Source organism: Musca domestica, unplaced genomic scaffold, assembly GCF_030504385.1.
Source record: "Musca domestica strain aabys unplaced genomic scaffold, Musca_domestica.polishedcontigs.V.1.1 15, whole genome shotgun sequence".
Classification (NCBI taxonomy): Eukaryota; Metazoa; Arthropoda; class Insecta; order Diptera; family Muscidae; genus Musca; species Musca domestica.
This window is the reverse complement of record NW_026712207.1, coordinates 1-276,977: the sequence shown is the minus strand read 5'-3', so window position 1 is coordinate 276,977 and position 276,977 is coordinate 1. Positions and strand designations below refer to the sequence as shown.

Here is a 276,977-nt window from a genome sequence, read left to right as displayed (position 1 = left end):
AAGAATATTTTTTCAAGGCACAAAAGAAACGTGGATTTTTTAAGAATATTTTTCAAGGATCAAAATACAAGTAGATTTTTTAAAGAATATTTTTTCAAGGACCAAATAAACGTGGATTTTTTAAAGAATATTTTTTCAAGGACCAAAAAACGTGCATTTTTTTAAAGATAGTTTTTCAAGGCCAAAAGAAACGTGGATTTTTTAAAGAATATTTTTCAAGGACCAAAAGAAACGTGCATTTTTTTAAAGAATACGTTTTCAAGGACCAAAAGAAACGTGGATTTTTTAAAGAATATTTTTTCAAGGACCAAAACGTGCATTTTTTAAAGAATACTTTTTCAAGGACCAAAAGAACGTGGATGTTTTAAAGAATAATTTTTCAAGGACCAAAGAAACGTGGATTTTTTACAGAATATTTTTTCAAGGACCAAAAGAAACGTGGATTTTTTAAAGATATTTTTTCAAGGACCAAAAGAAACGTGAGTTTTTAAAGAAATATTTTTTCAAGGACCAAAGAAACGTGGATTTTTTAAAGAATATTTTTCAAGGACCAAAAGAAACGTGGATTTTTTAAAGAATATTTTTTCAAGGACCAAAAGAAACGTGGATTTTTTAAAGATATTTTTTTAAGGACCAAAAGAAACGTGGATTTTTTAAAGAATATTTTTTCAAGGACCAAAGAAACCGTGGATTTTTAAAGAATATTTTTCAAGGACCAAAAGAACGTGGATTTTTTAAAGAATATTTTCAAGGACCAAAAGAAACGTGGATTTGTTTAAAAGAATATTTTTTCAAGGACCAAAAGAAACGTGGATTTTTTAAAGAATAATTTTTCAAGGACCAAAAGAAACGTGGATTTTTAAAGAATATTTTTTCAAGGACCAAGAGAAACGTGGATTTTTTAAAGAATAATTTTTTCAAGGACCAGAAGAAACGTGGATTTTTTAAAGAATAATTTTTCAAGGACCAAAGGCAAATAAACGTGGATTTTTTTAAGAATATTTTTTCAAGGACCAAAAGAAACGTGGATTTTTTAAAGAATATTTTTTAAAGGATCAAAAGACTAATAAACGTGGATTTTTTAAAGAATATTTTTTAAAGGATCAAAAGACTAATAAACGTGGATTTTTTTAAAGAATATTTTTTAAAGGATCAAAAGACTAATAAACGTGGATTTTTTAAAGAATATTTTTTAAAGGATCAAAAGACTAATAAGTTGGATTTTTTAAAGAATATTTTTTAAAGGATCAAAAGACTAATAAACGTGGAATTTTTTAAAGAATATTTTTTAAAGGATCAAAAGACTAATAAGTTTGGATTTTTTAAAGAATATTTTTTAAAGGATCAAAAGACTAATAAACGTGGATTTTTTAAAGAATATTTTTTAAAGGATCAAAAGACTAATAAACGTGATTTTTAAAGAATTTTTTAAAAGATCAAAAGACTAATAAGTGTGGATTTTTTAAAGAATATTTTTTCAAGGACTAAATGACAAATATATTTTATTTTTTCAAGGATCAAAAATAAACGTGGATTTTTAAAGAATATTTTTAAAAGATCAAAAGACTAATAAGTGTGGATTTTTTAAAGAATATTTTTTTCAAGGACTAAATGACAAATATATTTTATTTTTTCAAGGATCAAAATAAACGTGGATTTTTTAAAGAATATTTTTCAAGGGCCAAAGAAACGTGGATTTTTTAAAGAATATTTTTTCAAGGATCAAAAATAACGTGGATTTTTTAAAGAATATTTTTTCATGGATCAAAAATAAACGTGGATTTTTTAAAGAATATTTTTCAAGATCAATAATAAACGTGGATTTTTAAAGAATATTTTTTCAAGGATCAAAATAAACGTGGATTTTTTAAAGAATATTTTTTCAAGGATCAAAAATAAACGTGGATTTTTTAAAGAATATTTTTTCAAGGGCCAAAAGAAACGTGGATTTTTTTAAAGAATATTTTTTCAAGGGCCAAAAGAAACGTGGATTTTTAAAGAATATTTTTTCAAGGGCCAAAGAAACGTGGATTTTTTAAAGAATATTTTTCAAGGGCCAAAAGAAACGTGGATTTTTTAAAGAATATTTTTTAAAGGATCAAAAGACTAATAAATGTGGATTTTTTTAAAGAATATTTTTTTCAAGGACTAAATGACAAATATATTTTATTTTTTCAAGGATCAAAAATAACGTGGATTTTTAAAGAATATTTTTTCAAGGGCCAAAAGAAACGTGGATTTTTTAAAGAATATTTTTTCAAGGATCAAAAATAAACGTGGATTTATTTAAGAATATTTTTTCAAGGATCAAAAATAAACGTGGATTTTTTAAAGATATTTTTTCAAGGATCAAAAATAAACGTGGATTTTTAAAGAATATTTTTTCAAGGATCAAAATTAAACGTGGATTTTTTTAAAGAATATTTTTCAAGGATCAAAATAAACGTGGATTTTTTTAAAGAATATTTTTCAAGGATCAAAAATAAACGTGGATTTTTTAAAGAATATTTTTTCAAGGATCAAAAATAAACGTGGATTTTTAAAGAATATTTTTTCAAGGATCAAAAATAAACGTGGATTTTTTAAAGAATATTTTTTCAAGGATCAAAATAAACGTGGATTTTTTAAAGAATATTTTTTTCAAGGATCAAAAATAAACGTGGATTTTTTAAAGAATATTTTTTCAAGGATCAAAAGACTAATAAACGTGGATTTTTTAAAGAATATTTTTTAAAGGATCAAAAGACTAATAAGTGTGGATTTTTTAAAGAATATTTTTTTCAAGGACTAAATGACAAATATATTTTATTTTTTCAAGGATCAAAAATAAACGTGGATTTTTTAAAGAATATTTTTTCAAGGGCCAAAAGAAACGTGGATTTTTTAAAGAATATTTTTTCAAGGATCAAAAATAAACGTGGATTTTTTAAAGAATATTTTTTCATGGATCAAAAATAAACGTGGATTTTTTAAAGAATATTTTTTCAAGGATCAATAATAAACGTGGATTTTTTAAAGAATATTTTTTCAAGGATCAAAATAAACGTGGATTTTTTAAAGAATATTTTTTCAAGGATCAAAAATAAACGTGGATTTTTTAAAGAATATTTTTTCAAGGGCCAAAAGAAACGTGGATTTTTAAAGAATATTTTTTCAAGGGCCAAAAGAAACGTGGATTTTTTAAAGAATATTTTTTCAAGGGCCAAAAGAAACGTGGATTTTTTAAAGAATATTTTTTAAAGGATCAAAGACTAATAAATGTGGATTTTTTAAAGAATATTTTTTTCAAGGACTAAATGACAAATATATTTTATTTTTTCAAGGATCAAAATAAACGTGGATTTTTTAAAGAATATTTTTTCAAGGGCCAAAAGAAACGTGGATTTTTTAAAGAATATTTTTTCAAGGATCAAAAATAAACGTGGATTTTTAAAGAATATTTTTTCAAGGATCAAAAATAAACGTGGATTTTTTAAAGAATATTTTTTCAAGGATCAAAAATAAACGTGGATTTTTTAAAGAATATTTTTTCAAGGATCAAAAATAAACGTGGATTTTTTAAAGAATATTTTTTCAAGGATCAAAATAAACGTGGATTTTTTAAAGAATATTTTTTCAAGGATCAAAAATAAACGTGGATTTTTTAAAGAATATTTTTTCAAGGATCAAAAATAAACGTGGATTTTTTAAAGAATATTTTTTCAAGGATCAAAAATAAACGTGGATTTTTTAAAGAATATTTTTTCAAGGATCAAAAATAAACGTGGATTTTTTAAAGAATATTTTTTCAAGGATCAAAAATAAACGTGGATTTTTTAAAGAATATTTTTTCAAGGATCAAAAATAAGCGTGGATTTTTTAAAGAATATTTTTTCAAGGATCAAAAATAAACGTGGATTTTTAAAGAATATTTTTTCAAGGATCAAAATAAACGTGGATTTTTTAAAGAATATTTTTTTAAGGTTCAAAAATAAACGTGGATTTTTTAAAGAATATTTTTTCAAGGATCAAAAATAAACGTGGATTTTTTAAAGAATATTTTTTCAAGGATCAAAATAAACGTGGATTTTTTAAAGAATATTTTTTCAAGGATCAAAAATAAACGTGGATTTTTTAAAGAATATTTTGTCAAGGATCAAAAATAAACGTGGATTTTTTAAAGAATATTTTTTCAAGGATCAAAAATAAACGTGGATTTTTTAAAGAATATTTTTTCATGGATCAAAAATAAACGTGGAATTTTTAAAGAATATTTTTTCAAGGATCAAAAATAAGCGTGGATTTTTTAAAGAATATTTTTTCAAGGATCAAAATAAACGTGGATTTTTTAAAGAATATTTTTTCAAGGATCAAAAATAAACGTGGATTTTTTAAAGAATATTTTTTCAAGGATCAAAAATAAACGTGGATTTTTTAAAGAATATTTTTTCAAGGATCAAAAATAAACGTGGATTTTTTAAAGAATATTTTTTCAAGGATCAAAAATAAACGTGGATTTTTTAAAGAATATTTTTTCAATGGATCAAAAATAAACGTGGATTTTTTAAAGAATATTTTTTCAATGGATCAAAAATAAACGTGGATTTTTTAAAAGAATATTTTATCAAGGATCAAAAATAAACGTGGATTTTTTAAAGAATATTTTATCAAGGATCAAATATAAACGTGGATTTGTTAAAGAATATTTTATCAAGGATCAAATATAAACGTGGATTTTTTAAAGAATATTTTCTCAAGGACCAAATAAACGTGGATTTTTTAAAAAAATATTTCTCAAGGACCAAATAAACGTGGATTTTTTAAAAAAGATAATTTTTCAAGGACCAAATAAACGTGGATTTTTTAAAGATTAATTTTTTCAAGGACCAAATAAACGTGGATTTTTTAAAGATTAATTTTTTCAAGGACCAAATAAACGTGGATTTTTTAAAGATTAATTTTTTCAAGGACCAAATAAACGTGGATTTTTTAAAGATTAATTTTTTCAAGGACCAAATAAACGTGGATTTTTTAAAGATTAATTTTTTCAAGGACCAAATAAACGTGGATTTTTTAAAGATTAATTTTTTCAAGGACCAAATAAACGTGGATTTTTTAAAGATTAATTTTTTCAAGGACCAAATAAACGTGGATTTTTTAAAGATTAATTTTTTCAAGGACCAAATAAACGTGGATTTTTTAAAGATTAATTTTTTCAAGGACCAAATAAACGTGGATTTTTTAAAGATTAATTTTTTCAAGGACCAAATAAACGTGGATTTTTTAAAGATTAATTTTTTCAAGGACCAAATAAACGTGGATTTTTTAAAGATTAATTTTTTCAAGGACCAAATAAACGTGGATTTTTTAAAGATTAATTTTTTCAAGGACCAAATAAACGTGGATTTTTTAAAGATTAATTTTTTCAAGGACCAAATAAACGTGGATTTTTTAAAGATTAATTTTTTCAAGGACCAAATAAACGTGGATTTTTTAAAGATTAATTTTTTCAAGGACCAAATAAACGTGGATTTTTTAAAGATTAATTTTTTCAAGGACCAAATAACCGTGGATTTTTAAAGATTAATTTTTTCAAGGACCAAATAAACGTGGATTTTTTAAAGATTAATTTTTCAAGGCCCAAATAAACGTGGATTTTTTAAAGATTAATTTTTTCAAGGACCAAATAAACGTGGATTTTTTTAAAGAATATTTTTTCAAGGATCAAAAATAAACGTGGATTTTTTAAAGAATATTTTTCAAGGATCAAAATAAACGTGAATTTTTTAAAGAATATTTATCAAGGATCAAAATAAACGTGGATTTTTTAAAGAATATTTTCTCAAGAATCAAATATAAACGTGGATTTTTTTAAGAATATTTTTTCAAGGATCAAAAATAAACGTGGATTTTTTAAAAAAATATTTTCTCAAGGACCAAATAAACGTGGATTTTTTAAAAAAATATTTTCTCAAGGACCAAATAAACGTGGATTTTTTAAAAAAATATTTTCTCAAGGACCTAATAAACGTGGATTTTTTAAAGGAATATTTTTTCAAGGATCAATAAACGTGGATTTTTTAAAGGAGTATTTTTTCAAGGATCAATAAACGTGGATTTTTAAAGAATATTTTTTCAAGAAACAATAGTACTGTTTTTTTATTAAGTTGTGGATTAAAAATTGAATGTTGTCTTACGATGTAATTAAAAACCAATTGTCGTTATGCTCTTTAACACAACATGATTACAAAAGTTTAATCTAACATATCCGATAGTTAAATAATTTCTTGTTCAGAAAAACTTTCCACTTTAGAGGTTGGGGTCTTATGTAGTAGTAACCAACCAACATCTACCTTAAGTTTATGAATAACCATGGCAATAATGTTGTTTGTTATTAGTTGTTATTTAAAAGGATATTCCTAAAGCTGAATATATTCACAATCCATGAAAATCCACTACACACACACAGACACACTAATGCTCATACTGTATTAATTGTCATATATGCAGCAGATGGACGTGTTAGATAAATATCAAATGTCGGAAGATGGGTCAGGAAACAAGTTTGGCATATTCATTTAATACGTGTCTACATGCAATTAAACGTGAAAAGGATGTTTGCGGTAATGCAGAGATTTGGTGGAAAAAATGGGAGGAGAAATGAAACAGAAGAACAAAAAAGGAAATGGAAAATACTGATTTTCACAAAGTTATTATTAACGAACTTTGTGAAAATCAGTCATTTCCCGAGGTCTTCTAGGACTAATAATCCGTGAAAAAATATTCTTTAAAAAATTGACGTTAATTTGGTCCTTGAAAAAATATTCTTAAAAAATTGACGTTAATTTGGTCCTTGAAAAAATATTCTTTTAAAAATCGACGTTAATTTGGTCCTTGAAAAATATTCTTTAAAAAATCGACGTAAATTTGGTCCTTGAAAAAATATTCTTGAAAAAATGCACGTTTCTTTTGGCCCTTGAAAAAATATTTTTTAAAAAATCCACGTTTTTTTTTGATCCTTGAAAAAATATTCTTTGAAAAATCCACGTTTATTTGTCCTTTGGTCCTTGAAAAAATATTCTTAAAAAATCCACGTTTATTTTTATCCTTGAAAAAATATTCTTTAAAAAATCCACGATTATTTTTTATCCTTGAAAAAATATTTTTTAAAAAATCCACGTTTATTTTTGATCCTTGAAAAAATATTCTTTAAAAAATCCACGTTTATTTTGATCCTTGAAAAAATATCTTTTAAAAAATCCACGTTTATTTTTGATCCTTGAAAAAATATTCTTTAAAAAATCCACGTTTATTTTTGATCCTTGAAAAAATATTCTTTAAAAAATCCACGTTTATTTCTGATCCTTGAAAAAATATTCTTTAAAAAGTCCACGTTTATTTTTGATCCTTGAAAAAATATTCTTTAAAAAATGCACGTTTATTTTTGATCCTTGAAAAAATATTCTTTAAAAAATCCACGTTCATTTTTGATCCTTGAAAAATATTCTTTAAAAAATCCACGTTTATTTTTGATCCTTGAAAAAATATTCTTTAAAAAATCCACGTTTATTTTTGATCCTTGAAAAAATATTCTTTAAAAAATCCACGTTTATTTTTGATCCTTGAAAAAATATTCTTTAAAAAATCCACGTTTATTTTGATCCTTGAAAAAATATTCTTTAAAAAATCCACGATTATTTTTGATCCTTGAAAAAATATTCTTTAAAAAATCCACGTTTATTTTTGATCCTTGAAAAAATATTCTTTAAAAAATCCACGTTTATTTTTAATCCTTGAAAAAATATTCTTTAAAAAATCCACGTTTATTTTTGATCCTTGAAAAAATATTCTTTAAAAAATCCACGTTTCTTTTGGTCCTTGAAAAAATATTCTTTAAAAAATCCACGTTTCGTTTGGTCCTTGAAAAAATATTCTTTAAAAAATCCACGTTTCTTTTGGTCCTTGAAAAAATATTCTTTAAAAAATCCACGTTTCTTTTGGTCCTTGAAAAAATATTCTTTAAAAAATCCACGTTTCTTTTGGTCCTTGAAAAAATATTCTTTAAAAAATCCACGTTTCTTTTGGTCCTCGAAAAAATATTCTTTAAAAAATTGACGTTTATTTTTGATCCTTGAAAAAATATTCTTTAAAAAATCCACGTTTCTTTTGGTCCTTGAAAAAATATTCTTTAAAAAATCCACATTTCTTTTGCTCCTTGAAAAAATATTCTTTAAAAAATCCAAGTTTCTTTTGGTCCTTGAAAAAATATTCTTTAAAAAATCTATGTTTCTTTTGGTCCTTGAAAAAATATTCTTTAAAAAATTGACGTTTATTTTTGATCCTTGGAAAAATATTCTTTAAAAAATTGACGTTTATTTTTGATCCTTGAAAAAATATTCCTTAAAAAATTGACGTTTATTTTTGATCCTTGAAAAAATATTCTTTAAAAAATCCACGTTTCTTTTGGTCCTTGAAAAAATATGCTTCAAAAAATCCACGTTTCTTTTGGTCCTTGAAAAAATGTTCTTTAAAAAATCCACGTTTCTTTTGGTCCTTGAAAAAATATTCTTTAAAAAATCTACTTTTCTTTTGGTCCTTGAAAAAATGTTCTTTAAAAAATCCACGTTTCTTTTGGTCCTTGAAAAAATATTCTTTAAAAAATCTACTTTTCTTTTGGTCCTTGAAAAAATGTTCTTTAAAAAATCCACGTTTCTTTTGGTCCTTGAAAAAATATTCTTTAAAAAATCTACTTTTCTTTTGGTCCTTGAAAAAATATTCTTTAAAAAATCCACGTTTCTTTTGGTCCTTTAAAAAATATTCTTTAAAAATCCACGTTTCTTTTGGTCCTTGAAAAAATATTCTTTAAAAAATCCACGTTTATTTGGTCCTTGAAAAAATATTCTTTAAAAAATCCACGTTTCTTTTGGTCCTTGAAAAAATATTCTTTAAAAAATCCACGTTTCTTTTGGTCCTTGAAAAAATATTCTTTAAAAAATCCACGTTTCTTTTGGTCCTTGAAAAAATATTCTTTAAAAAATCCACGTTTCTTTTGGTCCTTGAAAAAATATTCTTTAAAAAATCCACGTTTCTTTTGGTCCTTGAAAAAATATTCTTTAAAAAATCCACGTTTCTTTTGGTCCTTGAAAAATATTCTTTAAAAAATCCACGTTTCTTTTGGTCCTTGAAAAAATATTCTTTAAAAAATCCACGTTTCTTTTGGTCCTTGAAAAAATATTCTTTAAAAAATCCACGTTTCTTTTGGTCCTTGAAAAAATATTCTTTGAAAAATCCACGTTTCTTTTGGTCCTTGAAAAATATTCTTTAAAAAATCCACGTTTCTTTTGGTCCTTGAAAAAATATTCTTTAAAAAATCCACGTTTCTTTTGGTCCTTGAAAAATATTCTTTAAAAAATCCACGTTTATTTTTGATCCATGAAAAAATATTCTTTAAAAAATCCACGTTTATTTTTGATCCTTGAAAAAATATTCTTTAAAAAATCCACGTTTATTTTTGATCCTTGAAAAAATATTCTTTAAAAAATCCACGTTTATTTTTGATCCTTGAAAAATATTCTTTAAAAAATCCACGTTTATTTTTGATCCTTGAAAAAATATTCTTTAAAAAATTGGCGTTTATTTTTGATCCTTGAAAAAATATTCTTTAAAAAATCGACGTTTATTGATTGGATGGTCCTTGAAAAAATATTCTTTAAAAAATCCACGTTTATTGATTGGATGGTCCTTGAAAAAATATTCTTTAAAAAATCCACGTTTCTTTTTGTCCTTGAAAAAATATTCTTTAAAAAATCCACGTTTATTAGTCCTTTGGTCCTTGAAAAAATATTCTTTAAAAAATCCACGATTATTTTTGATCATTGAAAAAACATTCTTTAAAAAATCCACGTTTATTAGTCCTTTGGTCCTTGAAAAAATATTCTTTAAAAAATCCACGTTTCTTTTGGCCCTTGAAAAAATATTCTTTAAAAAATCCACGTTTCTTTTGGCCCTTGAAAAAATATTCTTTAAAGAATCCACGTTTCTTTTGGTCCTTGAAAAAATATTCTTTAAAAAATCCACGTTTCTTTTGGTCCTTAAAAAAATATTCTTTAAAGCATCTCCCTTATTATTCCCACCTCATTGGCTCATGCTGGGAATTTTCCGTTGTCCTTTTTCAACTTTTCATTTTTTTCCATATTTTCATTTTTCTAATTATGGAAAAATTTCATGCCATATAAGCTTCTTAATTAGAAAAGAGAAAAAAAAAGAACGCATAATTCAAAACAAATTTGTCAAGTTTATTTTTAATTGGTACTCATCAGGCGAAGAGAAAAATCGATGATTAGCATTAATTTATTGTGTCCGGAAATTGAACCAAAAATTTGTTGAGTTTTCAAGAATTGCAAGTTTTCTACCTCCCTCTCCCCCTCTTAACATTTAATAAATATTCCGTGTATTATGGAAATTTTTCAATAATTGACCAAATTATTTTTTTTTTTTACAAAGCATTTTCTTGATTTTCATGAGAAAATGCGAAGGTAAGGAATAACAAAGCCAAGCAGCCATTAAATCTCAGTTTCATAAAATTCAATTATCGGAGGTTTTTAGTTGTTAATAATTTTCCTGTTTCTTGTAATACAAGAAAATGGAAAAATGAAAGGAAAATACATGTTGTGTGTACTTGTTTGGGAAAATATTAAACCACAACCATGTTTTGTAAAATTCCATAATTTTGTTGTTGTCATTTAAATGCTAATTAACCTAATAACGACCAAGAAAAACCAAGAGTCTTGTAGTTTTTTTTTTTTTTCATTTGGATTTTTCTCCAGTTGTGGTCCAAGCAGTCCTTGTCCACATTTTACCTTTAATTGGCCTCCTTTGTTTGGCCAACAAATAATTACATTTGAAGACAATGGAACAGAATATATATTTAGTTAGGCGCCTTCTTTCGTCCTTTCAGCCTCTCCCTCTCTCTTTCTCTCCCTCCATTTCCCAGACATACAAGGCAGACAGTTGAAGACAAATGTTGAAGATAATAAAGAGATAAAAAGTTCTGTTAAATCGTTATGTCCACCAGGATATGAAGTCTTATTTTTTTATATCCTCCATCATAGTATGGAGGGTATATTAAGTTTGTCATTCCGTTTGTAACACCTCGAAATATACATTTTAGATCCCACAAAGTATATATATATATTCTTGATCAGCATAAAATTCTATGTCGATTTAACAATGTCCGTCCGTCTGTCCGTCTGTGGAAAACACTCTAGCATCCGAACGAAATGAAGTAAGTTGATAAAAGTTTACTCAAATGTGTATTATGTCTGCAGGACTTTTGGTATTGAAAATGGGCCATGTAAGTCCACATCTTCGTATAGCCCCCATATAACGGTACCTCCCGATATTCGGTATTTTGATGATTTTAGCGACATTATTCACCGGAAATATTTAAAATTTAGTATTTGAAGTTCGTAATGAATACTACAGCCTATGCTAGAAAATTGTCCGTGCAGGTCCACGTCTTCGTATAGGCCCCATATAACGATACCCTCTGTATTCGGTATTGTGATGATTTTAGCGACATTTTTCACCGGAATTGTTTCAAATTTAGTATTTGAAGTTCGAAATGGATACTACAGCTTATGACAGAAAATTGTCTATGCAGATCCACGTCTTCGTATAGCCCCCATATAACGGTACCCCCTGATATTCGGTATTTTGATGATTTTAGCGACATTATTCACCGGAATTGTTTCAAATTTGGTATTTGAAGTTCGTAATAAATGCTACAGCCTATGACAAAAAATTGTCCGTGGAGGTCCACGTCTTCGTATAGCCTCCATATAACCGTACCTCCCGATATGCGGTATTTTGATGATTTTAGCGACATTATTTACCGGAATTGTTTCAAATTTCGCATTTGAAGTTCGTAATAGATACTACAGCCTATGACAGAAAATTGTCTATGCAGGTCCACGCCGGCGTATAGACCCTAATATACGGCTACATTCGGTATTTTTAAGATTTTAGCATAATTTTTATGGATTTTATTTTATTTTTTTTTTTTTTTTTTGTTTTTTGTAAATTGCCAAATTTGTACCAAATGGTGGAGGGTATTCAAAGTTCGGCCCGGCCGAACTTACATTTTTTTTACTTGTTTGTACATAACACTGGGCAAAAAAAAAATAAATATAGGAAATAGTCAGTAGATTATGAAACAGAGCAAAGAATAGAAGACACGTGAAATGGGCGTTTTGGAAGTTTACAACGCAAAATAACCTAAGTAGAGGGCGCAAATTCCCTCCTCTTCCCCACCTTTGGAAATTTTCGGATTAAGATTCCTTAGAATCCGGGCCTTTTAGGTTAATAGTGTCTATGGGAAAATTGTGGACAAATTTACGAGGAATATTTAAGTAAAAAAATTTAACTCTCCAGCGAGGGGTTTTTTGGGTCTTTAAAGAAAACTGATTAAAAACTCCCTTTAAACGGCATCATAGCAAGTCAAAATATTCTACAAAATTATTTATCATAAAATTCTACTATGGGTCCAAGAAGACATCAAAAGTCTAAATCTTACCTAAATGCCAGAAATTCATCAATATTACAAAAGACATTTTAGGGTTATAGCCTTATGAGAGTTTATGCAAAATACTCCTACAAAGCATCATTGTAGGAGGTTAATGTCAAAGACAAAATTATTCTTCATCAAATTTCACTATAAGTCACCACCGAAAAGAAATCTCTATATCCATTATATGTCAGGATAATATTGGCCCAAAAACGCCAAAAAAAATTGAATTTATTATTTTTTTTTTTTTTTTTAATTTTTCCTCGGTCTTTTTTCGAGTTGACGCCTAAAAGTCTAATAAAATTTCGTTTTGGGAGGAACGTATCAAACGAAGAAATATTCTATACAAAATTTCACTATTAATCTCAAAACAAACAATACATCTAGGTGCAATAGTTTATTTTGAAAATTACATTCGAAATGTATGTACTAAAAGTGAAAAAATCAGTATTTGCTTTTTTGCACTGTTAACTTAACACATATCCAATCCGAGCCAAAATCTTCCTTTATTCTACATTTTTTGGGAAAAGTGTTAAGGGAAGAATTGTTCTAGATCAAATTTCATTATGAGTCTCTAAACAAAAGAAATTTGTATATTTCATATGTGTCATGTAAAAATTATCATCAATGTTTATTAATAAAAAAGGCATTATTTATTTCTGAAAGATTTGACTCTTCTTTAAAAATCTCTGGTTGTTATGGTCCTTTTTTTAATATGGTTAAAAATTCCCTTTATACAGGATTGTAGCAAGACAAAATATTCTACAAAATTATTTGTCATAAAATTCTACTATGGGTCCTAGAAGACGTCAAGGGTCTAAATCTCACCTAAACGCCAGAAATTCACAAAATATTACAAAACACATTTTTATGTGTGAGTTTATGCAAAAATCTCCTACAAAGCATCATTTTAAAAAGATTATGTCAAAGACAAAATTATTCTACACCAAAATTCACTGTAAGTCACCAGCAAAAAAAAATCTCTATATCCATTGTATATCAGGAAAATATTGGCCCAAAATTGCCAAAAATATTGAAATTTTTTAATTTTTTTTTTTTTTTTTTTTTTTTTTTTTGACCAAATTTTCCTCGGCCTTTTTTTGATTTAACGCCTGAAAGTCCAGTAAAATTTCATTTTGGGCGGAACGTGTCAAAAGAAGAAATGTTTTACACAAAATTTCACTATTAATCTCAGAACAAACCCTATATCTAGGTGCAATAGTTTTTTTTTTTTTTTTTTTTTTTTTTGAAAATTGCATTCGAAATTTATGTACTAAAAATGAAAATTATGTCTTTGCTTTTTTGCACTGTTAACTTAACACATATCCAATCCGAACCAAAATCTCCCTTTATACTTAACTTTTTGGGAAAAGTGTCAAGGGAAGAATTATTCTAGATCAAATTTCATTGTGAGTCTCTGAACAAAAGAAATTAGTATATTTCATATGTATCATGTAAAAATTATCATAGACTTTTGTTAATAAAAAAGGCATTGTTTATTTCTGAAAATTTTAGCACTTCTTTAAAAATCGCTGGCTGTTATGGTCCTTTTTTTTAATATGTTTAAAAATTCCCTTTATATGGGATTGTAGGAAGACAAAATATTCCACAAAATTATTTGTCATAAAATTCTACTATGGGTCCCAGAAGACGTCAAGGGTCTAAATCTTACCTAAACGCCAGAAGTTCACTAAATATTACAAAACACATTTTAGGGTTAAAGCCGTACTCTATGTGAGTTTATGCAAAGAAACACCTACAAAGTATAATTTTAAGAGGTTAATGTTAAAGACAAAATTATTCTACATCAAAATTCACTATAAGTCACCAAAGAAAAGAAATCGCAATATTTATTATATATCGAGAAAATATTGGCCCAAAGACGCCAAAAAAAATTAAATTTTTTTAATGTTTTAATTTTTCCTCGGACTTTTTTCGATTTAACGCCTGAAAGTCCAATAAAATTTCAATTTAGACGGAATGTGTCAAGAGAAGAAATACTCTACACAAAATTTCAATATTAATCTCAGAAAAAACCATACATCTAGGTCCAATAGTTTCTTTCGAAAATTGCATTCGAATTTATGTACTAAAAGTGAAAATTATGTCTTTGCTTTTTTGCACTGTTAACTTAACACATATCCAATCCGAGCCGAAATCTCCCTTTATACTTCATTTTTTGGGAAAAGTGGCAAGGGAAGAATTATTCTAGATCAAATTTCATTGTGAGTCTCTGAACAAAAGAAATTTGTATATTTCATATGTATCATGTAAAAATTATCATCAATATTTGTTAATAAAAAAGCATTGATTATTTCTTAAAAATTTAGCAGTTCTTTCGAAAACGCTAGTTTTTATGGCCCTTTTTTAAAATAAGTTTTAAAACTCCATTTAAACGGCATCGTAGCAAGTCAAAATATTCTACAAAATTATTTGTCATAAAATTCTACTATGGGTCCCGGAGGACATCAAAAGTCTAAATCTTACCTAAACGTCAGGAATTCATAATTATCCAAACAAAAGCAGTACAAAAAAACATTTTAGGGTTAAATCCGTACTCTATGTGAGTTTATGCAAGATACTCCTTCAAAGCATCAATTTAAAAGGATGTCTTCAAAGACTAAATTATTCTACATCAAATTTCATTATAAGTCACCAAAGAAAAGAAATTTCTATATTCATTATTTATCCAAAAAAAATATTGGCTCAAAGTCACAAAAAAATTGAAAATATTTCTTAATTTTCATACCATCAACCATATGGCTAGATAGGATATATTTCATTTGATACCTCCAAAACGTGCCTCAACGAAATAACGATTTAGACCCTAGGTATCTTTGGACCAAATCCGCTTCAGAACATTGGGAGTCGATCTGGCGATGTCCTTCCGTCTGTCTGTCTGGCTGGCTGGTGGGGACGATAACTCTCGAAGGGAGTATCCGATTTGATGCAAACTTGGTACATCGTACTATTATTGCGAAACTTAGATCGAGTTCGGAGATTGGTCCATTCCTTCTGGTACCTCCCCCAAAATTTTTTCAAAGAAAATAATTTACTGCACAGAACGAGAAAGGACTATCCTATTTTGCTCCAACTTTGCATCAATGCTAGGTCAGGTGCGAAAATGGACAATATCGGTCCACTCCATCAAGTACATCCCCCACAAACAGTCAAAATTTTGAATAATTACAATCATATAAAATGTGATGTAAGAGTCCGATAGTCTTCAAATTTCATCCCAATAATTTTATCAACCTAAGGTCTGGAGTTGAGATGAAATACATCGGTCCAATCCTTCTGGTACATCCCCAAAAAAAATCGAAATTAAAAAAAAAATAAATAAATATTTTCTGCACAGAAGAGAAGCAATAATCCCATTTTGCTCCAAACTTTGCAAATTCTAATATTTGCGTCAGTTATCGGTCCATTCCTTCTGGTACCTCCCCCACAAAGGGTCAATATTTTGAAATATTATAACTTTTATAAATGTGATGTAAGAATCCGAATCCAATATTTTTATGAACCATAGATGCACAAAACAATACGTTTGCGGTGATCTCAGTCGTCGATGAGACTTCAACAAATGTAGACATGCGTGGGGGATGCACGCATTGTTGCTCCGCTAACATTAAATATAAATGTATAGAGTTTTTATTTAATGTTTTTTAATAATTTTGCTAACATAAACAGGAAGGGAGATATTTTTTACGTGCTTTTTAGTTTCTCTCACACACACCAGCGCAATGTTCATTTTGTGCATCTATGTTATAAACCCAAGATCTGATGTTAAGATGAAATATATCGGTTCACTCATTCTGGTACCTCTCCAACAAAAGGTCGAAATTTTGAATATCTATTAAGCTAATAAAACGCGAAAGTACCATCCGATTCCATTTAGACTTGCCACATCCGAATATTTCTATCAACACAGGATATGTTATAAAAAACGGTAGAGATCGTACCATTCCTTCCGTTAACCCCCCCCAGAAAGGGTCAAATAACCAAAACCTTTATAAAATCCGAAATAAGCATCGGGTTCTCTTTATATTTCACACATCCCATTAGTTCCACTAACAAAAGCTCTGTTGTGAAGATGGGATGTATCGGTCCACTCCTTCTGGTACCTCCCCCCTCAAAGGCTCAATATTTTGAATATCCATGAAGCTCATAAAACGAGAAACTAACATCCGATTAAATTCAGACTTGGCACAGCTCAATATTTCCATCAACACAAGATCTGTTATAAAGATGGTAAAAATCGGACGATTTCTTCTGGCAAATAAGCATCCAACTTTCTTCAAATTTCACACATCCAAATATTTTTGCTAACGTGAAACATGCCGGGTATTCTTTACAACCTATCTTATTTAAATATTTCTCTTAACCAGGAATCTAATAGGAATATGTAATTTATCGAAATTTATGATTTCGCATAAAATTGGATATAAAAGTTCGATTTCCTTCAAATTTTGCACATATCAATTTTTATGTCTGTATTAGATGAAGTATGAGAATGGAAAACTTCGGTCCGCTATATCTGTTACCTCCCGCATATTGCCACATTTTCCAAGAAATTTCCACATATCTCATATAAGGTATAGGAAATAGTCGATAAGTCCATATCTGGCACGTTTTAATATTTATATAAGTCCTAGGACAGATATGAATTGGTCAATATTGGTCAACTTCGGAACCACCCCCGCAAAGGTTCAACAATTTGAATAATCATAACTCATTGTGTAGAATATTTCTTCCTTTGACAGCTTCCGTCTAAAATTAAATGCTATGTTACATTCAGGCGTAAAGTCAAAAAAATTTCGAGGAAAATTGATCAAAAAAATTAAGAAATATTTTTTTTTTTTTTTTTTGATTTTTGTACCATTGATGCAAAAATTATTTTGTTATGAAATAAAAATATAAATTTCTTTTCTTTGGTGACTTGTAGTAAAATTTAATGAAGAATATTTTTAAAACATTTCGTTGAAATTGAGTTTTTAAATATTTTTTTACAAAAAGGACCAAAAATACCCCTTTTTCGACTCGCCGTTGTGGTAATATTGCTGGCAGCAATATTGCCGAAGACACTATATGCCTAAAATCCACTAAACATAAGGAATCTAAATTTGAAAATTTCAAAAAATGTAGACCAGGGGGAATTTGGCTCGTCTTTTTGAATTACTTTGAGATGAAAACTTTTAAAACGTCGATACACGTCTCTTCTAATTGCTAAATCTACTTTTATAACTAACCTGGGAATATCCTGTAATTATTGAAAAAAAATGTTGAAGAGTGTTATCTAAAAAATTAGGAAATTTATGTTGAACCCGGGATTGAGTTTTTTTTTTCACGACTTCGACTCAAGCCAAATTCGCCACTCTTGTATTACGCATTTTCCATGACAATCCTTTGAAAACTTCCCAAACATCGCACCCATTTGAATACCTCGTTAGCTCGAATAAAATTCGTGATTTTTGATTTTGATGGCGTTTTTGGGGTATTTTCTCCCATTACCCCTTCCTCATAGCAGGTTTACACAGAAAACAACCCATTGAAAAGACCACAAATACTTTAACACATATACGAACGAATATTTGCCCAAATACTCACGTATATGTAGAATTTCCCCCCCCCCCCAACAACAATAACAACAACATCCATCCATTGATAACGGTTATCCGCTTTAAAAGCTTTGGCGTCAAGGTATATTCCCCAACAACGGAATGGTAGGTTGTGTCAACGGCGTATGAATGAATAGACATGGAGTGGATGTTAAAAATATGCTAATGTCAGAGACAAATATTGACTTTTCTAATGGCGTATTTTGAGGAGAAGAAAAAAAAACCCGAATCGGAGATCATAAAAATTAATTTTAAACATAATTATAAAAACGCACACACACACACACACTCTGCAACACAAAGGTAAAGTGAGTCATTTCAAAATATACATGCATGAGTATGGAAGCCGTTAAAAATTGATGTTATGGTTTTCAAAGCATACTTTTAGGCTGTGTATGTTAGAAAAAGAGACATTTTCGAAAATCTGTAGTTCATAAAAATTGATACACTTTCGGTATTGTGGGTATGCGATTTTAATAGGTAAGAGTTGTTAAAACTGATGTCATGTGTTTTGTAGCATACTTTAAGGCATAATATTTGGGATGTGACTATGGTATTGTGTTTTAATGTAAATCGTGGGGCTTTGGAGGAGATAAAAATAAAATTTTGGGACAGATGAGGGCTTAATAAAATTTTATAGAAATATGTGTTGGAAGATGGACATAAGTGCATCATTTATGAGTAATTTAAGAGTAATTGAATTTCACAAATTTTAATTGGCTGATTATTAATTTATTTTAATTGTATTATTTATAGATAAGGGATTTGTTTCGATCAGCATTTATACGGTTTTTGCTGTTTAATATGAGGTATGTGATGACTTTTGGAACATGCGGAAATTTTATGAGCCTTTCGGTTATACACAATTTTCACCCCTTTGTGGGGTGTCTTTTGCTGATAGAAATATTGGGATCTGTGACGTTTAGAAAGAATCGGTTAATTATTTCTCATTTTATGAGCCTTTTAGTTATTCAAAATGTTGGCCCCTTTGTGGGGGAGGTACAAGAAGGGGTGGACCACTATGTTCCATTTTCACACCAGAGCTTTTGTTAGCAAAAATATTAAAATGCGTGAAGTTTAGAAAGAATTAGATGCTTATATCGCATTTTATGAGCATTTGGGTTATTCAAAATCTTCACCCCTTTGTGGGGGAGGTAACAGAAGCGGTAGGCGCATATATTCCATCTTCGCACCAGAACTTGTGTTGGAACAAATATTAAGATATGCCGAATTCCAAAGAAATCGGATACTTTTATCGTATTTTATGTGTTATAAATATTCCATTATTTTGACCCCTTGGTGGGGGAGGTACCAGAAGGGGTGGACCGACACTTTCCATCTTCACATCAGATGTAGTTTCGATAGAAATATTGGGATGTGTGAAGTTTGAAGAAAATCGTATACTCATTTCTCATTTTATGAGCAGTTGGGTTATTCAACATTTTGACCCCTTTGTGGGGGAGGTACCCGAAGGGGAGGACCTATATCTACCATTTTCACACAAGATCTTCTATTAATAGAAATATTGAGAGCTGTGAAGTTTAGAAAGAATCGGATGCTTATTTCTCATTTTATGAGCCTTTTAGTTATTCAAAATGTTAACCACTTTGTGGGGGAGGTACTAGAAAGGATGGGCAGATGCATTGCATCTTCACACCAGATCTTTTGTTGATAGAAATATTGAGAAGTGTGAAGTTTGAAGAGACTCGGATGCTTATTTCGCATTTTATTAGAGTTATAAATATTGCGAAATTTTGACCCGTTGTGTGGGAGGTACCAGAAGGGGTGGACCGACACATTCCATCTACACATCAGATCTAGTGTTAACATAAATATTGGGATGTGTGAAGTTTGAAGAGAATCGTATACTCATTTCTCATTATATGAGCAGTTGGGTTATTCAACATTCTGACCCCTTTGTGGGGGAGGTACCCGAATGGGTGGCCATATATCTACTATATTCACACAAGATCTTGTCTTAATAAAAATATTGAGATCTGCGAAGTTTAGAAAGAATCTGATGCTTATTTCTCATTTTATGAGCCTTTTAGTTATTCAAAATTTTGACCCCTTTGTGGGGGGCGTACCAGAAGGAGTGGACCGACACATTCCATCTTCACATCAGATGTAGTGTCAATAGAAATATTGGGATGTGTGAAGTTTGAAGAAAATCGTATACTCATTTCTCATTTTATGAGCATTTGGGTTATTCAAAAGGGGTCATACAAAATTTTGACCTCTTTGTGGGGGAGTTACCCGAAGGGGTGGATCTATATCTACCATTTTCACACCAGATCTTGCGTTACTAAAAATATTAGGATATGTGAACTTTAAAGAAACTCTAATGCTTATTTCGCATTTTATGAAAGTTAAAATTATTTCAAAATTTTGACACGTTGTGGGGAAGGTACCAGAAGGAGTGAATCGACTCCAAATGTCGTGAAACGGATTTGGTCCATAGATGTCTAGAGTCTTTATTTCGATGAGCGCATTTTGGCAGTATCAAATGATATACATCCTCTATAGCCATATTACCGAGGGTATGAAGAAACCTGTGGAAGCGATAGCTTCCTTCATCAGTTTTTTTACTATTTTTTAGGGAACAATTTTCTATCCTTTAAAAAATCCAAAAAAAGAAATAATTATCAATCCTTTTAAGAAAACCCAAAATAAATATTTAAATATCCACACAAATTTGCCAAAAACCAATTATTGGAAATTTTTAAATATCTTTTTTTCCGGCTTTTAATGTGTGTGTTTTTTTCTATCCTTTTGAAATTTTTAACTTGTTTTCCCATAATATTTAAAGATCAACTAGCAAATGTATCCTTTTTAAATAACCATTTTTAAATTGAGCAGTAAATTTCTTTGCTCTCAACTTGAACAGCATCCACATCATTTTTCCACTTTTCCCGGAAAGTAACTACGTCAAGAACGTTGTTAAGAACGGAAGAGGAAAAAACAATGCAAAAAAGCGCAACCAAATAATGGGGGGGGGGGGGGGAGAAACACATCTGGAAAATAAACAAATCACCCAACAATGGGACCATAATGAAGAAACCAAAAATCTACACCACAAAGAGCAGAAACTAAACAAAACCATGTGAAAAGAAGGATTGTTTTGAAGAACAAGAAAAAAGGAAAAACAATACGAAAAGAAAAATAAAAACTAGGAGAGGCACTCTACATTAGGTACGGAGAATTTGAGGGATTTCTTTATTTTATCATAAATCTTCTAAAAATTAAAAAAAATATTTTTTTTGAAAATTCAAGCCTTTAAAAATCTTCTTAAAATAATTTTTAAACAATCCAGGCCTTGTTAAATCTTCATAAAATAATTTTTAAAAAATCCTATCCTTGATAAATCTTCAAAAAATAATTTTCAAAAAATCCACGCCTAGATAAATCTTCTTAAAATAATTTTCAAAAAATCCACGACTTGATAAATCTTTGAAAAATAAATTTTAAAAAAATCCACGCCTTGATAAATCTTCGAAAAATAATTTTCAAAAAATCCACGCCTAGATAAATCTTCTTAAAATAATTTTTAAAAAATCCATGCCTTGATAAATCTTGAGAAAATAATTTTCAAAAAATCCACGCCTTGTTAAATCTTTTTAAAATAATTTTTAAAAAATCCACGCCTTGTTAAATATTTTTAAAATAATTTTTAAAAAATCCATGCCTTGTGAAATCTTTGAAAAATAATTTTTAAAAAATCCATGCCTTGTGAAATCTTTGAAAAATAATTTTTAAAAAATCCACGCCTTGTTAAATGTTTGAAAAATAATTTTTAAAAAATCCACGCCTTGTTAAATGTTTGAAAAATAATTTTTAAAAAATCCACGCCTGGTTAAATGTTTGAAAAATAATTTTTAAAAAATCCACGCCTTGTTAAATGTTTGAAAAATAATTTTTAAAAAATCCACCCCTTGTTAAATCTTTGAAAAATAATTTTTAAAAAATCCACGCCTTGCTAAATCTTTGAAAAATAAATTTTTAAAAAATCCACGCCTTGTTAAATCTTTGAAAACTAATTTTTAAAAGATCCACGCCTTGTTAAATCTTCTTAAAATAATTCTTGGTGTAGGGCATAAAAACATTTAAAACAGAAAGGAAGTGCATCATGTTTCACATATGAAAATAAATTCTAAATAACCAGACACAGATCCTTAGTCCTTCGGCTTCGACAATGGAGTTGTTTTCCAACATTATTTGTACATGTCATTCATGAGGTCTGGCTGTTACAAACACATACTTACACAACACATCCTATTGCTAGATGGAAGATAGAGCCATGGAAAAATAACAAAATAAAAATACATAAAGACTTCATACTTCAAACTTGGCTGTAGCCAACTAAAGTGTGGATGTGTGGCGTCTGTCCGTTTGAAAAACAAAACTAAAACTAGAACTTGAAAAAAAAAAACGCACACATATTCCAAGTTATAACAACTTGCAGTAACAGTGAGAAATATACCCCTACCCCTCCTCCCCCTATTCTCCCCTGACTCAACTATCAAGGATTACAGATAACACCACAGCGCAGCAACAACTCCACCATGAGTAGCTCTGGCATTCCTTGAAACAATTGGCTACATTTAAACCAACGACAGGACATGTGTCTGAATCAGTTATCAGCACCCGAAGATGAGGACCAGCAGCAAAAGCACCATTGAATGCATTTCAATGGTGTTTTGATTTGTGCTGCCAGAAAATTCCGACAACAACAAAAGGGAAAAAGAAATTGGCAACAACAACTAGTGGCAAGTATATAAACAATAGAAGTTATATTAAGTTACAATCAGTGAGTGTCATTCCGGCATTGTTTTTATTACACCGACACACGACGGAAAGAGAGATAGGGAGATATGTAGAAGGTGATGAAGGACAAAAGAAAATTGTAACAATTTAAGCTACTTGAAAAGAAGCAGAAATGGATTTGTAAGAGGATTAAAGGAAGAGGTTATTGTATTGATCTAAAATCAATTGCATACTTTAAGGGGTTATTTTTCGTAATCTACTCAATTTTTTAATAAAATACAGGTTGAGATGAAAGAACTGCAACCAACTTCAGACTGCTGTCATTTCTAAGCCACTCGTCCAACAGCAGAAATGGATTTGTAAGAGGATTGAAGAAAGTGCTGGGGGTATTGATCTCAAAAACATTGCATAGTTTATGGGGCTATTTTCGTAATCTACTCAATTTTAAAATAATTTTTATTTAAAAATTAAGATTTTTTAAAAAAAGTATTTTCGATTTTTGAATAAAAATTGCTTTAAAAAACTCATACAATTTAATTTATGTTCGGATCACATTTTTGAGAGAATCCATAATATATTCCCTTATAACCTTGGAAATATTCTTAGAATTTTTTTTTTTAATTATTATTCAAATATTTAACAAGGCGTAGATTTTTTAAAAATTATTTTTCGAAGATTTATTAAGGCATGGATTTTTTAAAAATTATTTAACAAGGCGTGGATGTTTTAAAAACAATTTTTCGAAGATTTATAAAAGGCGTGGATTTTTTAAAAAATATTTAACAAGGCGTGGATGTTTTAAAAACTATTTTTCGAAGATTTATCAAGGCATGGATTTTTTAAAAGTTATTTTTTGAAGATTTATCAAGACCTGGATTTTTTAAAAATTATTTTTCGAAGATTAATCAAGACGTGGATTTTTTAAAAATTATTTTTCGAAAATTTATCAAGACGTGGATTTTTTAAAAATTATTTTTCGAAGATATATCAAGACGTGGATTTTTTAAAAATTATTTTCGAAGATTTATCAAGACGTGGATTTTTTAAAAATTATTTTTCGAAGATTTATCAAGACGTGGATTTTTTAAAAATTATTTTTCAAAGATTTATCAAGACGTGGATTTTTTAAAAATTATTTTTCGAAGATTTATCAAGACGTGGATTTTTTAAAAATTATTTTTCGAAGATTTATCAAGACGTGGATTTTTTAAAAATTATTTTTCGAAGATTTATCAAGACGTGGATTTTTTAAAAATTATTTTTCGAAGATTTATCAAGACATGGATTTTTTAAAAATTATTTTTCGAAGATTTATCAAGACGTGGATTTTTTAAAAATTATTTTTCGAAGATTTATCAAGACGTGGATTTTTTAAAAATTATTTTTCGAAGATTTATCAAGACGTGGATTTTTTAAAAAATTATTTTTCGATGATTTATCAAGACGTGGATTTTTTAAAAATTATTTTTCGAAGATTTATCAAGACGTGGATTTTTTAAAAATTATTTTTCGAAGATTTATCAAGACGTGGATTTTTTAAAAATTATTTTTCGAAGATTTATCAAGACGTGGATTTTTTAAAAATTATTTTTCGAAGATTTATCAAGACGTGGATTTTTTAAAAATTATTTTTCGAAGATTTATCAAGACGTGGATTTTTTACAAATTATTTTTCGAAGATTTATCAAGACGTGGATTTTTTACAAATTATTTTTCGAAGATTTATCAAGACGTGGATTTTTTACAAATTATTTTTGGCAGATTAATCAAGACGTGGTTTTTACAAATTATTTTTGGCAGATTTATCAAGACGTGGTTTTTAAAAATTATTTTTCAAAGATTTATCAAAGCGTGGATTTTTTAAAAATTGGTTTTCAAACATTTATAAAGCCTTGAATTTTTTAAAAATTAGTTTTAGAAGATTTATAAAGTCTTGAATTTTTTAAAAATTAGTTTTAGAAGATTTATAAAGTCTTGAATTTTTTAAAAATTATTTTTAGAAAATTTATGAAGTCTTGAATTTTTTAAAAATTATTTTTAGAAAATTTATAAAGTCTTGAATTTTTTAAAAATTATTTTTAGAAAATTTATAAAGTCTTGAATTTTTTAAAAATTATTTTTAGAAAAATTATAAAGTCTTGATTTTTTTAAAAATTATTTTATAAAAATTTATCTACGTGGATTTTTTTAGAAATTATTTTTAGAACAGTGTTTGGCTTGCTTGTTTGGGATACCATAGTATTTTGTTGTTGCAAAAATCGTCAGGCAAAATCCTATTATTGTTGTTTTTATAAAAACAACGTTTGTTTATTAGTGGAGAACGATGGTAATGTTTACCAGGGGGTAAGGCAGGGAATACCTAGGTTTCGGAAAGAGCCACCAATCCTCATCAGTTCCCTTGTTTCTTGTCTGGGATATTCTCCCCAGAAGTTATTTAAAAAATAACTTCTATGACAAAAAACATTTTTTACCCAAGTGACGAGATCGTAAGCTCAATAGAAGAGGAACAAAAGAATTACATAAAACTAAAATTCTTTTGGAAAATCTTCTAAATCTTACAACCGCACTTATAAACATTTACATCTTTCTCCACTTGTTATGTTTTCGTTCAACCTGAACGAAGTAACATAACCATATAAGTTTGTTTTGTCTGTTACAACAAAAACCCCTTCGTCGACCGTGCCTGTGTCTATTAATAGAACAGTGTTTGGCTTGCTTGTTTGGGATACCATAGTATTTTGTTGTTGCAAAAATCGTCAGGCAAAAGAATTTTAGTTTTATGTAATTCTTTTGTTCCTCTTCTATTGAGCTTACGATCTCGTCACTTGGGTAAAAAATGTTTTTTGTCATAGAAGTTATTTTTTAAATAACTTCTGGGGAGAATATCCCAGACAAGAAACAAGGAAACTGATGAGGATTGGTGGCTCTTTCCGAAACCTAGGTATTCCCTGCCTTACCCCCTGGTAAACATTACCATCGTTCTCCACTAATAAACAAACGTTGTTTTTATAAAAACAACAATAATGGGATTTTGCCTGACGATTTTTGCAACAACATAATTATTTTTAGAAGATTTTTTAGGTTGTGGATTTTTTGAAAAATTATCAAGGCATGGATTTTTTAAAAATTGTTTTTAGAAGATTTTTCAGGTCTTAGATATTTTAAAAATTATTTTTTGAAGATTTATCAAGGCGTGGATTTTTTAAAAATTATTTTTCGAAGATTTATCAAGACGTGGATTTTTTAAAAATTATTTTTCAAAGATTTATCAAGACGTGGATTTTTTAAAAATTATTTTTCGAAGATTTATCAAGACGTGGATTTTTTAAAAATTATTTTTCGAAGATTTATCAAGACGTGGATTTTTTAAAAATTATTTTTCGAAGATTTATCAAGACGTGGATTTTTTAAAAATTATTTTTCGAAGATTTATCAAGACGTGGATTTTTAAAAATTATTTTTCGAAGATTTATCAAGACGTGGATTTTTTAAAAATTATTTTTCGAAGATTTATCAAGACGTGGATTTTTTAAAAATTATTTTTCGAAGATTTATCAAGACGTGGATTTTTTAAAAATTATTTTTCGAAGATTTATCAAGACGTGGATTTTTTAAAAATTATTTTTCGAAGATTTATCAAGACGTGGATTTTTTAAAAATTATTTTTCGAAGATTTATCAAGACGTGGATTTTTTAAAAATTATTTTCGAAGATTTATCAAGACGTGGATTTTTAATTTTTTTCCTAAGGAATTCTATGTTATATGTTCGAAAAAATTGAAATATTTTTACTGAGCTGTTTTGTAAGGATCACTATTCTGCATTAGATCAACATTCTATATTTTATAAAACCAAAAATACCTACAGTTGATAACCACTAAGGAAATCCACATACAAGACCCACTAACACTCTCAGACGTCTCCGATACACAGGAGACCTCTTAGAGGTCTTCGATACTCAGAGGACCTCCTGAGAACTTTTATACACAGAATATCTCCCAGAGAGGGTTAGTGGTACTTAGAAATTCCTTTTCTAATTTCTTTAGAAAAATTCCTAAAAAAATTAAAAACAAGACAATAAAAATTCTTATTATTTCAAAATTTTCCGGAAAAAAAGAAGAAGAGGATAAAAATATATAAAAAAATAAAAAATAAGGATTATTTGTTCATTTTTTCACTTTTTTTGAACACATACAAATAACATGGCATTTGTGGTGGTTGAAGATATCAGACAGCAACACTCACATACCAGTACACCCACATATGCAGTCGTTCATCCACCCATTCATACAGAGAATAATTCACGACCTTTTGTTTGTTTTGTGAATTGAAATACCTACGACGATACAATACAACCTCAACAACAAAAAACAACAACGAAAAAAAAATGTTGGGAATTCCTGACATTGTCATGTTCGTGGGAAAGACGAATGGGTTGTACCATTGCCATACATCCATAATGATGGATGTTTGTGTGTGTGTTTGTGCTCTACTCACATACATTCATAATGGGATGTTGTTTTTAGGGAAACATTTTCCATATGAAATACATTCAGGGGGAGGGAGGACGGATGACAGGTTGAAGAGGGAAGAGATTGCAACTGCTTCCATGCAGCTTTAATTGCATTGCGAATACTTCGATGAGTGGGTTTTTTTCCAATATCAACTAAATCAAGTATATCCTTAAGGCTTTTTGCAGAGAACGAATGTAATCGGCTTAAATGCAGATACTTATCAATTTTTTATGGGCAATATTGGAAGAGAATGTTATAAATAGAAAAAGTAGAAAAAGGATCAATGAATATATATTGGGATCAATGAATATCTATAGATAGAAGGCCTCTCAGAGGTCTTTATAGACAAAAGACCTCCCAGAGGTCTACTACAGACAGAAGACCTCCCAAACGTCTTCTATGGACAAAAGACCTCCTAAAAATCTCCTTCTATAGACAGAAGACCTCCTAGACCTCCTAGAGGTCTTCTATAGACAGAAGACCTCCTAGAGGTTTCCTATAGACAGAAGACCTCCTAGAGGTCTTCTATAGACAAGACCTCCTCGAGTTCTTCCATAGACAGAAGACCTCCTCGAGTTCTTCCATAGACAGAAGACCTCCTAGAGGTCTTCTATAGACAGAAGACCTCCTCGAGCTCTTCTATAGATAGAAGACCTCCTCGAGCTCTTCTATAGATAGAAGACCTCCTCGAGCTCTTCTATAGATAGAAGACCTCCTCGAGCTCTTCTATAGATAGAAGACCTCCTCGAGCTCTTCTATAGATAGAAGACCTCCTCGAGCTCTTCTATAGATAGAAGACCTCCTCGAGCTCTTCTATAGATAGAAGACCTCCTCGAGCTCTTCTATAGATAGAAGACCTCCTCGAGCTCTTCTATAGATAGAAGACCTCCTCGAGCTCTTCTATAGATAGAAGACCTCCTCGAGCTCTTCTATAGATAGAAGACCTCCTCGAGCTCTTCTATAGATAGAAGACCTCCTCGAGCTCTTCTATAGATAGAAGACCTCCTCGAGCTCTTCTATAGATAGAAGACCTCCTCGAGCTCTTCTATAGATAGAAGACCTCCTCGAGCTCTTCTATAGATAGAAGACCTCCTCGAGCTCTTCTATAGATAGAAGACCTCCTCGAGCTCTTCTATAGATAGAAGACCTCCTCGAGCTCTTCTATAGATAGAAGACCTCCTCGAGCTCTTCTATAGATAGAAGACCTCCTCGAGCTCTTCTATAGATAGAAGACCTCCTCGAGCTCTTCTATAGATAGAAGACCTCCTCGAGCTCTTCTATAGATAGAAGACCTCCTCGAGCTCTTCTATAGATAGAAGACCTCCTCGAGCTCTTCTATAGATAGAAGACCTCCTCGAGCTCTTCTATAGATAGAAGACCTCCTCGAGCTCTTCTATAGATAGAAGACCTCCTCGAGCTCTTCTATAGATAGAAGACCTCCTCGAGCTCTTCTATAGATAGAAGACCTCCTCGAGCTCTTCTATAGATAGAAGACCTCCTCGAGCTCTTCTATAGATAGAAGACCTCCTCGAGCTCTTCTATAGATAGAAGACCTCCTCGAGCTCTTCTATAGATAGAAGACCTCCTCGAGCTCTTCTATAGATAGAAGACCTCCTCGAGCTCTTCTATAGATAGAAGACCTCCTCGAGCTCTTCTATAGATAGAAGACCCTCCTCGAGCTCTTCTATAGATAGAAGACCTCCTCGAGCTCTTCTATAGATAGAAGACCTCCTCGAGCTCTTCTATAGATAGAAGACCTCCTCGAGCTCTTCTATAGATAGAAGACCTCCTCGAGCTCTTCTATAGAAGACCTCCTCGAGCTCTTCTATAATAGAAACCTCCTCGAGCTCTTCTATAGATAGAAGACTCCTCGAGCTCTTCTATAGGATAGAAACCTCCTCGAGCTCTTCTATGGATAGAAGACCTCCTCGAGCTCTTCTATAGATAGAAGACCTCCTCGAGCTCTTCTATGGATAGAAGACCTCCTCGAGCTCTTCTATAGATAGAAGACCTCCTCGAGCTCTTCTATAGATAGAAGACCTCCTCGAGCTCTTCTATAGATAGAAGACCTCCTCGAGCTCTTCTATAGATAGAAGACTTCCTCGAGCTCTTCTGTAGATAGAAGACCTCCTCGAGCTATTCTATAGACAGAAGACCTCCGAGAGGCCTTCTAAAGACATAAGACCTCCGAGAGGTCTTCTATAGACAAAATACCTCCTAGAGGTCGTCTATGGACAGAAGACCTCCTAGAGCTCTTCTATAGATAGAAGACCTCTTAGAGCTCATCTATAGATTGAAGACCTCCTGGAACTCTTATGTAGATAGAAAACCTCCTAGAGCTCTTCTATAGAAAGAATTCCTCCTAGAGGTCTTCTATAGACAGAAGGCCTCCTAGAGGTCTTCTAAAGACAGAAGACCTCTGCGAGGTCTATAGAGAGAAGACCTACTAAGAGTCTTCTATTTACATAAGTGCTCCCACAAGACTTCTATAGACAAACAACTTCCCAGAGGACCTCCTCGAGCTCTTCTATATATAGAAGACCTCTTCGAGCTCTTCTGTAGATAGAAGAACTTCTGGAACTCCCAGAGCTCTTTTATAGATGGAAGACCTCCTAGAGCTCTTTTATGGAGAGAAGACCACCTAGAGCTCTGCCATAGATATAAGACTTCCTGGAGCTCTTCTATAGATATAAGACTTCTTGGAGCTCTTCTATAGATAGAATACCTCCTAGAGCTCTTCTATAGATAGAAGACCTCTTAGAGCTCATCTATAGATTGAAGACCTCCTGGAACTCTTCTGTAGATAGAAAACCTCCTAAAGCTCTTCTATAGATAGAAAACTTCCTAGAGCTCTTCTATAAATAGAAGACCTCCTAGACCTCCTCGAGCTCTTCTATAGATAGAAGACCTCCTCGAGCTCTTCTATAGATAGAAGACCTCCTCGAGCTCTTCTATAGATAGAAGACCTCCTCGAGCTCTTCTATAGATAGAAGACCTCCTCGAGCTCTTCTATAGATAGAAGACCTCCTCGAGCTCTTCTATAGATAGAAGACCTCCTCGAGCTCTTCTATAGATAGAAGACCTCATCGAGCTCTTCTATAGATAGAAGACCTCCTCGAGCTCTTCTATAGATAGAAGACCTCCTCGAGCTCTTCTATAGATAGAAGACCTCCTCGAGCTCTTCTATAGATAGAAGACCTCCTAGAGCTCTTCTATAGATAGAAGACCTCCTAGAGCGCTTCCAGGAGGTCCTTTATCCATAAAAGACCTTTGGATTGTCTTCTGTCCATAGAAGTCCTCTATAATGCCGGCAATTACCGGCACATAAATATTTTGGGATATTTTCTCTTTTAACGCCAATTCCATACTCTTTGTATAACACTTTGCCTCTCCTCACCCACTTCGAAGAGAAAATTTCCCCTGCGAGACGAGCATGCGCTTTCCAACCATTGTCTTAACAATATTTTTGGCGCCAATTGTCCATCATCGACAATGAAACCAAAAAAGAAAAATAAATAAACAAATCCTGGCGGGTCTGGTATAAAATGCAGGAAATCCCATTACGAAGGAAACCAATTTTCGGACATTTGTTTGTGTTTCCATCTTATTTTTTTTTTTTTTTTTTTTGATTATTAGCTGAATCATGGAAATTTGCCAAACAAAAGGTGAATGCGGTAGGGTTTGGAAATGCGAGTAAAGATCCAACATGTTTGGGAACATAATGGACTTACAGCGGCTCAATGTATGAATGACCTTATATGTAAACACGTGCACACACACGCATATGTGTGTGTGTTTTTGTGTGAATCATTATCCTTTGCATTGTCATTGGCCTTAAAAAATACAAAGAGGCGACAATACAAAGCCCAAGGAGCAAAGGTCTCTCAAAGGAAGCGGAAAATGACAATTTGGTTGCGATGAAATACTGATGTTTAAGAATCCTTTTTAAAGGACCTATGTACCCTTGACTATGGATTATTAAATAATGTTTAATGTTTTTAAAGAAACTTTTTTTTAAGGATCAAATAAATGTGGATTTTTAAAGAATATTTTTTTCAAGGATCAAATAAACGTGGATTTTTAAAGAATATTTTTTTCAAGGATCAAATAAACGTGGATTTTTAAAGAATATTTTTTTCAAGGATCAAATAAACGTGGATTTTTAAAGAATACTTTTTTCAAGGATCACATAAACGCGGATTTTTAAAGAATATTTTTTGAAGGATTAAAGGACTATAAACGTGGATTTTTTAAAGAAAATTCTTTCAAGGACAATGGGACTCATAAACTTGGATTTTTTAAAGAATATATTTTCAAGGATCAAATAAACGTGGATTTTTAAAGAAAATTCTTCTAAGGATCAAATAAACGTGGATTTTTTAAAGAATATTTTTTCAAGCACCAAATAAACGTGGATTTTTTAAAGAATATTTTTTCAAGTACCAAATAGACGTGGATTTTTTAAAGAATATTTTTTCAACGACCAAATAAACGTGGATTTTTTAAAGAATATTTTTTCAAGGACCAAATAAACGTGGATTTTTTAAAGAATATTTTTTCAAGTACCAAATAGACGTGGATTTTTTAAAGAATATTTTTTCAAGGACCAAATAGACGTGGATTTTTTAAAGAATATTTTTTCAAGGACCAAATGAACGTGGATTTTTTAAAGAATATTTTTTCAAGGACCAAATTAACGTGGATTTTTTAAAGAATATTTTTTCAAGGAATAGAAGGAACGTGGATTTTTTCAAGAATATTTTTTCAAGGACCAAATTAACGTGGATTTTTTAAAGAATATTTTTTCAAGGACCAAATTAACGTGGATTTTTTAAAGAATATTTTTTCAAGGAATAGAAGGAACGTGGATTTTTTAAAGAATATTTTTTCAAGGACCAAATAAACGTGGATTTTTTAAAGAATATTTTTTCAAGGACCAAATAAACGTGGATTTTTTAAAGAATATTTTTTCAAGGACCAAATAAACGTGGATTTTTTAAAGAATATTTTTTCAAGGACCAAATAAACGTGGATTTTTTAAAGAATATTTTTTCAAGGACCAAATAAACGTGGATTTTTTAAAGAATATTTTTTCAAGGACCAAATAAACGTGGATTTTTTAAAGAATATTTTTTCAAGGACCAAATAAACGTGGATTTTTTAAAGAATATTTTTTCAAGGACCAAATAAACGTGAATTTTTTCAAGAATATTTTTTCAAGGACCAAATAAACGTGGATTTTTTAAAGAATATTTTTTCAAGGACCAAATAAACGTGGATTTTTTAAAGAATATTTTTTCAATGACCAAATAAACGTTGATTTTTTAAAGAATATTTTTTCAAGGACCAAATAAACGTGGATTTTTTAAAGAATATTTTTTCAAGGACCAAATAAACGTGGATTTTTTAAAGAATATTTTTTCAAGGACCAAATAGACGTGGATTTTTTAAAGAATATTTTTTCAAGGACCAAATAGACGTGGATTTTTTAAAGAATAGTTTCTCAAGGACCAAATAGACGTGGATTTTTTAAAGAATATTTTTTTCAAGTACCAAATAAACGTGGATTTTTTAAAGAATATTTTTTCAAGGACCAAATAGATGTGGATTTTTTAAAGAATATTTTTTCAAGGACCAAATAGATGTGGATTTTTTAAAGAATATTTTTTCAAGGACCAAATATACGTGGATTTTTTAAAGAATATTTTTTTCAAGGACCAAAGGATCAATAAACGTGGATTTTTAAAAAATATTTATTCAAGGACCAATGGATCAATAAACGTGGATTTTTAAAGAATATTTTTTCAAGGACCAAAGGATCAATAAACGTGGATTTTTAAAGAATATTTTTTCAAGGACCAAAGGATCAATAAACGTGAATTCTTGCAAGGACCGAAGAACTAATAATCCTTGATTTTTTAAAGAAAATTCTTGTAAGGACCCAAAAATTCAAGCTTATTGGCCATTGGAAAAAACATTTTTATATTTCCCTTAAAAAATTATTAAAATATCCTTAAACATCCTACCATCCTTCATAATTCTTTTTTTTTTCCTACTTATCTTGTTACTATCACGTGAAAGCCCTTGCCTGAATATCTAGCTCTGTGGGACACATTTCGGATTAAGTCAGCTGTTGTTTGTTGTTAATTTTTTTCTGCTCCATTTCCCACTTATTTCCAATGTGAGCCCCTCTTATCTCATCCCCATGAATGATGATAATAGCTGGAAACACTGCATGGAGAAAATGATTTGACTGTTGAGTGATTGCAAATAAATGCCATAATAATACGGGTGTCATCTGTACTAACTGAATAGAGGGAGGGGGAATAGTTAATTGAATATCTCACAGCATGTCGTGTAAATTTCACCAAACATCATTCCGCAACATGTTTGACAGTGTTACGCGAATTTGCGAGCGGAGGGAGCATATTTTTGTTTTATGCGAATATTTGTTGAAGAAAAGTTTATTTTTATGAGGGGACAAATAATTGACTGATGATGCAAGAAATAGAAAAGAAATATCTCATTCATGCTAAGTTTTGAAAGGGTCCATAGGAAATAGGACACGTGCTTGTAATCAAAGGGAAAATAGTTGTGCGATTCTTTAAAGGATATGTTTTAAACAAGGATTTAAAGAAATATTTTCCATGGGAAATATTAAATGTGGATAATTCTACATTAGCGACCTATGAGGCCAGGCATTATACAGTGGCGGCCTCTGAGGTTAACCTCCGAGAGCTTTTAGAGGTCTTTCATTGACAGAAGACCTCCCAGAGGTCTTCTATAGGCTGAATACCTTTCCAGAAATCTTCTATATGCAGAAAACCTCCCAGAGGTCTTCAATAAACAGAAGGACTCTAGAAGGTCTTCTGTCTATAGAAGAGCTCTAGGATGTCTTCTGTCTATAGAAAAGCTCTAGGATGTCTTCTGTCTATAAAAGAGCTCTAGAAGGTATTCTGTCTATAGAAGAGCTCTAGGAGGTGTTCTATCTATAGAAGAGCTCTAGGGGATCTACTGTCTATATAAGGGCTCTAGGAGGTCTTCTATCTATAGAAGAGCTCTAGGAGGTCTTCTATCTATAGAAGAGCTCTAGGAGGTCTTCTATCTATAGAAGAGCTCTAGGACGTCTTCTATCTATAGAAGAGCTCTAGGAGGTCTTTTATCCGTAGAAGAGCTCTATCCATAGAAGAGCTCTATAGAAGAGCTCTAGGAGGTCTTCTATCTATAGAAGAGCTCTAGGAGGTCTTCTATCTATAGAAGAGCTCTAGGAGGTCTTCTATCGACAGAATAGCTCCAGGAGGTCTTCCATCTACAGAAGAGTTCCAGGAGGTCTTCTATCTATAGAAGAGCTCTAGGAGGTCTTCTATCAATAGAAGAGCTCTAGAAGAGGTCTCTATGGAAGAACTCTAGGAGGTCTTCTATCTGTAGAAGAGCTCTAGGAAGTCTTCTATCTATAGAAGAGCTCCAGGAGGTCTTCTATCTATAGAAGAGCTTCAGGAGGTCTTCTATCTATAGAAGAGCTCCAGGAGGTCTTCTATCTATAGAAGAGCTCCAGGAGGTCTTCTATCTATAGAAGAGCTCGAGGAGGTCTTCTATCTATAGAAGAGCTCGAGGAGGTCTTCTATCCATAGAAGAGCTCTAGGAGACCTTCTATCTATAGAAGAGCTCTAGGAGACCTTCTATCTATACAAGAGCTCTAGGAGACCTTCTATCTTGGAAAATAAATAGCTTTCATGTTGACAACAAAGGGGAAGGGATATATAGTTTATGTTGTAGTTTTGTTGTTGTTGCTGTGTGGCAACTTATCTGCCGTCATGATGAGGGGTTTCCATCATCCTTCCCTCTGTGACATCTACAAGTTTTTGTCAATAATTTTTTGGGGAAAGGGATTTGGAAAAGAGTTTATAAAGTTTTAATGGTGTTACGAAAAACTATTTGGAAATATTCGTTGGTTCCAAGAATATGGTAATTATGAATATGTCAGAGAGCGAGATTCAGGGATTCCAAGGTTATTGATGGAATAAGCCAGGCACATACCCTCCTGTCACAATTGTGAAATGCCACAATTTATGGAAATTTAAAATTCAATTTTAAAATTTTATTTTAATTCACTTATCGGCCTTAGGTCTATGTCCTCTCTCTCCCTCTTGTGGTCCATGGCCCATGTGTTGCATTTGGCACCAGTACAACAACAAAAAATACCACAACACGTTTTTAAATTTTCTTCAGCATTGTTTTGAGAATATAACGGCGCCCAAGCCACAACCGCCAGTGAACAATTTTGAAGACAAGGGAGCAGGCATTTAATGTTTGGCTCATTGCCACAAAACACAATCATTGGCCAATATAATGCCTTAAACGGCAGGCAGACAGACAGACAGTCATATGATGGGGAGGTATTAGTGTTATTATTGTTATTGTAAGGCGATTAGCGGTGCAGCCTGGTGTTGATATGCCGATGAACTTGGAATTTAGAGATACACAGAGAAAAAAGATGGGAAAAATATATTTTTTAATTTTATTTTTTCGAGCTTGTTTCTTTATTAAATTTACATTTGTAACAATATATAATAAAGGTCGAATTAAATATATAAAAATCAAAATATGAAAAATATTTTTTTTATAATCTGCATTTCATTTTTCTATAGAAAAATATTTAAATATTTAAAGTGTATTCTTTAATTTAATTTTTTTATAAAAAAATATATTTTTAAAAAAGTCCACGTTTAATTGTTTCATAAAAAAATAAATTTAATTTTTTTTGTGGAAAAATTTAGTATTAAAAAATTCACGTCTGAAAAATATTTTTTAAAATAATCCACGTTCATTTTTTAATAGAAAAATATTTTTTTTCTTAAGTATCAATCTTCAATTTTTTATAGAACGATATTTTTTAAAAATCCACGTTTAATTGTTTAATAAAAAAAATATATTTTTAAAAATCCACGTTTAATTGTTTAATAAAAAAAATATATTTTTTAAAATCCACGTTTAATTGTTTAATAAAAAAAATATATTTTTAAAAATCCACGTTTAATTGTTTAATAAAAAAAATATATTTTTAAAAATCCACGTTTAATTGTTTAATAAAAAAAAATATATTTTTAAAAATCCACGTTTAATTGTTTAATAAAAAAAATATATTTTTAAAAATCCACGTTTAATTGTTTAATAAAAAAAATATATTTTTAAAAATCCACGTTTAATTGTTTAATAAAAAAAATATATTTTTAAAAATCCACGTTTAATTGTTTAATAAAAAAAAAATATATTTTTAAAAATCCACGTTTAATTGTTTAATAAAAATATATATTTTTAAAAATCCACGTTTAATTGTTTAATAAAAAAAATATATTTTTAAAAATCCACGTTTAATTGTTTAATAAAAAAATATATTTTTAAAAATCCACGTTTAATTGTTTAATAAATAATGTATTTAAAAAAAAACACGTTTAATTGTTTCATAAAAAAATATATTTTTAAAATATCCACGATTAACTGTTTGATAAAAAAATATATTTAAAAAAATCCACTTTTTTATTCAAAAATATTTTAAAAAATCCACTTTTTTATACATAAATATTAAAAAAATCCACTTTTAATTTTTTAATGGAAAATATATTTTTTTGTTTCATAAAAAATATGTGTTTAAAAACCCGATTTAAAATGTTTCATAAAAAAGTATATTCTTAAAAAAATCACTTTTAAATGTTTCATAAAAAATATATTCTTAAAAAATCCACTTTTAAATGCTTCATAAGAAAATATATTCTTAAAAAATCCGCTTTTTAATGCTTCATAAAAAAATATATTCTTAAAAAATCCACGTTTAATTATTTCATGAAAACTGTATTTTTTAAAAAAAAACACGTTTAATTGTCTCATAAAAATGTATTTTTTTTTTAAAAAATCCACGGTTAATTGTTTCATAAAAAATTTATTTAAAAAAATCCACGTTTTAATTCAAAAATATTTTAAAAAAATCCACTTTTATTTTTTAATGCAAAATATATTTTTATTTGTTTCATAAAAAATATATGTTTAAAAATCCACTTTTAAATGTTTCATAAAAAATGTATTCTTAAAAAATCCACGTTTAATTATTTCATGAAAACTATATTTTTTACAAATCCACGTTTAATTGTCTTATAAAAAATATATATTTAAAAAAAAATTACTTTTATTTTTAATGGAAAAATATATTTTTAAAAAATCCAAGTTCAATTAGATTTAATTTTATAAAAGTTATATTCTTAAAAAATCCGCATTTAATTGTTTCCTAAAAAAATATATTTTTAAAAAATCCACGCTTAATTTTTAAAATTGTTTTTTACAAAAAAAAAATCACGTTTAATTCTTAAATACTTTTTTTAAATCCAATTTTATTTTTTAATCCTTTTTATTTTAAAAATCCAAGTTTAATTTTTTACGTACATTTAAAAAAATTCGCGTTGAATTTTTTAATTGTTTAATTATTTCATAAAAAATATATTTAAAATAATCCACGTTTAAATTTAAAAATATTTAAAAAATCCACTTTTATTTTTTAATGGAAAATATATTTTTTGGTTCATAAAAAAATATATATTTTAACAAAAAATCCACGTTTAACTGTTTCATAAATACATAAATATTTAAAAAATTCACGTTTTTATTCAAAAATACTTTTTTTAAAAAAAAATTCATAGTTTAATTTTTTAATACATTTAAAAAAATCCGCGTTGAATTTTTTAATACATTTTTTTTTAAATCCACGTTTAATTTTTAATAATTTTTTTAAATCATTGTTTATTTTTTTAATAAATTAAAAAAAATCATGTTTAATTTTTTGATAAATATATTTTTTTAAATCCATGTTTAATTTTTTAATATTTTTTAAATTCACGTTTAATTTTTTTAATACATGCTTTTTTATACCCTCAGCCATATGGCTACAGAGGGTATATATCATTTGATACGGCCAAAACGTGCCTAGTCGAAATAGCGGTTTTAGACCCTAGGTCTCTTTGGACCAAATCCGTTTCAGAACATTTGAAGTCGATCTAGCGATGTCCGTCCGTCCGTCCGTCCGTCTGTGTGTCTGTCTGTCTGTCTGGCTGGTGCGCACGATAACTCTCGAAGGGAGTATCCGATTTGGTCCAAATTGGCTACATCGTAATATTTTTGTCAAACTTAGATCGAGTTCGGAGATGGGCAATATCGGTCCACTCCTTCTGGTACCTCCCCCACAAAAGGTCGAAATTTTCAAACAATATATTTTTTGCACAGAAAGAGAAAGGATAATCCGAATTAGCTCCAACTTTGCAAATCCTAATATTTGCGTCAGTGCTAGGTCAGGTGTGAAAATGGACAATATCGGTCCACTATATCAAGTACCTCCCCCACAAATCGTCAAAATTTTGAAAAATTACAACTCTCATAAAATGTGATGTAAGAGTCCGATTGTCTTCAAATTTCACACATCCCAATATTTATATTAACCCAAGGTCTGGTGTTAAGATGAACAATATCGGTCCACTCCTTCTGGTACCTCCCACACAAAAGATCGAAATGTTCAAAAAATATATTTTTTGCACAGAAAGAGAAAGGATAATCCGATTCTGCTCCAACTTTGCATATCCTAAAATTTGCGTCAGTACTAGATCAGGTGTGGAAATGGACAATATCGGTCCACTCCATCAAGTACCTCCCCCACAAATGGTCAAAATTTTGAATAATTACAATCTCATTAAATGTGATGTAAAAGGCCGATTGTATTCAAATTTCACACATCCTAATATTTGTATTAACCCATGGTCTGGTGTGAAGGGGGAATACATCGGTCCACTCCTTCTGGTACCTCCCCCATAAAATATTGAAATGTTGAGTACCCATGAAGCTCATAAAACGCCAAAGTAACATCCGATTCCATTTAGACTTGGCACATCTGTCGAAATATTTATATCATATTTTGGGTCCGATAGGAAATGGGCAATATTGGCCCATTCCTTCGGGATCTGCTCCATAGAGGGTCAAACGTTTGAGTAATCTTAACACTAGTCAAAATATATTTAGATAATCGAACATAGGCTGAGGGTATATATCTGACGGCAATACCGACTGATACTTTTTAACTTGTTATATCCATGTTTAATTCTTTAATATTTTTTTAAATCCACGTTTAATTTTTTAATATTTTTTTTAGAAAATCCTTGTTTAATTTTTTTTTCTTTTTTTAATTCACGTTTAATTTTTCTATGAAAAGATATATTTTTAAAAAATCCACGTTTAATTTTTCTATAGAGAAATATTAAAAAAAAATCAAATTTAATTTTTCAAAAAAAAAAAATGTTTTAAAAAATCCACATTTAATTTTTTATAGAAATATATATTTTTTTAAAAAATCCACTTAAAATTTTTCGTCGCAAAAATATTTTTTAAAAATTCCACGTTTATTATTTTAATATATTTTTTCAAATCCACGTTTAATTTTTCTACAATAAAAAAATATTTAAAGAAAAAAATCATTCGTAATTTTTCTATAAAAAATATATTTTTAAATTCACATTTAATTTTTCTATGGAAAAATATTTCTTAAAAAATCAATGTTAATATTTTCATCGAAAAATATTTTTTCAAAAACATATTTTCCATTTCCCAACATCTTTTCCCTGAGTGTAGCTACGAATAAGCTCGAAATTCATTTAAAGCCAACATTTATGCTCACCTTTTGGCTGGCAATGTCAGTTGCATTTCGTTGATGCCAAATGAAAGTGATAACACTTGAACACACACACACTCATATATGCCCAACAGACTGGGTTCTCTCAAGCTCTTACACACAAACCTCTCTCTCTCTCTCCGCCTGTAATGAGCTGCGTTCAAAGTTTCTTAAGCCATAACAGTGAAATGGACATTGAATTTTCATTTCTGGCAGCCACTTTGAAAAAATTGTATGTTTAAGTCATATTATTGATGACCTTGGATGACCTTCATAATGATTTTTCAACAATGTCGGGGGCATGATCAGAAAAATTGTTTTATTGGTGGGTTTTTCTTAATGAAAAACTGCATTAAGGCGTTGTGGTTGCTATTCGATAATGATTTTGAAGTAATAATGGGTATTTTTTGGAAGTGCCAAGGCAGGTATGGCAAGTAGGTTTGCTTGTTGTTGTTGTTGTTATTGCAGTTAATCACTTTATTTCGAAAGTTTGTGTAATTTTAGATAATCTAGGAAAAATAAGAAATTATTTATCAAATAAATGTTGAAATAAATTACGACCGTTAAATAAATAGTTACCAGTCCTTGAAAAATATTTCTGAAACATCCAGGGTTATTCATAGTCATAAAGAATCTAGCATTGCTTAAAAAATAAATTTAAAAAATCCAGGACTATTAGGAGTCCTTGAATAATTATTACAAAAAATTGCTACATAAAAATCGACTTCTAATGGAAGTCTTGAAAAAAATTAAAAATCCACGACTATTGGCTGTCTTGAATATATATTTTTATAAATTCAAAATAATGGTAACCAAGAAAAAAAATTAAAAAACAATTTTTTTTCTGGTAGTCATTTTTTTCTGGTAGTCATAAAAAATATTTTGAAAAAAAAAATTAGCGATTTATAGTAGCGTTGATAAAAAATATTAAAAGAATTCTAGATCATTGACAGCACTGAGAAAATAATTTAAAAAAAATCCACGATTATCGGCAGTTTTTGATAAGTATTTTTGAAAAATCATTTCAAAACGACCTCCGTATCTGAATCCAAGACACAAAAGAGACCTCAGTATAAAGTTTCAGGATTTCAGCACTATCCCTTCACCCAATACCAAATTGAGTACTTTTCGTACAATTACAGTACACATTTCCTAAGAAAACTCCATGTCTCAATGTCAGATACCAAAAGGGATCTCAACATCAAATTTGAGGATTCCAGCTCTATACCGTTACCCAATACCAAATTTGGTTTCATTTAATACTTTTCCTACAAAAATAGGACACATTTCCAACACCTCTCAACCGCAGATACCCTTAGTAATTTAAATATCGAATTTTAGAATTTTTGAAAAATTCACCCAATACCAAATATAGTCAATGTCAAGTTTTTAGCTTTAACCGTTTACATAATACCAAATGGTACCTTTTTCGGTAACATTTTAGAACATTTCACAAATTTAAAGTTCGAGTTTCTAATAACCCTTCGACCTATCTATTCTGCACTCTATTAGTGACTCTCATTGCAAATTTCAGAATTTCAAATCCATCGTTTCATCACAACTCCAAATTGTATCAAATATAGTACATTTTAGTACATATAAGTACAAATTTCCAAAAACTACCTAGATATCCCAATCGCACACTCCGACTGTAATCTTATTCCCAATTTTTGGGATACCAGATCTATTGGATCCCGCAAATCCAAATTTCACCCAATTTAGTACCATTTAGTACACTTAAGTACAATTTTTCATAACTACCTACATCATATAGTTCAATAGAAAACTTATTTTCAAATATCCGGATTCCAATTCTATTGGTTTTCCGAAAATATAAATTGTACCAAATTTCGTACCATTTCGTACGAACACATAAGACGGATTTCCTCAGTCCTAGAAAGCAATAGTAATCTTATTTACAAAATTTCAGGATTCCAACTCTCTCAGTTTACCCAAAATTTCAATTGTACCAAATTTAGTACCATTTAGTACACATAAATACGAATTTCCAAAACTACCTACATACCTCAGACCTACTATTCAATAGTAATCATACTTCCAAATGTCAGGATTCCAACTCTTTAGATTCTCCCAAAATTTAAATTGTACCAAACTTAGTGCCATTTAGTACACATAAGTAGGAATTTTCAAAACTACCTACATTCTTCAATTCTAGAATTCTAGTAATCTTAATTCTAAATTCAGAATTCCAGCTTTATCGGTTCGCCCAAATCGAAATTGTACCATTTTTAGTACCGTCTAGTACTTTTCGTGCACATAAGTAAACATTTCGAAAACTACCTCCATATCCCAATCCCATAATCCGCCAGTAATTTTAATTTCCAATTTCAGGATTCCAGCTCCATCCGTTCCTCCAAATTCAAATTGTACTAAATTTAGTATGGTTTTGTACTTTTCGTACACCTGAGTACACACTTCCAAAATAACCTCCTTACAGCGACTCTACTTTTCAATTTTGGGCTCATTCCAAATTTCAATTTCTTAGCTCAAACCGTTCACATGATACGAAATGGTATAAAATGTAGTCAATTTTCGTACTTTTCGTACACTTGTAGTGCAAATTTCCAAAAATCCTTCGGTACATCCAGCATACACTCCATCAGTGACCCTCATTCCAAATTTAAGTGTAGAACTGCTTCATCAAATACAAGGAGGGGCAAAAGTAATCCTCCAATCAGAAAATGCTATAACTTTTACTATTGGTGAGATGAAAAAACTGCAACCAACTTCAGACTGCTGTCATTTCTAAGCCACTCGTCTGACAGCTGTTGAAATTTTTTCAATGATAGCTCATTACATTATTGACAAGCGTACAAAAACATTGTGGTGAGAATTTTCCACAAAATAAGTTATTCGCGATGGAATTCAAGCGGGATAGGGTGATTTCTTTACATTTGGCTGGAAAACCACAAGTGGCTATCGTTAGAGCACTCCAGCATTTAAATGTGTATAAATATTTTGTGTCTCGTACCATCGCTCGTCACTGTGATACTGGTAGCGTAGTCCGACGTCATGGAAGTGAACAGAAGTAAACAGCAACATCAGCAGTAATGGTTCGAAAAGTAAAGAAGCGACTTGAACGAAACCCACGTTGCAGTGGCTAAAAAATGGCTCGTGAGCTGAACATATCGCAATAATCCATTCGGCAGATATTGGAAAATGAGCTCGGGGTAAAGCCATTGAAATTCCAAAAAGTGCAAGAACTTACACCGCAACAGAAAAAAAAATAGACTCAAAAGAGCTAAAGAGTTGCTTCGAATTTGGTTTTCTCCGATGAGAAAACATTCGTTGTCCAGCAGTTTGTCGAGGTCAGCTGAAAAAGTGCACCTTCGATTGCCTCCAGAACTCAAGCGCCGGCCATGGTGATGGTGTGGGCCGCCATAACAGCCAATGGTCGCTCTCCGCTCGTATTAATCGACCGTGGTATTAGAATAAATAAGGAATGTTATCGCAAAAATACTCTGAAGGATGTATTCAAGCCTTGGGCAAGCAAACATTTTGGCCGCAGACCTTGGACATTCCAACAGGACTCAGCACCATCGCCATTATCTCCGGATAACAAACCGTTGGACTATTGTGTCTGGAGTATTTTGGAAAGCAATGTTGGCACTAAAAAATACCAAAGTGTCGAACACCTCAAGCAAGCGCTTCGCCGGGAAAGTGGCCAAAATACCGTAGACCAACATTCGGACAGCGTGTGATGGTTTAATTGGGCGTTTGAAGGCCATAATTCGTGCCAAAGGTGAGCAATTTGAACAAATCTAAACTTATTCTAAAATTTGACGCTATTTCCGAAGTTTTTTACTTTCATTCAATAAAATTAAAAAAAAATGTAAAAATTATGGCGTTTGACTTTGTTGCAGTTTTTTATCTCACCCTGTATTTCATCTGCATAACAGATATTATATTAGCAAAAAGGTTTGAGTGTGTGTGTGTGTGAAATTTGGAGAGAGTTGTATGCTTATTTCGCTTTCTTTGAGCATTTTGTTTTTCAAAATCTTGAGCCCGATGTGGAAGAATGATCCGATCTGTACCATTTTTATAACAAATCTTGTGTTGATGGAAATATTGAGATGTAACAAGTCTGAATGAAATCGGATGTTAATTTCGCGTTTTATGAGCTTCATGGATATTCCAAATTTTCTGGGGGAGGTACTAGATGGAGTTGACCGATATGGTTCATTTTCGCACCTGACCTAGCACTGATGTAAATATTAGGATTTGCAAATTAGAAGCAAAATTCGGATTATCCTTTCTCTTTCTGTGCAGAAAATGTTTTTTTTTTTTTTTTTTTTTTTTGAAAATTTTGACTTTTTGTGTTGGAGGTAGAAGAAGGAGTAGGCCGACATGTTCCAACTTCACAACAAACCTTCGGTTTATAAAAATATTGTAATGTGTGTAATTTGAAGGCAATCGGACTCTTACATCACATTTTATAAGAATTATAATTATTTAAAAATTTTACCCTCTGGGGGGAGGCACTTGATGGAGTGGACCGGTATTGTCCAGTTTCACACCTGACCTAGCACTGATGCAAACATCAGGATTTGCAAAGTTTGAAAAAAAATCGAATTATCGTTTCTCTCTCTGTGGAAAAAATATATATTTTTTGAAAATTTCGACCTTTTGTGTGGGAGGTAGCAGAAGGAATGGACCAATATATTCCGTCTTAATAACATATCTTGGGTTTATAAAAATATTAGAATGTGTGAAATTTGAGGACATTCGGACTCTTACATCACATTTTATAAAAGTTATTCCAAATTTTGACCCTTTGTGGGGGAGGTACCTAATGGAGTGGACCGATATTGTCTATTTTCGCACCTGATATAGCACTGACGCAAATATTAGGATTTGCGAAGTTGGAGCAAAATCGGATCATCCTTTCTCTTTTTGTGCAGTAAATTAATTTCTTTGAAAATGTTGATATTTTATGGAGGAGGCCCAGAAGGAGTGGACCGATATTGCCCATCTCCAAACTCGATCTAAGTTTGATAATTATATTCCGACGTAAAAAGTTAGGACCAAATGGGATACTTCCTTCGAGAGTTATCATGCGCACCAGCCAGACGGACGGACATCGCTAAATCGACTCCAAATGTCCTGCAACGGATTTGGTCCAAAGTGACCTAGGGTCTAAAACCCTTATTTCAAATAGGCACATTCTGACCGTATCAAATGATGTATACCCTCTCTAGCCATTTGGCTGAGGGTATAAAAAGTACCCAGGCCCAATTTTTTCGGTCCAAAAGTATTTCAACATCTCAATCCTGTTTACCCAAACAGGATGACCCACAGTGACTTCAATATTAAATTACAGATTTTCAACTCCATCCCTTTTAAAAAATTCAGCTCTATTCCTAACAGAATTTTAACTCTATTTCTACAGCCAATACCAAATTTAGTACCTTCCGTACAATTATAGTACATATTTCTCAAGACACCTCCATATCTCAATACCAGATACCAACACAGATCTCAATACCAATTTTCGGGATTTCAGCTCTATCCCTTCACCCAATACCAAATTTAGTACCATTTAGTATTTTTTTTTTACAAAAATGGGACGCATTTCCATCATCAGTTCACCCAATAACAAATTGTACGAAATATACAACTATTTAGTACTTTTCGTCACAAACCTACTTCTGATTTTTATACCCTACACCACATAGTGGTAAGGGTATTACGTCTTTGTGCATTTGTTTGTAACATGGAGAAGGAAACGAGATAGACCCATAGTTACTTTTGAGAACCTTCATAGAATCACTTTCTGAGTCGATTTATGCATGTCAGTCCGTCTGTCCGTCCGTCTGTCCATGTATTCTTGTGAACAAAATGCAGGTCGCATTTATTATCCGATTGAGATGAAAATTTCCAAACAATATTTTTTTGGCCCAAGGACGAACCCTATTGAAATTGGTGAGAATCGGATCAAATTTAGATATAGCTCCCATATATATCTTCATCCGATTTCGGGTTAAATGTGCACCAAATATCCACTATCAGTCCAAATTACCTGAATTTTGGCACACCCAACCGAGTTCGGCCTAGAAGCAAGTATATCAAATTTGGAGAAAATCTGTTCAGATATAGCTATAGCTCCCATATATATCTTTCATCCGATTTGATCTTTAAGTCCCTCACATTCCTACTATGCACTCCACAACCGTGATATTAGGTACCAGGTATTATATGGAGCACAGAAATAGCTGTTTTAAATTTTATCGAAATCGGTTCAGATTTGGATATAGCTCCCATATATATCTTCATCCGATTTCGGGTTAATTGACCACCAAATGGCCAATATCAGCCCAAATGGCCCGAATTTTGGCACATGTGGCTGAGATTAGCTTTAAAGCAAACACAACAAATTTGGAGAAAATCGGTTCAGAAACAGCTATAGCTCCCATATATATCTTCATCCGATTTCGGGTTAAATGTGCACCAAATGTCCACTATCAGTCCAAATTACCTGAATTTTGGCACACCCAACCGAGTTCGGCCTAGAATCAAGTATAAAAAATTTGGAGAAAATCGGTTCAGATATAGCTATAGCTCCCATATATATCTTTCATCCGATTTGGTGTTTAAGCCTCTCACATTCGTAATATGCACTCCACAAGAATGATATTTGGTACCAGATATAAGATACAGCCCAGAAATAGCTGTTTGTAATTTTATCGAAATCGGTTCAGATTTGGATATAGCTCCCATATATATCTTCATCCGATTTCGGGTTAATTGTGCACCAAATGGCCAATATAAGTCCAAATGGACTGAATTTTAGTACATCGGACCAAATTCAGCCTAGAAGCAAGTATATCAAATTTAGTGAAAATCGGTTCAGATATAGATATAGCAACCATATATATGTTTCATCCGATTTAGAGTTTTAGTCCCATACATTCGTAATATTCACTTCACAACCGTGATATTTGGTACCAGGTATTAGATGGAGCACAGGAATAGCTGTTTTAAATTTTATCGAAATCGGTTCAGATTTGGATATAGCTCTCATATATATCTTCATCCGATTTCGGGATGCACTAAATGGTCAATATCAGCCCAAATCACCAGTCTAGAAGCTAATACGTAAAATTTGGAGAAACCCGGTTCAGAGATAGCTATAGTTCGTAAAATGCACGATAGATTTTGATTTTGTACCAAATATCTCATAGAGCTCTGAAATGCCATGTATAAACCTTTTTACGAGAGTTCTACTAAATATGCATAGTGGTGTAGGGTATCATATAGTCGGCCCCGCCCGACTTTTGAGCTTTCCTTACTGTTTTTTTTCTGAAAATAAAAAAGATCAATTCAATTTTACGGTTTTGAAATATTCTTAAAAAGATATATAAATATTAAATTAAAAATTAAAAATTATTCTCCAACCTTTGCAGCTCTTTTTTTCCCACTTCTCAATTAGCCGGCCATTGATAAATGCAAATCTTTTTGACCCAAATCTACAACAATCGACTCAGGAATTATGACAATATTTTCACTTCTATTGTTAACTGGTTTAGGAATTTCTATTATTTTTTTTTTATATTTTATATTTATTCTGGAGCTTTGTTCTTCTTTAGTGAAACAAAAAAAATTTGGAAAACAATCTACAAATATTTTGGGATTATTCAGGAAAACGACTCGTTAATTGTTTTCCTTTTGTGCACTTTTTGTAGACTTCGTTTTCTTTTTTTTTTTATTTTGTGTTATGGCTTGAATATTAATGCCCAATTGACCATCTGAGATATGGTTATGGGAATGGGGAAGAGCAGCTACCGTTTTGTTTGGGACTCGTTAAATGTAACTGGTTTAGAATTGGCCAATATTTTTTTCGTCTTCGCTGTTGGATATTTTTTGTGATTTCGCTCATTTTAATAATACATTGTTTGTTGGAGTGTTTCGTTTTTGTTTTTTTTTTTTTTTTTGTATAATGTTTTGTTATTCTTAAAAATTATGAATAAAAATGTATTCTTTTAACAATTTTTAGCAGCATTTTTTACTACCTTCTGTAATTTATTATTATTTCTTAATTAAATTAAACTAAATGATATAAATTATTTTTAGGATATTTTTATAAACAATACATATAAACAAGTTAAAAAGTATCAGTCGGTATTGCCGCCAGATATATACCCTCAGCCTATGTTCGACTATTTAAATATATTTTGACTAGTGTTAAGATTATTCAAACGGTTGACCCTCTATGGAGCAGGTCCTGAAGGAATGGGCCAATATTGCCCATTTTCTATCGGACCCAAAAATATGATATAAATATTGCGACAGATGTGCCAAGTCTAAATGGAATCGGATGTTAATTTGGCCTTTTATGAGCTTCATGGGTACTCAAAATTTCAATATTTTGTGGGGGAGGTACCAGAAGGAGTGGACCGATGTATTCACCCTTCACACCAGACCATGGGTTAATACAAATATTAGGATGTGTGAAATTTGAAGACAATCGGACTTTTACATCACATTTAATGAGATAGTAATTATTCAAAATTTTAACCATTTGTGGGGGAGGTACTTGATGGAGTAGACCGATATTGTCCATTTTCACACCTGACCTAGTACTGACGCAAATTTTAGGATATGCAAAGTTGGAGCAGAATCGGATTATCCATTCACTTTCTGTGCAAAAAATATATTTTTTGAACATTTCGACCTTTTGTGGGGGAGGTACCAGAAGGAGTGGACCGATATTGTTCATCTTAACACCAGACTTTGGGTTTATATAAATATTGGGATGTGTGAAATTTGAAGATAATCGGATCTTACATCACATTTTATGAGAGTTGTAATTATTCAAAATTTTGACCAATTGTGGGGAAGGTACTTGATGGAGTGGACCGATATTGTCCATTTTCACACCTGACCTAGCACTGACACAAATATCAGGATTTGCAAATTTGGATCCAATTCGGATTATCCTTTCTAATTCTGTGCAAAATATATATTTTTTGAAAATTTCACCTTTTGTTGGGGAGGTACCAGAAGGAGTGGCAAAAATATTACCCTCAGTCACATGGCTAGAGAGGGTATATATCTTTTGATACAGCCAAAACGTACCGCATCGAAATAAAGAAATAAGTTCTCTTTGGACCAAATCCATTTCAGGACATTTGGAGTCGATCTAGCGATGTCCGTCCGTCCGTCTATGTGTCTGGCTGGTGCGCACGACAACTCTCGAAGGAAGTATCTGATTTCATCCAAACTTGGTACATCTTAAAATTCAAATTCGGAACTTGAAATAAACGGTGAGTAATGTAGCTAAAATCATCGAAATCGTCGAATATAGGGAGGTATCGTTATATCGGAGCTGTGCGAAGATTTGGACCTGCATAGACGATTTTCTGTCATAGACTGTAGCATCCACTACGAACTTAAAATACGACATTTCAAACAATTTCGGTGGGTGTAATACATAAACTCGTCAAAATACCGAATACAGGGAGGTACTGATATATGGGGCCTATACGAAGACCTGGACCTGCGTAGACAATTTTCTGTCACAGACTGTAGTTTCCATTACGAACTCTAAATGCGTAATTTGAAAAAAAAAATTCGGTGAATAATGACGCTAAAATCACCAAAATACGAAGACGTGAACCTGCACAGACAATTGTGTGTCTTAGGCTGTAGTATTCATTGCGAACCTCAAATACCAAATTTTAAACAATTCCGATTAATAATGTCGCTAAAATCACCAAAATACCGAAAATAGGGAGGTACACTTATATGGGGGCTGTAGAAAAAATTCGTCGTATCTCAGTTACGATTTTTTTCTATAGATAAAAATTCGTCGGATCTCAGTTACGATTTTTTTCTATAGAAAAAAATTCGTCGGACCACAGTTACGATTTTTTTGCTATAGAAAAAAATTCGTCGGACTTCAGTTACGATTTTTTTGCTATAGAAAAAAAATCGTCGGACTTCAGTTACGATTTTTTTCTATAGAAAAAAATTCGTCGGACTTCAGTTACGATTTTTTTCTATAGAAAAAAAATTCGTCGTACCTCAGTTACGATTTTTTTTGCTATAGAAAAAAATTCGTCCTATTTTAGTTACGTTATTTTCTATAGAAAAAAAATTCGTCGGACTTCAGTTACGATTTTTTTTCTATTAAAAAAAAAATCGTCGGACTTCAGTTAAATTTTTTTTTTGTAAAAAAAAAAACAAGTAAAAAAGCTGTAAGTTCGCCCTGGCCGAACTTTGAATACCCTCCACCATCTGGAACAAATTTGGCAATTTTCAAAAAAAAATAAAATCCGTAAAAATCCTATTAAAATCTTAAAAATACAAAATATAGCCTAACGGCAGGGTCTATATACTTTGTGGGGTCTAAAATGTATATTTCAAGGTGGAGGGTACAAAAAAGTTCAGCTTGATATCCCTAACATCATGAAACCCAAATCCGCATTTTTCTTCCAATTTAAATGCCCAATTTTTATGACCCATTAAGGAAATGAAAGTAATACCCAAAGATGGAATAATTTTGATAAGCGTTCGCATTAAAATAGTTAGAAATGAAGAAGATTTGGATGATGATGCTGCCCCTGCTGCTGCCGCTGCTAAAGATAAATGGAGCCAAAAGAGTGAGCGAAAATAAATTAATGGCGTTTAGAGTTCATTCGAAGAAAGTAAGGCAATGTTGAGAATATTGAAATAATTCTTTTTATCGCAGATAATAAATCAGGCAAAGACATGAAAATATTTTGTGTGGAGTTTAAAAAAATTAAAGAAAAAAATTTTTTTAACAAATTAAATGAACTGCAAAAATGTGTGAATTATTGTCGATCAACAGCAATTTCAAGCACTTCATTTGTAAATTACGTCTGGTAATTATTTTAATGGATTGTAGCTAAAGGCATTTGTAGTTTTGACAAAAATAATGACAACAACAACTATAGTAATAATGTAATAATAATAATAAAATGAAAACAAAAATTTCCACTTGATGTCTTCTTCTTCTCCTCCTCAATTTTCTTCAAAAAGCAAACCAAAAAAAAAAACAACATTTCATTTCATTTTTATTTCACACGTTTTTGGCGGCAAATAAATAATTCGTTTGCTGACCCCTCGTCAGCGTCGTCACAGTGACGTTGTTTGGCCGAGCGTTATACGCTTATTATTTATTTAGTTGTGATAATCGTTCAAAATTCATGTGGTCATTAAAATGAATGTCTTCTTTTTCGTCTTCGTCTTCTTCTGCTGGCTTTGCTGCTGGAGGTTTCGGTTTCGGTGGAGGGCCTAAGTTTGGATATAATAATTTCGGTTTTTTTTTTCTTTCAATTTTATTTTAAATAATTACACATGATTGCTGGGCAATTGTTTAAATGCAACAACAACAACAAAGGCAAGCCAACATATTTGTTGGCTTATGCTGTCAGTTCGTGGCCACAAAGAAAAAGTCATTGGTCTCTATCAAAGCAAAGCAAAAAAAAACCCCTTAGTTAGAGAAAGTCTAATTTTGTCACACATTCTTCTTTTCGGACAGTTATGTTGTTAACTTTTAATTTTCATATATTTTATTAGGTTTGTATTATATAATTATATTGTGGATCGCCAAAAGGGAAAATATTCCATTGAGAAGTGTAAAAAGGGCTAAAAGTTCAACTGATGATCATGAGTATAGAAATTTCATAAAAATAAAATAAACAAATCCACAGGTATAGAAATTTTATAAAAACAGGTTAAAAAGTATGAGTCGGTTCTGCCGAAAGACGTATACCCTCAGTCAATGTTCGATTATTTAAATATATTTTAACTTCTGTTATGATTATTCAAACTTTTGACTCTCTATGGAGTGGGTTCTGAAGGAATGTGCCAATATTGTCAATTTCATATAGGACCTAAATAAATTTCATATATCATGGAATATATCGGTCCTCTCCTTCAGGTACGTCCCCCACAACAAGGGTGAAAAATGTGAATACTCATGGAGCTCATAAAACGCGAAATTAACATCCGATTCAATTCAGACTTGGCACACCTCAGTATTTCCAACAACACAAGATCTATTATAATGATGGTAGAAATCGGACTATTTCTTCTAGTACCTCCCCCCATAGGGTTCAAGATTTTGAGAAACGAAAAGCTCAAAGTAAGCCAAATTATCTGTCATAAATTGGGAAACAAGTCAGCAATTCTTTACAATTTGCTATATCTAAATAAAATTGTCTTTTTTTTTTTGAAAATTTTGACAGGAGGAGTAAACCGATATTGCCTTTCTCCGAACTCGATCTAAGTTTGACAATAATATTCGAGAGTCCACGATTATAAAGATTTTGTAATAATAACTATTTATTCTTTTTAAAAAATAATGTTTTCAAGATCTAACAATGCGTGTATTTTTTAAAAATTATTTTTTCAAGATCTAATAAGGCGTGTATTTTTTGAAAATTATTTTTTCAAGATTTAACAAGGCGTGGATTCTTCAAAATTTATTTTTTCAACATTTATCAAGGCGTGGATTTTTTAAAAATTATTTTTGCAACATTTATCAAGGCGTAGATTTTTTAAAAATTATTTTTTCAACATTTATCAAGGCGTGGATTTTTTAAAATTTATTTTTTGAAGACGTAACCAAGCGTGGATTTTTTAAAAATTATTTTCTCAAGATTTAACAAGGCGTTGATTTTTTAAAAATTATTTTTTTTTAAGATTTAACAAGGCGTTGATTTTTTAATATTTGTTTTTTCAAGATTTAACAAGGTGTGGATTTTTTAAAAGTTGTTTTTTGAAGACCTAACTAAGCGTGGATTTTTTAAAAATTATTTTTTTCAAGATTTAACAAGGCTTTGGATTTTTTTTTTTTTTTCAAAAAATAAATTTGTTTGAAAACCTAACTATGCCTGGATTTCTTAAAAATTATTTTTTCAAGATTTAACAAGGCTTTAGATTTTTTTTTTTCAAAAAATATTTTTTTTGAAGACCTAACTATGCGTGGATTTTTTAAAATGTATTTTTTGAAGACGTAACTAAGCTTGGATTGTTTAAAAATGTATTTTTTGACGACCTAACTAAGCGTGGATTTTTTAAAAATTATTTTTTAAAGACCTTACTAAGCGTGGATTTTTCTTTTAATTTATTTTTTGAAGACCTAACTAAGCGTGGATTTTTTAAAATTTATTTGTTGAAGACCTAACTAAGCGTGGATTTTTTTAAATATTATTTTTTCAAGATTAACAAAGCGTGGATCTTTTAAAAACTATTTTTTCAAGATTTAAAAAAGCGTGGATTTTTTAAAAATTATTTTTCAACATTTAACAAGGCGTGGATTTCTTAAAATTTATTTTTTCAACATTTAACAAGGCGTGGATTTCTTAAAATTTATTTTTTCAAGATTTAACAAAGCGTGGATTTTTTAAAAATTATTTTTTCAAGATTTAAAAAACGTGGATTTCTTAAAATTTATTTTTTCAACATTTAACAAGGCATGGATTTCTTAAAATTTATTTTTTCAACATTTAACAAGGCGTGGATTTCTTAAAATTTATTTTTTCAACATTTAACAAGGCGTGGATTTCTTAAAATTTATTTTTTCAACATTTAACAAGGCGTGGATTTCTTAAAATTTATTTTTTCAACATTTAATAAGGCGTGGATTACTTAAAATTTATTTTTTCAACATTTAACAAGGCGTGGATTTCTTAAAATTTATTTTTTCAACATTTAACAAGGCGTGGATTTCTTAAAATTTATTTTTTCAACATTTAACTAGGCGTGGATTTCTTAAAAAATATTTTTTCAACATTTAACAAGGCGTGGATTTCTTAAAAATTATTTTTTCAACATTTAACAAGGCGTGGATTTCTTAAAATTTATTTTTTCAACATTTAACTAGGCGTGGATTTCTTAAAAAATATTTTTTCAACATTTAACAAGGCGTGGATTTCTTAAAAATTATTTTTTCAACATTTAACAAAGCGTGGATTTTTTAAAAATTATTTTTTTCAACATTTAACAAAGCGTGGATTTTTTAAAAATTATTTTTTCAAGATTTAACAAAGCGTGGATTTTTTAAAAATTATTTTTTCAAGATTTAACAAAGCGTGGATTTTTTAAAAATTATTTTTTCAAGATTAAAATAAGCACTGATTTTTTCAAAATTATTTTTAACATTAAAATAAGCGTGGATTTTTTAAAAATAATTTTTTCAAGATTGAAATAAGAGTGGATTTTTTAAAAATTATTTTTTTTTTCAAGATAAAAATAAACGTGGATTTTTTAAAAATTATTTTGTCAAGTTTAAAATAAACGTGGATTTTTTAAAAATTATTTTTTTTTTTCAAGATAAAAATAAACGTGGATTTTTTAAAAATTATTTTGTCAAGTTTAAAATAAACGTGGATTTTTTAAAAATTATTTTGTCAAGTTTAAAATAAACGTGGATTTTTTAAAAATTATTTCTTTCAAGATTAAAATAAGAATGGATTAAAAATTATTTTTTGAAGACCTAAATAAGCTTTGATTTTTTTTAATTATTTTATAAAGATTTATCAAGGAGTGAATTTTTTAACATTTGCGTACCAGAAATGTTTTAAAATTTCTTCATCCTTTTCATATGAAGCCAAACAAACTTGTCTGCACAAATTTAAGACTTGGCTCAAACGGTCACCGTTTTCCAAACAAGTAGATCTTGATGTCATTTGAGGAAACTGCAACATTCTATCAACTACCATGCAAACTTGCCGCCTGCCCCAGCAGGAAGCAATGCAACGAAATTGTAATTTCATAATTAATTTCAATTTCTTACCAAACATGTTGGGAAGAAATGAGGTTGGAAGCGATCATTGAAAGTGGTCTTCATCGGAATGGCTATTTTCTTTCAATAGCACACACAAGAATTGGACTCAATTTTTTTCTTCCATTGCCAAAAAATTACGGTAAATTAATTATAACGCGGAGAAAAAAGTGAAATTTCAAATATTTGTCGCCGAACAATTTTTAGCGATTTTTTGTCAGCTCATTAAGTTGCTGGTTGTGTTGTTGTCAGTTCAGTCACAACACGAACTCAATGAGCCAGTCAGTTAGCAAGCCAGCCAGCAGAGCAACGTTTCAACGGGAAATTATTTATGTCTGAATGGAACAATGTTACAAATGCTAAAAGTAAAATTGATGTTCATTCATCCATCCATATTTTATGAAATATGAAACTATTTTTAAGATTGTGGATTGTTTTTTTGCTGGCAGCACTTTGTCAACAAGTTGGAGGAACTTTCGTTTTTTTCGACGACATTACTTTTTTTCTTTGTTCTACGATTACGTGAAGAGAAGAGAGGGAAGAGGCGGGGGGTTGGATGGAAAAATTAGCATAAGAAACGAGGCAGAATAATAAACTATAATTATTATTATTGTCATCACGCTACTAAAAAATAATACTTCCTAATTTATGAAGAGATTATGAGAGTATATTTAAATAATCTGTGTGATATTATATAATGGGGAATTTTAAGAAAATAACATTTTTACAAAATATAACGTGGATTTTTTTTAAATTATTTTTCCAAATTTTTAACAAATCGTGGATTTTTTAAAAATTATTTTATGAAGATTTATTTAGGAGTGGACTTTTAAAATTATTCTATGAAGATTTATCTAGGCGTGGATTTTTTAAAAATTATTTTATGAAGATTTATTTAGGCGTGGATTTTTTAAAAATTATTTTAGGAAAATTTAAATAGTCTTGGATTTTTAAAAATTATTTTATGAAGATTTAACTAGTCTTGGATTTTTTAAAAATTATTTTATATAGATTTAAATAGGAGTGGATTTTTTAAAAAATATTTTATGAAGATTTAAATAGGAGTGGATTTATAAAAAAATTATTTTTTGAAGTTTTATCTAGGCGTGGATTTTTTTTTAAATTATTTTATGAAGATTTATTTAGGCGTGGATTTTTTAAAAATTATTTTATGAAGATTTATTTAGGCGTGGATTTTTTAAAAATTATTTTATGAAGATTTATTTAGGCGTGGATTTTTTAAAAATTATTTAATAAAGATTTAAATAGGAGTAGATTTTTTAAAAAATATTTTATGAAGATTTATTTAGGCGTGGATTTTTTAAAAATTATTGAATAAAGATTTAAATAGGAGTAGATTTTTTACAAAATATTTTATGAAGATTTATTTAGGCGTGGATTTTTTAAAAATTATTTAATAAAGATTTAAATAGGAGTAGATTTTTTAAAAAATATTTTATGAAGATTTATTTAGGCGAGGATTTTTTAAAAATTATTTTATGAAGATTTATTTAGGCGTGGATTTTTTTAAATTTTTATTTTGTGAAGATTTATCTAGGCGTTGATTTTTTAAAAATTATTTTATGAAGATTTATTTAGGCGTGGATTTTTTTAAATTTTTATTTTGTGAAGATTTATCTAGGCGTTGATTTTTTAAAAATTATTTTATGAAGATTTATCTAGGCGTGAATTTTTTAAAAATTATTTTATGAAGATTTAAATAGACATGGATTTTTTAAAAATTAGTTTATGAAGATTTATCTAGGCGTGAATTTTTTAAAAATTATTTTATGAAGATTTAAATAGACATGGATTTTTTAAAAATTAGTTTATGAAGATTTAAATAGGCGGGATTTTTTTAAAAATTAGTTTATCAAGATTTAAATAGGCGGGGATTTTTTAAAAATTAGTTTATCAAGATTTAAATAGGCGGGGATTTTTTAAAATTATTTTTCCAAGGTTTATCAATGCATGGATTTTTTAAAAATTATTTCATGAAGATTTATATAGGCGTGGATTTTTTAAAAATTGTTTTTTCAATATTTATCAAAGCGAGGATTTTTTAAAAATTATTTTCTCAATATTTATCAGGGCGTGGATTTATTAAAAATCATTTTCTCAATATTTATCAGGGCGTGGATTTATTAAAAATCATTTTCTCAATATTTATCAGGGCGTGGATTTATTAAAATTTATTTTTTCAAGACTTATGGATTTTTAAAAAATTATTTCATGAAGATTTTATATTTTTTCAAGACTTATGGATTTTTAAAAAATTATTTTATGAAGATTTTATATTTCTTCAAGATTTAACACGGCGTGGATTTTTTAAAAATTTATTTTTTTCAAGATTTTATATGCGTGGATTTTTTAAAGTATATTTCTTCAAGATTTAACACGGCGTGGATTTTTTTTAAGTAAATTTCTTCAAGATTTATCAAGGCATGGATTTTTTTAAAATCATTTTTCCAAGATTTATGAAGACATGGAATTTTTGAAAATTATTTTACCAAGATTTATCAATGCATAGATTTTTTTTAAATTATTTTACAAAAATTTATCAAGGCATAGATTTTTTTAAAATTATTTTTCCAAGATTTGTTAAGGCATGGATTTTTTAAAAATTATTTTTCCAAGATTTATCAAGGCATGGATTTTTAATTTTTTTTGTAAAATTTATGAACTTTTTATTCAATGTTTTCCAATTATCAAAATTATATTAGCTTCGAAAAATTCCCACGCTCTCAAAACCAAATTCCTGTAAAAAAAATACTTCCCTTCCTTTGCAGTGCCATTTAAAATCTCATTTTATGTTAATCTTATTTCGATGGAAAAATCTCCAGCCGTTGCGACAATTTGCATTAAAACATCCTGTAAAATGTGATTAATCGCAATTAATTCGATCATCTTTTGCGCTCTCCGTCCCTGTCTTCTCCCACCTGCTTCCTTTAGCCATAAACCGGTAATGACATTCGTTCATGAAGAAATTAATCTAGAACATATCATTTTGCAGTGGACAACAGCTGTAGCAGCCTCGGTCAGATTCCCACCAAGTAAAGCAGTGAGTGGCCACAAATGAACAGACTGTTAATCGTGGAAATAACTTTCTTTTTCTACGCCATGGCAAACAGTGTTCCAATTAAAGCATCCATCTATGAATATGCGGAGCAAGAATATTTATGTTGGAAATATTTGAGAGGAGAAAAACAAACGACGACCACGAACTTTATGCGCTGTTGAATATTTTGTGGTATTCGTTAATAAATCTTTGCAAGATGTCTAATTTAAGCGTAGCCAGCCAGCTAGCGAAGTAGGCTCAGTGGTTGGTGCCCACCACAATGCTGCCAACCACCTCACGACGGCATGTTATGCATCTTGACCGTGGTAGTGGGCAAGGAAATGCATAGAAGCTCATATCCATTTTTCTGGCTTACATGGGTCAACACTCGGCAGCCACTTAATGTGGCTGCACATTGCATTTTAATGGCGATTTTGAAAGTTTCGAAATATTTTTGAAAAGGGTAAATGAATTAGACCTTTTAGGTAATTAATGGGAGGAGACTGGAATACATAATGAGAAAGGTTATGAAATTTATTAATGTGGAAATAGTATAATTAAAATCTTCAAAAATAATTTATCAAAATACACACCATGTTAAATCTTGAAAAAAATATTTTTTAGAAAATCCACGCATTGATAAATCTTCATAAAATAATTTTTAAAAATCGTTATAAAACAATTTTTAAAAAATCTACGCCTAGATAAATCTTCATAAAAAAATTTTTAAAAAATCCACTCTAAGATAAATCTTCATAAAATAATTTTTAAAAAAATCCACGACTTGATAAATCGTTATAAAACAATTTTTAAAAAATCCACTCTAAGATAAATCTTCATAAAATAATTTTTAAAAAAATCCACGCCTTAATAAATCTTGAGAAAATAATTTTTAAAAAATCCACGCCTTAATAAATCTTTATAAAATAATTTTTAAAAAATCCACGCCTAGATAAATCTTTATAAAATAATTTTTAAAAAATCCACGCCTAGATAAATCTTCTGAAAATAATTTTTAAAAAATCCACGCCTAGATAAATCTTGAGAAAATAATTTTTAAAAAATCCACGCCTAAATAAATCTTCTAAAAATAATTTTTAAAAAGTCCTCGCGTAGATAAATCTTTTTAAAATGACTTTTAAAAAATCCACGCGTTGTTAAATCTTCTGAAAATAACTTTTAAAAAATCCACGTTTTGATAAATCTTCATAAAATAATTTTTAAAAAATCCACGTTTTGATAAATCTTCATAAAATAATTTTTAAAAAATCTACGCCTAGATAAATCTTGAGAAAATAATTTTTAAAAAATCCACGCCTAGATAAATCTTGAGAAAATAATTTTTAAAAAATCCACGCCTAGATAAATCTTGAGAAAATAATTTTTAAAAAATCCACGTTTTGATAAATCTTCATAAAATAATTTTTAAAAAATCTACGCCTAGATAAATCTTGAGAAAATAATTTTTAAAAAATCCACGCCTAGATAAATCTTGAGAAAATAATTTTTAAAAAATCCACGCCTAGATAAATCTTGAGAAAATAATTTTTAAAAAATCCACGTTTTGATAAATCTTCATAAAATAATTTTTAAAAAATCCACGTTTTGATAAATCTTCATAAAATAATTTTTAAAAAATCCACGCGTATATAAATCTTCATAAAATAATTTTTAAAAAATCCACGCCTATATAAATCTTCATAAAATAATTTTTATAAAATCCTCGCCTTGATAAATCTTCATAAAATAATTTTTAAAAAATCCACGCCTTGATAAATTTTGAGAAAATAATTTTTAAAAAATCCACGCCTAGATAAAATTTCATGAAATAATTTTTAAAAAATCCACGCCTAGATAAAATTTCATGAAATAATTTTTAAAAAATCCACGCCTAGAAAAATCTTCATAAAATAATTTTTAAAAAATCCACGGCTATATAAATATTCATAAAATAATTTTTAAAAAATCCATGCCTTGTTAAATCTTTTGAAAATAATTTTTAAAAAATCCACGCTTTGATAAATCTTGATAAAATAATTTTTAAAAATCCATGCCTTGTTAAATCTTTTGAAAATAATTTTTAAAAATCCATGCCTTGTTAAATCTTTTGAAAATAATTTTTAAAAAATCCACGCCTTGTTAAATCTTGTTAAAATAATTTTCAAAAAATTCTCCCATAATTCCATACCACCCTCGTTACTCCGCTTATTTAAATAATTCAAAATTTCAAAGCTCAGGTAATAGCCATGCAACAATTTCACAGCCAAATCCAAGCCCCGGTAGCCACAAACATACACACATTTGTATCTCCCGGTTGTTGACTAATTATAAACGCTGTTCGTTTGCATGTCCGGGCAAGCTGACAAGCCTATAATGCCCACCACCTAGCCGAAGGCCAAGTGCCTGGCTGGCTGGCAGTTGGCCAAGCAAACAAACCAACGGCTCAGCACTTCTTTTGATAATTGCCACCACTTTTACGGTGATTTGTGGGCTATGGTCTCGAGTAACGCCTTGATGGTGGAAATGGTTCAGATGTTAGCGGTTGTTGCTGCTGGTTTTCAACTCTACTTCTACTAAGCTCAGGTTTAATGCGATACAACAACAATTAACAAGCGAGCATCTAATTTGAAGCGATTTTGTGGCTTTTTGTTTGATTTTTTTTCGATGATGAAGATGAACAAAAGAAAAGAAATGGGGGGAAGCAACAGAAGAAGAATAGCTGAGTGCTTGCTCCCCCGAAACCAACGGCATTGCTAACGGTTGTTTTGTTCTCTTCATTATTTTTTATTTCAGTTTCGATTTTATTTATGAGCGTTTTCGGTCTATTCCAAGTGTGAGTAAGCACCTCTGCCGATGCCACAGAAACCCATCTTTACAAAATTTCTTTGGTGAGGGGGAGGGGGTCTTACAAAGCCATCACCTGTCCGTCCATGTGTTTGGACCACCAACACCACACAGGTGTCCCAAGCTGTTATACAATGTGCGTGCGTCCACAAATGTTGGCCAACAATAGAAGTCCGAAGATTAGTTGAAAAAAAGTGAAATTGAAACCACTTTTAAGGGCTTCGGGTGTTTTTCTGCTCTTGAGCTGTGGGTACTTGGAATTTTGAAACAATCGATGCCTAATTGGATCAATTCGTTTGTGGTAGACAACTTTTGCTTTCTTTGAAGATATGAAACCTCTCAGAGGGTATTTTGCATAGAGAAGACCTCTTCAAGGTGGGCTATACCAAAACGTAGACCTGCATTACGAACTTCAAATACCGAATTTGAAACAATTCCGGTGAAGAATGTCGCTAAAATCATCAAAATACCGAATATCGGGAGGTACGGTTATATGGAGGCTATACGAAGACGTGGACCTGCACAGACAATTTTCTGTCATAGGCTGTAGTATCCATTACGAATTTCAAATACCAAAATTTGGAACAATTCCGGTGAATAATGTCGTTAAAATCATCAAAAAACCGAATATCGGGAGGTACGGTTATATGAGGGCTATACGAATACGAGGAACTACACAGACAATTTTCTGTCAAAGGCTGTAGCCAGATTTAGCAAGGCGTGGATTTTTTAAAAATTATTTTTTCAAGATTTAGCAAGGCGTGGATTTTTTTAAAATTATTTTTTCAAGATTTAGCAAGGCGTGGATTTTTTAAAAATTATTTTTTCAAGATTTAACAAGACGTGGATTTTTTAAAAAATATTTTTTTCAAGATTTAACAAGACATGGATTTTTTAAAAATTATTTTTCAAGATTTAACAAGACGTGGATTTTTTAAAAAATTATTTTTTCAAGATTTAACAAGACGTGGATTTTTTAAAAATTATTTTTTCAAGATTTAACAAGACGGGAATTTTTTAAAAAATATTTTTTTCAAGATTTAACAAGACATGGATTTTTTAAAAATTATTTTTCAAGATTTAACAAGACGTGAATTTTTTAAAAAATTATTTTTTCAAGATTTAACAAGACGTGAATTTTTTAAAAAATTATTTTTTCAAGATTTAACAAGACGTGGATTTTTTAAAAAATTATTTTTTCAAGATTTAACAAGACGTAGATTTTTTAAAAAATTATTTTTCAAGATTTTACAAGACGTGGATTTTTTAAAAAATTATTTTTTCAAGATTTAACAAGACGTGGATTTTTTAAAAAATTAGTTTTTCAAGATTTAACAAGACGTGGATTTTTTAAAAAATTAGTTTTTCAAGATTTAACAAGACGTGGATTTTTTAAAAAATTATTTTTTCAAGATTTAACAAGACGTGGATTTTTTAAAAAATTATTTTTTCAAGATTTAACAAGACGTGGATTTTTTAAAAAATTATTTTTTCAAGATTTAACAAGACGTGGATTTTTTAAAAAATTATTTTTTCAAGATTTAACAAGACGTGGATTTTTTAAAAAATTATTTTTTCAAGATTTAACAAGACGTGGATTTTTTAAAAAATTATTTTTTCAAGATTTAACAAGACGTGGATTTTTTAAAAAATTATTTTTTCAAGATTTAACAAGACGTGGATTTTTTAAAAAATTATTTTTTCAAGATTTAACAAGACGTGGATTTTTTAAAAAATTATTTTTTCAAGATTTAACAAGACGTGGATTTTTTAAAAAATTATTTTTTCAAGATTTAACAAGACGTGGATTTTTTAAAAAAAATATTTTAAGAAGATATATATAGACGTGGATTTTTTAAAAAAATTATTTTTTCAAGATTTAACAAGACGTGGATTTTTAAAAAAATTATTTTTTCAAGATTTAACAAGACGTGGATTTTTAAAAAAAAATATTTTAAGAAGATATATATAGTCGTGGATTTTTTAAAAAAATATTTTAAGAAGATATATATAGACGTGAATTTTTAAAAAAAAAATTTTTAAGAAGATATATATAGACGTGGATTTTAAAAAAAAATATTTTAAGAAGATATATAGACGTGGATTTTAAAAAAAAATATTTTAAGAAGATATATAGACGTGGATTTTTTAAAAAAATATTTTAAGAAGATATATATAGACGTGGATATTTTAAAAAAAATATTTTAAGAAGATATATATAGACGTGGATTTTTTAAAAAAATATTTTAAGAAGATATATATAGACGTGGATTTATTTTTTAAAAAATTATTTAAAGAAGATATACATAGACGTGGATTTTTTAAAAAAAAATATTTTAAGAAGATATATATAGACGTGGATTTTTTAAAAAAATATTTTAAGAAGATATATATAGACGTGTATTTTTTAAAAAAAATATTTTAAGAAGATATATATAGACGTGGATTTTTTAAAAAAATATTTTAAGAAGATATATATAGACGTGGATTTTTTAAAAAAATATTTTAAGAAGATATATATAGACGTGGATTTTTTAAAAAATATTTTAAGAAGATATATATAGACGTGGATTTTTTAAAAAAATATTTTAAGAAGATATATATAGACGTGGATTTTTTAAAAAAATATTTTAAGAAGATATATATAGACGTGGATTTTTTTTAAAAAAATATTTTGAGAAGATATATATAGACGTGGATTTTTTAAAAAATTATTTTAAGAAGATATATATAGACGTGGATTTTTTAAAAAATTATTTTAAGAAGATATATAGACGTGGATTTTTTAAAAAAATATTTTAAGAAGATATATATAGACGTGGATTTTTTAAAAAAATTATTTTTTCAAGATTTAACAAGACTTGGATTTTTTAAAAAAATATTTTAAGAAGATATTTATAGACGTGGATTTTTTAAAAAAATTATTTTTTCAAGATTTAACAAGACTTGGATTTTTTAAAAAAAAAATATTTTAAGAAGATATATATAGACGTGGATTTTTTAAAAAAATATTTTAAGAAGATATATATAGACGTGGATTTTTTAAAAATTTATTTTAAGAAGATATATATAGACGTGGATTTTTTTAAAAATTTATTTTAAGAAGATATATATAGACGTGGATTTTTTAAAAATTTATTTTAAGAAGATATATATAGACGTGGATTTTTTAAAAATTTATTTTAAGAAGATATATATATATAGACGTGGAGTTTTTAAAAATTTATTTTAAGAAGATATATATAGACGTGGATTTTTTAAAAATTTATTTTAAGAAGATATATATAGACGTGGATTTTTTAAAAATTTATTTTAAGAAGATATATATAGACGTGGATTTTTTAAAAATTTATTTTAAGAAGATATATATAGACGTGGATTTTTTAAAAATTTATTTTAAGAAGATATATATAGACGTGGATTTTTTAAAAATTTATTTTAAGAAGATATATACAGACGTGGATTTTTTAAAAATTTATTTTAAGAAGATATATATAGACGTGGATTTTTTAAAAATTTATTTTAAGAAGATATATATAGACGTGGATTTTTTAAAAAATTATTTTAAGAAGATATATTTAGACGTGAATTTTTTAAAAAATTATTTTAAGAAGATATATTTAGACGTGAATTTTTTAAAAAATTATTTTAAGAAGATATATATAGACATGGATTTTTTAAAAATTATTTTAAGAAGATATATATAGACGTGGATTTTTTAAAAAATTATTTTAAGAAGATATATATAGACGTGGTACCATTATATGGGGGCTATATGAAGACGTGGACCTGCAAAGACAATTTTCTATCATAGGCTGTAGTATCCAATACGAAATTCAAATATCAAATTTGAATCAGTTCTGGTGAATAATGTCGCTAAAATCATCAAAATACCGAATATCGGGAGGTACGGTTATATGGAAGCTATACGAAGACGTGGACCTGCACAGACAATTTTCTGTCATAGGCTGTAGTGTCCATTACGAACTTCAAATACCAAATTTGAAACAATTCCGGTGAAGAATGTCGCTAAAATCATCAGAATGCGAAATATCGGGAGGTACGGTTATATGGAGCCTATACGAAGACATGGACCTGCACAGACAATTTTCTGTCAACGACTGTATCATCCATTACGAACTTCAAATACCAAAATTGAAACAATTCTGGTGAATAATGTCGTTAAAATCATCAAAATACCGAATATCGGGAGGTATCGTTATATGGGGGCTATACGAACACGAGGATCTACACAGACAATTTTCTGTCACAGGCTGAAGTATCCAATACGAATTTCAAATACCAAATTTGAATCAATTCTGGTAAATAATGTCGCTAAAATCATCAAAATACCGACAATCGGGAGGTGCCATTAGATGGGGCTATACCAAAATATGGACCTATACGGCCCATATTCAATACCAAAAATCCTGCAAACATAATATACAGTTGAACAAAATTTTATCAACCTTCTTCATTTCGTTCGGAAGCTAGATTGCTTTCCACAGACGGGCAGACGGATAGACCTACAGAAGGACGGACATCGCTAAATCGACTTTGTGGGGTCTAAAATGTATATTTCGATGTGTTACAAACGGAATGACAAACTTAATATACCCTGCATACTATGGTGGAGGGTATAAAAAGACCTACTGCAACCTCATGAAATTAATTTCGAACCATTTCAAATTTAAGACATCTCTACATATTTAAAGACTACTTCAAGCATCTCATTCAAATACACAGGTATTTATATATGTATTTACATACATACCCCCCCCCCCCTTTTACCACACTTGCAATGAATGGACTCCACGACGGCATATCTAAACTGATTAGCGTTTATGTGGCTGGTGGCAAGCAACCGACTAAACATCTAAGCACACATAGCTACATGTGTTTACAACGCTTATCAGCTTACCTAAGATAAACAGCATCGAACGAAATGCTACATTGGCGGCTCAATAACCGCGCTCCGACAACAGCAACAATAGCTCAGCCATCTGCAACACCTGTCAAAGCTACAACCACATCATTACCCAGCCAGCCACTCAAAAATTAACCTCATCGTCAGCGAATCATCAGCTGCAACGCCACAACAATCTAACCCAAGTACAAAGCCAAGTGAAAGAATGGAAGAAAGAAATTGAAAGTTAAAGCGTGAACAGCGAACAGCGACAATGGGCTTGTAGCATCTTTATCATCTGTTACAAATACACACACACACATATATACTTATTGGTATTGTCGTTTCCGTAGAGAGCTGGAATCCATTACAAGCCCATGACAAATAGAAGAATATTGATGTGGATGACAAGGTTATTAATTGGGCGCCATATTCCTAGATTTGAAAGGTCTTGTACTGGGAAGAGGATTTTAGAATTTTTTTCCAGAAAATACATTTCCGAAGACCACTGAGTCATAAAAACATTATTCTCTGTCCATAGAAGAGAAGTTAAAAGGACCATCTTTATATCGATAAAATATTAAAACGAGGATTTTTTAATGGGAGTATTGGTTGGGCGCCATATTCTTACATTTGAAAGGTCTTGATTGGGGAAGAGGATTTAAGAAACTTTTCTTCCTAGAAAAGACAATTCCAAAAGCCAATGGGACATAGCAAAATTATTCTCTGTCCATAGAAGATAAGTTAAAAGGTCCTTCTAACTATAGATAAAATATTGAAACGAGAAAAAATTCAGAGAAATGATGTGGACTTCTTTAAAAAAATTATAGAATTTTGTTTAACTTTTTAAAAAATTTGGGAGTTGAAAATTTGAAAAAAAAAAACGAACAGAATATTTTTTTCAGGACCATCCGACCAATTAACAAAATATTTTTTCAAGGACCAAAGGACAAGCAAACGTGGATTTAAAAAATTAAGGACAGAAAAAAAAATAATAGTGGATTTAAAAAAAATATTTTTCAAACACCTTCCAACAATGTCAAGGACCTTCCAACCAATTAACGTGAATTTTTTAAAATATATTTTTTCAAGTACCAAATAAACGTGGATTGTTTAGAGAATATTTTTTCAGGTACCAAATAGACGTGGATTGTTTAGAGAATATTTTTCAAGGACCAAATAGAAGTGGATTTTTTAAAGAATATTTTTTCAAGGACCAAATAGACGTGGATTTTTTAAAGGATATTTTTTCAAGGACCAAATAGACGTGGATTTTTTAAAAAATATTTTTTCAAGGACCAAATAGACGTGGATTTTTTAAAAAATATTTTTTCAAGGACCAAATAGACGTGGATTTTTTAAAAAATATTTTTCAAGGACCAAATAGACGTGGATTTTTTAAAAATATTTTTTCAAGGACCAAATAGACGTGGATTTTTTAAAAAATATTTTTTCAAGGACCAAATTGACGTGGATTTTTTAAAAAATATTTTTTCAAGGACCAAATAGACGTGGATTTTTTAAAAAATATTTTTTCAAGGACCAAATTGACGTGGATTTTTTAAAAAATATTTTTTCAAGGACCAAATTGACGTGGATTTTTTAAAAAATATTTTTCAAGGACCAAATTGACGTGGATTTTTTAAAAAATATTTTTCCAAGGACCAAATTGACGTGGATTTTTTAAAAAATATTTTTTCAAGGACCAAATTGACGTGGATTTTTTAAAAAATATTTTTTCAAGGACCAAATTGACGTGGATTTTTTAAAAAATATTTTTTCAAGGACCAAATTGACGTGGATTTTTTAAAAAATATTTTTTCAAGGACCAAATTGACGTGGATTTTTTAAAAAATATTTTTTCAAGGACCAAATTGACGTGGATTTTTTAAAAAATATTTTTTCAAGGACCAAATTGACGTGGATTTTTTAAAAAATATTTTTTCAAGGACCAAATTGACGTGGATTTTTTAAAAAATATTTTTTCAAGGACCAAATTGACGTGGATTTTTTAAAAAATATTTTTTCAAGGACCAAATTGACGTGGATTTTTTAAAAAATATTTTTTCAAGGACCAAATTGACGTGGATTTTTTAAAAAATATTTTTTCAAGGATCAAAAAAACAATTAAACGTAGATTTAAAAAAATTAAGGACAAAAACAAAAATAATCGTGGATTTTTTAAAAATATTTTTCAAGGACCTTCCAACCAATTAATGCAGATTTAAAATAAAAATTTCCAAGGACCTTCCAACCAATTAATGCAGATTTAAAATAAAAATTTCCAAGGACCTTCCAACCAATTAACGTGGATTTTATAAAATATAAAATAAACGTGGATTTTTTAGCGAATATTTTTTCAGGTGCCAAATCAATGTAGTTTTTTAAAGAATTCTTAACGATTTTTTTTTTCAAGGGCCAATAAAATTAGACTTTGTGAAGAATATTTTTTTCAGGGACCAGCTTTGAAGAACACGTATTATTTGTGTATTTTATAATCCAAAAAAAAATATATTAAGGATCATCCATAGATTTTTAAAAATTCATTTTGAAGGTTTAACCATTATTTTATTTTAAAGGACATGCGTATTTTTAAAATTATTTTTTAAGTATTTGGACCAAACGAGTACTTTTTTAGTTTTTTTTATGGATTATCTGAGGATCTTTTAACTCCACCAAGGTATTTTTTTTTTTTCAAAAATAATTTTCAAAAGTCATCTATGGATCATTTGAAGGATTTTAAAGAACCATCGCGGAAAGTGTTTAGGAATGATCATCAATGGATTTTTTAAAAGTTTTTTTTTATTTAAAGGCTTACCCGAGGTTGTTTTTGTATTTTTGAAAGTTCATGCATTGATTTGCTTAAGGCATTTGTTATTGACCATCCGTGGATTTTGTTAAAGGTTTTTTTTTGTGTTAAATTTATAATCTGGACTTTTCAAAGTAACTTTGACTTCTTTTTCTCAGTTTTTAAGTATTTTCGAAGAATCATCCACGGAGTTTTCAAAAAAAATTGAAAGGGTCGTCCATGGATTATCCTTGGACTTTCGAAAAGCATTTCTGAAAGACCATTAGCAGATGTTTTAAAAGTATTCTTGGAGGATATTTTATAAGGACCATCCGTTGATTTTATATATATTTTTTAGTATTTTTGAGATATTTATAAATGGATTTTATGGCTTTCAGATTTTTTATTTTTAATTATTTATTTTATTTATTTTATTTATTTTTTAATTTTTTTTTTCAGAAATCATTCGAGGTACAAGTGTGGATTTTATTTAAAGATATTTTTCAAAAATTCTATGAGCAACAATTGAGGATGTTTTAAAAATGGATTTTAGGACTATCAGCACTAACCATCATCACAGATTTAAATGTCGATTTTTTTAGATATATTTCAAGGATCATATGAGCTACAAAATTTTAAAACAATATATTTTCAAGGATCCGGGATTTGTAGAATTCTATTTTAAAACCAGCATGATTGTTGAAAACATTTTAAGGGACTATCAAGGATGTTTGAAAGATTAAGCGGTTTTAATATAAGGATTTCATAATGGTCCTACTTTGTTTTTTTTTTTTTTTTTTTTGAGAGAAATTTCCAAAGATTTTTTATTTTTACAAAGCCAATATTATACCCCTTTTCTAAGACATCTAATGTTCGACAACATATTGCATGAATATGCCAATGAAACCCTCCCAAAACAAAGACATTTCCAGAAGTTGACAACTAGACAAATCGTTCGTCGTTGTCTTCTTCTTCAACTTCTCATTAAAAGATGTTATGGTGATGCCTTCCTTTGGAAAGAAATTGAAAAAGTTTTTGACCTAGAGGGTTTTGCTCCTCATCCAAAAAAAAAAAAAAAACATGGTTTATTTGTCTCTTTGCCAAACGTTTTTTTTTTGTCGTTTCTCATGAATGAAAGTGTTGCATGTTCGACTTAAGACTGATTGAGTAGTATTTTTGGTATTACGAACAAATGTCAATATTGGTCAGAACAAAGGAAGTGTGTTGACCTCAGAAAAAGTTTCGATGTTTCAGGAAAAATTAATTTATCATAGACGGGACAAAGGCGTTTCGGGTTTTCGAACTTTGAAAGGAATTGTTATTTATTTGGGGAAATTTAATTGAGGAAGGCCAATGTCCCTCAAGATATCCTTTTAGAAAAGTATTTGGATTTCCATATGTCTATACTTATAATTTCCACAGCGGAACTTGCGTTGGTAAAAAATATTGGAATATTTGAAATTTGAAGAGATTCTGATGCTTATTTCGTATTTTATGACAGTTATAATTCCAATTCCAAATTTTGACCCTTTGTGGGGGAGGTACCAGAAGGAGTGGTCCGACACATTCCATCTTCACACCAAGTCTTGTGTTGATAGAAATATTGGAATGTGCGAAATTTTAAGACAATCAGACTCTTATTTCATATTCTATAAAGTTACAATTATTCAAAATGTTGACCCGTTGTGGGGGAGGTACCAGAAGGAGTGGTCCGTTCTATCTGCACTTGATAGCAGGTCTTCTGTTGGTAAAAATATTGCAATGTGTAAAATTTGAAGGCAATCGGATTTTTATTTCACATTTTATGAGAGTTATAATTATTCCAAATTTTGACCCTTTGTGGGGGAGGTACCAGAAGGAGTGGTCCGATATATTCCATCTTCACACCAGATCTTGTGTTGGTAAAAATATTTGGATTTGCAAAATTTGATGGAAGTTTGGTTATTATATCACAGTTTATGAGAGTTATAATTATTCCAAATTTTGACCCGTTGTGGGGGAGGTACCAGAAGGAATGGTCCAACTTATACCATCTTCACACCTGATCTTGTGTTGATAAAAATATCGGGATACATGAAATTTGAAGAGAATCTGATGCTTATTTGGCATTTTATGAGAGCTAAAATTATTCAAAAATTTGACCCGCTAATGGGAGAGGTACTTGATGGAGTGGTCCGATATATTCCATCTTCACACCAGATCTGGTGTTGGTAGAAATATTGGGATGTGAGAAATTTGAAGGCAATCAGACTCTTATTTCACATTTTATGAGAGTTGTAATTATTCAAAAATTTGGCTCTTTGTGGGGGGGGGGTTACGTGGACCGATGTGACCCACCTTCGAACTCGATCTAAGTTTGACAATAATATTACAATATACCAAGTTTGGACCGAATCGGATACTCCCTTCGAGAGTTATCGTCCGCACCAGCCAGCCAGACAGAGAGGCGGACACCACTAGGTCACCTCCAAATGTCCTGGAACGGATTTGGTCCAAAGAGACCTAGAATCTGAAAACTGGATTTTTCGATGAGACATATTTTGGCCATGTCAATAGATATATACCCTCTGTAGCCATATGGCTGAGGGTTTCGAAAATGACTTTGATCAATAGATAGTCTTTGGAGACCTTGGGAGATTCATGAAATACTAGTGGACAGCCTCTCTATCTATACACTAGAGATGGTCTTAAAATTTCAGAAAATTACTTCTATACAGGGTGAGATAAAAAAAACTGCAACAAGTCAGACGCCATAATTTTTACATTTTTTTTTATAATTTTATTGAATGAAAGCATAAAAGGTCGGAAATAGCATCAAATTTTAGAATAAGTTTAGATTTGTTCGAATTGGTCACCATTGGCACGAATTATGGCCTTCAAACGGCCAATGAAACCGTCACAGGCTGCCCGAATGTTGCTTTTGGGTATTTTGGCCCATTCCCGGCGAAGCACTTGCTTGAGATGATCGACACTTTGGTATTTTTTAGTGCCAACCTTGCTTTCCAAAATACTCCAGACACAATAGTCCAACGGATTGGTATCCGGAGATTTTGGGTGGCCATTGTGCTCGGGAATTGAAGCGAGGAACCTCATTTTGTAACCATTCTTGAGTGGCGCGTGCTGAGTGCGATGGTGCTGAGTCCTGTTGGAATGTCCAAAGTCTGCGGCCAAAATGTTTGCGTGACTAAGTCTTAAATACACCCTCCAGAATATTTTCGCGATAATATTCGGCATTTATTCTGATGCCAAGGTCGATTAATACGAGCGGAGAGAGACCATCGGCTGTTATGTCGGTATTTATTCTAATGCCACGGTCGATTAATAAGAGCGGAGTAATGGCGACCCACACCTTGAGTTCTGGTGACCAACCGAAGGTGCACATTTTCAGCTGACCTCTTTGCCAAGTAAACACGATCATTTTGTTGTTGTTTACAAACTGCTGGACAACGAATGTTTTCTCATCGGAGACGGAAGAAACCAAATTCGGCACTTCACCACTTTCGGCCAAGCGAGGCAATTCTTTAGCTCTTTTGAGTCTAATATCTTTCTGTTGTGGTGTAAGTTCTGGCATTTTTTGGAATTGCAATGGCTTTACCCCAAGCTCATTTTTCAATATTTGCCGAATGGAATATTGCGATGTGTTCAGCTGACGAGCCATTTTTTGGCCACTACTGCGACGCCGGTTTCGATCAAGTCGCTTCTTTACTTTTCGAAGCATTTTTGCTGATGTTGGTGTTTTCTTCCGTCCACTTCCATGACGTCGGGCTACGCTACCAGTATCAGTATCACGGTAACGATCGAAGGTACGACACACAAAATATTTATTCACATTTAAATGCTGGAGTGCTCTAACGATAGCCACTTGGTTAGTGGTTTTCCTGCCAAATATAAAGAAATCACACTATCACGCTTGAATTCCGAACCGCGAATAACTTTTTTTCTGGAATATTCGCCCGAAAATGCTTTTGTACGCTTGTAAACAATATAATGAGCTGTCACTGGAATAATTTTAACAGCTGTCGAACAAGTGGCTTAGAAATGACAACAGTCTGAAGTTGGTTGCAGTTTTTCATCTCACCTGTACTTTTATCTGTTATAACTTGCGAAACATGTCAGCGATTCTTTACAACTTGCTATATCTAAATATTTCTCTCAACCAGAACCCTGAGATGAACATGGAATTTTTCGGAATTTGTGATTTCGCATAAAATTGGATATAAATGTTCGGTTGTCTTCAAATTTTGCACATACCAATATTTTTATCTGTATTTAATGAAGTATGAAAACGGAATACTTCGGTCCGCTATATCTGCTACCTCACGCATATTTTAACAATTTCCAAAAATTTGCAAATATCTCAGATAAGGTATAGGAAGTAGTCTATATAGTCCAAATCTGGCACGTTGTAATATTTATATCAGTCTTAGGTCAGATACGAATTGGTCAATATTAGTAAACTGCTTCGTAACCTAAGAGTCAACAGTTTGAAAAATCCTAACTCAAGGCTGAGGGCATACACGTGCCGGCAAAACCGACCGATACTAGGAAGACATTTTGAAAAGTCTTCTCCTTTAATAGGCGCTCATGCATTCACATTCTCTCCAAGATTCCCAAGATACCATGCGATTTCTTATTAATTAAGTCTTCACATCTAATTCACATATAATTTTAATTTAGCCCCGGTGGAGGGAAACTCTCTGGGTATTTGTGAATTATGTGATTACCAGGTCTACAACTCATCAATTTGTTTGACGTTGGAGTTGATGTTGGTGGTGTGGTGTTGTGCCAAACCGCCAAACCACTGGCTGTCCATCAAACAATTACAACGGCTGTCATTAAACTACAATTGACATTAAGGTGATGGTCAGCAGCTACCCGATGATGATGACGGACGTCGTTCAAACAACGCCAAATCAAAGAAGACCATTGACCCACCGGATGTATTGCATCCAACCTCAAATAAAATGGAATTGGGTGGGAGCGATGCCACAAAAATTAAATTTTGCCACAATTAACAAAAAGCCACTGCATTAATTGTAATTATGCCGATGGTGTGGCTTTTCGGGTCATGATCGACAAATTGTTGGAAGATGACCACCGACATTTTGGCATTTTTTGAAATTTTTGGCAAATTAGCCAAATTCGGTGCAAAATTAATTTGCGGATATGATGAAGGTTGAATTGGGCATTGTTTGATGATGATGATGCCGATGACAGGTGTGGGTAGATTTATTACATTTCGTTTTTAAGTGATAGGGTGTGGAGAGGTTACTTCAATAGAAAAAGTGAACATAATTTTTTAAAAATTTCATCTAAAAGCAGATGATTTTTTATGGGTCTCCTATAGCTAGAAGGACCTCCATAAGACTTGAAGGTCTTTTAAACATGAAGACATTTCAAACTACTTTTTTATGCCAACTATAGCATTGAAGTTTTTTTTCTATGCAGACCGCTTTCTACAGTGTGAGATAAAAAAAACTGCAACCAATTTCAGACTGCTGTCATCTCTAAGCCACTCGTTCGACAGCTGTTAAAATTATTCCAGTGACAGCTCATTATATTGTTTACAAAGCGTACAAAAGCATTTTGGTGAGAATTTTCGGGAAAAAAGTGATTCGCGATGGAATCCAAGAATGATAGGGTGATTTCTTTATATTTGGCTGGAAAACCACAAGTGGCAATCGTTAGGGCACTCCAGCATTAAAATGTGAATAAATCTTTTGTGTAGCCCGCCATCAAGGAAGTAGACGGAAGAAAACAACAACATCAACACAAATGGTTCGAAAAGTAAAGAAGCGACTTGATAGAAATCCGCGTGTCTGTGGCCGAAAAATGGCTAGTGAGCTGAACATATCGCAATATTCCATCCGGCAAATATCGAAAAATGAGCTCGGCGTAAAGCCATTGAAATTCCAAAAAGTGCAAGAACTTACACCGCAACAGAAAGAAAATAGACTCAAAAGAGTTAAATACTAGCTTTGCTTGGCCGAAAGTGGTGAACTGCCGAATTTCGTTTTCTCCGATGAGAAAACATTCGTTGTTCAGCAGTTTGTAAACAAAAACAACAACAAAATAATCGTCTTTAATTGCCAAAGAGGTCATCTGAAATGTTCACCTTCTGTTAGCCACCAGAACTTAAGCGCCGGCCATGGTGATGTTGTTGGCCGCTATAACAGCCGATGGTCGCTGTCTCTCCTCTCGTATTAATCGACTGTGGCATCCGAATAAATGCCGAATATTATTGCGAAAATATTCTAGAGGATGTATTAAAGCCTTGGGGGCACGCAAACATTTTGGCAGCAGACCTTGGACATTCCAACAGGACTTAGCACCATCGCACTCAGCATGCGCCAACCAAGAATGCTTACAAAATGAGGTTCCTCCCTTCGTTTCCAGCGCACAATGGCCACCAAAATCTCCGGATTGTATCTGGAGTATTTTGGAAAGGCAAGGTTGGCACTAAAAAATACCAAAGTGTCGATCACCTCAAGCAAGCGCTTCGCCGGGAATGGGCCAAAATACCGCAGAGCAACATTCGGGCAGCGTGTGACGGCTTCATTGGCCGTTTGAAGGCCATATTTCGTGCCAAAAGTGACCAATTCGAACAAATCTAAACTTATTCTAAAATTCGATGCTTTTTCCGATTTTTTTTTTTTTTGCTTTAATTTAATAAAAATTAAAAAATAATGTAAAAATTATGGCGTTTGACTTTGTTGCAGTTTTTTTATCTCACCCTGTATATCAACTTCACAGTAGATCTTGTGTTAGCAAAAATGTTTCTATGTGTGAAATTCGAAGAGAGGCTGATGCTCATTTCGCTTTCTTTGATTGTTTTCTTTTTCAAAATCTTCAAGCCTACGCGGGGAATGTACCAGGAAAAATGGTCCGATCTCTACCATCTTTATAACAGAGGTTGTGTTGGTGGAAATATTGATATGTGCTAAGTCTGAATAGAATCGGATGTTAATTTCTCGTTTTATAAGCTCCATGAATAATCAAAATTTTGACTCTTTGTGGGGGAGCTGCCAGAAGGAGGAGACAGATATATTCCATCTTCACAGCAGACCTTCGGTTAATAAAATTATTGTGATGTGTGTAATTTGAAGACAATCGGACTCTTACTTTACATTTTATTCAAAATTTTGAATCTCCACCGATCTCCACCAACTTAATAACAGATCTTGGTTTGATAGAAATATTGTGATGAGATGAGTCAAGTTAATTTCGCGTTTTATGGGCTTCATGGATATTCGAACATTTGACCCTTTGTGGGGGAGGCACCTGATGCAGTGGACCGATATTGCCCATCTCCGAATTCGATCTAAGTTTGATAATAATATTACGAGAGTTATCGGGCGCATCAGCCAGATAGACAGACGGACGGTCGGACATTGCTAGATGTTCTGAAACGGATTTGGTCTAAAGAGACCTAGGGTCTAAAACCGTTATTTCGATTAGGGACGTTCTTGCCGCATCAAATGATATATGCCCTATGTAGTCATATGGCTGAGGGTATAAAAACCGAAAATATTTCCTAATTTGCTTTTATAAATTTTTTTCTCGTTTTTTTTTCGTATTGACTTTGACAAAAGTTATCAAAAGAAGAAATATTCTAAACAAAATGTCACTATAAATCTCAGAACTAACCATATGTAAAGGTTTGATAGTTTCTAAGAAAATTACATTCGAATTTTATTACATTCGTGCGTTTTAAATAGGACCATGCCACACTTCTCAACTTCCCCTTTAAAACTATTCTTAAAAAAAACACAGGAGGTCCTCGAAACCTATTCTTAAAAATTCACATTTGTGGTTCTGAGGACCATTAAAAAAATATTTTTAAAAAATCTACAGATGATCATTGAAAAAATGTCTTTAAAATGTCCACGTTAAAAGCCCTGGTTTTGAGACTTCAGAAAAATATCTCTAAATGATACTCCTAGTTCTGAAGTTGCTTTAGAAATTTTTCTTGAAAAACTACACTTATAGCTCCGATGATAGTCAAGAGTTCTTGTAAAATTACTTTGAAAAATGCATTATCCTAATATCCTTGACAAATATTCACTGAAAATCCCCACTTATAGTCCTGATGATATTTGAAAAAGTATTTTTAAAAAACCATGTCAATTACTCCGCGATTCCCTAAAAAAATCCTAAAATTCCTAAAAAATATTCCTTAAAAATCCGAATTACCATGGTTTTCAATATCTCCTTGCTCCCTGGCTCTTGTCCACATCTCCATTGATTTCCCAAATATTTTTGATTTTTTTTTTTTTCAATTCTCATTTAAAACGATATTTTCTATTTTTTTTTTTCTTCAGCCGACCTCCATTTCTCCAATAGCAGCTCCATATCAATTTGTAATAAAATCGCTTGAACATTAAAATTATTTTGCGGTCATTTGCAAATCTCAAATAGCATCTGAAAGTTAAATTTTCAAATTCTTTGGAATTCTAAAAGTCAAAACCAAAACGAAATCGAAAAAAATCTCAATTTCTTCAAAGCATTTTCATGTTGTTTCTCTAACCCAAATAGTCTTGACATTTAATCTCAAACACGAAAATCTCCTTCAAATTGGTTAATTTGACTGCTCGGCAGACACAACCACTGCCATTGGAGGAGGAGAGTGGAGGAGAGGGTTCCCATTGAGATACGATGAGCCATGGTCAATGATTTTCGGTTATGGGTATTTGAATGATTTTAAATCAATTTTTTTTTGCTCAGTTTCGCTTTCAGTTTCTTTTCGGGTGGTATTTTGTTGTTGTTGTGGTGGCTATTTGATGGATGCTGGGGTAATAGCCGTAGATTGTGGCTGATTAGAAATTCATTCATTGATAGTTGGCAAAGAATGCTGGCGGTTCTGGAGCTGTTGTCTGTCGTTACAAACCATTTCACTAATTATAAGATTCTTGTCGTTTTTCGACAAATGGCAGATTAAAACGCACCACCTCACACCAGGTTGGAAGAAAACAAAAACAAAAAGTGAGAAAAAAACTCCACATATCTCTGCCATTGACAGCGGGACGCTTAATGTGACTTCTAGTAAATTACCAGTTCAGAAGAGCAGAAGCGAAAAAAAATCCGCCACTTATGCTGGCCACTACATTCTCATTAAATACTTAAATGTCGTTCATTATGTTTCACAAACGGAAAAAGCGCTGCATCCGAGCTAAGCGATTGGCAAAGATATGGTCACCAAAATCTTTCACCACCATCGCGGCGGTGACGCAGATGTGGAAATCTACTCGCCTAGCTTTTGAAATTATAGTTCTCAATAATTCCAGTTTATTTTTGTTCAGAATAATCATTGGAGAAATGCGACAAGACAGCCATTATCATTTGAATCGTTTTGCTGCAACAAATCCAGATTCGCCATCGGATGGCGATGTGCCACCGGGGTGAAATATTGTCAGTGAAAAACAATATTCTGTTATCTTTGTGAAGTTGCGAATTACAGGGTGATGCCATAAATAGTGAAAAAAAAATCTGAAGAAGGGTATCGGAGTTCTTTTATAGTTGCAAGACCCCCTGGAGTTCATTTTTAGACAAAAAAAAAACTACTGGAGGTCTCCTACGAATAGATGACCCTCTAGGTCTTTTTTTTTGGTAGAGGTGCCTGTGGTTATTTTTATTTCTGGAAGACCTTTTGGAGAGTTTCTATTAATGGAGGATTGTTTGGAGATCTTTATACGATCTTCTTTATCGACAGAGCTTCTATAAATATTGTGCTTTCTGGAGGTCTTACAGAGACACAAATTGTTCTGGAGGTCTTTTCCGGATATATGGCTTTCTAGGGGCGTTCTTTGTTTACATCTGAAGAAGGGTATCTGGAGGCCTAGAACAAAATAGAAGACCTTCCGGAGACTTTCTATAGTTGTATGACCCCCTGGAGTTCATTTATAGACAAAAAACTAATGGAGGTCTCCTACGAATAGATAACCCTCTAGGTTTTTTTGTAGAGGTGCCTGTGGTTATTTTTATGGCTGGAAGACCTTTTGGAGAGCTTTTATTAATAGAGGATTGTTTGGAGTTCTTTATACGATCTCCTTTATCGACAGAGCTTCTATAAATATTGTGCTTTCTGGAGGTCTTCAAGAGATACAAATTGTTCTGGAGGTCTTTTCCGGATATATGACTTTCTAGGGGCGTTCTTTTCTTTACATAGAAGACCTTCGAGAGGTTTTTTATAAATATTAGGCTTTCTGGAGGTCTTCCAGAGATAAAAATTGTTCTGGAGGTCTTCTACGGATAGATGACTTCCAAGGGCGTTCTTTGGGTAGACGAGCCCTCGGATGTATTTTATGGAGGGAAGACGTTTTGAAGAGCTTCTATGGATAGAGGATCGTTTGGTGCTCTTTCTCTGATAGGCCATCTGGAGTTCTTTATAACAATTTTCTTTATATAGAAGACCTTCGAGAGGTCTTCTATAAATATTAGGCTTTCTGGAGGTCTTTCAGAGATAAAAATTATTCTGGAGGTCTTCAAGGGATAGAGGAGCCCCTAAATTTATTTTATGGAGGCAAGAACTTTGGGAGAGCTTCTACTACGGATAGAGGATCATCTGGTGCTCTTTCTCAGATAGGGCATTTGGAATTCTTTACAACGATTTTCTTTATATAGAAAACCTTCTGAGGCCTCTACAGACGTTCTTTAGGTAGAGGAGCCTCTGCCCCTGGATGTATTTTATGGAGGGAAAATCGTTTGGAGAGCTTCTATGGTTAGAGGATCGTTTGGTGCTCTTTCTCTGATAGGCCATCTGGAGTTCTTTATTACGATTTTCTTTATATAGAAGACCTTCGAGAGGTCTTCTATAAATATTAGGCTTTCTGGATGTCTTCCAGAGATAAAAATTATTCTGGAGGTCTTCTACGGGGCGTTCTTTGGGTAGATGAGCCCCTGAATGTATTTTATTTAGGGAAAATCTTTTGGAGAGCTTCTATGGATAGAGCATCGTTTGGAGCTCTTCCTCAAATAGTACATCTGGAATTCTTTACAACGATTTTCTTTATATAGAAGACCTTCTGACATTCTTTAGGTAGAGTAGCCTTGAGTCTTTTTTAGAACTGCTACGGTGGAGGATCGTTTGGAGCTCTTCCTTAAATAGGCGTTCTGGAATTTTATACAGGAATCTCTTATATATAAAAGACCTTGTAGAGATCTTCTATAATTAATAGTCTTTCTGGAGATCTTCCAAAGATAGAAGTTCTTCTGGGTATGTTCTTCGATCATCACCAGTACAATGGTGGATTTTTGAAGAATATGTTAGGATTTTCTTAGAGGATCCTCCCTCAGTGAACATCTAGTGTTTTTTAGAGCTTTTTAGTGGACTACCCTCACATTTTTTTTTTTTTTTTTTTTTTTTTTTTGAACGGATAAACAAAGCTAGAAGCGGAAAATTTTATGAACAGTTTTCAAGGATTTTTTGCTAAATTTTTAGGAACACTCAATGAACTTCAAAAATAATTTTAATAAGATTTTAGAGCTATAAGAGCGGTTTGTGGCTCCAAGGATCCTAAAGCTCCGAGATTTCTGAGTAAAAGTCAAAGCTACAAAGGGTATACATCAGTTGAAACGGAAAAGTCGTGTCTCATCGAAATATCGTACCGCTCTAGTACGAATTTCCAAATGCACAGTGTTATCTGGCCCCTTCGGACCAACAGTGATCCTCATCCAAAATTCTAGCTTTAACCGTTTCATCTGGGCGTTAATAAATCGTTAATTCAGTCAGTCAATTACTTTACTCTTTTGTTATACCCTCCACCATAGTTCGTCATTCCGATTGTAATACCTCGAAATATACATTTTAGACCCCAACAAGGTATCCAGCATAACAAGGTATTGATCAGCATAAAATTCTATGTCGATGTGGCGATGTCCGTCCGTCTGTCCGTTCCTGTGGAAATCACTCTAGTTTCCGAACGAAATGAAGTATGTTAATAAAATTTTACTCAAATGTGTATTATGTGTGCAGGATTTTTGGTATTGAAAATGGGTCATGTAAGTCCACGTTTTGGTATAGCCCCAATATATCGGTACCTCCGGATATTCGGTATTTTGCTGATTTAAGCGACTTTATTCACCGGAAGTGTGTCAAATTTGGTATTTGAAGCTCGTAATGGATACTAGAGCCTAAGACAGAAAATTGTCCGTTCAGGTCCACGCCTTCGTATAGCCCGCATATAACGGTTCCTTTCGATATTCGGTATTTTGATGATTTTAGCGACATTATTTACCGGAATTGTTTCAAATTTGGTATTCGAAGTTCGAAATATATACTACAGCCTATGACAAAAAATTTTCTGTTCAGGTCCACGTGTTCGTATAGCCCCCATTTAATTGTACCTCCCGATATTTCATATTTTGATTATTTTAGCGACATTATTCACCGTTAATGTTTCAATTTTGGTACATGAAGTTCGTAATGGCAACTACAGACTGAGACAGAAAATTGTGTGTGCAGGTCTACGCCTTCGTATAGCCCCCATATAATGGTTCCTCCTGATATTCGGTATTTTGGTGATTGAAGCAACATTATTCACCGGAATCGTTTCAAATTTGGCATTTGAAGTTCGAAATGTATACTACAGCCTATGACAGAAAGTTGTCAGGTCCACGTCTTCGTATAGCCCCCATATAATTGTACCTCCAGATATTCGGTATTTTGATGGTTATAGCGACATTATTCACCGGAACTTTTTCAAATTTGGTACTTGAAGTTCGTAGTGTATACTAGAGCTTATGACAAACAATATTCTGTTCAGGTCCACGTGTTCGTATAGCCCTCATATAACGGCACCTCCCGATATTCGGTATTTTGATGATTTTAGCGACATTATTCACCGTTTATTTCAAGTTTCGAATTTGAATATGTTAATGGCTTATAACAAATAATGCCTATGTAGATCCACGTCGTATAGACACCAATATTAAGGCTATATTCGGTATTTTTAAGATTTTAAAAGAATTTTTAATGGATTTTATTTTTTGAAAATTTCCAAATTCGTTCCAAATGGTGGAGAGTATTCAACGTTCGGTCCGGAAGAACTTACTGCTTTTTAACTTACTTTTAAAATTTATTGAATGATAGCAAAAATGTCGGAAATAGCATCAAATTTTAGAAAAAGTTTAGATTTGTTCAAATTGGTCACCTTTGGCACTAATTATGGCCTTCAATCGGCCAATGAAACCGTCACGCGCTGCCCGAATGTTGCTCTGAAGTATTTTGGCCCATTCACGGCGAAGCGTGATCGACACGTATTTTTTAGTGCCAACCTTGCCTCCAGACACAATAGTCCAGCGGATTGGTATCCGGAGATTTTGGTGCCCATTCTGCGCTGGAAATGAAGCGAGGAACTTCATTTTGTAACCATTGTTGGGTGCTGAGTCCTGTTGGAATGTCCATGGTCTGCGGCCAAAATGTTGGCATGTCCAATACTTTAATACACCCCCCAGAATATTTTTGCTATAATATTCGGCATTTATTCTGATGCCACGGTCGATTAATATGAACGGAGAGCAACCTTCAGCTGTTATGGCGACCCACACCATCACCATGGCCGACGCTTGAGTTCTGGTGGCCAAACGAAGGTGCATATTTTCAGAGAATCTCTTTGGCAAGTAAACACGATTTTGTTGTTGTTTACAAACTGCTCGATAACGAATGTTTTTCTCATCGGAGATGGAGAAAACCAAATTCGGCAGTTCACCACTTACGGCCAAGCGAAGCAACTCTTTCTGTTGCGGTGTAAGTTCTTTCTTTCTGTTGCGGTGTAAGTTCTTGCACTTTTTGGAATTTCAATGGCTTTACCTTGAGCTCATTTTTCAATAGTTACCGAATGGAATATTGCGATATGTTCAGCTCACGAGCCATTTTTCGGTCACTATGACACAGGTTTCTATCAAGTTGCTTCTTTACTTTTCGAACCATTTCTGATTGCAGATATTGCTGTTTTCTTCCGTCCGCTTCCTTGACGTCGGGCTAAGCTACCAGTATCACGTAATCGGTAACGAGCGATGGTACGAGACACAAAAGATTTATTCACATATAAATGCTGGAGTGCTCTAACGATAGCCACTTGGTTGGTGGTTTTCCAGGAAAATATAAAGAAATCACACTATCCCGCTTGAATTCCATCACGAACAACTTTTTTTCTGGAAAATTCTCACCAAAATGCTTTGGTACACTTGTAAACAATATAATGAGCTGTCACTGGAATAATTTTAACAGCTGTCGGACGAGTGGCTTGGAAATTTTTATATAGCTCTCATACATATCTTCAACCTCCTCCGCAACAATAATCTTTGGTACCACATATCAGATGCAGCTCAGACCTAAGTGTATGAAGTGTTTTATCAAGATCGGTTCAGATTTGGATATAACTGTCATATATATCTTTATCAGGTTTTTATGTGCACCAAATGGCTAATGTCAACCCAAATGGACTGAATCTTGACACGTCCGACGGATTTCAGCCCGAAAGCAAGTACTTCAAATTTTGTTGAAAATCAGTTCAGATATAGCTATATCTCCCATATCCTCATCCTAACATGCGTAATATGCAATCTACAAAATTATACTTTATATGTTCACCAGCCCCGCCCGACTTTTGATCTTTCCTTACTGGTTTTTATTTACTTATTATTATTATTTTTATTTATTTATTTATTTATTTATTCTTTCTTTCGAAGAATTGTTTTTTAAACGTTATTTTCAAGCCAGAATTTTGAGAAAATTTTGCTGAGTACCCCCAAAAACAGTTACTTATCCCATTTTTGGGATGATTTGTATAAGATATCCCCCCCTCCCCCACCTTCCACTTTTTTGGTAACCCACTGAATTTCCCCCTCCTCTGGTTCTTTTGTCTTCCAAACGTTGCTACCATACCCTTTAGCTATTGATTTTCGATTAAAACCAGAAGAAACAGTTAAAAAAAATCTAAAACTATCAAACATGAAAATTTTACACACCTCAGTGCATGTAAGAGTGCTACGTAAAAAACACACCGACACACACACACACACATCTACAACACTCTAAAGATACTTTATGGCCATCCACAATTCCGAGTTGTTACCAGTTTTATGTGGCAACCAAATGAAATGAAACCTATGTTTTGTTTCTCTTTTTTGGTCTTCCACAGAAACGACAAAAATGGTCAAAGTAGCAAAAGAATCTAAACATCCCTGCCGTTTGAAAAAAAAAATAAAACAGACCCCTCCCCTCCCCCCTCAGCAAAGTCTTTGGTAATGCCACAAAACGAGATTACAACAACAGCAACAACGATGGCAACAACAACATGAAACCATTGGAAAACAAGAAATGCAAAAACAACGAAAACTTATTTGTCCACGATTTAACCAGCAAATGCCAGAAAAAACAAGAAGAAGCAGAAGAAATGAAATGAAACAACGTCGAGAAGACAACAAACATTACCAACAACAGCAACAACAACAACAACGACTAAACAAAACAAGAAAAGAAAAGTTTAAAAAGAGTCTTTTGTGTTGTCATGGCCATGGTCGAAACGTGGGCAACATCAACAGCATTGACTGAGGCAATGTTGGCCGGTTGTGCTGTGCCGCACGCTGCACAATGGGTTGGAGGGTGGGCAATGTTGGCGATTTTTGGGAAAATAAATAAAATGAACAAAATATTGCAACATAGGCTTTAGCTATGCAATTTGGGAATTTCGTTCGTAGATGGTTACAAAGTGTACTAAACGGTACTAAATATTTTACCTCTAGCCTTGAGCGCTCGAAAAGCTCCAGGACTCTTATTATAGCCTACACCCCAAGGTGATCAGGGTATTATGTCTTTGTGGATTTGTTTGTAACAGGCAAAAGGAAACGAGATAGACCCATAGTTCCTTTTGATGTTCTGCATAGAATAACATTCTGGGTCGATTTATGCATGTCCGTCCGCCTGTCCATGTATTTTTATAAACAAATTACAGTTCGCATTTATTGCCCTATCCAGATGAAATTTTGCACAAATCATTTGTTTGGCCCGAAGGACGAACCCTATTGAAATTGGAGATAATCGCTAAAAATTTAGATATAGCTCCCATAGATATCTTTGTCCGATTTGCCTTTTATTGTGCACCAAACGTGTGATATCATCCCGAATAGTATGGAATTTTGCACATACAACCAAATTAGGCCTGTAAATAAGTATGCCAAATTTAATCGAAATCGGTTCAGATATAGCTATAGCATCCATACATATATTGTTCATCCGATTTGTTATTTTTGTCCTCCGCAGCAGTAATATGCACTCCATAACAACGATATTCAGGGAAATATATCAAATACAGCTCAGAAAGAAATTTGCTAAATTTTATCGAGATCGGTTCAGATTTGGATATAGCTCCAAAATATATAACTTCGTCCGATTTACCTTTTATTGTGCACCAAACGTCTAATATTTACCCTAATGGTATGGAATTTGGTACTTATGATCGAATTGAGTCTAGAAGCTAGTATGTGAAATTTGGTGAAGATCGGTTCAGATATAGCTATAGCTCCCATATATATTGTTCATCCGATTTGTTATATTTGTCCTCCGCAGCCGTAATATGCACTCCGTAACAACGATATTCAGGGAAATATATCAAATACAGGCCAGAAATATATTTGCCAAATTTTATTGAGATCGGTTCCGATTGGGATATAGCTGCCATATATATCTTTATCCGATTTCAAATTAATTGTGCATCAAATGAGCAATACAAGTCCGAATTTAAAAGATACAAATGCTTCGGCATGTTTAGTCCTTTGAACTTTAAATTATAGCCATGGCGTGTATGATTGAATTCTCCCATAAAAACTTGTAATTTTTATGCGGAGCTCTACTAAATTAGCAAAGTGGTGTAGGGTATCATAAAGTCGTCCCCGCCCGACTTAAGACTTTCTTTATTGGTTTTTTGTATGTGGTTGTGTCTTTGACATATTTAATGGCGTAAAATTTTGATCCTGAGAGTTTTCTGGGAATTTGTTCTAAAATGTACGAAAAGTACAAAAATGTACTAAATAGTGCACCATTTGCATTGAAAATTAAGATTTAATATTTTATCATGGCTTTGACTATGATAAAAAGATAAAATTTGATTTCGTACAAAATGTATACGAAAAGTAATAAAAGGTACAAAATATTGTACCAATAATATTTGACGATAAACATAGCCAGAGCTATTCTTTGTAGTTTTGGTCATAGCAATGAATTGTGTACACGCAAGTGCTTTAGGAATTTCGTATTAAATGGGAAGTATACTACTACCGAGGCTTTGACTACGATAAAAAGGTAAAATGGGAATTCGTACTAAAAGTATACGAAAAGTAAAAATAGGTACAAAATATTGTACCAAAGATATTTGGCGATACAAATAGTCAGATCTCTATATTTCGTTGTTTTGTCATAGAAATAAAATGATGTACCCACAAGTGCTTTGCTAAATGGTAATGGTACTTAATATTGTACCACTGCCCTTGACCGATTAAAGAAGTCCATAGCACTTTTTTCGAATATAGTTTTGTCATTTAGGGTGCATTTAGATACACCTCTATAGGTTTCAGAGTTTTTTTTTTATTTTTTTGAAAAATTGTTCCAAAATGTACGAAATGTACCAAAATGTACTAAATAGTGTACATTTTAAATTAAAAAAACGTGATTTAATATTTGTCCGAGGCTTTGGGAATTCGTACTAAAAGTGCACGAAAAGTACTAAAAGGTACAAAATATTGTACCATACATATTTGATGATACAAATAGTCAGAGCTCTATTTTTAGCAGTTTCAGGCATAAAAATAAAATGGTGTACACACAACTTCCTCAGGAATTTCGTACCAACGTGTTTCAAGACATTTGGAGTCAATCTAGCGATGTCCGTCCGTCTGTCTGTCTGGCTGGTGCGCACGATAATTCTAAATCGGATAATCCCATTTAGTCCACACTTGGTACATCGTAATATTATTGTCAAACTTATATTGGGTTCGGAGATGGGCAATATCGGTCCACTGCTTCTGGACCTCTCTCACAGAAAGTCAAGGCAAGATTGTCTTCAAATTACACACATCAAAATATTTTTAATATATCGGTCCGTAACTCCGGTTCTGGTACCTCCACACAAAAGGTCGAAATTTAAAAAGAAAAATCTGCTCAGAAAGTAAAGCAATAATACTATTTTGTTACATCTTTGCAATTTCTAATATTTGCGTCAGCTCTAGGTCAGGTGCACAAATGGATAATATCGGACCACTCCATGAAGTGCCTCCCCCACAAAGGGTCAAAATTTTGAAAAACATCCGTTTCCCTTCATATTTCACACATTCCATTATTTATACTAACACAAAATCTGCTGTGAAGATGGATCCACTAATTTTTGTACTTCCCCCACATATGGTCAAAATTTTGAGTAATTATAACTCTTATAAAATCCGATATACGAGTCCCATTGCTTTTTTAAATTACACACATCCCATTATTTCTACTTACACAAGATCTGCTGTGAAGATGGGATATATCGGCCCACTCATATCCATGAAGCTCAAAAAACCCGAAATTACCATCCGATTCCATTCAGTCTTGGTATATCTCAATATTTCCATCAACACAAGATTTTTTTTAAAGACGGTAGAGATCGGACCATTTCTTCTGGTAGCTCCCCCACAAACGGTTCAAATTTTAAATAACCAAAACGATATAAGCATCCGGTTCTCTTCATATTGCAAACATCATAATGTTTTTACTAGCCCAAGGTCTAGTAGGAAGATGGGATATATCGGTCCACTCCTTCTTGTACCTCCCCCACAAAAATGGTCAACATTTTGAGTATCCATGAAGTTCATAAAACACGAAAATAACGTCCGATTCCATTCAGACTTGATACATCTCAATATTTCCGTCAAAACAATATCTGTCATAAAGATTGTAGAGATCGAACCGTTTCTTCTTGTACCTCCCCAACAAAGGGTTCAAGATTTTGAAAAACAAAACGCTCAAAGTAAGCGAAATAAGCATCCAAATCTCCTCAAATTTCCCACATACAAACATTTTTGCTAGCACAAGATCTGTTGTGAAGATGATATGCATCTGTCAACCCCCTCTGGTACCTCACTCACAAAGGGTAACAATTTCCAATACTTATATCTGTCATAACTTGTGAAACAATTCCGCGAATGTTTTCAACTTGCTCTATCTAAATATTACTCTTAACCAGAAATCTCTGATATGAATATTTTTTATAGGAATTTAAAATTTCGCATAAAATTGAACATAAATGTTCGATAACCTTCAAATTTTGTACATCCCAAAATTCTACCATCTGTATTAGATGAAGTATGAAAACGGAATGCTTCGGTCTGCTATTTCTGTGGCCTGATGCATATTTCCATATTTTCCAAATATTTGCACATATCTCATATAAAGTACAGGAAGTAGTCGATATAGTCCAAATCTGTCACGTTGTAATATTTATATCAGTCTTATGTCAGATACGAATTGGTCAATATTGGCCAAATGTTTAGAAACCTCCGCCATAAAGAATGAAGATTTTGAATAATCATAAGTCAATGCAATGACTTTCTTTTTATACCCTCCACCATAGTATGGAGGGTATATTAAGTTTGTCATTCCGTTTGTAACACCTCGAAATATACATTTTAGACCCCACAAAGTATATATATATTCTTGATCAGCATAAAATTCTATGTCGATTTAACAATGTCCGTCCGTCTGTCCGTTCCTGTGGAAATCACTCTAGCTTCCGAACGAAATGAAATAAGTTGATAAAATTTTACTCAAATGTGTATTATGTCTGCAGGTCTTTTGGTTTTGAAAATGAGCCATGCAGGTCCATGTCTTCGTATAGCCCCCATATTACGGTACCTCCCGAGTTTTTTGATGATTTTAGCGACATTATTTACCGGAATTGTTTCAAATTTGGTATTTGAAGTTCGTAATAGATACTACAGCATAAAACAGAAAATGGGCCATGTAGGTCCACGTATAGCCCCCATTAAGTAACGGTGCCTCCCGATATTCGGTATTTTGATGATTTTAGCGACATTATTTACGGTAATTATTTTAAATTTTGTATTTGAAGTTCATAATGGATACTGCAGCATAAAACAGAAAATGGGTCATGTAGGTCCACCTCTTCGTATAGCCCCCATATAACGGTACCCCCCGATATTCGGTATTTTGATGATTTAAGAGGCATTATTTACCGGAACTATTTCAAATTTTGTATTTGAAGTTCGTTATGAATACTATAGCCTATGACAGAAAATTGTCTGTGCAGGTCCACGTCTTAGTATAGCCCACATATAACGGAACCCCCGATATTCGGTATTTTGATGATTTAAGAGGCATTATTTACGGGAATTATTTCAAATTTTGTATTTGAAGTTCGTAATGGATACTACAGCCTATGACATGATAACCTCCACGTACCTCCCTATATTCGGTATTTTGATGATTTTAGCTACATTATAAACAGATTTTTTCTCAAGTTTCACATTTGAATATTGTAATAGCTTGGGACAAAAGTTGCCTATGCAGGTCCACGTCGTCGTATATATACGGCTACATTCGGTATTTTTAAGATTTTAACAGAATTTTTAACGGCTTTTATTTATTTGAAAATTGTTAAATTTGTACCAAATACCGCACTTACAGCTTTTTTACTTGTTTTAAATGTGGTTCAAAATATTTTTTATTTAGAGGGCTACTAGTACATATTTACCCCATTTTTAGGTGGGTCTAACGGAAAATAGACATTTTAAACCCTTAATTATAAAATACAAAAACAACTTCAAAATGTTTATCGTTAGGGAGCGCCCAGATACATGAGGCTTAGATCTAAAAATTGAAAAATTTTAATTTGAGCATTTTTCGAAAAGTTGAAAGTTTTTGTATAAAGAATTTTGTCTAATTTAAAGGAAGTGTGGTCTTGTGACCTTTAAAGGAACATTACGACTCAACTCAAAACCAAGTTCATTATTTGTATATCGTACATTTTATATTCTCAAAAGTTGAGATCATTCCCAAAAGAACAAATAAAGAAAAATATATATTGATTTTATTTATTCTTTTATGTATCGTATTTCAAAATAAACATCTTCGATCATCAGTTTTGAATTTCAAAATAATATTGAATAATTTAAGAAAATATCCAAAGTTTCCAATTTCAATACATAAATATTGAACATCTTTGAGGTATTGCATTTCGTTTTGATTACCATCAAATATTGACTTTGTAATTGTCAACTAAATACCACCCATTCCGAGTTTCGCATCGAATTCCTTTAATCACCCACCCCCAAAAGATGTCAAAATGACGCAATACTCACATCTTAAAGTCATTTCAGCTACGGAAAACCACAACGACAACACACTCTGCTAGAGCGGTCGGTCCTGGGAAGAGCGGCGCCGACGAAAATTCCTAATTGAAAATTAAATTTTAATACGAAATTCAATTACTAGGCAAACAATCAAACAAACATATAAACCAACAAATGAACAAATGTTCGAAAGAAAGACGCCCTGCGAGAAGAATATTTAAGTAGGCATTCCAAGGGACATTTTTGTGGTCCATTAAAACGAAAGCAGAAACTAAAACAAACGATTATTGATATTAGGGGGGAAATATGGAATAATGTGAAATTCCTCTTTGTGGTGGTGGAGTTGTATTACAAAAAAAAAAAACAATAGATTTTGAAATTATAAACAAATACAGAGAATACTTACCAAGGGCAATGTTATTATTATTATTGTTGTTATGTTGATGGAATTCGTAGCATAGAACTCTGAAAGGGAGAGAGAGAAGAATTAAAATTAGAAAATTGTTGAAGTGAATTCGAAAAATTATTTTTTAAACTTTAGGGAGCTCTAAGAAAGAATTTTATAAAAATTATAATTTTTGAAGCTCTTATTTTTATACCCTCCACCTTGAAAAGGGGGGTATATTCAGTTTGTCATTCCGTTTGTAACATCCCTAAATATTCGTCGTAGACCCCATAATATATATATATATATATATATATTCATAATCAGCATAAAATTCTAAGACGATCTAACGATGTCCGTCTTTCTGTCTGTCTGTCCGTCCGTCTGTCTGTTGAAATCACGATACAGCCCACATTTTTTGAAGTAGAGCGTCAAAAATTAGCAGAATAATTTGTATTATGTCTAGGATGGTTGGTATTGAAAATGAAATATATCGGTCCACGTTTTGGTATAGTCCCCATATAACGGTACCTCCCCGTATTCGGTATTTTGATAATTTTTGCCACATTTTTTCACGGATTTGTCTGAAAACTGGTATTTTTAGGTTATAATGGATCCTAGTTCGTGCGGCGAAACATTGTCACTCCGTTTGTAACACCTCGAAATATACATTTTAGACCCACAAAGTATTTATATTCTTGATAAGCATAAAATTCTATGTCAATTTAGCGATGTCCGCCCGTCTTCCGAACGAAATAAATAGATTGATGACATTTTCGGTATTTTGATGATTTTAGCGACATTATTTACCGCAATTGTTTAAAATTTGGTATTTGAAGTTCGTAACAGATACTACAGCATAAAACAGAAAATGGGCCATATAGATCCACGTCTTCGTATAGCCCCCATATAACGGTACCTCCCGATATTCGGTATTTCGACGATTTTAGTGACATTATTCACCGGAATTATTTCAAATTTGGTATTTGAAGTTCGAAATGGATACTACAGCCTAAGACAGAAACTTGTCTGTGCAGGTCCACGTCTTCGTATAGCCCCAAATAACGGTACCTCTCGATATTTCGTATTTTGATGATTTTAGCTACATTATTCACCGATTATGACAAAAGGTACCTATGCAGTTTCTTGTAGACCCTAATATAACAGCTACATTCGGTATTTTTAAGATTTTAACCGATTTTTTTAACGGATTTTATTGTTTTTTGAGAATTACCAAATTCATTCCAAGTGGTGGAGGGTATTCAAAGTTCGGCCCGGCCGAACTTACAGATTTTTTAATTGTAGGTATATAATATCTTCGGAAATATTTTAAATAAAACTACGAGAATTATTTTATGGAAAATGTTAACTCCCCAATCTAGTCAACTAAGAGATATTTTTGAGGGTTTTTTCAAAATTTAGTGAAAAACTCCATTTCAATGGGTTCGTAGCAAGTCAAAATATTCTACAAAACTAGTTATCATCAAATTCTACTATAGGTCCCAGAAGTCATCAAAAGTCTAAATCTTACTTACGCGCCAAAAATTCACAAAATATTAAAAACACATTTAAAGGTTAAAGCCGTACTTTATGTGAGTTTATGCAAAAATCTCCAACAAAGCATCAATTTAGAAGGACGACGTCAAAGACAAAAGTATTCTTTATCAAATTTTACTATCTGTCGCCAAAGAAATGAAATCTCTATTTTCAATGTATATAAAAAAAAATGTGGATCAATGTTCCCTACTTTTTTGTTCAATTTTTCGCCTGACTTTTTTCGAGTTGGCGCCTGAAAGTAACATAAAATTTCGTTTTTGACGAATTCTGTCAAAAAAAAATCACACAAAATTACACTAGTATCCTCAGAATAAAACATGTATCAATGTACAATAGTTTTTATGAAAATTACATTCAAAATGTATGTACTAGAAATGAAAATTATGACCTTGCTTGAGGGTTTATATCATTTGATACGGCCACAATGTGCCACATCGAAATAAATGTTTTATACCTTAGGTCTCTTTGGACCAAATCCGTTTCGGGATATTTCGAGTTTATCTAGGGATGTCCGTCGATACTTCTGTATCTCAGGCAGGCTGGCTGGTTGGCCGGTGCGCATGATAACTCTCGAAGGAAAGGCATCGATCCACAAAAGGTAAAAATTCCATTTTGTGCAAACCTTGCTTATCACATTTTTTCTGTCAGTGCTAGGCTATTTGCGAAAATGGACAATATCGGCCCACTCAATCAAGTAACTCCCCCACAAAGGGTCGAAATTTTTAAATTTTCATTCAACTTTTTACACCCCAAAAAAATCGTCAAAAATCTTTAATTTTGAAATTTTTTGAGGAGGATATTAGTAAAATCATTGCACAATGGAATTTTAGAATTTCAGTTCTTTCCCTTCACCCAATACCAAATTTAGTACCACTTAGTACTTTTCGTACAAATATAGTATTATGTAGTATGCATTTCCAAAATCACCTCCGTATTTCAATCCCAGATACCAAATGTGACCTCAATATCAAATTTCAGGATTTCAGCTATTTAATGTCCCCCATTACGAAATTTAATACTATTTAGAACAATTATAATGCAGAGACCTCATTCTCAATTTCAGAGACCTCAATATGAAATTTGAGGATTCCAGCCCTATCCTTACCATATCCATCTCCAATTCTCAAACACAAATACCATAAGTAATCTAAATAACACATTTTAGGATTTTATAGCTATCCCTTTACCCAATACCAAATATAGTACAATTCAGTACTTTTCGTACAATTGAAACCACCGAAACCACCGTTATATGTCAAGACCACACACGAACAGCGACGCTAATACCAAATTTCAGATTTCTAACATCATATTTTCACCCAATACCAAATATAACAAAATATAGTATAGTACACATTTTCAATACCAATACTTTATTACAAGCCCACCACCAACTTGAAACTGAAATACAAACTTTCGAAATTCCAACATCCTCCGTTCATCCACAACGAAATTCTTCCAAATTTAGTTCCATTTACTACAGTTCTTACATTTGGTACACATTTCCAAAAACACATCCACATCTGAATTCAAGACACCAACAGGGACCTCAATATCAAATTTGAGAATTCCAGCTCTATTCCTTGACACAATACCAAATTTAGTACCATCTAGTACTTTTCTACAAATATAGTACGCATTTCCAAAATCACTTCCATATCTCAAAACCAGATACAACAGTGACCTCAATAGTAAATTTCAGGATTTCAACTCTTCAATTTCCCCTATTACAAGATGTTGTACCATTTAGTACAGTTAATAGTACATATGTCCGAAACCAGCTTCATCTTTCAACCACAGACACCAAGAGTGAAATCTATGTCAAATTTGAGGATTTCAGTCCTATTCCTTCACCAAACACCAAATTTAGTACTGATCCGCACTTTTCGTATAATCACAGTACACATTTCTAAAACCACCACCATATATGTTCATGATATTCGGTATTTTGATGATTTCAGCCAAATTGTTCAATGGAATTGTCTAAAAATCCAACTAGAAGTTTTTCCTAGCGCTTTACCCCCTGCAAGAGAAATGTCTATAAAGGCCCACGATATCGTTTAGCCCCCATACAACGGTACGCCCCCCTTGTATTTGTTATTTTGATGATTTTAGAGACATTATTCACCGGAGTCGTTTCAAATTTCGTATTCAAAATTCGTCATGGATCTATAGCCTGTGACAGAAAATTGTCTATGCAGTTGCAGGTCTTCGCATAGACCCGACATAACGGTACCTCCCAATATTCGGTATTTGGATGATTTTTACGACTTTATTCACCGGAATTGCTTCAAATTTGTTATTTGAAGTTCCCAATAGGTACTACAGCCTTTGACAGAAAATTGTCTATGCTGATTCAGGTCTTCGCATAGGCTCCATATATCGGTATTTTGACGATTTTAGGGACATTATTCACCTGAGTTGTTTCTAATTTCGTATTTAGAGTTCGTAATGGGAACTACAGTCTATGACAGAAAATTGTCTCTACCGGTCCAGGTCCCGGTATAGGCCCATATATCAGTACCTCCCTATATTCGGTATTTTTACGATTTTAGGTACAATATTCACCAGAATCGTTTCAATTTTGGTATTGGAAGTTCCCAATAGGTACAGCAGCCTTTGACAGAAAATTGTCCATGCAGGTCCAGGTCTTCGTATAGCCCCGATATAACCGTGCCTCCCTATATTCGGTATTTTTACGATTTAAGCTACATTTTTTCAAATTTCGTATTCAGAATTCGTAACGCGAACTACAGCCTATGACAAAAAATTGTCTATGCAGGTCCAGGTCTTCGTATAGGCCCAATATATCGGTACCTCCCTATATTCGGTATTTTGACGATTTTAGCTACATTATTCACCGGATTTTTTTCAACTTTCGTATTGAATGGCTTTTGAGAAAATTTCCTATGCAGGTCCACGTCTTCGTAAAGACCACAAATATAACGGCTATATTCGGTATTTTTAAGATTTTAACAGAATTTTTAACGGAATTTAATTTTTCTTTTTTTTTAAATTTTCAAATTCTTTCCAAATGGTGAAGGGTATTCAGGGCTTGTTTTTTTTTTCATTTATTTATTAATTAATTATTATTATTATTATTATTTTTTTTAGTTTTTGCTACCTCCACCCCATTGTGCTAAGCGTTGTACGTTTGGCCCGGGTAAAAGTTTAAAGAAGTGGCAAGCTTATGGCACGCCGATTGCCTGACTGGCTTACAACAACCTAACACACACACACACACACCCAAGACCTCAACTCAAGAGGCTAAGAGCTCAGCTAAAAGCCGTAACATCAACGGTACATTAAATGTAAGTCAGACGTTGGACAAAGAAGACGTTCAAACGAAAACGAAGCGGATTAAAAACCAAAACCAAAAAAAATAGAAACAGAGAAACGAATTTAACTCTAAACTATTCGAACGGACTAACGCGTAGCAAATGAAACTGAATTCAGGAAAAACAAAAACTAGTGTGAAACGAAATTAGAACGCCAGAGGTGTTTGAGAAAATAAGAAGTAGAAGAAGAAAAAAAGAAAATCTCTAGAAGAAGAAGAAGGAAAATTTGCCAAGAAAAAAAAAGGAAAAGTGAAGTGCAAAGGAAAATATGTGGAAATTTCAAATCATTTTTTTGTTAATAATTTTAAGTTTTCTCAATTCGATTGAATCGAAAAGTGATGAAGTGAACGATGAATTGCCCAAAGAATCCCAAAATGTGACGGATAGTGTCCGCCTGGCAAGGGGTTTGAAATATCCGCCCAGAAATGTCCATGGTCCTATTTTCAGCTGGAGGCGAAGACAGCCTATCCAAATACGTTCCAGGGCAGATCATTTCCCTTTGAGACCCCAACTGAGAAGGGTCCATAACGGGGTGCTGCCGGCCAATCAGCAAAGATTTGGTTTTGAGAATTTAAAATCCTCCAAATATGTTAATGGCAAGGGAGCCCTGCCTTTTGGGGCGGGGCTAAAGGGTTCCTCTTCGTTGAAGCAACAATTGTTGGGAGTGCATCCGAATGGTTTACATGTTCCAGCCTTGTCTCAGCAGTATGTGCAAAATTTCAAGGCCTCCCCAGCCTTTAATGGTCAAGCGGTGGTGATACATCCCCCTCCACCGGCAGCTACAGGACCAGGCCAGCCAGGCGGAAATAAATTGCAAAAACAGCAGCAGTCAACTCAGCAGCAGCAGCAGAATTTGGATAATTCCTATCCCAAATACATCAAACCCCAACAGCAACAACAAAAACCCCAGCAACCACAACAACAACAACAACTCCAACACCAACAACCATTAAAATCCACTTCGCATGATCCCGCTATGCCATATCCTGATTTCAAACAGTATCCCATACCCGACCAACAGCAAATGCAGAAGTACAACGAACAGCATGACAAATATTTGCAACAACAAAAATATCTAACACCCAGAGACCCGGTGGCCTACTATCAGCAGCAGTATCACCAGCAACAGCCACAACAACAACCACAGCATTTATACCAACAACAGCAGCCACAGCAACCTCAGTCTCAGCCTCCAACTTATTCAGTTCAACAACCTGCCTTTTCGGCCGCACACAACAAACCAGTTCAACTGGCTGCAGGTTTGTCGGCACAACCTTCCATACCCATACATGAGCTAGGATCCTCCAACACTCAAACAGGCCACTCACCAACAGCTGCCACCATTTCCGCCACCAACCAACAGCAGCAGCAGCAACCACAGCAACATTCAACATCCTATGGCCATGGCCATGCTGGTGGTCCAGTGAAAATGTATTCGGTCTATGAGGAAAACGACATGACCGAATTGCACAACAATGACTATCAAACGGCCCAGTATGAGAGCTTGGAAAAGGAGGCCCAGGAGTATCTGAGATTCATGAATACCAATGATTATTTCTTGCCCAAACGAGATCCCAACTACAGACAGATTGATGAGGAAAACGATCGGAGGCAACAACAATACAGCTTACAAAAGCAACAGCAGCAGCAGCAGAGCTACTCCCCAATAGCTGCCGGATCCTCGCAGTATCCCCAACAAACATATCACCCCCAACAACAGTATTCCGCCCCCAAAACGGAGCCAAGCCAACAAATCTATTACGGGCAACATCATCCAGATTCCTCAGTGGCTGCCTCCCATGCATCCTCTGCCTCCTCCTCATCATCCCAGTTCAAGGAACCCATACAGGTCTCCAAACTTTTCTATCAAGATGAGACTCCCTCAAATGGCGGCGCTGCCGGGGCCTCAACGGTGGTAAGGACCAGCTATCAAACGGCCTATAATGCCAATCATTTTGGCAATGCCGACAAGGGTATAGGCAAAAATTCCGCCACCTCCTCCTCGCCCGTGAGTGTCAACAATGTCTACAGTCAGGTGCGCCAATCTGCCCCCATCAGCGGCAACAGCAATCGCACCCCTGAACCCATACGTTTTGAATTTACCGAACGTGATGCCATGGTAGGTGGCATTGCCTATACCCATGCTCCTCAGACCCATTATAAATATAAGGCAGTGGATACACCAGTAACGCCAAGAATATCCGGAGTGGGCAACCCACAAGCAACAACAACAACAGCTTTACCTTCCACATTAAGATCTTCGGCGTATTTGGGCGAAATTAAACCCATCGTTGAGGTGGAAGACGATCCCGAGGATGAGGATGATATTATGCAGCAAGCTGGATCGGTAAGTCAAGTGGTGGAGATTCGGGAACATTGTTACTCTATGAAAACTTAACTGGATCCCCTTTTCGGGGGCAATAGAAAACGTTAGCTCCAACCAGGGCTTCGAAGTTCAGATCGATTTCTTGTAGCAGACTCGGTGTCGAGGCCAATTTACTGTACCAATACCGGCGCCTGACCTTAATTCCGATATTTGTACAAGAATTGACCTCGAGTCCGCCTCTTATCCAAGAAGTTAATTTCGACTACGAAGCCCTAAATTCAGCCATTTTTTTCTTTTCAAGAGTCAGGACGAGCCCTAGGTTCCGTATCTTCACCCTACGCACATCCCACCTTACAGGGGCTCTTACTCTTCTGACATTTTTTATACATTTCAGACTTCGGCCTTATTGATATTGTTTCGACACCAACTGCTTCTGATTCGAGTCTCAAGAAAAAAAACTTCGCCGGGCCAACCCCTATTTTGGCCAAACAGTTTTGGGTCTCTCAAAAAGTTAAAAAAAAATATTTTTTTTCAACATGATACGGACTCAAAATCTCAAATTATAACCCATGCAGTTGAAATTCAAATAACTGGAATTTTGGCCTATATAGGAGGCCAGGGTCACAATCTGAAGAGAGGTTGTGGCATCCACACCAGACACTCACGAATTTCACAAATTTCAAAATTTCCTGAAAATATAGAAATGACTTCCTGGAAATATTATTGTTTGGGGCCTAAATTAACAGTTAATAGTTTTTGAGAGTACTTCTTCTTATACAGGGTGAGATAAAAAAACTGCAACGAAGTCAAACGACATAATTTTTACATTTTTTGAACAAAAGCAAAAAACGTTGGAAATAGCATCAAATTTTAGAATAAGATTAGATTTTTTCGAATTGGTCACCTTTGGCACAAACTATGGCCTTCAAACGTCCAATGAAACCGTCACACGCTGCCCGGATGTTGCTCTGCGGTATTTTAGCCCATTCCCGCCAAGGTAAGGTGATAGACACTTTGGTATTTTTTAGGGTTTTCCAAAATACCCCAGACATAATAGTCCAACGGATTGGTATCCGGAGATTTTGGTGGCCATTGTGCGCTGGAAATTAAGCGAGGAACCTCATTTTGTAACCATTCTTGGGTGGCGCGTGCTGTGTGCAAAAGGTGCTGAGTCCTGATGGAATATCCAAGGCCTGCGGCCAAAATGTTTGCTTGCCCAAGGCTTTAACACACCCTCCCGAATATTTTCCCGATAATATTCGGCATTTATTCTGATGCCACGGTCGATTAATACGAGCGGAGAGCTACCATCGGCTGTTATGGCGGCCCATACCATCACCATGGTCGGCGCTTGTGTTCTGGTGGCCAACCGAAGGTGCACATTTTCAGCTGACCTCTTTGGCAAGTAAACACGATCAGTTTGTTGTTGTTGTTTACAAACTGCTGGACAACGAATGTTTTCTCATGGGAGAAAACCAAATCCGGAAGTTTACCACTTTCGGCCAAGCTAAGCAATTCTTTAGCTCTTTTGAGTCTTTTTTCTTTCTGTAGCGGTGTAAGTTCTTGCACTTTTTGGAATTTCAATGGCTTTACTTCGCGCTCATTTCTCAATATTTGCCGAATAGAATATTGGGATATGTTCAGCTCACGAGCCATTTTTCGGCCACTGCGACACGGGTTTCGATCAAGTCGCTTTTTTACTTTTCGAACCATTTCTTCTGAAGTTGCTTTTTTCTTCCGTCCACTTCCTCGACGTCGGTACCAGTATCACGGTAACGAGCGATGGTAAGAAGACACAAACGATTTATTCATATTTAAATGCTGGAGTGCTCTAACGATAGCCACTTGGTTGGTGATTTTTCAGTCAAATATAAAGAAATCACATTATCCCACTTGAATTCCATCCCGAATAACTTTTTTTCTGGAAAATTCTCACCAAAATGCTTTGGTACGGTTGTAAACAATATAATGAGCTGTCACTGGAATAATTTTAACAGCTGTCGGACGAGTGGTTTAGAAATGACAGTAGTCTGAAGTTGGCTGCAGTTATTTTATCTTACCCTGTATTTCATATTCGCACCAAATCTTGTGTTGGTAGAAATATTGGGAGGAATTTGAAGAAAATCGGACTGTTATTTCACATTTATAGGAGTTAAAATTATTCCAAATTTGGACCCTTTGTGGGGAAGGTACCAGAATGAGTGGTCAATATATTTCGTCTTCACACCAAATCTTGTGTTGGTAGAAATATTGGGTGTGCGACAATTTGAAGATAATCGGATTCTTATTTCACATATTATAGGAGTTATAATTATTCAAAATTTTGACCCTTTGTGGGGGAGGTACTTGTTGGAGTAGGCCGATATTTTTCATGTTTGCAACTGACCTAGCACCGACGAAAATATTGGGATTTGCTAAACCATTATTTCGATTAGGCACGTTTTGGCCATATCATATGATACATTGGTTCTCTAGCGATATGGCTGAGGGTATAAAAATCAAATGTAACTCTGACCTTTAATTCACCAAAAACAACAAGAAATTTAAAATATTTTTCAATAAATGGATGTAGGCAATTTCTTGCAGGGTGTTTTTTTCCATCCATAAAAAATCCAGATTGTTAAATTGAGTATCATTCAGTTGGAAACTTTAAAAATATCGAAAATCAGAGGATACTCCTATATGGGCATATAATGAGGATATCTTCGAAATTTTGTGTTATTTTTGCGAATTTTCTAAAATCCCACCTTATTACAGATTGGACCTGATTCAAAAATTCAAAGTTTAAAATGTTGTCAATGGCTCAAGAATAATGTTCTATTGTTCTCTTCATTTTATTACCCGTCATTCACGAAGATGGGCTACATGGTTCCACTTGTTTTGATACCTCTCCCATAAAAGATCAAAATTATCCAAAAATAAGTAAGAAAATATCAATTCCGGCTTTTCATGTCCTAGTCACGTACGAAATTTCATTGATTCAGCTTGTATCGATCGGTAAACGACAATCTTGTACCTTTCGGTACTTTTCGTGGCCTTTATGTGCAAAAATACCACCTTACTTCATCCTAGACTAAAACCCATGCAAAATGTCAAGTTTGAGCTCTTATCGATGGGAAAATCGATGTTGTACCTTTTAGTACTTTTCGGTCCCTATGGATGGGATTTTTCAAAAATCCCAATATATTTCACGAAAAACAAAAACCTAAGGCAAATTTTATAAATTTCAGGTATAGGTGAATAGGAAAGAAATGGATATGGAATAGCAATGACATGGTAATTTCTACCTTTTCGTACTTATTGATCCCTTAAAGCAGGATTTCTTAGTAATGCCCCCATATTCCCTCATTTCTACGCCAAAAGTAACCCTCTTGAAAAAGTTCAACGTTTTAGATCTTCCTGATCCAACCTCTAAAAATATTGTACAATTTCGTACCCTTGACTCTTTAAGCCAAGGTGACTTAATTTAATATTTTAATGTTCCAGTTCTAACCTAAGGTTCATTAATAATGTTGTACCTTTTAGTACTTTTTATACCTATTATGTATGAAAAGCCAAAAATCCCAGTTGTCACCCTTTATCTAAAATTTCAAAGTATAGAACTTATTAGCAGCCCTATTGCTCAATGTTGTACCTTGTAGTACTTCTCGTATTTTTCGTACTCTTAAATTACAAATTTCGGAAAATCTTGCCTTATGCACGAATGAATCCACGCAAGATTTCTAATTTTTACTAAAAATGTTGTACCTTAGTACCATAGGTACTTTTCGTATTATGATTACTGTGCGTACTAGAAGAAAACAAATTTTCGAAAAAATCCGCCTTACAGGGTGCGATGAAAAAACTGCAACCAACTTCAGATTACTGTCATTTCTAAGCAACTCGTCCGACAGCTGTTAAACGTATTCCCGTGACAGCTCATTATATTGTTTACAAGCGTACAAAAGCATATTGGTGAGAATTTTCCAGAAAACAAGTTATTCCTGAGGGAATCCAAGCGGGATAGTGTGATTTATTTATATTTGGCTGGAAAACCACAAGTAGCTATTGTTAGAGCACTCCAGCATTTAAATTTGAATAAATCTTTTGCGTCTCGTACCATCGCCCGTTACCGTGATAATGGTAGAGTAGCGTAGCTCGATGTCAAGGAAGTGGACGGAAGAAAACAGCAACATCAGTAGAAATGGTTCGAAAAGTAAAGAAGCGCCTCAAGCGAAACCCGCGTCGCAGTGGCCGAAAAATGTCTCGTAAGCTGAACATATTGCAATATTCCATTCGGCAAATATTAAAAAAATGAGCTCGGGGCAAAGCCTTTGAAATTCCAAAATGTGCAAGAACTTAGACCGCAACAGCAATAAAATAGACTCAAAACGGCTAAAGAGTTGCTTCGCTTGGCCGAAAGTGGTGAACTGCCGAATTTGGTTTTCTTCGATGAGAAAACATTCGTTGCTCAGCAGTTTGTAAACAACAACAACAAAATGATCGTGTTTACTTGCCAAAGAGGTCAGCTGAAAATGTGCACCTTCGGTTGGCCACCAGAACTCAAACGCCGGTCATGGTGATGGTATTGGCCGCCATAATAGTCGATGGTCGCTCTCCGCTCACATTAATCGACCGTGGCATCAGAATAAATTCCGAATATTATCGCAAAAATATTCTGGAGTCATGGGCACGCAAACATTTTGGCCGCAGACCCTGGACTTTACAACAGTACTCAGCACCATTGCACGCGTCACCCGCACCACCCAAGAATGGTTACAAAATGAGCTTCCTCGCTCCAATGGCCACCAAATTCTCCGGATACCTATCCGTTGGACTATTGTGTCTGGAGTATTTTGGAAAGCAAGGTTGGCACTAAAAAATACCAAAGTGTCGATAACCTCAAGCAAGCGCTTTGCCGGAAATGGGCCAAAATACCGCAGAGCAACATTCGGGCAGCGTGTGATGGTTTCATTATCCGTTTGAAGGCCATAATTCGTGCCAAAGGTGACCAATTCGAACAAATCTCAACTTATTCTAAAATTTGATGCTATTTCCGACATTTTTGCTTTCGTTCGATATAATTAAAATTAAAACAAATAAAAAGCTGAATACTCTCCACCATTTGGTACAAATTTGGCAATTTTCAAAAAAAAAAAAAAAATTGTTTAAAATTCTGTTAAAATCTTAAAAATACCGAATGTAGCCGTATATTAGGGTCTATACGACGACGTGGACCTGCATAGGCAAATTTTGTCACAAGCTGGTACAATATTCAAATGCGAATCTTGAAATAAACGGTGAATAATGTAGTTGAAATCATCAAAATATCGTGTATAGGGAGGTACCATTATATCGGAGCTGTGCGAAGACCTGGACCAGCATAGACAATTTTCTGTCACAGGCATCCATTACCAACGTCAAATACGATATATCAAACAATTTCGGTGGGTATTGTTCCTAAACTCGTCAAAATACCGAATATAGGGAGGTACTGATATATGGGGCATTTTTCTGTCACAGACTGTGGTTCCCATAACCCTAAACAATTGAAACAATTCCGGTGAATAATGGCGCTAAAATCATCAAAATACCGAATATCGGCAGGTACCGTTATATGGGGGCTATACGAAAACCTACACCGACATGGCCTGTTTACGAACTTAACCTGCCTACTGGTAAACTATGCATGTATTTTTGGCCATCTATCTCAGCCTTATATCTCAATTCGGACAGGCGGACATCGCTAGATAGTCTTAGAATTCTACGCAGATTCAGTATATATATATATATATATATATTTATATATACTTTGTAGGGCCTATTGTGAATATTTCGAGGAGTTACATACGGAATGACAAAGTTAATATAAATAGAATGGTGGAAAGCATAAAAATGTATTTGGGTCAGCTATGAGAATTCGGGATTATTACTTTCTTACTTATTTTTGAAAAATCTTGAACTTTTTTGGGGAGGTACCAAAAAGAGTGGGCTTATATTGCCTATCATCGACAGTGATTTAAGTTTGTTAAAAATATTTTGATGTGCCAAATTTCAACAATCCGACCAGCTTGCTAAATCGACTCGAACTGGCCCGGAAACGGGTTTTATCGTGATTTATGGAGCTTAAGAACTTTATCTCGAAGAGAAACTTTTAGACATCTGTAGCCATGTGGTTTTTTTAGAGGCATACATTTTACAAAAAAATAAAGAGTTGCAATCGACGGATATGGATTTTCCTGGGCGCTGATGTTTTGGTCAGTCACCACCCGAAAAAATCTTAAAACCGCAATGAAAGATTTTCCAATAGTTTTTCGCTCTCAAAAATAAATCGAATTTATTAAAAATTAATTCAACTTGTCCCGAAACTTGATTTTTAAAGTCCTATTCAGGTGGCCTCCTAAACTTGTATTCTACAGTTATTGTATAACCGAATCTTTTAAATTTAAAAAAGTATTTTAAATTTTCAAAATTTTCTTTTTCAATTTTTCCCCAGAACTTATATGGACGCCAACCGTTGCCAAACAAAAATGGCAATAAAGCCCCGGACACCAAAGGCAACAGCAGCGGCAGTTCCACGACAACGGAAGCTCCACCCAGTGAACAGAAAGACAACGAAGACTATTGCGAACGGATTTGTGCCATTGTCGAAGATGAGAATGAAGAAATTGTCTGCGGCTCCGATGGCTACATGTACACCAGTGAGGCCCAAATGGAATGCTATGCCTCGTGTTTGCGAATTGGTAAGTGGTCGTTATTTGTTTTTTTGTTGCTTACTTGCCAAAATGACACTGACCTCTGCTGGGGGGAATGCAAATGTAAGGGAAAAGTTGAAAAAATCTCTTGGTATGCAATTGGGTGTGTTTTGCGACGAGAAAGTGTTAATTTGTTTAATGAGATTTAAGCAACTTATTATTTGTGTTTGAACTTGAATTAAATTTCGAATTTTTTATTATTGCAGATATTACGATACAGGGGAAGGGTTCGTGTTCAGCGAGATAAATGAAGATGAGCGCGGCGACGTTTTGTAGATTTATTTATGCAGATGCCCAACAAAAAAAGATCAACGCATCTATTAAACTCAAATTAGTGAATTAAATAAATTAATTTATTTTAGTTTTTAATGTTTTATTTTAGTTTTAGAGATAAGATTTTATAACGAAAAAGAAATGCAAAATTTTCGATTCGATTAATTGATAAAGAAAAAGTATTTAAGATTAAAAATTAATTTATTAAAAAAAAAAATTTCGTATTCTTTTATTTTATATCAAATATTTATATTTTTAGATAAAATTATTCTGAAAAGTCCCCGCTTTTATTATTAAAATACTTATTAAAATTCTGAGATTTTGTTGTTTGAAAAAATACAAATTTTAAAAAATCGACGTTCTATTACCTTTACCTTCCTAGGTCTACCTCTGGTAAGATTTATGCTTTTAAACAAGTAAAAAAGCTTTAAGTTCGGCCGGGCCGAATTTTGAATATCCTCAACCATTTGGAACGAATTTAGCAATTTTCAAAAAAAGTAAAAACCATTAAAAATTCTGTTAAAATCATCAAAATATCGAATATAGGGAGGTACCATCATATGGGGGCTATACCATAACGTGGACCTGCACGGACAATTTTCCGTCATAAGATGTAGTATCCATTACGAACTTCAAATGCCAAAATTGAAGCAATTCCGGTGAATAATACCGCTATAATCATCAAAATAGCGAATATCGGGAGGTATGGAGGCCATAAAAAGACGTGGACCTGCACAATCTTCTGTCATAGGCTCAAGTATCTATTACAAACTTCAAATACCAAATTTGAAACAATTTCGGTGAATAATGTCGCTAAAATCATCAAAATACCGAATATGGGGGGTACCGTTATATGAGGGCTATATAAAGACGTGGACCTACATGCCTCATATTTTGACATAGGATGTAGTATCCATTACGAACTTCAAATACCAAATTTGAAACGAAAGAAAATATTTTACTGCAGAGAAAGATAAAGGATGATTTTATTTTGCTCCAACTTTCAAAATTTCAAAAAAAAAAAAATCTATTTCTCAGAAAGAGAAAGTATAATCCGATTCTGCTCAAATTTTGCAAATCCTAATATGCGAAAATAGACAATATCGCTCCACTCCATCGAATACCTTCCCCACAAACGGTCAAAATTTTGAATAATTACAACTTTTATTAAAAAATTAAGTAAGAGTCCGATTGTCCTCAAATTTCACGCATCCTTATATTTTTATCAACCCCAGGTCTGGTGCTAAGATGAAATATACCGGTCCGCCACTTAAGGTACCTCCTCCACAAAAGGTCGAAATTTAAAAAAAATATGTATTCTGCACAGAAAGGGGAAGGATAATCGGACTTTGCTTCAATATTGCACGTCCTATTATTTGCGTCAGTGCGAAATTGGACAATATCGCTCCACTCCATCAAGTACCTCCCCCACAAAGGGTAAAAATTTTGAATAATTACAACATTTATAAAAAATGATGTAAGAGTCGATTGTCTTAAAATTTACACATCACAATAATTTTATCAACCCAAGGTCTGGTCTTAAGATGGAATATATCGGTCCACTTCTTCTGGTACCTCCCTCACCAAAAGGTCGAAATTTAAAGAAACCAGTAAAGAAAGTCTTAAAGTCGGGCGGGGACGATTTTATGATACCCTACACCACTTTGCTAATTTAGTTGAGCTTCACATAACAATTAAAAGTTTTTATGGGAGAATTCAATCATACAGGCAATGATTGTACTTTAAAGTTCAAAGGACTAAATATGCCGAAGCATTTGTATCTTTTAAATTCGGACTTGTATTGCCCATTTGGTGAAAAAATTAATTCAAAATCAGATAAAGATATATATGGGAGCTATATCCAAATCAGAACCGATCTCGATAAAATTTCGCAAAGATATTTCTGGCCATTATTTGATATATTTCCCTGAATATCGTTGTTACGGAGTGCATATTATGGCTGTGGGTAACCAATATAACAAATCGGATGAACAATATACATGGGAGCTATAGCTATATCTGAACCGATCTCCACAAAATTTGACATATTAGCTTCTAGACTCAATTCGGTCGTAAATGCCAAATTCCATCCCCTTTAGACAAGTATTAGACGTTTGGCGCACAATATAAGGTAAATCGGACAAAGTTATATATGGAAGCTATGTATATTCAAATCTGAACCGATCTCGATAAAATTTAGCAAAGGTATTTCTGAGCTGCATTTGATATATTTCCCCAAATATTTTTGTTACAGAGTGCATATTACGGCTGCGGAGGACAAAAATAACAAATCGGATGAACAATATATATGGGAGCTATAGCTACCATATATATATATATATCTGATCAAATTTGGCATGCTTATTTTCAGGTCCAATGTGATCGTACGTGCAAAATTCCATATGATTCGGGCTGATATTACACGTTTAGTGCACAATAAAAGGCAAATCGGACGAAGATATATATGGGAGCTATATCTAAATTTTTACCGATTATCTGCAATTTCAATAGGGTTCGTCCTTAGGCCAAAAAAATGTTGTTTGGAAAATTTCATCTCAATCGGATAATAAATGCGACCTGCATTTTGTTCACAAGAATACATGGACAGACGGACGGACAGACGGACTGACATGCATAAATCAACTCAGAAAGTGATTCTATGCAGATCATCAAAAGGAACTATGGGTCTATCTCGTTTCCTTTTGCCTGTTACAAACAAATGCACAAAGACATAATACCCTGACCACCTCGTGGTGTAGGGTATACAAAATTATAGAAACAAAGTCGTCGATTAATCTAAGGCTTTGGCCTAAAAGAAGTTTTTAAAAAATCTAGAACCTAGCTATGGAAAATTTTTAATCAAAGAATACAAATTCAAAAAATTTATTTTTTTTAATTCACGATTATGGCCTTTAAAATTAGTTTCATGAAGCCTTTAAAAATTGTAAAAAAAAAGTCGTCGGTTATGAAAACAAGAATTTTTGAAGTCAATAGCTATGGCCTCTAAATATATTTAAAAAATCCACGTTTATAGCTTCAAAATACTTATCGATTTTGGCCTTTGAAAAATATGTTTTACGGAATTCGCACTTTTTTTTATACCCTCCACCATTATATGGAGGGTATATTAAGTTTGTCATTCCGTTTATAACACCTCGAAATATACATTTGAGACCCCACAACGTATATAGTATATTTTCTTGATCAGCATAAAATTCTATGTCGATTTAACAATGTCCGTCCGTCTGTGGAAATCACTATAGCTTCCGAACGAATTGAAGTAGATTGATAAAATTTTACTCAAATGTATGTTATGTCTGCAGGACTTTTGGTATTGGGCAAAAAATGGGCCATGTAGGTCCACGTTTTGGTATAGCCCTCATATAACGATACCTCCCGATATTAGGTATTTTGATGATTTTAGCAACATTATCCATCGGAATTGTTTCAATTTTGATATTTGAAGTTCCAAAGGGATAGTATAAGACAGAAAATAGCCTAAGCCAAAGACAGAAAATTTACTGTGCAGGTCCAGGTCTTATAACGGTACCTCTCTTTTTTCGGTATTTTGGTGATTTAAGCGACATTATTCACCGGAATTGTTTCAAATTTGATATTTGAAGTTCGAAAGCAATACTACAGCCTAAGACACAAAATTGCCTGTGCAGGTCCACGTCTTCATATAGCCCCCATAGCGGTACCTCTCGATATTCGGTATTTTAATGATTTTAGCGACATTATTCACCGGAATTGTTTCAAATTTGGTATTTGAAGTATTTGAATGGATACTACAGCCTAAGACAGAAAATTGCCTGTGCAGGTCCACGTCTTCGTATAGCCCCCATATAACGGTACCTCCCGATATTCGGTATTTTGACGATTTTAGCGACATTATTCACCGGAATTGTTTCAAATTTGGTGTTTGATGTTCGAAATGGATACTACAGCCTAAGACAGAAAATTGTCTATGCAGGTCCAGGTCTTCGCATACGCCCCATATATCAGTACCTCCCTATATTCGGTATTTTGACGAGTTTAGGTACAATACCCACAGAAATTGTTTGAGATGTCGTATTTGAACTTCGTTTTGGATGCTACAGCCTATGACAGAAAATTGTCTATGCTGGTCCAGGTCTTCGCACAGATCCGATATAACGGTACATCCCTATATACGATATTTTGATGATTTTAGCAACATTATTCACCGTTTATTTCAAGTTTCGAATTTGAATATGGTATTGACTTATGACAAACAATGCCTATGTAGGTCCACGTCGTATAGACACCATTACCATTTAGTACAGGGTTGCCCATATTCGACGGACCCATCTGGCAACGCCATAACTTTTGACTGAGATGTCACATCGCTTAATGACATACCGCGTTTGAAGCGTCAGTCCAAGCAGATTTTTACCATGAACCAATACACGCCACGCGAGCGCTCTAAAATAGTTGAAATTTACAAGAAGTCAATTGAAAAACATTAAAAAATGTGAGAAGTGCGCTTTCTAAGAACACCATTAAGCGTTTATACGAAAAATTTTCGAGTGGTAAGGCTCTTTCTAATCCGAAGAGGCCATATAAAAGTCGACCAAGGCGATCGGCCGAGAATATCGCTGCCGTACGAGCCAGTGTTGAGAGGTCCCCAAGAACATCCCAAAAACGCCGTTCTCAGCAGTTGAGCATGGTTCGGTCCACTTTACAACGGATTATTCGCATTGATTTGCATTTGTTCCCGTACAAAATTCAATTGACGCAAAGAATGTTGCCTGCGGACAAGCCTCGTCGATTGGAATGGGCTCAAAGGGCCCAAAGGTCCGTCGAATATGGGCAAACCTGTATACCCAAGTGCGAATTTCCAAAGCTTCCTTCATACCCCAATCCTACACTTTCCCAGTGATCCCAAATGCCAAATTTTAGCATGCCACCCCTGTTGGTTCGCCGAAATACAAATTGTACCAAATTTAGTACATATAAAGGACAGATATGTACGAATTTCCAAAACCTCCTGCAAAACAAAATCCCACACTCCAACAGTAATCTTAATTCCAAATTAGAATTCCAGCTCTATTGATTCCACTAAATTAAAATTGTACCAAATTTCGCACATATAAGCACAAATTTCCAAAACTACCTACATATCCCAATCCAACAAACCAAAAGAAATCTTATTTCATTTTTTAAGATACCAGCTCTCTTAGTTCACCCAAATTGAACCAAATTTAGTACCTTTAAGTACTAATTTCCAAAACTACATACATTACTAAGTCCTTGAATGTAGTAGTAACCATATTTCTAAATATCAGAATTCCAGCTATATCGGTTCTATCGGTTCACTTAAATCGAAAATGTACCAAATTAAGTACAATTTAGTACTTTGCAAATTTCGAAATATTCCTCCATATCCCAAGTCAACACTCCGCCAGCAATATTAATTTTAAATTTCAGGATTCCAGCTCTATCGATTTCCCTAAATTCAAATTTTACTAAATTTAGTACCGTTTAGTACTTTTCACATACAGGGTGAGATGAAAAAACTACAACAAAGTCAAACGCCATCATTTTTACATTTTTTAATTTTTATTGAATGAAGCAAAAAGTGTTGGAAATAGCATCAAATTTTAGAATAAGTTTAGATTTGTTCGAATTTGTCATCTTTGGCACGAATTGTGGCCTTCAAACGGCCAATGAAACCGTCACGCGCTGCCCGAATGTTGCTCTGCGGAATTTTTGTACCATTCCCGGCGAAGCGCTTGCTTGAAGTGGTCGACACTTTGGCATTTTTTAATGCCAACCTTGCTTTCCAAAATACTCCAGACACAATAGTCCAACGGATTGGAGATCCGGAGATTTTGGTGGCCATTGTGCGCTGGAAATTGGAGCGAGGAACCTCATTTTGTAACAATTCTTGGGTGGCGCGTGCTGAGTGCAATGGTGCTGAGTTCTGTTGGAATGTTCAAGGTCTGCGGCCAAAAAGTTGTTCGTGCCCAAGGCTTTAATACACCCTGCAGAATATTTTCGTGATAATATTCGGCATTTATTCTAATGCCACGGTCGTTTAATACGAGCGGAGAGCGACCATCGGCTGTTGTGGCGGCCCACACCATTACCATGGCCGGCGCTTGAGTTCTGGTGCCCACCCGAAGGTGCACATTTTCAGCTGACCTCTTTGGCAAGTAAACACGATCATTTTGTTGTTGTTGTTTACAAATTGCTGAGCAACGAATGTTTTCTCATCGAAGAAAACCAAATTCGGCAGTTCACCACTTTTGGCCAAGCGAAGCAACTCTTTAGCTCTTTTGAGTCTATTTTCTTCCCGTTGCGGTGTAAGTTCTTGCACTTTTTTGAATTTAAATGGCTTTACCCCGAGCTCATTTTTCAATATTTGCCGAATGGAATATTGCTATATGTTCAGCTCACGAGCCATTTTTCGGCCACTGCGACGCGGTTTCCATCAAGTCGCTTTTTTACTTTTCGAAGCATTTCTGCTGATGTTGCTGTTTTCTTCCGTCCACTTCCTTGATGTCGAGCTACGCTTCCAGTATCAGTATCACCGTAACGAGCGAAGGTACGACACACAAAAGATTTATTCACATCTAAATGCTGGAGTGCTCTAACGATAGCCACTTGGTTGGTGGTCATATATAAAGAAATCACACTATCCCGCTTGAATTCCATCACGCATAACTTTTTTTCTGGAAAATTCTCACCAAAATGCTCTTGTACGCTTGTAAACAATATATGGAGCTGTCACTGGAATAATTTTAACAGCTGTCTGACGAGTGGCTTAGAAATGACAGTAGTCCGATGTTGGTTGCTGTTTTTTTCATCTCGCCCTCAGGCAATTCATTGAGTGCAATGAGGCTCCTTTTTTCTTGTACATGGGACTTATATTTTTACTCCCCCCTCTCTTTATTTTCTTTCATACTCCAACATTCATAATCTGCCAGATTTCCCCAAAAATTATCCAAAAAAATAATTTTGTCGTCCAGGGTTATCCAACCTTAATTTTATTTCGAAACCTTAATTTTATTTCAGTGGTCTTAAAAAATAAATATTCCAAAATCCATTCATCAAAATTTCAGGAAACCCATTTTTACCTGCTGTCACCAAACCAGGTCATTAAAATTATATTATTTAACTATTAATTGTAAATCCGCACATGCTTTTTTTAGGTTATTGTCCTTTAATTTCGGCAGCAACGACGACATAACCTTTGAAAAATGGGTTATCTCCATCTGGCTCGAAATCGCCAAACAATAACAAAACCAAAATCATTTTTAAGGTAGCTCTGATCGTGTTGAGAGGTTTAACGAACTGAATTCAATTTAGTTGTATTTCAATACGCGTTGAGTTCAAAACGGAAATAATATGGCTAAGCAGGTGATTTGTTTTGGGATTTTGTTGACAATTTTGAATGGGATTTTGAGTGAAGTGAGAGAAAATCCGAAATTATTTGTTAAAATTTCGAATGGTGTGCTGAAGGGGAAGGATAATAATGGCCAATACATAAGCTGGGAATCGGCGCCATATGCCATATGCCCCGGTGGGGGATTTGAGATATGAAGACCCCCAGCCATATCGACAGCAGTGGAATGGCATTTTCGATGCCAGTCAAATGGCTCCGGTCTGTATGCAGTGGGACCAATTTGTGGAGGGGGATTATAAGGTCCACGGGACGGAGGATTGTTTGAAATTGAATATTTATAAACCCACAACTGGAGAGGAGAAAGAGGGGGAGGAGGTCAAATATCCCGTCATGGTCTTCATCAATGGCGGCTGTTTCATGTTTGGTGGTGTAAATGTCAATCAACCCCAGCGCCTGATGGCCAGTGGCAAAATGATGTTGGTTACCATTGCCTATCGCCTGGGAGCCTTGGGTTTCCTGAGTGCCGAAGACGAAGCCCTACCCGGAAATTTGGGTTTGAAAGATCAACGTTTGGCTTTGCGCTGGATTAAGGAAAACATTGCCCATTTTGGTGGAGATCCCAATAAAATTCTCCTGACCGGATTTTCGGCTGGAGGGGCCTCCACGCATTTCCATATTTTACAGAGGCCCCAAGAAAATGTGGCCAAGGCTGCAGTGTCATTTAGTGGAGTGGCGCTTAATCCCTGGGTCCTCATACGTAACCCCAAGTGGAGGGCCCTCAAATTGGCCGAAATTTTGAAGTGTCCCCAATGCAAAAATGGTTTGGAAATTAAAATGTGTCTCAAACAACAAAAGGCGGAGGACATTGTGGCAGCCACTGCCAGATTTCAAAAATTTGCCTATAATCCATTTACCGTATTTGGACCGGCAGTGGAACCACCCAACACTCCGGGGGCATTTTTAACACAACATCCCATTGAAATCATCAAATCGGGAAATTTCACTCACATACCCTGGTTGGCTTCATATGTCTCCGAGGATGGGGGTTACAATGCAGCGGAATTGATGTCCATTAATCCCAAAACGGGTAGGGAGCTAATGTATCAACTTAACGGTAATTGGCAGGAGCTGTTGGCCACAAATTTATTTCTGGACAACATCAGTGAACATCCTCGGGAATATGCCCGACAATTGAAGTCAAGATATTTGGGGGAGTTAGCATTTTATCCGGAAAATTATCCGCATGTTTCGGAACTTTTTACGGCAGTCTTGTTTAGGGATGGAGTTTTGGATTCTTTGAAGCTACACAAGCAATATTCCCAGGCCCCCCGTTTATGGTTATGTCTATAGCAATCCGGCGGATTACAATGTGGGTCAGGGGGTGTCTAAACGTAACGATGTGAAATTTGGTAAGTACACAGCAGAAATACTCATTACAAAACTAGTTACCAAACCATATTTTGAAAAAAAAAATACTCATTACAAATGTGGTTACCAATCCATTATTTTTCGGAGGGTATATTCCACGAAGTAAGAAGTTATTTTGTGGCGACTAAAAGTCTATAAATACATATTTTTTAAGTCATTAAAAAATATTTCTTTTATCGATTTCTTGTCTCCACAAAATTACTGCTTCCTTCGTGGAATATGCCCTCCTTAAGATAATGACTTGGTAATGACATTTGTAATGAGTATTTTTCAAAATATTGTAATTTTTTAAATATTTTGTTTACATTTTGAAAATATTATCCTTTTTCTCAGGCACCGTTCACATGGACGACTTCTCCCTCATTCTACCAATGAGCTCCCGCAGTCCCCCGAGGCCAGATGAAAAACGCATTGCCCAGCATTTTATCAAAATGTTGGTGGATTTTGTGGAAAAGGGGTAAGTTTGTGGGAGAATATTTTGGGAACTTAAATTTGTATTTGAAATGTCTCTACTTCTAGAAATCTCTGCTTTGACCAATGCGATTTTACCGATAATAGTGCCGAGAAATCACCCAATTTATATCTAACATCCATTACCAGCGACACTTGTGGAACGGTGGCCATTGAAGTGTAAAATTTGTTTAAATTAAAATAAAAAATTATTAAAATATAGTTTTTTATTTAAACAATTCTGAAAGGCGGCTGAAGGTTTGTAAAAGTTAAAAAAATGTCGCAGGGCTTTGAAAAAAAAATAAATATTTAACATGAGAGAGTTTTCGCCAAAATCGCTAGTTCAACCCTCCATTAAGCACACAAGATCGATTTTACTTGCAAGTGAAAAAATCGCAAGTGGGAGTACTCGAAGAGAGCGAGATTACTATGGAGACCTTTGCTTAATGTTAGAACGTTAGAGATTTCCACAGTTTTAACAAAACGAGTAGAAGGTAAAATGTTCGAAAGAGATTAAGTGTTAACTCTTAGACTTAGAACGAGCGGAAACAAGTAAAAAAGCAGCTAAGTTTGGTCGAGCCGATATTTAAATACCCTCCACCAGTTTGAAGGGAATTGGAAAAATTCCAAAAAACCGACGAAAAAAAAATAGGAAAATCCTTATATGGGCTATACGAAGACGTGGTCCTGCATTAGTATTTTTTTCATAGGCTGTAGTACCCATTACGTACTTTAAATACGAAATTTAAAACGAGCGGAAACAAGTAAAGAAGCAGCTAAATTTGGTCGAACTGATATTTAAATACCCTCCACCAGTTTGAAGGGAATTGGAAAAATTCCAAAAAAAAATTCCACAAAAAAATACCGCTCATAGGAAAATCCGTATATGGGCTATACGAAGACGTGGTCCTGCATTAGTATTTTTTTTCATAGGCTGTAGTACCCATTACGTACTTTAAATACGAAATTTAAAACGAGCGGAAACAAGTAAAGAAGCAGCTAAATTTGGTCGAACTGATATTTAAATACCCTCCACCAGTTTGAAGGGAATTGGAAAAATTCCAAAAAAAAATCCCACAAAAAAATACCGCTCATAGGAAAATCCTTATATGGGCTATACGAAGACGTGGTCCTGCATTAGTATTTTTTACATAGGCTGTAGTACCTATTACGTACTTTAAATACGAAATTTAAAATAATTCCGCTTAAAAATGTCGCTAATATCGCCATATGGAGGCGACATTATATATGGGTTATATGAAGACGTGGACCTACATAGACAATTTTCCGTCATAGGTCGAAGTACTCATTACGAGATTCAAATACGAAATTTGAAGCAATTCCGATTAGCAATGACTCTAAAATCATCAAAATAGCGAATATCGGGAGGTATCGTTATATGGGGGATATACAATATTCGGGACCTATATAGATAGTTTTCTTTCAGGAGGTAAATTACTTAGAGGGATATCCTGGTGTGGATTTTCAGGCAATTAAATAAAAACTGTTAAGAGGGGGCTATACGATATCGAAATTGCAAATTTAATAATTTTTTTAAGGAGATCAACCCCAAAAATCTCGATTTTGTAATACAAAGTGAAAGAAGTAGTCGATATATATTTCGCAATATTTATATCGTATTTTTTTAGGATCAATTCAAAATGGACAATATTAGCCCATTCCTTCGGAATCTACTCCATAGAGGGTCAGTAATTTGAATAATCATAACAGAAGTCAAAATATATTTAAGTAATCAAATATGGGCTGAGGGTATATATCTGTCGGCAAACCCGACTGATACTTTTTAACTTGTTTTAGAAATAGGAAAATACATTTTTATACCCTCCACCATACAATGGGGGTATATTAAATTTACAACACCTCGAAATATTCATCGTAGACCCCAAAAAGAGTATATATTATTTATCAGCGTAAGTCGATGTAGCGATGTCTGTCTGTCTGTCCGCCTGTCTTTTGAAATTACTTATTATTAACTTTTTCGAGAAATGGACCGGTGAATCGGCCTCCACTTGTTTATTTTTTGGTGGGGATATCTGAAGTCATTGTCATTTACGTGGATAAACCAGAAACGATTGACGCCTTGGAAGCCAATGTGTCATTGCTGAAATACGCCCTCATGCTTGAAAAGGTGGTCGTAAATTGGAGCTCCAGAAAACTTTGTGCAAAATAGTCGTGGTGGCCATATGCCCGAAACTATATTTAAATGTTAAATGACAAGAAATTATCTACCAAACAAAATCAATTTTTTGGTCATATCATAATTTGACATGTATTTTATTTGAATTTCAAATCAGTAAGCTCTTAGAAAAACATCCCTTATTTAAATATATTGAGGTTCCAGAAGGGGTTCGCAGATATATATCATCTTCACAACAGATATGGTGTGTTAGCAAAAATGTTTGGATGTATAAAATTTGAAGGATGTTTATTTCGCTTTGAGCGTTTTGTTTTTCAAAATCTTGAACCCAATGTGGGGGAGGCGCTAGAAGAAATTGTCCGATCTCTTCCATCTTCATCACAAATCTTGTGTTAAATGAAATATTGGGATGCCACAAGTCTGAATGGAATACGATGTTAATTTCGCGTTTTATGAGCTCCAGGGATATTCAAAATTTTGATGCTTTGTTGGGGTGGACCGATATATTCCATCATCACAGCAGATCTTGTGTTAGTAGAAATAATGGGAAGTGTGAAATTTGAAGAGAACCCGATGCTTATTTCGAATTTAATAATCGTTTTGCAAACATTTGACCCTTTGTGGGTGAGGTACCAGAAGGAATGGTCCGATCTCTACCTTCTTTGTAACAGATCTTATGTTAAGGGAAATATTGTGATGTGCCTAGACTGAATGGAATCGGAAGTTTTTTTTGCGTTTTATGAGCTTCATTGATATTCAAAATGCTGACACTTTGTGTGGGAGGTACCAGAATTCCAATCCATCTTCACACCAGACCTTGGGTTAATAAAAATATTGTAATGTGTGAGTTTATCCAAATTTTTGACCCTTTGTGGGGGAGGTAATTGATGGAGTGGAACTATATTGTCCATTTTCTCACCTGACCTAGAACAGATGCAAATATTAGGATTTGCATAGTTGAAGCGAAATCGGATGATTCTTTCTCTTTTTGTGCAGTAAAATATATATTTTTGAAAATTTCGACATTTTGTGGGAGAGGTACTAGAAGGAGTGGACCGATATTGCCCATCTCCGAACTCGATCTATGCTTGACAATAATATATCTACCAAGTTTGGATCAAATCGGATACTCCCTTCGAGAGTTATCGTGCACACCAGCCAGCCAGACAGACACACGAACATCGCTAGATCGACTCCAAATGTCCTGAAACGGATTTGGTCCAAACAGACCTAGGGTCTAAAACCGTTATTTCAATGAGACACGTTTTGGCCTATCAGATGATTTATACCCTCTCTAGCCACATGGCTGAGGGTATAAAAAGAATAGGGAAATAACTGACTTACTGACAATCAACGCCCAGACGAGACCACCGAAGCTAGAATCTTGAAATTTTGCACGAGGGAAAGTCTTAGGGTTGTTGGAAATTCGTACCAAAAGAGTATAAAAAGTATCCAAAATTAATACTTTAGATTTCTGAAATTTGAAATGAGAGTCATTGATGGTGTGCAGGATAGAGGTACCAAAGGTTTTCTGGAAATTCAAACTTTAAGGTTACGAAAAGTTCTAGAATGGTACTAAAATTCGGAAATGGTATCATTTGGGATTATGAGAACAGATAGAGCTAACAACATAAGAATCAAGGTTGAAAAATATGTACTAAGGGTGCGAACTGTACTAAATGGTACTAAATTTGAATCAATTTGGCTTGGCGTGAAGGGATGGAGCAGAATTTTTTCAATTTTGTATCGGGGGTCCCTGTTGGTGGTAGTTGATAAAGAAGAGGCTTTGGAAATGTGTACTACAAGTGCTCGAAAAGTACTAAATAGTACTTTATTTGGTATTAGGAGAACATATAATGCTTGAAATTTGAAATTTCGTACTAGGGTCGCTGTTCATGTGTAGCCTGGACATATGGAGGTGGTTTCGGAAATGCGTACTATAATTTTTCGAATAGTACTAAATTGAGATTGAGATGGGAACACGAAATTTGATATTCTCTGTTGGTATTAGGAACTTGGAATTGGGATATGAAGGTACGGTTTTGAATATGTGTACTGTAATTGAACAAAAAGTACTGAATGGTACTATATTTGGTATTGGGTGAAAGGATAGAGATAGAATTCTTAAATTTGATATTTAGATTACTGTTGGTATCTGTGTTTGAGATTTGGCTGTATTTCGTAAATTCGTCCTTTATTGGTACGAGAAGTTCTAAATGGTACCACTAATTTGGTATTGGGTGAATGGTTAGGGTTTTGATATTAAGGTCTCTGTTGGTATCTGGAACCAAGATGTGGATGTGGTTTTGGAAATGTGAATTATAATTGTTCGAAGAGTACTACATAGTACTAAATGTGGTGTTGGGTGAAGGGATAGAGCTGGAAACCCGAAATTTGATATTGAGATCTCTGTTGTTATCTGCAACTGAGATGTGGAGGTGGTTTTTGAGATGTGTTCTATAATTGTACTAAAATTACTAATTAGTACTAAATTTGGTATTGCGTGAAGGAATAGATCTGAATTCCTAAATTTTCCTAAAATTTTCTATAGATGTCGCTGTTGGTGTCTATGGTAAAGTTTTGGAGCTGAAATGTGTGCTATAATTGTTCGAAAAGTACTAAATGTTACTAAATTTGGTATTGGGTGAAGGAATAGAGCTGATATCCTGAAATTTAAATTAAATGCCTTGGTGTCTGTGGTTAATATCTGGAGGTAGTTTTAGGCATATTTACTATAATTGTTCGAAAAGAATAAGTCGTACAAAATTGGATGAAAGGTTAGAGGTTAAATCCCCAAAATTTGATTTGATATTGATGTCTTCGTTGGTATTTGGTGTTAATATCTGGTGGTTTTATAATCGGTCGAAAAGTGCTAAATGTGGATCACTGTTGTTGTTGTTTAGGATGAGGAGGTGTGGATTTTTGAAGAATTTTTAAATAAAATTTGATGTCAGATGTCAAACTGAACGAGTTGTACATTTTGACTACTAACAAGCCCTAAAACGACCTGTTGGAACGAATCTGCAATTTTAAGGTGGACTTTTCGCGGACGAAGTAGCGGGCACTTGCCACTAAGTAATATCGCCGAAAACACTATATACTATACCTATGGTAGATTTTAAGGAATCTTAATCCAAAAATAAAAAAATAACAAGTTAAAAAGCAGTAAGTTCGACCGGGCCGAACTTTGAATACCCTCCACCAGTTGGAATGAATTTGGACATTTTCAAAAAATAAAATCCTTTACGAATTCTCTTAAATTTTTAAAAATTCGGAATACAGCCGTTATATTGGGGTCTATACGACATGGACCTACATAGGCTTTGTTTGTCATAAGCCATTACCATATTAAAATTCGAACCTTGAAATAAACGGCGAATAATGTAGCTAAAATCATCGAAATGCCGTATATAGGGAAGTACCGTTACACCGGAGCTATACGAAGACCTGGAGCTGGATAGACAATTTTCTGTCACAGACTGTAGATCCCATTACGAACTCTAAATACGTAATTTGAAACTACTCCGGTGAATAATGTCGCTAAAATCATCAAAATACGGAATATAGGGAGGTACCGTTATATGGGGGCTATATGAAGACGTGGACCTGCACAGACAATTTTCTGTCTTAGGCTGTAGTGTCCATCTCGACTTAAAATACCAAATTTGAAAAAATTCCGGTGAATAATGTCACTAAAATCATCAAAATACCAAATATAGGGAGGTACCGTTATATGGGGGCTATACGAAGACATGGACCTGCACGAACAATTTTCTGTCTTAGGCTGTAGTACCCATTTCGAACTTAAAATACCAAATTTGAAACAAAATACCGAATATCAGGAGGTACCGTTATATGGGGGCTATATGAAAACGTGGACCTATATGGCCCATTTACGAACTTAACCTGCCTACCGGCAAAATATACATGTGTGCAAAATTTTAGGCGTCTATCTCAATTCGTTCGAAAGGCAGCGTGATTACAACAGACGGACATCGCTAAATCGACTTAGAATTGTATGCTGATCAAGAATATATATATATATATATATATATATATATATATATATATATATATATATATATATATATATATATATATATATATATATATATATATTGTTGGGTCTGACATGAGTTTTTCGAAGAGATACAAACGGAATGACAAAGTAAATATACGCTCCATGGTATGGTGGAAGGTATAAAAACGGGGAAATTTGTCCTCCTCTATTATGGTTGCTTTGGTTGATGTAAACCTTTAAAAACGCCAATACACCTGCCTCGTAGTTTTAGCTCTACTTTCATATTCTGCGGGATTTTTCCTGTAATTATTTAAAAATGGAATTTTGTCGCACAGTTTATTTAATGGGAATCGCAGCGTAAGGCTAAGGCTAAATTTTAAACCCTGATTACAACCTTCAGCAAAACTTCTTTCTTCATTTGGGGCAATGACCGTTTTCTACTTTAGAATTGGATTTAAGAAGCGTAATAGGTTAGCTGCACCCAAATTATTGGATATTCGCTTATACAAACCACTGTCCCGACACAAAATCAAAAATTTGTTTTATTTATTTTTTATCCTAATTATAAGAGAAAATCACACAAACCATTCTAGAAATTTTCACTTAACTGCTTCACATAGGGTGGCAGCTAAATGAAAACCACTCTCAATCACGGTATTTTCGAAATTGAACGCTTGTTTGGAGACAAAGTTCTTGAACCTGCCCATAAGTAAACCATTCATATTTTCTTTTTGTTTTTTTTTTTACGGGTCAATGACCAAGGAAGTGTGGTAGGGTAGGTTATTAACCGCATGTATTGAAAATATATCGGCTCACTGCCTTTTCATTTAAATACAGGTCTTGAAAATTTATTTCAATGTTTGATTTTATTTTTGTATTTAAATCCATAATAAATTAAAATAATTGCGGATAGATAAATTAGGAATTTGCGAAGTAGGAGGATATATAATTTGAAATATTATGGGGTTCTATAACCTATTTCAAAAAAAAAGTATTCCAAATCGTTCACGTGTTTAACTTTCACTTTAATTCAGCGGGTTTTTTGGGCAGCTCAAATTTTTGCTCTAGAAAATTATTTATAAGCCTGCGTATAAATCTAGAGCAGTCAATGTCCTAAAGAACCCATTTCTGGATGTGAATTTCGAAATTTCGATAATTTATGCGCATCAATGACCCAATAAACGAATTGATTTGAATCGAATCACAAGTTTGGAAAAAAAAACAAGAACAAATATTGAATTACAACTTTGGAGAAAAAAAAAAAACAAATTTTCAAAAATCAAACAGGGCTTGGCCGATCAATGGCTGCCGATGGAGGTGGTGTTGGATGACTGCCCCGCTGTTATATATAAGTCATCACTCGCTGGCTAATTTATGCCCAGCCGAAGAACCTGTTAATAATGTGTGTAAATTAATTAAAATATATAAATAATACAAGCGTGTCTGCGGCATATTTAGTCAGTGATTAGCATTAGCAGGGAGAACAGTGATCTCGGAATCGTTGGTTACAAATGGAGTTACGTTTTAGTCGATTTTTGGTGTTTCTTTTGGCATGTCTGCTGAATAATAGTGATGTGCGATGCCAGCTGCCATTTGACGAGTTATTGCCTCCCGTGGCCCCAGCTGCAGAGGCTGGGCAATCCTTGAATTTGCCACCCGGAAAACCGGCCAGAACACCCAATACCGTGGATAGAAACAGTATACGCCAAAGCGTGGCTGATGCTGCCGGCAGTGGTAGTGTTGTGGTTCAAACCCCCAATGGCCCGATAAGGGGCAAAGAGTGGGGCATGTATTTCAGTTGGGAGTCCATACCCTATGCCAAGCCTCCGGTGGGAAAATTGCGTTTTGAAGATCCCCAGCCGTTGGACCAAAAATGGCCAACGGAACTCAATGCCACGGTCTATCCACAATATTGCCTGCAATGGTTCCGAGACCATGGTGTCAACAAATTGCGGGGCCAAGAGGATTGCCTTACCCTGAGCATTTACACACCCAAGCCGAGAGGGGTCAAATATCCCGTTGTGGTATTTCTCCATGGTGGCCAATTCATGATGGGCGGTGGCCCAGAATTTGATCCGGAACCTTCCATGGTGGGCAGCCGTATTGTCATGGTCAAGGTCAACTATCGTTTGGGCCCCCTGGGCTTCCTCAGTACCGGCGACAATGTCATACCCGGTAACTATGGTCTAAAGGACCAACTGCTGGCCCTGCAATGGATTAAACAAAACATTGCCAACTTCGATGGAGATCCAAATAAAATCTTGCTTTTGGGACATGGGGCGGGAGGGGCCAGCACCCATTTGCATATGCTGAGGCCCTCGCTGGCCAACATTGCCAAGGCAGCCATTTCCATGAGCGGAGTAGCATTAAACCCCTGGGCCGTAATTACCAAGCCTCAGGACAATGCCAATCGCCTGGCAGCGGCCGTTAATTGCAACGCCAAGTCCAGCCAGGATCTGAAAACATGTCTACAATCCCGCAACGCCACCGATATTGTCAATGCCGTTCAAACTCTCCTAAACTGGGGCTATAATCCCCTGGTACCCTTCGGGCCCGTGGTGGAGCCGAAAAATGCCAAAAATGCCTTTCTTACCGAACAACCTGAGGCCATCATAAAATCCGGACGTTTCAGTCACATTCCCTGGCTGGTATCCTACACGAGTCATGATGGCAATTTCAATGCTGCCGAACTTTTGAGAATAAACCCAAGGACGGGCACGGAATACATCAATGAAATGAACAAAAATTGGCTCGACTTGGCACCGCAAAATCTCTTCCTGCAACACATTAGCAAAGATCCACGAGGCTATGCCCAGGGTTTAAAGGATGCCTATTTGGGTGATGAACCATTCTCCACGAAATCCTATGCCAAGGTAGAGGAAATGTACACAGATGTTTTGGTCAAGAATGGCGTCCTGAAGGCCATGCAGCTGCATAGCCGTTACTCCAAGGCTCCAGTTTATGGTTTTGTCTATGACATTGCCTCGAATTATGCCATTGGCTACGATTTGGCATTCCGAACGGATATTAAATTTGGTGAGTTTGAGAGAATTTTTATTTTTATTTTGAAAAAAAAATGTGCAGAATTGAAGTGAGAATTTTAAATTAAAAAAAATAACCAACATTTGTTAGGAGAGAGAGACAACTTTTCCCATTACTAGGTAATGACCACACCATACATTCTGCATTACCCGCTTGCCATAAAAGATATACTTATTTAAAAAAAATAATTAATTCCGGTGAGGATTTAGAAATACATCAAAAAATGTTTGGATGAGTAAGATCAACTTTTTCCATTATTCGGTAATGACAACAGTATACATTTTGCATTACCCGTATGACAAAAAAAAAGTCTAACATTTTCACAAAAAATGTCGTAAATTTTATTGAGAAATTCAAATGTTGAAATTTTAGCAAAAATTTGTAAAGTGGGTAATAGCAACTTTCCCCATTACTTGGTAATGACACCAGCATACATTCTGCATTACCCGCATGACGAAAAAACATTTTAAAATTTTCACACCAAAAAATATAGGTCATGCAATTGGGAATTTCAAATGTTGATAAATCAGCAAAAAAAATATTAAGAGGGAAACGCTAACTTTTTCCCATTACCGGGTAATGACATCAGCATACATTCTACATTTTCCGTATGACAAAAAAGGGACTAAAATTTTCACACAAAAAATGTCGAGCATGCAATTGGGAATTTCAAATGTGGATTTATAAGCAAAAATTTGTAAAGAGGGTAACAGCAACATTCCCCATTACTTGGTAATGACACCTGCATACATTCTGCATTACCCTTATGACAAAAAATGCCTAACATTTCAAAAAAAATGCCGAGAATTTTAATGAAAAATTTCAAATGTTGATTTTTTAGCAAACAATTGTGAAGAGGGTAACAGCAACATTTTTCCCATTACTGGGTAATGACAACAGCGTACTTTCGGCATTACCAGCATGACAAAAAAAACATCTAAATGTTAATAAATAATGTCGTAAATTTTATTAAGAATTTTAAATGAGGATTAATTAGGAAAAATTTTTAAAGGAAAACAGCAACTTTTCCCCATTACTGGGTAATGACACCAGCATGCATTCGGCATTATCATTATGACAAAAAAAGAGTCACACAAAAAATGTTGGGAATTTTATTAAGAATTTCAAATGAGGAATAAATATGAAACATTTGTTAAGAGGAAAACAGAAACATTCCCCATTACTGGGTAATGACAACAGTAAACATTCTTCATTACCCGTATGAGAAAAAAAGTCTAAAATTTTCACAAAAAAAATGTCGAGAATTATACTGAGAGATTCAAATGTTGATTAATTAGCAAAATTGTTAAGAGGAAAACAGCAACTTTTTCCCATTACTGGGTAATGGCATTACCCGTTCGACAACAAATCGTCTAAAATATTCCAAAAAAAAATAATATCGAATATTCAATTTTGAACTAAAATATTGGACATTGAGCATAAATTTCTTTAAAGAGAACAAAAAGAAAATTTTACTCGAATGTGTGTTTGGTCTGCAGGACTTTTGGTATTAAAAATGGGCTATATAGGTCTACGATATCGCCGCATATGACTGTACCTCCCTATATTCGATATTTTGATGATTCTTGCTACATTAGTCAATTGTTTCAAATTTCGTGTTTGGAGGTCCTAATGGGTACTACAGTCCGTGACAGAAAATTGTCTGTATAGGTTCACGTCTTCGTATAGCCCCTATATAACTGTATCTCCCGATATTCGGTATTTTGATGGTTTTAGCGACATTATTCGCTGGAATTGTTTCAAATTTGATATTTGAATTTCGTATTGGATAATACAGTCTATGACAGACAATTGCCTCTGCAGGTTCAGGTCTTCGAATAGGCCCCATATATTACTACCTCCCTATATTCGGTATTTTGACGAGTTTAGGTACAATACCCACCGAAAGAGTTTGAGATGTCGTATTTGAACTTCGTAATGGATGCTACAGCCTATGACAGAAAATTGTCTAGGCTGGTCCAGGTCTTCGCACAGCTGGCGATACAACGGTACCTCCCTATACACGATATTTTGATGATTTTAGCTACATTATTCACCGTTTATTTCAAGTTTCGAATTTTAATATGGTAATGACTTATGACAAACAATGCCTATGTAGGTCCACGTCGTATAGACACCTATATAACGGCTATATTCGGTTTTTAAGGATTTTATTTCTAAATTCGTTCCAAATGGTGGAGGGTATTCAAAGTTCATCTTTCCATTTTTATACTAAACTAGCAAGTGCCCGCTACTTCGACAGAGAAAAGCCCACCTTAAAATTTTATATTCGTACTCAAATGGACACAATTTTTCAATGAAAACTTCATACGTCGTATGCAAACCCTAGAAACCAACATTGACCTCAATATCAATATCAAAATTTCCGATTTCAGCTCTATCCCTTCCCTCAATACCAAATTTAGTTAAATTTTGTACTTTTCGAACAATAATAGAACACATTTGCAAAACCACATCCAGATCTCAATTTCAGATACCAACAGAAAGCTCAATATCAACTTTCAGAGTTTTACCTCTATCCCTTCATTTAATACCAAATTTAGTAATATTTAGTACACATATGCAGAACGATCCAAAATTAGTATCATTTTCGAACAATTATAGTACGAATTTGCAAAACCACCACTTGATACCAACAGAGACCTCAATGCCAAATTTCAGCTCTATACATTCAGTCGATACAAAACTTATTAATTTCCAACACCACCTCTATATCTCATTTCCAAATATCAAAAGAGAACTCAATATCAAATTTGAAGATTCAAGCGCTATGCCTTCACCCAACACCAAATTTAGTACCATTTAGTACTTTTCGAACAATTATAGTACCCATTTGCAAAACCACCTCCATATCTCAACCAGAGACACCAACAGCGACACATATATCAAATTTCAGGATTTCAGCTCATTTCCTTCACACAATACCAAATTTAGTACTATTTAGTACTTTTCGAACAATTATAGTAACTCAAACATGGATACCATCAGTAATATAAATAACAAATTTCAGAAATTTATCTCATCCCAAATAAAGTACCATTCAGTACTTTTCGTACAAATAAAGTACACATTTCCAAAACCACATTCATATCTCGATTGCAGATACCAATAGGGACTTCAATATTAAACTTGAGGATTTCAGCCCCCTCCCTTCACCCGATACCAAATTTAGTACCATTTAGTACTCTCCGTACAATTATAGTACACATTTCCAAAATCAACTCCAAATCTCAAACACAGATACCATCAGGAATATGAACATTAAATTTCGGAATTTTGTCTCTATCTCTTCACCGAATTTAGTACCATTCAATACACTTCGTACAATTTTTGCACACATTTCCGAAATCTGATACATATCTCTAGACTACACATGAACATCCTAATACCAAATTTATGATTTCTTCATATCCCGATTCGACAGAAATCTTATTTCCAAATTTCAGGGTTCGAACTCTGTTGGTTCACCCAAAATTTAAATTGTACCAATTTAGTACCATTTAGTACTTTTTGTGCGCATAAGTACAAATTTAGAAAACTTCCTCCATTTCCCAATCCAACACTCCGCCAGAAATGTTAATTTCGAATTTCAGGATTCCAGCTCCATGCGTCCCTCAAAATTCAAATTGTACTAAATTAAGTACCATTTAGTACTTTTCGTGAAAATGAGTATACACTTCCAAAACTACCTCCTTACATCGACTCTACTCCTCAACATTGATTCCCATTCCAAATTTCAAGTTCGTAGCCTTAATCGTTCACATGCTACGATATGTACCGTACCGTTTTAGTACGAATTTCCAAAAATTTATTTTCTGCAAAAATCTGAATCTAATCAATCTAATGTAAATTTCAGGTGCCAGTCATTTGGATGACATCACATTGTTGCTGAGACCCGTTTTTCGCAGTACAGCCAGACCCGATGAGGTGGTGGTATCCCAACGGCTGGTGAATTTATTGGGAGATTTTGCCGATTTTGGGTAAGTTTTCATTTTTTCAACAACAAAAATGTATCCAATTTTAATTAAATAATTGTTATTTCTTCTGCCCCATTTAGTGGTCTCTCCTATGGCAGATGTAATTTTGAGAAAAACACCAAAGCCACTTCGAACAGTTTGCGATTGCTGTGGATTACCAAGGACTCGTGTGAAACTGTTATACAGGATGTGAATTGAAAGAATATGGCATTTAATTCCATTTATCTCCAAGACTGAGAGGCTAGACTTTGGAAAGAATTCAAGTTGATGTGAATTTATAGCAGAATAAGACAAAATTTTATTTAGTAGGGAAAATAAGTCAAGTCTGGCATTTAAAATAAAATTTTATTTAAGTTTTGTTATTTAGGGATATTTCGAAATAAAAAAATATTAAGATATGAAAAAAAATTGAAAATGGTGTTTATGATTAATTTCTAAAACTATTGATAGATATAGACTTAATATGCTCCATTAAATTGCTCGAAGGACCAATGTGTGCCAGCAGTTTGGAGATCAAGGTCATTTTTTTAATGATATGGCTAGAAAGGGTATATATCACTTGATACGGTCAAAAGGTGCCTCATCGAAATAACGATTTTAGACCCTAAATCTCTTTGGACCAAATCCGTTTCAGGATATTTGGAGTCGATCTAGCGACGTCCATCCGTCCGTCTGTCTGGCAGGGGCGCACGATAACTCTCGAAGGGAGTATCGGATTTGATCCAAACTTGCTACATTGTAATATTATTATCAAATCTAGATCGACTTCGGAGATGGGTAATACCGGTCCACTCCCTCTGGTACCTCCCACACAAATGGTCAAAATTGCCAAAAAAAAGAAAATGAATAATTCGATTTTGCTCCAACTTTGCAAATCCTAATATTTGCGTCAGTGCTAGGTAAGGTGCGAAAATGGACAATATCGGTCCACTCCATCAAGTACCTCCCCCACAAAGGGTCACAATTTTGAACAATTATAACTCTTATAAAATGTGATGTAAGGGTCCGATTGTCTTCAATTTACACACATCACAATATGTTTATTAACCCAAGGTCTGGTGTGAAAATGGGCATTATCGGCCCACTCCTTCTGGTGCCTCCCCTAGAAAGGGTCGAAATTTTGAATATCCATGAAGCTCATAAAACACGAAATGAAGAGCAGATTCCATTTAGACTTGGTGCATCTCAATATTTCCATTAGCACAAGATCTGTTATAAAAATAGTAGGGATCGGACCATTGCTTCTGCTACCTCCCCCACAAAGAGTCAAAGTTCGGAATAATCAAAACGATTATAAAATCCGAAATAAGCATTGGTTTCTCTTTATATTTCACACAACCCATTATTTCTACTAACACAAGATCTGCTGTGAAGATGGGATAGATCGGTCCTCCTGGTACCTCCCCTACAAAAGGGTCAAAATTATGAATATCCATGAAGCTCATAAAACAAGAAAATAATATCCGATGCCATTCAAACTTAGCACATCCTAGTATTTCTATCAGCACAATATCTGTTTTAAAGATGGTATAGATAGAACCATTCCTTCTGGTACCTCCCCCACAAAGGGTGAGAATTTTGAATAACCAAAACAATCATAAAATCCGAAATAAGCAACCGGTTCTCTTCATATTTCACACATCCCATTATTTCTACTGACACAAGATGTGCTGCGCAGATGAGATACATCGGTCCTCCTGGTACCTCCCCTACAAAGGGTTAAAATTTTTAATATCCATGAAGCTCATAAAACGCGAATTTAATATACGATTCCATTCAGACTTGGTAGATCTCAATATAGTCATCAACACAAGATCTGTTATAAAGTTGGTTGATATCGGACCATTTCTTCTGGTACCTCCCCCACACAGGGTTCAAGATTTTAAAAAATAAATCTCTTCAAATTACAAAAAATTTTGCTAACACAAGATCTCTTGTGAAGATTATATACAGGATGAGATGAAAAAACTGCAACCAACGTCAGACTCCTGTCATCTCTAAGCCACTCGTCTGACAGCTTTTAAAATTATTCCAGTGACAGCTCATTATGTTGTTTACAAGCGTACAAAAGCATTTTGGTGAGAATTTTCTAGAAAAAAAGTTATTGGTGATGGAATTCAAGCGGGATAGTGTGATTTCTTTATATTTGGCTGGAAAACCACCATCCAAGTGGCTATCGTTAGAGCACTCCAGCATTTAAATGTGAATAAACATTTTTTGTCTCATACCATCGCTCGTTACCGATTACGTGATACTGGTAGCGTAGCCCGACGTCAAGGAAGTGGACGAAAGAAAACAGCAATATCAGCAGAAATGGTTCGAAAAGTAAAGAAGCGACTTGAGCGAAACACGAGTCGCAGTTGCCGAAAAATGACTCCTGAGCTGAACATATAGCAATATTCCATTTGGCAAATATTGAAAGATGAGCTCGGGGTAAAGCCATTGAAATTCCAAAAAGTGCAAGAACTTACACCGCAACAAAAAGAAAATAGACTCAAAAGAGCTATAGAGTTGCTTTGCTTGGACGAAAGTGGTAAACTGCCGAATTTGGTTTTCTCCGATGAGAAAACATTCGTTGTCCAGCAGCTGGTAAAGAAACAAAATGATCGTGTTTACTTGTCAAAGAGGTCAGCTTAAAATGTGCACGTTCGGTTGGCCACCAGAACTCAAGCGCCGGCCATGGTGATGGTGTGGGCCGCCATAACAGCCGATGGTCGCATCATCAGAATAAATGGCATCAGAATAAATGCCGAATATTATCGCGAAAATATTCTGGAGGGTGGAGGAGAGCCATGACGATGGTGTGAGCCGCCATAACAGTTGTCGCTCTCCGCTCGTGTTAATCGACCGTGGCATCAGAATAAATGCCGAATATTATCGCGAAAATATTCTGGAGGGTGTAGCCTTGGGCATGCAAACATTTTGGCCGCAGACCTTGGACATTCCAACAGGACTCAGCACCATCGCACTCAGCTCGCGCCACCCAAGAATGGTTACAAAATGAGGTTTCTCGCTTCATTTTCAGCGCACAATGGTCACCAAAACCTCCGGATACCAATCCGTTGGACTATTGTGTCTGGAGTATTTTGGAAAGCAAGGTTGGCACTAAAAAATACCAAAGTGTCGATCACCTCAAGCAAGCGCTTCGCCGGTAATGGGCCAAAATACGGCAGAGCATCATTCGGGCAGCATGTGACGGTTTCATTGGCCATTTGAAGGCTATAACTCGTACCAAGGTGACCAATTCAAACGAATCTAAGCTTATTCTAAAATTTGATGCCATTTCCGACATGTTTTGCTTTCCTTCAATGGAATTTAAAAAAATAAAATGTAAAAATTATGGCGTTTGAATTTGTTGCGGTTAAAATTTAATTTTTCCTTTTTTTCCTTAGCCTGGTTGGTGGTTTTCCAGCCAAATACAAAGAAATCACGCTATCACGCTTGAATTCCGAACCACGAATAACTTTTTTTCTGAAAAATTCTCACCAAAATGCTTTTGTACGCTTGTAGACAATATAATGAGCTGTCACTGGAATAATTTTAACAGCTGTCGGACGAGTGGCTTAGAAATGACAGCAGTCTGAAGTTGGTTGCAGTTTTTTTCATCTCACCCATATAGTAATGTGAAGGAAGTAGTCGATATAGTCCAATCCTGGCACCTCATAATATTTATGACATATTTATTTAGGTTCGATATGAAATTGACAATTTTAATCCATTCCTTCGGAACCTACTCCATAAAGAATCAACAATTTGCGTAATCATAACAGAAGTCAAAATATATTTAAATAATCCAACATTTGCTGAGGGTATACACCTGTTGAACAGACTGACCAATACTTTTTCAATTGTTAAATTTAGTTTTCATTTTTTTCTGCTTCAAAATTTCAACATCATGACTTCAGCATTAAAAACGAATGAATATTTTTTTATAGAAACTTTAAAACAGGAATATGTAGTTGACTGAAGGACTAATGTGTCCTTATACATTGAAAGGCATCCTAACACCTAATCCATGCTGTGCTTAAAAATTTAATTTTTCCTTCTTTTTCCTTAGCACTTCCACAAGACCGGATGTTTATTTTAGCTCTGCCCACGGATGCTCATATACCTTTATTTAATATTACAGAAAATTTGTTAACCACATTAGCCAAACTATTAATGAATATGGGCTACATCTCATGCAGGGCAGGTCATTTAACTTATATTCCAAGAACACAGTTTGGGGATCATGCCGAAACAAATTAGAGACTAACTAATTAATATACATTGTTAATTCAATACTTGGTTAATCTGGCATAATTTTATGCAGTTAGCATGCCATTGAATATTTAACGACCCTGAATTGGAGGAAAAAAAACTTGAATTAGCCGGTAAAAAAACAACAACTGAGCCGCTATCGATTTGAGATAAATAATTATTTTTATTCAAATTTTGAACAAAAAATATATGTCTATTTAATTGGTTGTCTATTAAATTAAATTCAAATTAATAAATTTAAACAAAGGTGAGAAAATAATTTAAATTCCAGCCAAAAAATATCAGTCGGTTTTGCCGACAGATACATACCCTCAGCCAAGACGGAATATTTTGGCCATAACTCTATAAATATTGAGTTTTCGGCGTTTTTAGCAATTATTTGTGATCACTTTTTCAGGTGTGAATTGCTGAATATTTTAAAATGGCCATAACTCCTTAAACATTGAGTTTTCGGCGTTTTTAGCTATTATTTGTGATCACTTTTCTAAGCATGAATTATTGAATATTTTAAAATGGCCATAACTCCTTAAATATTGAGTTTTCGGCGTTTTTAGCTATTATTTGTGATCACTTTTTTAAGCATGAATTATTGAATATTTTAAATTGGCCATAACTCCTTAAATATTGAGTTTTCGGCGTTTTTAGCTTTTATTTGTGATCACTTTTTCAGGTGTGGATTATTGAATATTTTCAAATGGCCATAACTCCTTAAATATTGAGGTTTCGGCGTTTTTAGCTATTATTTGTGATCACTTTTTCAGCTATGAATTATTGAATATTTTAAAATGGCCATAACTCCTTAAATATTGAGTTTTCGGCGTTTCTAGCTATTATTTGTGATCACTTTTTCAGCTATGAATTATTGAATATTTTAAAATGGCCATAACTCCTTAAATATTGAGTTTTCGGCTACTTCAGCTATTATTTGTGATCACTTTTTTAGGCATGAATTATTGAATATTTTAAAATGGCCATAACTACTTAAATATTGAGTTTTCGGCGTTTTTAGCTATTATTTGTGATCACTTTTTCAGCTATGAATTATTGAACATTTTAAAATGGCGATAACTCCTTAAATATTGAGTTTTCGGCGTTTTTAGCTTTTATTTGTGATCACTTTTTCAGGTGTGGATTATTGAATATTATCAAATGGCCATAACTCCTTAAATATTGAGTTTTCGGCGTTTTTAGCTATTATTTGTGATCACTTTTTCAGGTGTGGATTATTGAATATTTTAAAATGGCCATAACTCCTTAACTATTGGGTTTTCGGCGTTTTTAGCTATTATTTGTGATCACTTTTTTAAGCATGAATTATTGAATATTTTAAATTGGCCATAACTCCTTAAATATTGAGTTTTCGGCGTTTTTAGCTTTTATTTGTGATCACTTTTTCAGGTGTGGATTATTGAATATTTTCAAATGGCCATAACTCCTTAAATATTGAGTTTTCGGCGTTTTTAGCTATTATTTGTGATCACTTTTTCAGCTATGAATTATTGAATATTTTAAAATGGCCATAACTCCTTAAATATTGAGTTTTCGGCGTTTTTAGCTATTATTTGTGATCACTTTTTTAAGCATGAATTATTGAATATTTTAAAATGGTCATAACTCCTTAAATATTGAGTTTTCGGCGTTTTTAGCTATTATTTGTGATCACTTTTTCAGCTATGAATTATTGAATATTTTAAAATGGCCATAACTCCTTAAATATTGAGTTTTCGGCGTTTTTAGCTATTATTTGTGATCACTTTTTAAAGCTTGAATTATTGAATATTTTAAAATGGCCATAACTCCTTAAATATTGAGTTTTTGGCGTTTTTAGCTATTATTTGTGATCACTTTTTTAAGCATGAATTATTGAATATTTTAAAATGGCCATAACTCCTTAAATATTGAGTTTTCGGCGTTTTTAGCTATTATTTGTAATCACTTTTTCAGGTGTGAATTATTGAATATTTTAAAATGGCCATAACTCCTTAAATATTGAGTTTTCGGCATTTTTAGCTATTATTTACGATCACTTTTTCAGGTGTGAATTATTGAATATTTTAAAATGGCCATAACTCCTTAAATATTGAGTTTTCGGCATTTTTAGCTATTATTTACGATCACTTTTTCAGGTGTGAATTATTGAATATTTTAAAATGGCCGTAACTCCTTAAATATTGAGTTTTCGGCATTTTTAGCCATTATTTGTGATCACTTTTTCAGGTGTGAATTATTGACTATTTTAAAATGGCCATAACTCCTTAAATATTGAGTTTTCGGCGTTTTTAGCTATTATTTGTGATCACTTTTTCAGGTGTGAATTATTGAATATATTAAAATGGCCATAACTCCTTAAATATTGAGTTTTCGGCGTTTTTAGCTATTACTTGTGATTACTTTTTTAAGCACGAATTATTGAAGATTTTAAAATGCCCATAACTCCTTAAATATTTAGTTTTTGGCGTTTTTAGCTATTATTTGTGATCACTTTTTCAGGTGTGAATTATTGAATATTTTTTGTGTAAAAAACTCGTTTCAAAATATAATAAATAAATGAACTGATTTTGTTTGTAAGCTCATTACTGGTTTCATTGAACTTCAGGAAAGTGTGAAGAACTTTCATTAAGCTGCATTTACTCAAAAATATTTTTGTGATTGTTACAAACAATTATTCAGTGGGTAAGGTTCCAATAAATCAAATATAAAAAAAATACTTTCATAAATTTCAAGATCGGTTAAAAAAAATATTTTTTTTTCCTCAGCGAAATTATTATGGCTCTAACAAATATCAATATTGTTTAAAATTAAGATGGAGTACTTCTTGATTCAATTTATTTTATATATTTAAGCCAAGGGTCATACGTAACACTACTAATGCAGAAGATTGAATTGTTGCTGTCACAGGGTCACGAAAATGTGGTTACAATTCTCCCCTTCTCGTAATAAATTATAATGCATTGCTAAAATTAACAAGTAAAAAAGCAGCCAAAAAAATGCCCTCCACCATTTGGAACAAATTTGGAAATTAAAAAAAAAAATAAAATCCGTTAAAAATGCCGTTACCGAATATGGCCGTTATATTAGGGTCTATACTATGACGTGGACCTGCATAGGAAACTTTTGTCATAAGCCATTACAATATTCGAATACCAAACATGAGAAAAAATCAGGTGAATAATGTCGCTAAAATCATCAAAATACCGAATATCGGGAGGTACCATTATATAGGGGCTATGCGAAGACGTGTACCTGCACATATAATTTTCTGTCATAGGCTGTAGTATCCATTACGAACTGCAAATACCAAATTTGAAACAATTCCAGTGCAAATTGTCGCTAAAATCATCGAAATACCGGCGTGGACCTGCTTTGACAATTTTCTGTCGTAGACTGTAATATGCATTACGAACTTCAAATACCAAAATTTGAAACAATTCCGGCGAATAATGTCGCTAAAATCATCAAAATACCGAATATCGGGAGGTACCGTTATATTGCAGCTATACGAAGGCGTGTACCTGTCTAGACAATTTTCTATCATAGGCTGTAGTTCCCATTACGGACTCTAAATACCAAATTTGAAACAATTCCGGTGAACAGTGTAGCTAAAATCATCAAAGTACCTAATATCGGGAGGTACCGTTATATGGGGGCTATACGAAGTCGTGGACCTGCATAGAAAATTTTCTGTCTTTGGCTGTAGTATCCATTACAAACTTCAAATGCCAAATTTGAAACAATTCCGGTGAATAATGTCGTTAAAATCATCAAAATACCGAATATCGGGAGGTATCGATATATGGGGGCTATACGATATCGTGGACCCACATAGACTTTTCTCTTCCAGGGAGTAATGTGCTTAGAAAGAACTTGCTGTGTGGATTTTAAGATAATTTCATTCAAAAATGTGGCTAAAATTATCAAAATACCGAATATTGGGGTGTACCCTTATATAGGGGATATACGATATCGTGGACCTATATAGAAAATACTCTTCCACGGAGTAAAGTACGCAGAAGGAACCCGTATTATGAGTTTTCAGACAATTTCATTGAAAAATTTGTCAAAACAACGAATATCGGGGGCTATACGATATCGTGGACCGATATAGCCCATCTTCGAACTTGAACTACCTGCAGGGAAATGATTGATCTGTGCAAAATTTTAGCTTTTAGCTAGAATTGTACGCTGATCAAGAATATATACAGGGTGAGATGAAAAAACTGCAACCCACTTCAGACTGTTGTCATGTCTAAGCCACTCGTCCGACAGCTGTTAAAGTTATTCCAGTGATAGCTCATTATATTGTTTACAAGCGTACCAAAGCATTTTGGTGAGAATTTTCCAGAAAAAAAATTATTATTATTCGGGATAGTGTGATTTCTTTATATTCGGCTGGAAAACCACCAACCAAGTGGCTATCGTTAGAGCACTGCAGCATTTAAAAGTGAATAAATCTTTTATGTCTCGAACCATCGCTTGTTACCGATTATGTGATACTGGTAGCGTAGCCCGACGTCAAGGAAGTGGACCAAAGAGAACAGCAACATCAGCAGAAATGGTTTGAAAAGTAAAGAACCGACTTGATCGAAACCCGCGTCGCAGTGGTCGAAAAATAGCTCGTGAGCTAAACACATTGCAATATTCCATTCGTCAAATATTGAAAAATGAGCTTGGGGTAAAGCCATTGAAATCTCAAAAAGTGCTAGAACTTACACCGCAACAGAAAGAAAATAGACTCAAAAGAGCTAAAGAGTTGCTTCGCATGGCCGAAAGTGGTGAACTGCCGAATTTGGTTTTCTACGTCTCCGATGAGAAAACATTCATTGTCCAGCAGTTTGTAAACAACAACAACAAAATGATCGTGTTTACTTGCCAAAGAGGTCAGATGAAAATGTGCACCTTCGGTTGGCCACCAGAACTCAAGCGCCGGCCATGATGATGATGTGGGCCGCCATAACAGCCGATGGTCGCTCTCCGCTCGTATTAATCGAACGTGGCATCAGAATAAATGCCGAATATTATCGCGAAAATATTCTGGAGGGTGTATTGAAGCCTTGGGCACGCACACATTTTGGCCGCAGACCTTGGACATTCCAACAGGACTCCAACACCACCACCAGAACTCAAGCGCCGGCCATGGTGAAGCCTTGGACACGCAAACATTTTGGGCACAGACCTTGGGCATTGCAACAGGACTCAGCACCATCGCACTCAGCACGCGCCACCAAAGAATGGTTACAAAATTAAGTTTCTCGCTTCATTTCCAGCGCACAATGGCCACCAAAATCTCCGGATACCAATTCGTTGGACTATTGTGTCTGGAGTATTTTGGAAAGCAAGGTTGGCACACCAAAATACCAAAGTGTCGATCACCTCAAGCAATCGCTTCGCCGGGAATGGGCCATAATACCGCAGAGCAACATTCCGGCAGTGTTTCATTGGCCGTTTGAAAGACATAATTCGTGACTAATTCGAACAAATCTAAACTTATTCTAATATTTTATGTATTTCCGACATTTTTGCTTTCATTCAATTAAATTAAAAAAAAATGTAAAAATTATGGGGTTTAACTTTGTTGCAGTTTTTTATCTCACCCTGTATACTTTGTTGGGTCTACAATTATTATTTCGATGAGTTACAAACGAAAGAACGAACTTAATATGCCCTCCATACTATATATGGTGAAGGGTATAAAACTCACTTAATAAGGTCGAAGAAGGACCTACTCATGGGGCCTGTTTGTGTATGACGATTGCGAAGGAAAAACAAGATTACAAAAATGTTTTACAAATTTTGAATTTAACTCAAAAATAACTAATTTGAAATGGTATTTTTCTTTCGGCTTCATTTTCGTATCATCATATAAAAGCTAGTCCAGGGTCCGCTCAACAGTGGCTAGAAAAGGTTTTTTGATATAATTAGGTCTACAGATCCTTTAATTACTCGCAAGGAGTACTATACGAATAAGCCATACAATTAAATTACCGAAATTACAATATCTGCTTCATAACAATTGATATTTATATCATTTAAGCACATTCATATTTTAAAAATATGGGAGTAATATTCCAAAAAAAAATAAAAAAAAATCTTATCGATAATAACCCTCACTTTCAAGACCCTCGGCAACTTCAAAATTGTCCTATCAATCCAACCCACAAATATGGATGCACATACATATCTACATTTGTCCACTTCAATTTCATTATCGCAATTTGTAATTCAATAATTTATTTCAACTGGGATGATAAGGCGATTTTTGTAAAAAATATATATCAGTCGTTCGCGAATAGCCAACCGCAACAGAAGATGAAATTTAAACTTTTCGTATTGGGTTCGATTTTATTCGTATTGTATAGTATTTGGTGTGGAAATAGGAATAAAGATCCATTGGTTGTGGAAATTGAAAATGGTGTTCTACGGGGTAAAGATAATGGCTTCTACTATAGCTATGAATCCATACCCTATGCTGAGGCACCCACGGGATCATTGAGATTTGAGGCTTCTCAGCCATATAATCAAAAATGGGTGGCACAATTTGATGCCAGTGTAAAACCCAAACCCTGCATGCAATGGGATCAATTTCAGGAGGGTGAGGACAAACTAACCGGCGTGGAAGATTGCCTTACCGTCAATGTTTATAAACCCAAGACTGGCAAAGAGAAATATCCGGTAATGGTTTATTTCCATGGTGGCTGTTTTATGTTTGGCGATGTGAATTTCTATGAACCCGATTATTTGATGCGCAATGGCAACATGATCTTGGTCAAGGTGGTTTACCGTCTGGGACCGTTGGGATTCATGAGTACCGAAGATGAGGCCATAACTGGTAACTTTGGTTTGAAGGATCAACAAATGGCCTTGAAATGGATACAAAAAAATATTGCCAATTTTGGTGGAGATCCCAGCAAAGTGATCTTAAGTGGCTTTTCAGCTGGTGGTGCCTCGACACATTATCATGTGCTCAATCAGGAAACCAAAAAATTAGCCAAAACTGCTGTGTCATTTAGTGGTGTTGCCCTCAATCCCTGGGCTCTTAGCACAACGGCTCGACAAAATGCCTTGAAGGTGGCCAAGATTTTGAAATGCCCCAATTTGGAAAATACCCAAGAGGTAAAGAAATGTCTGCAAGCCAAACCAGCTGGGGATATTGTGAGTTCGGTAAAATATCTGCTGAATTTCGGTTATAATCCCTTTTCCACCTTTGGTCCGGTGGTTGAACATCCAAAGGCTAAAAATGCCTTTATAACCAAACATCCAAGGGATATCATCAAATCTGGCGAATATTCACAAATACCCCATTTGGTCACCGTTACCTCTGAAGATGGTGGCTACAATGCTGCGGAGTTATTGCAAATTAATCCAAAGACAGGCAAGGAGTATATCTATGATTTGAATGAGAAATGGTTGGATTTGGCACCAGCAAATCTCTTTTTGCGCAGCATTAATGACCGGCCGGTGGAATATGCCAAGGAATTGCGCAGCAAATATATGGGAGATTTGAGTTTCTCTGTGGATAACTATTGGAAGGTGCAGAAAATGTACACGGATGTGTTGTTTAAAGATGGCCTTTTGGAAACGGTGCGATTGCATAGTAAAAAATCGGCTACGCCAATCTATGGTTATGTCTATGATAATCCAGCGGATTATAGTGCAGGCTATGCTCTCTCTGGAAGAAAGGATATTAAATTTGGTAAGTTAAACAAGTAAAAAAGCTGTAAGTTCGGCAGGGCCGAACTTTGGATACATTACGAATATCCATTACGAACCTCAAATACCAAATTTGAAACAATTCCGCTGAATAATGTCGCTTAAATCACCAAAATACCAAAATGGGGAGGTGGCGTTATATGAGGGCTATACAAGGGCGTGGACCTGCACGGGCAATTTTCTGTCATAGGCTGTAGTATTAATTGCGAACTTCAAATACCAAATTTGAAGCAATTCCGATGAATAATGTCGCCAAAATCATCAAAATACCAAATATCGGGACGTACCGTTATATGGGGGCTATACGAAGACCTACATGGCTCATTTTCTGTCTTAGGATGTAGTATCCATTACGAACTTCAAATACCAAATTTGAAACAATTCCGGTGAATAATGTCGCTAAAATCATCAAAATACCGAATATCGGGAGGTACCGTTATATGAGGGCTATACGAAGACGTGGACCTGCAGAGACAATTTTCTGTCATAGGCTGTAGTATTCATTGCGAACTTCAAATACCAAATTTGAAACAATTCCGGTGAATAATGTCGCCATAATCATCCAAATACCGAATATCGAGAGATACCGTTACAAGAGGGCTATACGAAGACGTGAACCTAGCCAGACAATTTTCTGCCATAGGCTGTAGTATCCATTACGAAATTCAAATATCAAATTTGAATCAATTCTGGTGAATAATGTAGCAAAAATCATCAAAATACCGAATATCGGGAGGTGCCGTTATATGGGGGCTATACGAAGACGTGGACCTGTACAGACAATTTTCTGTCATAGGCTGTAGTATTCAGTACGAACTTCATATATCAAATTTGAAACAATTCCGGTGAATAATGTCGCCAAAATCATCAAAATACCGAATATCGAGAGATACCGTTATAAGAGGGCTATACGAAGACGTGAACCTAGCCAGACAATTTTCTGCCATAGGCTGTAGTATTCATTACGAACTTCAAATACCAAATTTAAAACAATTCCGGTGAATAATGTCGCTAAAATCATGAAAAACCGAATATCGGGAGGTACTGTTATATGAGGGCTATACGAAGACATGGACCTGCACGGACAATTTTATGTCATAGGCTGTAATATCCATTGCGCACTTCAAATACCAAGTTTGAAACAATTCCGGTGAATAATGTCGCTAAAATCATCAAAATACCGAATATCGGGAGGTACCCTTATATGAGGGCTATACGAAGACATGGACCTGCAGAGACAATTTTCTGTCATAGGCTGTAGTATCCATTACGAATTTCAAATGTCAAATTTGAAACAATTCCGGTGAATAATGTCGCTAAAATCATCAAAATACCGAATATCTGGAGGTACCGTTATATGGGGGCCATACGAAGGCGTGTACCTGCACGGACAATTTTCTGTCATAGGCTGTAGTATTCATTGCGAACTTCAAATACCAAATTTGAAATAATTCCGTTGAATAATGTCGCTTAAATCACCAAAATACCGAAAAAAGAGAGGTACCATTACATGGGGGCTATATCAAAACGTGGACCTACATGACCCATTTTCAATACCAAAAGTCCTGCAGACATAATATAAATTTGAGTAAAATTTTATCAACCTACTTCATTTCGTTCGGAAGCTAGAGTGATTTCCACAGACGGGCGGACATCGCCAAATCGACGTAGAATTTTATTCTGATCACTTTGTGGCGTGTAAAATGTATATTTCGAGGTGTTACAAACGGAATGACAAACTTAATATACCCTCCATACTATGGTGGAGGGTATAAAAACGAAATGTTTGAAAAATACTCACATTGTTTGCAGTGTTGTGCCCCAAAAATTTTGGATAACATTATGTTTGGGATGATCTCAACAGATGAACATTCTTAAATCGATTTAAAATTTTACGCTGGTCATGAAAATATTTTATAGTCTCCCACGAATATTTGGTGGTGTTGTAAAGAAATTCAATATACCCTCTTTTCCATGTTAGGGGGTATAAAAATGTATTTCATTGAACCGAATATATGCATTTTTTTCTTCTTCGCTGACGGATCTGATCTCCGAATCGTCTTAAAGTCGGTAAACATGCATGGCTATAACTTTTGGCCACCTTATCAAATTTGATCCACAATGCATTATTACTGGGTTATTGACTTCTAACAAGAGGTGGTCTGCGATAAGATATGCTGCACAATGGAAAATTTGACATAATTTTTTTATTGGATTCCGATAATGTAGATCAAAAAAGAACACTTCCAAATATAACTATTCCCAATCTATACCAGTGCTAATAACCTACTACTTGGCCGAATAGCTGATAAAGAAACAATTAATTTCATTTATTGTTTAATACAGCGAATAAAACATACCGGTAATATTCCGAAAACAAACAATTCTTCAATACAGAATTTTGAAAAAAAATCATTTTTTTGATAAGGCTCACGCCTTGTCAGCTTAAAAATTGACCTATCACACACCTCTGGATTTCATTATCTCGGTACGTAATCCAGAATTTAAATTCGTCTAGATGACAAGGCTTTTTCCCACCCAAAGAAAAAATCAGTCGCTCGCGAGTAGCCGGCCGCAACAGAAGATGAAGTTTAAACTTTTCGTATTGGGTTCGATTTTATTCGTCTTGTATAGTATTTGGTGTGGAAATAGGAATAAAGATCCATTGGTTGTGGAAATTGAAAATGGCCGTCTGAGGGGTAAAGATAATGGCTTCTGCTCGGCAAAATGCTTTCAAGGTGGCCAAGATTTTGAAATGTCCCAATTTGGAAAATACCCAGGAAATTAAGAAATGTCTGCAAGCCAAGCCAGCTGGGGATATTGTATCCACAGTGAAATATCTGCTGAATTTCGGCTATAATCCCTTCTCCACCTTTGGCCCCGTTGTTGAACATCCCAAGGCGACAAATGCCTTTATGACTCGGCATCCAAGGGATATCATCAAATCGGGACAATACACTCACATCCCCTATTTGGTCACCTATACCTCCGAAGATGGTGGCTACAATGCTGCGGAGTTACTGCAAATTAATCCAAAGACAGGCAAGGAGTATATCTATGATTTGAATGAGAAATGGCTGGATTTGGCACCACCAAATCTCTTTTTGCGTAGCATCACTGACCAACCTGTGGAATATGCCAAGGAATTGCGCCGCAAATATATGGGAGATTTGAGTTTCTCGGTGGAAAATTATTGGCAGGTTCAAGAGATTTATACGGATATATTGTTTAAAGATGGCCTATTGGAAGCGATGAAATTGCATAGTGAAAAATCGGATAGTCCCATCTATGGTTATGTCTATGACAATCCGGCCGATTATAGTTTGGGATATGCTCTGACAGGGAAGAAGGATTTCAAATATGGTAAGAATTTTAATAGAAGTTAGGTTACAGCATTAAATATTGGCTTAAGTATATATTAAGGGAGTTTATGAACCCTTTATAGAAGTCCTTTATCAGTTTAAGTTCAGGATTGTTAATCAGCCTTATTTCCCTATCTATAACATATCTTCTATCCATAGAAAACCATTGGAATGTATCATATCTACAAACGATTTAGACATATTGATGGTCTTCTCTCCATGTATTACAATTTGTTTATTTCATAATTCTTCCATCTTCTTTTCCTTTCCAGGTACCAATCATTTAGACGACTTATCCCTAATCTTCCACTATCCGGTGCGTAGTCCACCCCGTCCCGATGAGGTTATCATTTCCAAGAAATTCCTAGAAATGTTGGTCAACTTTGTTGAAACAGAGTAAGTATGATTAAATTTATTCCGAAATCACTCATAAATAAATTGAATTCAATTTCAGACACCTATCCTTTGGAGATTGTGAATTTGTGAAGAACAACAAGGACAGCAAACAACTGAAACTGATGTCAATTACCAAAGATGATTGTAAACCCATTGTTGTCTAAGACGACCACGTATCTCAAATGGTTAGAGTACTAGTAAAAATGAATATACAAAATAAATTAAATTAGGAAAAAACAAAAGAGAACCATTTTTGTTTATGATGAAATATGGGGAAAAAGAATGCTCTTCAAAAAATTCGATGATCTCAGCATTTTTAAAAATTCCGTGCAAAAATGTGGGTAAAATTATTAAAAGGCCAAATATAAGTCAGAAACGTTGTATGGTAGCTACGGAGGTCCGTGGACCAATATGGATAATGTTTTAACACCGGTGGTATTAGCAATTACGAACTTAATATAACGAAGTTTCAACAAACCCAATAAACAGGTGGCTAAAATTGACAAAATACTGAATTGCAAGAATTGGACATTCACATTTATGAACCCAAATACCGAATATCAAACAAATCCGTTAGAAAATGTGACTAAAAAAACGACTATTCGAATATATCGTTATATTGTGGCTATACGAAAACGTGTTCTTATACAGACGATATTCTGTGAACTGAGGTAGAGCCCATTTCAAACTCTAAATAAGACATTTGAAAAAATTTCGTGGAAAAGTATGGCTAAAATCATCAAAATACCGAATATAGGATGGATCATAGAGGAATATGCCTCATTATACCCTCAGTCCTATGGCTAGAGAGAGTATGTATATCATTTGAGACGACGAAAATGTGCCTCATCGAAATAACGATTTTATACCCTATGTCTCTTGGGCCCAAATCCGTTTCAGGACATTTGGAGTCGATCTAGCCATGTCCGTATGTCTGTCTGCCTGGTGCGCACGATAACTCTCGAAGGGAGTATCCGATTTGATCCAACGTACATCGTAATATTATTATCAAACTTAGATCGAGTGGGGAGATGGCCAATATCGGTCCACTCCTTCTGGTACCTCCCCCACAAAGTGTCAACATTTTCAAACAAAATATTTTACAGCACAAAAAGAGGAATGTTGCTCCGATTTCGCTTTAACTTAGCAAATCCTAATATTTGGATTAGTGCTAGGTCAGTTGTGAAAATGGACAATATCGGCTTACTCCATCAAGTACCTTTCCCACAATGGGTCGCAATTTTGAATAATTTTATCTCTCATAAAATGTGATCTCCACATCAAAATATTTTTACGAAACCAAAATCTGGTGTGAAGATGGGGTATATCGGTCCATTCCTTCTGGTACCTTCACCACAAACGGTCATACTTTTGAATAACCAAGAAGCTCATAAAACACGAAATTAATATCCGATGCCATTCAATCCTGCAACATCTCAATATTTCTATCAACACAAGGTCTATTTTAAAGATGATAGATATAGGGCCATTCCTTTTGGTACCGCCCCCACAAAGGGTCCAAATTTTGAAAAACCAAAACGAGCATAAAATTCGAAATAAGCATCAGATTCTCTTGTGAAGATAGAATATATCAGCCAAATTCTTCAGGTACCTTCCCCACTAAGGGTCAACATTTTGAAAGTCTATGAAGCTCATAAAGCTCGAAATTAACATACGATTCCATTCAGAATTGTTGCATCTCAATATTTCGATCAACACAAGATCTGTTATAAAGTTGGTAGAGGAGCGGAACATTTCTTCTGGGACCTCGCCCACATGGGGTTCAAGTTTTTGAAAAACAAAACGGTCAAAGAAAGCGAAATAAGCATCCTACTCTCTTCAGCTTTCACACATAAAGACATTTTTGCTAACACAAGATCTGTTGTGAAGATGATATATATCTGCGAAGCCCCTCCAGTACCTCGCCCACAAAGGGTCACAATTTTCAATACGTTTATCTGTCATAACTTGCAAAACAAGTCAGCGATTCTTTACCAGATACTCTGGATGAATATGGAATTTATGACTTCGCATAAAATTGGATATAAATTCGTTCGTATAAATTCCGTTCGATTTTCTTGTAGTTTTGCCCATTCCAATATTTATATCTGTATTAGATGAAGTATGAAAATAGAGTACTTCGGTCAACTATATCTGGTACCACAAGCACATTTTAACACTTTCTAAAAATTATCACGATTGTCTTTAGGAAGTAACGACTATAGTCCAAACCTGGCACGCCGCAATTTTATTTCATATTTATTTAGGTCCGATACGAAGTGGACAATATTGGACCATTCCTTAGGAACCTACTCCATAGAGGGTCAACAATTTGAATAATCATAACAGAAGTAAAAATATATTTAAATAACCCAATATTGGCTGAGTATACATCTGTCGGCAAACCGACTGCTACTTTTTAGCTTGTTCTTAGCTTATAAAAAATATTAAAACTTGATGATAACTTTATGTAATTTTAAAATAACTAGTAAGCATTGCTAGGGTTTAAAGGCCACTTTTGAAGCCATGACCAACTGCATTCAAGATTGATATGATGAACAATGCGTCGGCTTTAATTTTCAAAATACATCTCTATTTCTGACGGACGTATCAAAGAGTGATGCGAAGAAACCATTCAATTAGATAAAACTTTCGGACTCCAAATTCTGCTTTGGTTAGTTAACATGAATATATAGGACTTACCTTTCTATTAAAAAAGTTGTTAGTTTGATTTGATTGTTGTTATTGAGAAAAAGATTGATTGATTTTTGTTAGTATTTCAAACATTTTCTGTAAATATGAATTGAAAATAAAAATGTTAGTAAAAAAGCTCTACAGATAAATTCAAATACATTACCAATTAGATTTCGTAATTTGTCTTCTTAGCCTTTATTTTATTTTACACACCATTCTCCCCCTTAACTGTAGTTGTATCACTATTACTTCTACTTTCATACAATTCAATTTTACTATCCAAAAAGCGAAAATCATTTAATATCGACAACCAATTACTATAGCCAGCAATGGACATAAAACGTTCCGGTTCCGTCTTCCATACCGCCGAATACACCGCAGTGTTTTCAGTCTTTATATCAGCTCTCAGTTTACCATTCATGGCATAGAATTGGGCATTAGTATGTTCACCACCAACAAATATCATATCTTCGACAAAATCACAAACATGTACCTTGCCGGGAAATGGGAAAACACTTGTACATTCCATGGAACGTAAATGCCATAGGGATAATTTTGGTCCACCACCACACAACAGCCAATCGTCATTGGTGGCCAATGCACCTTGCCATTTGCCCATTTCAGGGCGTACCAATGTGTCTTTTTTGTATGGTTCAATGAGGCCTGTGCTTTCTTTTTGATTTGTCACCCACATACGAATACTGCCATCTTCGGAGGCGGAATATAATTTATCCGTACCCGAACCACATACACCATGTATATAATCTTCATGACCCTTGAAGCTTCGTGTTATACGGCCATCTTCTAAGTTCAGTTCATAAATTACATTATCACCACAGCCAACATAAAGCAAATCGGTTTCGGGTCGCAGCCACATATAATTCACATCTGGAACTTCGATGGCTTCCACATCAATGGGTATTTTGATTTCCCAAGCACGACCAGTGGCCAGTTCAGCCTTATCCTCAACCCATTTTAAACCATACACCACCCCAATCGAGCCCACAATAAGGAATTCTCGATGGAAGCTCAAACAGTTGATTTCACATTCCTCGCCTTGTGGATATATTTTGAGGGGTGGTCGCATTTCCTCTGAATTCTGGAAATTGGTAATACTGAAAATGTATTTTCACTGTTAACAATAATTTAAAATAATATTTTCCTTCACTTACTTTTGCACAAAAATATCTCCCGCCCGATTACCGGCAAACAGAAACTTGCCCGACGTTGATATTGTTTGGGCGCAAACACAATTGTAAAAACGTTTTATATTGTAATCCTCGTTAGGATCTCGTAGAGGTATTAATGGAGACATATTCTCAAGACTGTTTCTGACAATAATTTAATAATTTTGTTAAAAAGTATTAACTTGTTTGTACACCGAATTGTTTTTCCACCGGCTTGGTAAACGAACAAATTTAAAAGCGTTCCAAACGATATGGGAAGAAGAAGCACACTCCTTATCAGTACCAATAAGCAAAACGTAATGAACGATAAAAATGTAAACCAAAACAAAAACAAACCGAAAAAGCAGGGCTTTGAAGATAGAAGACGCAGTCAATGCAGAACCAGAAACACATTTTGTACGAGGAAACAGATATGCCATCATTCACACTGAACTAATAATTTAGCGGCTGGGCATGATTTTAAATTAAAGAGGTTTTTGTGCATTGCAATATATATATTGACTGCACTGAAAATGTACACCCCCTGGGAGAAATTGCTTATATATATCGTAAGAAAGCCATATAAAAGCCTTACGAGGGAACATTAAAAAACTCACAGTAAATGCAGGGCTTTTTAGATCGAAAAGAATCAGAAACTCATTTTGGAGAGGAAACTGATATGTGTCATTCATACTGAACTGATAACTTGAGCGGGTTGGCATGATTTTAAATTTAGGAGGTTTTTGTGCTGGAGCTATTTACTTAAATATATAGTAAGGAATGCATATAAAATGGTGGAGTATATGATACTCAAATAAATTTCGATTATTGCTTATTACTTACTTGACAGAACTTTGTTAAACAGAAATGGAAAATCGGCATAAATCACATTTTCTTCCGATGCTAAGGGCATGGTAGAATTATCAAGGATCGACCCAAGAAAATAAAATATTTTTATATATTTTATATGTTCGAAAATTGTTTAAGAAGTCTAAAACCCTGTACTGCACATTAAAGATACCACGAGATGTACTCTTAGTTTGCTTATAATTCGATGGGCACCGGTACCGTGTATATTATCTTCTTTCTTTCTTTCTTTATTCAATTCATACTTAATACTAAAGCCTCCAAGGCCAATTAATTGTATTAATAAGGTACTCAAAACCAAGTAGAAGAAATTCAAAATAACTTATAATTAACTATAACATTATTAAAAAACAAATTATAAAAGGCTCCCCAGCCAAAACTACAAAAAAAAAAACAAAAGTAAAAAAAATGAGTCCATAGAGGCAAAATAACCAACAACAAGCAATTAAATTTTTTTTTAAGAAAGGTGAACAATAAAGCCGGTATAAAAATAATTTAAAAATTATTATAAAAAAGAAAATAAAAGCTCAAAACAACGAAAATAAAACTAATTGGGATATATACCGGGATGCAGGACATGATTCAACATTTTCAAACAAAAGGCATTATTAGAATGGGAAAAAAATCTAAACTCAATAGGTGATAATTCCACAAGCGTGCAATACTGTGTTATCTGTGTCCTTTCACATAATTTATATATCTGACATTAAAATTGCACCACTTAACATATAAATTAAACATATAGGAAAAACAACCAAGACATATTCTCGGAATTTTTAACATTTTATTTAAACTTTGTCATTTTATGATAATTAATTATCATCAAGATTTTAATAACATATCTTGATTTCCTCTTCCCACGATATTCGTAACTTAGTTCATTGAATTTCACATTCTATCATCATTCGCAAGCCAAGTCCTTTTCTCGACTTACAGATCCCTATTGCCAAGCCAAGGTATTTAAGGTTTTTTTGATAAACATTGAATTTCGCGGGATTAAATGTTGGAAACATTACAGAATATATTTTACCATAGCAATTTAATAAAAACATTTAAGTAAAATACGCACAATCCTAGCAATGAATGAAAATGTAAGCATACTGTATTTAAATTATTGAAAGATAAATTAAAAATGTCATCTTTTTCTTAGCTTTCGATAATGTCTTTGGAAATAAACGGACAGCGTCATATGCTTGAGGTGGGCCAGTTATATTTGTTTGGTAAATTGCTACCTCCAAATGACACAAAGTTTGTCTTCAATATTGAAAACGAGGTAATTTAATGGATATACTTTTTGGAAGAGCGTTGTTTGTCTTCATGATTTATATATGTATTTGTACAGGATGTGGATGAGAAACATTGCTGTGTGGGTGTATTTGCCCAGGAAGATGTCTACGTTTACGACTTATTCAGCTCGCAGGGAACTTACCTTAATGGTAAACGCTTAAGGCCCTTTACAAAGGTTTCGGTCAAGACTGGAGATGAAGTAAGACTTGGCCGTTTTCAGTGTCTACGATTCCACAATGATGAACAAATGGAGAATGTAAGTTAGTTTTCAAAATATCTATTATTTTGAGTCTTATCAGTTTGGTTTTCAGTCCCATGACAGCAGTGGTTTTGGTGATAATAACAAAAACACATCCGATATAATTGCCTCTAGTCCTGAGACGACAACGCATAGAGATTCCAGAGTGAAACGCTTAAACAATAACAGCTCGGATAATTTCTTGATGCCTGCAATACCGTCTTCGTCAAGTAAAGCGCAAGCAGCAAAGTCCCAGTCTTCGAGGCTCAGCAATAGTTTTGTAGTACCAGAAACTGAAGCAGCTCTCTCAAATAGCCGCCGCAGTTCAATAGGCTTTAATACGTCAAATAGAGGCCGTTCCAGTGATAGTTTCATGATACCCGAAACCCAATATTGTGGCGGGCGGGCATCACTAGCCTCCAATCTTTCCATAGCCGAAAGTACAACCTCAGAGGGCGATAAAACACGATTGGATAATTCCACTGGTGATGATGATTTTTGTATACCAGAAACACAAGAGGTGTTAAGTTCCCAGAGACCACGGCCATACATGGATAAAATGAAGCCTTTGGAAGAAAAGTCAGTTGACTTGAATGATTCAGATGATGAGGGCATAAATGGTTCCTTCGGCGCTGCAAATGGCAGTAGTGGTAGTCAGTTCCGGATTTCTACACAAGACTACAATGAAGGTTTTGGCGAGGAGGATAATTCGCTAATGCAGTCACAGGTTATCCCGCTAATAAGACACAATACAGTTTTATTGAACAGTAGTGTTGCACCAGCCAGACAGGAACCAAGTCCCAACAAAGAACCCACTGAAGATGATAATGAGGTGGCCAATATTAATTCCTTTGCTGCCCAAAATCCACCACCTAATCCCCAGGTTAACGATGATTTGAATTGTTCTACGCCAGATCTGTTTGATTGTCAAGCTTTAGAGGCTATTGCAAACGAGAATAATGCAGTTGTTACAGATTTAGCCGATGCTGCTGTGAATCTTTTTGAGAATGATCCTCCTCCTGCTGGTTTGGATGACGAAGAGGATTATTTAGCAACACAAATGTTTCCAGCTTCGAACACATCCTCAAATAATACCAACAGTGGTTTGGACAAAAATAAGACATCCAAAGATAAAAATATATTTGAGAGTAAAGAAGATGAACCGTTTTTAACACTAAGTGACAAGGAAAATATGCATCCAGATAAGTTGGATCCCGTTTCCGATTTGCCACCCACACAACTTTTTGCCAGCAATGATGGTAAGTGCGAAATTGTGTTACATGTTTCCAGAAATAATTGTAAACTTCAATTTGTGTTCCAGCTATGTCGGAACATTCCTCAACTTCTACGTCTTCGTCACGTAAAAGTAATGCAACCAAAAGCGAGGAAAAACACAAACGAGTACCTACTTCAAACACCAGTCAAAAACAAATTGAGGAGGATTTATTAGCAGAACCTACCGTCAATGTCATGGGTGATGAGGAAGATGATATTCTAACCCAAGCATTTGTACCACCACCACCAAAAAGCACATCTTCCAGAGCATCAAGCGTGAAATCTGTGAATCACTGCTTTAACTCCACTTTATTGGAAGATAAGGCGGTGGCTAAAAATCCAGCTTCCTTCTTTGCCGAAATGGAAACAAGTCCGAAGGGATTGGACAAAACAATTGCCACTTCAAATGTCTTCAAAATGCCAGAGAAAAATTTCTCCACAATTAAGAAAACGTCGTCTGCTGCCAGCACGACATCCACCGAATCTGATATGGATTTGTTAATGTGTACACCACAGCTCATAAAAGATCACATTCCATTTTCAAAAGCCGATGATTTGAGAAAAAACATGCTGGCAGTTAAGAATAAAAATCTTTTTGGTGACGATGACGACGACGATGAGGATGATAAGAGTGAAGATTGTGAAAATGACAAATGTTTGGTTCAACTAATTAATGTACCTAAAAATACAAATGATTTTGATAAACTATTGCCACATCTAAAACAGGAAGCAAGCAATGGAATTAAGAATGAACCAAAAATTACAAAAGAGCAAAAGGCGGCAATAGAAGCAAGAAAGGAATACAAATTTAATACATCATTTGGCGAGGAACCAAATGCTAAAAAGGATAGGAAATCAACGAGCTCATCCTCTACTCTCAGTCGTGATCAAAGACATGCGGCTAGGGATCGAGAAAAACAGGATAGAAGGAAAACTGTTAACGAAGTTAAAACTAAGGAATCTTCCTCTCGCCAAAAGAAAAAGGAGCCTCTCCCTGCGGAATTTTCAAAAGAAGACAAATCCAAAGAAATCAAGGAAAAAGTTGAAGAAAATGAAACATCATCATCATCTAGTAAAACTATAAAACGTGGGAGACCAAAAAAGAATGATGAAAAGAAAGAGAAGAAAGCTTCATCCAAACGACTCACCAGATCGGTACAGGATAAAGATAGCGGGAAAGATGAAGATGAAATCACAACTGTGAAACAGGCTAAACAAAGGCAACAAAAGGAAAAAGAATCAGAAGAAACTGAAAAAGTCCGTCCCCCAAGACGCAATACACGGCAACAATCGTCCGAAAAGCCACCGCCAAAAGAAACAAAAGATCCACCCAAACGCAACACCAGACTCAAATCGAGAGAGACACAGTCCAGTAAAGACAGTATTACGACCACAGATGATATGGATCTAATGTCTACACAGACATGTAAGTTATCGTAAAAGACAAGATTACTTTTATAAGAAAGCTCGATTTAATGTTTATTAAAATATTTTCAGTTGTGCACAATACACGAACCCGAACACGATCACGTTCACAACAATCAGAAGAAAGAAATGATGCCACGAAGAAAGCATCCAATTCATCAACGTCATCATCCACATTGCCAAATAGTTTGAATTCAAGCGCTACTACGCTTAATCGCAGCAGTTCCAGACTCAATTCATCAATCACAAATAGTATTGAAAAGAAAATTCCAACCTCAGCTAGTGCAGCTGTGCGTAAACGTAAATCCGAAACGCCAGCACCTCAACAAATTGAGGAAAAGAAACGTCTTAAACGAATAGTAAGTATTCGTAATTTACTTTTACGAGATAAGATAGACTTAAGTTTGTTGTTTTTCTCTTTTCGTTTTGTTTATTTCATAGAATAGTCATTGAATACCATTGGTGTGGGTTGTTCTCTATAAATTCTTACAAATGAATTAATTACTTTTACTTTTATTTATTGTTTTCTTTATTTTTTTTACAAAATACCATTGGATTCCGTTATTGTTAATAAATAAGCAAGAACATCTGGAAATCGTCTTAGACAATTATGTTGAGGATAGGACGAGAGAAATATTAATTTAAAATGTTTATTAATCCCTTTTCTTTTGTAGAATTCCCATGACTCCACAACTTCAACAGCTAGCTCCTCAGCTTCGGGCCTTTCAGCACGACCCTTGATATCCATAACCATGGTTGAACCGGAAAGATTTAACGAATTGCAAACCAAATCTAGAGGTTTGTTAAAACTAAATAATATTGAGATAAACATTTGTTTTTATCAATTTTATACGTTTATTTTTGCAGGTCTATGGGCAGTGGCCAAAGATCCCAAGGACAGTGAAGTTCTGGTAATGGACAAAACCTTCCGCACCTTTAAATTCCTATTGGCAATGGCACGAGGCATACCCATTGTGACCTCACAATGGCTCGAGGATATTAATTCAGCCAAATCTTTGAAAAAAGTTCCTCCCCTAAGCAATTACATTCTCAATGACCCCGGCTTCGAGAAGAAACATAAATTTTCGTTGGCCTCATCACTACAGTTGGCAAAGGAAAATAAAAAGGGCCTATTTTATGGTTACGAATTTGTAATGACTACAAATATTAAACCAGTACCAACGGAGTTGCAAGGTGGGTATGCAAATTATAAAATATACTATATTTCTTATGTATTTTTTTTATCCACTAAAAATTGGAGTGAATAAGTAGAAAATTGAAATCTTGAAGAAAGTAAATTGATCTTGAATTTTTTCGAGAATATTTTGAATGACATTTTTAAGGCTCATCGTAGACGTGCTGAAGCCTGTCTGAAAGGAACGTGGTCCTTATAGATGAGCTGAAGCCCGCTTAAAAGGGATATGGTCTCTTATAGACGAAATGATCTCTTATAGACAAGGTGATCTTGAATTGAGAATATTTTTAATGAAATTGTTTAGATCCATCGTAGATAAGCTGAAGCCTGTCTAAAAGGAACGTGGTCCTTACAGACGAGCTGAAGCCTGTCTAAAAGGAACGTAGTCCTTATAGACCAGCTGAAGCCCGCCTAAAAGGGACGTTGTCCTTATAGACGAGCTGAAGCCCGCCTAAAAGGGACGTTGTCCTTATAGACGAGCTGAAGCCAGCCTAAAAGGGACGTTGTCCTTATAGACGAGCTGAAGCCCGCCTAAAAGGGACGTTGTCCTTATAGAGGAGCTGAAGCCCGCCTAAAAGGGACGTTGTCCTTATAGACGAGCTAAAGCCCGCCTAAAAGGGACGTAGTCCTTATAGACGAGCTGAAGCCCGCCTAAAAGGGACGTGGTTCTTATAGACGAGCTGAAAAAAAATATTTTTTTAAGTTCATTCTCTGACGTGATTCTTTTAAGTTCTATATCTGGTCTTGGTTTTTTTAAAGGAGCATTCGTCGTTTTTTTCTATACCATACATAATACGAAGGGTATATTAAGTTTGTGATTCCGTTTGTAACTCATCGGAATAATAATTTTAGACCCAACAAAGTGTATATATTCTTGATCAGCGTAAAGTTCTAAGACGATTTAGCACACTAAAAACGAATAAAGATAGGAAGCTAATCACCGCCCCGATGTCTTTTTTCTGCAGACCTGTTAAGTTCGAAGATGGGCTATATCGGCCCACGATATCGTATAGCCCCCATATAACGGTATCCCCCGATATTCGGTATTTTTATGATTTTAACCACATTTTTCAATGGCATTGTCTGAAATTCTACATTAGGAGTTTCTTCTACGTACTTAACCCCCTGAAAGAGAATTTTCTATGTAGGCCCACGATATCGTATAGCCCCCATATAACTGTACCTCCCGATATTCGGTATTTTGATAATTTTAGCCACATTTTTAAATGGAATTGTCTGAAATTCTACATAAGGAGTTCTCTATGAGTACTTTACCCCTTGATATCGTATAGCCCCCATACATTGGTGCCCCCGATATTCGGTATTTTGTTGATTTTAGCCACATTTTTCAATGGCATTGTCCGAAATTCTACACAAGGAGTTTTCTGTGAGTACTTTACCCCCTGAAAGAGAATTGTCTATATAGGTTTACGTTTTAGTATATTACCCATATTACGCTACCCCGATTTCAGTATTTCCAGGATTTTCGCGACTTTATTCACCGTAATTGCGTCAAATTTCGTATTTGAAGTTCGTAATTGGTACTTCAACCTATCGCGGAAAATTCTCTATCCACGTCTTAGTATAGCCCCCATACAACAGTACCTCCCTTTATTCGGTATTTTGATGATTTTGATGATACTAGTGCCATTATTAACCGGAATTGTTTCGAATTTTGCATTTGAAGTTCGAAATCTTTACTACAGTCTGTGACAAAAAATTATTAAAGGTTTTCATTTGATCGATATTTTTCGATGTATTTTTTTTTTAAATATCCTTCCGAATGGTGGAGTGTATGAAAAGTTCAATCCGGTCGAATTTAGCAGGTTTTTTTGAAGTCCCATATTTCTTTGAGTTTTTTTTCGACGGATTTTTTTTGAGATTTCCTTCCGAATGGTGAGGTCGAAGTCGTCTTGAAGTCCCATATTTCTTTTTTTTTTTTGAAAAATATGGATTTTTTAAAGAAATTTTTAGGACGTGAATTTCCTCTTTTTTTTTAGTTTTTAAGGCCTATTCTTGGACATCAATTTTTATTTATTTTAGTTCTTTTTTTTTTTTTTTTGAAGACCCACTTCCCGGCATAGTTTTTTTTTTGTGAAAAATATAAATTTAAAAAAAGTTAAGGACATGCATTTTTTTAATAAAATTTTTAAGGTTTTTAATGATTTCTGTTTTATATTTTTAAGAACGGGAATTGGTTTTAATTTTCTTTAAAACATGAAACTTGTTTATTTTTTTATTTATTTTTTTTTTTTTTTTTGAAAATCTACTTTGAGAAGAAGACATATTTCTCTTTATATATTAGTTTATTTATTTATTTTTTCTTTTTCAAAAAAATTTTTAGTCCTTGAATTTTTTACTTTTTGTTTAAGGCCCATTTTGGACGTCAAATTTTTTTTAAGACCAAATTCCCTTAAAAATTTGGATGTAAAAAAAAAACTTAAAAATACGAATTTTTTTATAAAAATTCTAAGATTTCAACTTTGTTTGTTTTAATTCTCTTTAAAACATGAACCTTAAAAATTATTATTATTTTTTTTAAAGTCCACTTTAAGAACAAGACCCATTTCACTTCCTTGTTAATCTATGAAAAATATGGATTTTTTAAAGAAATTGTTAGGTCTTAAATTTTTTATTTTTTTATTTTAAGACCCATTCTTGGACGTCGATTTTAATTTTTTATTCATATATTTTATTTATTTTCTTTTATTTATTTATTTTTATTTTATTTATTTTTATTTTATTTATTTATTTATTTATTTTTTTTTTTGAAGACACACTTCCTTGAAAAATATAGACCATAATGATATATATTTATTTATGTACTATTATTATTATTTTATTTACTTATTAATATTATATATATATATATATATTTTTTTTTTTTTTTTTTTTTTTTTTTTTTTTTTTTTTGAAGACCTACTTCCCTAAAAATATGGATTTAAACAATATAGGGACATGAATACTTTTAATAAAATGTTTAAGGTTTCTAATGATTTCTGTATTACATTTTTAGAGAAAGAAAATTTGAACAGTGTTTGGCTTGCTTGTTTGGGATACCATAGTATTTTGTTGTTGCAAAAATCGTCAGGCAAAATCCCATTATTGTTGTTTTTATAAAAACAACGTTTGTTTATTAGTGGAGAACGATGGTAATGTTTACCAGGGGGTAAGGCAGGGAATACCTAGGTTTCGGAAAGAGCCACCAATCCTCATCAGTTCCCTTGTTTCTTGTCTGGGATATTCTCCCCAGAAGTTATTTATTTTGTTCCTCTTCTATTGAGCTTACGATCTCGTCACTTGGGTAAAAAAAATGTTTTTTGTCATAGAAGTTATTTTTTAAATAACTTCTGGGGAGAATATCCCAGACAAGAAACAAGGGAACTGATGAGGATTGGTGGCTCTTTCCGAAACCTAGGTATTCCCTGCCTTACCCCCTGGTAAACATTACCATCGTTCTCCACTAATAAACAAACGTTGTTTTTATAAAAACAACAATAATGGGATTTTGCCTGACGATTTTTGCAACAACAAAAGAAAGAAAATTTGTTTTAATTTTCTTAAAAACATGAACCTTAAAAATTGTTTTTTTTTTTAATCCACATTAGAAATTATAAATAAAATGATATACAATAACCACTTTTTCATTTTTTTTGTTTTCGATAATTTATTATTTTCATTAATAATTTTTTTTTTCGTTTCAGCCATTATCGAAATTGCCGGTGGCATTGTCCACGCCAAGGGTACCCCAGCTCCAAAGGATAATCAAAAACTTTACTTAATTTCCTGCAATGATGATCGCAAGGATTGGCATAAAGTTAGACGGATAAATAAGAATATTACAATTATCACCACAGAGGCCATAATGTCGTCTATAATGCGTCAAAACTGTACACCATTGTCTAATCATGTATTAGTTTAAATAATGTATTTCTATATGCAGTCGATTTCAGATTTGGTTTAAATGATGTGCTACAAAGATATTCCTAACTATGCTAAGTGCTGAACTCAATTTGTTTATTCGTGGTAGTTTTCTTTTCGAAGAGTACAAAACTTCTTGCACACCATGTCATTTCTATTTGTAATGTTGTTCGCCATTTTTTTTTTTTTTTGGTTGAGATTTGTGAAAAAATCTCGCACAGAAACCAGGTTCATACGTATTTTTTGGATATCTCCATTTAAATACAATGCCTAGTGCTTGTTCACGAACTCGACTGCATGAATTTATGGCAAATACTCATTTATATATGTACACATTTTTTATTTGTTGCAATTAATGTTTTACACAAAATGTTATCGTTTCGAACCAGGAGTTCCGGTATATGTTTTTCTTTGAATGTTTTTTTTTTCTTCGCAACTTTATATTGTTTTTTTTTTACTGTATATGTACAAAATTGTCAAATGAAATAAATTTTTCCTTTAAATTCGCCTCTGGCTACTACTGTATGACTATGTAAAGATATTCGAAATGTTTATGTCGTATATCCGTTAATTATACAATTGGAATAAAAAGAAAATAATAATAAATAATAATCTTACAGAAAATCAAATAGAGCAATAAATCTGTCTACAAGGAACCAGAAATGCCGAAATATAGCGGATTTGGTTAGAAATCATGAACCTATCTCCAAAAGTAAACCTTGTCTCCTAATAGCGAAAATCATGAGGTACCCTGATGTATGGATGTTACACAAAAATTGATCTACTTTTAATATAAAACCTAAAATGTCAAATTGTTGGGAACGAAACCTATTAAATACCGCATCATAAAAAAGTATCTAATAAAAAAAAAAAAATAAAATAGTATCAGCCCCAGCCTTGAGCCATGATTATTCAAACTGTTGACCCTTTGTGGGGGAGGTTCCGAAGCAGTTGACCAATTCGTATTTGATCTAAGACTGATATAAATATTACAACGTATCAGATTTAGACTATATCGACTACTTCCTTTACTTTACAAGGTGAGATGAAAAAAACTGCAACCAACTTCAGACTGCTGTCATTTCCAAGCCACTCGTCCGACAGCTGTTAAAATTATTCCAGTGACAGCTCATTATATTGTTTACAAGCGTACGAAAGAATTTTGGTGAGAATTTTCCAGAAAAAAAGTTATTCGTGATTGAATTCATTCGACGTCAAGGAAGTAAACGAAAGAAAACAACAACAGAAAACATCAGCGGAAATTGTTCGAAAAGTAAGAAGCAACTTGATCGAAACCCGCGTCGCAGTGGCCGAAAAAATGGCTCGTCAGCTGAACATATCGCAATATTCCATTCGGCAAATATTGAAAAATGAGCTCGGGCTAAAGCTTTTGAAATTCCAAAAAGTGCAAGAACTTACGCCGCAACGACAACAGAAAATAGACTCAAAAGAGCTAAAGATTTGCTTCGTTTGGCCGAAAGTGGTGGACTGCCGATTTTGGTTTTCTCCTATGAGAAAACATTAGTTGTCCAGCAGTTTTAAACAATCAAAATAATCGTGTTTATTTGCCAAAGAGGTTAGGTTAAAATTTGCACCTTCCGTTGGCTACCAGAACTTAAGCGCGAGCCATGGTGATGGTGTGCTCCGCCAAATATTCTGGAGGATGTATTAAAGCCTTGGGCACGCAAATATTTTGGCCGAAGACCTTGGACATTCCAACAGGATTCAGCACGCGCCAACCAAGAATGGTTACGAAATGAGATTCCTCGCTTCATTTCCAGCGCACAATGCCCATCAAAACCTCCGGATACCAATCCGTTGGACTATTGTGTCGGGAGTATTTTGGAAAGCAAGGTTGGCACTAAAAAATACCAATGTGTCGATCACTTCAAGCAAGCGCTTCGTCGGGAATGGGTCAAAATACCGCAGAGCAACATTCGGGCAGCATGTGACGGTCTTAATTGGCTGTTTGAAGGCCATAATTTGTGCCAAAGGTGGCCAATTCGAACAAATCTAAACTTATTCTAAAATAGAACAGTGTTGGCTTGTTTGTTCGAGATACCATAGTATTTTGTTGTTGCAAAATGGTCAGGCTTAATCCCTTTATTGTTGTTTTTATAAAAACAACTTTTGGAGAACTTGTGGAGAACGATGGTAATGTTTACCTAGGTTTCGGAAAGAGCCACCAATCCTCATCAGTTCCCTTGTTGTTTGTCTGGGATATTCTCCCCTGAAGTTTTTTTAAAACAACTTCTATCACAAAAAACTTCTTTTTACTCAAATTTGATGCTATTTCCGACATTTTTTGCTTTCAATAAAATTCAAAAAAAAAATGTAAAAATTATTGCCTGTATTTCAGGAAGAAAAGTTTGTATCGTCGTTCTCAGAAACCCAAAGGTGTATCTGCGGTAAAAATAATCGAAGAGGGTGCATTTAAACCCACTTGTTCCTCCATTCATTTTAATACCTAATTCTATCAATAATAGTCTCCAACCTGTCAAATAGCCTATGTTTCTTGTTGGTTAAGATGAGACATCTGCAAGGTGTTCAATCGTCTCTATCTTTTCTTCAGCTCCACATAGTCTACAGCAGTGAGGAACACTGTCAGCCAATCTAGAGGTCAGATATCTGATGCTGCAACGACGATTATTAGATCAGACTTACTAAGTGATCTGTTCTTCTTTTCAATATGGGATATTCGCTAAAATATTTCAAGGTATTGCAAACGGAATATCACATTAAATATACCATACATCTCATGAAGGGTAAAATATTGCGCGCAGGCCCGAGAGAATTTTGCATCGTATCCAGCATTTCACTGTCCCTCGATACTGGAAAACTTTCCAATTCAATTAAGATTCCGTTTCCAACTCTTCTACATGCATTCGGTTACCCCATTCAAAGTAGCTTCAATAAAAAACTTTAAATGCAAATATGTTAGTTGTCAATCCATAAAACGAATCCGCTTTCATCTGTAATAAAAACTACACCCTAAGGAATTATAAAACTTTATGCATAAAATTTTATTTAAGCTTTGCTATTTGAAGACATTTGTTGCCCCCACACCATGGAGATGGGGACTAAACTTCAGCAATTCGAATAATCTCGTATTTAGTTCAAATCTTCATCACAAATTTGTCGTTAATAATTTTCGCAAAATTTACTACATCGTCTATTTACGTTTCGAAATTTTCGCTATTTTTGAAGGATATCGTGAAAATGATTATTACAAGTTATTGATTGTTTTTCTTTACACCGCTGTTTACTCGGAGTAATGTATTTATTTATTTATCTCATATTGACTTGACTATGCAATAGATTTGGATTGGTTTTTAATTTTTGTATTTATTATTAACAAACTAAGTTTATAGGTTTGTGTTCTATAAACGACTATAATATTTATTAAATTTGTTTATTTCTTTATAGATTTTTTTTTAAATTTTATAGTATTTATTAAATATAAAAACAAATGCTGCCATTACAGACGAAATTCTACCGAAAAATGGCAAAAGAAATTTAATGCACATTTTAAACATTGTTTAAAAATTCTCCAAAAAAGAAACGGACACCCACATCTCCCAGTCCCGGGGAACATGATGTCGGGTCTCTTTACTACAAATATAGCACACTTGTTTTTTTTAAGATGTTTGTTGTTGTTGTGGGGTTTTTGGTTGTGATTTTGTTTTTGTTCTGTTGTGAAGTAGTATTATATTCTCATTGCTATTACATTTTGAAAACTTGTCTTAACATAATTGCTTTATTATTATTATTATTTAATAAAAAATAATTTATCGTATTAATGGCAATGCTGGCGTTTCTCCAACAGCTGACATCGCAGATCCGGGTCCCAGTAGGACCTGTTTCTGTTGTGTCTTTTGCATTTCTTCCATTTGGGCACGTTCTGTTTCGAATATGACTGGAGCAAAGAGTATCACGGAACTGGTAAAGAATATCCATGATGCGTTACATGAAAACTTGTACAGGCCCTTGATGCTGCTGGTTGTGAAGTTAACAAGGCCACCAGTAAAGTCTCGCAATGGTTGTGGGAACATTTCTGCCAGGCCCATAATGCGTTCACCCAATGTCTCATCGGGTTCCTGGAAAATAAAACAAAAATGAATTAAAATTGATTTTTTATAAAAGTTATGGAACTGGAAATTGTTGTTAGAATTCCCATCAATGATACTGCCTAAAACATCATTAAATAGGGGGAAGATTGATGAAAATGGAAGTGAATTTATGGGGAAGATGAATGCAATTAAATGAGGGAAGTGTGGCTTTGCATCGGCTATTTTTCCGGCATATGTGTATTGGGACTATAAGTGTAGATAAGCAGCTTAAAGTCTTCGCATGGCATATCATTAAGCGATGCCAGAGTCATACTCAAATTCTGCCATCGTTTTCACTTATATGATGCCAAGCTGCTTATGTATCCACGCCTTAAGGGGGGGAAGATAGAGGATAATGAAAGTGAAGTTTATGGGGAAGATGAATAGAGTTAGATGAGGTAAGTGTGACGTTTTATCGACCGCCTTTTTCCGACATGTTTGTATTGGGACTATAGGTTTAGATTAGCTGCTTGAAGTCTTCGCATGGCATATTTTGTGACACGTTATAAGCGGACGTCAGAGCTGCACACGAATCCTGCCGTCCAGCCATGATGTACCCACATCTTAAGGCAAGTTTTAAATAAATATTAAACACGTCATAATTAAATTAGTCAAAGAGCACGGAAACCCATTCAGCTAAGCAAAAGAAAATTTGTCCACAAATCAAAACTGAGTCCCGGCCAAGGCCCAATGTCATTCTAGGTATGTTGTGGATTAAGTTGAAAAATAAAGCGAGTACATTATTCGCACCAAATAGGGTACACCTCCTTTTAAGGAGTAGTTATGAGATCGAGTGATCTGGTCTGACATGCAGTCGATTTTTGACGGAAAAAGTACGAGGCAGCAATCGAAGATATAGATGCATAATGTTTATGGCCTAAGGCCATTGTTTCATCTTGTCACTAGAAGTGAGAAAATATAAGGTTTGGTCCATTTGGCACAAATTGCTTTTTTTAAAAACATTCGTCATATTCTCTGTACTTTAGTTCCAAAAAAAAAAAATTATTTAAAAATCGGAAAATGGAGATTGGATAATTCTTGGTTCAAACGCCACCAGTTTCAAAACAACATTTGGGTTTATTGATTTACGGGTGAATTTATGTTTTTTTGTATGAATTTGACCTTCTGTGGAAGGGATGTGCCGCTCCAATGGCTATTTTTCTGTCAGTTCTTGTACATTTTACGTGGAAAAGTTAATTTATTGCTAGTTAGGCCATCTGATGTGGTTTCGAAATGCATTTCGGCGTAGGTCCCTGTTCTGTTTTATAAGGAATGGCGTCAGTGCAATGGGACCTTCTGCAAGACTCTATGGGTCATTCGAATTAATGACAATTTTGCTTCTAGAATATAACATTATTGAAATGGATTATTAAAATCGTTTTTCTAGCAATACTAACAGCGCTACTTTTAACTGACTAGGCTAAAATCCTTGCATTTCGGCGTAGGTCCCTGTTCTGTTTTATAAGGAATGGCGTCAGTGCAATGGGACCTTCTGCAAGACTCTATGGGTCATTCGAATTAATGACAATTTTGCTTCTAGAATATAACATTATTGAAATGGATTATTAAAATCGTTTTTCTAGCAATACTAACAGCGCTACTTTTAACTGACTAGGCTAAAATCCTTGCATAAGTGGACCCGACGGCCGTGGGGGATTGGCAGCTTAATTGGTAACCTCCATATGATTCAAAAGCTAAAATTGACCCAAACTATGTACTTGGGCTTGTCGATATGACAGTTATAATTTCTCTTTTAAACATTGCTTCAAGGCGAAAAACGTTTCTGAAATTAAAAGCAATTTCATTAAAGGTAAATATAGACTATTGCAGGTAAGTACATAAACCTATGTAGGTCAAATATTACCCATTCTTGCAAAGCATAAAATTTTCCCCCACTATCTCAACATGACACAGATATAAACAATGTTGTTGGGCACAGAAATCCCATACCGACAACCGTGAACACTAGTGCCAGGCTATTACGCAAAATGAGGTTATGTACAAGCAAAACTAATCAAGAATAAGAAACCATACAAAAATCGTTGTAAAATTCCACAATTATTTATGAAACTACTTAAGATTTTATAAAATTTTAATTTTCTATTTCTTACATCATCATAATTTTCCTCTGTTACTGTGGGTTCATTGGTCTGAAAAGAAGTAAAAGAAAATAACGATTGATATTACACAGAAAATGGAAAAACAACATGCAATAAGGTGGGGGTAAGGTCAAATTCTTGTGCTTACAGTGGCCACAGTCTTTCTTTCGGGAGTTTCATCCTTGCTACCGCCTAACGACGACATGCCGCTGTCCTTTTCAATAAACTCGATATCGGGATCGGAGTCCACCAAATCTTCAATCTTTACGTTATCCACTTTGGCTGTTTGTATTGTGTCACAAAGACACCCGGAAAATCAATAAAAACACACTCTTTTTCTTTTCGTCGGGTCGAAGAGCTCACAAAAGGCGACTTTTTGTGAGCAAACTGAATCGATAAATTCGTTAATAACACACAAACACACACAATGCTTTGTCCAATTGGATTTGTTTTTCTTTATTTTTGTGTTTAATTCTTGAGTCCAATTAATTATTCCTTTTCTTTTTCGGTAAAGGAATATATTTTTTGCGCAACACGCACACTACAACTTTTCTCTATAATTTTCTTATAAAAAGAAGCTGGCAGCTGTGAAAATGTCTGAGCAGAAAAACAATCACATGCGACGGGAGTGACAGTTGTTGAGTTATGTGAGAGAGGCTAATTGCTGGCGCGTGGTCGTATGGCGTAAGGAGAATTCATGCTGTGTACACATTAAAGACCAAATGAGAAAATCACAAATGTGGGGCACATTATAAAAAATATTTCAGCTTGCAGCACTTTCATCCGATAAACAATACCCCTAATTTTTGGTACATTGAAACTTTGGCCATCACTTGGCAGTTATTTGATATTCCGACTACTAAAAAAATATATAAGGTTAGTTCACTTCTTCGATATTTCGGAGGCTGTGGTCGCAATTTTCAACCAACCAACCATTTGATTTTTTGGAGTATTATATATTTCAAAAAATATTCAATGTCATTTTATGGTCTTTGATTTATTCTTGAAAATAGGTGGACCCTCTGAAATAACAGCGTATAAAATAAGTCAAATTTTGAAGCAGGCGGTATAAAATTTTAAATATTCTAAGTGCTCTAGCCACGTTTTTCCACCAAAGTAGGTGTAACTTGACTCAATGGATCTGTAGATTTTTTAATATGCGACCTCAGTTTTCCTAACCCCACGAATATGGAATGATGGTCGGCCCTACTCTAAAGCTGTTTTTTCTTCTTTGAATCTGAAATTTTCTGTATCAAAGATGATTACGTTAGTAATTGCTGATTGCTTCATAATCGTACCCATGCAAAAGCTAAGGACTATGAAAACTATACATAACAGAGAAGGCCTTTGTCCACACAGAGTTGTATTTCATCATATGGTTGACGATTCATTGTGCGAGATTAAATTAAATGGCTGGGCTTTTATGAATTATTGTTATATAACGATAATTTCCGTTAATTAATTAGTAATAATCAATTTATATATGTATTACTTTTGTAAAATATTAATTTTTTAACTAAATCTTTAGACCTACCTCATCCCCTCCACGTTTTCTCGGCATCTGCTCAAAATATTGTACGATTTGTAACAATTCCACTTCACTTTCAGGCCTGTACATAATCCGCGGGAGACTGTTAAGCTGACGTTAGAATTTTTACCAATTTTTTATGAAATAGAATGTATGCAGAAATAATTGTGTGTATTGATTACAGTTTGTTAATTTTATTTTTTGACATTAACAAAAATGTATTAGGGTTGCCCTGGGATAATTATACCCTCAGCCATATGGCTACAGAGGGTACATATCAATTGATACGTTCAAAACGTACTTCATCGAAATAACGGTTTAGACTCTAAGTCTCTTTGGAACAAATCCGTTTCAGGACATTTGGAGTCGATCTTGCGATGTCCGTCTGTCTGGCTGGTGCGCACGATAACTCTCGAAGGGAGTATCCGATTTGCTCGTAATATCGTAATATTATTATTAAACTTAGGTAGAGTTTGGAAATAGGCAATATCGGTCCACTTATTTTGGTACCTTCCACACAAAATGTCTATATTAAAATAATTTTCTGCACAAAAAGAGAAGGGATAATCCGATTTTGCTCCAACTTTTCAAATCCTAATACTGATGCAAATCAGTGCTTGGTCAGGTGCGGAAATGGAGAGTATCGGTAAACTCTGTCAAGTATCCCCACAAAGGGTCAAAATGTTGAATAATTACAACTCTTAAAATGTGATGTAAGAGTCCGATTGTTTTCAAATTTCACACATCCCAATATTTTTATCAACCCAAATTCTGGTGTTAAGATAAAATATATTGGTACCTACCCCACAGAGGGTCAACATTTTTGCTAAAACAAGATCTGTTGTGAAAAGGAAATATACATCTGTCAGATGCAATTATTATTATATTTTTGCCACAGAACACAAGTTTTGCGTTCATTTCAAAGGAGGACATTTTCATTTTTAATTATTTTGAAATGTGGATGTTGTTAATGTAATATTATGGAAAAAAATTGTGTATGATATGTTAGCATGAGGTTATCCTCTATAATTTTGCTAAGACCTCTACCAAATCTAGGATTTTCATAATAATTTTTTCTGATTTTCATTCGGTTTTGTGGTTTTATTTCCCCAAACGCAGTTATTTATTAACCAAATCCACTTGTTGCTCGACCTGTGTGAATAGCTAAATGCTTCTTCTTACTTTGTGTTTATCTTCATGCATTAACTCTCCCAGAGCCGTACACATGCATGAAAGTGTTTGTTCTCTGGTCAATTAAGGAACTTTCTCTCTCTCTCTCTCTTTCTCTAGATTTTGTAACATAGAGATCTAAGACGTTCCCTCTTACTAATCTAGAATGAAATAAAAATATAATTTATCCTGTACTTACCAAATGTTTTATCCATAAATAAAAGAGTACTCATAATTTGTTTTGTTTTTTTAGTTTTGTTTATATAATTATAAACATAATTTGTGGTTGCATTTTTTCTGCTGTTGTTGTTTTTAAATATTTATTACTAAAATAGGTTGGTTTCTGTTTTTTCTTTTGCTGTTGTATCCATTCTATTGTTGTACCAATTTAAGTAATTATATTGTAGTAGTAGTTGTTGTTGTTGTTGTGGTAGGTTGTATGTTTATTTTTTAGTTATGTTCTTGTATTTGTTGTAGTAGGTAGGTATTTGTATTTTTTTCTGCTTTTTAAATTGTAAATGTAACACCAAAGCAAATAAAATATTTATTTGGTAAATAACACAAATATTGTAGAATATATTTTTTTGTGGTTGTTGTAGTTGTTGCAAAAACATGGATGGATGTTTAGATGCGTGTATAGTAGGTTATTTGTTTGCGGATTATTGTAACTGGCATTCTACAATGGCTTGATGTTTGTTTTGCACTATGTGTGTGGTGTGTGTTTGTTTGGTAGACTTCTTGAGTTATTTGCCTTGCTGTCCATGTGGTTTCTACCGAAGAACATTTGCTTTTGGACTTTTTTTGTGTGGTTCTTTTTTTATTTCCTTATTTTTTCTTTCTGCTTGGTTTTGATTTTTATGGTTTTCGTGTGTGTTTGCTTTGTTGCTTGGTTTCTTAATGTTTGTTTTTGTTCATGTTTGTTTTGGTTTTCTCTAGTTATTATTGCAGCACCCTTAACACAAGTATCACTCTCACATTCAGACTTATCCGAAAAATAATGTTTAATGTTTTATTTTTATTACAAATAGTTTGACAATATACAATTTGATTTCATAATTTCTTCTTTTTATCCAAGAGAGAGAATATTTGTTTGGCATTTGAAGGAAGGATTCTTGGCAGAATTTTGTTGTCTTAATTATCGTCATTTGATGAAAAGAGATCAACAAATATTTGCTTTGGAACCATGTAACGTATGCGTGTTGTCGTTAAGCATACGATCACATTTCCGAGCAGAGCGGCTAACATTTAAAATTTTTTTATATAAAAATACAAATAAATTGGAATTGAAAAAAAATGCATCCATTTACAGTCAAAATAAAAAAATATTGTCGGATTTCCTGCATAGGTAAACAACATTCGATACGGAAGTATTATGGTGGAAGACCTTCTTTTTAAGAAAAGTCATTATTATAACAAGTCAAAACCATGTAAATACTTGACTTATGACCAATTCTGCTACCCCCAAATTTTTAAAAAGCGAAGGTTCCATTACAATAAAGGCATGTTTATGTTAGAACTTTTTTCGGGGTTAACCTTCTTTATCAAGATTTATTTGTGGTATATTCAAAGGAATTGACAACTTAAACCGACTGGGTTTTCTAAATTCTCTACAGCGTAAACGTATTGTAAGGCTCTTCCTATATTGAATATTTTTTTGAGAGTAAAATTTTTGGACTGTAGGAAAGTTCAAAAATTCTTTATGGAAGCTAAGCTATTTGAAATTCAGAAGGTTGAACAAAATATTAAAAAAATAGCAACTTATGAACCAAGAGAGGCTTAAAAATATTTCAAAAATCCATGTCTTTCGAAATATATAGTGGTTTAAAAAATTCCCGATTTGTGCTTTACATATTGGCCCAAATGTTCTAAATATTTATACAATTTATGAAAATTGGGTTCATTTACTTTTATAATGGCGAAACTTTTCAAAGAAATATACCCAGGAGGAGCGACATTGCCCACAAAAAAAAAAAAAAAAAACGCGAACATTAGCAACACTCTTGTACCTTTTACCCTGCCAGATTTGTGGATTGCAAAGGAATGCCACATTTTTTTAACTCAAACTTGGCTAAAATTTTTACACCTTTTTTTGCAATTAAAGTGACACGTAAAGGTTAAGGTTGACAATAGCATAAGTTATTTTAACCGCCGTCAGTTATTTATTTATGTGCGTTGAGAGAATATTTTAGTTATTTTATTTCTACTCATTTCTTCTTTTACAGTTTGGGATAATAGTTAAGGAAAAAACTGTATTTTTTTGTTTCAAAAAACAACCTGTATGTGCAAGAAAACGCTTGAATAGCATTACTTACACAAACGCCGTGGACCCTTTGCTCATGTGCGTTGAGAAAATTGATATTTTCACACGCCATTTTGATCATAATATGCATGAAATATTTATAAGAGAGAAAAAGAGAATAATGAGCTTAAACAAACAGAGAGCGCTTTATTCCTCCTTGCCTAAAATCTTTACTAGTTAAGTGTATGTGCAAGAAATCACTACAATGGCATCACTTGTTGCAGGCCGTTCACATTCGGCGCAAAAAGGCAACAAATATATGGGGCCGGGTTTTTTGGCAAAACCTGTCCACAACCACCGCAGAAATTATCCCAATTCTGTTGGCAGTGCATCCCATAATTGGTCCTCAAATGGATTTGCTCAGTTTTCTTGGGTTTTTAGTGAGGATGGTGAGGATGCTTCGAGATTTCAATTTGCTTGTAATTTCTGCGGGGTGTGTAGTCTGGGTGGCGATGGGATCAAAATGCCGGAAATGGTTTGTTAGGGTTCGCTACGTACGAAATTAGGCTCGAACAGGGTTGAGTAAAAGAGTATTATAAAGGTAGTGAATGACAGGGTGACTCAGGCTAAGAAGTGACTAGGCAGCCCTATGATTGCTGAGTAGGTGGGAACCTACTATAAATATGATCAAAATTTGTTTAGACACAATTTGAATGAATGATTATGAAAAAAAAAAAAAAAAAAAAAGCGGCACGTTGAAATAAAAATTTAAGAAATATCAGAAGAATAGAAAAACAAAAGATTTCGAGAGAAATATTAAAATGTTTTTGCTGATGTCTCGCTGCCGTATAAGGTTAAAGGAAATTGGCGTTGTTTGGGCGAGTTGGTAACGTATGTGAAAAGGGTTGGGCGAATAGTTAGACAGCCGTTGATTTTTAAATGAGAGACTCAGGGGTGAGGTGAAATGAGAATTCACAATAGAATAAAAAATGGCTATTGACAGTTGAAAAGAAAAAGGAATGAAAATTGAAAATGGCTCAGGAAAATGGTGTTTCGTGGAAAATGAGCGTCTGGCGGGATTCACTGAGAAGAGGGGTATAAAAGGCTGCGAGCATAAGAAAAGCCAAAGTTAAGAATAAGACGTTACCGGTGAAACTTAGCTAGAGAGCAGTGCAGAAGTGGAAAAATTTAATTTGTGTGTTGCGATTTTTTTTATTGTGTAAGTAGTTTGTAACAGTGGTTTGTTGAGTAATGTGTTGTTATATGTGATGTGTGTTGCTCCAACAGGAATATTCCGGTGGTGTATCAAGCTTTTTTGGAAGCACCGAAAATTGTCCGGTTTTGGTCAGCACAACGGCGGGAAATTGCCTTTTCTTTTTGGTAACGCAAGGTAGTGGCAAGTTGTCCACAGGAAAAAAAAAGCCAAAAAAAGTTACATTGAGGGTGTGGGGATTTGAATTGTAAACTGGCCAGCTGCAACTTTGAGCTTTTTGCTGTGCCGGTTATTGATCCCGCCCAGAACGCCGGCATTGTAAAAGGACCAGTCAACAAGTCCAGCTTCATTTGAGGGTTTGCCTGGCGTTCAAAATCTGTTTCCTCCGGAAAGAAGCGTAAACTGGAAGGAGAGATAAGAAGAATTAATCAATAACGTTATAAATCACTGCTCAGGTAAAAGGTGTCGTACCGTTGTGTTGTCCTTGATATATTTATATATATGTGACGTCCATAAAATTTGCTGTCTCCTTTTTTGGAACTAAAAGAAAAGAAAAAAAAAAGAGTTAATAATCATAAATTTCGAGAAAAAAAAATATAATATTCAGTATAAAGATTTAGTAATAAGATAGGTTATAGTTCTTAGGATTTAAGTAATAATCAGTTTGTAAGGGAAAAATACCGCGTTTATTTTCAAAGGCTAGGAGGTGTTACAGTAAAATTATCTTGAGTCCTTGTGATTCGATCTGATAGTTTAGGCCGTGGAATTTTAGCGGCAATTAGGCCGGTTAAGAGAGCTCTTTTAGGTGGCTAGTAATTTCGTATAGACGCGGAATATTGCGCGGGAAAAGCAAGGCAAAGGATAATATATTGGTTTCTACCGAGTAATTAAAGCCATAGATTTAAGAAAGCCCGGTATTATTCTTAATTTGTTTTTTTTTATACCATACAGTTTGTCAATTTTAGTGTAAGAAAAAAAATAGTAGAGAAAAAAATTAAGAAAATATTTAAAGCTAACTTATTTTTTTTAATAAAATTAAAAATGATTCTTTTGTAAACAGTAGATACTAATATGTGTTGCTAAATTTGTATAACTTGAGGGGGGAAGGTGGTATGAAGTAAGTGTGTGATTCAAAGCGTGTGGTTCAAGGGGATTCAGAGAAACGCAAGAAATGGAAATACTGGATCCAGGTAGGGTGGGCGAGTGTGGGATCGATCCACCGAGATCCCTGTATGATGACTCCTATTTTGTATATCGTAGAGTAGAGCAATTGTAGTAAAGTCCCCTTTCAATGTTAGTGTGTTGGATTCGATTGGCGGGTTGAGATCCCTAGCCCTGGGAGTCTCTGTGACAGTCGGATGGCCTAATCGTATGCCGAGCAAATGCACACATAACAGAGATGGCGCCCAATATTCTAAAATAAAGCTTTATTGTACCTGATACCACTGTAAAAAATGGCGACTCAAACATGGCCGTGTTAAACTGTGATATTAGGTTAGTAACTCTGTGCAGTAACATCGACGCACACAGCCATAGAATGCTAGTAGATTTTAAATAGACAAAAGAAAATGTTTTTGACAAATAATATTCTGTGATATTAGTATGCATCCGAACTTTAGAGAGATGGGTTACGAAGTGCGATATTACTATATCAAATATATTATGGGAACGTTTTCTCCACTGTTCTAAGTAGGGTGTAATCAATAGCTTGTAATTCCGAGCTGGAATAAAACAATTTGTATTGAGAATCCTACTGTTAAAATTTGTTTTTGTGAAATAACCCAAATAAATTATAGACAGGAATAAGTACATCGAGTAGCAGCAATAGCGATTTTGATCTGAGAGATGCAAAAATCTTAGTATTGCATATAAAAACCCTGAGCTTTCATTTATGAAATGTAATAGATATGTCAGGGGTCCGAAGTTAACAAAGCACTATAATTTATTAGAAGAATAAGAATGTCTAAGGGAAGAGTCATACACCTCATAAAGGGCACTAAAATTATTAAAAAAAAAATAATAATAATAAAAAAATAAATAAATAAATAAAAAAAAAAATAAAATAAATAAAAAAAGAAAAAAAAACCACACACACACTGCTTCTGAAAATTACACTTCCCCCGTAGATCTATGTTGTAATTGTCAAATTTGAAAATTTGTATGTGTAATTGTAATTGAATGTATTTATAAAAAGTATTTGTTTTGCAAATGTTTCATATTTAGAAAAAAAGGTTAACTGAATTTAAAACTTACTTACAAGAAAAGGTTTCGTCCGAGATTCAATTGATAACAAATGAGAAGATAAATTTTGGGTATAGGTCATGATCTACAATACCCGCAATAGTAAAAGAAATAAGAGAGGCAGACCCGAAAATTTTGACCTAAACCGATCGACTTATTTTCCAGAGCAGAGTAAGCAAAGACGAATAGGATCGGACGAAATGGCGAATGAGGATAGGAATATGAGTGCTTTGCAATTTATCGATCTAGCAGACACGATAATGCGAAGAGATCAGAATACCAATCATGTGCCAACAGTGAGTGATAATTTGAATAATAATGGTCCAACTACTTCCGACTTACATGGACTGGTACAAGATGAAGCAGCGTCTGTCCAGAAGTCATTGGAAGATAAAGTTAAAAAAATGGTCGAAACAGAAATATCTGATGTGAAGAAAATGATAGATTCTTTATCAAAAGGCATGAGAGAACTATCCGACACTGTGCGTAAACAATTAATTGTACCCCCAACGGCCACAGTAGCCTCTAATTCTATTACAAATAGTAATGCTAATCCGACGTCAAACAATAATAATGACGCAGTAAATAGGAATATGCCACCAATTATCCAATTTCCGAGTGCTAGTCAAACTCCATTATCAGATCAATTTACTGGCCCGATAACGAATACGTTTAGAGTGGAACCACTAGGAATACGAGTTGATAAACTTGGTTTAAATTTCAGTGGTGACCCGAAAGGCTTAAGAGTTATGGATTTTATTAAGCGGTTAGAGATCATGCAGGCTCAATATAACATTCCATGGTCTGAAGTGTTGAGGGATTTCGCCTTTCTGGTTTCTGGTCAAGCCAGAGAATGGTATTGGCTGCATAGACAAAGTAATGTTTACACCGATTGGGTGGGTCTTAAAGAAGCGCTGATAAGCCAGTATCAAACCCCACAATCCAAATTCGACATACTCAGGGATTTGTTAGAAAGGAAACAAAGGCCAAATGAAAGCATCAATAGTTATTTTCACGAGATGGGAATTTTGCGATCTAGATTACTTCAACCTATTTACGAGTACGAAATGATTAAGATCCTAAGGGGAAATATACGTGAAGATATAAAACGACATGTATATCAGATGACCATTTCGTCGGTTGAACAGCTACGAATAGAATGTATTGAAGCTGAGAGAAATTTCCCTAGGCGCGAAAATAGAGCTGTAACGTTCCCCCAGCGACCTATCCGCCAAGTAAATGAAATATATGATGAAATTTATGAAAAGCCTGTAGAAGTACCGGAGGAGAATATTGGTGAAGAGCTGTCAGCTATCCGGATACAAAGCCAAATTAGAGTTCCAATTATCTGCTGGAACTGTCGAGAAAAGGGGCATGTTTTTATGGACTGTCCAGTAGAAGTCCGGAAATTGTTCTGCTATAGGTGTGGGAAGCCGGACACAGTAACCCCAAAGTGTCCTGTCTGTCAACAGGGAAACTCCCGAAGGGGTGTGGAAGTGACAGGGGAAACACACCCGTCAGAGAACCCTGTGAATCGGAAGAATTAACACCCAAAAACGTCCGAATTTTAATAAAAAACAACGATAATATATTTAGAGATAAGAGTAGTGTAGAATCGAAAAATTTTTCTGCAGGTCAGAGGCATTACATTCCATTAGAAGATCGCCAAAGAAATTATGCTAAGGTCAAGGAGAGAATTTTTAACTCAGAGTTTACTGTAATCCCGAAAAAAATTATTGAATTGAGACAAAAATCCAAGAAGTGGCGTGAGCAGCGAAGATATTTGATAGAAACGATTTCGAGAGTAACTGGTATTGCCTCAGATCCCAGAGTTTTCTCGGAAATCAGTATGCAAGGAAAAATCATGAATGGGCTCCTAGACACCGGCGCTTCGGTTACTATGTTAGGGAAAAATTGCCGAGAGATAATAGAAGAACTTGGCATTCCAATTATACCAATGTCCAGCAGGGTAACCACCGCCGGAGGTACACAGTATAATGTTTTAGGGAAAATTAAAGCCATCATAAAATACCAAGAGCAGGAAAAATTTATGACACTGTATCTATGTCCTCAATTGGAACAAGAACTATATCTTGGAATAGACTTCTGGCGAACATTCGAATTAGCCCCTGATGTGATAGGAGCTGCTGAAATTAATATAGAAAAAGTTTTCAGGGATATGACTGATACGGGTCCCGACTACAAACTCAACCCTCACGAGTTAACAAATGATCAAGAGAATCGATTAAAATGCATAGTAAAAAAATTCAAGACCTTTGAAGAAAATGGGCTAGGTTGTACTAAGTTAGAAAAGCATTCGATTAAGCTCGTGGAAGGTGCGGAACCGGTTAAAGACCGCCACTATCCAATGTCTCCAGCGGTTCAAGCTATCACGTACCAAGAAGTCGATAATATGTTAGCACTTAATGTTATTGAGGAAAGTGAAAGCCCTTGGAGCAATCGTACAACTATCGTACGAAAGCCCGGAAAAAATCGTTTCTGTCTGGATGCTCGAAAGTTAAATAAGCTCACGGTCAAGGACGCATATCCCCTGCAAAACATTGAAGGAATACTAAGTCGCATTGATGAAACTCATTACATTAGCAGCGTGGATCTTAAATATGCGTTCTGGCAAATCGAATTAGACGAAGAAAGCAAGCCGTACACCGCTTTTACGGTCCCAGGCCGTCCATTGTATCAATTCCGTGTGATGCCGTTTGGATTGTGTAATGCTGCACAAAGGTTATGTCGACTGATGGACAAAGTCATTCCCCAACGACTCAAGGAGAATGTCTTTGTGTACCTGGACGACCTGTTGATTATTTCAAGTGATTTCGACGAGCATCTTCGTCTATTGAATGAAGTAGCCGATTGCCTTGACCGAGCGAATTTAACAATCGGGTTAACCAAGTCAAAATTTTGTTTTCGTCAGTTGAGATATTTGGGATTTATTATTGGAGAAGGCATGTTGCGTACTGACCCCGAAAAAGTAGAAGCAATTCGAAAAATTAGAATTCCCAAAAGTGCTAGGGAAGTGAGAAGTTTTCTGGGTACAGCAGGATGGTACCGAAGATTTATTAAAGACTTCGCGTCACTTTCAGCTCCCCTTACTGATACCCTGAAGAAATCGCCCAAATTCGTAATTACGGACAAGGCAAAGGAGGCATTTGAAAACTTAAAGAGGGCCTTAACTTCCGCACCGGTGTTACGCCACGCAGATTTTTCCAAACCCTTTTTTATTCAATGTGATGCTTCGGAATATGGCATCGGCGCTGTTCTATTTCAGCTGAATGCCGAAGGACATGAGCATCCGATCGCTTTCTATTCGAAAAAGCTCAATAAGTGTCAGAGAAATTATAGCGTGACAGAGAAGGAATGCTTGGCGGCGGTGATGGCTATCAAAACTTTCCGTCCTTACGTGGAGCTAATGGAATTCACCGTGATAACAGATCACGCTAGTTTACAATGGCTGATGAGTCTAAAGGACCTCAGTGGTCGTTTAGCTCGCTGGTCATTGCAACTTCAGGGATTTAACTTCAAAATCGAGCACCGAAAAGGAAAGGAAAATGTTGTCGCCGATATGCTATCCCGCCTACCCAATGCCGACGAAATAGACATGAATCGGGTTTTTGAATTCGAGACCACCGAGTTTGAAAGTGATTCGTACAAACAGCTTAGAGAAATTATTGCAAATAAAAAGGAGAATCTCCCCGATCTAAAGATTGTCGACAATATGGTATTTAAAAGAGATCACAAGTCCTATAACCCAGAAACACAAGAGTTTCAGTGGAAATTGTGGGTCCCAGAGTCTTTGACCCATTCTTTAATAGAGCAAGCCCATGATAGAACGACGTCAGCTCACGGAGGCATATCAAAAACCATTTTTCGTTTAAGAGAAAAATATTACTGGCCTCTAATGGTATCCCAGGTTAGGCAATATGTGTCTAAATGTACTGTTTGCAAAGAGACAAAGCCTACCAATGAAAATACTCAGCCTCAGATCGGAAATGAAGTCGTGACAAATCTTCCCTTCCAGAAACTCTACGTTGACTTCCTCGGGAAATACCCCCGGTCTAAAAGTGGCAACGCCTTTATATTTATAGTGGTGGACCACTTTAGCAAATTTACATTTCTTAAGGCAATGAAAGAGGCAACAGCTTCCAATGTGGTAAAATTTATGGTTGAGGATATATTTCGTAAGTTTGGCGTACCCGAGACGATACATTCCGACAATGGGGCACAGTTCGTATCTAAAACTTTCAAAGACATGATTGAAACATATGGAATCAATCATATCCAAACAGCTCCATATGCTCCGCAGTCTAATGCATCTGAGAGAGTCAATCAATCAGTATTGGCGGCGATTAGGGCATATCTAGAAAATGACCACAGAGATTGGGACCTGTATCTAACAGACATAGAGTGCGCCTTAAGAACATCGATTCATACTGCAACTGGTGTAACGCCATTTTTCGCGCTGTTTGGTCATAGTATGTATACCCATGGTTCAGATTATAAATTAGCTCGGAAGCTCCACTCATTGGCGGACCATGAAATTATACATTTAGATCGTAACGACAAGATGGAACTAATCCGAAATAAAATTAGACAGAATATGCATCAGGCTTATCAACAAAGCGCAAAAAGGTATAACGCAAGGGCTCGTACGATTATTTTCTCTCCGGGTCAAGAGGTATATAAAAGAAACTATGTTCTTAGCGATTTTGGGAAAAATTTTAATGCTAAGTTTGCCCGGAAATTTACGAAGTGTCGTATAGTAAAGCCCATAGGAAATAATATGTATTCTCTCGAAGATCTAAATGGAAAGGCGATTGGAATCTGTCATGCAAAAGATCTTAAAAGATAAGTGGAAAAGAAAGTCTTTTCAATCCCCTTTCCCAATTCAATTTTTATAAAAAGAATTCTAAAATAACTCTCAAAAACTATTTCACATTTGTTACCAATTCTATATCACATTTATCAGCAATGGTTTAATTCAAAATCGAATGAATCAAAACAAAACATAGAAAATGTGTCTGAGGAAACTAAATACGATAGTAAAATCACCTTCGTACTGAATTCATTCGTATTAAGGTTCAAAAATATCAGCTGATCTGTTCCCCTAATTGGGTAATTCAAGTTAATCAGACTCTAGTTTCACGTTTATCACAGCTGTCTAATTTCTTTTACAATATATTCTACGCGACATACAAATTTGAAAAAAAAAAAAATGTACTTAAACACCCCCGGTGGCGATAAAAATAGCACAATCTGGTTTATTCCGGCATAAATTAATGAAAGATTCCCATACATAAAAAGCGAACATACATAAAACTACATTCTACCAGACAATCACGTAGACACCACGATTATGGCAATTGTTTACCTATCAATCACATCAGCATATACCGCATACAAAATCCGTTCTTCGGCAACCACGACGACAAGACAGGCATAGGCACAAATATTTCCGCATGCAAAATGTTTCACCACCTATTAAGGAATGAAAGTTATTAATTGGTCAAAACAAACAAAAAAGTACCGAAATACATTCCTAGGGCTATGCCCGCTTTCTGTCAAAATACTGCAAAATTGTATGCGACAAAATGTTTTGATAATTGTTATTTTTTTTGAATGCGTTATTGAACGCACGGATTTTTTTTTTCAAAAATGTGATCCAAACTGTTTAATCCTTCAATTCCAGGACAAAACAGGGTAATATTTTGAACGCCGGCCACGCAGTGTTCGTTTTTCCAAACATTGACCTTGAAAATATTTTTTTTTATTTTCAAAACAAATAATACACAATAATGACAGAAGTCGGGCACACTTGGAAAAAAATTGTAATCAGCTTTCAGATCTACCTTACCTTTTTATTGTACCATGATTTCAATAATTTGATCAAATTATGTTTGTATCAAAGTACGTATAGATTCCAACTTTGAAGATTATATCCAACCAAGAAGAATGTGTGAAATTTTGATGGAATCGGAGAATTTTTCATTGAGAGCTGGTGGGTATTACCAGTGTAGATCCGCCGGCGAGGACAAATATATTCCAACTCCACACAAGGTCTTGGGTTGATAGAATTATTGGGTTGTTCCGGATGTTTACCTTTTTGTAGTGAAGGTCCCAAAGGAGTGGGCCGATAAATCCCATCCGTTCCTCTGAGCTTGTCTTAGTAGAAATACTGAATGCGGGATTGTATAAATGAATGAATGCGTATTTTAAAATTTATGAGCGTTTTTGATCTTCCCAAATGTTGACCTGCTATAGGGGAACTCGATCGATGTTTGGTAGTGACACGATATTTTCAGGGTGTCGGATCGAGAATTATCAGGCGAACCAGCAAGACATGTTTCACAGATCTGATGGACAGATTAGAAAAATAAATTAACTTATGTGGCTCTATTTCGATGGGGGATACTTACCAGCATGAGGGGGAGGGCTTAGACCAGCCTGCTGTTCGGAGCTTATGCCCGGCATGAGACCTTCAGGGAGTGGGATGTCCCCACGTAAATGAGTAATGCGGCCGTGCACATCACCTCCGTCCTCGATTTTCTGGCCGAAGTTGAAGTTTTGTTGCAGGCCGTTCACATTCGGCGCAAAAAGGCAACAAATATATGGGGCCGGGTTTTTTGGCAAAACCTGTCCACAACCACCGCAGAAATTATCCCAATTCTGTTGGCAGTGCATCCCATAATTGGTCCTCAAATGGATTTGCTCAGTTTTCTTGGGTTTTTAGTGAGGATGGTGAGGATGCTTCGAGATTTCAATTTGCTTGTAATTTCTGCGGGGTGTGTAGTCTGGGTGGCGATGGGATCAAAATGCCGGAAATGGTTTGTTAGGGTTCGCTACGTACGAAATTAGGCTCGAACAGGGTTGAGTAAAAGAGTATTATAAAGGTAGTGAATGACAGGGTGACTCAGGCTAAGAAGTGACTAGGCAGCCCTATGATTGCTGAGTAGGTGGGAACCTACTATAAATATGATCAAAATTTGTTTAGACACAATTTGAATGAATGATTATGAAAAAAAAAAAAAAAAAAGCGGCACGTTGAAATAAAAATTTAAGAAATATCAGAAGAATAGAAAAACAAAAGATTTCGAGAGAAATATTAAAATGTTTTTGCTGATGTCTCGCTGCCGTATAAGGTTAAAGGAAATTGGCGTTGTTTGGGCGAGTTGGTAACGTATGTGAAAAGGGTTGGGCGAATAGTTAGACAGCCGTTGATTTTTAAATGAGAGACTCAGGGGTGAGGTGAAATGAGAATTCACAATAGAATAAAAAATGGCTATTGACAGTTGAAAAGAAAAAGGAATGAAAATTGAAAATGGCTCAGGAAAATGGTGTTTCGTGGAAAATGAGCGTCTGGCGGGATTCACTGAGAAGAGGGGTATAAAAGGCTGCGAGCATAAGAAAAGCCAAAGTTAAGAATAAGACGTTACCGGTGAAACTTAGCTAGAGAGCAGTGCAGAAGTGGAAAAATTTAATTTGTGTGTTGCGATTTTTTTTATTGTGTAAGTAGTTTGTAACAGTGGTTTGTTGAGTAATGTGTTGTTATATGTGATGTGTGTTGCTCCAACAGGAATATTCCGGTGGTGTATCAAGCTTTTTTGGAAGCACCGAAAATTGTCCGGTTTTGGTCAGCACAACGGCGGGAAATTGCCTTTTCTTTTTGGTAACGCAAGGTAGTGGCAAGTTGTCCACAGGAAAAAAAAAAGCCAAAAAAAGTTACATTGAGGGTGTGGGGATTTGAATTGTAAACTGGCCAGCTGCAACTTTGAGCTTTTTGCTGTGCCGGTTATTGATCCCGCCCAGAACGCCGGCATTGTAAAAGGACCAGTCAACAAGTCCAGCTTCATTTGAGGGTTTGCCTGGCGTTCAAAATCTGTTTCCTCCGGAAAGAAGCGTAAACTGGAAGGAGAGATAAGAAGAATTAATCAATAACGTTATAAATCACTGCTCAGGTAAAAGGTGTCGTACCGTTGTGTTGTCCTTGATATATTTATATATATGTGACGTCCATAAAATTTGCTGTCTCCTTTTTTGGAACTAAAAGAAAAGAAAAAAAAAAGAGTTAATAATCATAAATTTCGAGAAAAAAAAATATAATATTCAGTATAAAGATTTAGTAATAAGATAGGTTATAGTTCTTAGGATTTAAGTAATAATCAGTTTGTAAGGGAAAAATACCGCGTTTATTTTCAAAGGCTAGGAGGTGTTACAGTAAAATTATCTTGAGTCCTTGTGATTCGATCTGATAGTTTAGGCCGTGGAATTTTAGCGGCAATTAGGCCGGTTAAGAGAGCTCTTTTAGGTGGCTAGTAATTTCGTATAGACGCGGAATATTGCGCGGGAAAAGCAAGGCAAAGGATAATATATTGGTTTCTACCGAGTAATTAAAGCCATAGATTTAAGAAAGCCCGGTATTATTCTTAATTTGTTTTTTTTTATACCATACAGTTTGTCAATTTTAGTGTAAGAAAAAAAATAGTAGAGAAAAAAATTAAGAAAATATTTAAAGCTAACTTATTTTTTTTAATAAAATTAAAAATGATTCTTTTGTAAACAGTAGATACTAATATGTGTTGCTAAATTTGTATAACTTGAGGGGGGAAGGTGGTATGAAGTAAGTGTGTGATTCAAAGCGTGTGGTTCAAGGGGATTCAGAGAAACGCAAGAAATGGAAATACTGGATCCAGGTAGGGTGGGCGAGTGTGGGATCGATCCACCGAGATCCCTGTATGATGACTCCTATTTTGTATATCGTAGAGTAGAGCAATTGTAGTAAAGTCCCCTTTCAATGTTAGTGTGTTGGATTCGATTGGCGGGTTGAGATCCCTAGCCCTGGGAGTCTCTGTGACAGTCGGATGGCCTAATCGTATGCCGAGCAAATGCACACATAACACACTCATACAAATGTCATCAGCCCTTACTTTAGAAAGCATTTTTCATTCTCTCTCTCTCTATCCCTTCCTGTTTGATATTAGTTGGAAACATTTGGCGCCAATCATTTTGTTGCAAAAAGAATAACGTAAAATATATGAAGTAGAGCTCATAGAGGAAGAATATATGTTTGGACAATAAGAGATAATGCTACAATAAGGTAAAGACATTAAGTGGTCATAAGTCACATTAGAATAAAAAACATGCAATTAGAATGGGGCCACGCAATGCACGCGCGTCTTCGATGAAAAACAATGTATTCGGAGAGTAACACAATTGGGAGAGCAAAAAATGCAAATCTCTCGGCTAGAACAAAAAACTGCACTACAAATTTAAAAGACGTTGACATACCAAAAAAAGGAAGTAATAGCAGAAGCAGATGTGTGTTGAAAATACTCCACATAGAAATGGAAATTTGTGCACAAATGTATATTTGGATAAAATAGAGAAATATAGAGTCCTATATAAGGAAAAGGGATTACATATGTTGATCTAAATTGTATTTTTAGTAATAATCTTTTGAAAGGTGTTCCTGGATATACAGGGTGAGATAAAAAAACTGCAACCAACTTCAGACTGCTGTCATTTCTAAGCCACTCGTCCGACAGCTGTTAAAATTATTCCAGTGACAGCTCATTATATTGTTTACAAGCGTACAAAAGCATTTTGGTGAGAATTTTCCAGAAAAAAAGAAGTTATTCGTGATGGAATTGAAGCGTGATAGTGTGATTTCTTTATATTTGGCTGGAAAACTACAAGTGGCTATCGTTAGAGCACTTTAAGCATTTAAATGTGAATAAATATTTTGTGTCTCGTACCATCGCTCGTTACCGTGATAGTGGTAGCGTAGCCCGATGTCATGGAAGTGGACGTAAGAAAAAAGCAACATCAGCAGAAATGGTTCGAAAAGTAAAGAAGCGACTTGATCGAAACCCGCGTCGCAGTGGCCGAAAAATGGCTCGTCAGCTGAACATATCGCATTATTCCATTCGGCAAATATTGAAAAATAAGCTCGGGGTAAAGCCATTGAAATTCCATAAAGTGCAAGAGCTTACATCGCAACAGAAAGAAAATAGACTCAAAATAGTTAAAGAGTTGCTTCGAGAGTTGGCCGAATGTGGTGAACTGAGAAAACATTCGTTGTCCAGCAGTTTGTAAACAACAACAAAATGATCGTGTTTACTTGTCAAAGAGGTCAGCTGAATAAGTGCACCTTCAGTTGGCCACCAGAACTCAAGCGCCGGGCAAGGTGATTTTGTGGGCCGCCATAACAGTCGATGATCGCTCTCCGATCATATTAATCGACCGTGGCATCAGAATAAATGCCGAAAATTATCGCGAATATATTCTGGAAGGGGTGTTTTAAAGCCTTGAGCACGCAAATATTTTGGAAGCAGACCGTGGACATTCGAAGATGTTGACAAACCAAAAAAGAAAGTAATTGCAAAAATACTCCACATAGAAATGGAGATTTGGGAAAATGGGCAAACAGGGCGTGGATTTTTAAAGAATATTTTTTTAAGGACCAATAGAACGTGGATTTTTTAAAGAATATTTTTTCAAGGATCTATAGAACGTGGATTTTTTAAAGAATATTTTTTCAAGGATCTATAGAACGTGGATTTTTTAAAGAATATTTTTTCAAGAATCTATAGAACGTGGATTTTTTAAAGAATATTTTTTCAAGGATCTATAGAACGTGGAGTTTTTAAAGAATGAAGGCCATAATTCGTGCCAAAGGTGACCAATTTGAACAAATCTAAATTTATTCTAAAATTTGATGAAATTCCGACATGTTTTGCTTTCATTAAATAAAATTTAAAAAAAATGTAAAAAATATGGCTTTTGACTTTGCTGCAGTTTTTTTTATCTCATCCTGTATTTGTATTAGATCGTCCTTTCATGTTCTATAAAAAATAATTTTCTGTGAAAATCTTGACCATTTGTGGGGGAAGTACCAGAAGAAGTGGTCCGATATTGCAAATAACTGAACTTCATCAAAGTTTGATAAAAATATTACGATGTACCCTTCGAGAGTTATCGTGCGCACCAGCCCCGCAGCCAGACGGACATATCTAGATCGACTTCCAAAGTCCTGAAACGGATTTGGTCCAAAGGGACCTTGGATCCAAAATCGTTATTTCGATTAGGCACATTTTTGGCCGTATCAAATGATATATACCCTCAGTAGCTATATGGCTGAGTGTATAATTGAAGAAATATTATTTCTATTATGGATCGTATAAGTGCTGACGTTACTCATACGTTACGGTACCACAACATCCATCTTTCCTTCTTTCTTGCCAGAAATAAATTTTCTTTCTCTTCTCTTTTCTCGTGGCTCGAAAAATATGTCAAACTATTTTCTTTGAAAACATTTGTTTGATTTTCTTTTATCAATAATTAACCATTTTATTGATTTATTATTTCAACATTTTTTCATTTGTTTATTTTTTAATTTTTTTATTATATTTTATGGTTTTAAAAATATAATAATTAAGTTTTGTTTATTTATTTTTGTTTGCTTGTCTCATTATAAATTAACTTAAAAATTAGGAAACACAAAAAATTAAGTATACTTCAACTGGTTTTGTTTTTTTTTTTCCTTTCCTTCCTTCCACTTTATATAATATAAATTATATTGTTAACATTTATATTGATATTATTATTAATATATATATTATTTTTGTTTAATAATAGTATGCATTGTAAAAATAAAAACTTAAACTATGTTTTTGTTGTTGTTTGTTTTGTTTTTCTTGCTCATCATGTTTGGTTGTTGCACTTTTTTGTTGAAAAGTTCTTTTTGTTTTTTTTTTCTCTTCACTTTAATATAAGTATATATATAATAACATTAAGCTTAACAAAAATATATATATTTTTATTTTTATTTTTAATTTGAATTTCTTTTATAGAAATTGAATAGTAAATTTTGTTGTTTTTTTATAATTATTTGTAATAATTTTCCTTTAATAAGGTGGTGTTTTTATTTATCCCAAAAAATATTATTATTTTTTATTTATTTATTTTTTGTATATAATTTTAGCTTTTGAAAAAAATCTTCGAAGACTTCTTTTAAAGAAAAGTCTTCCGGTTTTATATTCCCATAATTTGTTGTTTTGTTTTTTTTTTTCTGTTTATATAAATATAAATAAATTTTGATTATTATTTTTTTTGTTTGCCGTATTCATAATAATATAGATTTTTTTAATAAAAATTGTTTTGTATTGTTTTTTTTTTTGTTTTTCATTTAAGTTAAAAATTTGAGTATAATTATCATTTTTATCTATAAATTTATTTTGTTGTTGTTGTTGCAAAGAATAAAATGTTATGTTTTTTATAGTTTTGTTGTTTTAAGTTGTTGCTATTTTTTCAAATGAGGTTCATACTTCAAAGCTGCCACTTTTTAGAGTAATAATTTTGTAAATTCTGGAAAGAAATGAGAAGAAAAAAAAATAAATTAATAATTTTAAAACCTTAAAGTTTATTTAGGAATTTAAAATTTATAGAAATATTTTAATAAATATTTTTTGAAGAACAACAATCGTTGATTTTTAAAGAATATTTTTTTTCTTCAAGGATCAATAAAATGTGGATTTTTAAAATGATATTTTTTCAAGGACCAAAAGGAACGTGGATTTTTCAAAGAATATTTTTTCAAGGACCAAAAGGAACGTGCATTTTTTAAAGAATATTTTTTCAAGTACCAAAAGGAACGTGGATTTTTTAAAGAATATTTTTTCAAGGACCAATAGAACGTGGATTTTTAAAGAATATTTTTTCAAGGACCAATAGAACGTGGATTTTTAAAGAATATTTTTTCAAGGACCAATAGAACGTGGATTTTTAAAGAATATTTTTTTGAAGGACCAATAGAACGTGGTATTTTTTCAAGGACCAAAAGGAACGTGCATTTTTTAAAGAATATTTTTTCAAGGACCAACAGAATGTGTATTTTTCAAAGAATATTTTTTTCAAGGACCAAAAAGGAACGTGGATTTTTTAAAGAATATTTTTTCAAGGACCAAAAGGAACGTGGATCTTTTAAAGAATATTTTTTTTCAAGGACCAATAGAACATGCATTTTTTAAAGAATATTTTTTCAAGGACCAACAGAATGTGTATTTTTCAAAGAATATTTTTTTCAAGGACCAAAAAGGAACGTGGATTTTTAAAGAATATTTTTTCAAGGACCAAAAGGAACGTGGATCTTTTAAAGAATATTTTTTTTCAAGGACCAATAGAACGTGGATTTTTTAAAGAATATTTTTTCAAGGACCAATAGAACGTGGATTTTTTAAAGAATATTTTTTCAAGGACCAATAGAACGTGGATTTTTTAAAGAATATTTTTTCAAGGACCAATAGAACGTGGATTTTTTAAAGAATATTTTTTCAAGGACCAATAGAACGTGGATTTTTTAAAGAATATTTTTTCAAGGACCAATAGAACGTGGATTTTTTAAAGAATATTTTTTCAAGGACCAATAGAACGTGGATTTTTTAAAGAATATTTTTTCAAGGACCAATAGAACGTGGATTTTTTAAAGAATATTTTTTCAAGGACCAATAGAACGTGGATTTTTTAAAGAATATTTTTTCAAGGACCAATAGAACGTGGATTTTTTAAAGAATATTTTTTCAAGGACCAATAGAACGTGGATTTTTTAAAGAATATTTTTTCAAGGACCAATAGAACGTGGATTTTTTAAAGAATATTTTTTCAAGGACCAATAGAACGTGGATTTTTTAAAGAATATTTTTTCAAGGACCAATAGAACGTGGATTTTTTAAAGAATATTTTTTCAAGGACCAATAGAACGTGGATTTTTTAAAGAATATTTTTTCAAGGACCAATAGAACGTGGATTTTTTAAAGATTATTTTTTCAAGGACCAAAAGGAACGTGGATTTTTTTTAAGAATATTTTTTCAAGGACCAATAGAACGTGGATTTTTTAAAGATTATTTTTTCAAGGATTTTTTAAAGAATATTTTTTTCCAAGAACAACAACAGTGGATTTAAAAAAAATATTTTTAAAATATTTAAATATTTTTCCAAGGACAACAGTCTTGGAAATTTTAAGAATATTTTTTCCAAGGACAACAGCCTTGGATTTTTAAAACATATTTTTCAAGGACTAGTAAGGCAACAGTCGTGGATTTTAAAAATATATTTTTAAGCACTAGCCGGACTAAAGAATTTTTTAAAGAATATGTTGAGGGACTATCCGTACAACAGTGGTGGATTTTTTAAATATATTTTTAAGGACTAGCAGGGCTACAGCCGTGGATTTTTTAAGAACGCTTGTTTCAAGGACTGTCAAGATCAAGGTCATGGATTTTTAAATAATAATTTTTAATTCGTTTTTAAAGGAATATCAGGAATATCAAATAATAATTTTCAATTCATTTTTAAAGGAATATCAGGGTAACAGACCTGCATCTTTAAATAAAATTTTTTCAAGCACTAACAGTGCCACATTTATGGATTTTTTAAGAATATTTTTTCAAGGACTAAAAAACGAGAATTTTCAAAATATATTTTATCAGGACTACCGTGAAATTTTTGAGAATATATTTCAAGGACTATTTTTTCATGGACCATCAGCCGATTTTTAAAGAATTGTTTTTCAAGGAACTTGAAACGTTGACAATTAAAAATATTTTTTCAAGGACTACAAAAAAAAAATCCTGAAAACGGAGATTTTTCCGAAGACCATTAAATCTGAAAAATTTTTATTTTTAATCTATTACAAGGACTTATAGTCCCGGTTATTAATATTTTTTCAACGAAAATATTTTAAAAATATGTTTAAGGATTTCAGCGTGTTTTTTGTTTGTTTTGATTTGGGTTTGATTGTCCTTGTGGTTTTTATACCCTCAGCCGTATATATACAGAGGGTATATACCATTCGATAAGGCCAAAAATGTGTCTCATTCAAACAACGGTTTTAGACCCTAGGTCCCTTTGGAACAAATCCGTTTCAGGACATTTGGAGTCGATATAGGGGTGTCCGTCTATCTGTCTGTCTGGCTGCAGCACACGATAACTGTCGAAGGGATTATCCGATTTGGTCCAAACTTGATACATCGTAATATTATTGTCAAACTCAGTTAGAGTGCGAAAATGGAGCACATCGGGCCACTCCATCAAGTACCTCCCTCACAAAGGGTCAACATTTGGAATAATTATAACTCTTAGAAATGTGGAATAATCCTTTCTAAACGAAGTGTGCACCCGGTTTCTTCCAAACTCGCCATATCCCAATGTTTCTATAATTAAAAATCTGGTGTGAATATGACAAATATCGGGCAACTTCTTCTGGTACCTCCCCTACAACGGGTCAAAATTTGGAATAATTAAAAGACTCATAAAAAGCAAAATAAACATTCAATTCTGTTAACAATTCTCACGTCGCAATATTTTTTATTACACAAGATGTGGTGTGAAGATGGAATATATCGGACTACACCTTCGGGAAGTTCCCCCAAAACGGGTCAAAATTTTGGAATAATTAAAACTCTCATAAAATGCGAAATAAGCATCAGATTCTCTTCCAATTTGAAACATCCCAATATATTTATTAACCCACAGCCCACTCCATCTGGTACCTCACCCACAAGGGGGTCAACATTTTCAATAATTGGAACTCTCATAAAATGCGAAATAAGCAACTGATTCTCTCAGAATTTCACACATGACAATATTTTTAGTATCACAAGATGTGAATTGAAGCTTGAATATATCGGTCCACTCCTTCTGGTACCACCCCCACCCCCCCACAGAAGAGTGAAAATTTTGAATAATTATAGCTTTTATAAAATTTTAAATAATGGTTGGATTCTCTCCGAAGTTCACACATCCTAATATTTCTATTAACACATGTTCTGCTGTGAAGATGGTAGATATCGGTCCACTCTTTGTGGTACTTCCCCCACAAAGGCGTCAAAATTTTGAATAATTATAACTCTCATAAAATGGGAAATAAGCATTCGATTCTCTTAAAATTTCACACATCCCAATATTTCTACTAATACAAGATCAGATGTGAATATGGAATATATCGGTCCACATCTAGTACCTTCCCCACAAAGCGGTCAAAATTTTGAAAAATTATAACTCTTATAATAAGCGAAATAAGCATGTGACACTTTTCAAATTTTACACATCCCAATATTTTTATTAACACAAGAACTGGTGGGAAGCTTGAATATATCGGACCACCCCTTCTAGTACCTCCCCCACAAAGGGTAACAATTTTGGAATAATTATAATTCTCATAAAATGCAAAATAAGCATCCGATTCTCTTCAAATTTGACACATCCCAGTATTTCGATCAATACACGATCTGATGTGAAGATGGTAAATATCGGCCAACTCCTTCTGGTGGCTCCCCCACAAAGGGGTCAAAATTTTGAATAATTATAACTCTCATAAAATGCGAAATAAGCATTCGATTCTCTTCAAATTTCTCACATCCCAATATTTTTGCTAACACAAGACGGGGTGTGAATGTGATAGACATCTGCACATCCCTTCTAGTACCTCCCCCACAAAGGGTCTCAATTTTCAATACTTATATCTACCATAACTTGCCATTATTTTTATCAGTATTATATGAAGTGTGAATTTTGATTTGAAAATTGAGAATACTGGTCCACTCATTAGGAAATATTTAAAAAAATATCTCCTCAAGGATGTGCATATAGGGTTGTGTGAATCTAGTTCATAGTCTGGTACACCAATTCCAAAACGTATGAGTGATTTCATAATTTTCACATCACTCATACGCAGAGTTTTCATATAAACGGCTAAAGTCCACGAAAGTAGATAAGGAACTCAGAGCACATAGTGAGATTCTCCCATCAATGCGGGACTATTTCTCGCAACAAAAAACTATTTGTTAAAGTATTAAAACACAAAATGAAAGTTCAAACTCAAAAATGTTCTTATCCACCCACCATCCCATAAATCAAAGACTATTTTGTGGCAAAAACACAAAACCAATAATTAAACTTTAATGAACACTGTTATCAAGTCAGTACTTAGCACCATTTCATCAGTGTTGCGTGTTGAATGTGTACTCAAAAAAAAAAAAAAAAGAGAAAAAAAAAACTCAGAAATCAAAATACAAAACTGTTAGGCATGCCAGAAATCATGGCTCTTTGGCCAAAAGTTTTTTTTTCACGCCATTACTTTTCCGACAAATGTAATTTAAGTTGTTGGGTGGCAACAGCAACAGAATAAAAACGGCATATTTCGTGGAAAACCTTATTTTCTCTAAGATTTTTCCTACTTTAGTAGTTAGCCTAGGGTCTTTGCATTAAGCAGCTTTTCGGTTACTAGCATTTCCTTTTGATAAACGTATTTTCCCATTTCTTTGGAAGTAATTATTTTCCACAAAAACAGAAAATTAACATTGGTTTGTCATTATTTTGCCCAGTTAGGAATAAATTATGAAATGAGGTTATGTTGGTTTGGTTGGCAAATGGTTTTTAGCTCTCTTTGTCAAGAACAAAAAAAAAACGTAATTAAGGCCATTAATTAGTTACTTTTCTTGGCCACTGCCGTTATGCTTTGCTACTTTGTTAATTTTCTTTTGAATAATTCGTTAGATAATCTTAATGGAGATGTGGACATAGCTTAGAAATTTTAAGAGGATTGCAGGAATTTTTAAAGAATATTTTTTCAAGGTCCAAAAGGAACGTGGATTTTTTAAAGAATATTTTTTCAAGATCCCAAAGAAACGTGGATTTTTTAAAGAATATTTTTTTCAAAGACCAACAGAAAGTAAACTTTTTAAAAAATATTTTTCAAGGACCAGAGGAACGTTAATTTTTTAAAAGAATATTTTTCAAGGATCAAAGGAACGTGGATTATATAAAGAAAAATTTTTTCAAGGGCCAATTGGATGTGGATTTTTAAAAGAATATTTTTTTCAAGGGCTAAAGGGACGTGGATTTTTTAAAGAATATTTTTTTCAAGGGCCAAAGGGACGTGGATTTTTTAAAGAATATTTTTTTTGAAGGCCAAAGGGACGTGGATTTCTAAAAGAATATTTTTTTCAAGGGCCAAAAGGACGTGGATTTTTAAAAGAATATTTTTTTTAAGGGCCAAAAGGACGTGGATTTTTAAAAGAATATTTTTTTCAAGGGCCAAAAGGACGTGGATTTTTAAAAGAATATTTTTTTCAAGGGCCAAAAGGACGTGGATTTTTAAAAGAATATTTTTTTCAAGGGCCAAAAGGACGTGGATTTTTAAAAGAATATTTTTTTCAAGGGCCAAAAGGACGTGGATTTTTAAAAGAATATTTTTTTCAAGGGCCAAAAAGACGTGGATTTTTAAAAGAATATTTTTTTCAAGGGCCAAAAGGACGTGGATTTTTAAAAGAATATTTTTTTCAAGGGCCAAAAGGACGTGGATTTTTAAAAGAATATTTTTTTCAAGGGCCAAAAGGACGTGGATTTTTAAAAGAATATTTTTTCAAGGGCCAAAAGGACGTGGATTTTTAAAAGAATATTTTTTCAAGGGCCAAAAGGACGTGGATTTTTAAAAGAATATTTTTTTCAAGGGCCAAAAGGACGTGGATTTTTAAAAGAATATTTTTTTTCAAGGGCCAAAAGGACGTGGATTTTTAAAAGAATATTTTTTCAAGGGCCAAAAGGACGTGGATTTTTAAAAGAATATTTTTTTCAAGGGCCAAAAGGACGTGGATTTTTAAAAGAATATTTTTTTCAAGGGCCAAAAGGACGTGGATTTTTAAAAGAATATTTTTTTCAAGGGCCAAAAGGACGTGGATTTTTAAAAGAATATTTTTTTCAAGGGCCAAAAGGACGTGGATTTTTAAAAGAATATTTTTTTCAAGGGCCAAAAGGACGTGGATTTTTAAAAGAATATTTTTTTCAAGGGCCAAAAGGACGTGGATTTTTAAAAGAATATTTTTTTCAAGGGCCAAAAGGACGTGGATTTTTAAAAGAATATTTTTTTCAAGGGCCAAAAGGACGTGGATTTTTAAAAGAATATTTTTTTCAAGGGCCAAAAGGACGTGGATTTTTAAAAGAATATTTTTTTCAAGGGCCAAAAGGACGTGGATTTTTAAAAGAATATTTTTTTCAAGGGCCAAAAGGACGTGGATTTTTAAAAGAATATTTTTTTCAAGGGCCAAAAGGACGTGGATTTTTAAAAGAATATTTTTTTCAAGGGCCAAAAGGACGTGGATTTTTAAAAGAATATTTTTTTCAAGGGCCAAAAGGACGTGGATTTTTAAAAGAATATTTTTTTCAAGGGCCAAAAGGACGTGGATTTTTAAAAGAATATTTTTTTCAAGGGCCAAAAGGACGTGGATTTTTAAAAGAATATTTTTTCAAGGGCCAAAAGGACGTGGATTTTTAAAAGAATATTTTTTTCAAGGGCCAAAAGGACGTGGATTTTTAAAAGAATATTTTTTTCAAGGGCCAAAAGGACGTGGATTTTTAAAAGAATATTTTTTTCAAGGGCCAAAAGGACGTGGATTTTTAAAAGAATATTTTTTCAAGGGCCAAAAGGACGTGGATTTTTAAAAGAATATATTTTTCAAGGGCCAAAAGGACGTGGATTTTTAAAAGAATATTTTTTTCAAGGGCCAAAAGGACGTGGATTTTTAAAAGAATATTTTTTTCAAGGGCCAAAAGGACGTGGATTTTTAAAAGAATATTTTTTTCAAGGGCCAAAAGGACGTGGATTTTTAAAAGAATATTTTTTTCAAGGGCCAAAAGGACGTGGATTTTTAAAAGAATATTTTTTTCAAGGGCCAAAAGGACGTGGATTTTTAAAAGAATATTTTTTTCAAGGGCCAAAAGGACGTGGATTTTTAAAAGAATATTTTTTTCAAGGGCCAAAAGGACGTGGATTTTTAAAAGAATATTTTTTTCAAGGGCCAAAAGGACGTGGATTTTTAAAAGAATATTTTTTTCAAGGGCCAAAAGGACGTGGATTTTTAAAAGAATATATTTTTCCAAGGACAAAAGAAATGAGTATTTTTTAAAGAATATTTTTTTAAGGGCCAAAAGGACGTGGATTTTTAAAAGAATATATTTTTCCAAGGACAAAAGAAATGAGTATTTTTTAAAGAATATTTTTTAAGGGCCAAAAGGACGTGGATTTTTAAAAGAATATATTTTTCCAAGGACAAAAGAAATGAGTATTTTTTAAAGAATATTTTTTTAAGGGCCAAAAGGACGTGGATTTTTAAAAGAATATATTTTTCCAAGGACAAAAGAAATGAGTATTTTTTAAAGAATATTTTTTTAAGGACCAATTATCTACACTCCAAGTAAATCATATTCCCGCCTGCCTCCTGGTCATAACCTGGCAACAATTATTGTTTATTCGATTATCTTTTACCAACAACTTTTTGTATTTAGGTATTCAATTCAACGTTCGCTCTCACATTATTTAATGTTTATAAATTAAATAATGTCTGCCACCTAGCCAGTCAACCAGCCAGTTAGTAAATAATGCAGACAATAATCGTCCCGGCGGGGATTTGGGAATTTGCAGGTATTTGTGATGTGTCTGCATTGAATATTAAATATTTCTATTTGAATATTTATTCACAGAAAACAATTTGATTTATTGGTGGGGATGGACAAAAAAAAACCTGTTGAAGACAATGACGAATTATGAAAAAACAGGAGATATGGATGATAGGACTTAACATTACGATGTCCCACTCAATTGTGAGGAATGTGTGTCCAATGATATGCCTTTAGGACGAGCAGAATTTTGAAATTCGGACACCATGCAATATTTTTCTGCACACACATTTCTTAAAAATCCCTTACATTCTGGGGATATAATGACTGCATATACTTCATTTATCTCTCCACTCTTTTTAATCGAAAGTATAACACGACTATGTAGTTCAAATCCTGAATATAAAATGCCTTAATTTTTCTCCTTATCACTCCACATCAAATAATTGTTAATTGCTAATATAGTAACATTTAAATGGCGCCCATGTGTAAGACATTCATTAAAACCACACTCATACAACGGCATAAAGTGGTCTCGTGGGTGTATGTGTGCAAATGATATGAAAACAAATAATGGTAGGTGTATATCTGTCTGTCGGCTTAACAAATTGTGTTAAATAATAAATGTATAAACAAAACATTTACAGGATGACCCTCTTGTACCTAGAACTAAAAAACTTTGTTTTTGAAAAAAAAAAAATAATAATAAAATAAAAATAATAATATTAATAATTATTGAAAAAAAAAAAATAATATTGACTTTGGATCCCCCAGGACCTGAAAAAATTAACGGTGCTACTGGATCTTGCAAAAATATTTTTTTTAAAAACTACGCTAATTGGTCCCCTGGTCTATGAAAAGATATAACTTTCGTAGATACATTATCCACAGCATAGATACATTATCCACGCCATTTAGATATCGTAGATACATTATCCACGTCATTTAGGTATCGTAGATACATTATACACGACGTAGATACATTATCCACGACATTTATATATCGTAGATACATTGTACATGACGTAAATACATTATCAATGCGATTTAGATATCGTAGGTACATTATCCACTTCATTTAGATATCGTAGTTACATTATCAACGCCATTTAGATATGATACATACATTATACAAGAGGTAGATGCATTATCAATGCCATTTATATATCGTCGATACATTAACAACGTCATTTAGATATTGTATAAACAATATACAAGACGTAGATACATTATCCGAGTCATGTAGATATTGTAGATACATTATACACGACATAAATATATCATTCACGTCATTTAGATATCGTAGATACATTATCCACGTCATTTAGATATCGTAGATACATTATCCACGTCATTTAGATATCGTAGATACATTATCCACGTCATTTAGATATCGTAGATACATTATCCACGTCATTTAGAAATCGTAGAAAAATTATGCACGTCATTTAGATATCGTAGATTCACTATCCACGTCATTTAGATATCATAGATACATTATATCAGTCTTAGATACATTATCTACGTCATTTATTTATGGTATATACATTATACATGACATAGATACATTATCGACGTCATTTAGATATCGTAGATACATTATCCACGTCATTTAGATATCCAAGATACATTATCCACTTGATTTAGATATCGTAGATACATTACCAACGTCATTTAGATATCGTAGATACATCATATCAGACGTACATACATTATCAACGTCATTTTGATCTCGTAGATATATTATCCACGTCATTTAGATATTGTAGATACATTATACACGACGTAGATACATTATCCATGTCATTTAGATATCGTAGATACATTATCCACGTCATTTAGATATTGTAGATACATTATACATGTCATTTGGGTATCGTAGATACATTATCCATGTCATTTATATATCGCAGATACATTATCCACGTCATTTAGATGTCGTAGATACATTATACAAGACGTAGATACATTATCCACGTCATTTATATATCGCATATACATTATCCACGTCATTTAGATATCGTAGATACATTATCCACGTCATTTAGATATCGTGGATGCATTATACACGACGTATATACATTATCCACTACATTTAGATATTATATATACATTATCAATATCACTTAGATATCGTAGATACATTATCCACGTCATTTAGATATCGTAGATGCATTACATACGACGTAGATACATTATCCATATCATTTAGATATCGTAGATACAATATACACGTCATTTAAATGTCGTAGATACATTATACACGACGTACATACATTATCCACGTCATTTATATATCGTAGATACATGATCCACGTTCTCTAGTTATCGTAGATACATTATCCATGTCATCTAGATGTCGTAGATACATTATCTATGCCAAATATACATGTCGTAGATACATTATTTACACAATAGATACATTATCCATGATGTATACATATCGCAGATACGTTACTGAAGTCCCAGATATATTATCTGCATTGTCTAGATACTATAGATACATTATCCATGCCATAGATACACAATCAAAGTTATCTATATACTAGATACATTATTCTCACAATAGATACATTATCCACGTTTACGAGATGCTCTAGATACATTATCCGTGCCATAGATACATTATCCATATTATCTAGATAGTGTAGATGCATTATCCTCACAATAGATATAATATCCATCTTTACGATATGCTCTAGATACATTCTCCCCACCATAGATACTTTATCCTAGTTATATAGATACAGTAGATACATTTACTGGACCTTTGGTTCCTGAAAAAATATTCTTTACAAAATCCACGGTTATCGAGGACCTAAACCTCGATAAAATATCTTAAAACTTCCACTTCCTTAAAAATATTTTCTAAACGAATCCACTCTCTTTCTGTCTCTTCCCTCATTTTCTCCATCTATACTGTTCCTATCTTTTCCCCTTCAGGATAATAATCGATGATATGTGTCAAAACTAAGAAAGAACTAGTATAACGTATTAGTAATTATATTAGTAACATGCTCCCAACTGCCACTCTCCTCCATGCATTGCAATGAGCCATTGACAAGTGATTTTGTGTGCGTGAGGGTGTGAGTAAATAAATAAATCGATTGAATGAACCCATTCAAATGAGAGTTCGCTGAGAATAATAGCAGTCCAATTGCTTGATGAATGGAACCGGCTGATGAACACATAAAAATTAGTTACGACTCTAAGGAATTGGAACTAAATTTTAATGCACACACATTACTACCGTCCTATCTTAATAAGCTGTATCGTAGCTTAGAGGAAATTACCTCTTCTCCTTCTCACCTATATTCACCCTGTTGCTTTCCCTCTCAGGCTATTTTCCCTTTATTTCTAAAACAAATTTGCTTTAAGTGTTGCTATGAATATTTTATTTGAATGTAAATATTGGTATTTAGGTAAGTCTGTTGACAATTTGTAGATCTGTTTAGAGGGACGACAAACGTGTCGTGGTGAAGGTGATAGCCAAATGTGGCAACTTGGTAAAAAATTCTGGCTATTGTTATTCAAGTGTTTGGCAGCGCAAAAGAAGGGAAGACAAATGGCTGAAGGATATTGTTATGAAGAAACATAGGCAGGACATGAGGGAGAATCAGGGAGAGAGGGAGAAGGATAATAAAACCGATTATTAAGGGAATTGTGGAAAAAGAAGAAGAATCTGAAAATGTTGAAGGGTAGGAATAATTTTTATAAGTGACAATCTTTCCTTAGTTTTCAGAGTTTTCAGAAACCAATTGAGGCAATAATCCCTGAAAATTCGTATGGGAAAAATACTATTTATTTTTTCAAAATTTGACCTTCAAACCGGTTTTGAAAAAAATTCCCACATTTCCACATCACCAAAGAACCGCCTGCATAACAAGTAGCCCATGGGTAAGCCAGACACGAGTCTCTTCATTTCATACGTGAGCACTTCTTTTGCCAGCAGAAGATGGCCAGCCAAGCAAGCTTAAGGTTAATAAACTTTTCAGGGACCCCAAAAGCAACAGCTTGCCATGGTTATTGTGCAACAACAACAACAACAACAAAATGCAAGTCTGACAAAATACTTAGACAAAATGGGGGAAAAAATTAATAATGTCCTCGTTTGTTTCTAGGGTCATAAACAAAATGCTGAGCATGCTGATGACGACGATGATGATGAACTAGAAAATAAGGCACTTGATGGGGCCATGAGGATGGTTACGTTAAGTCCTTTAAAAGGTTTTGCTACTGAGGCAGAGATGTGAGTGCGTAATTTTTTAAAATAAAATATGCACAAAATGTGGATAGTTATTTTAACGTGGATAATTTATTTACCCAATATCTTCAAATTTGGTCAATTTATTCATCCACAAAACGTGATTAATTTATTTATCAACAAGTTTTGAAAATTTATTTATCCAATTTTGAGGATGAAATTCATTATCTACAAGATGTGGATAATTTATTTATACACAAATGAGGTTAATAATTAATCCGCAAATGTGGATAATTTTTTATCCACAGTATATAATGTATCTACGACACCTAGATGACGTGGATAATGTATCTATGATATGGATAATATATCTACGATATCTAAATGATGTGTATAATGTATCTACGTCTGGTATATTATATCTACGATATCCAAATGACGTGGATAATGTATCTACGTCGCAAATAATGTATCTACGATATCTAAATGACGTGGATAATGTATCTACGTCTGGTATAATGTACCTACGATATTTAAATGAGGTGGATAATGAATCTACGATATTTAAATAACGTGGATAATGTATCTACGATATCTAAATGACGTGGATAATGTATCTACGATATTTAAATGACGTGGATAATGTATCTATAATATCTAAATGACGTGGATAATGTGTCTACGATATCTAAATGACGTGGATAATGTATCTACGATATTTAAATGACGTGGATAATGTATCTACGATATTTAAATGACGTGTATAATGTATCTACGATATTTAAATGTCGTGTATAATGTATCTACGTCTGGTAAAAAGTATCTGCGATATCTAAATGAGGTTTATTATGTATCTACGTTTGGTATAAAGTATCTACGATATTTAAGTGACGTGTATAATGTATCTACGTCTGGTATAATGTATCTACGATATCTAAATGACGTTTATAATGTATCTACGTCTGGTGTAAAGTATCTACGATATTTAAATGATGTGTATAATGTATCTACGTCTGGTATAAGGTATCTACGATATCTAAATAACGTGGATAATGTATCTACTTCTGGTATAATGCAAATACGATATTTAATAATGTATCTACGTCTGGTATAATGTATCTACGATATCTAAATGACGTGGATAATGTATCTACGATATCTAAATGACGCCGGTAATGTATCTACGTCGTGGATAATGTAACTACGATATCTAAATAACGTGTATAATGTATCTACGTCTGGTATAATGTATCTACGATATTTAAATGACGTGGAAATTGTATCTACGATATCTAAATGACGTGTATAATGTATCTACGTCCGGTACAATGTATCTACGATATCTAAATGACGTGTATAATGTATATACGTGTGGTATAATGTATCTATGATATTTAAATGACGTGGATAATGTATCTAATGTCTTGTATAATGTATCTACGATATCTAAATGACGTGGATAATGTATCTACGATATCTAAAGGACGTGTATAATGTATCTACGTCTGGTTTAAAGTATCTACGATATTTAAATGACGTGTATAATATATCTACGATATCTCAATGACGTGGATAATGTATCTACGTCTGGCATAAAGTATCTACGATATCCAAATGACGTGGATAATGTATCTACGTCTGGCATAATGTATCTACGATATCTAAATGACGTGTTAATGTATCTACGTCTGGTATAATGTATCTACGATATTTAAATGACGTGGATAACGTATCTACGATATCTAAATGACGTGGATAATGTATCTACGGATGGCATAATGTATCTACGATATCTAAATGACGTGTTAATGTATCTACGTCTGGTATAATGTATCTACGATATTTAAATGACGTGGATAACGTATCTAGGATACCATTTTTTATACACAAAACGTGGATAATTTATTTATAAAAATTCGAGGATAATTTATTTATCCACAAATGTGGAAGATTTATTTATGAAACTTGGATAATTATTAATCCCCAAAATGTGGATAGTTTATTTATCCACAAATGTGGATAAAACGATTATCCACAGAAGGTGGATAATTTATTTATCTAAATTTGAGGATAATTTATCTATCCGTTAATTATTATTTATCCACAAAACGGGGCAAGTTTATTTATCTACAAATGTGGATAAAATGATTATCCACAGAAGGTGGATAATTTATTTACCCACAAAACGGGGATAGTTTATTTATCCACAAAATGTGGATCATTGATTATTCACAAATGTTGATAATTTATTTATCCGCTTGGGTGGATAATTTATTTATCCACAAAACGTGGATAATTTGTTAATCCACAAATCGAGGATAATTTATTTATTCCCAAAACTTGGATAATAACAACCACGGAATATTTATTTGTCTACAAACATGGATAATTTATTTATCCACAAACGTGGATAATTTATTTATCCACACATGTGGATAATTTATTTAACCACAATTGTGGATAATATATTTCCCAAATCGTGGATAATTTATTTATCCACAAAGTTGGATGATTTTTTCATCCATAATCCTGGATAATATATTTATCCACCAACGTGGATAATTTATTTATCAACAAAATGTGGATAACTTAATTTAACTATCCACTAAACATTTCATTTATCCACAAAAAATGTATAATTCAATTATACGAAAAAGGAGAATAGCTTATTTATCCATAAAGATGGATAAACTATTTATCCAAAAAGATGGATAATTAATTGTAATACGATTATCCACAAAACGTGGTTAAATGATTTATTCGAAAACGTGGATTATCCATTCATGTGGATAATTTAATTATCCAAATTTGCGGAAAATTTAATTATCCAGATTTGAGGATAATTAAGTTATCCACAAAGGTGGATAATTTATTTATCACCAAACGCGAATAATTTATTTTTCAGTAAATGTCGAAACATATAGCATTTTTTACACACCACCGTGGATAAGTTATTTATCCATAGATGTGGATAATTTATTTATCCACAACCGTGGATAATCTATTATTCACAAATAAAGATAACTTTTTATCCCAAAAAATTGGATTATTTATTTATCCACAAAATTTATCCACAATGGTGGATGATTTTTTATCCACCAAACGTGGATAAATTATTTATCCACAGACGTGGATAATTTTTTTATCCGAATTTTTGGATAAATTATTTATCCAAAAATTACGAATAATTTATTTATCCTTTAAAATTGAATTATTTATTATTTATACGAATACCACCTTCCCATCCCTGTTGACCTGCATGTGTCCAAGTGCATGTGTGCCACTTGTCATCGTATTTTTTATGTAATCGAGACGTACTACAAATGACACAACCCAGAACGAAAAAAAAAATGAAAAGGACAGACACTGCGTGGGCGTAAGGACGAGTAAATATTTACGAGACAACAAAGGAAAAACGTACGGACACGGATAGAATGTAATTAAGTAGAAATGTATATTTGTTCAAGCATGCACGCACGCACACAGGCTTGGGCAAGGAGCAGCAAATAATCCTAATTAAATGATTTTCGCATTTTCACAAAAGGTCAAGAAAATAAAAGGGATAAGTGGGATAAAGGACTAAAAGGGAATGAGAAGAATACTTTTTTGACTTTTGAAAGGAGTTGTAATTCAGATTACCCATCCTTGGGTATTTCGAATGTAATTGGAAAATATTTGAAAATAGTATCTCCCACTTACCTTCATAATCGATTCGCCCATCTTGATCCAGATCCGCTATGGCCAATAGCTGTGTCAGCTGTGTCTCTGTCAGGGGCTCACCAATCATTTCCATGGCGGTTTGTAATTCATCACGGGTAATAAAGCCATTGCCATCCCGATCAAATACTCTGTAAATGAATTGGAGTGCGAAAAAACAACAAATTTACAAATTGGTTTACAACAACAACAATAGCAATGTAATTTTCAAGTAGAGCAATAAAAGGATAAAAAGGAAAAAAAAAAACAGTTTGACATTGTGGCTTTCACCAACACCACAGCTATCTACCACACACACGCACACACACAGAGGCAGGCAGTCATGTTGTGCAAAAGATATCAGATTTTTTTCTTCGCATTTGTTTTTCCCGAGGATTTATATAACACCGCACTTAATGGCTAGGCAAATCACAAAAACCGCAGAGAATGGAAGAGAAAAAAGAAATGTTGTAAAACGCATTTTGATGCTGACATCGGCTGGGCTTTTGTGGTGAAGGATGTAAGCTATGCAGGGTTAACGGCAAGGATGGGGAAAGCTGTAATCCAAGTTGATTTAGGTCCTTGAAAAATAATTTTTAAAAAATCCACGTTGCCTTTGGTCCTTGAAAAATAATTTTTAAAAAAATTCACGTTGCCTTTAGTCCTTGAAAAATAATTTTTAAAAAGTTCACGTTGTCTTTGGTCCTTGAAAAATAATTTTTAAAAAATCCATGTTGGTGCTTTGGTCTTTGAAAAACTATTTTTTAAAAAAATCAAGGTTACTTTTAATCCTTGAAAAAGTATTTTTTTTAATCCACGTTGCTTTAGGCCCTTTTAAAATAATTTTTAAAAAAATCCACGTTGCCTTTGGTCTTTGGAAAAAATTATTTAAAAAAAAATCCACGTTGCCTTTGGTCTTTGGAAAAATTATTTAAAAAAATCAACGTTGCCTTTGGTCTTTGGAAAAATTATTTAAAAAAATCCACGTTGCCTTTGGTCTTTGGAAAAAATTATTTAAAAAAATCCACGTTGCCTTTGGTCGTTGAAAAATAATTTTTAAAAAATCCACGTTGCCTTTGGTCTTTGGAAAAAATTATTTAAAAAAATCCACGTTGCCTTTGGTCGTTGAAAAATAATTTTTAAAAAAATCCACGTTGCCTTTGGTCGTTGAAAAAATGTTTTTAAAAAATCCAGGTTGCCTCTGGTCTTTGAAAAATTTTTTTTTTTTAAAAATCCACGTTGCCTTAGGCCCTTGAAAAATAATTTTTAAAAAATAAACGTTGCCTTTGGTCCTTGAAAAATAATTTTTTAAAAATCCACGTTGCCTTTGGTCCTAGAAAAATAATTTTTTAAAAATCCACGTTGCCTTTGGTCCTAGAAAAATAATTTTTTAAAAATCCACGTTGCCTTTGGTCCTAGAAAAATAATTTTTAAAAAATCCACGTTGCCTTTGGTCCTTGAAAAATAATTTTTAAAAAATTTAGGTTGCCTTTGGTCCTTGAAAAATAATTTTTAAAAAATTTAGGTTGCCTTTGGTCCTTGAAAAATAATTTTTAAAAAATCCACGTTGCCTTTAGTCCTTTGAAAAATAATTTTTAAAAAATCCACGTTGCCTTGGGCCCTTGAAAAATAATTTTTAAAAAATCCACGTTGCCTTTGGTCCTTGAAAAATAATTTTTAAAAAATCCACGTTGCCTTTGGTCCTTGAAAAATAATTTTTAAAAAATCCACGTTGCCTTTGGTCCTTGAAAAATAATTTTTAAAAAATCCACGTTGCCTTTGGTCCTTGAAAAATAATTTTTAAAAAATCCAAGTTGCCTTTGGTCCTTGAAAAATAATTTTTAAAAAATCCACATTGGCCGTTTGGTCCTTGAAAAATAATTTTTAAAAAATCCACGTTGCCTTTGGTCCTTGAAAAATATTTTTTAAAAAATCCACGTTGTTTTTGGTCCTTGAAAAAAGTAATAATTTTTAAAAAATCCACGTTGCCTTTGTTCGTTAGAAAATAATTTAAAAAATCCACGTTGCCTTTGTTCGTTAGAAAATAATTTAAAAAAAATCCACGTTGCCTTTGTTCGTCAAAAAATAATTTTTAAAAATTGAAAAATAATTTTAATAAAATCCATGTTGCCTTTGGCCTTTGAATAATAATTTTTAAAAAATCCAAGTTGCCTTTGGTCCTTGAAAAATAATTTTTAAAATTTGGTCCTTGAAAAAATATATTTAAAAAATCCTCGTTGCTTTTGTGTTCCAAAAAAATCCGAGAGTATTGGCTTGTCCAAAACTCAAAACTATTTTAATGTCCCTTTTAAAAGGGCATGGCATTTTGAGCATGTCCTGCTGATAACATTTATGCCATATGTTACCATACGCAACCACTTGTCAGACACAAAACACTTTGAGGAGGACCACAACAAAAACCAACAACTACAACAATTCCTCCAATTCACCTTAAAAACGTGCATCCAGTTGGGGGTTATGTCATTTTCAGATGACTCCAGCCGAGAGCGAGCAGCCATCGAGGAGACAAACCACTGTGCCACATTCATGTTCAAGTGGTTAAATGGTCCTACAAGCACCCACACATTCATACATCACACACACAAATACACACTTTCAAACTATTGAACAGAGGCATGGATACATACCTAAATGCAGCAATTAAATCCTGGGTGACATCATCCAATTCATCGGGTTTGCTGGCGTTTTCCTCTTGTTGCTGTTGTTGGTGTTGCTCGTCGCGCAGGGCCTGTATGCGACCCACCCATTGCAGGAATTCCGCTTCATTTATTAAACCATTACCTAGATGACGGGAACAATGGCAGCAGCAGCAAACACCAATAAGCCATCGGGTATTACAGAATTTGCAATAACGTGTCGGCAAACATTGTTGTCGTTGGCAGGGTACAGCAGGGCGAGAGAGTGGGGAGAGAAAAAAATACGAATGCAATTAAAACAATGAAATCGTAGCAAATAACTAAAATACTTGTTTCCCCCCATCATGAAATTAAAAATGAAGTTATTTCCTATAACTTAATTAGAAACGGCGAGAGATGGACCAATGGAATTCGGAGGGTTTGGTAGGGGAAGTCAAAGTGAATTCCTAAAAGGAATTTATGGATAGTTAGAAAAAATATAATTATATAAAACATTAATTTTCTTAATCCACCAAATGTCTCCTATTCTCTATTCAGAAGATATTTTTTTGGCGTGATTTATAGAGGAGGCCCCTGAAGGGTTTCCTATCTAAAGAAGAAACTTTGAAGGGTCTTATATCCAAAGAAGGCTCTTTGAAGGCTCTTCTATCTATAGATGACCCTTTGATCCTCTATCTATAGAAGGCCCCTTTAAGTGTCTTTAATAAGTAGAAGGCCCATTGAAGAATCTTCTGTCCATAAAAGACCCTTAGAAGGGTCATCTATTTAATTTTATTCAAAGTAGGTTTGTTCTATAACAAACTCTAAAGGGACTTCTACATGTAGAAGGCATATAAGGTCTGTAAAGGGTCTTCTATCAGTAGAAGGTCCTTTTAAGGATCTTATTTCTATATAAAGCCATTTGAAGGATCTCATATTTATAGAAGCATCTTTGAGAGATATTCTATCTGAAAAGACATTTTACAGAGCCTTCTACCAATACAAGGCCCTTTACAGGGTTTTCTATCCCTGGAAGTCCCTTTTAAGAGTCTTATATCTGTAGAAGTGTCTTTGGAGGGACATTGAAAAATATTTAAATCCACGTCCCTTTTGGACATTGATTTTTTTTAAATCCACGTCCCTTTTGGACATTGAAAAATATTTTTTTTTAAAAATCCACGTCCCTTTTGGACATTTAAAAAAATATTTTTTTTTTAAAAATCCGCGTCCCTTTTGGACATTTAAAAAAAATATTTTTTTTAAAAATCCACGTCCCTTTTGGACATTTAAAAAAAATATTTTTTTTTTAATCCACGTGCCTTTTGGACATTGAAAAATATATTTTTTTAAAAATCCGCGTTTCTTTTGGTCCTCGAAAAAATATATTTTTTTAAAAATCCGCGTTTAAAATATTCTTTAAAAAAATATTCTTTAAAAAATCCACGTTTGTTTGATCCTTGAAAAAATATTATTTGAATAATCCACGTTTATTTAATCCTTGAAAAATTCCACCTTCCTTTTGGTCCTTGAAAAAATATTTTTTAAAAACCCACGTTCCGTTTGGGCCTTGAAAAAATATTCTTTAAAAAATCCACGTCACTTTTGGTCCTTAGAATTTTATTTTTAAAAATCCACGCTCCTTTTGGACCTTATAAAAATATTCTTTAAAAAATCCACGTCACTTTTGGTCCTTGAAAAAATATTCTTTAAAAATCCACGTTTATTTGGATACTTAAAAAAATATTCTTTAAAAAATCCACATTTATTTGGATACTTGAAAAAATATTCTTTAAAAAATCCACGTTCTTTTGGTCCTTTAAAAAATATTCTTTAAAAAATCCACGTTTCTTTTGGTCCTTTAAAAAATATTCTTTAAAAAATCCACGTTTATTTGGATTCTTGAAAAAATATTCTTTAAAAAATCCACGTTTATTTGGATTCTTGAAAAAACATTCCTTTATAAATCCACATTAACTGATCTTTCGGTCCTTGAAAAAATATTCTTTAAAATATCCACGTTCATTTGGGTCCTTGAAAAAACATTCCTTTATAAATCCACATTAACTGATCTTTCGGTCCTTGAAAAAAAATATTCTTTAAAAAACCATGTTCCTTTTGGTTCCTTGAAAAAATATTCTTTAAAAAATCCACGTTCCTTTTTGGTCCTTGAAAAAATATTCTTTAAAAAAACCACGTTCCTTTTTGGTCCTTGAAAAAATATTCTTTAAAAAATCCACGTTCCTTTTAATCCTTGAAAAAATATTCTTTAAAAAATCCATATTCCTTTTGGTCCTTTAAAAAATATTCTTTAAAAAATTTACGCTACTTTTGGTCCTTGAAAAAATATTCTTTAAAAAATCCACGTTCAGTTTGGTCATTGAAAAAATATTCTTTAAAAAAATCCACGTTCCGTTTGATCCATGAAAAATTATTCTTTATAAGATCCACGTTCATTTTTGTTCCTTGAAGAAATATTCTTTAAAAATTCCACGTTCATTGGATCTTTGAAAAAATATTCTTTTAATAGTCCCCGTTTCTTTTGGTCCTTGAAAAATATTTGTTTATATTCTATAGGCAGAAGATCCTTCAAATGGCTTCCTTAGATGGAAGACCCTTCAAAGGGCCTTCTATAGATAGAAGACCTTTCTAAGGTCCTTCTATAAATAGAAGAACCTTCAAAGGGCCTTCTATATATAGAAGACCCTTCAAAGGGCCTTCTGAAGATAAAAGACTCTTCAAAGGATCTTCTATATGCAGAAGAAAGGACCTCAAAGGACCTTTTATAGATAAAAAAATAATTCTTTAAAAAATCAACGTAAGTTCTTCCTTTGATCCTTGAGAAAATATTCTTAAAAAATCCACGTTGGTTCGTCTTTTGATCCTTGAAAAACTATTCTTAAAAAATCCACCTTGGTTCGTCCTTTGATCCTCGAAAAAAATATTTTTTAAAAGATCCCCGTTCCTTTCGGTCCTTGAAATAATATGGAGCGTATGATTGTTGTCATCACGTATACGCAATGAAGCCATATGAGTTTCTTCTGAAGCTTCTGAGTTTCGGAAGGCGAATTTTCATTGAATCCTCTCCATGAAAGACCTTTTGAAAAGTCTTTCATCTATAGAAGGCACTTAAGGAGCTCAGAAGCTTCAGACGAAATTCAAATGGTCTCTTTGCGTATACATTATAACAACAAGCATACGCTCCAGTGGCCAAGTTATTGCATTATTAAATAATTCATTAAAATAAAAAGAGATTTCAAACTGTGCATAGAGATTTAGATTTTTTTCATATTTCCAATATCTGGAAAAAATAATAACCATATCTGTCACAAAACCAATGGAGAAACCTGTATTTTAGGTCCAAAAAAAATATGTTGCTTAGGACCATAATTTCGCGCTTTTTTCTTGAGAAATCACAAAAAATCAAATGAGGAAAATAATTTAATACTCCTCCTGGTCTTTCGCTCTAATTTTTTATTTCCATAGATTTTTTTCTAATCACAACGTGTTTTCTATTGGCACTGAAAAGGTTAACTGTCACCAAAGTCGCCTTGGATAACGTGCTTGAGTTTCTACGCTCTCGTTTTGGTGGGCGTATGTTGAATGAGCGTTATTTGTACAAAACATGTTAATAATACGCAGTGAGGTTCCACAACAGCGGTTAACAGGAAGTAAATGAGGTCAGGGATACAAGGAGAGAGAGTGACATGGCATCCTAGCAGCGACGAAGAAAACGTGGCTTAAAACCGGAAATTAAATATTTTTTCACTAGAAACTATTTAAGTTTGTTTTTTTCGAAAGAAGTGAGTTGGCAGGAATTACTTTTTTGTAAAAGAAAAGGGAAGAAGAAAAATTGGGAATGGTGGCTGGGAAATACCAAATTTTACTCCCAAAGTTCAATGTAATTTCCTAAGAAATTTATATTCATTTTTGTTTGATTTTCGTATGTATTCTGCCGTTGAATTTTTATTGTCCATGGAATAAAATTTATTGTCATTGTGGAAGGCTATTTCAATGAGGCAATAAAGGTTAAGTGGCAAAGTTATGGGGCAACCTGTCTGGCGCTAATAATTCCACCAAATTTCATTGATATTTTCCATTGTTATTTTGTACATGGGGTGTGTTGAGAATTTCAGGCTATACACATGTGTTTGAAGAAGGGTTTAAAGTAATTCTATCAAAATATCAAAAGAGAGCTATGAACGTATACGTTGTGATATTAATTATACGCACCAAAGTTCAAGCTATTAAATGCTTGAGTACGACATATTGAAAAAATAATAGGGACTACCTGTATTAAGGCCTCGAATATTATACTCCCAATTTTAAAACTTAGTCATAATTTCAAAATTTTTGCAATGACGGGAAACTATGTTATAAAATTATAAAAAATATATAAAATGCAAAGCAGCTCCATGCCCATTTTTTTTAGAGAGGCTGTATTTTCATTTCAAGACTCAACATTTTTCCAAATGAAAAAAGGTCCTGTTCTGATTTTTTTTTTGTTACGGAATCCTAGACCTATTTTCGAAATTCGATAATAGTAATATTCTCCATTTGTACCAAATTATCAGTCCTAAAACTCTCATAAATAATCTCTTAAATCCCTTACACCTCTAAGCTTCTCCCATAAAATCGCCAAATTTTACATTGCCTTAAGAGAGGCTTAACAACCAAATGCCTCGATTAGCGATTCACTGCAAAGCGAATTATGTTCATTTCGGATAAACGAATGCCATATGACAAATGTGGGCGGCTCAGTTGTAATCTACCCAGCAAGTATGGAATTATCACCTCTCAAATTTTGGGGGGCATGGGAGGCAAACAATTTGCCATTGTTTGGGGATTTTTTCGGTTACACAACTAAGCGATTATTGTTTTAAGACCATTTTTCATGATTGTTTGCAATTGTTGCTGATGTTATTTAAGTGGTTTTCAAAAACAAAAAATTTTAGCTTTTTTATAAAAAAACATTACATTTTGAATTGTTATTGTATTATTGTTATTTTAATTGTAGATGAAATGCATTATTTGTCTAGTGCCTAAATGTATGCTATTTACAAGGTTGGAATTTAGTAAGGCAAAAAAACTTATAATATAAATATGAGACCGGCATTCCGTTCTTCACATGGAATTCAGGGACGTTTCTCTTATTCTTTCTCAGAAAGGCTATCACAGAAACAGTGATTTACTTGGGTTTCAAATTAAATGGAAAAGAAGGAAATAAAAAAGGAACACTGGTGCGTATAATTGTTGCCGTTATGTATACGCAGCCGGGTACTCAGATGAAACATGAACTTGCAGTTGTAAACAGTTGGCAGGTTATATTAAAATTTTAGAGCCACAATTTTCTCAATTTTTCCACATTTTTACACAAGGGATTAGTTGGCTCCAACAAAAAGGAGGAGGGTTTTTATTTTTTTAACAAGAGACTGCTTTAATTAATCGAGGTACCATACACTTGAATTTGGATCTATTTTTTTGTTCTTCGCCTGGAATTCAGGGACGTTTCTCTTATCCTTCTCAGAAAGGCTATCACAGAAACAGTGATTTACTTGGGTTTCAAATTAAATGGAAAAGAGGGAAATAAAATAGGAACTCTGGTGCGTATAAGTGTTGCCATAACGTATACGCAGCCGGGTACTCAGATAAAACAAGAAATTGCAGTTGTAAAAAGTTGGCAGGTTATATCAAAATTTTAGAGCCACCAGCTTCTCAATTTTTCCCCACTTTTACAAGGAATTGGTTGGCTCCATCAAAAAGGAGAAGGGTTTTTATTTTTTAACAAAAGACTGCTGTCCTCATGGACTGGGGTAACTTGTATCTATTTTTTTTTTGAACTAAGAACCTTGAAAAATTTCCCAAAACTGTGCATAATGCTGCTGCCAATGCTGTAGAACATGGTTATATTTTTAAACCTTTTCAAAACTATGCTTTTAAATTATGAAAAAAAGAGAAAATAAAATACAGGGGAACATCGATGCGTATAAATGGTGACATTAAGTATACGCAGGAATTTCAGTTTAATGACGTCCAGGAATACAAATGTGCGTGTGTGGCTATTGGGTAGAGAAATAATCAGAACATTTGCGACGTCTTTTAAAAAAATGCTAAATTTGTCGAAAATATTAGAGGTTTTTTTATAAACAAAAAATTGGTGGTATTTTTTTTATGGCACATATGAGGTATAGACAGTTCCTATGTTCACAGACATACAATGAAATTTGATATAGAATATTTCTTCCTTTAACAGTTTCCCCAAAAAACGGGAAATTAAGGGAGAATTTGACTTGGAATGAAAATGTGTTAAATTAGAAGTAAAGACGTAACACAGAAAGGATGAGATGAAAAAACTGCAACCAATTTCAGACTGCTGTCATTTCTAAGCCACTCGTCCGACAGCTGTCAAAATTATTCCAGTGACAGCTCATAATATTGTCTACAAGGGTACAAAAGCATTTTGGTGAGAATTTTCCAGAAAAAAAGTTATTCGTGATTCGAAATTCAAGCGTGATAGTGTGATTTCTTTATATTTGGCTGGGAAACCACCAACCAAGTGGCTATCGTTAGAGCACTCCAGCATGTAAATATGAATAAATATTTTGTGTCCCGTACCATCCCTCGTTACCGATTACGTGATACTGGCAGCGTAGCCCGACGTCAAGGAAGTGGATGGAAGAAAACAGCAACATCAGCAGAAATGGTTCGAAAAGTAAAGATGTGACTTGATCGAAACCCGCGTCGCAATGGCCGAAAAATGGCTCGTGAGCTGAACATATCGCAATATTCCATTCGGCAAATATTAAAAAATGAGATCGGGGTAAAGCCATTGAAATTCCAAAAAGTGCAAGAACTTACGCCGCAACAGAAAGAAAATAGACTCAAAAGAGCTAAAGACTTGTTTCGCTTGGCCGAAAGTGGTGAAGTGCCGAATTTTGGGTTCTCCGTCTCCGATGAGAAAACATTCGCTGTCCAGCATTTTGTAAACAAACAAAATGACCGTTTTTACTTGCCAAAGAGGTCAGCTGAAAATATGCAGCTTCGGTTGGTCGCCAGAACTCAAGCGCTGGTCATGGTGGTAGTGTGGGCCGCCATAACAGCCGATGCTCGCTCTCCGCTCGTATTAATCCAACGTGGCATCAGAATAAATGCCGAATATTATATCGAAAATATACTGGAGGGTGTATTAAAGCCTTGGGCACGCAAACATTTTGGCCGCAGACTTTGGGCATGCCAACAGGAATTAGCACCATCGCAATCAGCACGCGCCACCCAAGAATGATTACAAAATTAGGTTCCTCGCTTCATGGCCACCAAGCACACAATGGTCACCAGGATACCCGGTGACCGGATACCAATCCTTTGGTCTATGGTTTCGGGAGTATTTTGGAAAGCAAGGTTGGCACTAAAAAATACCAAAGTGTCGATCACCTCAAGCAAGCACTTCGCCGGGAATGGGTCAAAATACCGCAGAGCAACATTCGGGCAGCGTGTGACTGATTTCATTGGCCGTTTGAAGGCCATAATTTGTGCCAAAGGTGACCAATTCGAACAAATCTAAACCTATTCAAAAATTTGATACTATTTCCGAGATTTTTTGCTTTCATTCAATAAAATTTGAAAAAAATGGAAACAATTATGGCATTTGACTTTGTTGCAGTTTTTTTTATCTCACCCTGTATATTAAATATACAAAGTTATTTTTTTCAGAGACCCACAATGAAATTTGATTCAGAATATTTTTTCATTTGGCAATTTCCCAAAAAAAATGAAGAATTAAGAAAGGTTTTGACTGGGATGGAAACGTAGCAAATTAGCATTAGTAAACGCGAGCAAATATTTTTTTCCTTTGGTTTATAAAATTCGAACGTAATTTTCTTAAAAAGTATTACACCAAGATATGTATAGTTTATTCGGAAATTTCTATCGAAATTTCGTGTGGAATATTTCTTCTTTTGACACTTCCGCCGAACAATCATGTTTTCTGGGAGATTTCGACTTAGAAAGGAAACGTATTGAATCAGCAGTAAAAACGTAAACCCATAATTTTCGTTTGAAATATTTAAATTTCTAACGTCATTTTCTTAGAAACTATTGAACCTAGATATATGGTTCATTCTGAGATTTATAGTGAAATTTGATTTAGAATATTTCTTCCTTTGACATTTTCCACAAAAAATTACGTTTTAAGGGAGATTTTGACTATTAAATTAGGAGTAAAAAATGTAAACACATTATTTTCACTTGTAAAATACAAATTTCTAAGGTAATTTTCTTAAAAACTATTACACCTAGGCGTATGGTTTATTCTGAGATTTGTGGTGAAATTTTGTGCAGAACAACTCTTCTTTTGATAATTTTGTCCTAAAAAGAGATTTTATGTTATTTTTAGGTATTAACTCCAAAAAAGGCCATGGAAAAATTGATCAAATAATTAAAAAAATATTTTCGCTTTTTTTTTTTTTCTTTTTGTCAACATTGATTTGAAAATTATTTTGATATATAATGAAAATAGAGATTTCTTTTCCTTGGTGACTTATAGTGATATTTTGTGCAGATTATTTCTTCTTTTAACACTTTCCACCTAAAATGAGATTTTATATGACTTTCATGCATTAACTTGAAAAAAGACCAAAGAAAAATTTATCAAAAACAGTAGGGGGTTTTCCGTTTTTTTTCACCATATTGATGGTGGTGATTTTCGTAGGATATAGTGAAAATATTGATTTCTCTTCTTTGATGACTTATAGTGAAATTTGATGAAGAATAACTTTGTCATCCTTCTAAACTGATGCTTTGCAGGATGAATTTGCATAAACTCACATAAAGTATAGCTTTAATAACGTAAACCTATAATTTTAGTTCTAAATATTTAAATTTCGAACGTCATTTTCTTAGAAACTACGGAACCTAGTTAAATGGTTCATTCTGAGATTTATAGTGAAATTTGATTTAAAATATTTGTTCCTTTGACATTTTCCACAAAAAATTAAGTTTTAAGGAAGATTTTGACCTGGCATGGAAACCTATTAGATTAGGAGTAAAAAAATTAAACACACTATTTTTACTTGTAATATATAAATTTCTAACGTAATTTTCTTAAAAACTATTACACCTAGGCATATGATTTATTCTGAGATTTGTAGTGAAATTTTGTGTAGAACAATTCTTCTTTTGATACTTTCGGCCTAAAACGAAATTTTATGTTATTTTTAGGCCTTAACTCCAAAAAAGGCTAAGGAAAAAAATTGATCAAAAAAATTAAGAACAATTTTCGCGTTTTTTATGGCAACTATGATTTGAATATTTTCCCGATATATAATGGAAATAAATATATCTTTTTCTTGGTGACTTATGGTGAAATTTGGTGCAGATTATTTCCTCCTTTAAGACTTTCCATCTAAAATGAGATTTTATATGACTTTCATGCATTAACTTGAAAAAAGACCGAAGAAATATTTATAAAAAACAGTAAGGATTTTTTTGCGTTTTTTTCACCATATTGATGGTGGTGATTTTCGTAGGATATAGTGAAAATATTAATTTCTCTTCTTTGATGACTTATAGTGAAATTTGATGAAGAATAATTTTGTCTTCCTTCTAAACTGATGCTTTGCAGGATAAATTTGCATAAACTCACATAAAGTATAGCTTTAATAACGTAAACCCATAATTTTCATTCTAAATATTTTCATTTCTAACGTCATTTTCTTAGAAACTATTGAACCTAGATAAATGGTTCATTCTGAGATTTATAGTGAAATTTTATGTAGAATCTTTCTTCCTTTGAAGCTTTCCACAAAAAATTAGTTTTAAGGGAGATTTTGACTTGGGTTGAAAACCTATTAAATTAAGAGTAAAAAATGTAAACACATTAATTTTACTTGTAATATATAAATTTCGAATGCATTTTTCTTCAAAACTATTACACCTAGACATATGCTTTATTCTGAAATTTGTGGTGACATTTTGTGTAGAAGAACTCTCCTTTTGATACTTTCGGCCTAAAACGAAATTTTATGTTATTTTTAGGCATTAACTCCGAAAAAAGGTCGAGAAAAAAATGATGGAAAAAAATAGGTAATATTTTCGCGTTTTTTTTTGTCAACATTGATTTGAATATTTTCTTGATATAGAATGGAAAGAGAGATTTCTTTTCCTTGGAGACTTATGGTGAAATTTGGTGCAGATTATTTCCTCTTTTAACACTTTCTACCTAAAATGAGATTTTATATGACTGTCATGCAGCAACTTGAAAAAAGACCGAAGAAAAATTTATAAAAAACAGTAAGGATTTTTTTGCGTTTTTTTCACCATATTGATGGTGGTGATTTTCGTAGGATATAGTGAAAATATTGATTTCTCTTCTTTGATGACTTATAGTGAAATTTCATGCAGATTATTTCCCCTTTTAACACTTTCCACCTAAATTGAGATTTTATATGACTTTCATGCATTAACTTGAAGAAAGACCGATAAAAAATTTATCAAAAACATTAGGGAACTTTTTCGCGTTTTTTCACCATATTGACTGTGGTGATTTTCGTAGGATATAGTGAAAATATTAATTTAACTTCTGTGATGACTTATAGTGAAATTTGATGAAGAATAATTTTGTCTTTGACGTCATCCTTCTAAACTGATGCTATGTAAGAGAATATTGCATAATTGCACATAAACTACATTTTTAGCCTAAAATGGGTTTTCAATATTTGTCCATTCCTGTCGTTTATATAAAATGTAGAGTTTTGATGTATTTCGAAATCATTATTAGAATTGCATGACAAATAATTGTGTAGAATATTTTCACCTGCTACAATTCCACTTAAAGGGAGTTTTTAACCATATTTTCAAAAAAGGTCCAAAAAAACCTTTGGCGAATCGCTTAAAAATTATCTTCACATTGTTAGTACTAATATTACCCACGACACTATATACCTAAAATGCACGGATTTCAAGAAAGCTTAAAATGAAAATTGCATGCAAAAAAATATATGGCGTATAAGTAGTGGCAGTACTCATACGCACCTTTTTCTACCCTACACCACAAGGTGGTCAGGGTATTATGTCTTTGTGCATTTGTTTGTAACAGGCAAAAGGAAACGATAGACCCATAGTTCCTTTTGATGATCTGCATAGAATCACATTCTGAGTCGATTTATGCATGTCTGTCCGTCCGTCTGTCTGCCCGTCCGTCTGTCCATGTATTTTTGTGAACAAAATGCAGGTCGCATTTATTATCCGATTGAGATGAAACAACATTTGTTTGGCCCAAGGACAAACCCTATTGAAATTCATCCGATTTGTTATTTTTGTCCTCCGCAGCCGTCATATGGCACTCTGTAACAACAATATTTGGGGGAATATAGCAAATAGAGCTCAGAAATACCTTTGCTAAATTTTATCGAGATCGGTTCAGATTTGGATATAGCTCCCATATATAACTTCGTCCGATTTACCTGTTATTGTGCACTAAACGTCTAATATTTGTCCAAATGGGATGGAATTTGGCACGTACAACCGAATTGAGTCTAGAAGCTAGTATGCCAAATTTGGTGAAGATCGGGGTTCAGATATAGCTATAGCTCCCATAAATACTGCTCATCCGATTTGTTGTATTAGCTACCCACAGCCGTAATATGCACTCCATAATAACGATATTCAGGGAAATATATGAAATACAGGTGAGAAATATTTTTGCCAAATTTTATCGAGATCGGTTCCGATTTGGATATAGCTCCCATATATATCTTTATCCGGCCCCGCCCGACTTTAAGACTTTCTTTACTGGTTTTATTTTTTTAAAAATTTCCCCAACAATCCTTTGTAAGCAACCCCTCCATAACCCCAGAACTTTGCCAAAAAACTGACATTTAGTCCAAAAATAATAAATTTCGATCTTTATCCGCTGCTGCCACTGCCACCGTTCTGTCATGTGACAATCCTTCACAGTTGGTGGCATTTAAGTTTATTGTTTGTTTGTTTGGCTTGCCAGTTTTTTTCTCCCTTTCTCTTGTTTTCATTTTGGCGCCATTAGGCTTTTATGTCTTGAACGAACAGAGAAAAAGGAAACTTTTGCAACAACAAGCACAACAACAACGAGAGCAGCTATCAAGGTAACACTCATTATACACATATACTTATTGTTGTATTTTTTTCATTTGTTGTTGTTGAAGATGATGATGATGATGGCTGTGGCATAGAAAACAACCATTACCCACTCAAAAAAAATCTCTGTGACATTGCCTTGGCTGGCTGCCTGCCTTCCTGCCTTCAGTTGTGTTTTTTCTTTTTTTTTTCTCTGAGATATTTGAGACGCCAGATATCCAAAATGCAATATCAAGGACGTTGCATTGAAAGCCGGCACCCATATCTCTCGGGGTATTATGTATGTGAATGTGTGTATGTGTTTGTGAGGGGGTGGGGGGAAGGGTGGAAATGCTTAAGGATAAGTGCCCTTTATATAAAAAAAATACAATATAAATAACAAAAACCAAATAAAACAACAGCAACAACAATAACAACAACAACACAAAGGTAACTTTGTTGGCAACTGTTGATAATTGTTGAACGTTGATGGTGAAATGTTGAAGGTGGGTGGGCCAGGTTGTAAATTGTGAAGGGCGACAGTGGGACCAATGTTGGGACTGAGAAAAAAGAGGAGGTAACAATATATTGCAGGTAAAATAGAGGTCGACAGAAATAGAAAAACCCTGGTTTTACTGTCAAACTAACGAAATAACAGCAGGCCTGCATGCGTATACGTAATGACAACAATTATACGCACTGGAGTTGCTAGAGTTACTCATATGCCAGATTTTTTTTAAATTTACAGTCAAAGATTTCTTGGAATTCCGTGCTTCTTTGGTATATAGTGTATTGGACAATATACATAACAATACGTAGATTATTTGGGTCGAAATTTGTAAACCTCAAGCGACTCATCAAAGAGGTCTTTTTTTGGTACTTTTTTCAAAAAATGGCTAGAAACTCTATTAAAACGGATTCGTAGGAAGTGAAAATATTCTACAAAATTATTTGTCATCAAATTCTACCAAAGGTCTTAGTATATATCAAAACTCTACATGGAAACTTCAGGAATTCATACATATTAAATTCACATTTTAAGGTTAAAAACGTATTCTATTTAAATTTATGCCAAAAACTCATACAAAACATTATTTTCGGAGGATGACGCCAAAGACAATAATATTCTTCATCAAATTTCACTATAAGTCATCAAAGAAGAGAAATCAATATTTCCACTAAATACTACAAAAATATTTCCGTCAATCTGGGTGGGAAAAAATAACGCGAAAAAATTCCCTAATATTTTTGATCAATTTTTCCTCGATGTTTTTTCAAGTTTATGCATAAAAATAACCTGAAATTTGGTTCTAGATAGAAAGTGTTAAAAGAGGAAATAATCTGCACCAAATTTCAGCACCAGGGAAAAGAAATCTCTATTTCCATTATATATCAAGAAAATATTCAAATCAATGTTGACAAAAAACGCGAAAATATTTCTTAATTTTTTGATCAATGTTTCCATAGCCTTTTTCGGGGTTAATGCCTAAAAATAACATAAAATTTCGTTTTAGGCCGAAAGTATCAAAAGAAGAGTTTTCTGCACAAAATTTCATTTTAAATCTCAGAATAAACCATATGCCTAGGTATAATAGTTTTGAAAAAAATTACATTCGAAATTTATATATTACAAGTGAAAATTATGTGTTTACATTTTTTACTCCTAATTTAATAGGTTTTCAACCCAAGTCAAAATCTCCATTAAAACTTATTTTTTGTGGAAAATGTCAAAGGAAGAAATATTCTAGATCAAATTTCAATATAAATCTCAGAATAAGTCATACACCTAGGTTCCGTAGTTTCTAAGAAAATGACGTTCGAAATTTAAATATTTAGAATGATAATTATGGGTTTACGTTATTAAAGCTATACTTTATGTGAGTTTATGCAAAATTATCCTGCAAAGCATCAGTTTAGAAGGATGACAAAATTATTCTTCATCAAATTTCACTATAAGTCATCAAAGAAGACAAATCAGTATTTCCACTATATCCTACGAAAATCACCACCATCAATATGGTGAAACAATGCGAAAAAAAATTCCCTAATGTTTTGATAAATTTTTCCTCGGTCTTTTTTCAAGTTGCTGCATGAAAGTCATATAAAATCTCATTTTAGGTGGAAAGTGTTGGGGGAGGAAATAATCTACATCAAATTTCAGTATAAGTCACCAAGGAAAATAAATCTCTTATTTCAGTATATTTCAAGAAAATATTTGAATCATAGTTGCCATAAAAAACGCGAAAATATTTCCTAATTTTTCGATCATTTTTTTCCTTGGCCTTTTTTGGAGTTAATGCCTAAAAATAACATAAAATTTCGTTTTAGGCCGAAAGTATCAAAAAAGTATATTCTACAAAATTCTTTGTCATCAAATTCTACCAAAGGTCTTAGAATATATCAAAACTCTACATGTTATGGAAACTTCAGGAATTAATAAATATTAAAATCTCATTTGAAGGTAAAAAACGTATTATATGTGAATTACTACCAAAAACTCAAACAAAACATAATTTTAGAAGGATGACGTCAAAGACAAAATTATTCTTCATCAAATTTCACTATAAGTCATCAAAGAAGAGGAATCTGTATTTCCACTATATCCTACGAATATCACCACCATCAATATGGTGAAAAAAACGCAAAAAAAATCCCTACTGTTTTTGATAAATTTTTCCTCGGTCTTTTTTCAAATTAATGCATGAAAGTCATATAAAATCTCATTTTAGGTGGAAAGTGTTGAAGGAGGAAATAATCTACATCAAATTTCACTATAAGTTACCAAGAAAAATATATCTCTACTTTCATTATATATTAGGAAAATATTCAAATCAATGTTGCCATAAAAAAACACGAAAATATTACCTATTTTTTTATCATTTTTTCTTTGGCCCTTTTTGTAGTTAATGCCTAAAAATAACATAAAATTTCGTTTTAGGCCGAAAGTATCAAAAGAAGAGTTGTTCTACACAAAATTTCACCACAATTCTCAGAATAAATCATATGCCTAGGTATAATAGTTTTGAAGAAAATTACCTTAGAAATTTTTATTTTACAAGTGGAAATAATGTGTTTACATTTTTTACTCCTAATTTAATAGGTTTTCAACCCAAGTCAAAATCTCCCTTAAAACTTAATTTTTTATGGAAAGCGTCAAAGGATGAAATATTCTATATCAAATTTCATTATAAATCTCAGAATAAGTCATACACCTAGGTTCCGTAGTTTCTAAGAAAATGACGTTCGAAATTTAAATATTTAGAATTAAAAATATGGGTTTACGTTATTAAAGCTATACTTTATGTGAGTTTATGCAAATTTATCCTGCAAAGCATCAGTTTAGAAGGAAGACAAAATTATTCTTCATCAAATTTCACTATAATTTATCAAAGAAGAGAAATCAATATTTTCACTATATCCTACGAATATCACCACCATCAATATGGTGAAACAATGCGAAAAAAACATTCCTAATGTTTTTGATCAATTTTTCCTCGGTCTTTTTTCAAGTTAATGCATGAATGTCATATAAAATCTCATTTTAGGTGGAAAATGTTAAAAGAGAAAATAATCTGCACCAAATTTTAGTATAAATCACCAAGGAAAATATATATTTATTTCCATTCTATATCAGGAAAATAGTGATGCCAATGTTGCCATAAAAACATGTTTTTGATCAATTTATGCACAGTCTTTTTTCAAATTAGTGCATGAAAGTAACATAAAATTTGGTTCTAGGTAGAAAGTGTTAAAAGACGAAATAATCTGCGAAAAATTTCACCATAAGTCACCAAGGAATTATATATCTGGAAAATATTCAAATAAATGTTGACAAAAAAAAAAAACGCGAAAATATTTCTTAATTTTTTGATCAATTTTTCCATGACCTTTTTCGGAGTTAATGCCTAAAAATAACATAAAATTTCGTTTTAGGCCGAAAGTATCAAAAGAAGAGTTGTTCTGCACAAAATTTCACCATAAATCTTAGAATAAACCATATGCCTAGGTATAATAGTTTTGAAGAAAATTTAATACGAAATATTACAAGTGAAATTATGTGTTTACATTTTTTACTAGTAATTTAATAGGTTTTTAAGCCAAGTCAAAATATCTCTTAAAACCTAATTTTTTGTGGAAAGCGTCAAAGGAAGAAGTATTCTAGATCAAATTTCACTATAAATCTCAGAATAAATCATACATCCAGGTTCAATAGTTTTTAAGAAAATGACGTTAGAAATTTAAATATTTCAAGAGAAAATTATGGGTTTACGTTTTTACGGCTGATTTAACACGTTTCCGTTCTAAGTCGAAATCTCCCTCAAAACATAATTGTTTGGCAAAAGTATCAAAAGATGAAATGCTCTACACAAAATTTCGACATAAATCTCACAACAAACTATACATCTAGGTATAATAGATTTTAAGAAAATTACGTTCTAATTTTATAAACCAAAGGAAAAAAATATATGTTAACGTTAACTACTGCTAATTTGACACATTTCCATCCCAAGTCAAAATCTGCCTTAATTCTTCAATTTTAGGGGAAATTGCCGAAGGAAGAAATATTCAGAATCAAATTTCATTGTGGGTCTCAGAAGAAAATAAATTTATATATTTAAGGGTGAGATAAAAAAAAACTGCAACAAAGTCAAACGCCATAATTTTTTCCATTTTTTTCAAATTTTATTGAATCAAAGCAAAACATGTCGGAAATAGCCTCAAATTTTAGAATAAGTTTAGATTTGTTCTAATTGATCACCTTTGGTACGAATTATGGCCTTCAAACGGCAAATGATATCGTCACACGATACCCGAATTTTGTTCTGCGGTATTTTGACCCATTCCCGGCGAAGCGCTTGCTTGAGGTAATCGACACTTTGGTATGTTTTAGTGTCAACCTTGCTTTCCAAAATACTCCAGACACCATAGTCCAACGGATTGGTATCCGGAGGTTTTGGTGGCCATTGTGCGCTGGAAATTGGAGCGAGGAACCTCATTTTGTAACCATTCTTGGGTGGCGCGTGCTGAGTGCGATGCCGCTGAGTCCTGTTGGAATGTCCAGGGTCTGCGGCCAAAATGTTTGCGTGCCCAAGGCTTTAAAACACCCCCTCCAGAATATTTTTGCGATAATATTCGGCATTTATTCTGATGCTACGTTGGATTAATACGAGTGAAAGAGGCCATCGACTGTTATGGCGGCCCACACCATCGTCATGGCCAGCGCTTGAGTTCTGCTGGCCAACCGAAGGTGTACATTTCCAGCTGACCTCTTTGGCAAGTAAACACGATTATTGTGTTGTTGTTTACAAACTGCTGGACAACGAATGTTTTCTCATCGGAGACGGAAAAAACAAATTCGGCTGTTCACCACTTTCGGCCAAGCGAAGCAACTCTTTAGCTCTTTTGAGTCTATTTCCTTTCTGTTGCGGTGTAAGTTCTTGAACTTTTGGGAATTTCAATGGCTTTACCCCACCCCGAGCTCGTTTTTCAATTAAGCTCGTTGCCGAATGGAATATTGCGATATGTTCAGCTCACGAGCAATTTTTCGGCCACTGCGACGCGGGTTTCGTTCAAGTCGCTTCTTTACTTGTCGAACCATTTCTGCTGATGTTGCTGTTTTCTTCCGTCCACTTCCTTGACGTCGGGCTACGCTACCAGTATCACAGCAACGAGCGATGGTACAAGACACAAAAGATTTATTTACATTTAAATGCTGGAGTGCTCTAACGATAGCCACTTGATTGGTGGTTTTACAGCCAAATATAAAGAAATCACACTATCACGCTTGAATTCCGAATCACGAATAACTTTTTTCTGGAAAATTCTCACCAAAATCCTTTTGTACCCTTGTAGACAATATTATGAGCTGTCACTGGAATAATTTTGACAGCTGTCGGATGAGTGGCTTAGAAATGACATCAGTCTGAAGTTGGTTGCAGTTTTTTTCATCTCATACTGTATGTGTTACGTCTTTACTTCTAATTTAAGACATTTTCATTCCAAGTCAAATTCTCCCTTAACTTCCCATTTTTTGGGGAAACTGTCAAAGGAAGAAATATTCGAGATCAAATTTCATTGTGTGTCTCTGAACATGGGAAATCTCTATACCTTATATGTACCATACAAAAATACCTCCAATTTTTTGTTTATAAAAAACCTTTAATATTTTCGACAAATTTAGCATTTTTTTTAAAAGTCGCCACAAATGTTCTGATAATTTCACTACCCAATAGCCACACACACACATTTGTATTCCTGGACGTCATTAAACTGATATTCCTGCGTATACTTAATGTCACCATTTATACGCATCGATGTTCCCCTGGATTTTATTTTCTCCTTTTTTTCATTATTTAAAAGCCTAGTTTTGAAAAGGTTTAAAAATATAATCACGTTCTACAGGATTGGCAGCATTATGCACAGTTTTGGGAAATTTTTCAAGGTTCTTAGTTCAAAAAATAGATTCAAGTTACCTCAGTCCATGAGGGCAGTCTGTTGTTAAAAAATAAAAACCCTTCTCCTTTTTGATGAAGCCAACTAATCCCTTGTAAAAGTGTGGAAAATTTGAGAAAATTGTGGTTCTAAAATTTTGATATAACCTGCAATCTCTTGATTATACAACTGCAATCTCTTGTTTTATCTGAGTACTCGGCTGCGTATACGTCATGTCAACACTTATACGCACCAGAGTCCCTATTTTATTTCCCTTTTTTTCCATTTAATTTGAAACCCAAGTAAATCACTGTTTCTGTGATAGCCTTTCTGAGAAAGGATAAGAGAAACGTCCCTGAATTCCATGAGAAGAACAAAAAAATAGATCCAAATTCAAGTGTATGGTACCTCGATTCATTAAAGCAGTCTCTTGTTAAAAAAATACAAACCCTTCTCCTTTTTGTTGGAGCCAAATAATCCCTTGTGTAAAATTGTGGAAAAATTGAGAAAATTGTGGCTCTAAAATTTAATAAAACCTGCCAACTTTTTATAACTGCAAGTTCACATTTCATGTGAGTACTAGGCTGCGTATACGTCATGTCAACATTTATACGCACCAGAGTTCCTATTATATTTCCCTCTTTTCCATTTAATTTTAAACCCAAGTAAATCACTGTTTCTGTGATAGCCTTTCTGAGAAAGGATAAGAGAAACGTCCCTGAATTCCACGTGAAGAACGGAATGCCGGTTTTACATTTTCGTTGTTGGTTTTTACTTGCCATGCAAATTCTAACCTTGTAAAATAGCATACATTTAGGCACTAGACAAATAATGCATTACATCTACAATTAAAATAACAACAATAATACAATAACAATTCAAAATATGTGTTTTTTATAAAGAAAAGCTAACATTTCATTGTTTTTAAAAACCACTTAAATAACCTCAGCAGTAATTGCAAACAATCGTGGAAAATGCCATTAAAATAATAAACGCTTAGTTGTCTAACCGAAAAAAAACCCCAAACAATGGCAAATTCTTTGCCTCCCATGCCCCACGAATTTGAGAGGAGAAAATTCCATACTTACTGGGTAGATACAACTGAGCCGCCCCCATTTGTCATATGGCATTCGTTTATTCGAAATGACCATAATTCGATTTGCAATGAATCGCTTATTGTGACATTTGGTTGTTAAGCCTCTCTTAAGGCAATGTAAAATTTGGCGATTTTTTCGGGAGAAGCTTAAAGGTGTAAGGGATTTAAGAGATTATTTATGGGAGTTTTAGGGCTGATAATTTGGTACAAATGGAGAATATTACTATTATTGAATTTCTAGAAATAGGTCTAAGATTCCGTAAAAAAAAAAAAAAAAAAAAAAAAATTAGAAGAGAAACTGATTTCATTTGGAAAAAATTGAATCTTGAAATAAAAAAAACAGCCTCTGTAAAAATGCGGCAGGGAGCTGCTTTGTATTTTATACATTTTTTATGATTTTATAACATAGTTTCCCGTCATTGTAAATATTTTGAAATTAGGACCATATTTTAAAATTGGGAATACAATATTCGAGGTTTTGATACAGGCAGTCCCTATTATTTTTTCAAATATGTCCAAATCGTACTCAAGAATTTAATAGCTCGAACTTTGGGGCGTATAATTAATGTCACAACGTATACGTTCATAGATCTCTTTGGATATTTTGATGGTATTACTTTAAAACCGTCTTCAAACACATGTGTATAGCCTGAAATTCTCAATACACCCGATGTACAAAATAACTATGGGAAAATATCAATGAGATTTGGTGGAATTATTAGCGCCAGACATATTGCCCCCAAACTTTGCCACTTAACCTTTATTGCCTCAGTGAAACAGCCTTCCAAAATGCCAATAAATTTTATTCCATGGACAATAAAAATTCAACGGCGGAATACATACAAAAATCAAACAGAAAAGTACAAAAATTTCTTAGGAAATTACATAGAACTTTGGGATAAAATTTGGTTTTTCCCAGACACAATTCTCAATTTTTCTTCATTCTCTTTTCTTTCATAAAAAAATAATTCTTGCCAATTCACATCTTTGGAACAAAAAACTTAAATAGTTTCCAGTGAAAAAAAATATTTAATTTCCGGTTTTAAGCCACTTTTTCTTCGTCGCTGCTTGTGTGCCATGTCACTCTCTCTCTCTCTCTCTCTTTGCACCCATGGCCTCATTTACTTCCTGTTAACCGCTGTTGTGGAACCTCACTGCGTATTATTAACAAATAACGTTCATTCAACATACGCCCACCAAAACGAGAGCGTAGAAACTCAAGCACGCTTATCCAAGGCGACTTTGATGACAGTTAACCTTTTCTGTGCCAATAGAAAACACGTTGTGATTATAAAAATCTATAAAAATAAAAAATTAGGGCGAAAGACCTAGAGGAGTATTAAATTATTTTCCTCATTGGATTTTTTGTGATTTCTCAAGAAAAAAAGTGCGAAATTATGGACCTAAGCAACTAATTTTGTTGGACCTAAAATATATGTTTCTCCATTGGGGTTTTTCAGATATGGCTACTTTTTTGGGCTTTCATAGATTGCCAAAATGCAAAAACTTCCAGATATTTGAAATATGAAAAAAATTCTAGATTTCTATGCACAGCTTGAAATCTGTTTATTTTAATGAATTATTTAATAATATAAGTACTTGGCCACTGGAGCGTATGCTTGTTGTCATGATTTATACGCAATGATACCATATGAGTTTCGTCTGAAGCTTCTGAGCTCCTGAAGGGCCTTCTATAGATAAAAGACTTTTCAAAAGGTCTTTCATGGAGAGGATTCTATGAAAATTTGCCTTCAGAAGCTTCAGAAGAAACTCATATGGCTTCATTGCGTATACGCAAGGACCGAAAGGAACGTGGATTTTTTAAGGAATATTTTTTCACGGATAAAAGGATGAAGCAGCGTGGATTTTTTAGGAATATTTTTTCAAGGATCAAAGGACGGACCAACGTAGATTTTTTAAAGAATATTTTTTCAAGGATCAAAGGACGGACCAACGTAGTTTTTTTTAGAATATTTTTTTAAGAATCAAAGGAGGAACCAACTTAGATTTTTTAAGAATATTTTTTCCAAGATCAAAGGACAAACCAAAATGGATTTTTTAAGAATATTTTTTCAAGGATCAAAGGACGAACCAACGTGGATTTTTTAAAGAATATTTTTTCAAGGATCAAAGGACGAACCAACGTGGATTTTTTAAAGAATATTCTTTCACAGATCAAACGACGAACCAACGTGGATTTTTTAAAGAATATTTTTTCAAGGATCAAAGAACGAACCAACGTGGATTTTTTAAAGAATATTTTTTCAAGGATCAAAGAACGAACCAACGTGGATTTTTTAAAGAATATTTTTTCAAGGATCAAAGGACGAACCAACGTGGATTTTTTAAAGAATATTCTTTCACAGATCAAACGACGAACCAACGTGGATTTTTTAAAGAATATTTTTTCAAGGATCAAAGAACGAACCAACGTGGATTTTTTAAAGAATATTTTTTCAAGGATCAAAGAACGAACCAACGTGGATTTTTTAAAGAATATTTTTTCAAGGATCAAAGAACGAACCAACGTGGATTTTTTAAAGAATATTTTTTCAAGGATCAAAGAACGAACCAACGTGGATTTTTTAAAGAATATTTTTTCAAGGATCAAAGAACCATCCATGTTGGATTTTTAAAGAATATTTTTTCAAGGATCAAAGGACGAACCAATGTAAATCTTTAAAGAATATTTTTTCAAGGATCAAAGAACGAACCAACGTGGACTTTCAAAGAATATTTTTTGAAGTACCAGTAGAAACGTGGTTTCCTACAGAATATTTTTTCTTGAACCAGAAGCAATGTGAATTTTTTAAAGCATATTCTTTCAAGGGCGAAAAGGATCGTGGACTTTTTAAAGATTTTTTTCTATCTATAGAAGGCTCTTTGAAGGCTCTTCTATCTATAAAACCCCATTTGAAGGGTCGTCTATCTATAGAAGGCCTCTTTGAGGGGTCTTCTATCTATAGAAGGCCATTTGAAGGGTCTTCTATCTTTGAAAGGCCCTTTGAAGGGTCTTCTATCTATATCATTTGAAGGGTTTTCGGTAACAGGTCCTAGAAAGGTGTTTTATGTGTAAGAGGCCCTTTGAAGGTTATTTTCATTAACTTCTCTACAAAATCGAATTGCTTGAATTTCACCGCATTTACATCTGTATGTATGAGTGCTTCCACGCACGTCTGATTGGTAATTTGATAACTCGTTAATTATGAACTGCAGTCTGTTGTTATGCAACAATTTTGTTCAACAATATCAAATACGTCAGGCGAAGGCTCCCGTAACCTAACACTTTATGTACCCATATGTAGTTTCATAATTAACAAAAATGAATGTGGAATTCGGTGGAAGTATGGGGGCGTATGATTGCCGTCAACAAGTATACGCCGCCAAAAAATTTTGGAAATTTGAATTATATAGTTTTAGGAAATTTTTAAAGAATATTTTTTTAAGGACCAGCGGCAACGTGAATCTTTTAAAGAAAATATTCTCCAGGACCAAAAGTAACGTGGATTTTTTAAAGAATATTTTTTCAAGGACCAAAGGGAACGTGGATTTTTTAAAGAATATTATTTCAAGGATCGAAAGGAACGTGGATTTTTTAAAGAATATTTTTTTAAGGGCCAAAAGGAAGTGGATTTTTTAAAGAATATTTTTTTCAAGGACCAAAAGGAACAAGGATTTTTTAAAGAATATTTTTTTCAAGGACCAAAAAACGTGAATTTTTTATAGAATATTTTTTCAAGGACCAAAAAGAACGTGGATTTTTTAAAGAATATTTTTTCAAGGACCAAAAGACCAAAAAACGTGAATTTTTTATAGAATATTTTTTCAAGGACCAAAAAGAACGTGGATTTTTTAAAGAATATGTTTTTCAAGGATCCAATAAACGTGGATTTTTTAAGGAATATTTTTTTCCAGGATATAAGAAATGTGGATTTTTAAAAAAATAATTTTTCAAGGTCCAAATGGAACGTGGATTATTTAAAGAATATCTTTTTAAGGTCCAAAAGGAACGTGGATTTTTTAAAGAATATTTTTTTCAAGGACCAAAAGAAACGTGGATTTTTTAAAAAATATTTTTTTCAAGGACCAAAAGGAACGTGGATTTTTTAAAGAATATTTTTTTCATAGACCAAAAGGAACGTGGCTTTTTGGAGAATATTTTTTCAAGGACCAAAAGGAACGTGGATTTTTTATAGAATATTTTTTTTCAAGGACCAAAAGGAAAGTGGATTTTTTAAATAATTTTTTTTAAGGACCAAAAGGAACGTGGATTTTTTAAAGAATATTTTTTTCAAGGACAAAAGGAACGTGGATTTTTTAAAGAATATTTGTTCAAGGACCAAAAAGAACGTGGATATTTTTTACGAATATTTTTTTCAAGGACCAAAAGGAACGGGGATTTTTTTACGAATATTTTTTCAAGGTCCAAAAGGAACGTGGATTTTTTACAGAATATTTTTTCAGGAGCCAAAGGGAACGTCGATTTTTTAAAGAATATTTTTTCAAGGACCAAATAATTATTTGCCATCCTCCTCAAAATTTCCCTGGCAACGTAACAAAATTTGTTTTTGGTTTGTTTTAGCAAATAATCAAAGTACTTTTCCATTTTGTTGGACTTTCTCTACCTTCATGCCATCGAAACCAATGGAAAACTTTGCCAATTTCTTGAAACATTTACTATGGCTCACCTCACCTCTTTCCTTCTTCTCGACTTTCCAATTGCCAGACAGATCATAGAATGTGTTAATAACACCACAGGGAAATTAAGTTTATTGAGTTATTTTTTCCGTTTTTTTTTCTTTGTTGTTGTTTTTTGGTGCAAAAGTTTTAAATCGAAAATCCGCTAATGGACTTATTTCCATCAACTTGTTTCTATCTATCATTGCTTGGCAGCAGTGGCGGAGCAATGCCGGTTGGAGCAATTATTTCAAAATATTACTTTTACAAATTTGTTCTTTGATGTTACGGCTAATGAGCGATGGCGGTTGATGGATGTCTGATTCGCTTGAAGTTTAAAATAAATGAATAGGAGATTAGATTTTTAGAAAAAGGATGAAAATAAGAGAAGAAATTTAAAGTAGATATATTTCAATGTGGCAAAAAGGTGAGGGACAATTTTTTTCAAAGGGGTAAGCAATAAAATTATTGCCAGGAAAATGCAATGAATATTGGAATTCCGGAACGTATGGAAATACGCACCCATAGTACCATTTTTTTTATAAAAATCCACGTTCTTTTTGGTACTTAAAAAAATATTTTTAAAAAAATCCACGTTCCATTTGGTCCTTGAAAAATATTTTTTAAAAAATACACGTTCTTTTTGGTTCTCAAAAAAATATTATTTAAAAAATCCACGTTCTTTTTGGTCCTTGAAAAAATATTCTTTAAAAAAGCCACGTTGTTTTTGGACCTTAAAAAAATATTCTTTAAAAAATCCGCGTTCTTTTTGGTCCTTGAAAAAATAATCTTTAACAAATCCACGTTTATTGGATCCTTGAAAAAATATTCTTTAAAAAATCCACGTTTATTGGATTCTTGAAAAAATATTCTTTAAAAAATCCACGTAGCATTTGGTTCTTCAAAAAATATTCTTTAAAAAATCCACGTAGCATTTGGTTCTTCAAAAAATATTCTTTTGGAAATCCACGTTCATTTTGGTCCTTGAAAAAATATTCTTTTGGAAATCCACGTTCTTTTTGGTCCTTGAAAAAATATTCTTAAAAAAATCCACGTTTATTTGGTCCTTGAAAAAATATTGTTTAAAAAATCCACGTTTATTGGATCCTTGAAAAAATATTCTTTAAAAAATGCACGTTCTTTTTGGTCCTTGAAAAAATATTCTTTAAAAAATCCACGTTCTTTTTGTTCCTTGAAAAAATATTTTTAAAAAATCCACGTTCTTTTTGGTCCTTGAAAAAATATTCTTTTGGAAATCCACGTTCTTTTTGGTCCTTGAAAAAATATTTTTCAAAAAATCCACGTTTATTGGATCCTTGAAAAAATATTCTTTAAAAAATCCACGTTCCTTTTGGTCCTTGAAAAAAATATTATTTAAAAATCCACGTTCTTTTTGGTCCTTGAAAAAATATTCTTAAAAAAATCCACGTTTATTTGGTCCTTGAAAAAATATTGTTTAAAAAATCCACGTTTATTGGATCCTTGAAAAAATATTCTTTAAAAAATCCACGTTCTTTTTGGTCCTTGAAAAAATATTCTTTAAAAAATCCACGTTCTTTTTGTTCCTTGAAAAAATTTTTTTAAAAAATCCACGTTCTTTTTGGTCCTTGAAAAAATATTCTTTTGGAAATCCACGTTCTTTTTGGTCCTTGAAAAAATATTTTTCAAAAAATCCACGTTTATTGGATCCTTAAAAAAATATTTTTTAAAAAATCCACGTTTATTATTATCCTTGAAAAAATATTCTTTAAAAAATCCAGATTTATTATTATCCTTGAAAAAATATTCTTTAAAAAATCCACGTTTATTGGATCCTTGAAAAAATATTCTTTAAAAAATCCACGTTTATTATTATCCTTGAAAAAATATTCTTTAAAAAATCCACGTTTATTATTATCCTTGAAAAAATATTCTTTAAAAAATCCACGTTTATTGGATCCTTGAAAAAATATTCTTTAAAAAATCCACGTTTATTTGGTCCTTAGGAAAAAAAATTCTTTAAAAAATCCACGTTTATTTGGTCCTTAGGAAAAAAAATCTTTAAAAAATCCACGTTTCTTGGTCCTTGAAAAAAATATTCTTTAAAAAATCCACGTTTATTTGGTCCTTTGGTCCTTGAAAAAAATATTCGTTAAAAAATCAACGTTTCTTGGTCCTTTGGTCCTCGAAAAAAATATTCTTTAAAAAATCCACGTTTCTTGGTCCTTTGGTCCTTGAAAAAAATATTCTTTAAAAAATCCACGTTTCTTTTTGGTCCTTGAAAAAATATTCTTTAAAAAATCCAGGTTTATTTGTCCTTTGGTCCTTAAAAAATATTTTTTATTTGTCCTTGGATTCTTGAAAAATATTCCCTTCGTCCCATGGCGCGTATGACTACTGCCAATACGTATACGCAATGATAGTTTATTCTAATTGAAATTTAATGAAAAATTGAGTTATAAAAACGACAGAAAAACTGTAGCCAAGCCTTCAAATCAATTCTAATGTCCTGTTTTCATTTTTTTCTGGGAAATTAATTTCATTATCAAGGCCATGTATGTTTTGACATTTATGGAAAAACATGTTTTGAGATAGTTGTCAATTCTGTTATGTCTTGCCTTGGTCATTGATTATGCGACAATTAAGGCTCCTCACAAAAATTTCCATTCCTCATATTTCAATGTCACCTCTTCCGAAATCATGTTGGGGAAAATAACATACACACTCCCGTAATTTTTCATTTATTGCTAAATCTAAGAAATCCTTGTTATCTAAGACCCAGGGTTTAAGTGTTTTCTGTGAATTGGAGGACACGAATCAAACAAAACATTGTTGCTCTATTGTTATGTGGTTTTCTTGTCGTGAGAGTTGTTGTGTTCTCTGGCCATTAAATCGATTTACTTGAGCAAAACATTTAACGAATTAAGCTCCTGCTCATGTGGCAAAGTGCAAGGATAATAAAAAAATACAAAGTTATCTATTTCCTTGTTGGCGCAACTTTTATTTCCAGTTTTTTTTCTTCCCATTTTGATTTCGTGCTAAAAACGCATTTATCTTTGTCAGTGCATTTCCTTCGGCGAAAGGGATAATCTGCAGGAGTTTTTAGTTTATTTTACAATTGAGGTCATGCGAGTGGTTACGATTTTCACTTGAAGTCAGAAAGTATATTGAGTTGCCTTTGGGGTAATTGTTCTTTAAAAGGACTCCTCCCGTCTGGTCTTCTATGAGAAGACCTTCTGCTGGTCTTCTATGAGAAGACCTTCTGCTGGTCTTCTATACGAAGACCTTCTGCTGGTCCTCTATACGAAGACCTTCTGCTGGTCTTCTATAGGAAGAGCTACTACTGGTCTTCTATGAGAAGACCTTCTGCTGGTCTTCTATACGAAGACCTACTGGTCTTCCATACGAAGACCTTCTGGCCTTCTATAGGAAGACCTTCTGGTCTTCTATTGGAAGACCTTTTGGTCTTCTATGACAAGACTTTCTGCTGGTCCTCTATACGAAGACCTTCTGCTTGTCTTCTACAGGAAGACCTTCTGGTCTTCTACAGGAAGACCTACTGGTATTCTATAGGAAGACTTCTGCTGGTCATCTATACGAAGACCAAATGGGCTTCTATATGAAGACTTTCTGCTGGTCTTCCATACGAAGACCTTCTGCTGGTCATCTATTCGAAGACCTTCTGCTGGTCTTCTATACGAAAACGTTTTGCTGGTCTTCTATGAGAAGACCTACTGGTCTTCTGTGAGAAGACCTACTGGTCTTCTGTGAGAAGACCTACTGGTCTTCTGTGAGAAGACCTACTGGTCTTCTGTGAGAAGACCTACTGGTCTTCTGTGAGAAGACCTACTGGTCTTCTGTGAGAAGACCTACTGGTCTTCTATACGAAGACCTACTGGTCTTCTATGAGAAGAACTACGGGTCATCTATACGAAGACCTACTGGTCTTCTGTGAGAAGATCTACTGGTCTTCTGTGAGAAGACCTACTGGTCTTCTATGAGAAGAACTACGGGTCTTCTATACGAAGACCTACTGGTCTTCTATGAGAAGACCTACTGGTCTTCTAGGAGAAGACCTTCTGGTCTTCTAGGAGAAGACCTTCTGGTCTTCTAGGAGAAGACCTTCTGGTCTTCTAGGAGAAGACCTTCTGGTCTTCTAGGAGAAGACCTTCTGGTCTTCTAGGAGAAGACCGTCTGGTCTTCTAGGAGAAGACCGTCTGGTCTTCTAGGAGAAGACCGTCTGGTCTTCTAGGAGAAGACTTTCTGCTCTTCTCTGAGAAGACCTTCTGCTTTTCTCTGAGAAGACCTTCTGCACTCCTAGGATAGGGCCTTTTGCTCTTCTAGGTTAAGAGCTTTTGCTCTTCTTGGAGAAGTCCTTGAGGACCTTCCAGGACCTCCTTCGCTCTTCAGTAGTTTTTTTTCTTCTTGTTTGTGGCTTGTTTTCTATTCTATTTATTTTTTCCTTTTCCATTTAAATATTTGTGTTGACTATACGTGTGTGTGTGTGAGTTTGTTTGTTAATGTGCCTCTCCGCCTCTGGCTTATGTAAATTGATTGTTGAACCTCCTTTTCGCTCGCACACAAGTGTGAATCATGTGCAATTAACTTTTAACCTTTTTACAAATACGATTTGTATATCTTTTGCTCAAAATAGCAAAAATAAATAAATAAATTGAATTTGAGTGGAGAAGAATAGCGAGAATGAGGGTAATAATAAGGCTTTACAAGAATTTAGGATTAAGGATTTACATTTTAGAATTTAAAAATGCGGAGTAGAAAAAGAAGGCTTGTAGTAGGAAATTTTAAAAATTAGGATGGGTCAAGATGTAAATGGGCCTTAGATAAATTTTATATGAAAGTTGGGAATACCATAGTGCCCGTCGGCGTCCAATCCTGCGTCCAATAGAGCGTATGACTATTGTCAAAAATTATACGCTCCGATATCACTGTGCAATAGCCAATCTGGGGGTGAGAAATTCTAAGTGGAGATGAAAATATTGGGTAATTGCAGGAACTCCCTTTAAGAGCTCTGATTTTTTAGGTATTTTTTCCATTTATGGCACTTCGAATTTCTCAACTTCCAGACAATATTGGTTGGGAACGTGGTCGTGAGAGGTACACGACCTACATACAAAAAAAAAAAAAAAAAAAACTTGAATATTGCAAGCCCATTTGAATTTTTGCTATTCTGACCTAATTCCATCACGTTCATTTGTTAAAAATTTGGTTTTACCGACAGATGTACACCCTACGACAATGTTCGATTATTTAAATATATTTTGACTTATGTTATGATCATTCAAATTGTTGACCCTCTATGGAGTAGGTTCCGAAAGAATAGGCCAGTATTGTCCATTTCATATCGGACCTAAATAAATTGTATATAAATACTGCGACGTGCAAGATTTGGACTTTATCTCCACATATATGATATATGTGATAATTTTTAGAAAATGTTAAAATGTGCGTGGGATAACAGATAAAAAATTTGGAATGGGCAAAATTACAAGAAAATCGGACATTTATATGCAATTTTTGCAAAATCATAAACTCCATATTCAACTTAGGTTCCTGGTTGGGAGAAATATTTAGATATAGCAAGTTATAAGGGATCGCAAGTTATAAGGGATCGTTTTGTTTTTCAAAATCTTCAACCCTATGTAGGGGAGGTACAAGAAGAAATAGTCCAATTAGACCATGTGTTGATAGAAATGTTAAGATGTACCCAGTCGGAATGGAATCCGATGTTAATTTTGTGTTTTATGAACTTCATGGGTATTCAAAGTTTTCACCCTTTGTGGGGGAGGTGCCAGAAGAAGTGGATCGATATATCCCTTCTTCAAAGGAGATCTTTTGTAAGTAGAAATAATAATATGTGTTAAATATGCTTATTTCCGATTTTATAATCGTCTTGGTTATTCAAAATGTTGACCTTTTTTGGGGGGAGGTACCAAAAGGAATTGTCCGATCTCTACCATCTTTATAGCAGATCTTATGTTGATGGTAATATTGAGATGTACCAAGTCTGAATGGAATCGAATGTTCATTTCGTGTTTTAGGAGCTTCATGGATATTCAAAATTGTGATGCTTTGTGGGGGAGGTACCAGAAGGAGTGGAGCGATATTTTACATCTTCAAAATAGACCTTAGGTTAAAAAAATATAGTAATCTGTATAATTTGGAGACAATCGGACTCTTACATCACATTTTATAAGTGTTATAATTTTACAAAATTTTGACCTTTTCTGGAGAAGGCACTTGATGGAGTGGACAGATTACATTTTCGCGCCTGGTCTAGCACTGATGCAAATATTAGGATTTGCAAAGTTGGAGCAAAATCGGATTATCCTTTCTCTTTCTGTGCAGAAAAATATTTTTTTTATTTGAAAATTTCGACTAATTGTGGTGGAGGTACCAGAAGGAGTGGACCAATATTGCCCATCTCCGAACACGATCTAAGTTTGACTAAAATATTACGATGTACTAAGGTTGGATCAAATCGGATACTCCCTTATCGCAGTAAAAAAGGCACATAAACAGATGGACAGACGGACGGACATCACTACAGCGACTCCAAACGTCCTGAAACGGATTTAGTTCAAAGAGACCTATGGTCTTAGACCGTTATTTCGGTGAGGCACGCTTTGACCATATCCAATGATATATACCCTCTCTAGCCATATGTCTGAGGGTATAAAAATTGGCTGGCGTATGAGTGATGAAAACACTTATATGTCTTCAGGGCAGATAAAATAATCGTTTTGAATAGTAGGACCATATACCTAATATTACAAAAGGAGTGCTTCATGTGTACCTTGAATGCGTATAAGTATTGTCATTACTCATACGTCAATCAAATTTTAATTAATACTTTTTTAAATAAAAAAGAATAAATAAAGGTTGATATATTGTTGTGTGTGAAAGGAAGTAGAGACAAGTTTAAAATATGAACATGTTCATGCATTACTATCGAAAAAAATTCAGATCTTTTAAATATCAGGTAGTTAAGATATACGCAGTTCTGCAAAAAAGTCTAAGATTCATTTGAGTATATATCTGTGCGTATACAGGCACAACTAAGGTATACTGCGATCGATTTTTGTGTTCCTAAAACCTTGATTTAAATGCCATGGAGGGTAAATGGAGCGTATGATTATTGACAATACTTATACGCTACACAGGTTATTAATTATTTTTTAATTACATGCATTTGATTCGAAATAAATTAAATATCCAGTCCTATCCAAAATTTTGGAATTCAAAAAAATGTGTTCTTGGTTATCTCCTGAATAAAAAATATAAAAAAAATAATTATCTTCGAAATCAGTACAACATATAAAGTTCATGTCGAATATATTGGGGCGAATAACTGCTGATGTTATTCATACGCCACACAGGTCTCTACTAATTCTGCTCTAATCAAATCTGTCCATCTTCATTCAAATTATGCTTAGTATTTAAAGGCATATTTGTAGTACATCCCATCTAATTTCATAATATTCTTCAATGGGCGTCTATATCCATTTGAAAAAAAAAAAAACACTTTTGTCTAGTCTCACACATTTAAATATTTCAAATTTATGGTAATACGACAAACTTTGAATATCTTTGGACGTCGAATAAAGACAACATTTGCCGACAAGCAAAATATTTCAATTTAGCCATCAATTGTTTTATTCTCTCTCTGTAGTATTAACATTTATATTGTGACAATAAAAGAAAATCCCAATGTCAAAGTCGACGACAGACATTAAATCTTTTGCGTTTTAGCCAAAAACTTGCTACTCGTCTTAAAGTCTTAGGGTGTGTGGCCATGAAATTGCCGAAGGAGTGTTTTAAGTCTTGAATGTTAAACAAAACGTTTGAAGTTTTCGTGGAACCAAAAAAAAAAAAAAAAAAAAAAAAAAAAATAGAGAAATATAAAATCTCTATTGGAATGGCCTATATCTACGCGATACAAATCGCAGCCCCACCTTAAATAAATGCGTGGAAAAAGTTGACGACATTGTAATTTTAAAAACGTACGCACACACACACACACACACCACCGCCAGAGCAAACCAAAATCAATAAATTGAGCTCGTGCGTGTTGATGATGACCATGAATGTCATAACACAACAGCAGCAACAACAACAAGGCAGAAAAAATCATAATTGCAAGAAGAAAAAAAAAAAAAAACCACGGCGATATTTAAAATTGTGGTAACGAAAAACAAACGAAGCCTAATTGTGTTTGTCAACGACGATGGTAAGGTTGAAAATGTTAAACATTTTCATTTTTTTTTGTAAAAGATTTACATGATTTAAAATATTTCAAGAAATAATTATGATTGAAAAAAAAAAATGGGTGGCGTATGAGTGCTGTCAACACTTATACGCCCTCAGGGAGATATAAAATACTCGGTTAGCGATATCGGTTTATAATACAAAATCAGTATTTCATCTGCCTTCTTATGGCGTATATGTGTTGTCATCACTCATACCTAGTTCTTCGTACTTAGATCTAATTTCTAAATATTAGATACTCTATCTTCTTTGGTGTGTGTGAGGGATGACAATAATCATTTGCATCATAAATTTTAATAATTTTAGATTAAATCAAAGGAAAACTTATCCAGCAAGCAATGTAACATTAAAACTAAAACATTACAAAAAGGGTGTGGCGTATGAGTAATTATAACAAGTATACCTCAGAGGTCAAATGAAATACCACTTTTTTTCTAGGAATTTTCGGATATCTCTAGTAAAGTATGCAATTAAATGTGGCTTGGAAGAAATGGAAGATGGCCTAAAACGTGGATAATTTTTTAAGCCCCCCAACTTTAAAAAAAAAAAAAAAAAAATATTTTCGATGCGAGAATGATTGATGTCAATAATCATACGTCACACCATGAACGTAATGTCATCAATCCTATGAATAGAAGATTAAGAAAACCATGAATGAGAAAAATTCACTTTTAAAATTTTGAAGAAAAAAAAAAAATTATCAAATGGTCCTCATAAAATCAAAAAAACAAAAAAAAAAAAAAAAAAAAGAAAAAATTAAACATAAAAAAAAAGAAAAGAGAAAAAATCCTGAATAATTTCACATAAAAGCTGTTGTGATTCCACATAAAAAAAAGTCATGACTATGGCTCTGATAGCCCTTCAAATTACTTATAACAATCAAAGATTAAGGCTCTTAAGGTCTCTTAAAACAATTTGAAAAAAAAAAATTGAAATACCAGTTCAAAAGAAGTCCTTGGGGAATTTTCATTGAAAATGCTAGGTCTGATGGTCCTTGAATTTTTTCCAAAAGCTGACATCGATTGTTCTTTTGAAACTATTTAAATAAAACTCACATTGACTGGCTATTCCAAATAAATCCACGTTCATTTGGTCCTTGAAAAAATCTTCTTTAAAAAATTCACGTTTATTGATTGGATGGTCCTTGAAAAAATTTTCTTTACAAAATCCAGGTCTATTGATTGGATAGTCCTTACAAAATTTTTCTTTAAACAATTCACGTTTATTAATTGGATGGTCCTAGAGAAAAATATTCTTTGAGAAGATACTCGTTTATTGATCCTTTGGTCCTTGAAAAAAAATTATTTTAAAACATTCACGTTTATTGCTCCTTTGATCCTTAAAAAAAATTATTTAAAAAAAATCCACGTTTATTGATCCATGAAAAAATATTATTTAAAAAAATCCACGTTCCTGTTGATCCTTGAAAAAATATTCTTTAAAAAAATCCACGTTCCTGTTGATCCTTGAAAAAATATTCTTTAAAAAAATCCACGTTCCTGTTGATCCTTGAAAAAATATTCTTTAAATAATCCACGTTCCTTTTGATCCTTGAAAAAATATTCTTTAAATAATCCACGTTCCTTTTGATCCTTGAAAAAATATTCTTTAAATAATCCACGTTCCTTTTGATCCTTGAAAAAATATTCTTTAAATAATCCACGTTCCTTTTGATCCTTGAAAAAATATTCTTTAAATAATCCACGTTCCTTTTGATTCTTGAAAAAATATTTTTAAAAAATCCACGTTCCTTTTGATTCTTGAAAAAAATATTCTTTAAAAAATCCACGTTTATTGATCCTTGAAAAAATATTTTTAAAAAATCCACCTTCCTTTTGATTCTTGAAAAAATATTTTTAAAAAATCCACGTTCCTTTTGATCCTTGAAAAAATATTTTTAAAAAATCCACGTTCCTTTTGATCCTTGAAAAAATATTTTTTAAAAAATCCACGTTTACTGATCCTTGAAAAAATATTTTTTAAAAAAATACACGTTCCTTTTGGTCCTTGAAAAAATATTCTTTAAAAAAATACACGTTCCTTTTGGTCCTTGAAAAAATATTCTTTAAAAAATCCACGTTCCTTTTGGTCCTTGAAAAAATATTCTTTAAAAAATCCACGTTTATTTGGTCCTTGAAAAAATATTCTTTAAAAAATCCACGTTCCTTTTGGTTCTTGAAAAAATATTCTTTAAAAAATCCACGTTCCTTTTGGTCCTTGAAAAAATATTCTTTAAAAAATCCACGTTCCTTTTGGTCCTTGAAAAAATATTCTTTAAAAAATCCACGACCCCTTTGGTCCTTGAAAAAATATCCTTTAAAAAATCCACGTTTATTGATCCTTGAAAAAATATTCTTTAAAAAATCCACTTTCCTTTTGGTCCTTAAAAAAATATTTTTTAAAAAATCCACGTTTATTGATCCTTGAAAAAATATTCTTTAAAAAATCCACTTTCCTTTTGGTCCTTAAAAAAATATTTTTTAAAAAATCCACGTTCCTGTTGGTCCTTGGAAAAATATTCTTTAAAAAATCCACGTTCCGTTTGGTCCTTGAAAAAATATCCTTTAAAAAATCCACGTTTATTGATCCTTGAAAAAATATTCTTTAAAAAATCCACGTTTATTGATCCTTTAAAAAATATTCTTTAAAAAATCCACGTTTATTGATCCTTGAAAAAATATTCTTTAAAAAATCCAATTCATTTGGTCCTTGAAAAAATCTTCTTTAAAAAAATCCACGTTTGTTGCTCCTTGGCGTATGAGTACTGCCGACAGTCATACGCCACCTAAGTGTCTATTTTTTTTATTCACAAAATCTCCTATTTCTACATTGGAGAACCTGTTTTTTATTGCAATTTTCAATGTATGTAATACTTAATTACATCTCTATATCATATTTAAGGCCTCACTGTTGCCCTCCGAACAAAACCAGAATAAGAAAAAACAAAAAAACTTTGCACGCGTGTCTCAATCAAAGCTGTAATAAAAGTTCAATGGAAAAACCTATTGAACTCACATCAAATGTTGGCGAAGCGTGCAGCTATGTAAACCAATGACAACATTTATGGTCTGTCAGACACGAACAGACACATACACACACACTCGCAAAACACATACATGCACAATTAGTATCTAAGTAGCTGGCTGGCTGGCTGTTTGGTTGGTTGACCATATCAACGTTACACAACCAAATGATGGCAATGCCGCCGCCATCGTCGTCTTTGCATAAGAAAATCCTGCCGATAAATATCGGTGCAAGTGTGCGGCGGCATCATGCGTATGTAAATGTAATTGAAAGGCAAACAAAAACAACAACAACTACTTCGGAAAAAATTGCGAACACAACAACATCATGCGTTACAATTTTTATTATGTTGTTGTTTTAGTACCATCACAACAACAACATGATAAACCAGGGAACGTGACATTCGACACTCAACCCTACTTAGGACATGGTAGGGGTCTTACAGACAACCAAAAAAAAAAAAACCTCCAATACAAAATCAACGTCATTCGGGGCTTTTAGTTGGAGCCTGTAATAGTCTTTGTGTGAGCATACAAAGCTTTGCCAATTTCATATGTAGATTTGGAAGAAAATGCTAGACATGCTGAAACATGTTCAGTGGGGTTTTTCCAAAAAAAAAAAAAAAAAAAAAAAAAAAATAGAAGCAACGACATTCAGTTGAGTACCCGGAGTATTAACCTCTATATCAACCAAATAAAGGCAATGGAAAAATGAGGTTGGAAAACTGTTTCCTATATCCAGTATTTGCTCCGAACGTGCTCAAAAAGTGCATACTGGCATTCACAAGTTTTCTTTTTGTTTTCCTTTGCAGTTTTTCCCATACAGTAGCCTGTCACTTCGTTCTATGCCATTGCATCAAGTTATTGAAGCTGCATTCCTTGTGGCAAAAAAAGGTTTGGATTTTTTTCTTTCCTTTTCGTTCGGTATTTTCAGGAGGCAAAAAAACCGGCGCATTTACAGGAATTTCAATTTTAAACAGATAACACAACCACAAATCTCCAAACGTGAGGCTTAGCGTTAAGCAACAATGGCTGTTAGCGTGTCCAATAACAAGGATTTAGTAGAAAATCCTGAAATTGAAGTAGGGGATAAAGGAGACGTTTTTTTGGCGGAGAAGAGTAAATGAAAGAGAGATCAGAATATAAAACGAGACATTGATGTACAGGTGGCGTATGAGTTGTGACAATACGTGTACGCCATAGGAGGGGGGTGGTTCTATAAGTATTTTATGATACAGTTGTGCCAATCTATACCTTTTCATATCTTCAGCCATATGGCTAGAGAGTATATAGGTATATATCATTTGATACGACCAAAACCTGCCTCGTCGAAGTAACTGTTTTCCGTCCTTCTTTCTGTATGTCTGTCCCTCCGTCCTTCCTTCCATATGTCTCTCTGTCTGGCTGGTGCTCACGATAACTCTCGAAGGAAGTATCTGAGTTAGTCCAAACTTATTTTTATCAAACTTAGATCGAATTCGGAGAGGGACAATATCGGTTCTTTCCTTCAGGTTCCCCCCATAACATAAAAAAATATTCGGTGAATGTTTTCTCATCGGAGAAAGCAAAATTCGGTAGTTCACCACTTTCGGCCAAGCGAAGCAACTCTTTAGCTCTTTTGAGTCTTTTCTTTCTTTTGCGGTGTAGAGATCGGCACTTTTGATCCTCGAAAAAATATTTTAAAAAAATTCAGGTTCCTTTTGATCTTCGAAAAAATATTTTTAAAAAATCCAGGTTCCTTTTGATCCTCGAAAAAATATTTTTAAAAAAATCCACGATCCTTTTGATCCTCAAAAAATTTTTTTAAAAAATCCAGGTTCATTTTTAAAAAAATCCACGATCCTTTTGATCCTCAAAAAATTTTTTAAAAAAATCCAGGTTCATTTTGATCCTTGAAAAAATATTTAAAAAAAAAATTCAGGTTCCTTTTGATCCTCGAAAAAATATTTTTAACAAATCCACGTTCCTTTTGATCCTAAAAAAATATTTTTAAAAAATCCACGTTCCTTTTAATCCTTGAAAAAATATTTTTAAAAAATCCACGTTCCTTTTGATCCTTGAAAAAATATTTTGAAAAAAATCCACGTTCCTTTTGATCCTTGAAAAAATATTCTTTTAAAAATCCACGTCCCTTTTGATCCTCGAAAAAATATTTCTAAAAAATCCAGGTTCCTTCTGATCCTTGAAAAAATATTTTTTTTAAAAAATTCAAATTCCTTTTGATCCTTGAAAAAATATTTTTAAAAATCCACTTTCCTTTTGATCCTTGAAAAAATATTTTTAAAAATCCACTTTCCTTTTGATCCTTGAAAAATTTTTTTTTTAAAAAATCCACGTTCCTTTTGATCCTTAAAAAAATATTCTTTTAAAAAATCCACGTTACTTTTTATCCTGGAAAAAATATTATTTTAAAAAAATCCACGTTACTTTTTATCCCTGAAAAAATATTTTTAAAAAATCCACTTTCCTTTTGATCCTTAAAAAAATATTCATTTAAAAAAATCCACGTTACTTTTTATCCCTGAAAAAATATTTTTAAAAAATCCACTTTCCTTTTGATCCTTAAAAAAATATTCATTTAAAAAAATCCACGTTACTTTTGATCCTTGAAAAAATATTTTAAAAAAATACACGTTCCTTTTGATCCTTAAAAATATTTTTAAAAAATCCACGTTCTGTTTGATCCTTTAAAAAATATTCTTTTAAAAATCTACGTTCATTCTGGTCTTTGAAAAAAATATTCCTACAAATTTCGCGTTTATTAAAACACGAGGGAGAGAAAAGCAAACACGAGCCACGGCGGTTTGAATTCATGTAACTTTATTGAAGTATAGAGTAGAGGTAAGTATGACAGAGAAGTAAATCAAAAAGGAAAACAAAAGTATTTGACATTTCATGTGGATCTTATAATTCGTAAACAAATGCAATTAGTGGATCTGCTTCGTAGTTAGTGGATCTGCTTCGCTGTTGTAACACCTCCCCTCGAAGTAGATGCACTACTGGTTAGTAGATGATGTGATGTTAACCCCAGGTTAACCGAACAATATTGATGTTTGTTCTTGTTGAGTCCTTTTGTTAACATGTCGGCTGGCATGTTATCCGTTGAAATATATTCTAGAGTAATATCATTGTTTCGTAGACAATCGCGTACAAAATGGTGACGGATGTCGATATGTTTGGTCCGTGCACTATATCCACAATTCCGAATTAGCTTTTGTGCGCTCTGACTGTCGTTAAACAGGGTAACATTCTCGTTGTAGATACCTATATCGTTGAGTATATTTTTCAGGTAAAGGGCCTCCTTCGTTGCCTCTGCTACGGCAATGTACTCTGCTTCTGTACTCGAAAGAGAAACAGTTTTCTGCTTGCGCGCCTCCCAACTTATGGCGCTGCCTCCAAGTATGAAAGCGTAACCGGAATATGAACGGCGATCTGTCATATTCCCACCCCAATCTGCGTCAACAACACCATAAAGCTCAGTGTTGGTCTTTGTAAATAACAATCCATAATCGAGGGTTCCACGTATGTAACGCAAGATTCTTTTGGCTGATTTCCAGTGTTCCTGATTGTAGTTGGAATTAAATTGGCTCATGAAATTTACGGCGTAAGCAATGTCGGGCCTTGTTGTAACTGCGAGGTACATCAGCGCGCCTATTAATCGTTGATATGGAAATTTCGACATTATACCTTCGTCCTTCATCGCTGGTATAGACAGCTTACAATTTGCTTCCATAGGAGTCCATGCTGATTTACATTCGGCCATACCAAAACGATCCAAAATTAATTCTGCATAATTTCGTTGCGACAGGAACACTTGCTTTGACTTAAGTTTTTGCTGGAAGTCAATGCCTAAGCAACGCTTCACTGGACCAATATCTTTCATATCAAATGATTGTGAAAAGGATAACTTTATGTCTCTTATCCACTCCGGAACATTCGAGGCTAATAGCAAGTCATCTACATATATGGAAAGTATGATAATTCTTTCACCTTCTTGCCTCGAAAATAAACATGGATCTTGCTTTGTTGGGTTAAGACCCAGTTGTTTTAACTTCTTTGTTAATCTGTAATACCACATTAGACCGGACTGACGCAGGCCGTACAATGCCTTCTTTAGAAGACACACAGGATCTTTTGCATTTTTCATTGCCTGCAGCCATCTATCTGCTGTCTCTTCGACGTTTCGGTCATGTTTAATAATTTGATTTGTACCAATAGACTTACCGGATTTCAACTTAGTCAATATTGGCATCAACTGCTCAGGGATTTTCATGTAAACATTTTCTTCTAATTTGCCGTTTAAATATGCTGTTACGACGTCCATTTGATGGATCTCCATATCAAATTCCGCTGCTAATGCTGTCAGCATTCTGATGGAAGAATAACGTGCTACAGGTGAGTAGGTCTCGTGAAAATCTTCACCTGGACGTTGGGAATAGCCTTTTGCCACTAGACGAACCTTTTTCTTGCCTGCGGTTGTTCCGTCATCTTTAGTTCGGAAGACTAGTCTGCTATCAATTATTTGCCTTTGGTTGGGGCGCTCGACGATTTCCCACGTATTGTTCTTGATTTGGGCTAAATACTCGTCCTCAATTGCTGCTCTCCAATCCGATGAATTTTGTGCTTCTCTGGTCTCACTTAGAGTAATAGGGTCTGCAACTATTGATAGATATGCCAATTCGCATTCTTCAAAACTTTCTTCTCCCGACTGACTTGTAGATGGATTTCCGTCCTCGTCTTCTGTATCGCTTTTCGAAGTACTTGCTGGCTGGAACAGTTTTTTGGGGCGTCCGCGAAGTCCCAATTTTCTCAGTCTTGGACGTCCTCTGCCGCGTCTGTCGTCTTTTTCGTTGTCTACACACTCGACAACTTCTTCCTCAGCTTCGGATTCGCTCTCCATTTCATTATTAACGACGTTATTTTCCGGTTCCACGATTTGGTTTGGACATTCAATTTCTATGCGTTTTTCACCATCGACATCAAAAAAGTCTGTATATGTGTCATTAAATCCGCTTTCATTTATAAATTTAACGTCACGACTTATTATTACGTCTCTTTTTCTTTGACACCACATTCGGTAGGCTTTTGATTCTGATGAATATCCAACAAATGTACACAGTTCTGATCGGGATTCAAATTTCCCTTTCGATGGATTTTTATTCAACACGTAGCCTTTACAACCGAATACTTTAAAATGCATCACTGTTGGCTTTTTATTTGTCCACAGATTATATGGTATTTCACCATTAGTCTTTGTAACACAACGATTTCTTATATAACACGCGGTATTTATGGCTTCAGCCCAAAACGACGGGGGCGACCCGGCATGACTCATCATACAGCGTGACATCTCGACGAGAGTCCTATTTTTACGTTCAGCCATCCCGTTTTGTTGTGGCGTGTGGGGAGTGGTCAACCGACGTTTTATACCATTTTTCACCAAATAAGAATCAAATTCATTGTTACAATATTCACGACCATTGTCCGATTGAAGCGCCTTTATCTTTTTACCCGTAAAGTTTTCTGCGGAAGCTTTATATTTTACGAAAGCTGAAAATACATCTGATTTTTTCTTTAAAAAGAACACTTCACAATATCGAGATTTTTCGTCAATAAATGTTACGAAATATTTCGCTCCGGAATTAGATTGACACCTCATCGGTCCGCATACATCACTATGAACAATCTCGAGTAATTCGCTGCATCTATCGCCACTTTTCTTAGGAAAAACAGATCGGGTTTGTTTTTGGCTTATGCACACTTCACAAGTCGACAATTTAAGGTCTGGTTTAAAATTTAGTCCATAGATATTTTTACTTTTCGCCATATCTTTCAAGTCTCTTTCATTTAAATGTCCCATTTTATAGTGCCACATATCAAGTTCATTTCGAGGCTCTATAAAATTCGCTGTATTCTCATAATTTTGCATGTAATATAAATTTCCTATTCTTTCCGCACGTAAACACACTTTATTATTTTTATCTGTAACTATCGCACCGGTTTTCCCGAATTTAACTTCATAACCACTGTCTGTTATTTTAGATACTGATAATAAATTGGTACGTAAGTCCGATACATATAACACGTCTTTTAATTGTACGTCCGTATCGTTTCCGCGGCCATGCACTGTTATCTCTACATTTCCAATACCATTTATTTTTGTCGAATTATTATTCGCTAGATTTAGTGTTTGGTCCACTGTACACATCGCTTTAAAATAGTTTTTATTTACACTCATATGTGATGTGCAGCCACTGTCTAAGCACCACCTCGTATTACCGTCGGGACACAAAAACACTGTTTCTGTTGTTGTAAAACAAACATTCGATTTTTTATTGCTGTTCTCTTCAGCATTCTGCACTGTCTGAGAGTTTTTATTTTTTGCTTTGCAGTTTCTCGCGTAATGTCCATTTCTACCACACTTGAAGCAACCACCACTATTTTGTTTCATTCTCTGTTGTCGCGATTTTTGTTGTTGCTCTTTCTTTGCATATAACGCATTACACTGATCTTTATTGTCTTCTTTTGATTTTCTCGATTCGGATTCTTCAATAATTTTAACACGGAGAATTTCTGGTTTTGGTAATTCGTCACGCGTTTCCACCGCACACCGAAAAGTTTCATATGAGTCTGGAAGACTATACAAAAGTAGAATTGCCAAAAGCTCGTCACCAATAGGGACACCAATTTCTTTTAGTTTGGCTACTGCATCAAAAAAGTCATTTAAATGAGCACGCACATTTTCACTCTCGCGCATTCTTGATAGCGCCACTCGCTTTAATAGTGTAGCCTTTCTGGCGGGGCCTTTCGATTGGTAGGTTGATTCTAATCGTAACCACATTTGTCTTGCCGTGTGGCACTCTGCAATCAAACCTAACTCTGTTGGGCTCATGGCAAGCATAATATCTGCTGCCGCTTTCTGATCCTGCTTTGACCATTTCTCTGCCTCAGCAGTCTCCGTTGGACACTTAGCACTTTCGTCGACATATGACCACAAATCATTTTTTATTAAAATTGCACGCATTTGCATTTTCCACGTATCATAATTTTCCGCGTTTAACGGCTCTATACGCACGACACCGGCCATTTCGACTTTATTATTATTTTAATTGTTTTCCAATTAATTGTTCACAAAATTTTTTTTAAACTGACTTCACTCCGAGTCACACTATAAGTTTTTCACTTATTTAATTTGCTTTCTCTGCGTGGGACTGGGCCCATAACCTATTAAAACACGAGGGAGAGAAAAGCAAACACGAGCCACGGCGGTTTGAATTCATGTAACTTTATTGAAGTATAGAGTAGAGGTAAGTATGACAGAGAAGTAAATCAAAAAGGAAAACAAAAGTATTTGACATTTCATGTGGATCTTATAATTCGTAAACAAATGCAATTAGTGGATCTGCTTCGTAGTTAGTGGATCTGCTTCGCTGTTGTAACAGCGTTTATAGCTGACCTCTTAAAAATAATTTTAAGAAATGAAATTAAATATAAATAAATAAAAAATATAAATGATTCTTAGGTGGCGTATGATTGTTGTCAGCACTCATACGCTCCATATTTCTCTTCATGATGTGTATCTTCAATGATTATATCACCAAATAATCTCTTAAAGAGATAAACTTAAATCACTTTACGAAACATATTTTCTCCGCTGTTGTTTTAAATTGTCCTTTAAAATCTCAATCTCAAGGACATAAAAAGCCATAAATGAAATCCTATCCGGAAAATATGGTATTGAATAGCAATTGACTCTTCCTGTGGCAAGTGGGCTGGTTGACAACAAAAAACACACTTTCACATAATGTGCCATCGGAGCGATGCGAGTGCGGAGCTGGTCATCGTGGTGGTTTATTTGGCAAGTCAGCCGGCCAGCCAGCCAGGCAGTCAGTCAGCTGGCCGGACAAGGACAAGGACATTTGACGACAAGGCGAAAAGTAATCAATATGTTTGTATCAAAAAGTAAATACGCAAAAGAAGAAAAATTAAATAAATGGGCGACATTGGCTACCAACATCGTTCGTTGTTAATAATGTCATTGAGCGGCTGGCAGCCGGGCAGTCAGGCTCTTTCTTGTTGGCCATTAAGGCTTAAATACCAACATTTTTTTCATATAAAAATTACGTGCAACATTGTAATTTTTATGATGAAATTGGGAATATTTTATAAGTGAGTTATAAAATATTCAAATTTCGTTATGAAAATTACATGAGCCCCGGGAAAGGTTTTAATTGGTAGCTAGCATGACTTTTTTGTGGAAATGCTTTTTAGTTTCTTTAAGGAAGTAATTATTGGACTACCATAGGTATTTAATTATGCAATGCCTTTTTTTCGCGAACAAAAAGGAAGGTGGGTTTTTAAAGAATATTTTTTCAAGGACCAAAAGGAACGTGGATTTTTTAAAGAATATTTTTTCAAGGACAAAAAGGAAAGGGGACTTTTTAAAGAGTATTTTTTCAAGGACCAAAAGGAAAGTGGACTTTTTAAAGAGTGTTTTTTCAAGGACCAAGAAACGTGGATTTTTTAAAGAATATTTTTTCAAGGACCAAAAGGAAACGTGGATTTTTTAAAGAATATTTTTTCAAGGACCAAAAGGAAACGTGGATTTTTTAAAGAATATTTTTTTCAAGCACCAAAAGGAACGTGGATTTTTTAAAGAATATTTTTTCAAGGACCAAGAGGAACATGGGGGTTTTTTAAAGAATATTTTTTCAAGGACCAAGAGGAACATGGGGGTTTTTTAAAGAATATTTTTTCAAGGACCAAAAGGAATGTGGATTTTTTAAAGAATATTTTTTCAAGGACCAATAAACGTGGATTTTTTAAAGAATATTTTTTCAAGGATTAAAAGGAACGTGGATTTTTTAAAGAATATTTTTTCAACGATTAAAAGGAACGTGGATTTTTTAAAGAATATTTTTTTCAAGAACCAAAAGGAACGTGGATTTCTTAAAGAATATTTTTTCAAGGGTTAAAAGGAACGTGTATTTTTTAAAGAATATTTTTTCAAGGAATAAAAGGAACGTGGATTTTTTAAAGAATATTTTTTTTCAAGGATAAAAAGGAACGTGGATTTTTTAAAGAACATTTTTTCAAGGATTAAAAGGAACGTGGATTTTTTAAAGAATATTTTTCAAGGATTAAAAGGAACGTGGATTTTTTAAAGAATATTCTTTCAAGGATTAAAACGAACGTGGATTTTTTAAAGAATATTTTTTCAAGGATTAAAACGAACGTGGATTTTTTAAAGAATATTTTTTCAAGGATTAAAACGAACGTGGATTTTTTAAAGAATATTTTTTCAAGGATTAAAACGAACGTGGATTTTTTAAAGAATATTTTTTTCGAGGATTAAAACGAACGTGGATTTTTTAAAGAATATTTTTTCAAGGATTAAAAGGAACGTGGATTTTTTTAAGAATATTTGTTCAAGGACCCGAAGACCAATAAACGTGGATTTTTTAAAGAATATTTTTTCAAGGACCCGAAGACCAATAAACGTGGATTTTTTAAAGAATATTTTTTCAAGGACCCGAAGACCAATAAACGTGGATTTTTTAAAGAATATTTTTTCAAGGATTAAAAGGAACGTGGATTTTTTAAAGAATATTTTTTCAAGGATTAAAAGGAACGTGGATTTTTTAAAGAATATTTTTTCAAGGATTAAAAGGAACGTGGATTTTTTAAAGAATATTTTTTCAAGGATTAAAAGGAACGTGGATTTTTTAAAGAATATTTTTTCAAGGATTAAAAGGAACGTGGATTTTTTAAAGAATATTTTTTCAAGGATTAAAAGGAACGTGGATTTTTTAAAGAAAATTTTTTCAAGGATTAAAAGGAACGTGGATTTTTTAAAGAATATTTTTTCAAGGATTAAAAGGAACGTGGATTTTTTAAAGAATATTTTTTCAAGGATTAAAAGGAACGTGGATTTTTTAAAGAATATTTTTTCAAGGATTAAAAGGAACGTGGATTTTTTAAAGAATATTTTTTCAAGGATTAAAAGGAACGTGGATTTTTTAAATAATATTTTTTCAAGGATTAAAAGGAACGTGGATTTTTTAAAGAATATTTTTTCAAGGATTAAAAGGAACGTGGATTTTTTAAAGAATATTTTTTCAAGGATTAAAAGGAACGTGGATTTTTTAAAGAAAATTTTTTCAAGGATTAAAAGGAACGTGGATTTTTTAAAGAATATTTTTTCAAGGATTAAAAGGAACGTGGATTTTTTAAAGAATATTTTTTCAAGGATTAAAAGGAACGTGGATTTTTTAAAGAATAATTTTTCAAGGATTAAAAGGAACGTGGATTTTTTAAAGAATAATTTTTCAAGGATTAAAAGGAACGTGGATTTTTTAAAGAATAATTTTTCAAGGATTAAAAGGAACGTGGATTTTTTAAAGAATAATTTTTCAAGGATTAAAAGGAAAGTGGATTTTTTAAAGAATAATTTTTCAAGGATTAAAAGGAACGTGGATTTTTTAAAGAATATTTTTTCAAGGATTAAAAGGAACGTGGATTTTTTAAAGAATATTTTTTCAAGGATTAAAAGGAACGTGGATTTTTTAAAGAATATTTTTTCAAGGATTAAAAGGAACGTGGATTTTTTAAAGAATATTTTTTCAAGGATTAAAAGGAACGTGGATTTTTTAAAGAATATTTTTTCAAGGATTCATAAAAATCCTGGATTTTTTTAAGAATATTTTTCAAGAGCTCATAAAAATCCTGGATTTTTTTAAGAATATTTTTCAAGAACTCATAAAAATCCTGGATTTTATATTTTTTTTTTATTAGTTTTCATATTGACACCCCTGTGATCATATAAAACTATCTACATTCTCATTAAATGTAATTTCAATTGCAAAACACGATACTTATTTCCATCCTAACAGCCACTATCTGATATGAAAGCCCTCCCCCCCTTGTTAATCAATGAATAAATTGATATGAATGTTTTAGTTGCCATGCAGCTGGAATATTACTTTGTTAAATGTCATGTTCCTAACATGTCCCGCACAATAGTCTCAACACACATATGCTAGTGTATGTGGGTCCCAGTACCACCAAGCAACAATAAATGTCATCTGTACAGTCAACGACTTGCATTGTTAGCAGCCGTACACATTATCAACAGTTGGCAGCAGGAGCACGAGCACCTCCTCTCCAACACCACCACACGGCAACAACATCAATTTTTGTCAACAAGCAACTTATTATACATTTAGGTGTTATCAACACTGTCATTGTGTTACGTATGGGGTGATGAGAGGATATCCAGGGGTAGAGGGAAACGCTTTTTAGTCCAACATCATCCTCAATAAAATATCAATATTTACTGCTGCCATTAGAGATAGGATAGGGATTGGTTGGATATGGAAAGGAAAAGAGAATGGGTTAGGTTGTCTACTATCATCCACATCGGAGCAGTAGTGCACTGAGAGCAAATGTTGCCATATTTTGTGTATTTTTATTACCAAAAATGTCGAAATTTTTCGAATCAAAAAAGGAGGTCTAAAAGGTTTTATTAAAAAAAAAATCAATAATTAAAGTCAATAAAAAGTTCAAAATAAAAAATGAATCAAAAAAAAAAAAAAAAATAAATAAATATATAAATAAATAAAAAAAAAAAAAAAAATAAAAATTAAATGCATAAAAAAGTAACACATAACTTTTGTTAACAATATTTGATATTTTTTAAAATACATAATTTTGATTTTATATAAAATTTGAAAACTATTATTCAAGGTTCGTCAAGGAAATTCTAAATTATTTAATTAATCTCTCATCTGTCTGGTCCAAATATCAAATTACATATTGCCATAAAAAAAGTACTTGTCATATGGCAACGCTGGTAAAAAACTATTTTCCAAAACGCCAACAACAACAACAACATATATCTCCCCCATTTGTCTTTGGTGTAATGGGAATTTAACGCAATACACACACCCTACCATATACAAATATACGTACGTACACATGTACATATTTTCTTCGCCGCAAGCAAGGGGACCGTTATCACCTTTTTACCATGACAAATCATAGATGTCCTACCACAGGTAGTTAGGGGAAAAGCTTGGGGAATATTTCAAGTTAAGGAGTCCAAAAACTACACAGAAGATCCTCTTCGATTTTTCTATAAAAAAGAAAACATTTGTAAGATCTTCTGTAGATGAGGTCTTTTATAAAAAGAAGGGCAGTCGAATTTCTTCAATAGACGGGAGACCTTAAGTAGGTCCCTACAGGTGAAAAAAACTTGAAGAAGTCTTTAACAAAGAGATAAATATAAAGGCCCCTTGGGAAGGCCCAAAGGTGGTCTTTTCTTGAAAGAAGGCCATCACGGTTTCTCATACAGAGAGAAAAAGCAAAGGGTTTTAAGAAAGTGAGAGACAAAGAAGAAAAAACCCTTCGAAGGTCTACAAAGTGAAGAAAAGGACGTCAAACAAGTAAAAAAGTTGTAAGTTCGGCCGGGTCGAACTTTGAATACCCTCCAGCATTTGGTACAAATTTAGCCATTTTCAAAATAAAAAATAAAATCCATTAAAAATTCTGTTAAAATCTTAAAAATACCGAATGTAGCCGTATATTAGGGTATATACGACGACGTGGACCTGCATAGGCAACTTTTGTCGTAAGCTATTATAATATTAAAATGATTAACTTGAAAAAAAAAAAATCTATTTATAATGTAGCTAAAATAAGTAAAATACCGAATATAGGGAGGTACCATACGTGGACCTGCAAATACAATTTTCTGTCTTAGGCTGTAGTATCCATTACGAACTTCAAATACCAAATTTTAAATAATTCCGGTAAATATTGTCGCTAATATCATCAAAATACCGAATATCGGGAGGTTCCGTTATATGGGGGCTATACGAAGACGTGGACCGGCACAGACAATCTCCTGTCATATGCAGCAGTATCCATTACGAACTTCAAATACCAAATTTGAAACAATTCCAGTGAATAATGTCGCTAAAATCATCAAAATACCGAATATCGGAGGGTACCGTTATATGGGGGCTATACGAAGACGTGGACCTTCATGACCGATTTTCTGTCTTAGGCTGTGGTATCCATTACGAACCACAAATACCAAATTTGAAACAATTACGGTAAATAATGACACTAAAATCATCAAAATACGGAATATTGGGGGTACCGTTATATGGGGGCTATACGAAGACGTGGACTTACACAGACAATCTCCTGTCATATGCTGTAGTATCCATTACGAACTTCAAATACCAAATTTGAAACAAATCCGGTAAATAATGTCGATAAAATCATCAAAATACCGAATATCGGAGGGTATCGTTATATGAGGGCTATACGAAGACGTGGACCTTCGTGACCGATTTTCTGTCTTAAGCTGTGGTATCCATTACGAACCACAAATACTAAATTTGAAGCAATTCCGGTAAATATTGTCGCTAAAATCATCAAAATACCGAATATCGGAGGGTACCGTTATATGGGGGCTATACGAAGACGTGGATTTACATAGCCCATTTTCAATACCAAAAGTCCTGCAGACATAATACACATTTGGCTAAATTTTTATCAACTTACTTCATTTCGTTCGGAAGCTAGAGTGATTTCCACAGACGGACAAACGGACGGACATTGGTAAATCGACATAGAATTTTATGCGGATCAAGAATATATATCCTTTGTGGGGTCTAAAATGTATATTTCGAAGTGTTACAAACGGAATGACAAACTTAATATACCCTCCATACTATGGTGGAGGGTATAAAAAGGGTTTTATGTAGGGAGAGATAGAGATGGATGAGTCTCTTACAGAGATGGAGAGAGAGAGAAGGGCTTCAAGGAAAAGAGGGAGAGAGCGAAAGAAAATACCCTTCGAAGGTCTCCTACAAAGTGAAGAAAAGGTCTTTAAAAGAGGATTTTTTACAGAGAGAGATAGATGAGTTTTCTACAAGTAGAGAAGGTCTTCAAGGGAGAGAGAGAAAGAAGACCTTTACGAAGTCGTCTACAAAGGAAAGTGATTACATTTTTAGAAGGTCTTCAACACAGAGAAAAACCCCAGGAGGTCTTCCACGGAGAGAAAAACTTCAGATAGTCTTCCAAAAAAGAGAAGGTTATCTAATAAGGCAGTAAGGTCTTTAGAAAGTCTTCTAGACAGGATGGCTTTAGCAGGTCTTCTACAGAGAAAAGGCCTTTAAAGTGTCCGTTTGTGGGAAAAGACATTTGAAAAGTTTTCCACTTTGTGAAGATTTTGGTCCTTATGTAGGTTTTTAGATGCTCTTCAACAGAGAGAGGGAGAAAATTACGGAGAGGAACAGAGAGGAAGCGTGAAAAAAATAAGGGTGTATTCCACTGAGGAAGGAGTTTTAGATAGTTTTCACCAGAGAGAGAGAGAGAGAGAGAGAGAGAGAGAGAGAGAGAGAGGGAGAGAGAGAGAGAGAGAAAGAGAGAGTCTTCCATACAAAGTAGACCATGAAAGGGTATCCTATCGACAAGTAGAAAAACGACCTTTGGTGTTCAGAATGCATTCGAGTTTTTTTTTGGCTACAGTATCCCTTAAAAAGTGGTTCATACCACATATCCTTTAAAGGATTTTAGTCTTTGAATAAGTGTCTTACAAGATATTTTGGCAGTATAAAACTTTGTATAATCTTCTAGCCATATAAAACACTGACATTTGAAGATTTTTAATTGGAGTTCCGGCCTTGCGGACTTTGGTGGTCTTCCTTAAAAGACTTTCAATCAATAGAGGATATTTTGGTCACATAAGTTTCCTAAATGATTTTCTATCTTCATAAGGGCTACGACAGGTTTCTCAAGGGTCTCTGGAGAGTCTTCTGCCTATAGAAGACCATTAAAATGTCTTCTGTCTCTAGAAAGCCTGAAAAATTTCTTCTGCCACAGAAGACTTTTTAAAGCTCCTCTTCTCTCGAGTAAAACCTTAAAAAGTCTTCTAGTCACAGAAGATCCCTTAAAGGTCTACTGGCCACAGAAGTCTCCTTAAAGATCTCCCTCAAAAATCTTAAAAGGTCTTCTAGGCGTAGATAATTTTTGAAAGATAACTTTTGCTTTTAAAAGAGTTTGTGTCTGTAGAAGGCCTTCTGTAAATAAAAGGCCTTTAAAATACCTTCGGTGTCTGAGAGATGTTTGAAAGGCCATCTGACCACTATTAAAATTCTCCTATACATCGAAGAGAGAGTGGGAGTTTTCTTTACAAAAAAACCTATAAAACACTTATGTAAAAAAGCTTATGAGCTTTTCCATCATAGAAAAGTTTGAACAAATTCGTATATAAGAGAAAAGCTCGCAAAAGCCCTAATATCAATAGAAAATATGTAAAAGTTCTCCCATGCATAAAATGTCTTTAAAATACCTAAATCAACAAAAGCTCTTATATTTACAGAATATATAATATTTATGGAAGTCACGAAACAGGTCTCCCTTAAATAGAAGATCTTTCGAATATCCTTTATCCGCAAAATATCTCCAACAAAAATATCGAAACGCTTGAAGTGGCGAAAAAGCTCTTATTTTTAAATAAGAGATTGATTTTTCCTCCATGTACTCATTGTAAGCTCTTTAATCTCTGGTTTGATTTTTTATTTCCATGGAATACCCCATAACTTCTAATAAAATTCCAATTTTCATAGAGGATCCGCTGGGTCATCAAATGAGGAAATATGTAGATGTATGTGTCTGTGTTTGAGTTTGTTAGGCGTATACAAATATAAAATGCACACTTTTAGCAGGGTGTTCGGTGGTTCGTCGTTGTTGTTGTCGTTGTCTGTTCTCTCAACACGTCATTCACATGTTTGTCAATGCAGACGACAGACAAGTGTTTTCCGATTATATGATTGTTAATCATTTGATAGACATTTTCCACACACGACGACTACAAATGGGACCAATAATACAAACACACATGTACACACACACACATATATAAACACATGCACGGATAGATCAAATCATATGTAGATTAGTGACGTAATGGCAACAAAGAACTGGAGGGAAAGTGGAGGGAGGGAGGAGTGGATAAGCATGTTTGCCCAGCATGGTATTGGAGGGAGAATTTATTAAAATTCAGTGAAGAAAATTAGCTGGAGTGTTTAAATTGTTTGGCTAATTCGGTTTAATACGGGCGAGATAGGGAGGGGATAGGAGGGAGATATTAAAGTGGGAAGTTTAAAGAATATTTTAAAATTAAAAAAAAAAAAAAAAAAAAATCAGTTAAATTAAAAATTAAATAAATCCCAGGCAAAAAACAAGGAAACTGATGAGGATTGGTGGCTCATTCCGAAACCTAAGTTTTTAATTTTTATACCCTCAGTCATATGGCAACAGAGGGTATATCATTTGATACTGCCAAAACGTGCCTAGTGGAAATAAAGGTTTCAGACCCTAGGTGTCTTTGGACCAAATCCGTTTCAGGACATTTGGAGTCGATCTAGAGATTTCCGTCCGTCTGTCGGTCTCGCTGTCTGCTGGCTGTTGTGCACGATAACTCTCGATGGGAGTATCCGATTCGCTCAAAACTTGGTACATCATAATATTATTGTCAAACTTAGATCGAGTTCGGAGATGGGCAATATGGGTCCACTCCTTCTGGTACCTTCCCCACAAATGGTCGAAATTTTCGAAAAATATATTTTTTGCAAAGAATGAGAAAGGATAATCAGATTTTGCTCTAACTTTGCGAATCCTAATATTTTCGCCAGTGCTAGGTCATGTGCGAAAATGGACAATATCGGCCCACTCCATCAGGTACCTGCCACACAAAGGGTCAAAATTTTGAATAATTACAAGCCTCATAAAATGTGATGTAAGAGTCCGATTGTCTTCAAATTTCACACATCCCAATATTTTTATAACCCCCAGAACTGGCGTGAAGATGGAATATATCGGTCCACTCCTTCTGGTATCTGCCCCACAAAAGGTCGAAATTTTCGAAAAATATATTTTTTGCACAGAAAGAGAAAGGATAATCCGATTTTGCTCCAACTTTGCAAATCCTTATAAATGCGTCAATGCTAGGTCTGGAGCGAAAATGGACAATATCGACCCACTCCTTCTGGTACCTCCCCCACAAAGGATGAAAATTTTAAATAATTACTACTCTTATAAAATGTGATGTAAGAGTCCGATTGTCTTCAAATTTCACACATTCCAATATTTTTATAAGCCCCAGATCTGGCGTGAAAATGGAATATATCAGTGCACTCCTTTTGGTACCTCCTCAACAAAGGGTCAAAATTTAGAATATCCATGAAGCTCCTAAAACGCGAAATTAATATCCGATTTTATTCAGACTTGGCACATCTCAATATAAAATCCAAAATAAGCATCCTGTTCTTTTCATATTTCACACATCCGATTATTTTTACTAACACAAAAACTGCCGTAAAGATGGGATAAGTCGGTCTACTCATTCTGGTACTTCTCCCACAAAGGGTCAACATTTTGAATATACATGAATCTCGTAAAACGTGAAACTAAACTCCGATTAAATTCAGACTTGGCAAATCTCAACATTTCCATCAGCACAAGATCTGTTGTAAAGATGGTAGAGATCGGACTATTCCTTCTGCTACCTCCCTCACAAAGGGTCAAAGTTTTGAATAATCAAAACGATTATAAAATCCGAAATAAGCATCCGGTTCTCTTCAAATTTCACACATGCCATTATTTTTACTAACACTAGATCTGCTGTGGAGAAGGGATATATCGGTCTACTCCTTCTGGTACCTTCCCCACAAAGGTTAAAAATTTTGAATATACATGAAGCTCATACAACGCGAAATTAATATCCGATTCCATTCGGACTTGGCACATCTCAGTATTTCCATCAGCACAAGATCTGTTGTAAAGATGGTAGAGATCGGGCCATTCCTTCTGGTACCTCCCCCACAAAGGGTTAAAGTTTCGAATAACCAAATTGATTATAAAATCCGAAATAAGCATCCGATTCTCTTCATATTTCATACATGCCATTATTTTTACTAACACTAGATCTGCTGTGGAGATGGGATATATCGGTCTACTCCTTCTGGTTCCACCCCCACCAAGGTTCAAAATTTTGAATATACATGAAGTTCATACAATGCGAAATTTACACCCGATTCTATTCAGACTTGGCACATCTCAATATTTCCATCAACACAAGATACATTGTAAAGATGGTAGAGATTGGGCCATACCTTCTGGTACCTCCCCCACAAAGGGTCCAAATTTTGAATAACCAAATTGATTATAAAATCTGAGATAAGCATCCGGTTCTCTTCAAATTTTACATATATCATTATTCTTACTAACACTAGATCTGCTGTGAAGATGGGATATATCGGTCCACTCCTCCTGGTACCTTCCCCACAAAGGGTCAAAATTTCGAATATACATGAATCTCGTAAAACGTGAAACTAAACTCCGATTAAATTCAGACTTGGCAGATTTCAATATTTCTATCAACACAAGATCTGTTACAAAAATGGTAGAGATCGGGCCATTCCTTCTGATACCTTCCCCACAAAGGAGGAGGAATAACCAAAACGATCATAAAATTCTCATATTTCAGACATACCATTATTTCTATCAACACAAGATCTGCTGTGAAGATTGGATATATCGATCCACTCCTCCTGGTACCTCCCCCATATAGGGTTCAAGATTTTGAAAAACAAAGCGCTGAAAGAAAACGAAATAAGCATCCAATTCTCTTCAAAGTTCAAATATTTTTTGCTAACATAAGATCTGTTCGGAGGATGATATATATCTGCGAACCCTTTCTGGTACTTCACCCACAAAGGGCCAGAATTTTCAATACTTTTGTCTGTCGTAAATTGCGAAACAAGTCGGCGATTCTGTACAACTTGCTATATCTAAATATTTATTTTAGCCAGGAACCTGATGTGAAAATGGAATTTATCGGAATTTATGATTTCGCATAAAGTCGGATATAAATATTCGATTTTCTTGTAAATTTGGCCATACCAATATTTTTATCTGTATTGGATGGAGTATGAAAATTGAATACTTCGATCGACTATATCTGGTAGCTCAGGCATATTTTAACTTTTTCTAAAAATTATCACTTATCTGCTAAAAAGTGAAGGAAGTAGACAATATAGTCCAAACCTGGCACGTCGCAATATTTATATCCTATTTATGTAGGTCCGATGCGAAATGGACAATATTGGCCCATTCCTTCGGATCGTACTCCATGGAGGCTCAACAATTTGTATACTCATAAAAGAAGTGGAAATATATTTAAATAATCGAACATTGGCTGAGGGTATACATCTGTCGGCCATATCCACTGATACTTTTTAACTTCTTTGTTAAAAATAGGAAAACATATAATTTAGAAAAATCTATGGATTTAAAAAATAATTTATATTTGTTAACAAAATATTATAAATCCGAAAATAATGTTTTAATCCAGAAAACATAAACACCAAAAAAAAAAAAAAAAAAAAAAAAGCCGTAGACATAGCTACGTGTTATTGACACAGTTGGTTTGACTACTCCGCTAAGTCATAACCATAGAAACACTAGCGAACAAAACAAATGCCATTAAAATGTTCTGCTTTGATGTGAAATGAAAGCGAGCTGAGTTTTTTTTTTTTGCAATATGGCATTTCATAGTCAGAAGTCAATGAGAACACATTTTACGATGTTAATAAAGTTTGGAATGCAGACACCATGAAATGTTAAGAATTAAAGAAAGAAAAATAAAAAACTCTGCAATAATAACAATAATGCAAAAAGAAAAACAAATTTAATAACGACTTTTTATTATAATAATCTGGCAAGTTTTGATGGTAAAAAAAATCATAAAAAAGAGAGATGTTTTTTTTAATGAAGAATATTAGAAAATAAATAAAATAATATAATAATAATATGTAAATAAAAGTAAGTAAAATTAATAAATAAATAGATAAATTGTGAAATAAATAAAAATAAATAAACAACCAAAATACACGATTTTTGACTAAGAACTCCTTGCAGAGATGTTCTGAAAAATCCCCGATCCTGTCAAAAAGTCCTTCAAAATATTTTACTAAAAACCCATAATATGCCTTAACAATATTTTCCTTAAAAATAATAAAATAAAAATAATAAAAATAAAAAAATATATTTTTCGGTCTAGAGGTCTTAAAAATATTTTCTGAAAAAAAATCTCAAAATGAAGATTTTTTTTTCAATTAGGATTTTTATAAAAAAAGAAATTCCTGCAGAAATGTTCTGAAAAATCCACGATCCTGTCAAAAAGTCCTTCCTTAAAAAATCAAAATATCCTTGCAGAAATGTTCTGAAAAATCCACGATCCTGACAAAAAGTCCTTTAAAATATTTTACTAAAAATCTATAATAAGGCTTAACAATATTTTCCTTAAAAATCCAAAAAACTTTGTATTGGAAATATTTTAAAATATATTTTCACAAAAAAAAAAAAAATATTTTTTGGTCTAGAGGTCTTAAAAATATTTTCTGAGAAAAAAATCTCAAAAGGAAGATTTTTTTTTTTCAAAAAAAAATTAATTTTTTTCAATTAGGTTTTTTATAAAAAAAAAGAAATTCCTGCAGAAATGTTCTGAAAAATACACGATCCTGTCTAAAAGTCCTTCAAAATATTTTACTAATAATCCATAATATGCCTTGACAATAATTTCCTTAAAAAATCAAATCAAAAATCCTCAATTGGAATTATTTTTAAATATTTTTTCACAAAAAAATATATTTTTCCGTCTTGAGATCTTAAAAATATTTTCTGAAAAAAAATCTCGAAAGGAAGGAATATATTTTTTTCAATTCGAGTTTTTATAAGAAAAGAAATTTCTGCAAAAATGTTTTGAAAAATCCACGATCCTGTCAAAAAGTCCTTCAAAATATTTTACTAAAAATCTATAAGACTTAACAATATTTTCCTTAAAAAATCTAAAAAAAACTTTGTATTGGAAATATTTTAAAATATATTTTCAAAAAAATAAAAAAAATATATATTTTTTGGTCTAGAGGTCTTTAAAATATTTTCTGAAAAAATCTCAAAAAGAAGATTTTTTCACAAAAAAAAATATTTTTTTTTAAATTATGATTTTTATAAATTTTTTTTTAGAAAACCACAATTTTTTGTCCTCAGACGAATTTTTAAAAAATCTAAAATTTTTGTAGAAATTCCTACGAAAATATTAAATTTTTGCCACTCTTGAGGACGTATGATTTATATAATTTCAAAAATATTGATTATACGCAACATGGTTTCATTTATGGACCAGCAAAATTCTATAAAATGCCTTTATCCTACGGAAAAAAGGTTTTGAATGAAAAATTACTTTGATAAGTCTTAAAAAAAATATTTTAAAAGAATCACTTTGATTAAAAAAAAAATATTTCCGAAAAATCCTTGTTTATTAGTTCACAAAAAAAAAAATATTTTTTAAAAATCCCCGTTGATTGCACCGTGGAAAAAATATTTTTTAAGAAATCTCTTCAAGTTGTCATCCTTGGAAAAAATATTCTTTAAAAATCCGCGTTGATTGGTCTTTGGAGAATATATTCTTTAAAAAAATGATCCATGTTTTCAACCACGGAAAAATATATTTTTTTAAATCCGCATTGATTTGTCCTTGGAACAATATTATTTAAGTAATTCATCCATGTATTCATTCTTGAAAAAATATATTTTTTAAAAATCCACGTTGATTTTTAGGAAATCTACGTTGAATGGTCTTTGGAAAAATATTATTTCAAAATCAACGTTGATTGGCCCTGAGAAAAAATATTTTCTAAGAAAACCATTCTTTAAAAAACTACGTTGATTTGTAAAATATATTTCTTAGAACTCCATGTTGGTTTGGAAATAATATTCCTTAAGAAATCTATTCATGTGTTCATCCTTGGAAAAAATATTCTTTAAAAATTCACGTTGATTGCTCTTTCGAAAAAATATTTTTCCTTGCAAGGATTTTATAAAATATCCTAAGGAAAATATTCAATTTTTGGCACTCCTGAGGACGTATGATTTATATAATTTTAAAAATATTGATTATACGCAACATGGTTTCAATACTGGCAAGCAAAAGACTATTAAATGATTAAAAAAGACATATAGTTTCCGAAAAATCCTTCTTGAAAAATATTGTTAAAAAATCCACTTTGATTGGTCCTTGGAAAAACTTTTTTCCTTGGAAAAACAATTTTTTTATGGAATCCATCCACGCTTCATCCTTGGAAAAAAATATTCTTTATAAAAATATTCTGCACTGATTGGTCCTTGGAAAAATATTTTTTAAGATATCCATCCATGATTTCATCCTTGGAAAAAATATTTTTTAAAAATCCACGTTAATTGGTTCTTGGAAAAATATCCTTCAACAAATCCATCTATGTTTTCACCCTTGGAAAAAATGTTCTTTGAAAATCCTTGGAAAAACTATTTTTTTTATAAAATCCATACATGTTTTTACATCCTTGAAAAATATTTTTTAAAAATCCTGGAAAAAAATATTCTTTAAAAAAAATCATCAATGTTTTCATCCTTAGAAAAAACATGTACTAAAAAATTCATCTAAGTTTTCATTCTTGGGAAAAATATTTTTTAAGAAATCCATCAATGTTTTTACATCCTGGGAAAAAAATATTCTTTAGAAATCTGCGTTAAGTGGACCTTGAAAAAATATTCTAAATATTTCTAAGAAATCCATTCATGTTTTCATCCTTGCAAAAAAATAATCTTTAAAAATCCACGATGATTGATCTTTGAAAAAAAAAAAATATTTTTAAGAAATCCATCCATGTTTTCATTTTCATATTTTCTTTAAAAATCCTCGTTGATTGGTCCTCGAAAAAAATATTATTTAAAAAATCCACTTTGATTGGTCCTTGGAAAAAATAGTCTTTAAAAAATCCACGTTGATTGGTCCTTGGAAAAAAGTCTTTAAAAAATCCACGTTGATTGTCCTTTGAAAAAAATATTGGGATAATATTCTAGAAATCCTTCAACAAATACAATTTTTCGCCAGGAAGTCCTAAAAACTTAATTAACATCTTTGGTTCCTCAAAAATATCCAAAAAAAAAAAAAAAAAATATATTCATGTCCAGCAGCCCTTTAAAAATCACTTTTCTTGGGGAAGGAAGTTGGGACGTACTTGAAAAATATTATTAGAAAAAGTCAGCCGGTAAGTACTTTTAAGTTATATTAAAAATTTTGGATTGCTAGCCAAAAGTTATTTTAGAAAAACTAACCTAGGAAAGAATGTCTTCCACAATTCCATATTTTTTGATCAGAAAGTCTCTAATCAAATATTCTTCAAAAAAAAAAAATACATTCTAGAGCTGGATTCTTGTTCTAAGAAAGTAATATTGTTTTTTTTTTTTAATCCTTAATTTGGCATTTCCTTCTTCATAGAACAAAAACTTGAGATCCTGGTAAAGGCTTTGGTTAAAATGGATTTCAAATGGAAATGGACGGATTATACGAGGTACGTGATTTTTCATCGAAAAAGTTCAACCCCTAAAAGGGAGCTATTTATAAAATCTTGTCATTAAAAAATCTTTTAATATTAAAAGCTTGTACGCCAAGATATAAGAAGGTATAAAACAACTTAATTTACATTCGGTAGAAGCATTGGAAAGTTCGACATTAGGAAAAATCGGGGCCAATGCCACCTTTTATGACAGTTATGACCACTTGTGGCACAAGAAAGAGTGGACCTATGAATTTGAATTGCATACTTGATTTAATAATGAAAAACATATTGGAATGCAGACTATGAGAAAAATCATAGGAAGCTACCTTCAAGACCCCCCAAAAAATTCAGCTTGCCGTTCAAATTACCAATAATTGCGAGGAATTTTTCGAAGCCTGGGTCCTTGAATATTGTGTCTACTACCATTTAGAATTTTAAATATCAAATTTAGGAAACCTTGGCAGGACAATGTCTAAAAAATTATTAAATTTCTCTCGCTGACGCATAATAGAAAGGGCCGTCGATATTTAAATGAAATTGTATTGAAATAGACAGCTTTAAGTCTCATTTATATTCTAAAATTTGAATAATAATAAAGGCAAAATACAAAAATTCCATTGGTCCCACGATTAACTGTTTAAATAAAATATTCCACCCTCAAAAACTTACCCGAATGACTCGCCTCCCGAATCAGGTCATTGATGATTTCATCTCGCACATTTATGCCCAAATTTTTCAACATAAACTGGAGTTCATTTGCTGTAACACGGCCATCACGATTTCTGTCTAATAAATCAAAAGCTGTGCGTAGATCTAGAAAAGAAAAAACGAGGAGATAAAAAGGAGAAGGACATTAGCAAAACACAGAAAATTGGGAAAATAACAAATTTCTGTTAACATTTTTTGTTGTTGTTGTTAATAGACGTTTCATGGACGTGTTTGTTTTACAAAGCAACAAAAAATAAATGAATAATAAATGTTGTTGTGGTTAAAAGGCAAGTGTCAATGAAGAAAATAAGATAAAACAGCTTGTTTTGTGGTATGATTAATATTTATTAGGTCAATAAATGTTGAGCATACGCAGTGTGGTGCAGAATTGAAATGAGATTTTTTTTATGAAGGATAATAATATACTACGCCGAATGTTTTGTTGCAGATAATGTGTGAAGAGCAAACAGCAATATGGTGTGCATGAGGGCGTATGATTTACGTCGTTAGAAATAGCAATGTTGCTCATACGCAACAGGGGGGTTCAATGGAAGACAAGCAAACGTCTATGAAATGGATTTTATTTTATAAAATATAAAATATTGAATGTTTGAATATTTTAAGGGGAAAAACACGCCTGTGGGTCCTTGAAAAACATTTTCTAAAAAATCAACGTTCAAAAAATCCTTTTCATAATGTTTGTGTGAGAGTGGGTATATTGTCCTTAATATATTTGTATATATATGTATTGCTTGCATGGATAATTTTTCTATTTATTTTTTTTTTTGTTTTTATTTTCCATTATTTTATTTTTTTTATTTTTCGTACAGCTGACACACGATTAATTAAATTTCTATGTTAACATTCGAGTATTTCTGATTCCGATTTACACACATTCATGACACAAAAAGGATGTTGCTGACTTCGGGCGATAGTGTCTTTATTGTCGATACACTTCATTTAATTTTTTTTTTTTTTGGAAAGAGGAGAGGGAATATGTGGTAGATATTTGAGGGGGTAAAAATCAAAATCATGGAAGATTATCTTTCAAGGACAATAAGAATTAATAAAATAAATAAATAAAGGAGAAACCAAAGTGAATTTTTAAAGATATTTTTTCGAAGACCAACACAGATTTTTTAAACGTGTTTTTTTAAGAATATTTTCTCAAGGACCAACAGATTTTTTAAAATATTTTTTCAAGGACTACATAAACTTGGATTTTTAAAGAATACTTTTTGGATTTTTTAAAGAATATTTTTTTTCAAGGACCAAACAAACGTGGATTTTTTAAAGATTATTTTTTTCAAGGACCAATAGAACGTGGATTTTTTAAAGAATATTTTTTAAAGCCCAATAAACGAGGATTTTTAAAAAATATATTTTTAAGGACCAATAAACGTGGATTTTTTTAAAGAATATTTTTTTCAAGGGCCAAAAAGAACGTGGATTTTTTAAAGAATATTTTTTTTCAAGGACCAAATAAACGTGGATTTTTTAAAGAATATTTTTTCAAGGACCAAATAAACGTGGATTTTTTAAAGAATATTTTTTCAAGGACCAAATAAACGTGGATTTTTTAAAGAATATTTTTTCAAGGACCAAATAAACGTGGATTTTTTAAAGAATATTTTTTCAAGGACCAAATAAACGTGGATTTTTTAAAGAATATTTTTTCAAGGACCAAATAAACGTGGATTTTTTAAAGAATATTTTTTCAAGGACCAAATAAACGTGGATTTTTTAAAGAATATTTTTTTCAAGGACCAAATAAACGTGGATTTTTTAAAGAATATTTTTTTAAGGACCAAATAAACGTGGATTTTTTTAAAGAATATTTTTTTCAAGGGCCAAAAAGAACGTGGATTTTTTAAAGAATATTTTTTCAAGGACCAAATAAACGTGGATTTTTTAAAGAATATTTTTTCAAGGACAAAATAAACGTGGATTTTTTTAAAGAATATTTTTTTCAAGGGCCAAAAAGAACGTGGATTTTTTAAAGAATATTTTTTTCAAGGACCAAATAAACGTGGATTTTTTAAAGAATATTTTTTTCAAGGGCCAAAAAGAACGTGGATTTTTTTAAAGAATATTTTTTTCAAGGGCCAAAAAGAACGTGGATTTTTTTAAAGAATATTTTTTTCAAGGGCCAAAAAGAACGTGGATTTTTTAAAGAATATATTTTTCAAGGGCCAAAAAGAACGTGGGTTTTTTAAAGAATATTTTTTTCAAGGACCAAATAAACGTGGATTTTTTAAAGAATATTTTTTCAAGGACCAAAAGAAACGTGGATTTTTTAAAGAATATTTTTTCAAGGACCAAAAGAAACGTGGATTTTTTTTAAAGAATATTTTTTCAAGGACCAAAAGGAACGTGGATTTTTTAAAGAATATTTTTTTCAAGGACCAAAAGGAACGTGGATTTTTTAAAGAATATTTTTTTCAAGGACCAAAAGGAACGTGGATTTTTTAAAGAATATTTTTTTCAAGGACCAAAAGACGTGGATTTTTTAAAGAATAATTTTTTAAGGACCAACAGACGTGGATTTTTTAAAGAATACTTTTTCAAGGGCCAAAAGAAACGTGGATTTTTTAAAGAATATTTTTTCAAGGACCAAAAGAAACGTGGATTTTTTAAAGAATATTTTTTCAAGGACCAAAAGAAACGTGGATTTTTTAAAGAATATTTTTTCAAGGACCAAAAGAAACGTGGATTTTTTAAAGAATATTTTTTCAAGGACCAAAAGAAACGTGGATTTTTTAAAGAATATTTTTTCAAGGACCAAAAGAAACGTGGATTTTTTAAAGAATACTTTTTCAAGGACCAAAAGAAACGTGGATTTTTTAAAGAATATTTTTTCAAGGACCAAAAGAAACGTGGATTTTTTAAAGAATATTTTTTCAAGGACCAAAAGAAACGTGGATTTTTTAAAGAATATTTTTTTCAAGGACCAAAAGAAACGTGGATTTTTTAAAGAAAAATTTTTCAAGGATTAACAGATATTTTTTCAAGGACCATTAGAGACGTGTATTTTTTATACCCTCAGCCATATGGCTACAGAGGGTATATATCATTTGATACGGTCAAAACGTGCCTAGTCGAAATAACGGTTTTAGACCCTAGGTCTCTTTGGACCAAATCCGTTTCAGAACATTTGGAGTCGATCTAGCGATGTCCGTCCGTCCGTCCGTCCGTCCGTCCGTCTGTCTGTCAGTCTGTCTGTCTGGCTGGCTGGTGCGCACGATAACTCTCGAAGGGAGTATCCGATTTGGTCCAAACTTGGTACATCGTAATATTTTTGCCAAACTTAGATCGAGTTCGAAGATGGGCAATATCGGTCCACTCCTTCTGGTACCTCCCCCACAAAAGGTCGAAATTTGCAAAAAATTTATTCTTTGCACAGAAAGAGAAGGGAAAATCCGATTTTGCTTTAAATTTTGCAAATCCTAATATTTGCATCAGTGCTAGGTCAGGTGTGAATATGGACAATATCAGTCCACTCCATCAAGTACTTCCCCCACAAATGGTCAAAATTTTGAATAATTACAACTCTCATAAAATTTGATTTAAGAGTCCGATTGTCTTCAAATTTTACACATCCCAATATTTATATTAACCCAAGGTCTGGTGTTAAGATGAGCAATATCGGTCCACTCCTTCTGGTACCTCCCCCACAAAAGGTCGAAATTTGCAAAAAATATATTTTTTGCACAGAAAGAGAAGGGATAATCCGATTTTGCTCAAACTTTGCAAATCCTAATATTTGCATCAGTTTTACGTTAGGTGTAAAAATGGACAATATCGGTCCACTCCTTCTGGTACCTCCCCCACAAAAGGTCGAAATTTGCGAAAAATATATTTTTTGCACAGAAAGAGAAGGGATAATCCGATTTTGCTCCAACTTTGCAAATCCTAATATTTGCATCAGTTTTACGTTAGGTGTAAAAATGGACAATATCGGTCCACTCCTTCTGGTACCTCCCCACAAAAGGTCGAAATTTGCAAATCATATATTTTTTGCACAGAAAGAGAAACGATGATCCGATTTTGCTCCAACTTTGCAAATCCTAATATTTGCATCAGTGCTAGGTCTGGTCTTAAAATGGATAATATCGGTTCACTCCTTCAAGTACCTCCCCCACAAATGGTCAAAATTGTGAATAATTACAACTCTCATAAAATGTGATTTAAGAGTTCGATTGTCTTCAAATTTCACCCATCCTAATCATTTTATTAGTCAATGTGTGGTGTTAAGATGGAGTATATCGGTCCACTTCTTCTGGTACATCCCCCACAAATGGTCGAAATTTTAAAAATATATATTTTCTGCACAGAAAGGGAAGCAATAATCTAATTTTGAAAAACATAACACTCAAAGAAAGCGAAATAAGGATCCAACTCTCTTCAAATTTCACACATACAATAATTTTTGCTAACACCAGATCTGTTGTGAAGATGCTATATATCTTCGAATACCTTCTGGCACCTCACCCACAAAGGGACACAATTTTCAATATTTTCATTTATCATAAATTACGAAGCGATTCAGCGATTCTTTACATTTGCTATACCCATCTACTATAATTTATTTGTTTACATATATAATTAGTTTTATATATAATTATATTTATATCATATTTATTTATGTGGGATACGAAATGGACAATATTGAACGATTCTTTCAAAACCCACTCCATAGAGGGTGGATAGGGCTGAGGGTATACATCTGTCGGCAAAACCGACCGATACTTTTTTACTTGTTTTTAAATATTTTTAATGTCTAAAAATCAATGCGAAAAATACCAAATATAAAACTATGTTGAAATATTTCTGTAAAATGATTTTCTATTCCCAAACTAGCCTAAATAGCCAAATCGAGTGGAAAATGTGGTCAAGACCCTCGAAATGAGTAAAACCACGATGCCAAACAAGGGGAAATAGCTAAAATCAGGGGGGTACCTGCATATGAGGGTTGTACCAAAACGTGGCCTAAATTGATAAAAATTACTACAATTCGTTGGTTAATGATCGACGAGGAGCAACTTCCGATGAATTTCATATCAAATTATTTTCAAAATCTTTTCTTTAGAAATTTCTTTTTGTTTGGTGCTAAGCGGATTTGTTTCCAAAGAAGTTCGGATTTCCGAGAATATTCGCTTTTCCCATTAAATGCAAAAATCCTGTGGTTTATCGTCTCAACTCAAATGCCCTCCTAGTTTTCCACTTATTTTTCCGTGTGAATAGAAGAAAACTTGTAATAAAAAGGAAAACAATTTCCTTAGTTTCCAGTTTTCATTTATTTTTTGCTTCTGCAGGATTCATTTCGTTGCCGGTTTCAATTTTTCTTCCTCTGAAAAGAAATTCATTTTATCACAAAAATGTCAATTTTCTTTGGGTTACTACTTTGGTGTTGGGCAAATGCCGACCTTTAGCCAATGAATGATAAAGTTACTGTTGTCAAGGGAGGGGAGAGAGAAAGAACTAACTACGACGCAATGAAATGTGGAAGGAATAAAATTACTTTACTTTGTTGTGGGCGATGAAAGTGGAAAATAGTTAGAAAAAAAAAAATAAGAAAACGGTTTCAATTTTCTTTTATAGTTTTCGTTTTTATGGTTTCCCAGCCAGCCGCCTTAGATGTGAAGAGATGCATGGGGGGTGGACTGGCTCTAAATGAAATGACATCGAAGGGCAAATTGTGGTACGGATCAAGATCTGGGGCAATTTAAGTGGTTACTAAGAAAGTTGGTTGATATTATTTCGCATATTTTGGTTTTAGAGATAACAGAAGGTATCCTTCCCCTGTTTATACCCTACACCACAAGGTGGTCTGGGTATTATGTCTTTGGGCATTTTTTTGTAACAGGCAAAAGGAAACGAGATAGACCCATAGTTCCTTTTGATGATCTGCATAGAATCATATTCTGAGTCGATTTATGAATGTCCGTCCGTCAGTCTGTCCGTCCGTCTGTCTGTCCGTTCGTCTGTCCATGTATTTTTGTAAGCAAAGTAGAGTTCGCATTTATTGCCCGATCCAGATGAAATTTGGCACAAATCATTTGTTTGGCCCAAGGACGAACCCTATTGAAATTGGAGATAATCGGTAAAAAATTAGATATAGCTCCCATATATAACTTCGTCCGATTTACCTCATATTGTGTACCAAACATGCAATATCAGCCCGAATAGTATGGAATTTTGCACATACAATCAAATTAGGCCTGAAAATAAGTGTGCCAAATTTGATCGAAATCGATTCAGATATAGCTATAGCTCCCATATATATTGTTCATCCGATTTGTTATTTTTTGTCCTCCGCAGCTGTAATGTGCACTCCGTAACAACGATATTCAGGGAAATATATCAAATGCAGCTCAGAAATACATTTGCTTAATTTTTCTCGAGATCGGTTCAAATTTGGATATAGCTCCCAAATATAACTTCGTCCGATTTACCTTATATTGTGCACCAAACGTCTAATATTTGGCCAAATGGTGTGGAATTTGGCACATACAACCAAATTAGGCCTGGAAATAAGTATGACAAATTTGATCGAAATCGATTCAGATATAGCTATATCTCCCATATATACTGTTCATCCGATTCGTCATATTTGTTACCCACAGCCATAATATGCACTCCGTAACAACGATATTCAGGGAAATATAACAAATAAAGCTCAGAAATACCCCTGCTAAATTTTATCGAGATCGGTTCAGATTTGGATATAGCTCCCATATATAACTTCGTCCGATTTACCCTAAATTGTGCTCCAAACGTCTAATATTTGTCCAAATGGGATGGAATTTGGCACATACGACCGAATTGAGTCTAGAAGGTAGTATGCCAAATTTGATCGAAATCGACTCAGATATAGCTATAGCTCCCATATATATTGTTCTTCCGATTTCTTATTTTTGTCCTCTGCAACCGTAATATGCACTCCGTAACAACGATATTCAGGGAAATATATCAAATACAGCTCAGAAATATCTTTGCCAAATTTTATCGAGATCGGTTCCGATTTGGATATAGCTGCCATATATAACTTCGTCCGATTTACCTTTGATTGTGCACCAAACGCTTAATATTTGCCCAAATGGTATGGAATTTGGCACACGCGACCGAATTGAGTCTAGAAGATAGTATGCCAAATTTGGTGAAGATCGGTTCAGATATAGCTATAGCTCCCATATATATATTGTTCATCCGATTTGTTATATTTGTTGCCCAGAGCCGTAATATACACTCCGTAACAACGATATTCAGGGAAATATATCAAATATAGCTCAGAAATACATTTGCTAAATTTTATCGAGATCGGTTCAGATTTGGATATAGCTCCCATATATAACTTCGTCCGATTTACCCTAAATTGTGCTCCAAACGTCTAATATTTGTCCAAATGGTATGGGATTTGGCACATACGACCTGATTGAGTCTAGAAGCTAGTGTGTCAAATTTGGTGAAGATCGGGGTTCAGATATAGCTATAGCTCCCATATATACTGTTCATCCGATTTGTTATTTTTAACCTCCGCAGCCGTAATATGCACTCTGTAACAACGAGATTCAGGGAAATATATCAAATAAAGCTCAGAAATATCTTTGCCAAATTTTATCGAGATCGGTTCAGATTTGGATATAGCTCCCGTATATAACTTCGTCCGATTTACCCTAAATTGTGCACCAAACGTCTAATATTTGCCCAAATGGTATGGAATTTGGCACATACGACCGAATTGAGTCTAGAAGATAGTATGCCAAATTTGGTGAAGATCGGTTCAGATATAGCTATAGCTCCCATATATATTGTTCTTTCGATTTGTTATTTTTGTCCTCCGCAGCCGTAATATGTACTCCGTAACAACGATATTCGGGGAAATATATGAAAAACAGCTCAGAAATATCTTTGCCAAATTTTATCGAGATCGGATATATCTACCATATATATCTTTATCTGATTTCAAATAAATTTTGCACCAAATGTGCAATACAAGTCCGAATCGAAAAGATACAAATGCTTCGGCATATTTAGTCCTTTGAACTTTAAATTAATTAAATTATAATCACGGCGTGTATGACTGAATTCTCCCATAAAAAATTTAAATGTTTTGCGGATCTCTACTATATTAGCAAAGTGGTGTAGGGTATCATAAAGTCGGCCCCGCCCTATTTTAGGACTTCCTTTACTGGTTAATATATATGACTTCCTGGCGTTTAGGTAGGATTTAGACTTATGACGTCTTCAAGGACCTATAGTAGAATTTTATGACAAATAATTTTGTGGAATATTTTGACTTGTTACGAACCCGTTTAAAGGGAGTTTTTACCGATATTTTTTAAAAAAAGAACTAAAAACACCCCTTTTTTATCTAAAATAATGTCGAAGACACAGATTCCGAGGAATCTTAATCCACAAATTTCCAAAAGTGTTAAAGAAGGGGGGAACTTGCCCCCTCTCTAAAGGTTATTTTATGTAAGATTTCAAACCACCGATACACGAGTCTTCTTTTGTTGGGTACTACTTTTATAATCTACTGAATTTTGAATTTTGTCGCACTGTGTACAGGGTGTGATAAAAAAAACTGTAAATATCCACGATTTTCCAGAGCAGTTTTTGTTAGGATACCTCAAACTTGACGAACATAAAATATCCCTTCTCTTTAAACCCCCCATTCCTTCTATCCGCCATTGACTCTCACACTGCTCAATTGTTTATATTCTCCGCTTCACATAATCTTAATTGAGTGGAAATTCAATTAATGCCGTTATCTATTTATTATTGAATTACAATTGAGAGAACAAATAACGGCCGGGGCTATTAAATATCCCAATTGACCTTTACAAAAGATGGGTAGATGTCAATGGGGCGGCGCGGTGACGGTAAATTGGAGACAGCGAAATTAACAATTAACTAGCAACAATAACAACTATAATAACACCTCTCTCTGCGATATTTTTTTTGGCCAACATAATCCGTCGCAACCAAACTGACCGCCATGAATAAATAATGGGTGTCGTGTGGGAAAAAAGTATGGCATGCCACGTGATGTTGTTGTTGGTGTGAATCAACATTTTGATTGGTAATATGATTCTTTGTTTTGTTTTTTGTTTATTAACAATGAACTGTCCTCCACTCCACTGATAACAGAGGTGGTAATAAACAAACCATGTTTAATTTTGTTACTGTTTTTATTTGGATTTCATTAAAAAAAATTGGATTTGACCGGTTATTTTAAAGATTTCTATTTTATTATTTATTATAAGAAATTTTTTGCTAATAAAAATGACAGCATTATTGAATGGATTTCCCGTTGCTCTTATCTTATCTGAGGTGGAGTGTTAATTTCTAATACCTGCTGCCTACACTTAATAATTTTTCGTTATTAATTAAGATATGTTATCAATATGAAAATGAATTTAATTTAAATTTATAGGTTTTAACAATAACAGAGGCGTCTTTGAAAAAATATTATTTTTTTTTTTAAATCCAAATATTTTTTTAAAAATCCGTTTCTTGACCATCGAAAAAAAATATTTTTTAAAAAATCCACGTTTATTTGACCATCGAAAAAAAATATTTTTTTAAAAATCCACGTTTATTTGACCATCGCAAAAAATATTTTTTTTAAATCCACGTTTATTTAGACATTGCTAAAAATATTTTTTAAAAAATCCACGTTTCTTTGGACCTCGAAAAAAATATTTTTTAAAAAATCCACGTTTCTTTGGACCTCGAAAAAAATATTTTTTAAAAAAAATTGATAAAATTATTTTTAAAAAATCCACGTTTCTTTGGACCTCGAAAAAAATATTTTTAAAAAAATCCACGTTTCTTTGGACCTCGAAAAAAATATTTTTAAAAAAAAATTGCTAAAATTATTTTTAAAAAATCCACGTTTATTTGGACATTGCAAATAATATTATTTAAAAAATCCACGTTTATTTGGACATTGCAAATAATATTATTTAAAAAATCCACGTTTATTTGGACATTGCAATAATATTATTTAAAAAATCCACGTTTATTTGGACATTGCAAATAATATTATTTAAAAAATCCACGTTTATTTGGACATTGCAAATAATATTATTTAAAAAATCCACGTTTATTTGGACATTGCAAATAGTATTATTTAAAAAATCCACGTTTTTTTGGAACTCGAAAAAAATATTTTTTAAAAAAATCCACGTTTCTTTGGAACTCGAAAAAAATATTTTTTAAAAAATCCACGTTTCTTTGGAACTCGAAAAAATATTTTTTAAAAAATCCACGTTTTTTTGGAACTCGAAAAAAATATTTTTTAAAAAATCCACGTTTCTTTGGAACTCGAAAAAAATATTTTTTAAAAAATCCACGTTTCTTTGGAACTCGAAAAAAATATTTTTTAAAAAATCCACGTTTTTTTGGAACTCGAAAAAAATATTTTTTAAAAAATCCACGTTTCTTGGAACTCGAAAAAAATATTTTTTAAAAAATCCACGTTTCTTTGGAACTCGAAAAAAATATTTTTTAAAAAATCCACGTTTCTTTGGAACTCGAAAAAAATATTTTTAAAAAATCCACGTTTCTTTGGAACTCGAAAAAAATATTTTTTAAAAAATCCACGTTTCTTTGAAACTCGAAAAAAATATTTTTTAAAAAATCCACGTTTCTTTGGAACTCGAAAAAAATATTTTTAAAAAAATCCACGTTTCTTTGGATACTTGAAAAAATATTCTTTAAAAAATCCACGTTTATTTGGATACTTTAAAAAATATTCTTTAGAAAATCCACGTTTATTTGGACCTCGAAAAAAATTTTTTTTTAAAAGTCCACGTTTATTTGGTTCTGAAAAAAATATTTTTTTTAAAGTCCACGTTTATTTGGTCCTTGAAAAAATATTCTTTAAAAAATCCACGTTTATTGAATCCTTTAGAAAATAATTTTCCACGTTTAGTTGGTCCTCGAAAAAAATATTGTTTAAAATTTACGTTTATTTGGTCCTTAAAAAATATATTTTTTTTAAATTCACGTTTATTTAGACATTGCTAAAAATATTTTTTTTTAAATTCACGTTTATTTAGACATTGCTACAAATATTTTTTAAAAAATCCACGTTTATTTGGTCCTTGAAAAAAATATTTTTTTTAAAGTCCAGGTTTATTTGGTCCTTGAAAAAATATTCTTTAAAAAATCCACGTTTATTGAATCCTTTAGAAAATAATTTTCAACGTTTAGTTGGTCCTCGAAAAAAATATTGTTTAAAATTTACGTTTTTTTGGTCCTTAAGAAAAATATTTTTTTTTAAATTCACGTTTATTTAGACATTGCTAAAAATATTTTTTTTTAAATTCACGTTTATTTAGACATTGCTAAAAATATTTTTTAAAAAATCCACGTTTATTTGTCCTTTGGTCCTTGAAAAAATATTCTTTAAAAAATCCACGTTTATTTGGACCTTGAAAAAAATATTTTTTTAAAAATCCACGTTTGTTTGGTCCTTGAAAAAATATTCGTAAAAAATCCACGTTTTTTTGGTCCTTGAAGAAATATTCTTTAAAAATCCACGTTTGTTTGGTCCTTGAAAAAATATTCGTAAAAAATCCACGTTTATTTGGTCCTTGAAAAAATATTCGTAAAAAAATCCACGTTTACTTGGACCTTGAAAAAAATATTTTTAAAAAAATCCACATTTATTTGGACCTTGAAAAAAATATTTTTTAAAAAAATCCACGTTTACTTGGACCTTGAAAAAAATATTTTTTTAAAAATCCACGTTTGTTTGGTCCTTGAAAAAATATTCGTAAAAAATCCACGTTTATTTGGTCCTTGAAAAATATTCGTAAAAAAATCCACGTTTACTTGGACCTTGAAAAAAATATTTTTAAAAAAATCCACATTTATTTGGACCTTGAAAAAAATATTTTTTAAAAAAATCCACGTTTACTTGGACCTTGAAAAAAATATTTTTTTAAAAATCCACGTTTGTTTGGTCCTTGAAAAAATATTCGTAAAAAATCCACGTTTTTTTAGTCCTTGAAGAAATATTCTTTAAAAAAACCCACGTTTATTTGGTCCTTAAAAAATTCTTAAAAAAATCGGCGATTATTTTCCAATTTCTTTAATTCTATATTGCAACAGAATGTTTCATTTCATTCCCCGAATTGTCCTCTTGAAATCCACCTCTTCCCGAGAACAATGTCTTATCTAATGTCAAGTAATATTAATTAAACATTGCAATCTACTTTTTGTTCTGCTTCCTTTTTCATTTTCCTAAGAAATTTCTTCCAAGGAAGTGCAACGAAGCAGCCAAGCGCAAAAAATTGTAAACGAACTACAACAACAACAAAAACAAAATTATAAATATTTTGGCCCAAAGTCCCACCACCAACAACAATTCATCTACAGATACCAGCCCTGAAGAAAAAAATTTGCAAATGTCATTTGGCTTGGCTGTTATCCTGGGTGGATTTGTTTTCGTTTTTTTTTTTCTCAAAAATATATCCTTGAAGAAGAAAATCACGGAGATTACAATGAGTTCCATCATAAGCCCTGTTGTGGTTTGGTTTATGACAGTGTCACGCTAGCGTGACGTTGTTGTCATTGTCTTGCCAAACTGGAAACGAAAATGGAAGGCAGCGAGGGGTGGGGGAGGTATGTGATAATTGAAAGAAAGAACATGAACAATAAGAATTGAATGTGTGCACATAAAGAATATTAAATGTAAAATAGGTGACTAATGAGAGCAATGGTCACCTGATAATAAGGTGACATTGCATGTGGTCCCAAATTAACACGGATTTTTAAAATCATTTTTTCAAGGACTAAAAGACCAATAATCGTGGATTTTTAAAGAATATTTTTAAGGACCAATGAACGTGGATTTTCAAAGAATATTTTTTTATTTTTAAAGAATATTTTTTCAAGGACCCAATAAACGTGGATTTTTAAAGAATATTTTTTCAAGGACCCAATAAACGGGGATTTTTAAAGAATATTTTTTTAAGGACCCAAAGATCAATAAACGTGGATTTTTAAAGAATAATTTTTTCTAGGACCAAAGAAACGTGGATTTTTAAAAAAATATTTTTTCAAGGACCAAATAAACGTGGATTCTAAGAAAATATTTTTTCAAGGACCAAATAAACGTGGATTCTAAGAAAATATTTTTTCCAAGGACCAAAAAAATGTGGATTTTTAAAAAAATATTTTTTTCAAGGACCAAATAAACGTGGATTTTTTAAAGATTATTTTTTCAAGGACCCAAACTTGGAGTTTTTAAAGAGTGTTTTTTTTTTTAAATGCCGTGCATGGAATATCCCATATGTCCTGTAAACCATTCTGCTACCACCAATCAATTTCAAATATCCTGTCTTCCTTCCTGCCTGCCTGTGTGACAAACTTCCTTTTTTCATACAAAAACATGCCAACATGATTATACTATTTGTTTTAAAACATTTTTGTTCGAAATTACTTTACTTTCGAACCAGACGACGAACATCGATTTGTTGCCAACCCCTAGTTATGTGATTGTTATCCTTTGTCGGGAGCATGAATATGAGTGTCGGTGAGTGTGTGCGTGTGTGTGTGTTTGTCACCTCGTTACATAAAACTTGTGTTGGACATTAATGACAAAAGTTTCCATTGTTACTGTTGATTTATAATATAAATATTGAAACTATTTCATCCTGTCGCTACTGTTGCTGGCAGAGATGATGGTGATGATGAAGTTGTTGACACATTTAATGGCATTAAGGACTTTATGGAATATAATAGGGGTAGGGTAGAAGAATTGTTTGTAAAGTAATATATTGCTAATGTGTAGAAAAGGTAATTATGGAAAGAAAATACTTCGAGAGGAATTCAATAGGATGATTGGAAATCAACGTTTATTGGTCTTTGGGTTCTTAAAGAAATAAAAAATCCATGCGTATTGGCCTTTTGGTCCTTGAAAAAATAATTTTTAAAAAATCCTCGTTTATTGGTCCTTGAAAAAATAATTTTTAAAAAATCCTCGTTTATTGGTTCTTGAAAAAATAATTTTTAAAAATCCACGTCTATTAGTCCTTGAAAAAATAATTAAAAAAAACACGTTTATTGATCTTTTGGTCCTTGAAAAAATATTCTTTAAAAAATCCACGTTTGTTGGTCCTAGAAAAAATATTCTTTAAAAAATCCACGTTTGTTGGTCCTAGAAAAAATATTCTTTAAAAAATCCACGTTTGTTGGTCCTAGAAAAAATATTCTTTAAAAAATCCACGTTCATTGGTCCTTGAAAAAAATTAATTTTTAAAAAATTCACATTTATTGGTCCTTGAAAAAATAATTTTTAAAAAATCCACGTTTATCAGTCCTAGAAAAAATAATCTTTAAAAAATCCGCGTTTATTGGTGCTTGAAAAAATAATTTTTAAAAAATCCACGTTGGTCCTTGAAAAAATAATCTTTAAAAAATCCACATTTATTGGTCCTAGAAAAAATATTCTTTAAAAAATCCACGTTTGTTGGTCCTAGAAAAAATATTCTTTAAAAAATCCACGTTTGTTGGTCCTAGAAAAAATATTCTTTAAAAAATCCACGTTTGTTGGTCCTAGAAAAAATATTCTTTAAAAAAATCCACGTTCATTGGTCATTGAAAAATCAATTTTTAAAAAATCCACGTTTATTGGTCCTTGAAAAATAATCTTTAAAAAATCCACGTTTATTGGTCTTCGAAAAAATAATTTTAAAAAAAATCCACGTTCATTGGTCCTTGATAAAATAATTTTAAAAAATCCACGTTCATTGGTCCTTGAAAAACTAATCTTTAAAAAGTCCACGTTTATTGGTCCTTGAAAAAATAATTTTTTAAAAATCCACGTTTATTGTTCCTTGAAAAAATATTCTTAAAAAATGCACGTTTGTTGATCCTAGAAAAAATATTTTTTTAAAAAA

At 33.2% G+C, this 276,977-nt stretch overlaps 9 protein-coding genes and 4 long non-coding RNA genes across 15 annotated transcripts; 7 read left to right on the top strand and 6 right to left on the bottom strand.

The window, feature by feature from the left end:
- Positions 1-95,288: 95,288 nt before the first annotated feature.
- Positions 95,289-104,758, top strand: LOC101888830 (putative mediator of RNA polymerase II transcription subunit 26). The gene is made up of 3 exons (XM_020036871.2): positions 95,289-97,474; positions 103,929-104,175; positions 104,394-104,758. The coding sequence occupies exons 1-3, from the start codon at positions 95,396-95,398 to the stop codon at positions 104,432-104,434; spliced, it is 2,367 nt and encodes a 788-aa protein (XP_019892430.1). The 5' UTR covers positions 95,289-95,395; the 3' UTR covers positions 104,435-104,758.
- Positions 104,759-111,976: 7,218 nt separating this feature from the next.
- Positions 111,977-113,233, top strand: LOC109611609 (esterase-5B-like). The gene has a single exon (XM_020036872.2). The coding sequence runs from the start codon at positions 111,992-111,994 to the stop codon at positions 113,177-113,179; it is 1,188 nt and encodes a 395-aa protein (XP_019892431.1). The 5' UTR covers positions 111,977-111,991; the 3' UTR covers positions 113,180-113,233.
- An 8,042-nt stretch (positions 113,234-121,275) lies between these two features.
- On the top strand, positions 121,276-127,334 carry LOC131801207 (esterase P-like). Its single transcript, XM_059119441.1, has 3 exons — positions 121,276-122,922; positions 126,806-126,929; positions 127,007-127,334. The coding sequence occupies exons 1-3, from the start codon at positions 121,398-121,400 to the stop codon at positions 127,122-127,124; spliced, it is 1,767 nt and encodes a 588-aa protein (XP_058975424.1). The 5' UTR covers positions 121,276-121,397; the 3' UTR covers positions 127,125-127,334.
- Positions 127,335-137,451: 10,117 nt separating this feature from the next.
- On the top strand, positions 137,452-142,887 carry LOC101889364 (esterase-5B-like). Its single transcript, XM_005183883.3, has 3 exons — positions 137,452-138,876; positions 142,528-142,651; positions 142,710-142,887. The coding sequence occupies exons 1-3, from the start codon at positions 137,493-137,495 to the stop codon at positions 142,813-142,815; spliced, it is 1,614 nt and encodes a 537-aa protein (XP_005183940.1). The 5' UTR covers positions 137,452-137,492; the 3' UTR covers positions 142,816-142,887.
- Positions 142,888-145,511: 2,624 nt separating this feature from the next.
- Positions 145,512-146,823, bottom strand: LOC101889538 (THO complex subunit 6). Its single transcript, XM_005183884.4, has 2 exons — positions 146,518-146,823; positions 145,512-146,460 (listed from the first exon to the last, which is right to left on the bottom strand). Exons 1-2 carry the CDS (start codon positions 146,658-146,660, stop codon positions 145,551-145,553), a joined length of 1,053 nt encoding a protein of 350 aa, XP_005183941.1. The 5' UTR covers positions 146,661-146,823; the 3' UTR covers positions 145,512-145,550.
- Positions 146,824-148,329: 1,506 nt separating this feature from the next.
- Positions 148,330-157,176, top strand: LOC101889701 (general transcriptional corepressor trfA). Of its 2 annotated transcripts, XM_005183885.4 has the most exons (9): positions 148,331-148,469; positions 148,529-148,651; positions 148,721-148,921; positions 148,977-150,162; positions 150,225-151,604; positions 151,676-151,962; positions 152,278-152,401; positions 152,471-152,797; positions 156,503-157,176. In XM_005183885.4, exons 1-9 carry the CDS (start codon positions 148,458-148,460, stop codon positions 156,718-156,720), a joined length of 3,858 nt encoding a protein of 1,285 aa, XP_005183942.1. In that variant the 5' UTR covers positions 148,331-148,457; the 3' UTR covers positions 156,721-157,176. The 2 variants fall into 2 exon arrangements, with proteins under 2 accessions (XP_019892432.1, XP_005183942.1); XM_020036873.2 differs by lacking the exons at positions 152,278-152,401; positions 152,471-152,797; positions 156,503-157,176 and adding an exon at positions 152,045-152,133 and having other exon boundaries at positions 148,330-148,469.
- A 2,542-nt stretch (positions 157,177-159,718) lies between these two features.
- On the bottom strand, positions 159,719-163,243 carry LOC131800439 (mitochondrial import receptor subunit TOM22 homolog; the record flags this gene model as incomplete). The annotated part of the gene is made up of 3 exons (XM_059119440.1): positions 159,719-160,816; positions 162,940-162,978; positions 163,076-163,243. Coding segments are annotated over 3 exons (516 nt in total), but the record flags the coding sequence as incomplete, so codon positions are not given.
- LOC109612666 (uncharacterized) lies at positions 162,109-162,916 on the bottom strand. The gene is made up of 2 exons (XR_009341739.1): positions 162,422-162,916; positions 162,109-162,364 (listed from the first exon to the last, which is right to left on the bottom strand). It is a non-coding gene; the product is annotated as an uncharacterized LOC109612666 (long non-coding RNA).
- A 3,101-nt stretch (positions 163,244-166,344) lies between the features above and the next one.
- On the top strand, positions 166,345-170,139 carry LOC131801206 (uncharacterized). Its single transcript, XR_009341738.1, has 2 exons — positions 166,345-169,083; positions 169,152-170,139. It is a non-coding gene; the product is annotated as an uncharacterized LOC131801206 (long non-coding RNA).
- On the bottom strand, positions 169,052-178,154 carry LOC131801203 (uncharacterized). Of its 2 annotated transcripts, none has more exons than XM_059119439.1 (5): positions 177,750-178,154; positions 177,433-177,686; positions 176,705-176,811; positions 169,549-169,617; positions 169,052-169,479 (listed from the first exon to the last, which is right to left on the bottom strand). In XM_059119439.1, exons 2-5 carry the CDS (start codon positions 177,475-177,477, stop codon positions 169,170-169,172), a joined length of 531 nt encoding a protein of 176 aa, XP_058975422.1. In that variant the 5' UTR covers positions 177,478-177,686; positions 177,750-178,154; the 3' UTR covers positions 169,052-169,169. The 2 variants fall into 2 exon arrangements, 1 of the variants encoding a protein (XP_058975422.1); XR_009341735.1 differs by having other exon boundaries at positions 169,376-169,479; positions 177,188-177,686; positions 177,750-178,140.
- A 67-nt stretch (positions 178,155-178,221) lies between these two features.
- On the top strand, positions 178,222-179,897 carry LOC131801205 (uncharacterized). Its single transcript, XR_009341737.1, has 2 exons — positions 178,222-178,838; positions 178,907-179,897. It is a non-coding gene; the product is annotated as an uncharacterized LOC131801205 (long non-coding RNA).
- On the bottom strand, positions 178,907-179,446 carry LOC131801204 (uncharacterized). Its single transcript, XR_009341736.1, has 2 exons — positions 179,305-179,446; positions 178,907-179,235 (listed from the first exon to the last, which is right to left on the bottom strand). It is a non-coding gene; the product is annotated as an uncharacterized LOC131801204 (long non-coding RNA).
- A 3,643-nt stretch (positions 179,898-183,540) lies between the features above and the next one.
- Positions 183,541-262,164, bottom strand: LOC131801202 (calcium-binding protein E63-1-like; the record flags this gene model as incomplete). Its single annotated transcript, XM_059119438.1, has 4 exons — positions 183,541-183,696; positions 199,686-199,834; positions 202,331-202,484; positions 262,021-262,164. Coding segments are annotated over 4 exons (470 nt in total), but the record flags the coding sequence as incomplete, so codon positions are not given.
- Between the last annotated feature and the right edge of the window lie 14,813 nt (positions 262,165-276,977).

What these genes read in the sequence shown, in the direction of transcription:
- LOC101889538 (XM_005183884.4), bottom strand. Translation starts at nt 146,660, where the DNA reads ATGTCTCCATTAATACCTCTACGAGATCCTAACGAGGATTACAATATA. An exon ending in GGAGATATTTTTGTGCAAAA is followed by an intron (nt 146,461 to 146,517) that starts GTAAGTGAAGGA and finishes ATACATTTTCAG; the next exon opens with TATTACCAATTTCCAGAATT.
- LOC131801207 (XM_059119441.1), top strand. Translation starts at nt 121,398, where the DNA reads ATGGAGTTACGTTTTAGTCGATTTTTGGTGTTTCTTTTGGCATGTCTG. An exon ending in CCGAACGGATATTAAATTTG is followed by an intron (nt 122,923 to 126,805) that starts GTGAGTTTGAGA and finishes TGTAAATTTCAG; the next exon opens with GTGCCAGTCATTTGGATGAC. An exon ending in GGAGATTTTGCCGATTTTGG is followed by an intron (nt 126,930 to 127,006) that starts GTAAGTTTTCAT and finishes TGCCCCATTTAG; the next exon opens with TGGTCTCTCCTATGGCAGAT.
- LOC101888830 (XM_020036871.2), top strand. Translation starts at nt 95,396, where the DNA reads ATGTGGAAATTTCAAATCATTTTTTTGTTAATAATTTTAAGTTTTCTC. An exon ending in TTATGCAGCAAGCTGGATCG is followed by an intron (nt 97,475 to 103,928) that starts GTAAGTCAAGTG and finishes ATTTTTCCCCAG; the next exon opens with AACTTATATGGACGCCAACC. An exon ending in TGCCTCGTGTTTGCGAATTG is followed by an intron (nt 104,176 to 104,393) that starts GTAAGTGGTCGT and finishes TTATTATTGCAG; the next exon opens with ATATTACGATACAGGGGAAG.
- LOC101889364 (XM_005183883.3), top strand. Translation starts at nt 137,493, where the DNA reads ATGAAATTTAAACTTTTCGTATTGGGTTCGATTTTATTCGTATTGTAT. An exon ending in AAGAAAGGATATTAAATTTG is followed by an intron (nt 138,877 to 142,527) that starts GTAAGTTAAACA and finishes TTTCCTTTCCAG; the next exon opens with GTACCAATCATTTAGACGAC. An exon ending in GTCAACTTTGTTGAAACAGA is followed by an intron (nt 142,652 to 142,709) that starts GTAAGTATGATT and finishes ATTCAATTTCAG; the next exon opens with ACACCTATCCTTTGGAGATT.
- LOC109611609 (XM_020036872.2), top strand. Translation starts at nt 111,992, where the DNA reads ATGCCATATGCCCCGGTGGGGGATTTGAGATATGAAGACCCCCAGCCA.
- LOC101889701 (XM_005183885.4), top strand. An exon ending in TCTTCAATATTGAAAACGAG is followed by an intron (nt 148,652 to 148,720) that starts GTAATTTAATGG and finishes GTATTTGTACAG; the next exon opens with GATGTGGATGAGAAACATTG. An exon ending in ACTTTTTGCCAGCAATGATG is followed by an intron (nt 150,163 to 150,224) that starts GTAAGTGCGAAA and finishes TTTGTGTTCCAG; the next exon opens with CTATGTCGGAACATTCCTCA.
- LOC131801203 (XM_059119439.1), bottom strand. Translation starts at nt 177,477, where the DNA reads ATGGGATTTATCGGCCCACTCCTTTGGGACCTTCACTACAAAAAG. An exon ending in GGGACCTTCACTACAAAAAG is followed by an intron (nt 176,812 to 177,432) that starts GTAAACATCCGG and finishes ATTCCTTAATAG; the next exon opens with GTGGTGAAACATTTTGCATG. An exon ending in ATATCAAGGACAACACAACG is followed by an intron (nt 169,480 to 169,548) that starts GTACGACACCTT and finishes CTCTCCTTCCAG; the next exon opens with TTTACGCTTCTTTCCGGAGG.